The 288358-nt window shown below is 32.1% G+C and overlaps 6 protein-coding genes and 1 long non-coding RNA gene across 18 annotated transcripts; 3 read left to right on the forward strand and 4 right to left on the reverse strand.

The window, feature by feature from the left end:
• Positions 1-4681: 4681 nt before the first annotated feature.
• LOC114333801 (uncharacterized) lies at positions 4682-71777 on the reverse strand. 3 transcript variants are annotated; one of them, XM_028283805.2, is made up of 16 exons: positions 71608-71777; positions 71000-71290; positions 58437-58611; positions 58232-58305; positions 34089-34291; positions 32991-33153; positions 32469-32928; positions 32199-32407; positions 30857-31334; positions 30481-30796; positions 29732-30399; positions 26142-26339; positions 25824-26057; positions 25288-25710; positions 17377-17412; positions 4682-10645 (listed from the first exon to the last, which is right to left on the reverse strand). In XM_028283805.2, exons 1-16 carry the CDS (start codon positions 71635-71637, stop codon positions 10260-10262), a joined length of 4344 nt encoding a protein of 1447 aa, XP_028139606.2. In that variant the 5' UTR covers positions 71638-71777; the 3' UTR covers positions 4682-10259. The 3 variants fall into 3 exon arrangements, with proteins under 3 accessions (XP_028139606.2, XP_028139604.2, XP_028139607.2); XM_028283803.2 differs by having other exon boundaries at positions 25797-26057; XM_028283806.2 differs by lacking the exon at positions 17377-17412 and having other exon boundaries at positions 25797-26057; positions 71608-71776.
• Positions 71778-83484: 11707 nt separating this feature from the next.
• LOC114333800 (zinc finger CCHC domain-containing protein 10) lies at positions 83485-85357 on the reverse strand. The gene is made up of 2 exons (XM_028283802.2): positions 85176-85357; positions 83485-83899 (listed from the first exon to the last, which is right to left on the reverse strand). Exons 1-2 carry the CDS (start codon positions 85214-85216, stop codon positions 83554-83556), a joined length of 387 nt encoding a protein of 128 aa, XP_028139603.1. The 5' UTR covers positions 85217-85357; the 3' UTR covers positions 83485-83553.
• An 813-nt stretch (positions 85358-86170) lies between these two features.
• Positions 86171-170259, forward strand: LOC114333799 (uncharacterized). Its single transcript, XM_050652344.1, has 2 exons — positions 86171-89705; positions 163397-170259. Exon 1 carries the CDS (start codon positions 86699-86701, stop codon positions 87593-87595), a length of 897 nt encoding a protein of 298 aa, XP_050508301.1. The 5' UTR covers positions 86171-86698; the 3' UTR covers positions 87596-89705; positions 163397-170259.
• LOC126885658 (gastrula zinc finger protein XlCGF57.1-like) lies at positions 101844-220076 on the reverse strand. Of its 10 annotated transcripts, none has more exons than XM_050652336.1 (8): positions 219794-220076; positions 219586-219717; positions 215403-215519; positions 207723-207839; positions 159027-159158; positions 155004-155120; positions 146105-146221; positions 101845-103437 (listed from the first exon to the last, which is right to left on the reverse strand). In XM_050652336.1, the coding sequence occupies exons 1-8, from the start codon at positions 219909-219911 to the stop codon at positions 102185-102187; spliced, it is 2103 nt and encodes a 700-aa protein (XP_050508293.1). In that variant the 5' UTR covers positions 219912-220076; the 3' UTR covers positions 101845-102184. The 10 variants fall into 10 exon arrangements, with proteins under 10 accessions (XP_050508297.1, XP_050508293.1, XP_050508289.1 ...); XM_050652330.1 differs by lacking the exon at positions 101845-103437 and adding an exon at positions 132829-135033 and having other exon boundaries at positions 219794-220071; XM_050652332.1 differs by lacking the exons at positions 101845-103437; positions 215403-215519 and adding an exon at positions 132827-135033 and having other exon boundaries at positions 219794-220072.
• Positions 201075-211693, forward strand: LOC126885660 (uncharacterized). Its single transcript, XR_007698422.1, has 3 exons — positions 201075-201180; positions 201763-201846; positions 211563-211693. It is a non-coding gene; the product is annotated as an uncharacterized LOC126885660 (long non-coding RNA).
• Positions 220077-224533: 4457 nt separating the features above from the next.
• LOC114333797 (superoxide dismutase [Cu-Zn]) lies at positions 224534-236243 on the forward strand. Its single transcript, XM_028283800.2, has 2 exons — positions 224534-224786; positions 235745-236243. The coding sequence occupies exons 1-2, from the start codon at positions 224721-224723 to the stop codon at positions 236138-236140; spliced, it is 462 nt and encodes a 153-aa protein (XP_028139601.1). The 5' UTR covers positions 224534-224720; the 3' UTR covers positions 236141-236243.
• Positions 236244-253249: 17006 nt separating this feature from the next.
• On the reverse strand, positions 253250-282434 carry LOC114333796 (nuclear receptor-binding factor 2). Its single transcript, XM_028283799.2, has 4 exons — positions 282207-282434; positions 260533-260878; positions 259542-259802; positions 253250-253477 (listed from the first exon to the last, which is right to left on the reverse strand). The coding sequence occupies exons 1-4, from the start codon at positions 282234-282236 to the stop codon at positions 253275-253277; spliced, it is 840 nt and encodes a 279-aa protein (XP_028139600.1). The 5' UTR covers positions 282237-282434; the 3' UTR covers positions 253250-253274.
• Positions 282435-288358: the final 5924 nt, after the last annotated feature.

Genomic DNA, 288358 nt, shown 5'->3' on the forward strand with positions numbered 1-288358 from the left:
CCTATTAGTTACATAATAGATTACTTAGATTAGGGAAACATTGTTGATAATTAAATACTAATTAATAATATATGTATTTTCTTATATGGAAGAATAGGGAAGCGGTGCTTCCCTCGCTTCCATGGACCGCACGCCTCTGACGTATACGGAATGTTATTCGGTGCGAAATTCATATACGAAATGTTAAGTATTCGTAGACGGAAAAAAACAACTTTTTGTTAGAGTCGATTAAAAGGAGATTGATTTTAAAATACTTGAATGTATTATTAAATAAAACAATAATTATAGTATTTGGAATGTTATTTAGTGCGAAATTCATATGCGGAATGTTTTCGTAGACTAAAAAAGAGGACTTTTTATTAAGTCAGTTAAAGAAGACTGATTTTAAAATAGTTTGTTAATGTATTATTAAAGAAAATAAGACAATTATTACCTATATGGAATGTTATTTGGCGCGAAATAATGCGAATAGTATATGTAGATTTGAGACATTATTTCTTTATTTGACTAACTTTCGCTTTCGCAGAATTTTTAATGACTTGCACGTGTTGTTTAGTATGTTTAGATATGTTTCAGCTATTCAATTCTGTTGAAGTTTAGGGCTGTGTACTACCGGACTAAAATAGTCGTCTTATTTATCTACGAAGTAGGAACATTTAACATTCCGTATATGAATTTCGCACCAAATAACATTCCATATGCTATAATTGTTTTATTTTTATTTAATAATACATTAACAAGTATTTTAAAATCAATCTCCTTTTAATCGACTAATAAAAAGTTGTCTTTTTCCGTCTATTAACATTTTACATTCCGTATATGAATTTCGCACCGAATAACATTCCGTGTACGCGAATGGCACCTCGCCGCCTATTGGTTGAAATATGGCCGCGTGCCGCAAGAAACCAATAGAAAACTCCTAGGTGCCAAATACATGTACGGAATGTTTAGATGCCTCCGGGAGCTGTACCCAGTTTCAAAAATGGGAAAAATTAAAATAAATTTCTTTTTAATTGTATACAAAATTAATAAATTTATTCCGAAATTAAAATGAGTTGTCACGAATGAATAAATTAATGATTTGAAATAATTTTTATTTCTGTTTGTTTCATTCTTTTATGATCTGCATTTCACACATGGTACATCCAACAAGTACAACAAACTTGCTCTTATGAGTGGGTTTACTGCCGAGACTGTGTGGTTATACCGTATTGAGGTATAACGTGGAGTCTGTGCGTAATTATTAATACATTGATTCCGTACTGAGGAATAGCGTAATTGCTTCTTGTAATTAACTATTCTAAATGGGAAATAAGCAACAATTTAACTAAAAAATTATTTTAACGTTTCGATGTCCAGATGGGACGTCGTTAGTCGTTGTCAAAATACAAAATATTAATAAGTAATATTAATACAAAATATTTTGTATTTTGACAACGACGTCCAATCTAGACATCGAAACGTTAATAAAATCAAGTTTTTAGTTAAATTGTGGCTTATTTCCCATTTAGAATAGTTAATTTAAACTAACATTGTTAATGTATTTTTGATATAGTCGGTTCGCTAAACTCTACTCAACTGGCTAGTGATTTTAGTAAGTAATTTTTTTGTTTTCTACCAATTTTGCCAAAATTACTATTTAGTAATTATTAACTATTCAGTAATTTTTTTTTTGCAAATTTTATCAAACTTGCAAAATTACTAAAATCACTAGCCAGTTGTGTCCCAGTTTAGCGAACCGACTATAGTAGTAAATACAATTTTGTTTTTCCTTTACAGACGTCAAGGGGGCTGTCTGGGATCTGGGACGGAACAAAGAACATGAATATATTTATTTTGAACCTGTCTTTTACGGAGTCTGTTGTCCAAAAATAACTACAGGTTATAATTTTAATAGAATCGTCAAATAAATTAGTTTCCATCTTAAATTGTGGCTTATTTCTCAAGGAAAATAGTAAATTGCAAACGATGCCACAAAGAAATCGCATCCGGAAGAATAGTGTCTTAACTCAAAAAATGATGTTTTCAGGAGAGACAAAAATAGATTTTCTAGATCTTAATTTAACTGTAAGTTTTAAAAGGTAATTGCTAACATTAATAAATTAAAAACGAAGAATATGGTTAAGTGAATGTTTCTCATTGTGTAACGGGCAAAACCAAAAAACCTATATCTGTTTTAACAATGAGAAAAGATCAAAATTTTGATTTATGTCACTTTATGACCATTATGGTCACTTTTTTTTAATTAACGAAAAATACATAGGACACTTCTCGAAATACAACTGCTTTTGTGATAAATAACAAGAAGTTCAGGTCGAATCTCAGTGCATAACTGAAAAGTGTCATTGTTCCGGAATAAAAGTATTCATTCTACTACCAAAGGAACTGTGACACTACCGCCATCTTTCGAAGTTCGAAGCAAACATCTATGTGACATTTTTCTTGATAAAAGTATAGGATATTTGGAGTTAATACTTATCGTATAATAATAACTATCGTATTAATAGTTATCTTAACAAGATAACTGAAATTAGGCATTTTTGGAGTTGTGTCACTTTTCTTTCGGATGAGCGAATATACTAGTATAACAGTTAAGAAAATGCACATTACACGAAAAATAATTTTTAAGATGCGCAAATTATCTTTTAGAAACGCACGTCTCTTTTCCACCGTTATTTATATAATTTACTAACACAATTTTGAAAGAAACAACACTACATGAGTCAACATCGAGATACTTAATAATGAAATGAACTTAACTCACGTCATCGGGATAAGCGTTATTATGTTGTAACGAATTATATGTCGCATTCAGGAGACGAAAATGTGACGGAGCGGTTCCGCAACGATTGGGAATTCGTTCTTTGAATGTGGCGCTACTTGCGGAACGTGTTACGGAACGGTCGCCACGCCAGTGAGCTCATTTTAATTCTGCTACCTCCGTCCAACGTATGCTACTTTTGTGAATTTGTCAATACTTTTGTTGAAAGATGGCGTCAAGTACTAATTATCAATTAGTAAAATTAGCGCAGACGGTAAACAATCCATGGTCTGTGACCATAATTATGAAGTAAAAGATTTATTGCGCAGAGGTAAGTATATAACCTCACATATAACAGAAAGTGATAGGCTGTCACGAATTTAGGGAGCGGAGCGTTTACAAGACGAAACACAACTGTTACCGCTCCATCGGGAACTGCTCATTCACCTTTTTCGTCTCCTAAATGCGACCATTCTGTGTGGCGTATGTGTCGGCGAGCGACGTGTGACACATATATTTCTGCGATTTTAGAGAAGTAGACAATACCATTCACGTCATTCATGTTAAAATAAGTAATATTTTGCAATTAACCAGACAAACTCGTAGAAAAGGCAGGACAGATCGTCCAAAAACACCTTTTGTACAGGGTGTTTCATTAATAATTGTCCATATAGTAACTGGAGAAACCTTAGTACAAAATACGAAGATTTAACCAAAAACACTTAAATAAAATGTGGTTGCTTAGTGAGTTACCGGGTGTTTTATCTAATCATTTAAAAACTATTTTTGCTCAGCATTTTCAAACTATACGACTTATCCTTTTCATACTTAGCAGAAAGTGCGACTACTATACACCCTACTAAATTATGATAAACAAACGTTTCTAACTACTACCAGAGGCGTACGACAGGGGATAGTTAATGGTTGACCCTTCTCAAATTCTACACCACTGGAGGAATTATTATTTTAGTACCATTTTTAGATTTTCCAATACATAATACGTAAATAATATACTCTTCATTGGAAAGGATAAAGTCATTAGTTTTCGAGATATTTGAAGTTAAATATGAAACGGCACAGTTATTTTGATTAGTTTATGATATTATGATTCATATGATTAAAATTTAAAAATTATTTGTACCCAGTACTTTAAAACTATTTGGCGTATCCTTATCATACTTGACAGAAAGTGTAGGTACTATACACCCTACTAAACTAAGATAAATCAACGTTTCTAGCTACTACCAGAGGCGTACGACAGGGATAGTGGCTGGTTGACCCTTCCCAAATTCTACGCCACTGACGAAATTGCTATTTTAGTGTAATTTTTTTATTTTCCAATACTTTTTATGTAAATAATATACTCTTCATTCGTAAGGATAAAATGATTAGTTTTCGAGATATTTGAAATTAAAAATGAAGCGACACAATATATTAATCCAAATATCCGTGTCGTTTCATTTTTAACTTCAAGGATCTCGAAATATAATGACTTTATCGTTATGAATGAAGAGTATATTATTTCCATAGAAAGTATTGGAGAATCCAAAAATTGAACTAAAATAGCAGTTCCGCCAGTGGCGTAGAATTTGAAAAGGGTTAACCATTCACTTTCCCCCGTCGTACGCCTCTGGTAATAGCCAGAAACGTTTGTTTAACATAATTTAGTAGATTGTACAGTACCTATACTTCCTGCCAAGTATGAAAAGGATACATCGAATAGTTTTAAAATGCTGAGCAAAAATAATTTTTTAATTTTTAGATAAAACACCCTGTAACTCAGTAAGGAACCACATTTTATTTAAGTGTTTTAGCTTAAATCTTCGTATTTTGTGCTAAGGTTTCTCCAGTTACTATATGGACAATTATTAATGAAACACCCTGTATATGCCTACCTAAAGAATAAAAAAAATCTTACTGTAATATTAAAAGTTTACTAACATTTATTAAACAAATCCTGTATAAACTTTCATTCCCAACCCATAGGTACAACATAAATATTAAAGGTACTCTTCTCATATACGTGAAAATATTCTACTAACTAGAAAAATGAAAATTTGACTAACCTTGCACCGATCCTTCCATTTGAAGGATGGCGCGGGCGTAGGGAGATCCTCCTCTCAGCTGTCGTGAACACAGATGGACCTACCTTTAGTTGAACACACCTCCCTCATCGTACGGTGTAGATTAAACGAAATTTCTCTATCGATTCTTTACTATTAGTAAGTCTATTTTAGTTTCAATATTGTTAAACTACAAACAAGATAGTAATACCTAATGAAGATTGGTAATTATCTGATATAATGTATCTCTTACTGTACTTACACCACGTGATAAAAGTTTGTAGGATTATAATAATTATTATGTATTATATTATAGTATCATCTGTTTTGGCTGTGTCGAGCTTTCGACTCTCTCTGTGGAGATATATTCATAACTTGATCTTGGTCCAGAACTCCAGTCTATATTGGACTGTAGTTCTGAAAACACTCCATGGAGAGTAAAAATACTAGTTCAACCTCAAACTGGTAAGACTTTCAATGCATATGTCCAAATATAAATTTTAAAAACACGATGTGGTACTTATGATGGTTTCTACATTGTTAAAGGTTGACATTGTCAAAAAAAAAGAAATATGAGTTCAAAATAGAAAAAAAAATGTCCAGTATTGGACAACAAAACTTAAAGAACAGATGCGGTGACAAGAGGAGAGTAAAACGAGAGTGATAGAAAGGTAAGAAAAGATATATTTTCTTCAGTTATAATAGGAATTGATATTCCGAAAAGTCTTGGTAGAGGTCCCGTTATTTGGGATGACACTAAATCTAAATGGATCTAAAAATGGTCTAAGAACCGTATTTAAGTTAGTGATTGGTTACTGACATTGAAATTTTATTACTGAGGATTGAAATTATTTAATGCTAAGGCGTGGCTTAGGAAGAAACTTCAAATTAGGCTTCTTTTATTACATTATTACATTAACCTATTATGTTATAAATACTTTATCATTATCATTGTTAGCGTTGCTGTACTGACGCCGTGTTCGGATTTCGCCGGGCAGTATGTTAAATATCAAACATTCATAATTCATATCCGATATTAAACAGTATATTTTTATCACCCCGTACATCACATGAAATAATTTGTTATTATATTTAAACATGTGCGGGCTATTTAATTTGTTTAATTGTTGCAATTCATAAACAATATTTTCGGCAATGGACATTAATTTAGCTAAGTAAAAACCTTTGTTCTTTTTGTCGAGTGGGCTATGACCAAATTCATGTTGCCAACAAGAGAGAACACACATTTAGAATCAACTCAACCAGGCCATATGTGCCTTTAAATTAATTCCTTCGAGACAATTAAGGGCTCCCGGGGTTAGAGTGTGGTAGTGGATTAGACCATCCGGCTCGAAGGACCATGTCTAATCCACTACCACACTCTAACCCCGGGAGCCCTTAATTGACGAAGGAGTGAATTTAAAGGCACCTCTGGCCTGGTTGAGTTGATTCTAATGAATGATTCTAAATGTATGTTCTCTCTTGTTGGCAACATGAATTGGCTCATAGCCCACACGACAAAAAGAACAAAAGTTTTTACTTAGTCGGCTAAATTAATGTCCATTGCCGAAAATATTGTTTATGAATTGCAACAATTATACAAATTAAATAGCCAGGACATGTTTAAATATAACAACAAATTATTTCATGTGATATACGGGGTGATAAAAATATACTGTTTAATATCGGATATGAATTATGAATGTATGATATTTAACATACTGCCCAGCGAAATCCGAACACGGCGTTAGTACAGCAACGCTAACAATAATGATAAAGTATTTATAACATAATAGGTTAATGTAATAAAAGAAGCCTAATTTGAAGTTTCTTCCTAAGCCACGCGTTAGCATTAAATAATTTCAATACTCAGTAATAAAATTTCAATGTCAGTAACCAATCACTATTTGAAAAATCAGAGTAGATCTATTCTAAGCATTTTCGAACTTTCGTCTTCCTAAATTTTCCAACTATAAACAGTCCTAAAGAAAGAGTTACCAAAAATTGGATAAAGAATAATGTCAAAATCAAATATTGGACAGCTGAGCTGGCGAATCGGTAGATATGACAAGGTAAATAACCAATAAGTAGTATCTATGCAATATATCACCTGGCAAATAAAAAGTGTTCTTAATTGGTTATCAAAAACTCATATTTTGATCTTCTGTATATCCATCTACAGTTTTATAAGGAACTTGTTCCATATCCAATAAGAAATACATTATATATACCATAAATAGCATTGAAAATTATGTCTATACATTAAATACTATATTTTTTACGAACAGAAAAAAAATCTTGTATATATCTGAGCATGTAGTGTTGATTACACTCTAAATTGGGTTTCTATTGAGTTTATATTTTGCAAAATTACCGATTCGTTTATACAATCATTTACTACAAAAGTTTGATGCAATGAATACGCAGAAATCTGAAATTTCGTCTACTCATAAACCCAACGTAACTATTTGCAACATTTCTACAAGCTAGCTCGTCACCAATACACTTTGCAAGTTTTTTGGTTAACTTCAAAGACAGTTTAATAAATAAATAAAACATTTATTTACTGTACAAACTAATAGGTCGACAAAATTTGAAAAAAAGTTCCGATCGTTCACCTGTGTTCACTTCACCAAAAAATCACAGCTAAAAGCGTCCCTCTCTATACAGATATAATGGTCAATGACAGTTCATTCTCTACACTTTTTGTTAAACTTATGTACAATTGTTTAAAGCACTTACATATTACCAAAATCAAACAATATCTTTAGATTATTGCGCCTACAGTGATGACAATCTTTAAAGAAGATATACCTCAAAATGAGAACCAATCACAATGCACATGTAATGTTTTTATTCAGTGCGCATATTTTAGCAACTACTTAACGCTTATAACTGGTTATTATAAATAAGCTGTGACGTGTGACACACAAAGTTGTGACTTAATTGTCGAACAACTAAGTTCATCAACATAACTTGGCATTTTAGCTGTGCTGCTCCTATATGCTGATGCGAGTTGTAGATTGAATAATAATAAAATAAGCTATCAATCGAAGTAGCACAGAAAACGATAATATCGTTCCCATACCATCAGATAGACAACAGGTGGAATACTTTCTTTGGTTACAACCTCCCGAGATTTTCAAAAATTATACATCATACAAGATGCCGAGAAAATTAAGATGAGGGAATTTTAAATAATTCATGTCCCATTTGCTCAGCGTGGTAAAAGTATAGACTCTTCCTGCACTCTCCGATTTAACCAGAGTATTATGCAGCTGCTGCATTTTCGTGTTGAAAAGAAATTGAAAATGTTTATACATTTTTAATTCATTTACTTTTTTGTTGAATACTAAGGAATCCTTCTTGTTGGAACTTTTACCACGCTGAGCAGATGGGACGTGAATTATTTAAAATTTCCTCATCTTAATTTCCTCGGCATCTTGTATGATTTATAATTTTTGAAAATCTCGGGAGGTTGTAACCAAAGAAAGTATTCCACCTGTTGTCAATCTGATGGTATGGGAACGGTATTTATTGTCATGTTCTGTGCTACTTCGATTGATAACTTATTTTGTTTTTCGGTAGATGGTTCTAGTTCATCCGCGGCATTTCGTTCTTTGCAATTCGGAAAGGCCCAAAGCATGGTACCTGGGGAAATCGGAGAGAAGAGTATATGGGACTACTAATGAGGAAAAAAACCTCCGAAACCGGTATAGACTCTTCCTGCACTCTCCGATTTAACCAGAGTATTATGCAGCTGCTGCATTTTCGTGTTGCAAAGAAATTGAAAATGTTTATACATTTTTGAAAAATAATACCCCTTAATGAAATTATACATAAAGAAAGACGGTGCAAACAATTATAATGTTAAAACATTAAACCTTAATGCACGATTGAAAGGTGATAAAAGAAAATGAACGCCATGAATGACATTTTTTCGACTTTACAGTACAGCCAACTGCACAGTAATTAGCTAACGATAATTTTAGCATTATTTTTAATAGTATGTATTATATGCCAAAGTTTAGTACTCAAGAAACAATAATTTACATTATATATCATTGAAAAAATAGAAAGACTTCCTATTTAAGGAGTGCAGATGACAATGAAAAACTTTCACTCCTTTTGATATAGTCTTTATATGTATCATTAATACCATAGTTTTGTGTAGTATAAACAAACTTATAATACTGTCAATAAGCAATTATTCATTGTATTTCTATCAAGAAAATGTCAAATAACTGAATAATAGTGGTAAGAAAGTTGTATCTTGATTAATTAAATATTTAAAAAAAGAGCATTATAAGTAAGAATACACTATCTTTAGAAATATGAAATTGGCTTAGAAAATACAATGTGTTTTATATTTCTCTTTTTTATTATTTATTAACTTCTATTAGTTCTGTAAACCCTTTAAGCAATCCAAAACAAAATAACCTTATGTTTTATTATTTCTTAATTCTCTATATTCTTTAATATCTGAGAAATCTGGCAACGCTGTGCAAAAAGGTCATATGTCAAATTCAATGACATGCAATGGATTTTAAACATAGAGGTATATATTAACATAGAGTCAGCCTACCTTTCGCGCTTCCTGACGACAAGATCTCATGGACTGGTTTGCGGCATCTCTTTCTAACACATTGTATCGAGAAACTAAGATGACATTTAGTGTGAGTATAGGCACGGAAGGGGAGGACTATTGTCGCAGCTTTACTATGCGTAAGAGTGAAACAGCACTAAGCCAAATAAAAAAGATGGTGTCGTCACTTCGCTCTGAATGACACTCTCTCTATGATAATATATAACTATGATTTTAAAGGAAATGGTCAATATAAAACTGAGAGGAGGTTTTTGGACAAAATCCCTAATGATAAGATCTTGTAAACAGGCGAAATAATCGAAAAACAAAACAAACAGCGGATATAAAGCAGAAATTATCACCCAAAAACGGACACACATGATTCACATATTTGCTAATGAGTACAATATGGTGGATAATATAAAAATCGAATGACCTAGAAAAAAATTATTAACCTTTGAATCACAGTTTGACCAAAATCAATTTGATTTGATCAATTTGACAGTTGATTGATGAGATTATGCTTTTTTCAGTAGGGCCGGGCAGTGCTGTTTATTTTGTAGTTATGACGTCACCGCCTATTTATAATAATAAAGTATTGTAGCTGCGTAAAATATAATTACAGGCAGCTGTGGTAATGTTTATAAAGAATTATTGTTGTATAAAGTTATCTTTTCCTGATAGTCGAACTAATGCATTTTCCAAAAAATCTTATTTGCTATAATTATTACTTTCATGAAAACAAAAGAATAAATAATATTATAAAGTGTAGTTAAAATTCATTCTCAGTTTGGGCACTCTACTTTTACCAACGACACAAAAGTCTTTTGGAAGTGTCTATATAAACATATCATTCGGCTGCATCAGCCTCTTCTGCACCCCCCTCTTCCGCTTCAGGTGCATCGCCTTGCTCTGCTTCCTCAAACTGCTCTTCAGAATCACCCGGATGTGCCATCTCGTCTTCCACTGGTGTATTTGCACGATCTTCTGTGTAGTCCTCTTGATGGTGCTGCTGTCCTGCTTCTTGCTCGTATTCGTCTTCTCCTCCTCCTCCGTCTTCTTCGCAATCGCCACCTTCTTCGTACTCTCTTTGTGCTTGTTCGTAAGCTTCATCGCCTACTTCACGTTCATCCTCCTCTCCTTCGTGGTCTTCTCTACCTTGGTGACCTCCTTGTTCGTTGTCGTCCATATCGTTATTGTTTTCCATCATTTCTGGTCCTTGCATCTCTTGTTCACCTATAAAAAATATATTAAAATGTCATTCGAACAATGTTAATGAGATCAAATATATCAAATCAGGGCGCGAGGATATATATCCACTGATATATATCACGATATATATCGTGATATATATCATGATATTTATATTATATATATCGTGATATATATCAGTACTTTATTTCGTACTAATTTTTACATGAGAAGGTTAAAACGACAATTATTGCTGTCGCCGTAGAAATTTGGATTCAACTGTAAAAATATCTGAGTGATCAACCAGTTCAAATTAAGAACTTTTATTACAAAAGGAGGAATATGGCTCTAGGTTTGCCTCATTTTTTGGCAAACTAACTGAGACTATCGCTTTTTGGGAGAAAGACTTACTGCCGAACAAAAAGAACAGACTTATGAATATTTTAATTCAACCAACACAGACTTTGTTTCGTTTGTAATGGCTCTAACTTCTAAGTCTAAAGCTTTTCCGTCTTTCATGTATGGTCCAAATTTCAAAAAAACATCTCCATTATTACGGCGGAAGTCTCTTCCAATCGCTGAATCTGCTTGGCCTGATAAAAACATATTTATCGAACGAATTAATCAATTACTTACAGCAGTAGTCTCAACGGCAGGCATTGAAAGGTGCTTTTCAAGCTTTGGACTTACGGTGCATTCCATATTTACGAAATAATTTAGGAACCGAAAAGGCTGGTAAACTTGTATTCATGTTTAAATATTTAAACAGTTCTTCATACCAAAAACATGACAATTTGGAATGGATTTGGCCTGAACAAGAAACTGAAAGAAGGGAAAATGAAGAATTGGGTGCTTTACTGGTTTTGATTCAGACACTTCCGATGTTAAACCATCATTTTAATTAATTTTCTAAATTTTGATTTTATTTTTTAAATGTTCAGAATTTTAAGTTATTTTAGAAAAATCGAAATACCTATGTACAGTATTATACCACTGTATAAAAATTTCCTAAACAAAAAACAAATATCGAGGAAAACCAAAATGACAGTATATAAAACTGTATATATGCCAATTACAATATATGGGGCAGAAAACTGGGTACTTAATGACAGACAAAGAAAAAGATTACAAGCTACAGAAATGAGATACTTAAGAAAAGTGGTGGGAGCAAGAAGATTAGACAAAAGAAGAAACGAAGATATAAGACATGAATTACTGGTAAAATCGCTCAACGAAAAAGTTGAAGAAATGAAGTTAAAATGGGCTGGACACATGATAAGAATGAGTGGTGAGAGACAAGTGAAAATGACATGGGAGGCCAAAGCAGTGGGTAAAAGCAGGAGGGGCAGACCAAGAAAAGCTGGAACACTAGTGTAAACGAAATACTCAAGAAAAGAGGAACATCGTGGCAAGAAGCAAAAGTTTTAGCAGCAGATAGGAAGAAGTGGCGTAAATTTGCAGAGAGTATTATATAAAGGAGGAATCCTCGACACCTAATGGTAAAAGAGGCAACCGATTATGTATGTATGTAGAAATACCTATATGTTTAAATTAATGTTTTCAATATTTTTACTTAATTTAGTTGTTACTTGGATACTCGTATCATTTTGTTTTCCGTTTATGTAACATACTACCATACGTACGTTTATATTTTTGTATTTTTTTTAAGTATACATATATCTTTTATACTGTTATTATACTGTTATTATACTTATTTTGGTTAATTTAGTTTCTCTATTGAAATGTTTTCCAAAATATCATAAATATCATACAAATATCACATTTTGGATATATATCGGATATATATCATATATATCCGATATTTTGATATTTATATAAATATCATGGATATTTTGTCCCATGTATCAAATATAACCAAAATACAATTTCTACAAGTCTACAATCCTGAAAGAAAGCTAAGAAACCTTAGAAATACATATTTCAACAGTTTAAGAAAGAAAGAAATATGTAGGAGGCGCCAAAAAACCATCATTCCTCGAAATATTGGTAGATTTTAAAAATCTTTGTAGAAAATAAATGTTCTTTTCCCGTTTCCTAATGAAAGCTATTAGCTATCTTTATAATTTTTGGTTGATAATGTCAACACAATATTTTGGGGACGTGTGTACCAACATAACAAAAAAATTCGAAAATAAAATGTCCATAGTTTGTAAATTTTGAAGTCATCTTTTTTTATCAGACCTCGAACATATGTTACTAGCCTAATAAAATAAAAAAAGTCAAAATGTAAATTCGTACAGGTTGAAACAAATTTTATAGCAAAGTTTAGGTGGGTACAAAAGATATTTTCAAGAAAATATCCAAATCATGCAAGGGGATCATTGTTTAAATAATTGAAAAGGGGTCATTTTTGCAAAAAAATTACTTTTTTAACTGCTGAGGTCATTCAATTAATAATAAAGGTCTATAGGAATATTTTCTGCAAAGATGAAGGGTAATTCTTTCACATAAGACTTACTAAATTAAATTTTACCCCCTATTTATTTAAATAATTGTATATAAAACTTTAAAAACACATTTGCAAAAAATTATTTTTAGCGTTTTAAATAAACACTATAAAATATCTTTTTTTTACAGACGAAGTTGCGCTATGTTACTAGTATTAAGCAAAAAAAATGGATCAAAAAATATATAATATTTTTTGAGATATTAAATTTGTTTATTAAATGTTACTATATTTTCAATTGCAAAAACGCGGTTGTTGCCAAAAAAATATTCACCTGAATAAGATCTCATTATTTTTATTTTTATCTATATTTTCGATAAATGTATTGATAAATTCAAATTTTAATTAAACTGCCCCCTAAAATGGCATTTGAAAATTATTCAAATTTGTTTATAAATTGTTTTTTTAATAACGTCGCGGGGATTAAGTATTTTGAAATGCCGTTTCGATAATTGGGTTTCTAGTAATTTTTTACTAATTAACAAATTTTTTTCTCTTTTTTTCCTCTTCTTTTTTTTCTTGGAGTTATATTACTACGGGCCCTTTTAGGGTTAAATTTCATTAAGTAGATTCTAGACCTAAAAATATTAAGATTTAACTAAAATGTCTTAAATAAAATGTGGCTACTCACTGAGTTTCAGGGTGTTTTATTTAAAAATTATTGTTACCAAGTACTTTAAAACTATTTGACGTATCCTTATCATACTTGGCAGAAAGTGTGGCTATTATACATCCTACTAAATTGTGATTAATAAACGTTTCTAGCTAGTGCCAGAGGCGTATGACAGGGGATAGTGAATGATTGACCCTTCCTAAATTCTACGCCACTGAGTGAATTACTATTTTAGCGAAATTTTTTGATTCTCCAATACTTTGTATGTAAATAACTTTATTGGTATCGATAAAGTTATTAGTTTGTGAGATATTGGAAGTTTAAAATGAATGAATGAATGAATCAAAATAACTATGCCGTTTCATTTTTAACGTCCAATATCTCGAAAACTAATGACTTAATCGTTACCAGTAAAGAGTATATTATTTACATAGAAAGTATTGGAGAATCGAAAAATTTTACTAAAATAGTAATTCCCACAGTGGCGTAGAATTTGGGAAGGGTTAAATATTAACTATCCCCTATCGTACGCCTCTGGTAGTAGCTAGAAGCATTTATTTATCACAATTTAGTAGACTGTTTAGTACCCACACTTTCTGCCAAGTATGATAAGGATACGACAAATAGTTGATAGTAATTGGTAAAAATAATTTTTAAATAAAACACCCTGTAACTCAGTAAGTAGCCACATTTTATTTAAGTGATTTTAGACCAATCTTAATATTTTTAGGTCTAGAATCTACAACTTAGAAATTCGACATTCTTAATGAAACTTAACCCTAAAAGGGCCCGTAGTAATATAACTCCAAGAAAAAAAAAGAAGAGGAAAAAAAACCAAAAAAATTTGTTAATTAGTGAAAAATTCCCAGGAACCCAATTATCGAAACGGCATTTCAAAATATTTAATCCCCGTGACGTTATTAAAAAAGAATTATAAACAAATTTGAATAATTTTGAAATGGCATTTTAGGGGGAAGTTTAATTGAAATTTGCATATATCAATACATTTATCGAAAATATACGTAAAAATAAAAATAAAATAAGATAAAAAATAATAATTAATACAGGTGAATATTTATTTGGCAACAACCGCGTTTTTGCAACTGAAAATAGAGTAACATTTAATAAACAAATTCAATATCTCAAAAAATATTAAATATTTTTCAATCATTTTTTTTTGCTTAATACTGGTAATATAGCGCAACTTCGTCTGTAAAAAAGATATTTTATATTGTTTATTTAAAAAGCTAAAAATAATTTTTTGCAAATTTGTTTTTCAAGTTTTATATACAATTATTTAATTAAATAGGGGGTCCAATTTAATTCAGTAAGTCTTATGTGAAAGATTTACCCTTCAGCTTTGCAGAAAATAATACTATAAACCTTCATTAGTAATTAAATGACCTCAGCAGTTAAAAAAGTAATTTGTAATTTTTTTGTAAAAATTACCCCTTTTTAATTATTTAAATAATGATCCCCTTGAATGATTTGGATACTTTCTTGAAAATATCTTTTGTACCTTTGTAACTTTGATATAAAATTTGTTTCAACCTGTACGAATTTACGTTATGATTTACATGTAGTGTAATTTTATTTTACTAGACTATACCGACCAAACCCGATTTCAGGACAAAGCGCGTTAGGATAAACTAGTATGGCCTAGGCCAAACTAGTTTGTCCTATCGTGCGTAGGCCAAACTAGTTTATCCTGATATAAATACACACACTTCAGGCCAAACTAGTTTATCCTGATATAAAGACGCATACTTCAGGCCAGACTAGTTTATCCTGAAGTGTATGTTTTTATATCAGGATAAACTAGTTTAGCCTAGTCTAAACCAATTTAATCTAGTCGAAAGTAATTAATTACAGATTTGTTGCTAATTTAAACGTAAGTTTAGAAGACACTATTAAGAGTTGTAAGACTTTTAAGTATTTAGGCTAAATGATAAACAGAGACGGCACTTGTATGAAAGATATATAAATTAAAATAGTACGGGGAAAACAAGTCACGAAAGCACTCCATGGAAGAACACTCTAACTAAAGAAGACAAAAAAGGATGTTTTAGCGCATAGTGCTGAACATTACCCTACAAGAGCGCAAGAATGGCCAGTGACAACAATAATACGAAATAAAATACGAACAGTTGAATTGGAGTTTATGAGAAGGTGTCTACAAATTACCAGGTAGGATAGAATAAGAACAAAGGAAATATGAAACAGAATAGAAGTACATAGAATGCTCAATTACAAAAAAGTTGTGGTAGTAAAAGTAGAGCCCTGAAATGGTACGGGCATGTACAAAGAATGCCGGAGCACAGATGGCCGAAAAGATTACTGGACTGGGACCCGCGGGGACGAAGATGGAGAGGAACACCTGCTGTGATATGGAAAACTCACATAGGAAATGCAAGACTCGACTATGGAAGACGAAAACGGCAAACTCATAATGGGAAAAAGCCAAGAAGAAGAAAGTAATTCCGCGAACTAGTACGGCTTAATATAAATAATAATTATAATTATTCGTAACAAACAAAGAATAATATTGACATATTCGCGGTCGAACGGACAGACAGCATAGGTCAAATTTCTCACCTTTAGTACCATCCTTGGATTATAAGCTTTCATTTGACATCTCATTTGTCATTCTACCTGGTATAATGACGGAGTAGTTCAGTTCACGGTTTTGGTTCTTGTCACATATGTCTGTCGCTAGATATTTCCACACCCAAGTATTTACAATCCATTACCTGTTCGATTATATGTCGTCCACTACTAATTTACATCCAACTAGGTTCTTGGATATTTCCATCGATTGGGTTTTCTCTGTGGATAGTGTCAGGTTATACTTTTCGGCGGTTATTTTAAATTTTTGTAGTAGGCGTTGTAAGTCATCTTCGTTTTTGGCTATTAAGATTCCATCATCTGCGTAGCAAAGTATCTCATGGTTCGGTTATCCATGTTGTATCCCTGATTCATTTTGTTAACACTGCCTATAACTTCATCCATTATTAAATTAAATAGGCATGGACTGAGGCTGTCCCCTTGTCTAATGCCGACACTGATTTTGATTTCTTCCGTGAGCCCTGGTGGTTTTTATTCGTGTTTTGTTGGATCTATTGACCTCTTTGATTATGTTTCTATACCTCTGACCTATGTTTTTCTTTCCAAGGATAGTGAGCACGTCCTATCGCAACTTATATACAGGATTCCCGGACTCCTATCATTCAGCATCAAAGGTGGAAGGAAACACACACCACTGAGCTACTTAGACCGACCAAGTGGCTCCTAGGCAACTAAATGTTTGCCTCTGCCATGCTACATCTATATAGAGAAAGGTTAGACTGTGCGAAGATGATGGAAATGATTTAAAACATAGAAAATATAAAGCACATTAGGATAGTGGTGCAGAAGAAATACTTCCTAGATGAAAAATAATACAGTCAAGACAAATATGATAATAAACAAAATAATACAGTCAAGACAAATGATAATAAACAAATATGTACATATTATGAATTAGCAAATAATTGATATGATATTATCATTGTAGTGATATAATGATATTATCATTGTAGTGGTAATTGTGTTATTTCTCATATGAATGGTGTCAGGACAAAGCTTGGTGCTATTAATTCGATCATTTAACTGACAGTAACACGAATATAAATTATAATACTTTAGTGGCATTATTACCTTTAACTCTAATATTCCATTTCCTTGACTCCAAGCCTTGAAAATAGAAAATAAAGTTAATATATGGACTATAGTCTGTCCCAAGGGGATCGAAGAGGTTTAACAGAAATTATTCAATAACGTTTACATATAGTATCTGTATAATATACTGAGTATTGAGTTACTAAAATGTAGCACTTTCATTTTAAACTCTTTTTTCTCTTTAGACGAATGGAATACTTCCGTAGAAACTTGGGGAGCATTTTTAAGATCGGAATATAGAAGCGCAGATAAAATTTTGGACTATAAAAAAACGGAAAAGAATAAATCACAGACGCACTGAACTATACTAAATTTACAATCATGATGCAGTAGAAATAAATAAACCAAGACACGTTAAATGCTACTAGGAGCATTCCCGAATCATAATTTACAATGTATATACATTGTAAATCCCAAATCATGATTTCCAAAGTTTATACATTGTAAATTATGTTTCGGGAGAGCTCCTATTCTGCGTTCCGCAGTCACTTTGCAGTGTGGGCAGCATATCCCAATATAAAACTTATGGAACCTTGCAGCTCAGTGTTGCCGGGTTTAAGCAGACGAACTTAAAGTCCGTCTAAATAGAATATTCCAGAAGTCCAAAACATCTTGATTTGAAAATATGTGGGTTTTATTATTTTTAAATAATTTATAGATAGGTCAGTGGCGGCTCGTGACCTCAGTATACGGGTAGGCGACAAATACAGTGTATAATATAATATGTACATACTATACAGGGTGTTTCATTAATAATTGTCCATATAGTAACTGGAGAAACCTTAGCACAAAATACGAAGACTTAACCTAAAACACTTAAATAAAATGTGGTTCCTTACTGAGTTAGAGGGTGTTTTATCTAAAAATTTAAAAATTATTTTTGCTCAGCATTTTAAAACTATTTGACGTATTCTTTTCGTACTTGGCAGAAAGTATAGATACTGTACAAACTACTAAATTATGTTAAACAAACGTTTCTGGCTAATACCAGAGGCGTACGACGGGGGAAAGTGAATGGTTGACTCTTTCCAAATTCTACGCCACTGGCGGAATTGCTATTTTAGTTCAATTTTTGGATTCTCTGATACTTTTTATAAAAATAATATACTCTTCATTCGTAACGATAAAGTCATTAGTTTTCGAGATCTTTGAAGTTAAAAATGAAACGACACGGTTATTTTGATTAATGTATTGTGTCGCTTCATTTTTTATTTTAAATATGTCGAAAACTAATCATTTTATCGTTACGAATGAAGAGTATATTATTTACATAAAATGTATTGTAAAATTAAAAAATTACACTAAAGTAGCAATTTGATCAGTGGCGTAGAATTTGGGAGGGGTCAACCAGCCACTATCCCCTGTCGTACGCCTCTGGAAGTAGCTGGAAACGTTTGTTTATCTTAATTTAGTAGGGTGTACAGTACCTACACTTTCTGCCAAGTATGATAAGGATATGCCAAATAGTTTTAAAGTACTGGGTAGGTACAAATAATTTTTAAATTTTAATTCATATGAATCATATCATAAATTAATTAAAATAACTGTGCTGTTTCATATTTAACTTCAAATATCTCGAAAACTAATGACTTTATCGTTACCCATGAAGAGTATATTATTTATGTAAAAAGTATTGGAGAATCTAAAAATGGCACTAAAATAGTAATTCCTCCAGTGGCGTAGAATTTGAGAAGGGTCGACCATTCACTATCCCTTGTCATACGCCTCTGGTAGTAGCTAGAAACGTTTGCTTATCATACTTTAGTAGGGTGTATAGTAGTCGCACTTTGCTGAGCAAAAATAGTTTTTAAATTTTTAGATAAAACATCCTGTAACTCAGTAAGGAACCACATTTTATTTAAGTGTTTTAGGTTAAATCTTCGTAATCTGTGCTAAGGTTTCTCCAGTTACTATATGGACAATTATTAATGAAACACCCTGTATAGGTACAGGGTGTTTTGTAAAGAATTGGCCATAGATTAACCCTACATTCCTGAGCTTAAAATTGGTCGATTTAAGCTAACTTACCTTAGTACCAAAGTTGATAATAACCGAAATACAGGGTGTCAAACTTAAACTTTTATTTTATTTATTCTTGAATATTTTCTGACAGACATCGGATAACAACACGAAATTTGGTAAGAGGGGATATTTTGGGATAAGAAATCTAAATTTGCCACCAAAAATGATGTATGTATTACCCAGAGGGCGCTACATACGTCTTTCAGCGCTCATTTAATACGTTCAATTATTTTTATCTCCCACTCCACGTACTTTTTGAATAAACATTTTTATTCTCTTAATATTTTTACTTAAAAAAGGTATACTACATTCATCTCGCTAAGCTAACTGTTTTCGAGATAAACGCATTTTAAGTCTGCGATACAACATAATTTTTGCATATCATTGTAGTTAGACCCGAAAAATAAACTTGAAACCATAATAATTGTGCCAGTTCTTATATTTATGTCATTGCATCGCAAATTCCATTTGAAGAAATTTGAGATACATTTTTGTAAATTTTTATGATTTTAAGTTATTTTTCGGGTGTAACTACAATGATATTATGCAAAAAATTATGGTGCCTCGCAGATTTAAAATGCGTTTATCTCGAAAACGGTTGAGTTTAGCGAGATGAATGTAGTATACCGTTTTTAAGTAAAAATATTAACAGAATAACATTTTTGATTTAAAAAGTATGTAGAGTGGCTAATAAAAAAATTTAACCTATTAAATGAGCACTGAGTGGCGTATGTGGCGCCCTCTGGATAATACATCATTTTTGGTAACGAATTTAGATTTCTCGTCCCAAAAAATCCCCGCTTACCAAATTTTGTGTTATTATCCCATGTCTGTTAGGAAATATTCAAGAATAAATAAAATAAAAGTTTTAACTTTGACACCCTGTATTTCGGTTATTATCAACTTTCGTACTAAGGTAAGTTAGCTTAAATCGACATATTTTAACCTCGGGAATCTAGGGTTAAGCTATGGCCCATTCTTTCCAAACACCCTGTATACAGTGTGTCGCATATAAATTGAAGACACCCTTATACTTACACCTTATACCGGCTATCAAAATAAATACAGATTTGAAATTTTGCAGTCATTCATTTTGATGTTTTAAATTTTTTAAGATAGTCAACTGAAATTTAAATTTTAAACGCGGCCTACTGCGAATTATTTTGTTTCGCGTTAGAGATATCGCAAAAAGTTATTTGGAAAAATTGTTAGAAATATTATTCTAACCCCACATACCAAATTTCATGACAAAATTCGAACTTTTCTTTTTTTCAGAATTGGTAGTCAGGATCCTAAAACATGCAATTGGCAGTCCCGAGATGCAGCTCGGCACAACCAATGTCAAAGGCGCAAAACAATCTAGCCTACCTATTCGCGGTGTGCAAGTACTTGGAAGGGATACGCGAAACGATCGTGCGCGAATAGCGGAGAAAAATTGCAACTTTCTTAAATAATTCATATTGTCAATTGAAATTGTCAAATTGACGTACATTTCATACCTATTGTCATTTAAGAAGAAAAATTATATATTGCTCCTCAATATTGATATGATATGCAATTATTATATAAAGGTAAATTTAATTAATTGTGTTTTGCTTGCAGTACTGCATTTTAATAACTAATTTTATTTACTACATACAATTATTTACGTTTTAATAACATAACCTAAATCTTATTTTTTGTTATTATTTTTTTTTGGACTATGGCCTTTACAATTATCCAGTAACCAGGACCATATTATTGGCCAATATAATTAAAAGTGCGAATAAAAGTGCAGAGCGTAGAAACCAGGTGTCCCAATAGCCCGAAAATATTGGATATGCTCGCCACACGGCTAGGCAAGCGACAATAATTACAGCTTACAGCGCTCTAACTAAGAGTGAGACAAAATGCGAATTCTGTTCGGCTACTTTTAAACGCGCCTGCCCTAGTGGTACATAGGGTAGAGCCATCGTTAGTAGTGCTACGCTACGGGGAGCGTACAATAATTATTACAACTTCGGAAATCAATTATTAAAAAGTTAGCTTTGTTTTATTTTAGATTTTAGATACTTAGGTATTGTATCAAAATTTATAAATTAGTTTTGAAATAAGTAATTTATATTAATAAATAATATAATTTATTATTGTACATTTGAAGAGGTTAGGCGGCGCCTACCTTGCCTACCCTGACGGGCCGCCCCTGAGATAGGTACTATGAAAGATATAATATTAAATATTTTTTTATACGATATTAAAGATATATCATATATACCTAAAAGGGCCAATGTCAAATTTTTGTTTTTTTGTACAGCTTTCTTTTGAATTTAATATTGACCAAACAAAATGCAAAAAATTGAAATTGGCCATTTTAACACCAAGTCACATAATGTGGCTAAAGGGCCAGTGTCAATTTTTTAAAATACTTTAAAATTTATTTACAATAAATATTAATATCTCTTGGCAACACTGTTCTTCATAAGAGTCTGTACTGAAAGGTGACCGTGGAACGCAGTATAGTAGCATTTAACGTGTCTTGGTTTGTTTATTTCCACTGCATCTTGATTGTAAATTTAAAACTATTTACATATATCATTTCTATTAACTACTATGTATATTTAACGAGTTATACTAAATAAAATCGAGTGGGTTTAAATCTGAAGACCGAGGAGGTCCAGGAATTTCCTATCCTAGATGAAAAACTTATTTTTGAAATATTTCCAATTTATTGATACTTATTGAACTATGAAAGTATCTGCTGATGTTCAATTATAGTCTAAGATAGGATATAAGGTCGATTTGCACCGATCTGTTTAATGGATAAAAATTATTGGATATGTAATTTAGCATGTTAACAATTTACAAAAAACAAGGGTTGCCCGATCTAATCTTGTTCTAACTATAATTAATTATTACATTAAAAAATGACATTTTTTTATGAATTAAAAAAAATATTTTGACCCCGGCAGATAATATTTCAGATTTTTTGGATCATTCTAAACAAAAAAGGTCTTTTGTAATTTTTCTCTAAAGTTGATCGTTTTCTAGTTATAAACAATTTAAAACTGAAAAAAGAACGAACAATGACGATTTTTAAGGCTCAAAACATAAGTACCTATAAAATATCATTTTTTAAATTACGAAGTACCTAAATTGAAGTTCAAACCTTGTTCTATCAGTTCTTGATAAGTCTTATGAACTTATTTCATTCTGACACATTGTTTTTTAGTTGTTAATGCCCGTGTCCCCATAAGAAACCTTCCTCATTAACAATTAAAAAATATGTTTTAGAATAAAACATTGCTAAAATTGTTATCGAGACCTGATAGAAAAAGGTTTGCACTTGAATTTATGTACTTGATCATTACAAAAATGATATTTTTTACTTGTGGTTTTGAGCCTTGAAAATTGTTATCTTTCATTATTTTTTAGTTTTAAATTGTTTATAACTCGAAAACGATTAACTTTAGAGAAAAATTACAAAAGACCTTTTTTGTTTAGAATGGTCCAAAAAATCTAAAATAATATCTGCCGGGGTCAAAATATTTTTTTTAAATTCATAAAAAAATGTCATTTTTTAATTAATAATTAATTATAGTTAGAACAAGATAAGATCGGTCAACCCTTGTTTTTTGTAATTGTTAACATGCTAAATTACATATCCAATAATTTTTATCCATTAAACAGATCGGTGCAAATCGACCTTATATCGGATCCTCTACTATTAGATGAAGGTTGTCAAGAAAATCACTTATTTCATTGTTTAACCTTCGGAGTACGAAGACTGGGTCAAGCGTGACCCGAAATTCACTTATTTCTTAATATTTTATGAAATAATTTTTTTACAAATCCGATTAATCGTAAGTTCTCCTTATTTGTTTCAATCAATTTTTTCGTATATAATTCGTGAACATGCAAATTACAGTTTTTCCTCTACGTAACATCTATGATGCCGGGTCAGTCCTGACCCGGTCTTCGGATTTCGAAGAATATTTTCAATATGTTTGTAGGTACACGTAAATCGCAGCCGTCTCTGTTTACGGGTATACGTATTCAAATATATGACCGGAGCGAATTTACCCATGCCCGTTTTCTGTAAGGTATTAAAATCTGGCTGCCGGAGCGAACTAGTATATGCTCATGGGAAACTATCTTAAAAAATTTAAATACAATAATTTAGGATTATAATTGTCATGTTTGTTTATTTTTTGTTGAATTAAAGATACTGATTATTAATACTGACTATTTAAAACATCCTTATAAATAAAATGGGTCACGTTTGACCCATCATCGTAATCTAAGTAAGTCAAATAATCTCCGTACTCCGAAGGTTAAAATGAGCAAATAACGATCCACGTTCAAGGTGTCTCGAAAAAAGAAAGATCCAATTTTATTTCATTTTATTTAATTTATTTTATAAAAATATTTTAAAACCAAAATTGGCCAAATCGATCCAGTAGTTCTCAAGTTATCATAAAAAATATATTATATAAACTTATAATAGGTATGTGTTTATAAATATTATGTATGTTACTGTATACCGCACCCGTCTCGATGTTTCAAATGACGCTAAATAAGATTTCGGGCCCGTACAAAGACATCATACCGAGCGATAGGAACTATTCACTTCAAAAATTACTTCAAATCATCTATTTATTTTTCCTTGTGACGATGTATTCACCGACACTTACGTTTGACTTTAATTTAGTTACATGTCAGTTGGAAGTTTTCTTTCCTAGATGGCTCTAGGAGTTATCGTCCCAAACAAACTATGTTTCGTGACGTCCTGCCCTTTATTAGATTAGACCAGTGATACTCAACCTGCGGCCCGCGGGCCCCATGCCGCCCTCTTGCGTTTTTTATTTGGCCCGAAGGCTAACTTAAGGGCTCTGTAAACGATCAAATTATTTTGAACTTGAGTAAGATAGTTGGTGGTGGTTTTTAGTATTTATTTGCGACATACCAGGAAAACTTAACCGTGGTTTACAAATTAAAAGGTCAACATACAATTTTTTCGCAGTTAAAGAATAAAGTATTTGCTTTCGAGGACAAGCTAAAGATGTAGGAACATCGAGGAAATCAATATAAAAAATCTGTATAACTTTTCGACATTGGTAAAAGGTCAACAAGATGGAATTGATGTATCTCCAGAAAACTTTGCTACTATTTCTAATTACTTAGTTTTCTTGAGCGATGAATTTCAGGAAAGATTTAATGATTTGCGAAAAATTAGGAAAATCTTCTATTAGTGTAAAATCCCTGGCACTTAGAAGTAGCCGCCACTACACAATTTGCTGCAATGAGATTAAATAACGCAAAGTTGTCAGATGAACTAATTGATTTTAAATGTGATACAAATCTGGAGGCAATTTTTAAAGAAAAAAGAGACGCAAATCAATATTGAGAATTTTGGAAATTAACACCGAATAACTATAAAACTCTCAAAAGCTGCGCTTACTTGCTCTTCACGTTGTTTGCTTGATCATGTATGTGCGAATCTTCATATTCAAAAATGAAATATGCAAAAAATGTTTAAATTGCTTAATGGAGCATTGAATAACCTTTCAAATGAGCTAGCACACGAACTTTATTCTTATTTAAAAAATCATCGATTACGTCATCACACTCAGATGGATAACGTCACTAGTATAACATATATGTCAAAAAATCATAATTTAAAAATAAAAAATCGACCTGTTTCAGGATTTTTCCTTATAGTCGCCAATTTACGAAATAACGAATTTATTCCTTTCATTTGTATCATACTGTATATTACTTCACCTAGATTGCGGCCCGCAAGGTATGGCAATAGCTACTATGTGGCCCAGGAAAAAAAAGGTTGAGTATCGCTGGATTAGACTATCAATAAGCATGAATTTTTATACATACCTGGATCTACACCTGGAGGAACATCATTATACTCTCCATGTCTTCCATCTCCGCCCTCAAATCGTGGAGAGTCATTTCCCCATCGACTTCTTCTACCTTCTCTGCCTTCTCTCTCAGGCCTCTCTGGTCTTCCCCATGGTCGAGGTGGCTCGCCTCTATTAAACCTTCCAGCCGGACCATCAAACCGGGGCCTACCTTCAAATGGCATATCTTCAAACGGCGGGCCGTCAAACTGCGGGCCATCAAACGGCGGACCATCAAACTGCGGACCATCAAACTGCGGGCCATCAAACGGCGGGCCATCAAACGGTGGACCATCAAACTGCGGGCCATCAAACGGTGGACCATCAAACGGGCCGTCAAACGGCGGACCATCATACGGGCCGTCAAACGGCGGGCCATCAAATCGAGAATTAAAACCACCTAGAAAATTATTTATGTCAAAAAGAGGTTCATGTATTACCGGTATGTTTTGCGATTAAGAGGCACGAGTGTAAGCATTTACTTACCCCTGCCTCTACCTCTGAAGAACTGACCCCTTCCACGTCCTCTGCCTCGCCTGAAATCATCGCCGGGGAAGAAATCACCTGGAGGTGGACCTCTTAATCCTCCTCTTCTACCACCTCTCATAAATCTGTCGTTGTAAGGCCCTTCCATCATTGGCGGACCCTCCATATTCATACCCATCGGCATCATAGGCCCACCTCTACCTCTACCTCGACCCCTACCTCTCATATCATTAAACATTGGCGGACCACTCTCGAAATATCCTGAAAGTACAGAAAATTTTAAGATGTAGATTCTAAACTAAGAGATATGAAAAATACTTCTTTAAAAAATGAGTACAGGCTTACCTCTTGGTGGGCCTCTTCTGTCATCGAACATACCCATAGGGCCATCAAAGGCTCCTGGTGGACCATCAAATGGTGGTGGACCCGTAAATGGAGGCGGGTGGTCAAACATCGGTGGGGCAGCATTGAAGGAAGGTGGAGCTTCAAATCGTAGGGTTTCTTGTGAATGTTCTTCAGCTTCTGGCCTATCTTTGGTGTCTTCTAGAAAAGTATTCATTTATCAAATAACAGAAAAATCAACTAGGTAAAATGTATATTTTTTCTATACTCGTGATTCCACTTTTAAACCATGTCCCTACATATACAACAATACGCCCTTCAGAGACAGCTTTCTTCGAGACCCTATACTGAAGACTATACTTTGTCACTGTAAATTGAGGACGCTTCGAAGTTACTTTCGTCCAGAAATGTCCCTGGCGCGCTGCTGGAAGACGGGATGAGTTTAGTTGGTAGGCGTTCGAACTAACCTCACATATATACATTTAAACATTACATTACATTATATACATTTAAACGTTATAGCTCGGATGAATTTAACACTATCTAGGTCATCTTCCCAGATCTCTTTAGAAGATTCTCACCTCAGAAAAAAAGGTAAAATGTATATAATTTTATCTCATCAACAAAGTGTATTGCTGAAACAAGAAAACATGTATGCTATGAATATCTTTTACAAAAAGAAACCTAGCAGAAAGTAGTCATGTATCGCACCTAAAGGAACTACTAACAATGAAACAGATTATTTTCTCTCAAACGACAAAAGAATATTTGAAGATGTCACCACAATAAACAACGTGACAACTGGCGACCAATGACCAATGTATATTTAGAGCTAACGTAAATATTAACACGAAAGAAGAGAGACAAAGGATTAAAAAAAACAATGTGGATAGATGCCTTCAAAGAACAAATGGAGAAGAATTCTGAGTGATCTTAGCGAGTAAGTTCAAATCAGATCCTCCACATAATCAGAAAACAAACCTCATACTCATGAATATGAGGTTTGTTTAACATAAATAAAACCATTAGAAAAGAATGATGATGTCACATCAAAAAATTGAACGAGAACTTAAGATAGTCATAGAAAACAACAGGCTTAAAATGTATAAGAACAACAAAAATTGTTCAGAAAATTATCAAATTTATAGACAAATCTATAATAAGGAACAGAAGAACAATATAAAATAACAGATATGGTTAAGACTTCTCCATACCTTGTACAGCTCGTAAAGCCAGCCTAATGAACCAACAAACAAGAATGTCAAAAGAAAAATAAAAAAAGTGGGTCAGAGGTACTACCAAATATAGAATGATTCGAAATAGAAAGATAATAATAAATTCATGGATTTTTATAAAGCAAGATACACATAGTCAGCGGAAATACCAGACATCCAGTTAAGACATAGTGGGACAGAAGATCTTGTTGAAAGATATAATAGAGAATCTGATATATTTCAATGAAATCTTCTGCCCCGCAATGTCCTTACTGGATTTCCAGTGTTTTCGTTGACCATGTGGTCACTGTGGTCAGCAACAAATATAGCATGCAATAATAAAATCCAACAGCAGAAGTATACAGAGGGGGGCAAAATTATGGAATAAATTTATTTTCTCTAAAATGGACGATTTTGGAAGAAAATCCCGAAACAGGTCGATTTTTATTTTTAAATTACCCTTTTTTGATTTATATTTCATACTAGTGACGTCATAAATCTGCACGTGATGACGTAATCGATGATATTTTAAATGGGAATAGGGGTCGTGTGGCAGCTCATTTGAAAGGGTGATCAATTCTCTATTCAGTAATATAAACATTAACATCATTATTTAGGGAGCGTTCAAGTATTACGTAACGCGATTTTTGAAGATTTTTAACCCCCCCCCCTACGTAACGCACTCTTATGGGAGTTTAACTATTGCGTAACGCAATTTTTGAAGATTTTTGACCTGCGTTACCTGCGTTTTAACCTGCGTTAGGTAATACATACTTGAACGGTCCCTTACAACAGGGTGGCCAAAAAATAATTTTTGAATTAAATTAATTGAAGGAAAAAGAAGAATGTATGTAATTTATTTAACTCAAAATACATTTTATTGTTGTCAGAAAATAGATAAAAATGTTTATTTGGCAAATAAACGTTGGTTTTCACTTAAATTAAATGTTCAAACTGCCAAGAGGCAGGTGGGAGGCTGTTTGAGATTTAATTTAAGCGAAAAGAAATGTTTATTTGTGAAATAAACATTTTTTCTATTTTCTGACATCAGTACAATTTATTTTGAGTTAAATCAATTACATACATTCTTCTTTTTGCGTCAATTAATTTAATTCAAAAATTATTTTTCTGGTCACCTTGTATAAATAATTATGTTAATGTTTATATCACTGAATAGGGAATTGAACAACCTTTCAGATGAGCTACACTACAACACGTCCCCTATTTCCATTTAAAAAAATCATCGATTACGTAATCTCGCTCAGATGGATAACGTCAATAGCATGAAATATATGCCAAAAAATTGTAATTTAAAAATAAAAATCGACCTGTTTCGGGATTTTTGAAGTTATACTTCTTTAGGCGCGATTGAGATTGAGGGTGAATTTATATTGATCTGCGCGCATGCGCACACCGACAGTTTGGTATTAGTCTTTATACGGGCTCTGATTGGGTGTTGAAATGATCTGTCAATAATTGTTCAATATGGAGGTTATCGGTAAACAAAAATGTTGTATAATATATTAGTTTTTATTGTTGTGAGGACAGAAATAAAATCAAATTTATAATTATAGTGACTTTTTAAATAGTTTTGAAAAGCCAGAGGTACGTAATTCTAAATGTTGCAGTTGTATTCCAATAAAAAATTATCTTCATACCTACTTGGAAAATGTAAAAAAATAATGTACTTACCTAGTACTTGCTATGCTATACCCCTCGTAGGCAATGCTTTAATTTACATAATCTGATTACGAACAAACTTTCTACAAATTTTCATCTAATGTATCGTTTTCTTACTCTATATATTGTTGTATTTTAATTCGACAAAAAATCAAACTAATAAAAATTCATATAAACAAAATGTCAAAAAGTTGTTCAGTTTGTGTATATTCCCACATGACGTATACGCGAAGGTGGTGCAGTTTGAAATCGCTTCGACTCTCGTACGGCGGGATACACGGGAAGTAGGTTCAAGCCCAATGCAAGTTATATCATTTTTTATTTTTTTTTATAGATTTTATGATTGCAGGTATATTATTATATAATTTTTTTCAGAAAATACGTATTTAATTAAAATTTTTGGCAACAATTATTGTTCAGAAATCATTTGTGGCATTTTTCAATGTGTTTGTGTGTGTTTTATTCTTTTATTTTTTAATTTTTGGTATTGTTTTAATAAAAATTTTTGGAAAGTAGTAGAGAAACTGTTTAAAGTATATTGATTTCGTTGAAATCATATAATAGAAGTATAACTTCTTACGTGCGTACAAAGTACACACATTCTTTTTTTTTTCCAAAATTGTCCATTATAGAGAAAATGAATTTATTCCATAATTTTGCTCCTCTCTGTATAATTAATTAACAGTAAAACAGTCTTACCCATTCTTTCAGATGCTCTTTCGGATCCTTCGGCGCCATCTTCTGTACCTGGTGGTACTTCATCATCCGAAGGGGAATTACCTTCGATATTTTGACCGCTACCTGTTTCTTTTTCTTTTGTAGCTTGCTCCTCGAGAATTTGCTTTTCATCAACTTTAGTGACTTCCCGTTCTTCATGTACGGGCTTATCATTGTTACGTTTACGATCATTTCTATCGTTAGAATCGTTTCTCTGTCTAGAATTCTCATTTCTATCAAACCGATCTCTTTGTCTACCTTCTCTATCTCTCCCATAGTCTTCGTCCGATCTACTGTTAGCCCTTGGAGGCATAAATTTGAATCCTTGGTCTCTATCTCGATTAAATCGGTCTCCTCTTCTATCTCTATCATCATAGCCTCCTCCTCCCATACCAGCCATCTCTCTTAATCGATCATTTAAGGTTTTCTCCCTGTCACGTCTATCATCTCTCTCGGAATCTTTATCCCGACGATCCCTGTCGCCCCATCTGTTACTACGATCTCTATCTCTATCTCGGCGATCGTCTCGTCTATCTCTATCCCTACCTCTGCTAGAGTCTCTGTCATTTCTGTAACGTCTGTCGCGGTCTCTATCCCTGTCTCTGTCCCGACTGTGACGATCGCGGCTTCTATCCCTGTCTCGGTCCCGACTGTAAATAAGTAGACATAAATAAGAAACAAATTAAAATTAAGTCTACAATAAAAGGAATTAAAATTTATTGCATATTTACTTGTCTCTATCCCTATCTCTACTTCTATTCCGCCTATCTCTGTCATCTCTTCTGCTATCTCTTCTATCATCGTCTCTATTGTTCGATTTATTGGAGTGTTCATCTCTACCTGGTTTATCTAATGGTTTGGAATCGGCATCCTCCATTTCGACGTCCATGGTGTCTTCATGCGGTGCAGGCGGTTGAGGAACTACGCCAAAGGACTGCGTCAAACTCATTAAACTCTCCCCTAAGGAATGGAGATTGGCATCGGAAGGTAAGGTTGGTGGTTTGTTCTCCACAGGGGGCATCTGCGGTGGAATCATGCTTGGAGGTCCTATAAAAATATAATAATACAGAAGCTTAAGCATATTCTATATATACATTTTCAAATTACCTTGGAAAGCAGATCCAAGTCCCAACAATTGATTACCCATCATTGGTGCTCCGGCCATATTTGGAGGTGGTACTCCAATAGGAATGTTTGGCATGTTGGCCATGTTAGGCATCATACCTGGCGGTACGTTCATGCCCAAGAATCTATTATTAAGTTGAAATGGATTGAACGTTGGCAACATCGGAGGCGGCTGCAAGAGCCCCGCTCCTGGTAGCGGTGGCGGTTGGCTGGTGTCGATATTTGGAGTGCTGCCCCCTACAAATCCAGTAAGGTCCAGTTCGGGCTTCTTTCCTTTGTCTACTTTTTCTTTCATCCATTGCGGCATTGTTTCCTCATCGATCATACCGCCATCTTCCAATAAATCAATATCGATGTCTTGTTTGAGTTTCGAATATGGTACGTAGGAAACTCCCAGGTCACCTTCCCAGTAGTCTTTTAGGTCTTTACCTTTGACACCTTTGCCCGGAGCCCAAGCCAGCTATAGATAAATAAAATTTAAATCAAAATTTTGATATTTCACATAGTAGACATATTATTATCATTATAAGGGCAATAAATGTAGAAAAAATTGCAAATTTATTGGTTAGTTATTAGTTCTAAACACACAAAGGGAAAACAATTTTGTGAAATTATTTAGCGATTTAAGGTGAATGAAAATACATACAAAATAGGTACAAAATAAATACAAAATAATATAGCTTCAGGAAATTAGTGGATGAGTTTGGAAAAGGGATAAGAACAAAAATTCAAACGAGTAGAGAAAGAAGTGTAAATCGATAAATGAATAATTAAACAAAAAATAATACAAATAAACATATTTACAAGTAAGGAGAAGAAATGAGTAATATGTAAAGATAGGATCACAAGTAACAGAGTGAGTCTCTCTATAAATGTAAAGTATAGAATTACACCTACTAAAAGATCTTTTCCCCAATCTTTCATATTGCCAAAGTCGATAAAAAATAGTTGTCAGACAGGTTAAAATATTTGGCAGTGATCTCAGCATGATGGAAAGCAATGATAGTTGAAAAACTTTATTTAAAAAATGGCGTCGACTAAAATAATTAAAAAAAAAACAGATTTGCAAGCCTGGAAGAGTTATATGTCCTGAATATTGTAGAAGTAATTTATTCGGACCTAATGCTCCATCTTTACAAATTTAGAAACGCTAAATTTCTGCTTGAAAAGTTCAAAAAACTAGGTTTATTACACTATAATTGAATTATGAAAACAGCTGATCAAAAGCTTTGAACAAAATTGACAAACACCTTCTTGAGGAATTAATTATCTTATGAAGGAAGTTTTACAGCAAATCAATTATTTAATAAAGTAACATTCTTACCGTAATAGATTTTCCATGCAAATTATGCCCTTTCAATTTAGTTAAGCATCGAGCCGCATCTTGTCTTCTTAACATGACAATGAAAGCACATCCTCTTGGCGGGATTAGATCAATACTCACTACATCGCCGAATTCTCCAAATGTGTTGGATAAATCGTCTTGGTGCACCAGTTTTGATAGATGTCCTACCCAAAGGGTTGTGCTGCAAACTATTCAAAAAGAAAAGTTATATATGTATGAGAATTGTACAAGATATAAATTCCTACTTACCGCTTAGATGATCTTTCTTGATAGAAGGCAGCCCTCTCTTCTTTCTTTCCCTTTCTTTCTCGGTCTCCTTTTCTTTCTCCTCCTTAGTCTTTTCCTTCTCCTTCTTCCTGTCCTTGTCCCTCGATCTTGATCTATGCCTTCTCGACCCGGACCTAGAACGCGATCGTCTCCTATCTCGTCTACCTCTATCCCTCGATCTAGAACGACTTCTTCGCCTCTTCCTGTATCTGTCTTCAGCTGGTGAAGGCGAACGGGAATCATCGTGATCCAGAGTGATGACCTCTACCTCGGCATTAGATGGTTGGTGTGATTTGTCTGTCATCCCTTGACTTGAGGCTTGTTCAAAGTCTGGGTGATACTGCGGAGCTGGAGGGTTCATACCTTCGAGGAAGTAATTGTTTTGTACCATCAAATGGTTTTGGTTGCTACGGAAGTCGCATTCGGCAGCAAACGGTAGATTCTGAAAATCAGGTTTAAAATTAAATACAAACAATATTTCATTTTTACAAAATATCAACTTACCGGTACAGTTTGGGCAAGATGTTTATCAAACTCCTCCTCCTGCTGTTTCATTTCTTGCATTTTCCTCGCCCTATCCATATCGAGTTCTTGCGGTTGTACAGCATTAGCCATTGTTTGCTGTAGTGTCTGAAGTTGTCTCAGTACCTCAGGATTCGTCAAAAGACTAGAATTACAATAAAGAAATTAATAACATTAAAACCATTTTTGGAAGGATACAGTTAAATTGATCTAAATAAAAAAAAATGGCATAATATCTCGACATATTTGAAATTCGAATAGTAACTGTGACAAATAGATCAGTCAATGGAGACCATGAAGAATTCTTGGTTATTAAGAAAACGGGGACAAAAGAAGATATAAATAAAATAAAGACTAAAAAGATGATAACAAGAGTTTAGAAATGGCGAATCAGTGTTTAGCCTGAACATACAATTGGTCATAACTAAAATGATTTGAGTTATTTTACTCTACATATCTATAAAAAAAAATATTAAAATGGGTGTAAGTTATTATTTATAAAGCTTCAATCATTGAAGGCCTAGGGCTGAAAAGTTTACATTTTCTTAACAACTTCCTTTTATTGACTTTTGTCCAATGCTTTTTCTTTCCAATTCTCAATACATATTACTTTTTTGTAAGTCTTCATATTATATGCTGTCCTTCTATTTCTTTCTTGGACTACCTTTTGGGCATTCTTTTCTTTTCCAATATCTTTTCCGTACATTGATTTAGCTTTTCCTTATACTTTGTGCCAAGATTTTGTAAACTACTTTTAGCAAAGCTGTCTCTATGTTTTCACATCTCTTTAGTCAGCTTTTTGGGCGTATTCTTGCTATGACCCACTCTCCTGCCTGGGTGGATGAGTTACTACACATTTTAATTTTTGCTTCTGTCGGTTCAAGAAGAATTTTGTAATCGATTTTATACAACTTACTTTCTGATAAGCTAGACATTTGAAATTTTAAACACAACTCAGGATGGTCTTATTGTACAAAATTTTTAAATGCCAATACATTATCAAATAGCGAGCAGGGAATTGACATATTTATCAAAATTGTTATGATTTCGAAATGGCGAAATAAAGAACTACTTATTTACCTTGTAACTGGTAAAAACGGGTCAGCGCTAGGTTGTGGCGGTCTAGGAGATGGATGTACATCATCGTCGTCATCGCCATAATCAAAATCCAGCAATTTCTTATCGAAATGAACTGGTTCAGTTCGCACTGAATTTTCCACATTTTTCGAAATAAGCCTTTGCAGTTGTTGCAATTGTTGTAAGACACTCGGATCTGCCAAATTCTGCAAAAAAGAAACAATTATTGTACATTTATTGTTGAACAAAGTTATTATAATTATCCTAGTGATCAAGAACTTTCAAAATGGATAATTAGGTGATATTAAAGAAAAACTATAGCTGAACATAAAACGAAGGTCATCATCAATACTTCCAATTCCTGGTGGAATGATTGTCACACTATTTATATAGTTCTTTTGGTTCATTTATTGGAGTTTATCACTTTGGAGTATCGATCAAATAATCGAAGTAAGACTCACGGAGTAGTTGGCGTTACCGAAGTAGGCCGGCACACTCCGTCGGCAGTCAACCTGTTAAAAGGAATTGAGAAGTGTCTAGAATTCCTTAATCTGGCTCGAGGGACCAAAGAACTAATGACATTCAAATACGGTAATTAAAATTACTTAACAATCTTATATCAGCACTTTAAATCCATTTTGAAGTCTTTTCATCACCAATATTATTATACTACAACTAAAATGTTCAATTTTTAAAGTTGTGAAAACGTTTATATTATAAGTATGGTGTGTACAAGTATAAAAATAAAATAAAAATGACTTTAAATAAAAGGAAAATGAAGCACTGAATATATAAATTAATATTTACCATGCTATCAATATTTTTATAAAAAAAACAAGCACGGAAATAAACTTTTCTGTGCTATTCGTTTTGCAAACTAACATTAATTTTTTTTAAGTAAATATCTACCTTTACTACAATTGTTAGTAACAGATAACATAACATATTTTTTAAGAGAAAAATTATAATACAAACATTTATAAAACCATACAGACACTTATCTAAATACTATTTTGTAATGGCTGGCCTTTGAATATGAAGCTTAAATTTAAATAAATACTATATGGCACAGAGCATTTACAAAAATTATTCAGATATAGTACAACAGTTTCGAGTAGCAACATTAAAATACATTATTTTTGTGAAAACTTTGTTTCGTTACTTTACATTTGGGATAAACAAAGTGATGTATAATAAAAATACATTCACATCAAGAAAAAAAAAACACGAAATGTATGGTTAGGGCAGTCAATGAGGGTATTTGGCTCCGAATTCCATCCTACTACATCGATTTACTTGATATTTTCACAGTAAGTAGGGAATAGCTCAAGAAACAAAGTCTACCTACCCTATGCCGATGTGCGCTTTTATCTTGGGGGTGGATCCCACCCCTTCTCGGGGGTGAAAAATGTTTTGGTTAAAATAGCCACGGAAAAGGCTAAGAACCTAATTTTAAGCAAACACTGTTCTATGATTATTTTTTGAAAACTCAATACTTTTTGAGTTATTCGTGGTTGAAAATTGGCGATTTTCATTGAAAAATGACACCTTTTCGGACGGATTTTTGCGAATACCTTAAAAACTATGCACCTAACAAAAAAACTATATAAAATATTTCTATAGGTTATAAAAAAACAAAGAGATTCGTTCCTTCATAACTAGTTAAAATACAAAGAGGGATATGGTAGGTAAGAAGAGTTTGTTTTTATGCTGCATGCTCAAATCGGTGTATTCAACTTGAAATAACAGAGAGAAACTGTCGATTTTAGAAGTATAATGATCCTAATAACTTTTGTAGTGCTTGAAAAGACCTTTAGAATGAGCAATACTAATTGTCGATTACATGCAAACTAAGCGAGATATTCTGCAAAAATTTTAATGACTAATGTATTTTAAGAAGAAATTTCTAGGCCACATAATGAGAGGAGAAAAGTACTCTCTGCTAAGACTCATCATCCAAGGAAAAATCTCGGGAAAGAGAAATGTGGGACGTAGGAGGATTTCCTGGTTGCGAAATTTAAGAGAGTGGTATGGGTGCAGTTCAATACAGTTGTTCAGAGCTGCAGCCAACAAAGTTAAGATTGCTGTGATGGTAGCCAACCTCCGATAGGAGACGGTACTGCAAGAAGAAAGAAGAAGAAGAAATGAGTATATTTACCCCTCATCCATCAGAATTTAAATACATCGTTTTTCTTCTACAATACTTTTCACTATAGTGTTATTTCTATGTTCAAAAAGTTGGGCTGGATTAAAATGAATGGTTTTTCAAAAAAATAAGATCAAATTATAGTGCGCATTTTTAAATTTTCTTAAAAATCTTCCTTTTGCTCTATGTAACTTGAAAAAGATAACGAGATACGAAAAAAGGATACCACACAAAAATGTAGGGCTTTTCCAGATAAAAATTTCCTTTTTATTTGTCATTACTGTATTTTTTATCATTTTCAAGTTACATAGAGAAAACAGAAGATTTTTAAGAAAATTTGAAAATGCGCTCTATAATTTGATCTTTTTTTTCAAAAACCATTCATTTTAAACCCGTCCAACTTTTTGAACATAGAAATAACATTATAATAAAAGGTATTGTAGAAGAAAAACCATGCATTTACATTTTGGTGGATGGGGGTTAAAATTACTTCTCATTATTTCTTAAAATACATTAGTTATCAATTTTGTTTGCAGCATATCTCGCTTAGTTTTAATGTAATGGACCTTTAGTATAGCTCGCTATAAAGGTCTTTTCAAGCACTACAAAAGGTATTAGTACCATTATACACCTAAAATCGAGCATTTCTCTGTTATTTCAAGTTGAATACACCAATTTGAGAATGTACCAAAAAACAAACTATTTTCACCTACCATACCTCGTTTTGTACTATAACAAGAAGATTTATGAAGGCAAGTGTCTCTTTGTTTTTTTTATAGCCTACAAAAATGTTTAATATAGTTTTTTAGTTAGATGCTTAGATTTTAAGGTATTTACAAAAAACCGTTCGAAAAGGTATAATGTTTCAATGAAAATGGCCAATTTTCAACCACGAATATCTCAAAAAGTATTGAGTTTTCAAAAAAAAAAAAATTATAGAACAGTTTTTGCTTAGAATTAGGTTCTCTAGCGAATTCCGTGGTAATTTTAACCAAAAATTTTCCACCCCTAGGAAGGGGTGGGAACCACCCCGAAGATAAAAGCACACATCGGCATAGGGTCTTTGTATTAGGAGATAAGTAGAGGCTAGGCCCAAAATTTCATTAAAATCCATGCAGTAGGATAGAATTCGGAGCTAATATCCCTATTCTTGCTCCCATTGACTGGCGTAGGCAATGTTTCCAACTTTATAATCTTTGAGGTAAAGAAGCATATTGATAAAGCTCTCGGAAAATGTTATGAACCTCAATAAACAAGAGATTAAAACAGTCACTGAAACGATGACTAAACAATGTTGTTTAAAAAAACTCCTACAGATCTCAAAACATTTAAAGGCCTTTTATACATGAACCTTCAAAGAAGAGATCCAAATATCTACTAGATATGAATATGAATGTTGTTCTGAAGCTATTTCCTTGTGGCATTTTTATAATCAACTATTTTCAATGGAAAATAAGCCACAATTTTACTAAAAAAATAATTTTATTAACGTTTCGACGCCCAAGTCGGGTGTCGTTGTCAAAATACAAAATAATACTAAATTAAACAAAAATATTGTTGCTTAGTAAAAAATTCTTCTAATTTATTTAATCGTGACTCATTTATATCGGCAATTTAGACATGTATTATACATTTTAAAGTAGAAGACTTTAAAATGATATTGCCAATATTGATGAGTTGCGTTCCTGGGACGACTTTACTAAAATATAATTCATTTTATTACATGAAATCAACCCAACTCATCAATATTGGCAATATCATTTTAAAGTCTTCTACTTTAAAATGTATAATACATGTCGATGGCTTAGTGTGAAAACCTCGTATCTCATTTTTTTTTTCGAAAATGACATTTTGGTGGTTTTAGTTTGAAAACCTTGTATCTCACGATTTACAACTGTTAAAAAAAATCCAAATACACTAGACTATTTTCTACAGCCGAAAAAAGAAACCACGTATATCAACTGCTCTCTTGATTTAGTGTGAATACCACGTATATTTATAACCAAGACTTTGGTACTTAATTTGGAGTATTTGTTTGAGAGATTTGGAGAAATGTTTTTTGTGAACAGTAAAAGGTAGTCCTGCGTACAGAAACATTTTATGAACCTTAAATCAAAAGATTTGTACTGTATCAACCTAGTATTTGGAGGTGTGCAATATGTTCTGAAAAATGAAAACCTCGTAAATAATATTGAACACAATTTAATTTAAGATGAAAAACACGTATATCAAGATATACGAGGTTATCATAGTTACTTGGGCAAGGGCTCTATATACTGCAAGGATATTTACGTGTTTTTCATAGTTAATATTTGTATTTCCAATTTAATAGCAACATTTAACACTTTTAGCTCTAGGCCAATATCAGATATTTGTCTTAATGTGCTCGAATTAAAAATATGTAGCGGTAATTTTTGTTTTTAGGTTATATTATGCAGAAAATCAGTTTTTTGCCTCTCCTGTAAAATTGTAGTTTAATGAGATACGAGGTTTTCACACTAAGCCATCGATGTCTGAATTGCCGATATAAATGAGTCAGATTAAATAAATTATTAGAAGAATTTTTTACTAAGCAACAACATTTTTTTAATTTAGTATTATTTTGTATTTTGACAACGACACCCGACTTAAGCGTCGAAACGTTAATAAAATAAATTTTTTAGTAAAATTGTGGCTTATTTCGCATTGAAAATAGTTGATGAATAGGAATGGATATATGAATAGGAATACTACGAAATATCGTAGATCTCACAACATTCACTGTCTTAAGGTGCAAATGAACAAAATGGGATTAACAGAAAGGGCGAATTGCAGATTCTGTCAGGCTGAAAACGAGACGGCAACACTTTCTGTGCAACTATATAGGGTTATATATGATAAGGCTCAATACATTTGAGCATTATAAACACGAGCCCTACAACTTGGTAGTCACCAAATGTCATAACAGCCTCACCAAAAGGCTGGGCTGAAAGAAGAACTTTGGCCGAGGGATGAGCCACAATAGATCTCTTAGGTCGAGTGGAAAAGTGTGTACCTGTACAGAATAGATAAGGTGTATGAACCATGGTGCAGAAAATGTGGAATACAAGAAGGGACTCCCATACACATCATATGCCATACCAATGTGCTATGAGGCAGGAATTGACTGGTAGGAACTGAGGATTGAACTAGATTTAAATCAAATCGAAACCGTAGATATCCTTATTTTACTAATGCCATACTCTGTATTAGAGTACACAGACTCGTTTCATAGAGGTTCTCTGAACCACTAAATTGGAATATTTTCCTAACGGTGCCTTTTGGTATTGTCATACCTGGGTTAAACAGAGAACTTGAATCGAGTCGAAATTCATTTCACTTATTCCCCGTTAGAGGGCGTTCTAACAATACTGCGATATAAATAATTTTAATTTATATCGAGAAACTACAGTCGTGTTGGTGTAAATTTGCCTTCCTCAGAGCCTCCTTGACAACAGGTAGACCTAGAAATAGTACTATCGGAGGATGAAGGGCGAGGGAGACAGATTTAAATCAAAACGAAACTGTAGATATCCTTATTGAACTAGATTAGATCCTTAAACTGCCGATGGGGAAACTGTTGGCCTTCTTTGGAACCGTAGGACTTATTGGAGTCTAATAGAAAAACATGATATGGTACAATGATTAAGTGTCACGAGATTAATATGTCTCGCCTGAACTAAGAAGAAGAAAACAGCAGTCGAGAACAGGTGGAGAGCCATACATCGTGTTTGTATGCAAGCTTTAAGATCTGTTCATATCTAATTGTTTAAGAGCTATTTTTCTTGGTTGTGACTAGAGTACAGGCAAAAAATGAAGTGGTTTTCAGCTTTGCATTGGATTAGGGCTACGAAATGAAAATTCTTCACAGAAACAAATAGGTTAATTTTTAGACACAGGCGAAAGATTGATCTAGAAACAAATGACATGTTTTTTTATATAAATAGATGTAGCCAAAATTTACGATAGTTCAAAAAAGGAAAAAAATTAAGATGAAGTGAAAAATAACAAATAATATAAATGAGAAAGAAATTGTCAATTTCTCAAAAAGTTCAACAATATTGAAAAAAAAAGTATCTTTCCACAAAAATTTGAGGATAACACAAAAATTTGAAGATGTTTTATGTAGGAAAAATAGAGTAATGGTACATTTATTAAAAAAATAAAAGAAGTTAAGAGCAAAAACAATCAGAAATGTATGATAAGCGATTATTTCGCCCCAATTATCAATGAAATCAAGTTTTGTAACATTTAGATTGAAACAACCACTGTAGAACCACAAGTAGTATACATAAATAGGGAACATAAAACAGACGAAAAAGTAGACTTCGACGATTATTGCCTGATCAAACTTTAGCCCATTCAAAGATAACCGGAGTAAGCCACCGGACTTCTCAAATACACTGGTTGAACACGTGTATATAGGTACAATCAGAACTATTTCACAATAGAACATATACAAAAGATTCTTTAATTGTAAAAAAGAGAGAAACAGTAAGTTCATTAGCGGAGGAGAATTATAAATTATTCTGCATAATCCCCAGAGTCTAGTATATTCATAAATATCAGATATTTCAAGGGTGATAAACGGAATACAAATTAAATGGTAAAACTACTTCATATAAGAAGTGAAAATTAAAAAAGTAAAAGCATGCAATTGATAAAGGGGACAAAAAAAAGCAATTCAAATAAAAAGGAACATTCAACCGCTAAAGAAGCATTAAAAAACTAAAGAGAAAATAAGAACAATTGATTGTAAGAAAGCCCAAGTGATCAAGCCCAAGTGAGAATATCATTATCACTAATCAGAATGGAATATGATAACAAAGCCAAGATAAGCATATAAAGAATATAATCATGTTTTCGAAGACAACGCAAAAAATGATTATTAAAAAACATAGGCCAAGCCAACAAATTAGAAAATTTTCCATCAGGCTCAAGAGAGAAAGACTTATGTTAAAAAATGGCAAGAACCATACAAATTGGGATTTTATTAAGACAAAAAAAGGACCAAAATGTTTCAGGATCTTTCGTAAAACATACATATTAACAAGGAAGAAAAAATAGGCTTTATTACTGATAGAAGTTCCAAGTTGAAATACCATTATGACGAAAATTTGTCTGGCCAGGCAAACCATATCTGTCAAGAAGAATAGAATTCAAGAAAACAATTATCCCTGTTTAGAAAAACACGAAGAAGTTTTTATTTTTCTTATCTGAGTGGTATTTTATCAGTGTGTTCTACCAGTACTTACATATGGAGCACAGACATGGACCTTCACAAAGAAAAATATGGAAGAGATGGCCAAGACTCAAAGGGCAACGGAAAGGCAGATGCTGGGTATCAAGCTAAGTGATAGAAAGAAAAATACATGGATCAGAAATAAAACCAAAGTGAAAGACATAAACAAACATGCAGCTACTCTCAAATGGAAATTTACAGGACACAACAGCAGACAAAGAGACGGAAGATGGAATGAAGCGATAACTCACTGGAGACCTTGGGACTACATAAGAGGAAGGGGCAGATCACAGATGAGATGGTCGGATGACCTAAAAATATACGCAGGGACCAAATGGACAGCATTAGCACTGAACCGAGAAGAGTGGAAAAATAAGGGGGAGGCCTACATTCAAATTTGGACAAAAGAAGGGCAATAGATAGATAGATTTGAGTGGTATTATTCGGACAATTGACTATAAAATAGAGATATTAGGATCATATTTGAAATGAATAATGAAATATGTGATGGATTCGACCATCACATATTTCATCATCATGGAAGTTCATTTTATCTCCACGAGGAAGAAAATTTCCTGTAGCTGGCTGTATATATACCATTAATTACAAGTAAAATTTAATAAAAAATGTTTGTCTTGGTAAAAGGTATATTAGTTTAAAAAGCCCCTATAGGGCTACAAACATAGAAACAAAACGTTTTCGCTCTGTAACAAGAGCATCATCAGTGTTACCTAAAATAAGTATAACCATATTAATTAAAGCAAAATGTTAAAGTTAAAATGATGACCAAGGTAAAAGCAAAGTTTGGTTATACTTACAAGAACATGGTGAGCCAACCAAAAAATACAAAGGTCAAAGCCTTTCAAAAACAGACTAAAAGTCTCATATACAGTCCCTGCTCAATTTATTAGACTCACCCTAGAAATATGAGTTTTTTTAATTTGAAATACCTTAAATAGTCCATTGAAATGTTACATTTAGTGTGCATTTCTTAGAGGAGTCAATTTTATTGTTTTAATGTGTAGGGGGGTTCAGTAGAAGCTTATGTTCAAGTTTTTGGGGTTGAGGCCCTTGTCCATCGGCCGCCATCTTGGAAAAAGAGGTGCAAAGGGCTTTCGTGCTGTATCTCGTAAACTAGCTACCCTACAGAAAATTTAATTTCACATAAAATGAAGCAAATTAAATTTTCCACAATTTTATATCTATTACTTTTTATCGTAAAGTGACCAACAAAAAAGTTATAAACAAAAATAAGAGAAAATTTTGTAAGAAATTTCCTTTTGGAGGTTATAACTTTTTTTACGTTCATTTCACAATAAAATAACATTAAAGCGATTTTGTAGAGAATTTTTCAATAAACAATTTTCACTATAAAGTTGTTTAATTTTATTTATTATCTAGGTTTTACAATGCTCCAAACTTGACCAGATTCTCGAATTCTCGTAGAAAAATAATGCTTTTCTATCTATATATTAGAGGAGCGGCATTAGCCGTTATGCCAACCACGAAAATCAAATTTAAGGTGAATGATCAATTTTAGTCTATTTTTATGTTTTAGAGGTCGCTGAATCCGAATATGAAGTTTATTTTTATCTAGAGTTGGTGGAACATGTTAAAAAAATAAATTTTATACAAAAATGCCAAAAATCAATTTTGGATGATTTTTCAAATTTACCTCGCTGTATCTTTGGTCGCTGTAAATATTTCCTTTTAAAAATTTTACTGTGTCATCTTTGAAGTACATATATAACAATGAAATTTGTCCAAAATGTTTAAACACATTAAAAAAGGAGTTGTTAATTTATTAACATTTTGTCATCATATTTCGTTAGTTTCATGTTTACTTAAAAAAGTTGAGTGACAAACTTTTTAGTTTATAATTTTAACCAACACAACAATAAAATATAGTTCATGAAGAAGTTTTTTGGAAAATTTTAAGTCAAAATATATAATAGAAAAAAAGTTATGTTACTTCATATACAAGCGGCACACCCCAAAAAACGCTTATATCTCGAGATCCTGACCACGGTGTGGTGAATGGCTAATTTTTACCATACTTTATGATTATGACATCAAAAATTGTTTTTTTGCTCTGCTTAAGAATTTTGCATTTTGCGGTTGCGTCATTCTTCTTCTGAAGCGGCGAATTTGTCCTCAAACAACTTCTTGGGCCTTTTCTATATATGCTTAGAGTTATAGGTTTTATAGTGGGAAGAAAGGTCAAAAACAGATTAATAATAGCATAGGAATGTTAAAATCATAATAAATTGTATGAATAAAAAATATATATAGATAGAAAAGTAAGTCTAACTCTTGTTTTTATTGTATCCCTATGAGCATTCGAGAATGTGATCAAGTTTGGAGCACTGTAAGACCTATATAAATAAATAGAATTAAACAACTTTATAGTGGAAATTGTTCGCTAAAAAACCCTCTACAAAATTGCTATAATGTTATTTTACTTTAAAATGAACTGAAAAAAAGTTATAACATCCAAAAGGAAACTTGTTAAAAAAAATTACATATTTTTGGTTATATCTTTTTTGTTGTGTCACTTGACGATAAAAAGTAGTAGAAACAAAATTGTGGAAAATTTAATTTGCTACATTTTATGTTTAATTAGATTTTCCGTAGGGTTGGTAGTTTACGAGATATAGCGTGAAACCCCTTTGCACCCCATTTCAAAGATGACGACCGGGGGACAAGGATGGCGACACCAAAAACTTGAACGTAAGCTTCTACTGATCCCCCTACACATTAAAGAAATAAAATTGACTCCTCTAAGAAATGCAAGGTACGGCCTAAAAAATGTAACATTTTAATGGACTAAAAAAAAGTATGTTCAAAGCCGTACGGAACTGCTGAATGTGTTAAATAGCAATTACTTAATAATCGTGCTTCATAATTAAGATAAAAATGGTGAACCTTTTTGATTGAATTGGGAAAACTTGACGGGTGGCAATAAAATGGGCTAAAAGTGTGCAGTGATTCAACTTTTTTCAACTTTAGTTTTTTTGTTAAATTGGTGATTGGTGTTCAATTTTCGTAAAATTTGTAGTAGTGAGTGTTAATATTGTTCTATATTAATGGCAGTTTTTAATTTGTTCATTTTATTTTAACATATTAAGAGAAATATGATAATTTCTAAAAGACGAATATCTTCGATTAGAATTTTTTCATATGGGTGATTGTAAAGATCTTTCTGTTGAGCAAATCTCTTCTGTTACTGCTCTATTAGGAAATATCACATGTTGTCAAAGAGAAATAGCAAATAAGTGTGGTGTACCCTAATCGTCAGTTCGCAGGTTGAGTCAAAAACCTAAAGAGAAACATCCTGTTACATCGATTTGGAGGGGTCGGTATGGCCGAAAGATTTCAGTCACCCCCAGAGGACAACTAATTTTAAAGAATTTGGCTGTAAAACACAGAAGAGCCACCCATAGAGATATAAGGAATAAATTGGAAGAAGCAGAGTGTTCAGTATCGGACTCCACTGTACGCCGAAATTTGTACAGTATGGAATTTAAATGTCATAGGCCAGTTATGGAACCAAAACCATCACCACAAATGCTCAAGAAACGCTTAGTTTCGGCCAATTTGCATAAATATTATATGATTGTAGAGTTTTTATGCAAATTGGTTGAAACTAAGCGTTTTTTGAGCATTTGTGGTGATAGTTTATTGTTTGGTTGGTTCCTTAACTGTCCTATGACATTTGAATCCCATACTCTACAAATTTCGGCATAGAGTGGACTCCGATACTGAACACTGATTCTTCCAATTTATTCCTTATCTTGCTCTGAGTGACTTTTCTGTGTTTAATTCTTTAAAATTCGTTGCCTTCTGGGGGTGACTGAAATCTTTCTGTCATACCGACCCCTCCAAATTGATGAAACAGGATATTTCTCTTTAGGTTTTTGACTCAACCTTCGAACTGACGATTAAGATACACCACATTTTTTTACTATTTCTCTTTGACATCATGTGATATTTTCTAATAGAGCAGTAACAGAAGAGATTTGCTCAACAGAAAGAGTTTTACAATCACCCATATGAAAAAATTCTAATCGAAAATATTTGTCTTTTAGAAATTATCCTATTTCTATCAATATGTTAAAATAAAATGAACAAATTAAAAACCAATCACTAATTTAACTAAAAAAATAAAATTGAAATAAGTTGAGTCATTGCACCATTTTAGCCCATTTTATTGCCATCTGTCTAGTTTTCACAATTCAATCAAAAAGTTTTATAATTTTTAACTGAATAATGTAGCACGATTATTAAGTAATTGCTATTTAACCCATTCAGCAGTTCCGTATGACTTTGAACATACTTTTAAGGTGCTTCAAATTAAAAAAACTTATATTTCTAGAGTGAGTCTAATAAATTGAGCAGGGACTGTAGATGCAAACATTTTAAAATCCAAAGGATGGATATAATTCCTATGGCTACGGCTCTACTCTAGGGCAACATATGACTCCCACACGTGGTAAGTGGGTCAATAGGTAACAATTAGGTCATTATGTTACAAGAGGTGACAGGCAACTAAGAGATGAGATTTCAAAAGCGAATCTGTCTGATGTCAGGACAACAATTGTCAATGAAACTTGAAGTTTATAATTTTTATAAAAATAATTACTTTTATAATTCCAACACACTGATGTTAGCTGTTATCATAAAATAATTATTTTTATAATTCCAACACACTGATGTTAGCTGTTATCATTGCTTGTACCATAAACAACTTTAAATTTATTGGCTGCGTAACCAACATTTCATAAAATTTCAAGTTTCATTGACAATTGTTGTCCTGACATCAGACAGATTCGCTTTTGAAATCTCATCTCTTAGTTGCCTGTCACCTCTTGTAACATAATGACCTAATTGTTACCTATTGACCCACTTACCACGTGTGGGAGTCATATGTTGCCCTAGGGCCGTATCCATAGGAATTATATCCATCCTTTGGATTTTGAAATGTTTGCATCTATATGAGACTTTTAGTCTGTTTTTGAAAGGCTTTGACCTTTGTATTTTTTGGTTGGCTCACCATGTTCTTGTAAGTATAACCAAACTTTGCTTTTCCCTTCGTCATCATTTTAACTTCAACATTTTGCTTTAATTAATGGGTATACTTATTTTATGTAACACTGATGATGCTCTTGTTACAGAGCGAAAACGTTTTGTTTCTATGTTTGTAGCCCTGTAGGGGCTTTTTAAACTAATATACCTTTTACCAAGACAAAAATTTTTTATTAAATTTTACTTTCATTTTATCTAACAATAAAACACTGAAAACTTTTGTTTTCAATACTACAACTGTAGTGACATTAATGTGTAATACATTTTGTGGAAGTATTGAAAATAAAAGTTTTTAGTGTTTTATTGTTAGAATAATGAAATAGATGATTAGAAAAGGACGCCAATAATAAATTCAAATTGATAATAACTAAAGAAAAACAGACACACCTTGTTTTTGAAACTTGTTGTAATGGTATGTCTATTTAAAATTGAAATCAAATAGTGTTTGCTTGTGATAAGATTCCTTCATGAATTCTTGGAATGATTCAGAACATCATTAGTGCCTTCAAATTATCTCCCCTTGTAGTCACTTGGGACTAGATAGAGACAAATTGTAGTCAAGTGCAAACTATAGAAATTTTCTATTAAACTTATCTCAATCATAATGTATGTATATGTATGTATTGTTTTTATGTATGTATAATGTATGTATCACGCTTCTCTTAGTTCTTATCAAAGCATTGAGTATTTGATTTCAATTTTAAACGAGGGTCATTTGATGGGTCTTTGCACATGTATGACATTATTTAAGAATTATTTATATCAGGTCCGTTTTCTGCTCATCAGCAAATTCATAAAATCTTAAAATCTTTACTGATAAGTAAAAAGGTCTTAAGTCAAAAGTATCGATTTTGATAAGTTTTTCAGTACATATGTTAAAAAAATTGATAGAAATAAAAAGTACTTAACACAAATCGACTTACTCAGTCATCACTAAAGTCCGGATTATAAGCATTTTGCTTTTTTTGCTTATAATTAGGATTTTTAGTAAAAATGCTTATTTTAAAAATACGTTGCTTATCTTTGTTTATTTTACTTCTTAAGATAAACTATAGTTAAATTGCATGTATATTTCCTGCCTTGCAAAATTCTATGAAGTATACAGAGCTACAAAACTCTAATAATTCAATAAACCATAAGAATTTCAATCCCTTAGGCTTAGGAGATAAACCGAACACCCATCGTTATACCTGTCCATGTAATAAACTAATATTTATCTGCAGACAGCCCAAATTTATTATATTGTTGTAAAATAGATACTTTTCTCAGAGAATATTCTATCATTCAGTATCGGTATACAGTAGAACCTCGATTATCCGTCAGGGCACCGGACCAAGGGTAAGACGGCTAACAGAATATTAAAAAAAAAATTATAGTACAACTCTCAAATTTCATTTGTATGGTTTCTTTAACAATATAGAGATTTGTGTTCGTACAATCGAATCAATTTAAAATATTCTAAAATCTTTGTTTTTTTTACTGTTGCTACACATGTTGCGATGGCTGAATTTCTTAATGGGCATAAGATCATGCAATCTACTTTATTGGCTTCTTCTTGTTGAGAATACCACTGGATGAATTATTGCATATGCGATGCAGCTTCTCTATATTATTTCGCAAATATTTGTCAGTTACAATAGGTTCATCAACATAGCTACAGTCAAATTCCAAGTCTGTGTCAGCTTCTGAATCTGTTTGGTCCGCCTTTGTTGCCATTTCAACGATTTATTTATCTGTCGGCAATGGATAGCCGTTTGTGTCCTCATCACAAATCAAATTAACTTTTTTTTTTATTTTTTTTCCATTAAAATTTTTGCTTATGTAGTCAATCCAACTTCTGTATCTACCCTGACGGTTAACAGAGGTGACGGTTAATGGAGAGACGGATAATCGAGGTTCCACTGTATTTGTCTAAATTTAAATACGCACCAATCACATCTGCAGATGTTGAAAGAACTTTTTCTACGTATAAATATAGAAGACCTAGCTTTTTACGAGAAAATTTTGAAAAATATAGTCTTGTTAATTGTTTTTTTGCTAATGGCCATGAATAAAAAATATATTTAATTTTTTGATTATATACAGTTTAACACTTTTGTAATTTTTTATTTATTGTTAATAATACAATAATTAAAAATAAATGTAATTTAATGTTAATGTCCTTTATTCATATTTATATCATTATATCCATGTTCACCACACGTTTTTTTCTTGACCCTTGCTTATTTCATAAAAACTTTGCTTATTTTTGCGACATTTTTTGCTTATATACGTACTTATTTTCATCTTTCTGTCATGCTTATAATCCGGACTTTAGTCTCACTATTTTGAAATTATGTATCTATTAAATTCAACTAGGCGTTGAAATTCAATGACGTTTCATCGCTTTTTGTCGATTTTTTTAACATGTTAAAAACTCAGTAAAAATCGACATTTTTGACTTAATACCTTTTTACTTATCAGTACAGAAATTAGGGTTGGGTGATTGATCTGAAGAACAGTAATGAAACTGGGAATTTTCAGTTTTCACAATGTAAACATGACGGTGATTTTCTTTATAACTATTTTTTTATTATTTAAATTTATTTTGGTGCTTTGAAGTTATTTATATTCAGGCATAAGCTCCAACTAATATTCTAACATCTAAATAATTTGATAAATCCTAATTCTCACATCAACGACATAAATTTGAGGTACATCTTTTAATTTACAACATAACTGAATGGAGATACATGTGCAAAGACTCATTGGAGCCAAATCTAGATGATACAAATATTTTTGAATTTTTGAACAAATTGAACTCTATAATCTAACAATTTTTTTGTCTCCAAATACTACCATATACAATTTAACTAGAATCTGTATCACAATATTTTAATTACAAAATGTCTTACATATCTGTGGCTTGGTGCTAAAAGGACCATAGTCGATGTAAAATTCAACCAAAAAGCTGTATATTAGTGTAATGGTGCTTCTGCTTGCTCTTGTACACTCGATTATAATAATACACGGCTTTTTGGTTGAATTTTATATTGACAAAACAGCAAATAATTGACATTGGGCCCCTTTTAGCCCCAAGCCAAACAGCAATAATGTGAAGGTTTCAAAAAAAGATACTTTTCTATGATTATGGCATAGGAGACATGGAATCATATGCCCCCAAAAATATTTTTCATAGTGACATTTGTTCAAAGGGAGGTATAGAAAATATAGTTCTCAAAACTAGAATTACATTGTGAGAAAATGACAAGAAAATAATAGTTGAAAAATTGTATTGTTGTAAATTAATATAAATAGGTATGTAATACTTTGCCAAAAGTATTAATGAAGAAAAGGAAGAAGTTTTATCAATAAAAAACAGATAGTCTTTGTATTGAAAAAAAACATTGTTAAGAATGATTTGGGGAATATTTTATCAAAAAAATTTTTAGAAAAATGGCAACCAAGAGCATAAAATCAGAATAGTGCCGAGGGATTACTCAAATGATTATAAGCAGTGATAAAAAGAATAAGAGCCTTAAGCTACTACATGTTCTCCACTTTGTATGAAATGGAAAGCTGGACACTAAAATTAGAGAACATAAAGAAGTTGGAAGCATTTGAGATGTGGTGCTGTAGAAGGATTTTGAAAATACCATGGATCCAACGAGTTACGAATGAAGAAGTTTTAAGAAGGGTACAAAAGGATTGCGAGGTGATAAAAAACATCAAAACAAGAAAGATGGAATATTTGCAGGGCAAAATTAAGGGGAAAAGATCCCTAGGTAGAAGAAGAATTTCCTGGCTGAGAAACTTAAGAGAGTGGGTGTCGTTGCAGCTCAGTAGACTTTTCAGAGCAGCCGCCAATAAGGTACGGATAGCTGTGATGATAGCCAACCTCCGATAGGAGAAGGAACTAAATACCAAAAATATGTAGTAAATACTTGAAACTTAAACACAAATGTTCTAGGATCGAGCATCAATACATGGGATCTATAAGAGTGTGGTCAAAACAAAAACTATAAACCAGTCAATGAATATTACATATACCCAAAGGAACTGGAGAGAAAGTGTAGATAAGTTGAGCAATTGATTTTGGTAACCATTTATGAAAAGAAGAAGTTCGGTGTCATCATGGGACAGGAAGATGTGAATCTTTTTACCCGGTGTAATATGGGAAGTTAACCAAAACCAAAGTTAAGAACAAGAAGTTGCAAAATTGAAATGGAGATTTGCTGGACACAATATAAGACAAAAAGAAGACTGATGGAACAAAATTCTTATAAATTGGAGACTGTGGGAATATAAACAAAGCAGAGGAAGGCCCCAAATGACATGGACAGATGATATCAAGAAGCATTTTTAACTATTTAGAATGGGAAATAAGCCACAATATTATTAAAAAATGATTTTTATTAACGTTTCGACGCCCAAATCGGGTGCCGTTGTCAAAATACAAAATACTATTAACATAAACAAAAATGTTGTTGCTTAGTAAAAAAATTCTTCTAATAATTTATTTAATTTGACTCATTTATATCGGCAATTCAGATACATATGATACATTTTAAAGTAGAAGACTTTAAAATGATATTGCCAATATTTATGAGTTGCGTTCCTGGGACGACTTTACTGAAAGATAGTTCATTCGATTACATGAAATCAACCCCAACTCAAGAATATCCGTCACAAAAAAATCATCATAGCATGTGATCTGTCTTTAAAAAGACAACCACATGCAACGATGACATTAAAATTAAAATTAGTAAGACAATAGTCGAGTTAGTACATATTTTATATTTTGGTATTACTTATATATCCATGTATTATTGATATTATTTATAATTTAAACAAAATTATAGTAAAGTCAGAATTTGGTATTAATTTTGAGAGTAAATTAAATGTAAGACCAAATACTTACGATGTCGGGATAGTATCACGAGGTTTTTCCTGGTTTTCCCACGTGATTTACTATGAGATCTCTAACGCGAGAATTTTAATGTCACTGTTGCATGTGGTTGTCTTTTTAAAGACAGATCACATGCTATGATGATTTTTTTGTGACGGATATTCTTGAGTTGGGGTTGATTTCATGTAATCGAATGAACTATCTTTCAGTAAAGTCGTCCCAGGAACGCAACTCATAAATATTGGCAATATCATTTTAAAGTCTTCTACTTTAAAATGTATCATATGTATCTGAATTGCCGATATAAATGAGTCAAATTAAATAAATTATTAGAAGAATTTTTTTACTAAGCAACAACATTTTTGTTTATGTTAATAGTATTTTGTATTTTGACAACGGCACCCGATTTGGGCGTCGAAACGTTAATAAAAATCATTTTTTAATAATATTGTGGCTTATTTCCCATTCTAAATAGTTAAAATTGTAAAAATGCCACAAGAAAATAGCTTCAGAACAACATCAAGAAGCATGTGGGCTTTAGGTGGGTAACTGTAGCGACAGGGAGAGAAGAATGGAAAAGGAGTGGGGAGGCCTATGTCCAAGGATGGACCGAAAAAGGCTAATTAGATAGAATATGGGAAGTAGTAAAGTAAGCATTTCGTTTAGAGAAGTGCCGAATGTGAAGGTGAAGAGAAGCTATGCTGCATGTCACCAAGCTACAGTGCCGGCAAAAAAAATCTACATTGTCAAATAAATCACCAAATTTGAAGACAATTTGCATGCGTTCTGTCTGCGCTTGGAGGGGAGGGTAGGGGAGGGGGATAGCGTACTTGCGACGGCAATTATCTGTAGTTTACGGACTGCTTGGCTTATTTAGAGTCTTCTGCGCATTTGCACTGTAAACAGTTGGCTTTTTGGGGGTAGTCAGTGTTAAACTTCTTCTCATTTACCGCGTAAAGTTTGAGATCGTCAAATTCTAAATTGAACTGAGAAATATGGGTCGAAAGAAACTCACAAAAGAGGAGAAGGTTCGTGCTTTAACATTGCTGGAGAAAGGAGACTCTGTAATTAGCGTAGCACGTGATATTGGTGGTTAAAGAGGGGCTATTTATCAACAGCTGCAACGTTTCAGTTGATAAATAGCCCCTCTTGAAGCACCAATATCACGTGCTACAGTAATTACAGAGTCTCCTTTCTCCAGCAATGTTAAAGCACGAACCTTCTCCTCTTTTGTGAGTTTCTTTCGACCCATATTTGTCAGTTCAATTTAGAATTTGACGATCTCAAACTTTACGCGGTAAATGAGAAGAAGTTTAACACTGACTACCCCCAAAAAGCCAACTGTTTACAGTGCAAATGCGCAGAATACCCTAAATAAGCCAAGCAGTCCGTAAACTACAGATAATTGCCGTCGCAAGTACGCTATCCCCCTCCCCTACCCTCCCCTCCAAGCGCAGACAGAACGCATGCAAATTGTCTTCAAATTTGGTGATTTATGTGGCAATGTAAAGATTTTTTTTTGCCGGCACTGTATTAAGTGAATGTCACCAACTCTTTTCAAAATCTATGTCAATGAAACGATTGACAATGAAATTCAATCCTATGGGAGTTTGAATTGGTTCCGGAAAAATCTTCACTCTTTTATTTGCAGAAAAACAGGTTGTCATTGATAAAGATGAGGACAATGAAAACTACTTTATAAAAAATTATTTGAAGAATACTCAAATCGGAGTTTGGAAATTAATGCTAAGAAAACTGAGTATCTTACAATAGGAAAACATGATGCAAAGGATAAAAACTGATGCAGGGGACATTAGGAGAATACAATATTGCTGATATTAAGGATTTCTGTTAAATGAATATGGAAGGATATTGCAGATATACAATATAAAATAGGACGAAATAAAGCTATAACAAGAAAGTTACATTTCCTACTATAGAATAAAAGTTTGTCAAATGAAGAGAAAGTTGTTCAAATCATTGGTAGAAATAATTGTAATATACAAAGCAGAAGTGTGGAAATTATCAGAAGGGAATAAAAGAAAAATTAATGTATGATTAAAACAGGGTTTTATAAAAGATGGGATAGAAATAAAACAGCCCGGGAATGGAAATATGAGAGGAATGCCACACGAAAGATTACTGAACCAAATTTATAATTGGGTCCTACAAAGTAGAAGAGGCCCTCTAACAAAAAGATCGAAAGAAGATATCGAAAGAAGCGATAAGCAAGGGAAATTAGGATGGACTCCTGTAATGATAAGAAGAATGGTAGGAGGCGTGCGAGAAGCATCCAACATAAATTTATATATAAGTACATTACAAAGTTAGCAATTGTTTTTGCTAATGTTATGTTTTAGATGATTGGCTCAATGTATAGAAGAAACTTAAGCTTGGATTCGAAATATATGATATTCAATGGGTTTACAATATGAAGAACTAATAAGAGCAACCAAGAAAGAGAAAAGTTTGCCTAGGTAATTCCCAACATTCATTAATTGAAAAGGGCCCCATAAGAAAATGTGTAATGTACTTTGTAATTTTTTAGGTTAGCATAGCTCTGATGCTTGAAAAACACCAAATTCCCTCAGTTAAAAAACTGAACACTACACAAACATAAATATTTTCGTTTTTCTTTAAATTTTATGTATATAAAATTATAACAATCTTTTGAATAAACTGATTCAAATTGTAACAACATAGACTACTAACATTAACAGCATGTTTATTCAAATGATATATTTTTTCCTAATGGTGGTTTCCAAAACTATATGGTGGCGAAAAAGGAAGCGAAAGTAGCAGTAGCAAAAGCCAAAGCAGAAGCGTATTCAAACCTATATGATCAACTTGATACCAGGGAAGGCGAAACGAAGATATATAAAATAGCCAAACAGAGAGCAAGGAAAGCAAAAGATTTTAATCAGATTAGATGTATCCGAGATGAAAATAATAAAATACTAGTTCACGAAAGGGAAGTCAAAAAGAGATGGAGAAAGTACTTTGACAGCTTATTAAATGAAGAATTTGACAGACAGCCTGTAGAGTCAACGGAGACAGTAGCAGCAATGGTCACCAAAATAACCAACGAGGAAGTGGCTCAAGCGCTTCAAAAAATAAAGAAAGGAAAAGCGGTAGGACCAGATGATATTCCTGGGGAAGTATGGAGAGCATTGGGAGAGACAGGAACAAGGTGGCTAGCAGGTCTATTTAATAGAATTATGGAAGTCGGACAAATGCCAGACGAATGGAGAAGCAGTATACTGGTACCTGTTTACAAAAACAAGGGAGATATACAACAATGTACAAACTACAGGGCTATAAAACTGCTTAGCCACACCATGAAAATATGGGAAAGAGTAATTGACAGACGGATACGTGAAGAGACCGAAATATCCGAGAATCAATTTGGCTTTATGCAGGGTAGATCAACAACAGATGCAATTTTCATTATAAGGCAGTTGATGGAAAAATACAGGAGTAAAGAAACAAACGCTCATATGGTATTCATTGATCTTGAGAAAGCATATGATAGAGTTCCTCGAGAGATTCTGTGGTGGGCACTCAATAAGAAAGGAGTCCCTGGTGAATATGTAAAGATTGTGAGGGATATGTATGAGGGAGTAACGACTAGTGTTAGGACAGGTGTGGGAGAGACTGATAAATTTCATGTGAAAGTAGGATTGCACCAAGGCTCTGTGCTTAGTCCGTATTTATTCTCATTAGTTTTGGACCAGATAACAGCGAAACTACAGGGTAACATTCCATGGTGCTTAATGTATGCTGATGATGTCGTGTTAGTAGGAAATAGTGAAAGAGACTTAGAACAAAAACTGGAACAGTGGAGACAAGCTCTGGAGGAAAAACGTTTAAAACTTAGTAGGACAAAAACAGAGTATTTGGAATGTTCATTTAAAGATGGAGCTACTACAAATAAAATGGTATCTTTGGATGGTGAAATGATTGTGAAAAGCAATAGTTTTAAGTACCTAGGATCGGTATTACAGAGTAATGGAGAAATAGATGGAGATGCATGCAGTAGAATTAGGGCTGGATGGATGAAGTGGAAAGAAGCGAGTGGTGTGTTGTGTGACAGAAAAATTCCAATGAAGCTGAAGGGAAAATTCTATAAAACAGCCATAAGACCGGCTATGATGTACGGGACTGAATGTTGGGCAGTGAAAAAGAAAGAGGAACAACGAATGCATGTGGCAGAAATGAGAATGCTTAGATGGATGAGTGGAGTGACAAAGAAGGATAAAATTAGAAATGAGTATATTAGGGGAAGTCTAGGTGTGGCACCAATTGATGCCAAAATGAGAGAGCATAGGTTAAGATGGTTCGGTCATGTTCAACGTCGAGACGTTAATCACCCAATACGAAGAATAGCTGAAGTGCACATTCCTGGAAGGAGTAGGAGAGGAAGACCAAAGAAGACCTGGGGGGAGGCGATAAGGCAGGACATGTTGGTAAAGGGGATTAACATTGATATGACCCAAGACAGAATTGTGTGGAGGAATGCAATTAGGGAAGCCGACCCCGCATAGGGATAAGGCAAAGAGAATGATGATATATTTTTTCCTAAGAGCAGAAACAGACGAACCACTCTGTAACGCTACGCTGTGGCGCCACAAAGTGGCTTAGACAGGCGATTTTGTAGCGCCAATGATTTTGTAATGGACGCTACTAGCAGTGAGGATCGACGACAGTGGGCTAGTGGCGTCCATTACAAAATCTTTGGCGCTACAAAATCGCCTGTCTAAGCCACTTTGTGGCGCCACAGAGTAGCGCTGCAGAGTGGTTCATCTGTTTCTACGCTAACAGTGACATCAATTACAATTCTTTTGCTATATTGTACTGAAGTTGAAAAATTTACAGGTTTACAATGGAGTTTAGCGTTCTCTTTTTTGTCTCCTTTTTCAAGCTACAAATTTTGTTCGAATATTTGTTTCAGATATCAGGAAAATGTTCACATTTGATGATAACATAGCAGTAATCGTAGATTTTACAAATGCATGAGCTTAAGATATAGTACAAACTGCAATACAGCCAAAAAAATGAAATGTACAAATGCAAGGCAATAATAATAAACTCACTCAAACACTGTAGATTTTTAAATAGGATTGGATCTTTAAGAAAAATGAGAGTATTTAACAGACATTATAAATGGGACAGATTTTTCTTTAAGTTTTGTAACCATATTTAGACAGAATTGCTAAAGTCATAAACAATTTATAATAGATTGCCAAAAATATGTCACAGCATTTTTTAATAGAGGACAAAGTGGAAAGAAGACAATAAAATAGTTACTTTTTGGAATGTCTATTTGGGACATCTTTACAGCATAATCAAATTCACTTTGTATTTGAGATTTGGATGCGCACTGTTGTTGACATTCGATTTTTCCACATTTTTCTGAATTTTATTTTGGTACCGTACAGGTATTTTACTTGGCGAGACATTACCAAGATTTCAAAAAATTTGGAAAAACCGATCTTTGGTCAACACCAGTGCGCATTCAAATCTCAAATACAAAGTGAATTCAGTTGCGCTATAAAACTTACACTTTCATAAAAACTGTTAAAATGAACAGGAACGAAACAATAGTTAAGTAAGAAGATTTCAGTTCTTGTTCAATACTATTAAAACTTTTATGAAAGTACAATGGTCTTAGAAATTTGCCCTAAAGACACTCATTTTCGCATTGGCTCATAAATACTTGTTTAATGTAAACTTATAAAAAAAACTTATTTAATGTATATTTTTGATATTTGAAGCTTAACTCAAACTCTTTTTTATGTAAAATCTCTGTAGAATTTCTTTAATAAGTTGAATTTAAAATCATCAGCTGAAAAAGCATCTGTAACACTGTTATCCTTTGTATTGCCAATATTATTTGAGAAACACTTATATCTAGAGTACTTCGGGCTTAGGGTTAAACTCTGTAGTGATATAGCAATATAAAAAAAATTGACAAAAAAATGTGTTTTTGCTAAATACTTTATTATAACATTTCAAGTTGCCAAATCTCTGGGTGTGTTTGCAAGTATAGCTAAAACAGGACAATCTAACAAAGAAATAAAAGATTCGAAAAATTGCAGTCAACTCTACATTTTGGCTGAAAATTCTTTTGAGAGTACTTAAGTACTATACTTTTACATGTTCCAATTATAAATAATAATAATTTTTAGTTTTCGAGATATAATTTTTTTAAAAAGTCACTTTTTTTACTCACAAGACCTATGTAACCCCTTAATAATCAGATTAACTATTGTTATATCACTACAGAAATATACCACCAATTTTAAATCTATTTATAAATATTTTTATTTAATTTATATTGGAAATGTGTTTCAATAAAAATAGGTTACTGAAAATAATCAGTTACATTAAATATGATTAGGAAACTTTTAAAATTGCCAATATAAATCATTACAGCTATAGTATATACATACTACACAAATTTAAATTAATCCAAAACTAGAAATAAAATAAAAACTTACAAATACAAAGCTTTGTTGGTATGGTAAAAACCTTACATTATTTAAAGCAATTGAGAATAGAATTAATCCTGAACAGTTTTACAGCTAGAAATGAATAAATGTAAACAATTTAAGTTAAAAATTGAAATTAAACAAATTTGTAACGGTTTTTGAAAGCTACACAAAGTATCTATTTAAAAATTAGTCTGATAAAAGGCCAGCCATATTCTCTTAGTTATTCAGATTTGCACAAGCTAAAAATTGTGTATGTTTGAAAAAAGCTAATACCAAGCTAGTTGTTCCGTGAAGGTCGTTTCCTTGTTGAGATCCTTTGGTGGGTGTCTTCTGAAGTGCAGGCGAACCTAATATGAACAACTTATTTAGACAAGTGTCAGCTTATCGCAGCAAGCCAAATGGTTCATTGTTTTTTTTTGTTATTTTTTTGGCAAGCTGCATCAATGAAAATCAATTTTTAAATCAATTATATACCAACCTTTGATGATTGACGATGTAGTACTGTTTAGACCATTGGTAGATTGCTGCATGGCATTTTCTATTTCTTTGTGTATGGGATTATTTGGATCCGCTAAATCAAAGAGAGGCTGGATCACCTCTGGTGGAAATACACTATTTTTTTGCCACAGGTTTAAGACCCTGATGATTTTACTCTGGAAAAACAAAAAATACAATATTAAACACTGTAAATGAATATCGTTAAACTGTTTCTTATGATGTTGGGAAAACAAATGTTAACACGTTTGCTACCAAGGGCTACTTAAGTTTCGTCCTCATAACCATAGCTAATTAAATTGCCAGTATGTACCGGGTGTCCCAATAAGAATGGCTCTCGGCCATATCTCAGGAACCGTTTATAGTACAGCTTTGAGAAAAAAATATTTATAACAAAAGTTGCCTCGAGAAAAGTCTGGAAATTATTTTCATAATTGTAGGTCCACCGCTAGAGGGCGTAATTGAATATCAAAAAGTAAAAAATCAAAATTTACAAAATTTACCTAATGAAAGGGCACTGGAAATCCAATCATCGTATTCTTCATAAAATTCTTCGCATATTTGATTTTACAAGTTTAAGTCTACCTTTGCAAATAAAAGGTGGGGGTGAGTGGGAACCTTCTTACGAAAAAATGGCTGTAAGTCCGGTTCTGCTAAATCGAATTTGCATACTTGGTCTTGTTGAAAACGGCTCTTTTTCGTCAATGTAAGTGTCTTATTTTCGAAATAGCTTAATAAGTAATATGCAAGCTAGGAGGCGTTATTTAATTATTTTCCAAAATATAGTTTTCTTTGGAAAATATTAAATACAAGTATGCATTTTTAATTCTACATTGCAAAATTAGACCAAATTAGCAACATAACATCGAAAACCGCATGTCGATAACCTTTTTCTATCTCAAGATATCTTAAGAAATGTGTAAATTTTAAACATAACTGTTATTGTCACCGGTAAACGAGGTTAAGGAAAAGTAGTGTGCTATGGAAAAAAACAAATAAACATTTTCCAAATGTAAACGCATATAATTAATTAAAACAACAATAAGACAAACAACACTATAAAATATAACAAAGAAATAAAAGCAACTACTTACTTAGTCTTAGTGACTGCCTAAATGTTCAAATTGTTATCCAACAAATATAATAGCAACAGATTTAACTGATTTAGACTTTTATTTATGGGGACGGATTAAAGACCTTGTTTTTGCCGCTAGGCCACAGAATAACTAACCATACAGAAGCGAAACTGACTGTCGTTTCCATTGATTGTGTGGGAACCGAAATATTTAACCTTGAGCCCTAGTTACAGAATGGAACTTGATGTTCTAAGGAATAGACCAATTCAAATGATGTGATATTTTGACAAGTAGTTATTAATTAATTTTGAAATATAAAATTTAACTATAAAATATAAATAAACTATAAAATAAAACATATATAAATATAAAATTTAACTAAAAACAACTCTCACTGTCAGTCTAAAAGTGAGGTTATACCAGTTACATTGACACATGAGCATGAAAATTATGTTACCATTTTGGGCCTGAGTTTCGCTTCTGTATGGTTAGTTATTCTGTGGCTAGGCCCACTACTCAAGAAAACATGATCTAATCTAGAATCTAGAGAAAATAAACGCCATTCAAAGCATTGCGAAAGCAGAAATTAAGACTGCTGTTCAATCTACTCTTGAAAGAGTAAATGCTTGCATCGAAAATGATGGGCAACAATTTGAACATTTAGGTCGTCACTAAGTAGTTGCTTTTATTTCTTTGCTATATTTTATAGTGTGTTTGTCTTATTGTTGTTTTAATTAATTATATACGTTTAGGTACATCTGGAAAATGTTTATTTGTTTTTTCCATAACACACTACTTTTCCTTAACTTCGTTTACCAGTGACATTAACAGTTGTTTAAAATTTACACATTTCTTAAGATACCTCTAGATAGAAAAAAGGTATCGACATGCGGTTTTCGGTATTATGTTGCTAAGGGCCGGTTGTTCAAACGTTAATCAAAAATGATCATTATCAAATATTTAATTACTGTCACAACTGTCAATATCAACTTTGATTGGGTTGCTGAAAACATAATTATTGATTACAATTATGAAATTAGTTAATCAATTATGTTAATAATTGTTATGTTAATTGATTAACTAATCTCATAATTATAATCAATTATGTTTTCAGCATCCCAACCAAAGTTGACATTGACAGTTGTGACAGTAATTAAATATTTGATAGTAATCATTGTTGATTAGCGTTCGAACAACCGGCCCTAATTTGATCTAATTTTGTAATACAGGATTAGAAATGCATATTTGTATTTAATATTCTCCAAAGAAAACTAGATTTCCGAAAATAATTAAATAACGCCTACTAGCTGGCATATTACTCATTAGGATATTTCGAAAATAAAACTCTTACATTGACGAAAAAGAGCTGTTTTCAACAAGACCAAGTATGCAAAATTCGATTTCGCAGAACCGGATTTACATCCATTTTCTCATAAGAAGGTTCCCACTCATCCCCACCTCTTATTTGCAAAGGTAGACTTAAACTTGTGAAATCAAATATGCACATAATTTTATGAAGAATATGATGATTGAATATCCAGTGCCCTTTCATAAGGTAAATTTTGTAAAAATTTGATTTTTTTAATTTTTGATATTCAATTATGCCCTCTAGCGGTGGACCTACAATTATGAAACTAATTTCCAGGCTTTTCCTGAGGCAACTTTTGTTATAAATATTTTTTTCTCAAAGCTCTACTATAAACGGTTCCTGAGATATGGCCGAGAGCCATTATTATTGGGACACCCGGTACAGTGCTGTCCTGGCTCATGGGTGAGACACTAGTCTATGAAAAAATTTATTTGGCTCATATATAAGTCGCTTGGTAGCGAATGTGTTAAACAAATCATATTTTTATAGAGGTGAAATAGACTGGGGAAGGTTGACACTTAACTAGGGCAATAGCACCACTGATGATGCTGATATTATTATGGCCCGGTTGTTCAAATGCTAATCAAGAAGTCGATTATAATTAAGTCCTCTTAACAACCATCAAATAACAACACCCCTCGTTCGTACGTCAATCAGTTGATTGTATTCAATTATTTTAATTATCATTATGATAATTAACATAATTGATTGATTAATTAATTATTAATTTACATAACAATTATTAACATAATTATTGATTAATAAATCTCATAATTGTAATCAATTATGTTTTCAGCAACCCAAACAAAGTTGACATGACAGTTGGTGATAGTAATTAAATATTTGATAATGATCCGTTCATTCTATTTTTCATTAGCGTTCGAACAACCGGCCCTAAATATCACAATCACATTAGTTCAGATTATTGGTTATTGTAAAAATATATCAACAGTTTTTTGTAGTTGACACTTTTTCTGAACCTTTCAGGTTCTCTTTAACACATTCCCTACCAAGAGGGTATTTAAGTTTCGTCCTCATAGACCATCTATTTAAATTGCTGATATGTTTCACATAGACTATAGAGCAATGTCTCAAGAGTGAGACACTGGTCTGGTGTTTGCGAAAAATCAATGTGGCTCATATATGAGTCGCTTGGTAGCCAATATATTAAATAACCCTTAATAATAATTTTTAAATAATCAAGTTTCCCTTATTTTCTTAGTAAGAACCAAAATCTTCTAGTTCTCTTGGCCCATTTTTCACCCTCCACTGTTAGTGATGAAGGAGACTAAGGGCCGGTTGTTGGAAAACTAATCAACATTGATCACTATCAAATATTTAATTACTGTCACCACTGTCAATGTCAACTTTGGTTGGGTTGCTGAAAACATAGTTAATTATAATTATGAGGTTAGTTAGTCAATTAACATAACAATTATTAACATAATTGATTAACTAATTTCATAATTCTCATCAATAAATATGTTTTCGGCAACCCAACCAAAGTTGACATTGACAGTTGTGACAGTAATTAAGTATTTGATAGTGATCAATGTTGATTAGCGTTCGAACAACCGGCCTTATGTAATTAAATTGTCTAACCACTTCATAACCTGCCATGTTTCTTATCTTTGTTTGGTATGGCAAAATGGGATATGGGTATGGAACATTAAAATCATAAGTACAGTGGAACCCCGATAAGTCGGCCCCCGATAACTCGGAAGTCCGGCTAACCCGGACCGATTTTCATCAGACAAACATTTTGATTTTCAGTACATTTGTATTTTGATGACACCGGATTTGGGCGTCTAAACGTTAACAAATATTTTTCAATTTAATTGTGGCTTATTTCCCATCAAAATATAGTTAATTATTATCAGATAAACATTTCAACAATAAAAATGTATGTAATATAATATTTGAGAGATAATTTGTATTTGTGTAATTTGAACTATACGATAGTAAAAATGACTCATGGCACACGCCGGCAGAAACAACAGGCACCTGTCTGTAGTATTCCTTTACATATTTATTTCAAACTGTCGTGGCATTGTGTAAAAAAGACTAAAAGACTATTAAAAAAAATTCTTTTTTAAACAATGGTCTTTAGTTTTCACTGTTATTAAATAACATAAAATCGTTCTGATTGTGGCGACTGTATTGTGTGTAGTACAGTCTTGTATTGTTCGCTTCCATTTGTGTTTGCGTGTTTTTAGTAATTTAGATGTGTAGGTACTGTGCATATTTATATATATTTCATGTTATTTCAATTCTAATGGAGTTTATCTGTAAGTATACCATATTTTATTAATTTTTACCATATTCTCCGGCTAACCCGGATCAGCCGCAGTCCCGATTAATCCGAGTTATCGAGGTTCCACTGTATGTCTATAATAGTATACATAATATATGACAAATTAGAGATTGCATACTATAGGCATATAGGAAAAGAAATTAAATATACTTAAATAGCCTATTGCAAATCCCTTATTTAGACAAAATGAAAATAAGTAGGTAAATAAATAAGATATGGACAAGAATTGTGCAATTACTAAACCTTTTTTAACAGGACAATATTCTGGTGGATTTTTTTTAAATGTACTAACAGGTGAAAAACCAGATAAGTTACCTCTAAAACAAATAATGAATTCAGAGAAAAAATGGGAAAATTTTTCGTCCCTGCTCAGACAAAAAAAGACAAATTTGATATTCTCAATATAAGAGTATCATCCACAGCCACATAATGCATCAACATTAAGGATGAAGATTACAATATTAACACAAACTAAAGTTAAACATGGACATGAACAGAAAAATATAAATCTTCCCTGGGCTTTTTAGTATATAACATCATTATACAGTGATGAGCGCGCTGATAACCGGCAAAATAGCTCAAAAGATGGAAAATGTATTAAGTTGTAAGATAAAAAGAAATGAAACTACTGGAGGTGGGATTTTATCGGTATTAACTTATAATTTACATTACCATTATGGATAGTTTCCACCTTTATAACTTTAAACGTCAGCTAGTTTACCTCGGTCATAATTCTAATTCTACGTATGACGTTTCTTCAAACTCAGATTTATCAGGTTATGTACCTCTTCTTCTTTTTGGTTTATTGGCCTCTACCTGCATGGGTATTTTGGCCAGCTCATTCTCTCAGAATAAAGAAAAAATCCCTTAATAATCTACATCTACATTTATAGTTAATATCGGACAAATACAACAAAGTTAAAAACTTTTCTCGCTCAGGAATAACTACCGACTATTACATAATCTGCTTCTACTTCTTCTTCACCTTCTTTGATTAATTGGCAATTTTAGGTTGTTATGGCACAAATAAAACAGAGGTAAAAACTTTCATCTGACACAAATAGACGTCAAACCGAAATTTAATTTCAAACTAAAACTGTCGATTATTCCAAACTAAAATAATAAAACACACAAGAAGCATCAGGTCCTAAAACTAAACATTTCCAAATTCACAAATACCTATAACGAAACCATTTGACTGAGTGCCAATTAACTAAGTATAAAATAAATAATATTAAATTCCATAAACTGCCACATGAAAATGCTGCACTGATTCTTAGAAGCATTTCCCGAACTTCTAATCTGATTCTCCTCCATACAACTACTGAAGTGGGCTCTAGTGAACGTTAAATTAAACTATAACACTTCGAGTTCGAGAAGTGGTTTTCTACGGTAAACAGAAACTTTTTGCTGAAAAAACAATTCGTGGAAATCATGGTTTTAACGGTAGAAGAAAAAGTGCAAATTGTTGTCTGGCATGCTAATGGATTACCAGAGAACATGATCAGACAACAATTTAGAGATATGTACCCAAATAGGCCAACACCAACACGATCGACAATTCAGTCTATTGTACGTAATTTTTTAAATTATGGATCCGTGTTTACTCCAAGAGGAATTCGTAGACGACGAGAGGTAAACCCAGATTTAGAACTAAGGGACACTTTGATTTGTGCAAGTATTGAACAAAATCCTACTCAATCAACATCTTTTCTCGGAGAACAGTTTGGACTTTCAAGATTTACAGTAGGTAAAATTTTGAAAAAGCATGGATACCGTCCCTACAAGTTACATAAATCCAACGAACAATTCCCTGGAGATCAATATCGACGTTTAGAATTCTGTCAAAATGCAATGGAAATGTCACATCAAGATGAACATTTTTTACAGAATGTTTTGTTTACCGATGAATGTACGTTTTCACTGCATGGACGTCACAATTCAATGAACACTCGGTATTGGTCTCGAAGAAATCCTCGTCAGATTTATGTCGCTCGTACTCAGCGTCCTCGAAAAGTAAATGTTTGGGGAGGCATAATAGGGAATCATGTCATAGGTCCATTTTTTATAGACGGTATGTTGACTGGGCGGAAATACTTGGAACTTCTGCAAAATCAAATTGTCCCGGCCCTTCGTAATTTACCAATACCTTTCGATTCCATATGGTTTCAACAAGATGGTTGCCCTGCACATAATTCTCGCATCGTCAGGGAATATCTCAGTGCTACTTTTCCTAATAGATTGATTAGTGGCCACGGAGATATTTTCTGGCCTGCAAGATCACCTGATCTTTCACCTTGTGATTTTTTTATGTGGGGGTATATCAAGTCCAAACTATATGGAATTGAGGACGATAGGCCTAATACTCTCCAAGAATTACGGGAAAAGATCTCTGATACAATGAGAGGTATTAGTCCAGAAACATTATCTAATGTTAGACGGAATTTTTACAATAGGCTGGGTTATTGTTCCGCTGCTTATGGTGGCTTATTTGAACATTTTTTGTAAACAGATTCATTTAGGACTTTTTTTTATTTTTGTAGAATTTTTTATTTTCGAAAGTATGACATTGTTTTTTCAGTAAGCGTTTCATGTTTTACTTTAAACTACTTCAGTGCTGCAGATATACAACGGAGATGTAAGGTGGACAACATTAATAACTGGGTGAAAAACAGAAGAATATAATGGAACGACCACATAAGCCGAATGACAACAAATAGAGTAGTCAGGACAGCGAGAGACGGTTCCCCAATAGGAAGACGATCAGTGGGAAGACCACGAAAAAGATGGAACGACAGCTTCGGTAGGCACATTGAAAAACAGACAGAGTCATGTCTACATAAAATGAAGAAGAAGACTTTAAACATTTCTAATAAAGACTAACACAAATGTTAAGTAATTCAAAGCAAACAATATCTGCATAATTTCAAATTTTAATATTTAATTATTGCAATAAAGTCATAAATGTGGGATTTGAAACAACCTTCGACAATTCTGAAGTGACAGGAGTGAATGCGAGACGTCTAAAATCATGGTAAATAGAAATTAAGTTAATTTTAGAATAAAAAAATTACTATGAATTAAACTGTTTTTATTTACATTTGCTTTATAGGGCTTTTCATCGATTGTCATTTGTTTCGAGCTTTTGTATAATCTGTGTATAATATTAATATACAGAGATTATACGACATATGACAGCTAGAAACAAATGACTGTGAATGAAAAGCCCTATTGTCTTCAATTGATTTTTGCTTTATGCGAAAAAAAAATGTCGTATTAACGTCAAACGTAGTTATGAGGAAAGCAAAATATTGGAAATGAAATTGATAAAATAATAAATAATTTGAACAATATGTCAAAAATTACGTACGACTAGATAATTCAGTGTTGCTGTATGGGTGGAGGCCTGGACCTTAAAGAAAGACATAAGCGATCGACTTAAAGCATTCGAGATGTGGACCTGGCGAAGAATATTAAAAATAAGTTGGGTAGATAGAATAACAAATGTTGAGGTCATCAGAAAGATGAAAAAGGATAAGGAAACCGAGGCCACATTACGGAATCTTGTAATGATCGGCAGTTGCCCCTGAGCTAGAAAGATTTTTGCCTTTGTTGTATTTGTCCCATTATAATTCAAAATTGCCAATTAACTAAAGAACGAGAAGAAGAAGTAGAGGCAGATTGTGTAATGGTCGACAGTTATCCCTGAACGAGAAAAGTTTTTACCTTTGTTGTATTTGTCCGATACCAACTCTAAATTGTAGGTGAATAAGGGATTTTTTCTTTATGCCAAAACGATGGACTAGCCAAATACTCATGCAGGTAGAGGCCAATAAACCAAAGAAGAAGAAGACGTACATAACCTATTGAAACTAGGTTTGAAAGAACGTCATACTATGTAGAATTATGACCGAAGTTAACTAGCTGACGTTTAAAGGTATAAAGGTGGAAACTATCCATAATGGTAATGTAAATTATAAGTTAATACCGGTAAAATCCCACCTCCAGTAGTTTCATTCCTTTTTATCTTACAACTTAATACATTTTCCATCTTTTGAGCTATTTTGCCGGTTATTAGCGCGCTCATCACTGTATATTCAAAAGGATACAGTAATAACAAACCATCAAAACAAATTCACTGTGTTATGTAATAAGTAATTGGTGTGATCTTAATACATAACAGCAAAGATTTTCTATAACCAAGTGGTATAAAGAAATTCATTCTACATTCTTGCTGTATATACACTTTACGAAAAGACACCTATACAGCAACAAAAAGTACAAGCTACACTAGAAAAATACAACCTGAGCATGGGACAACTAGAAACTGTAAATAAATAATAATTATTGATTGGTGTAAGATTTATGTCAAAATGTAACTAACTTCGCAAAAAATAATTACTAAAATTACTATTCTAAATTTTTACAATCAAGATGCAGTAGAAATAAACAAACCAAGACACGTTAAATGCTACTAGGAGCACTCCCGAATCATAATTTACAATGTATAAACTTTGGAAATCATGATTTGGGATTTACAATGTATATAAATTGTAAATTATGATTCGGGAGTGCTCCTAGTAGCATTTGACGTGTCTTGGTTGTGTCGTTGTGTCTCAGATTAGCGAACCAACTATATACAAAAAAGATAATATAATATCGACAGTTGAAAGGTAAAAAGTTGTAACCCACAAATAAACTTTTTTCAGGAAGTAGAAAAAACGCTCCGTTTAAGTAATTGTGTAACTTTTATTTTTTTCTTATTTATTTTATTGTAATCACTGTTTTATTTTAATCATGTGTACTTTTACTATATATTATACTGTATTGTACTAAAATTTTGACTAGTTTGATAAGATTTATACATTTTTTTTTGTAAGAATTGTGTAAACTTTGTGGATGAATAAATTATATCTATGTATCTTATGAAGAATTAACCTAATAATTTTTTTCATTAATTTATAGATGAATGATTGATCTACAAACTAATAAAAAAAGAATGTGTGTGTACTTTGTACGCACGTAAGAAGTTATACTTCTATTATATGATTATATGATTATAAACGAAATTAATATACTTTTTATTTATATTTTATTTAAATATTAAATTAATTTATACTTACTACTTCTCAAACATTTTTATTAAAACAGTGCCAAAAAACACATTAAAATGCCACAAATGATTTCTGAACATTAATTGTCGGAAAAATTTTTAACTAAATACGTATTTTCTGAAAATAAAATTATATAATAAATATACTTACAATCATAAAATGTATAAAAAAAAAATAAAAAAATAAAAGTTTCTATTGGGATTCGAACCAACTTACCACGCGGCTGGTATTTGCGTTGTATTGGGATTCACCCGCATTAAAACTTCGCCACAGAGACAGCTTGTCATTATGTGCGAAGATCGTCTAACTAAACAGATTAACCTTTTGACATTTTTAACTTATGTAAATCAAATTATTTTGATTATGAATTGAAATGATTTAGAATTGAAAAAATACAACAAAACATAGAGTAAGAAGACAATATATTAGGTGAATATTGATAGAAATTTTGATGGTAATCAAATTATGTAAATAAAATATTACATACTACTTATGTATTTTGGTAGGTTCAAGGTAGGTATCGGAGCCCATATAACGACTAATAAATTTCGCAATCACTTGCGTCATGCAAAGTGGCTATGTTCAAATATCATAACAAAATTTGATCAACTATTTATAAAACACTTACCAGTGAAAGATTCTTTAGCTTTGAATAAGCGAGATCTGCGGCACTCATACTAGGCACAGTTTGATGAGCTTTCACATTGGCATGCAACAATCATCTTTTCTATGTAAATAAGTCCAAAAATATAATATGAAAACTATTTAAAAAGACAGTATAACCATTAACTAACTTTTTGTTTGTTGTTTCTCTTCCTACAAATTTTAAAATGCAACAAGCATACATTATAACCAAACCATGCACAGTCCCACAGCTGTGCCACAGTTGCCATATTGGATAATTTTTGTCATGTCATTTGAACATCCAATCAGAACAAAGTTATAATGCGCATGCGCCCGGTCGCTAGGTTTTCCCATATAAAATTTCACCGTCATTACGCCCGTAAAGAAGTATAACTTCAAAAAAATTGTTAGGTTAATTCCTCATAAAATTACTTACTTAAATGGAACGTTTTTTCTACTTCCTGAAAAAAGTTGATTTGAGATACAACCTTTTACCTTTCAACCTGTTGATATAGATATAATAAAATATACAATTTAATCCCACGTTTGTGTTAGTGTTATTGAATCAACACCTTATAACATATACCACCGAATATTTAGTCTTTTCAAGTACACCAACTTAATATTCAAACATTTCTTGATTTATCTGCCAACTATCAAATAGCAATATAGTCGAACCTGCTTAATAGAATACCAGTTATAGGAATATCCCGGTTTATGGAATAGAAATTTGCGGCCCCGAAACGGTTTTACCAGCCGCTAATGATCGGTTATTAGAATATCCCTGTTATAGGAATACTTTTGCTTGGCGCAAAGGCTATTCCAATAAGCAGGTTCGACTATATAATCAAAATAATCAAAGCAATCTTATAACCTTTCAATGATTTTATTATTCGATTGAGCCATTCTTCCACAAAGAAAGTAAATGAATCGGTTATTTTAAAAACAACATAATATATCCACATTTTCTCAAAACTGACTTTATAACATCTTCATGGAGTTTGTATCAGCCTCTACTATGTTTGAAACAAAAATCACACTAATTCAACCTCCGAAGGCTCTGCTTATGTTACATAACTAAGTTTTAAGCCACAAACATTGCTCCTTTAACCAATATATTGCATCTACTATACAATGGTTTTTCTCAAAAGTACTTCAGTGGATATATATGTCGTTTTTAAAATAACTGATTCAAATATTAAATTACACCAGATATTTGAAATTGAAAACAACTTAATTTTATTTCAAGTTAAATCATTAACATTTTTCTCTTTAATTTCCAGAAATTCTTTTTTATAAAACTGACAGAAAGCTGTATTTTTTACAGCATTATGACATGTATATACTACAATCACAATAAAGGTGCACTAGAAATAAACAAACCAAGACATGTTGAATGTTACGAGGAGCACTCCTAAATCCTCGTAATATTCAACATGTCTTGGTTTGTTTATTTCTAGTGCATCTTTATTGTGATTTTAGTATAAGAGTTTTCAGTTGTTGTAGGTTACAATAACCGCAACTATAATATTGAAACCCCAAATTTCTTATGTACAGCTGAGGTCACTGAATAGTTTACACCTTCATTTTTAAATTATTTATTTACCGTGTATTTTGACTTTTTAATTTAAAACAAACTTCTGGGTCCTCAACTGGTAATTGTATCACATAAGTAAAAACCGGGCTAAGTGTAAAAAATCGAAAAAATATTTTTAGTGCTTAAAAGTGGTATATGTGCCAAGCCCGATGCTGTACAAAGTGGGCTAACTTCACAACCACTCAGAAAGTAGTTTTAAAGAACGCCACAAGATCGTGTATGTGTCAAATGACAGGCATCTCAAAGTAAAACCCGGGCATTTCCACAAAACTAAAATTTTGGTACTTAGCCCGGTTTTTACTACTGTTCCACAATCAACGTCACTTTGATGTAAAAAGTTTAAAACGAGGTAAAAATTAAAAAAAAACAGCTACTAGATATGTAAGGGTGTAAACTATTCAATGCCTGTACCTGTGCATTAAAAGCATTGCAATATTTAAACAAATTCTCACTTTATCCTCTGCTGGACACTTGAACAAGTTGACAAAAGTCTGCTGCATATTCTTGGAAAATCTTGGAGCAAACACATCCTTGTCAGATCCAAATTGATGTCTAGATTGTCTCACTATAGAGTCTATTACATACAGTCCAGGCACTTTATATTCTGGTTTACACTTTAATATAAACTTTTCTACACTTTGCACTACATGTTTATAAAACTTAATAGCTTTAATTGCCCCTCTGGTTAAGGCAGTCATCTTTGCCTTGGAAATAGGAGGCTTAACCTCGTACAAAGACGAGAGCTGAAACAAAAAAATAAATATTAGTATGATGGAATTCATAAACAATAGTTCGGTGAATCTATCACGGAATTCCCCTGAACTGGATGTGGAAGAAGATGGAGTGGATAAGAGTATACAAAAAGTATGATTCAAGATAGTTCTAAACCTAGAAATAACTGGGAAACAGGGTTAAAGGAAGGAAGGTACTATTAGCTACGTCGTACTGGTACGTTTTATAAACAATAGTATGAATTATGCTGTCGGCTTATAACTTTTTCACCCAAGAAAGGACGCGTCTATAGTAACAAATTGATACAAATAAATCTAATAATATTTACCTCCTGGTTGAACGACTTCACAGCGTCCATGGTTTATTGTAACATATATGTTGTTATATGAACTAGAAAATCTGTTTATACGTGATAATCATGGTTTTCTACAATTATAACTAGCATCCACAATTACGACGCCATTTTCCTCTAATTTGACTTAACCATTAGACAAATGACAGCGCCGCTACTGGCTCTTCCGTTTCCGTTGACGTTCTTTGAGAGTGTGATCCGTATGTTAAACTAGAATGTACATTTTTCACCAACAATTTTATTAATATTTTTTTAAATATCTGGCAAGTCTTCAATTTCAGGTCAAGTTCTTGAATCATCAAATCTCAGTATTACCAAAAGAACCCTGAATTTGTATTGAGACATCATAATTTTTATACGTCTATATCCTCCATCGTCTATCATTCGTAGCATTCGTAGTCATGATTCGTAGACCCAAGATCATCCAGATTTTTCCTTGATGAACGCTAGAATCCGGCCAAATATAGCAGACATCAATCACAAATTCCCTCAATAATTGCACCTTTTTATTTTACTTTATTTATTTTCTTCTGAATACAATGCCGCATTTCCCGAATTTTTTCGGAAGCCTTTAGTTGTTAATCGATCGTATTTCAGAAAATTGGCTTATTATCTTTCATTCGTGTAACCTTCTGGCTTAGATTTTAGTGTTATGACTATTTATGATGTGTAGCCGGCACCAGCTTTACTTGCCCTCCGAAGCACACTTTGCGGCTCAGTTAACTTAGGAATTGAAAAAATTATGGTATCTGTGCCGAAATCAAATCAGGGCCGTTCTGCTTGGTATACCACTACCTAGAGATTGAGCTATGTAGGAGTGCTTGCTCCTACATAGCTCACGCAGTAAGCACTCCTACATAGTAGACGACGTCTGTAACAAAAAATGTCTAAGTCAAGGCATTTTTCGCCTCTCTGAACTCTGAAATATCTTCAATCACTTGGTAAATGAATTCCTAAATCACTACATTTTTGTGAGTTTTTTGTTCCAATTTTTAGGCATTTGTTCCCTCTCCCATAAAATTTTTATGAGCTCATGTAATTATTTTTCTATTCTAAAATTTTTCTCCTCCAATATTGAATAAGTTCTGGATTAATTCCATTTTCTCCCGGACAAGATGGCCTATTATTTCGTTGTTTATATCTTCTTAGGTGTGATACTTATTTGTAGATGTATAGCTACATTTTAGTACTTATTCAAAATACTCGAAATAAATATTCGAAATCTAATTACAATTCTTTCTTCATCTGCTATTAATTCTCCATTTTTGCTATTTATAAGAGGGAGTGTTTTTCCTATAAGGGCAGACTGACCTAATAGGAAAAACACTCCCTTTTATAAATAGCAAAAATGGGCAGTCAATGAGGGTATTTGGCTCCGAATTCCATCCTACTACATCGATTTACTTGATATTTTTACAATAATTAGGGTTTTTGCCCAAGAAACAAAGTCTACCCTATGCCGAAGTGCGCTTTTATATTGGGGGTGGTTCCCACCCCTTCTTGGGGGTGGAAAATTTTTTGGTTAAAATAACCACGGAAGTGATTAGAGAATAACCTACATATAAGCAAAAACTGTTCTATAATTTTTTTGAAAACTCAATACTTTTTGAGTTATTCGTGGTTGAAAATTTGCCATTTTCATTGAAAAATGACACCTTTTCGGACGGTATTTTGCGAATACCTTAAAAACTATGCATCTACCGGAAAGAACTATATAAAATATTTTTGTAGCTTATAAAACAACCAAGAAATTCGTTCCTTCATAACTCTTCTGGTTATAATACAAAAAGAGATATGGTAGGTAAGAAAAGAGTTTGTTTTGTTGGTGCATGCTCAAATCGGTGTATTCAATTTGAAATACCAGAGAAACGGTCGATTTTAGGTGTATAATTCTATCAATACCTTTTATAGTGCTTGAAAAGACCTTAAAATGAGCAATATTAAATGTCGATTACATTCAAACTAAGCGAGATATGCTACAAAGAAAAATTGGTGAGTAATTTATTTTAAGAAAAAATGAGAAGTAAATTTAACTCCTCATCCATCAGAATTTAATTGCATCGTTTTACTTCTACAATACTTTTTATTATATAGTGTTATTTCTATGTTCAAAAAGTTTAGATAGATATTTATTTATTTATCATAATAGATAATACACAAAACAGAAACATTGCACTCCACACCTGTACAAATTACATAAGAATTGTCAAGGCAAGGAGCGCTGTATAATTATCATAAAGTATTACAAAAAATTTTTACAAAAATTAAAAACATGAGACTAAACAAATAAAGAAATAAGCATTGTCAAATTAAATTAATCAGAAACATTCAATATATAAATAAAAAAAGAAAAAATAAAATAAAAATAAAAACACTGGAAGTACAACAAACATTGCCAATTGGTTTCTAGGTCTTAGTTTTAATATAATGGACTAATAATCTCTTAAAGATAGTTGCATTAGGGCTATTTTTAATGTGATAAGGTATATTATTGAACTGTACAATTCCTTTATGAAACAAGCTTTTCATTGAACTGGACTTGTTGGTTGTTCTAACATAAAAATTTATTGAATTTGCAGCTCTAGTGCTATGCTCATGAACATTTGCTATCGGGACCAACTGACTGTTCAAATACTCAGGCAATAAATGGTTTACCATCTTAAATAAAAATGTCATAGATTGGACATACATAAAATGTTCAACTTTTAACCAATTTAAAGTTTTCAGCATATCTTGAATTCGAGTATATCGATTGCATGTCAATATTACTCGCATAGCCTTATTTTGAAGAATTTGAAGCCTGTCATAATTAGAACATCCTGTGTAAATCAATGAACAACAATATAAAAAGTGAGGTAATATTAACGAATTATAAATTGTTAATTTAGTTTGAAATGTCAAAAATGGTGATACTCTTCGAAAAAAACCTATTTTTTTCCCTATCTTTCTGCAAATGTAATCAACATGTTTACTAAAAGTTAGTTCCCTATCCAATATGAATCCCAAATACTTTATTTCCTGAACCATTTCAATTTTTTCATTATTTAATTTAATGTGAACATCCAAACTTAAGAATTTCCCGAAAAGAGTATTATTACCAATAAACATGTATTTGGATTTTAACTCATTGACTTTCAATTTGTTTAACTTAAATCTTTCAGTTAATAAATGCAATTCACGATTCATCGTGTCCACTACATCAACAAAATCTTCCCCATAAAAATATATTAATGTGTCATCAGCAAAAAGATGAATTTTACATTTGCTTAATACGTTTCCCAAATCATTAATGTATAATATGAAAAGTAGAGGTCCAAGTACACTGCCTTGCGGCACACCAATATCATTTAACTGTGGATTTGACATTTCACTATTTAATTTAGTCCTTTGGTACCTATTTGACAGATAATTTTCCAGCCAATTAAAAACTGTCCCGTTAAAACCATATTTCTTTAATTTCAAAAGAAGTATATGACGATCTATTGTTTCAAATGCTCTTTTGATATCTATAAAAACTGCGCATATACCGACCCCTGTCGTATCTAAAATACTTTTCATATCTGAGACAACTAACTGTAATGCGGTCTCACATGAATGAGAATTTCTAAATCCAGACTGGTAATTATACAGGATATTATTTGAAGTAATAAATTCAATCAGCTGATTGTACACCACAATTTCTAAAACTTTTTCACAAAATGGGAGCATATTTATTGGACGTAATTGATCAAGTTTATTAGTATTAGGAACTTTTGGAACAGGAACTATAGTTGATATTTTAAATTGCTTGGGCACCAGACCCTTCTCTAAACTCATATTAATTAAATTTAATAAAGGATAACCTAACACATGAAATAGATTTTTGATAATATCAAGACCTACTTCATCCGTACTATTTTTTTTATATTGTAATTTGATTATATCATATAGTTGGTTTAGTGATATGCTCTCAAAAGTTTCAAAATTTACATCAGATGAAACAACTGTCTGCAAATTTAAATTAATATCACTATTTTGGTCAAAACTTACAATAATATCTTTAATACTATCAACATAATATTGATTTAATATGTTTGCCAAATTTACACTATATGTTACACCTTCATGTTCAAGACTTTGAAATTGTGATATAGTTTTATTAGTTCCTACTAACTGTTTGAGATGTTTCCACATTTGTTTAGAATTACCCCTATTCCTATCAATATTTGACTCATAAAATCTAATTTTAACTTGTTTTAAAATTCTAACACAGTTATTTCTTTCAATTTTATAGTTATTCCAATCTACGCAATCGTTTGTAAACAAAAATCTTTTATAAGCAATATTTTTATTCTTAACTGCCAATTTACAAGTGTTGTCAAACCATTTATTACCAAAGTTCTTAACTTCCACAGTTTTAACTGGTGACACTCTATCCAAAACATCTACGATATTACTGACGAAAGTATCAGTAACCTCATCGATGTTTACGGAAGAGTATGCCCAATCTTTTTCAATCAACATGTTTACCATATTATCATATATTATTTTAGAACGAATTTGTTTTGTTTCAATGACGTCACTTTTACCCACATAACAATTTCATGTTCTTAGTAGATTCATAGAACATACTTTTCAGAAAAAGTATATACTGAGAATGTGCGTAATTACCATTGCGAATGTGCAGAGCAGATACTGAGTATATACTACATTACAGTACTTAAACGTTCTATGTATATACTTAGAATGTACTACCGCACTTCTTTTCAGTATATACCAAGAATGTTCTTTTTAGAACATTCCAAGGACTTGCTATAAACCTTCTATGTGTATACTTAGAACATACTACCGCACATCTTTTTAGTTTATACCAAGAAGGTACTTTTTAGAATATTCCAAGGAAGTGCTATAAACCTTCTATTTATATACTAAGAACGTACTACCGCACATCTTTGTATGGGAAGAATATTATATTTTTAAGAATATTCTAAGAAAGTGCTATCAAGTGCTATATTGCTTAGAAGTATGTTTTCAGCATCACCTAATCTCATCTTAGGTCCTACTGGTTCTACCAAATATCTATTTACATATTTTAATTGCAAATGAGAATGTAGTTAGTACCTACATTCTACAATATTACTTAAAAAGTAAGTACATATTTATAAATTTTAGTTATTTATATAAATCATAATATAATATTTAGCTAAACTAAACTATGCATAATAAGTAACTAAAATTTATATAATACTTATATGTACTTACCTATTTAAGTAATATTGAGTTATCAAAATAGATTATATATGTATTTTGAAGCACCGCAAACAAAATAAACAGATTATGTATGTTCTTTAGTCCTAGTACTACATCATTCGCCTTCATCCTTAACACTGCATAGTATAGATCCATAGATGATACAAATAATGAAATAATGCCTGTTTTCTTTTTCATATTTTACGGTTTTTTCCTATCCCTGATCCATTCAGGTAAGAATAGAAATGGTCAGAATATGGGGGGGGGGGGGGGGTTATGAATGTATTGTGGAATAACAAAATCGGTGGTCAGTGTTGCCCAACGGAGAGAAATTTCCCTTTTTGCGGGAATTTTCAACATAAACGGTGATAAAGGGAAAAAGTTAACTCAAAAGGGAATTATTGTTCCAGTCCAAATTGTAAAATATTAAGAAAAAATCAAAATATTTGAAAATAATTCAACATATCTTCTCAGATTTTGTAAACAGGAGGGAAGTTTTTTTTATAAAAGTGGGAATTTTTAAGGTAAGTTGACGGAAAAAGCTTACTCGACGGTTGGCAACGCCAAATCCTTTGGTTGCTTTGGTTGTGCAGTTTGGCACGTTTTGGTTCTGCGAAATGGTCTATTGAATTGAATGTACCTAAATTCAAATTCCAAGGATGTAAAAATACTAATGATTCATGATAAACTCGAAATGGTAAAGTCATTTTAATTATGAAAACGAATTTTTAATAGTATCTATGTAAACGTTAATACAATTAATGTTTAAACTTTTTTACCCTACAAAAATTTTGAAATGAAATTCGTCCAATACTACCTACATACATAAATTTTATTAATTATGTATTCTAAAAAATAACGAAGTTGATAATATGTAAGGCTAATATTATACTTCCTATACATACAAATTATTTTTAAGATATTTTAAAAGTATCTACTTATAAGTATGTGTTAAGAATGTACTTATAAGTATGTGTTAAGAATATTCGATAAAGGTATATTCTAAGAATAAACTTTTACGAATATTCCGAGATCCTACGTACACGAATATACTTAGTATATTCGGTACGAGAATATACTTTGAAGTATATACAAAGAACATGAAATTTAGAATGTTTTTTAAGGTAGATGCTATGCTTGTACTACACATATACTAAAAAGAATATACTCCGACGAATGTTGGTAGGATATGCTTAGAACATGATGCGAACATCATTGTTATGTGGGTAGTTACTTTATTATTGAGCACATGGACAATACAGTGATCAGATATTATGTAATTTTTTTCTACATGAGCAGTTAACGTATAGTCATTACTTATGACAAGATCAATCATAGATTTTGAATCTTTAAAAATTCTTGTATATTCATTTACAAGTTGCTGCATTCCATTATTTTCTATATATTCTTTCAATTTACTTTTACCCTGACAATTTTTATCATAATGTATGTTGAAATCTACAGCAATGACTATACTACAACTACTATGTGATTCATAATAATCATCCATCCACTTGAAAAATACATCAATGAATTCACTTATACTACCACTTGGCGATCTATAAATACCCACTATTCCATAATATGATCCATTAATTACAACATCCAAAGACAAAACCCACAAACTCTTGTCAATAATAAATGTTTTGATATTATTGACTTTTATGTATTCTTTCGTATAAATTAGAACTCCTCCTGTATGACGACTACTAGAATCACAACGTGCCATTACATATTCAGGGATCTGTAGCTCAGAATCTGAAAAATCGCTAGTGATACAAGTTTCCGTTAAACATAAAATGTGTGGGTCATATATCTGAACATAAAGTTTGATTTCATCGCAATGTTTATAGTAACTTTCAGCATTAATACAAGAAAGAAGAAGATTATCTATACACTTTTTATTTGTGCTTGTAATATTTGAAGGCGTCTTTGATGGCTAGATATTATACCCTATTCTTTCTTTGGCTTTTAATAACTGTCTTTGATAACTACTACAATTTCTATCAAATACATTATGGTTATAATTAACATGTTTAAGTTTAAGAATTTCATTTGCATATTTACAGTTAACACAAGTAAAATTATCGTTAGTAATTCTGCACTCATCTTTTTTGTGTTGACCTCCACATAATGGACAAACATCCTGTGAAGTACATTTATCTGCAAAATGTCCAAACTTCCAGCACCGAAAACAACGAATAATATTTACGTGTTCAAAAAATCTGTAGCTATTCCATCCTATATGTATTTTTTCCTTTTCATTAACTAGATAATTAAATATATCTGCTGAAATTTCCACTATTACATTAAGTGCATTACGGTTATTAGTTTTCGATTTATATTTACGTAATATCTTAATGTAAGTTTCTATACCGTCAATCAAATTTTGTTTTTTAAAACTATCAACAAAGCTGTCAATATCTTCAATGTCTTTTTCGTGGACATTTATGATCTTGATCTTAGGTTTAGATATACTTGCAATTTTTATCTCATAATCTGCTCCAAGAACTTTTTCAGCATTAATTTTCAAATTATCCAAAGACTCCTTATTATTACAATGAATTGCAATCGACCCTTTAGCACAAGATTTAACATTTTCAACCGACACATTTATATCGACTGGACTAAATTTTTGTGCTAATACAGTTTTTGTTGTTAGACAATTTTGATTTTGATTTTTTGGTTTTATAATAAGTGGTTCTGTTTTTTTCGTTTTTACAACATCGCTCCATTAACGCTGACTGTTTGTTAGTGTACCATTATTTTCAATAAGATCAATTAACTTACAAGTTTTTTCCAATACTTCTTTTGTTTTCTTTTCATTAAGTTGATATTCAGACTCGTTTTTGTTAAGTCTATTTTCAGCTATGGTAAAACAATTGCCACAAAACCACTTTAAATTAACACAATCTTGTTTAATTTTTAACACTTGATCTTTCACTTTAGCACAATGCAAATGATATGGTTTAATACACAAATCGCAAACGATATACTTATTATTTACAATAAAATTATCAGCACATTGGACACACGTCTGTATGTCTGTTGGACAACTTTAAAATGAATGGTTTTTGAAAAAAAATAAGATCAAATTATAGAGCGCATTTTTAAATTTTCTTAAAAATCTTCCTTTTTCTCCATGTAACTCGAAAATGATAAGAGATACGAAAAAAAAATACAGTACAAAAATATAGGGATTTGCTAGATAAAATTTATTTTTTCAATTTAAAATTGCGCTCTATAATTTGATTTTTCAAAAACCATTCATTTAAAACCCGTCAAACTTTTTGAACATAGAAACAACACTATAGCTATAGTGCTTTTACTAGTAAAAGGTAGTGTAGAAAAAAAAACGATGCATTAAAATTCTGGTGGATGAGGGGTTAAATATACTTCTCATTTTTTCTCAAAATATTCAAAAAAATTTTCTCAAAAAGTCATCAATTTTTTGGCAGCATAGTTTGAATATAATCGACCTTCAATATTACTCATTTTAAAGATCTTTTCAAGCACTACAAAAGGTATTGGTAGCGTTATATACTTAAAATCGACTGTTTCTCGGTTATTTCAAGTTGAATACACTGATTTGAGCATACACAAAAAAAAACAAACTCTTTCACCTACCATATCTCTTTTTGTATTATAAATAGAAGCTTCGTGAAGGAACGAATCTCTTTGTTTTTTTATAAGCTACAAAAATGTTTTATATAGTTTTTCTAGTTAGATGCATAGTTTTTAAGGTATTCCCAAAAAACCGTTCGAAAAGGTGTTATGTTTCAATGAAAATAATTAATTTTCAACCACCAATAACTCAAAAAGTAGGTATTGAGTTTTCAAAAAAAAAAAATTGCAGAACAGTTTTTGCTTAGAATTAATTTCTCTAGCGTATTCCGTGGCTATTTTAACCAAAAAATTTTCCACCCCCGAGAAGGGGTAGGAACCATTGCAGCCCCAAGACAAAAGCGCACATCGGCATAGGGTAGACTTTGAATTAGGAGATAATTATCTCCTAAAGGAGATCTCCTAGAGGCTATTCCCAAAATGGCATTAAAATCCATTCAGTAGGATAGAATTCGGAGGTCTTCTTTGCTCCCATTGGCTGGCGTATATTGCATTGCTCTTATTTCGGACTTATGAAAAAAAATTTACTTTCTTTCTGTATAAATCGCGTTTCCATTTTCTCTGTTTTTTTCAGGGAACTTTCGTTTTCTTGATCTACAGATGTTTTTTGCCATTCTTCTTTCCATTCATATTTTGTCTTATCCTTTTCTTTCCCAGTCTGTAGATTTTTTTTTGAATTCCTTCTCTTATTGATTGCTTCCGAAGTAATAAAACGTAAAATTAATTGTACACAAGAAATAGGGAGGTACTTATTAATATAAACCTCTGGGTCTGGCAGACCCCACCAGCGTAACAGACGGTTAAACTCAGTAATTGAGAACTTTTTTATGAAAAAATTCAAACAAAAGCTACCTACATATAATGAATAGATAAAAGACCACTGTGTGCTTTTCGTGTGCAATATGAAGTAAACTTCATGGACAAATTTGGGTATCATGTGTGACCATCAATATCTAACTACACTCGGAAAATAATACACATTATATTTTCTTCTACCTACCTATAGTATAAGAGGCGAATCTAGTGGACCATGTGGGTAAAGCACCTGTCTCTAATTGGACCAAAACTCTAAAAATTAATTAGCTTTTCTAGCTGTGCTCTACTGCATACATTTAAAAACACAGACAAGAGCTTGGAATTTAAATTATCCATTAACAAGAAGATGCTGCTCTACAATCAAACCCTCAACCTCGTTTGACTAAGTTTCTATGTTAAATATGTTTCTACTAAGAAATATCGCTGATGCTCCTTGGTGCATTAGAAACTGCATAGAATTTTAGTCTAGAATTTTAGTCTGAAAGTAGTTAGGTACTTACCATAAAAAACTTGGGTTTAAGGGGGGGGGGGGGTATGGTTTGAAATATTTAATTTTTTTTATTATTTCAAATAAAATTGCATACTTTCAAGAATACACTCTGAAAATTTCAAAATAATCAGAGTAAAATTACCAGAGATACAGGGTGTTGAATATCCCTACCTTCGACTCGCTTTGCCGCGACTTCGCGCCAGCACGCTTGAGCGTAGTGAGAAACGTTAAACAACTGTTCGCCTTCTCTTTTGTAGATTATTCCTCGATTCAAAAACATATTCCAATGTGCATCACTTTACGATTTGACAGACAAATAAGAAGATGAAGATGCAGTTGTCAAAACTTTAAACGCATTTTTCTCAAAACTGCTTTTTCAAATGCGGTGGACATTGTAACTGAAAAACTACTAGGCCGATCTACCTGATATTTTGCACAGATTTTCTTTAGACATTTCATGAGGTAACAACGTTGAGATATTTTTCTTTTTTTGCTTATTGTTTGTTGAACAATAATAAATCTGTTGATTTTCACAAAATTTTTACCAAAAATTTAATTTTTTTGATTTCTGAGTGATACCAAAAATTCAAAAATCATTAAAAATAAAAAACTCGTGACCTCGTGAAACTCACAAGCTAATAAAATCTTTTTGAATTTTTTGTTTCGTATGATCGAGTGTCGAGTTCTGATGTCCACTGCAAAATCCATTTTTTTGTGAGCTGCCTGTCAAAATTTGTCACCAATGGATTATTTTTCAATATTTTAGATTGAATTTTTTTCTAACATATTCTTTGAATTATACTTAATATGCTTATTTAATTTAAAAATAAAATAATTCTACCATAGCTTCGAAAAAAATTCACAAAAATGTGCTTGATATGTTGATTTCAAACCATACCCCCTCCTTAAAAGGGATGTGGTTTGAAGTAATGTTTTATAATATGGAATTTGAGGTGTATTACAATAGCAAGGCTATTCTGTAAATGGGAGATTAATAAATAATATACGGTAACTGAGGTCAAAATTTGAAGTTTCTTCCATAGCCATTCAAATGTCAGTAACCTACCACCAACTTTAAAGGCAATTCCTAGACAATTTATAGATGCGCCATAATATGCAACACTTATAAAGGAACATGCTTGTGTGAAGATGAAGTGTCTATTAATGTGTTAATACAATAAAATTGCTTACATAAAATTATCAACAGTATTTTCATTATTCCAGAATTGCTTAATAGCTTTAATTTTAAGACAATATAAACTATTTGCAAGACTTTTAGAGGACGTTTTTTCACTGACCATTCATGACCAAATTGTAACAATAAGGATAGGTACTATACCCTGTTTTTAAACCAGGAGTAAATTCAAAAGACAGATTCACACCCAATGTCACTAGAAAAATCACCCAATACATCTTCTTTTTTGGTTGATCATGTCAACCTTCGACAGTTTTTTTTATATAAAAGCAGACTAAAAATCTAATAATTAAATGAATAATGCCAAAAACATAAAAAATCGCGTATATAACTCAATTAACCTATGAAATGACAATAGTGTAAAAATTTCATAAACGTCAATATTTCATAACAGTTGAGTAAACTTGCCTGAGGTTAGACCAATTACAAACTCCTACTACTTTAAAAATGGTATAGTAATAATAAACATAATTGATTAAAAGTACAATTAGCACACATATTGAATGAATAAATTATATTTAAATCACATTAAAATACACATAATGAATATCAAAATTACAATATATGATTAATCCGTATCGCTTTCTGATCCCGAACTACTTCCAGACGAACTGCTACTGCTAGAATTACTGTCACTGCTGCTAGAATCTGAACTCTCTGAATCAGAACTGCTATCTTCCGAACTACTGTTATTTCTACTCGATTTGTTTTCTTTTGAGGATTGTTCTCTATTAGTATTAGCTTCATTACTATTGACAGTCGTTTCTTCCTTAGTTTTTAGTTTCTTTTTCAATACTTGTGTTCTTGAAGATCTGTGTACATATTTTCTTTTTCCTTTGCATTCATAGCTCCAGTGGCCATATTCCAAGCATTTCTGACAACGGACTCCTTGTGGTGGATACGTTGGAGTTTTTCTAAAATAAATGTTAACAATTATGTTATCTACTTTAATATTACTGTCAGAAATATTAGTGTATTTTACCATAATTTCAATTCGTAGGCTTAAGGACACAAAATTGTATCTCAGAAATGACTACTTTTCAGCAGAGCTTATTTAAGGATTTTAAAAAAGTGATTTGCATTTTTTAATGATCTGTAGTTTATTCTCAAATTTTTTGTTCCGAATTATTAATCTTAGAAATTTTGACTTTAAGGTAATACAATCATACCCAACAATGGATAAACTGTGTTCTCAAAATAACAACATTTAGATAAAAAGTGGTGGAGATACATTTTTGTGTCCCTAAATGAAACGCCTATTATTATAGAGACTTACTGTTGGGATCAGTAATTTATTTGTAATTCTTTGTCGCTATAGTATTGTAATCTAATTTTACAACTGAGGGTTACCCAATTTTCTAATAATAATAAAAGTAATAATCATAATTCACGGAATTTTCAATAACACGGAAAGAGTCCACCAGAGCTCAATCCTTTTGATACCGTAGGTATCTGGAATGAGTCAATTTTCCCCTTAGAGAGAGTGTGAGCCGTATAGCTAAATCTGAAATCATAATTCATTTTATAACTTTATTTAAAATCACAAAATAAAAGTAATCGACTTTAGATATTGATAGAACCGATAAACAGTTTTTATTTATTTTTTTAAATAAACATAAAGTTTGAAAACATTTTCAAACATTAATCTTAATTGTGTCAATCACTTTGCACACCTGATTGATTGTGATAAGTTTTGCTGAAGAGTAGTAATTCCTGAGATACAATTTTGTGTCCCTAAGCCGATGAAATTATCAACTTATTCACTTTTTTACGCCTTCACAGTTGTAACAGAGCTGGAAATGCAACAGACCACGCTGCCAAATATACGAAACCAATTATTAAATCCATTGTTGCTACCTGCAACCACCATTCAGTGCAATAAAATTTATGCCACAAAAATGTAACTCAATATCATCAGTAAAAACATAGTATCACAGAAATGTAAGACCACTTACATTTCCCTGACACTCAAAGATTGCTAAGAAATGTAGTTATGAAAACTCCTTACTGGGGTTTAAGGTGTTCCAGAAATAAAATTTTGTGTCACTCAAAAGAACTCAATAAGGTAAGTTCAATGGTGTAGATATCTCAAAATGGAAAAAATGTAATAACATTTTTGTGTCCTTAAGCCCAAGAATTATGTATTATAACTGGCCTCAATGTAATATAATCACAATCATTTAAACCTACTTTTGACCGAAATATGCTTTTGAATGGTTTCCCAAAGTCATCTTTAAAGGACTCCAAAACTCCTATTATTATTAAATTGAATTGGACTTCTGTTTTTTATTTTTATGGTTTATTTTTATTTATCATGTAAATGAATGAACATTTCAGGATCTGTCAAAAAAACATCTGTCCTGTCAAAAAAGAAGGCCATCTGTAGGCAAACATGCAAATTTTATTTTGCGTTTTATAGCTCCCGTAACCGTAAACAAGCATAGAACATTGAAATTTGGCAATAGTGAATAGAGGTCCTATAACAATATGGTTTATTGTATGTACATTGCATTCTCTTGACGGTGTTTAAACATGTTTCCAAGAAAAAGATCTCTAAGGGCCGGTACTTTGTGTCCCGATTAAACCCCAGTTAGAGGAATTTTGTTATGCAAAATTCCGCTTGCTTAGAGAAAGTACTGTTCCAAAAATATTTCCATGACTTCCAAAATATTTGACGAAGCAAGAAGATGGTGCTAAAAGAAACAGCCCCACGAAAAGGCGAGAATTAATTATAAATAGGCAGCAACAACAAAAGACTAACAGCTTCAAGTTACCTATGCGATATTGGATTTTTGTAGTTGTAAAAGTTGTAATCAACGATGGGTTGTTAATGTCTGATTAAATGGAAGTTAAAGTTAACACCTCTGAATCAGAACGAAACCATTCGTCGTCTCTTTGCCTCATAAATTGTAAAAGGCAGATATTAAGAATGTTTCCAGAAAGTGGTTCCACGAGAAGTTCAGATGGGATGGTAGATCATCTCTAAACCGAAATGAATCATAAGCTGTTTTTAATGATTAATATGAGTTTAATTTTGATATCGACGTTTGTCTAAGTAAAATAAATATCATTTTATATTAATATAATGTGGTATTCTTCCCGTTATAAATAAGCCCTCTATTCGACAGCTCTACAGTGTTGCCACATCTAATACGACGGGCTGTTCAAATAAAGACGGCCATGGTCACGCACATTTACAGCTTATGTGGTGTTTTATGAATGCGACACGTCAGTAATGTCAGTGTGACGTCACGGTATTTATTTTGTCTTATTCAGATTTATGTTTACTCCAACATCAAATTTATTCAAAATCTTTAAAAAGCATTTTACATCATAGTTAATACTATGAATAAGTATAAATTTCGGTATTCTTGTACGATTTTATTTATAAAACTTCAAGTTCACTTGTCAATTTAAATGTGTGGAAGTGTCCAGAAAAACAAAACAATAATTTATTATTATTTAACCTTGTCTTGTCTTCAATGCAATATCATATTTATATAATGTGCAAGTGAGATGATTTTAATGCATAAAGATTAGTGCAACTTTGGGTAAATCCCACCAGTTGACTTTTATTGTTTTATTTAAGTTTGTAATTGCATAACTGTTAACTACCAGTGAAATCCACAAATATTCCAAGTTACAGAGTGTTATACATCATCTTTAAGTATATTTATTGTTAGTGCAAAGCAAAATAAAGTTATCTGAAGAAAATGACCATACCCCATACCATCAGCTCTCCTGGGACATCCGGCCTAGAGTATACCAAAAAATTTTGCAAACAGATGTTGAAAAACTCAGTGTTTGTGGGAACTTTTCAAGAAAAACTGCGTGTTGAAAAACTCAATGGATATAGAGACGTGGTAAAAGTTAACCCAGGTGAAGATAAATTTATTACAAATTTAAAAAGTGCTAAAAATAAATTAGATAGAGAAATACTTACAGACCCATGGATTGGAATTACTGAAGCTGAAGAAACGCCGTTTACTTATAAATTATGGGTTGTATTACCCACAACCGTTTTAGGAGAATTCTGGTTTAGAGTTAAAACCGTAGAGTTTCTAGGCAAAGAAATAAGACTAAAGTTGGAGATAGTTAGAAGTTACCAAAGGGAATCTACACCAATAAGAAGTGATAATATCAATGAGAGCATGTCTATGATTTTGCAAGAGAAGAAAATTCAGCTTCAAGAGAATTTCCTCTACTTTTTCAAGCACATATTAATATGGGATAACATAAAAGAAACTGTGATTTTTGCTACAATGCTTATAGGTGCAATATTAGCATCACTATGTAGTGCAACAAAGTATCTGTTAGAATATTTATTAAGATTAATTAGAGAAATATCAGGTTTTGTTCGAGCAACAACACCAATCTTGGTGAACTTCATGGGTTTAATCTATAGGTGCGTTTTTAGTTTATATCACTTAATATATAGCCTGTTCAGGCCAAATCCCACGCCTACTCCTGTATATAACAATTATATTACATTTGATCCTCAAACAGGATTTGCTGATCCACGTTCAAGGTATAACCAGTATTTTAATAATAAAGCATTGCCTTATTACCCAACGGCACGTAGAGGGCCTACCATTACACCTTTAGATTAAGTAATAATGATAGTTCAGTTAAGTTCGCGTATTTAATAACAATTATATATCTCATTGCAATTGTTTTCTTTATTTTAAAATCAATTTATATTTGGATGATTCAGAAGTCAAACTGTGTAAGTCAGCTCTGGTACACCTTTCAGGTCTAACTGTTCAAGTGTACCTGGTAGTGAGTAGCCCTAGCCGGCCTTACAGGAGTGACATCTAAAGGTGAGAAACTATCAATGTAATGTAAATTTTATAGGTTTCTATTGATAATCTCGCACCCCACTAGTTTCATCTCTTTTTATTTCACAACATCTGTATCTGTAGAGTAGGGAGTGTGAGTCAAGTCCCACAGCAGTTAGGCCACAATTGACCCATTGTACATCCTCCCAGGGGGTTGTCATCCTTAGTTCATTATCCATCCTGCCATTTCCAGGAAGGTGGACAAATCACCTGGTGACATCTCCCCTATATCGGCAGGTGTAGGCCAAGGCTCGCCAAACGCATACTCTCGTATTGATGATAACTCTGGACATTCACATAGGACATGCTCGATAGTTTCGTCATCTCGTTCACACATCCTGCATAGAGATGTGTCTACTAGCCCCAGTGTGTGGAGGTGTTTTCTTAGTTGACAATGGCCAGTTAAAAAACCAACGGTCAAGCGTAGGTTTTTCCTGGTCATTCTCAAGTACTTTTCTGATGCTGACTTCCCAAGGTTCCTTAGTGTTACCTAGAAGTCTACATCCTGGCCCTTCTTCCCATTTTCTTACGGTTTGCGTGTGGGAGTGACATTTGACAGTTTCCGCGATTGTTGTAGTCGACAAGCCAAAAAGATCACAAGTTCCTAAGAGTCTTAGGCCTGCTGCCCTTCTAGCCAGCTGGTCAGCAATACGGTTGCCTTTATTTCTGTTGTGTCCTTTAACCCACCTCAGGATGATGTTGTTACCATCCGAAGCTTGGGCTAGTGATTCATGACACTCCATTACTAGCCCTGATATGACGCGTGGTCTGTTCAGGGTTAGTAGCGCTTGTCTGCTGTCTGTGCAGATTATTACAGTTTTGCCGGCTATACCTTTCCCGATTATCTCTTTTGCGGCTATGGAGATACCAGCCAGTTCAGTCTGAACTACGCTGGCATTTTTGCCCATGCCCCATTTTATACTAAGGTTCAATGATCTGGAGTATATTCCACATCCTGAGCCTTCTTTCGTTTTGGAGCCATCAGTGTAGATGCAATATGCATTTGCCACGTTTGACTTCCTATGTTGTCTTGTTTCGATTTTGTAGGGTTTGTCGAAGACAAACGTAGGTTTAATTGAGTCGCATCCATGGCCCGCATGCAGATGGGGCAGTGCCTCCAGCTCACCCTGCCGGAAACGACATCTCAATTGTCCCATTCCTACATCAAGGTTTGCACCCGCTGAGCGTAACCTCATCATCGTCATCAGCGCCACCTCTCTGACATATATGTCTAAAGGGGTAATGCCAATGAGCAACTCCATTGCAGCAGTTGGTGTTGTTTTCATGGCACCTGTTATATTTAGGCAAGCCATCCGTTGAATATGGTTTACCAGTCCGAAAATCAATTTATATTTGGATGCTTCAGAAGTCAAACTGTGTAAATCAGCTCTGGTACACCTTTCAGGTCTAACTGTTCAAGTGTACCTGGTAGTGAGTAGCCCTAGCCGGCCTTACAGGAGTGACATCTAAAGGTGAGAAACTATCAATGTAATGTAAATTTTATAGGTTTCTATTGATAATCTCGCACCCCACTAGTTTCATCTCTTTTTATTTCAAATATTATGTTTTCTGTCTTTTGAATTATTTTGCCTGTTCTTAGTGCACTTATCATTGTATTGTATTTGATTCGACATGTTTGGTGAGTTTAACTACAAGATGTATTTAAATATATTGCATGTATTTAAATTTACATAATATGAAGGGTGCAGGGGAAGAACGCAGAATATGAATCCTACATTCATATGTGTTTTCTGTGCTAATGTATGGGGTGGAGGCCTGGACCTTAAAGAAAGAAATAAGCAATCGACTAGAAGCATTCGAGATGTGGACCTACCGAAGAATATTAAAAATAAGTTGGGTAGATAGAATAACAAATGTTGAGGTCTTCAGAAAGATGAAAAAGGATAAGGAAATTACGAATACGATTAAGATAAGAAAGTTACATTATCTCAGCCACGTTATGAGAGCTGATAAATATGTGTTGCTACAAACTATAATGCAGGGAAAACGAAGTATTGGAAGAAGACGCATCTCCTGGCTCAACAATTTGAGAAAGTGGTATAATTGCAGTTCCGTCAACTTCTTCAGAGCTGCAATCTCAAAAGTGAAAATAGCTGTGATGATTATTATTATTACCTCCTTAAAGGAGACGGTACCTAAAGAAGAACAGGAATAGTCCATTGGATTTATCTCGAGAACACTGAAAATTAAGATTTATCAACTTATTATAAAGTCAATATAATATAATATACAGTTGAAGTATGTAATTATTATTTTATGATTATTCTTTAAATTTGACTGATTATTTTTCTTTAAATTTGACTTTATAATACGTTATTAAATCTTAACTTTTAACTTGACTGAAAAAAATCCAAAAGGAATATTGTCATTCTTTCCCTGTACCCTTCATATGTATATAAATATTCACATGAAAAATATTGAAAAAAATGTAAGGATAAATTTGTAATAATGCAATTTGATATTTATTTTTGGCAATTAGGTATAATTAGGGCTTACAATACCGAACTAAAATCTGAATACCGGTATTTGATATTTGAAATATCGGGATACCGGTATTCTAATGTCTAGTCTAATTTCTAAAAAATACTTAGGTTTGTTAACTGCTCAGACTTTGAAAATACTCTTTCGGAAGGTACTGATGTGATAGGTATTGACACATAATATTTTACATATAGCCAAATAATAAAGCTCAGGGAAAGTGGATTTGTATTTTTTCCAAAATTCCATCGGGTTAATTTTTCTTGCAAAATGTGCGCCATTGGGTAGTAGACGTAAAACATAAACAATCGCTTTATATTGCTGACACCGCCGCTTCTCGATGGTGCCATACTTAGCTCGGATATGTAATAAATGAGGCCATGAGAGCCAAAGTGGCCTAACTGATTTTAACATTACTTTACATAATCAAAGAAAATGATCAGAGGCTAACAATGTCCGATTGTTTTAGTAGTTTTATGTTGACAGTAACTAAAACAATCGGACATTGATAGCTTCTGATAATTTTCTTTGATTATCAGTGGCGGCTGGTCTGTAAGTGAAGGGGGAGGTCATATCCGGTGGTTCAAGATTTTTTTGGAAAAACAAGACCTACAAATCCCATTTTAAATACTTTCTTATTCCATCATCTGTATTGGTTTCTTATAACTTATTTTGCAATATGTTGTTTAAATTTAAGCGGATTTTTATTTAACAAGTAAATATGAAATAAGTAAAAGGAACAAGTCTTCATTACTAATTGTCAAATAAATCAGATAAATAGTATGATATAGTATGTAATTATAACAGCCAGAATATCAACAAACTACTTAAACTCAAAACCTAAAATAAATAAAAACTTACATTTTTATGCGGATTTAAAAAGTAAATCGATTCTTCTGGCCTTAGATTTTGCGAAATGATCGATCACTTGCTCGTTGAAATTTGTGATCGCTCGAATTAAAGATTTCTCCATAGTTAACATAGCTAAAGCACACAACCTGTCCTCTCCCATAGTATTTCTTAAAAACGTCTTGATGCGTTTTAACGTAGAAAAGCAACGTTCACTTTCCACTTACTCCCTGCGTAGATAGTCACAGTCACGAAAACGATACCTACGGTCTAGGTCAATGACCACGATTTAGTACCAACTTGCATAAATGCGTATTTTCGTGAACGTTCGGAATCCCAATGCTGTATTCTCACAGTGAGGTCAAATAAATTTCTTGACCATCGTGAATGTTCGTATTTAGCTGTTTAAGAGTAATATTGCGGTGTAGTTTCAGTCAAAGATAAATTTGGCTTTTCGGTATCGTCAAACAGCTCGTATTTCATGTTTATTTATCGGTAATCTTCTGGCGGCATCTTAATACAATACAATAAAAGTAAAATTTAACTTTGAACGATACTATCGTATTCGGAACATTTTTAATACAGAAAATTTTCTTTTTTTAAGGAAATAATTACATTATAATCGTTTGATTGTACAATTATTACAGGGAGGTCATTGACCAATTGACCTAAAGGGATAACCGCCACTGTTGATTATGTAAAGTAATGTTAAAATCAGTTAGACACTCTGGCTCTCATGGCCTCAAATATGCCTGATAAAGATTTAATACAACGAAATTGTTTATCTTCAAAAAAAAATTATTGTAATTGATTAATATTATTTTAAATTAGATTTATATTGTGCTTAAATTCAATTTTTATCAACTAATGTAATACCAAAATACCGGTATTTTTAGATAAATACCGGTTTTTAATACCGGACAAAAATTGTCCGGTATTCTGGTATTCGGGATCCCGGTATTGTAAGCCCTACGTATAATATAATACCCAAGCATTGGATGTATCACATTAAAATAAGATACAAAATTAGATAAACAGCATCCTAATTTATTAAATTCATTATCTATTTTTTTGAGAAAAATATAATAGCTATTTTTATAGAGGTGTTTCAGTGTTTTAGGTAATAATTTTACAAAATAAACGAATTTACATTAAACATATCAAATAACTTCATCAAGAGACATTACTTTTAAACATGAAATTTTATAATGTGAACATAGACATGGGCATTTCTATTAATGACTAATCCAATCAATGAATGAAATAAATTTCCAAATAGATTGATTATATTGAAGTTGCACAGGTACTTAACCCATTAACGCCCATTTTTTTGTTTCACATTACAAAGTTATATTATTTCAAGTTACAAAGTTCCCTGAAACTGTTTTACATATATAGGTATGTAAATTTTTTAATTTTAACCCGTTCTATAAATAGATCACTGGGCGTTAATGTTATAATTGCAAGTATGTATGAATGTGTTAAAAAATGGTTATGGAAATAATATTTTGTCGCTGTCAGTCAACATACTTTTCTCAACTGTAATTTAACAATATTATTTGTCAATGTCTGATGAAGAAATTTTCTAGTGAAATACCCCATTTTTAGTGATTTTTTTCTCCTTGTATGACAGCTTTATCCTTATAGCTCAAGTGTAAAATAAGATGGAGGATAAGCAGTACACTTTACTTACTCTCTTTTAAAAGTGAAGTACCAGATCTAGTATTTTAACTTGGTCTCTGCTCTCATCAATTTTTGTAAATGACTGATTTCTGTATGAAACATTGTAGTATAATTGTGTTTTATTTGAGATTCTGAACGTTAACACTGCAGTAATTATAAGATGCAGAGGCTGTTAGAATATCGTAGTAGATATTAAGTTTTTGTTTGGTGTTGTTGCATTTATAATAAAAATATAGAAACTTGTGGTATATGGTAAATATTTAGTTTTTTTTATTGTTTTATTTGTGGGAATTGATGACATTATTAAACACTTTCAACAAAGACCAAGACTTAAAGTAGCTTAAAGAAACATTAGGAATTGATTGTCAGATTTGGGTTTAATTTAAACCAATTCAAGATTGGACCACATTCCCAGAAGTGCGAAATATGAGATATAACCCAAGAGCAGTCACGCCGTTAGAAAAAATCTAACATTTTATCCTTTTCCGTGATAACCTTGATGCTTTAAAACTGGTAGAAACAGATATTTTTAACATAACAAGTAAATAAAATTATTATAAAATAAAAATTTGTTTTAAATTTGTATTATTAAATAAAATCTAACGTGTGTCTGCTTATGTGACAGAAGAGAATGCGACTGTTCCCGGGTTAAGGCTCATAATGCAGGGTAAAATTAAGGGTAAAAGATCCATACGTAGAAGAAGAATTTCCTGGCTGAGAAACTTAAGAGAGTGGTATAGTTGCAGTAGATCTCAGAGATCTTTTCAGAGCAGCCGCCAATAAGGTACGGATAGCTGTGATGATAGCCAACCTCCGATAGGAGAAGGAACTGCAAGAAGAATTCAAGATTATTTTTTCCTTAACTATGATCGAGACATTTTCTGTTGCAGATTTCAAAGGGGTTCTTTGCTTTTTTTATTATCAATAATTTGGTTTCTATATCAGTAAGAAAATTGTTTCTACATATTTTTAAATGGTCTATGCCTATACCATTGACTATTGACTGTGTGGTAAATTCTAAAAATCTACTCATCAAAGTCATAGTTTGGAAGAGGTGTCTTAGTCTCAGTTGAAATGTTTTTCAGAATAGGTAGTTATTAAAGTCGATTCGCTAATCTGAGACACAACTGTCTAGTGACGTTTTTTCTTAGGAAGTTAGGTTGCTAGACGAGACTGGAAATTACTACACAACCAAGCATACCTGCTCATAGCAAAATTATTAATAGTAAACAGACATAAATAACATAAACCTTACGCCAATCAATAATTAGATATTTATTTACACCACTATAATGTATTGATAACAAATGAGAAAATTATTTATTGTACAAAATAAAAATATTTTGTAGAAATAATTTCCACAAAATTTTTTGAGTTTAGTATACACTCACACTATTTCCAAAAATTCTTTCTTTTTTTAATGAAAGATTCAGTTAATTTGAGCAGTTAATAGTGTGAGGTAGGAATTTTTGTGTTGTATGTTTCGTATTACTAATGTGTCAAAATGAATCTCGGCTAAGCGAATTCAGTATACCTACTAAAGTTATACAGGGTGAGTGGAGAGGAACGCACCAAACTTTAAGTCTGTATAATATACGTAATAATAATTAAAAATAACTCATATGTTATTCGATTTTCATTTTGTTTCCGAGATACGGGGTAAGTTTTTTTTACAAACTAAGGATTTTTTTATTAAACTAAAAGGGAAGTTCCCTAGGTTGGCTGTATACCATATAGTTAAAAAACTCTAACAAGAAGTAAAACCACTTCTATGTAAATTGGTATATTTATTAAAACTTAAAAAATCCCAATGGATTGAATAAAATATGTCCAATTCAGAACGTTTTCAGACCTATCGGTCCATCATCAGTGAATGTGCATACTTGCTAAATAGCCCCAGAACCAAACAATGGTTGAATTTAAAATTCAATTTACATTATTTAAAAATAATATTAAACAGGCTAAACGCCGATGTTAAAGGATATAGCCTATGGGAACATGGTGAAACCCTACCAAAACCTCAATCAACCATCTTAGGCCAACTTTGACTATAAAGTAACTCACTCACTTTATAGTCAAAGTTGGCCTAAGATGGTTGATTGAGGTTTTGGTAGGGTTTCACCATGTTCCCATAGGCTATATCCTTTAACATCGGCGTTTAGCCTGTTTAATGTTATTTTTAAATAATGTAATGTTGAATTTTAAATTCAACCATTGTTTGGTTCTGGGGCTATTTAGCAAGTATGCACATTCACTGATGATGGACCGATAGGTCTGAAAACGTTCTGAATTGGACATTATTTTATTCAATCCATTGGGATTTTTTAAGTTTTAATAAATATACCAATTTACATAGAAGTGGTTTTACTTCTTGTTAGAGATTTTTTTATTGTTCTAAAACCGCTTGAGGTGTGCAAATTAAATTTGGCGGGTTTTAAGACGTAATTATTGCACATTTTTTGACATACAATTAAAAATTTTATATTCACCATTGGCGCAAGTACGGGTATAATAGTCTGAAATTTTTTAAAGATAAAAATGGTACGCCACTGAAATATTTCAAATTAAAATTATTTCTTGAATGGCTCGTTCAATTTGTGACAAAAAATCTATCTTCCCTTTTTTCATGCAAAAAATAAAACATCTTAATGCTTACAAAGTTTTCGACGAAGTTTCTATATGAATGTTCAGAAATTTATTTCGAATACTTTGTAAGCGCTAAGATATTATATTTTATTTTTTGCATGAAAACGAAGCGTCGTATGAACAAACGGGAAGATATATTATTTGTCAGAAATTGAACAGGGAATTCAAAAATAATTTTTAATTTGAAATATCTCAGTGGCGTACTATTTTTTTTCTTTAAAACATTGCAGACAATTACTTGTACGCGCGCCAATGGTGAATATGAAATTCTTAATTATTGTGTGTCAAAAAATGCGCAATAACTATGTCTTAAAACTCACCAAATTTAATTTGCACACCTCAACCGGTTTTACAGCAATAAATAAATCGTCTGTAAGAAAAATTTTAACACCCCGTATCTCGGAAACAAATGAAAATCGAATAACAACATATGAGTTATAACATCGATTTTTAATTATTATTACGCATAATATACAGTCTTAAAGTTTGGCGCGTTCCTCCCCACTCACCCTGTATTTTGGGTTTTAGTTTTTAGTGTTAATAAAACCAAATATGGGTCTTCCAAAGTGATTATGTTTGTGATTTTATTTAGCTTGATTCTATAATTGTCTGTGTATTTTACCATATTATATAATTATTTTATCGATTTGTATTCTTAAATAAACATTTAATAACAGATTTATTTTTATCGTTTTCTTACAATTGTGCACCCAAAGAAATGCGTTTTAGTATTTTTCCCTTCTCTGACTGAAAGGAAGAGAGTCAGGTATCACTGCTTCCAATAAAATGATGTACAAAATTGATACGAAGTCTATGTATTGTGTATAATTAGGCTCTAATGCAGCGATACTCAACCTTTTTCTTTCCTGGGCCACATAGTAGCTATTGCCACAGCTGGCGGGCCGCAATCAAGATGAAGCAGTATACAGGGTGTTTCATTGGGAAACGGAAATACTTGAATGGTGAATAGAGGTAAATAAGGCGGTTCTAGACATACATTTGGTACACATATGTCACATTTAGAACCCAAACCACCCAACTACTAATCACAAGAAAAATCCAGATCCGGATTAAACAAAATTATAAATCCATTGTGACCTTGAAACAACATCCTGTATATTGAAATTTTCAAAACCCGTTTGCACATTTGCAAATATTTTTAATGGAGCTTCCATGTTTTGCGTAGACAATTCAATGACTTTAATTTTGAAATTATGTCGAAATTTTTAAGAACTCGAACTTTCAAAACAAAAATTTCGATACAATTTCAAAATTGATGTCATTAAATTGTCTGCGCAAAAATTGAAGCGAGCAATTAAACTTAGTTTTTGTGCTCTGTTCAAATGTGCAGACGAATTTTAAAAATTTCTATATACAGTGTGTTTCAAGGTTTCTTGTGATTACTAAATGGGTCGTTGCAATGTGTAAATAAGTATTGATTATTTTTAAAATGAGTATTTGTTCATTAACTTTAATAATTTATTATTAGTTAATAATACCTTAATTTTTAATTGGAGTTTTTAAAAATTTCAATATAATTTAAAATTAAAGTCATTAAAGTGTCTGTCTCACTCCCAAACACACCTCAAACACATCGGCACACTATCAAATAATTTGGAAAAACACGTGAAAGACAAATAATTTGATCACAGGGCCCTTTAGTTAGCCTTCGGGCCGCATAAAAAACGCTAGAGGGCCGCATGCGGCCCGCGGGCCGCAGGTTGAGTATCACTGCTCTAATGTGTTAAAAACTTTAAAGTAGGTTTCAAAAAGTTCTGCCCGAAATTTTTTTTAATTTTTTGGCGAGAAATTCAAATTTTAGGACGATTTTAAAATTTTAAACAAATATAAAAAAATAACTAAGACATTCGTTCTTACGAAAAAAATTTATAACATGTATTTTTGCATAATGTTTCAACCCTGAATTTTTTCAGATTTTTAAAATTGGTGAAACGTACTTTTAAAAATAAAAAACCGCATTTGTTTGCTTTTTTTTCGCTTTTTGATACAATTTTATACAGTGTGTTTAAAAAAGGTAACACCGTCACTAGGATAGGTAAAAAACTGAAAAATAATTGGGGTTTGCCTAATAAAAAATTTTTGTAATGTCATCCATTTTCAAGATACAGGGCGTTAAAGAACACAAAATTTTACACATTTTTTACGATTTTGCCGAAACTACTGGCAACATTGTAATAAAATTTGGCAGGTTTTAAGAGGTAGTTGTTGTTCATTTTTTGACATACAATTAAAAATTTTATATTCATCATTGGCGCGCATACGGGTAATGATCTGAACTTTTTAAAGAAAAAAAGATAGTAAGCCACTGACATATTTCAAATTAATAATAATTTTTGAATTCCTCGTCCAATTTTGGACAAAAAATCTTTCCACCTTTTTTTTCATACGACGCGCCGTTTTCATGCAAACAATAAAATAGCTTACCGCTTCCAAAGTATTGGAATTACATAAGTTTTTCTATGGATGTAGTAACTTACATAGAAATTCGAATACTTTGTAAGAATTAAAATATTTTATTTCTTGCATAAAAATGGCGCGTCGTATGAAAAAATGGGAAGATAGATTTTTTGTCACAAATTGAACTTAGTCCTGTCGCCAGGGGGGGTACAACGGCCTCGTTAATTCAGATGGACTTACCCAAGTTTTTTTTATGTATTTTGACCCGTAGAACCCGAATTTTTTGGGTAACAGTTGATCCGGATGTCGATAAGATTGTTATAGACCAAGAACTTGAGGAATCAAATAACAGCGATTTTTGGCAAAACAAAACAATATTTTGTATTTTTTGGGTCATTTTAAGCAAAAAATATTTCTACAAGTTTTTTAGTAGGATGCACAGTTTTCGAGATAAACGCGGTTGAACTTTCAAAAAATCGAAAAACTGCAATTTTTAAACCCGAATAACTTTTGATTAAAAAATAAAATAGCAATTCTGCTTAGCGCCTTTGAAAGTTCAAGTCAAATTATGTCGGTTTTGATTATTTGCATTGCTAAAAATTTATTGTGTTATTGTTAAACAAAGCTACAAACAACTAGTGCGTGAGTGATGTTTCTATGATTTCTCATTTAAAATCGAACGAGTAGGTAGAATAGGTACTAGTGCAATCAAGACTATTTCTACGTTACATGCGTTAAAACGCATGTAAAAGCACGGGAAACCCTACGTGTTTATAGCTTTGTTAAACAATAAAAAAATAAATTTTTACCAACGCAAATAATCAAAACCGATATAATTTGACTTAAACTTTCAAATGCGGTAAGCAGACTTGCTATTTTATTTTTTAATCAAAAGTTATTCGGGTTCAAAAATTGCAATTTTTCGATTTTTTTAAAGTTCAACCGCGTTTATCTCGAAAACTGTGCATCCTACGAAAAAACTTGTAGAAATATTTTTTACTTAAAATGGCCCAAAAAATACAAAATATTGTTTTGTTTTGCCAAAAATCGCTGTTATTTGATTCCTCAAGTTCTTGGTCTATAACAATCTTATCGACATCCGGATCAACTGTTACCCAAAAAATTCGTGTTCTACGGGTCAAAATACATAAAAAAAACTTGAGTAAGTCCATCTGAATTAACGAGGCCGTTGTACCCCCCCTGGCGACAGGACTAACTAGGAATTCAAAAATGATTGTTAATTTGAAATATGTCAGTGGCGTACTATCTTTTTTTCTTTAAAAATTCAGACCATTACACGTATGCGCGCCAATGATGAATATAAAATTCTTAATTGTGTGTGAAAAAATTAACAATAACTATGTAAAAATGTGTAAAATTTTGTTTTCTTCAACGCCCTGTATCTTGAAAATGACATTACAAAAAATGACATTACAAAAAGATTTTATTAAGCAAACCCCAATTATTTTTTAGTTTTTTACCTGTACTAGTGACTGTGTGACCTTTTTTAAACACCCTGTATAAAATTGTATTAAAAAGTGAAAAAATGCGGTTTTTTATTTTTAAAAGTACGTTTCACCAATTTAAAAAATCTGAAAAAATTTAGGGTGAAACATTATGCAAAAATAAACGTTATAATTTTTTTTCGTGAGAACGAATGTCTTAGTTATTTTTTAATATTCATTTAAAATTTTAGAATCGTCCTAAAATTTGAATTTCCCGCCAAAAAATAAAAAAAAAAATTTCAAACAGAACTATTTGAAACAACTTTTTTATTTAAAGTTTTTCGCTAGCCTCGATGCGGCTGAGATAAAAAATAAAAACATAAAAAGCCTAATTAGGCTCTAGGTGGGTCACGTGACCACCTATGGGGCTAAAAATTTCAGAAAGTGAGTTTCACTATATGTGCTAAACGTTGACCTATATGCAATTCGAATCGAGTTGGGGGCATTTTTCATCATCTTACCCGGCTAGGCCCTTTTAACACCTCCACTATGTTCATCTCTTTTTATCTCACAACTTAATATATTTTCCATCTTTTGCGTTATATTGCCGGTTATTAGTGCGCTCATCACTGTATACAAACCTAAGGAAACTTACAGTTTTCAAGAATATTTGTTTGGGTACTTCATTCATTTTTTGTTATTTTATAACGATTGGATGGAAAAGAAGTCACAAAGGCTATAAACAGGAAGGATAAGGACGATATTATTCTTAGATGGAACAAGGAATGACTTAAGATGGAAAGGTTCAATCGCATACAATAATTGTGATACGATGGCCGTGTTGCTAAGAGTCGGGAGAGATGTGGGCGTGATTCGTTGGGTTAGGCTCATGTTGCAATAAAATATGGAAAATAAATAGGGCTACTGGACCAATAATAGACAAAAGATGGATAGATAATAATTAACTAACGGTTTGACACTTGGACTCAAAGAAAACGAGAATACTGAATAATGTATAACTAAAAGGTGGGCGCCATTAAATTTTGACCAATTAAATTTACAAAGGAACAATTAACGAAAGAAACATAACAGGACACCGAAAAAATTAGCAACCCTGTTACGACAAACATAATAGTCTTGAGCTGTAAGGAGTAGAATTATATAATCAAACAAGTCATTACCAAATTTTAAATAAAATAGTTTTTATTTAAATTGCTCAACAATCAAACAAATATATACAGAAAAAAATGAACTTATATCATGCTTATATCGATAAAAGGTTGACTTACAATTACAACAGTAAAAAACATTTATTTTATAGATAATCAACAAACTATATGACACAAAAATAAACTATAATATCGTTAAAGAAATCATCAAAAATAAGTATCTTAATTATTTAATATTTACTAAAAAGGGTAGTTCCCTAGGTTGGCTGTATACCATATAGTTAAAAAACTCTAACATGAAGTAAAACCACTTCTATGTAATTGGTATATTTATTAAAATTTTAAAAATCTCAATGGATTGAATAAAATGTGTCCAATTCAGAACGTTTTTGGACCTATCAGTCCATCATCAGTGAATTCGAATGCTTGCTAAATAGCCCCAGAACCAAACAATGGTTGAAATTCAATCTACATTATATTGTAGTAATATTGAACAGGCTAAACGCGATGTTAAGAGATATAACCTGCGGGAACATGGTGAGAGTAGAGTCCTTCCTGGTAGAGTTTCACCATGTTCCCGGAGGTTATATCTTTTAACATCGGCGTTTAGCCTGTTCAATATTACTACAACATAATGTAGATTGAATTATAATTTCAACCATTGTTTGGTTCTGGGGCTATTTAGCAAGTATTCGAATTCACTGATGATGGACGGATAGGTCCGAAAACGTTCTGAATTGGACACATTTTATTCAATCCATTGGGATTTTTAAAATTTTAATAAATATACCAATTACACAGATGTGGTTTTTACTTCATGTTAGAATTTTTTATTTAATATTTGGTAAACACAACAAAGGAACGTCAATAAACAACAGAATAGATGACTACAATTTCTAACAACTAAATAGAAAAACTGAATAATTGCATAAATCTTCTGCATTTTTGGAAAGCAGAACATCTGGAACAGTTTTTTACTGTAAACATTTCTAACAACTAAATAGAAAAACTGAATAATTGCATAAATCTTCTGCATTTTTGGAAAGCAGAACATCTGGAACAGTTTTTTACTGTAAACTCTAAACAATTCTTCAACATGCTTTCACTTCCTGATGACTTTTTGAAAAGAGATCAGGTTCAATGGAAAGATGATGATAGTTTCAAGGCAGCCAAAAATATAGTGAAGAATTTGTGACGACGAATGATAGGGCAGAAAGGGAGTTGCACTAATTGAAGACCTCTAACAGGAACAGCTAGAATACCTCGTGCAAGTAGTTACGGAGCATCGAAAAATGTTTCCGGCCTCTATAAAAAGAGAAATCTTGAAAACAAAACAACATAAGAAGTAATAACTTTGGTGAACTTCTCCAATAACTGTTAAAGATCATATAAATTATTTATTTTTAATAATACATAAATTATTAAAATTATTTTATATATCCCATTATTTTATAATGACAATATATTAACTTGAATAATAAATATACGAAATTTCCGATATTCTCGATATTTCCGAATATTCACCGCTTTTCATAAAATTTCGCACGTTTGATGTATAATGGAACACTTTTGGTTGGGAGGTGAGAGGTTGCAAAATTTAAATTTTCTCACATATTTTAAGGGCCGTCCTAATGAGCAGTGAACGAGTTAATTTAGTGTGTGCGGTTCAAATGTGTTTTCAATGCACCTTTCTGAGAAAACCGCTTAAAACAAATTCCACACTTGTAAGGTTTTTCTCCTGTATGTGTTCTCACATGTCTTTTCAAACCCGATGTGCCGGTAAATCTCTTCAAACAAATTTCACACTTGTGAGGTTTTTCTCCAGTGTGCACTTTCGTATGGGATGTCAAATAACTGTTCTGACTAAATTGCTTAAAACAAATTCCACACTTGTAAGGTTTTTCTCCTGTATGTGTTATCAAATGTCTTTTTAAAGCACTTGGATCACTAAACTGCTTAAAACAAATTTCACACTTGTGAGGTTTTCCCCCAGTGTGCTCTTGCAAATGTGTTTTCAAAGAATATTTATAACTAAATTGCTTAAAACAAATCTCACACTTGTAAGGTTTTTCACCAGTGTGTACTCTCAAATGTTTATTCAAAGGACCTGCTTTACTAAACTGCTTAAAACAAATTTCACACTTGTGAGGTTTTTCTCCAGTGTGCTCTTGCAAATGTGTTTTCAAGGAATATTTATAACTAAATTGCCTAAAACAAATCTCACACTTGTAAGGTTTTTCTCCTGTATGTGTTCTCACATGTCTTTTCAAATCACATGTCTCGGCAAATCTCTTCAAACAAATTTCACACTTGTGAGGTTTTTCCCCAGTGTGCACTCTCGTATGGGATGTCAACTGACTGTTTTGACTAAACTGCTTAAAACAAATTTCACACTTGTACGGTTTTTCTCTAATGTGAACTTTTGCATGTGCATTCAAATAAGTTTTATATACAAACTGCTTAAAACAAATCTCGCACTTGTAAGGTGTTTCTCTAGTGTGCACTCTCACATGTCTTTTCCAATTACCTGCTGACTTAAACTGCTTAAAACAAGTTTCACACTTGTACGGGTTTTCTCTAATGTGAACTTTTGCATGTGCATTCAAATTAGTTTTATATACAAACTGCTTAAAACAAATCTCGCACTTGTAAGGTGTTTCTCTAGTGTGCACTCTCAAATGTCTTTTCCAACTACCTGCTGAACTAAATTGCTTAAAACAAATTTCACACTTGTGAGCTTTTTGTCTTGTGTGAACTATCATGTGTTTTATTAATGAACTTCTGTGGGAAAGTTGCTTTAAACAAAGTTTACAATTTGTTTTTCCTTCTATAGGTTGTTCTTTATCACATGAATGTCCAAGTACTGTTTTCTTAGTTTCCGATGTGTCTTCCTCTCCAAGAAAGCCTAAAAAAAACTAGAATATATTTTTTTCTACTCTCATACGTTAATATATCAATTATGATTTCACTACATGTATCATATTGAGCTTGATTATGATTCAGATTTTTAACTAATAAAATCGCGAGATGATAGGTTCTGTATCGACAGTAGCACACGCGCAATGAGCAATGCTAAGTCAAATCGTGTCAGATTCATTCCCTTGGACAATTTATAATTTAAACAAACAATATTTATTGTTTAAACAAACTGCAAAATTTCAAAATTAAATACCTAGTCTGAAAATATTGAACATTTAATACCACCAGAAATAAATGTACCTAAGTACGAGCAAAAATAACGTTACAAAAGTTAGCTCGCCTCAAATTCTGAGGTACACTAAATTTGGCACAATCTGAATTTTAGTTTTTCTAAAATATTGTTACACTGGGGTGCAAAATTAACCGGACACCTTCAAAATGGGTCATTTTTGATGTCTCGAATTTCCTAAACCTGTTGTCCGATTTAAGTAATTTTTTAATATGTTATAGCCTTATTCTTTAACAATACCACTGTAATAATATTTTTGCTAAACAGGCAAATTTTCATTGTATTCCGGGTGTACCAATGACACTGTTTTTTTCTCAAACCTCGCATCACCCTGTGGAATATTTTAGCATGTATAAAGTAATCAAACTAAAACCCAACTATAGCCCCATATTTTTTCAACATGTTGTTTAATTCATTCGCTTATGTTGAACCATAAAAAAGTTAGGTACTTTAACAATTAGCCATGCTGTTCATCCATACAGGGTGTTTTTAAATAAGTATGGCAAACTTCAAGGGGTAATTCTATATGAAAAAATAATGACAGTTTGCCTCTTTATAAACCTATGTTCGCAAATGCTTCGTTTCTGAGATAGAGGGTGTTGAAATTTTTCTTAAAAATTGACGATTTATTTATTGCTTTAAAACTGGTTAAGATATGCAAATGAAATTTGGTGGGTTTTAAGACGTGGTTATTGTACATTTTTCGACATACAAATAAGAATTTAATATTCACCATTGGCGCGCATGCGGGTAATATGAGCTGTCATATTACCCGTATGCGCGCCAAAGGTGAATATTAAATTCTTAATTGCATATCAAGAAATGTGCAATAACTACGTCTTAAAACCCACCAAATTTCATTTGCATATCTCAACCGGTTTTAAAGCAATAAATAAATCGTCAGTTTGTAAGAAAAATTTCAACACCCCTATCTCGGAAACAAAGCGTTTGCGGACATACAGTTTACAAAGCAAACTGTCATTATTTTTTCATGCAGAATTACCCCTTAAAGTTTGCCATACTTATTTAAAAACACCATGTATTGATGAAAAACATGGATAGTTGTTAAAGTACCTAACTTTTTTATGGTCCAACATAAGCGAATGAATCAAAATCCAAAATATTGAGAGAAAACATGAGGCTATGGTTGAATTTTAATTTCAGTATTTTATAAATGCTAGAATATTCCACAGGGTGATTCGAACTTTGAGAAAAAAACACAGTTTGATTTTTACACCCGGTATACAATGAAAATTTAACTATTTAGCAACAATACTATTACATCGATATTGTAAAAGAATAAGGCTATACCATATTAAAAGATCACTTAAATCGGACAACAGGTTTAGGAAATTCGAGACATCAAAAATGATCCATTTTTAAGGTGTCCTGTTAATTTTGCACCCCAGTGTATGTTATTCTGTGAGTTCAGAGATTAAATGAAGCACAACGTTGTAACTAACTTTATTTTATTAGTATGTTAGATAAAATCTAACACGGTACCGATAGCTGATAAAATCCAAAGCAGTACCGAAATTCATTAATAAAGGATGATTCAGTGAAGCGGTACGATTTGACAACGCTGCTGACGATAAAATAGAGGAGCTGCGGGCTTGCGACGTAAAAGTTGTGAATCTAGAAAGTGGCAAGTTTAGTTATCATGGATAAGTGGTCGGGTGAACAACGTAAATTTGCTGTGAAAGCATATTACAAAAATGGTGAAACTTTGGTACCTACGTGTACAACGAGCGTTTTGTTTACACTTCCATTTTCCGCCCCTTGGTGCAGTTCCGTCTAACATGGCTATTGAGACTTGGATTAGGAACTTTGAAAGTAGTGGTTCAACATCACAAAAAAGAGGTGCAGTGTCAGAACTGCTCGCACACCACAGAATATTGAAGCGGTGCGAAATTCACTACACATGAGTTGTCGCAGGGATCTTTGTACAAAACTTTCACCACTTTTGTAATAAGCTGTCACAGCAAATGAGCGTTATTCACCCGACCACTTATCCATGATAACTAAACTTCCCACTTTCTATGGAATACGTAAGTATTCCATACCTACTAAGGCAAGGCAATAAGAAAAGACATAAGAAACTACAATGTAGAAAAAACAAAACAAGCAATAGAGCAAAATAAGAACATGAAAGTTTTGAAGAAAAGCGTACAAAAACGAAAAATAGAAATCAACAAACTAAGAAACAGAACTGGAAAAGAAACTACAGAGATGAAATATTAACAATAGTCGAAGAGTTCTACACAGAGTTATACAAATCAAGAAAAAAAGATGACAATACGCAACCTCCAATTACAGTAAAAACTGGGGTATTAAATCAAGGATCAGATTTAATGCCCGATATAACAAAATCAGAAATCAAAGAGGCTCTGAAGAAAATGAAAAATAATCGAACCCCAGGCGAAGATGGAATAGTATCAGAAGCACTAAAAATTGGAGGAAATATACTGCTTAAAAAAATTAAACTACTTTTCAATACCTGCCTTCACAACGCCAATATTCCAACAGAGTGGAACAACGCTACTATGATTCTATCACACAAAGCAGGAGACAAAGCCAATTTACAGAATTACAGACCGATTAGCCTCCTCAGCCATTTATATAAGTTATTTACGCGAATAATAGTTAAGAGAATGGAAAAAAAGTAGACTTATCAACCAAGAGAACAGGCAGGATTTCGAAAAAGTTACGGAAGAAATGACCATCTACAAAGTATAAAAACCCTAATAGAGAAAATAGTGGAAAACAATAAACCTCTAGTTCTTATCGATTTTCATAAAGCCTTTGACACAGTTGAGCTTAGCAAAATATTACAGGCGCTTAAAGAATGCAGGCTAGATTATAGGTATACAAAATTATTACACAAAATATACTTACAGGCAACAACCACTGTCAAATTACATACTAACAGTAATCGCATAAAAATAGAACGGGGGGTTAGACAAGGAGACCCAATGTCACCTAAACTTTTTAATACGGTCTTCGAACACGCTTTCAAGAGTTTGGATTGGATGACAAAGGGAATAAAAATAGATGGAGAATACCTAAACAACTTACGCTTCGCCGATGATATAGTCATAGTAGCTGATGATCTAGGTATGGCTAGGTAAGAGAGATGGTTCAAGAACTAGTTGTGGCTACAGAAAATGTAGGTTTAAATATAAACATCTCGAAAACAAAAATAATGACAATTTTGGTACCCAACCAGAACATCAGTTGGGAAGGAAATAGAACTCGTAGATAGATATAAATACCTTGGACATGAAATTGCGATTGGCAGGGATAATCAGACTCATGAACTGAAGAGATGAATAGGTCTTGGGTGGGCGGCATTTGGAAAACTGAGAGAAACTTTTAAAAGTGAGTAGGCCACATGCCTAAAGAGAAAGGTATTTGATCAGTGCGTCCTCCCAGTCTTGACGTACGGATCAGAAACACTTACCTTAACTAAAGCCTCGGCTACCAAACTAAGAGTCACGCAGAGAAGAATGGAGCGGTCAATGTTAGGAATGACTCAGCGAGACAAAATCAGAAACGAAGAAATCAGGAGAAGAACAAAGGTGACTGGCGTCATCGAGAGGATAGCCAGGTTGAAGTGGAGATGGGCAGGACACATAGCCAGAATGACAGATGGGCGACGGACGAAGAGGTTATTGGAATGGAGGCCAAGAGAAGCGTCGGTCGACCGCCTACAAGATGGACTGACGACTTGAGAAAGGTAAATAAAAACTGGATGAGAGCGGCGCAGGATAGATGGGGTTGGAAATAAGGGGAGGAGGCCTATGTCCAGCAGTGGACTTTTGAGGCTGGATGATGACGTAAGTATGGAATATTCCATACGTAGGTATGGAATACGTAAGTATAATTTTTTTCTGGGGCTTTTCGTTGTTTTCCTCGTAATACGAGAGATGTCGCTAGATTGCGTCTCAAAAGGTGGGTTCATTGCATCGCGATGGTTTGCCTTAAAAGAGGCAGAATGTTTATATTCCCTTCAGAGTTGTGACTGCATAAACTTCACTGATGATGCATAAGGATGCTGAAATAGTTGCTATATGGAGATGGTAGTCCAACTCTGAATCGAATATAAACAAAACCTGCCTTGAACCCTTTTTTATCTTTTCCATTTTACTCAGTTTTTGAGTATTTAGAAACTGTCTTTCGGTCCTTTTCCTAGACGAAGAGAAGGTAAATGCGTGGCCTAAGTGTCCTCTATTTGCTTTCTCCTATTTTCGTCGTCTCTACGTGATTATATATTGTAAAATCCGGAGATATGGGATGCAGCCAGAAAGCAGTTTATTAACGAAAAGTCTTAGATTTATAATATTGTTTATTATATTTTTATTTCAATTATTCTAATTGTTTAAAAAGTAGTAAACTTTGTATCTGGGGCTTTTCGTTGTTTTCCTCGTAATACGAGAGATGTCGCTAGATTGCGTCTCAAAAGGTGGGTTCATTGCATCGCGATGGTTTGCCTTAAAAGAGGCAGAATGTTTATATTCCCTTCAGAGTTGTGACTGCATAAACTTCACTGATGATGCATAAGGATGCTGAAATAGTTGCTATATGGAGATGGTAGTCCAACTCTGAATCGAATATAAACAAACCCTGCCTTGAACCCTTTTTTATCTTTTCCATTTTACTCAGTTTTTGAGTATTTAGAAACTGTCTTTCGGTCCTTTTCCTAGACGAAGAGAAGGTAAATGCGTGGCCTAAGTGTCCTCTATTTGCTTTCTCCTATTTTCGTCGTCTCTACGTGATTATATATTGTAAAATCCGGAGATATGGGATGCAGCCAGAAAGCAGTTTATTAACGAAAAGTCTTAGATTTATAATATTGTTTATTATATTTTTATTTCAATTATTCTAATTGTTTAAAAAGTAGTAAACTTTGTATCTGGGGCTTTTCGTTGTTTTCCTCGTAATACGAGAGATGTCGCTAGATTGCGTCTCAAAAGGTGGGTTCATTGCATCGCGATGGTTTGCCTTAAAAGAGGCAGAATGTTTATATTCCCTTCAGAGTTGTGACTGCATAAACTTCACTGATGATGCATAAGGATGCTGAAATAGTTGCTATATGGAGATGGTAGTCCAACTCTGAATCGAATATAAACAAAACCTGCCTTGAACCCTTTTTTATAATTTTTTTGTTCATTTTAAGCAGATATTCCTGTGAAACGTCTTTGATTAGATAACACAAACTTTTTGATTTTCTTAGGTATTTTAATATCTCTGACATGTGATCAGAGGCGAAAGATATAACATCTTGAGACTCATAATTCAAGGAAAAATAGAGGGTAGGAGAAACGTAGGAAGGAGATGCGTTTCCTGGTTGAGGAACCTGAGAGAATGGTTTGGTTGCAGCTCAAGGCAACTATTCAGAGCAGCTGCCTCGAAGGTCAAAATAGCCATGATGATTGCCAACCTTCGTCGCGGAGATGGCACTTAACGAAGGAGAAGGTATTTTAAAAATTCATAAATTTGGGTATGCCAGTTTCGAGGAATATAATAAAATATTTTTTATGAGTTTTAACAGATTTATTGTTTTTAAAATTGAGCCTAAAACGGAATCATAAATTGTTTCATTAAGGGGTAGGCGCAAAGTCTTGGTCAAATGCTATTTAAATGCATTCATTTTCTTCGAATCCTAAGACAACTAATAAATATTTTTGAAAAATTTAAACGCAGAATGGGAGATTACATTATTACCGAGGGCCGAAGTCCCTTAGAATAAACAAAAAGTTTCTTTTGAATGAAATATTTGAAATTTAAAATCCTCTTTTCCTCTTTTCTCTTCTCTAACTTATTAAAATAAACATTATAGGAGTTTTCAGGGACTTTCAGCCCTCGGTAATAATGTAACCTTTCATTCTGCGTTTAAATTTTTCAAAAATACTTATTAGTTTTCTCAGGATTAAAAAAAATGAATGCATTTAGATAGCATTGGACCAAGATTTTGCGCCTACCCTCATAAGAACAAATATAATTTTTAAGAATAAAATCAATCCCTGGTACTTATTCAGCATGATCATTTTTGACAAAGTAATTTTAAAGAAATTTCACAATTGCATGATTTTTATTCAATATGAGTTCTAAAATGCCTTTCCAAATTAACTTTTTGAGAAAACTGCTTAAGGTGATACAGTAGCGATCAACAGGTAGCCAAAACGCGTTCCAAGATTGCGGCTGTAATTTTGAATATTTTTTCGAGATATTTGGCACACGTATTCGTAATATAATAAAGAATGGCGGTACAGAGCCCAATTAGAAAAATATGTTAATATGTGGAAATTACTCTGTAATTAAATACAATATTAAAAAAACGAGCCTGTACCGCCATTAAGAAGAACAAAAAAATACACTTTCTTCAAATAAACTTTTTTATCCGATGCCTAGATTTTGTGTCATTTTGGAACTACTAATGAAATAAAAAATTTTAGTAGTTCCAAAATGACACAAAATCTAGGCATCGGATAAAAAAGTTTATTTGAAGAAAGTGTATTCTTTTGTTTTCGGATTAACAAATAATCCATCATTAGTGTTAAAAGCCCTAAAATAATAAGTATAACTTACTAATAAGGTTAAGAATTGCCAGAGGTCATACTTAAAATAGGATGCATACCTGAGCCACCAAAATGTTATGGGTAAAAACCCTTTAATTAAGGCCTTAATAATAATTCTAAGTCTATTGTTTCCACTTTGTTTTCCTAATAAATACAACTTATTGTTGACCTGGTACCTAAATACAGTTGAGTCCGCGAGTCTTCACCCGTGCGTCATCACTTAAAGCATACGAAATAAGTCGGAAATCTATAGGGCTTTTCATCGACTGTCATTTGTTTCGAGCTTCTGTCATATGTTGTATAATCTGTGTATAATATTAATATACACGGATTATATGACATATGACAGAAGCTCGAAACAAATGACTGTGAATGAAAAACCCTATTTCACGCAACAACAACTGACAGAAAGTGGTTACTGTTCCGATTACGGGTTTTATTATAAAATTTGACGTTATCAAATATATAGAATGTCAAATGTAAGTTTTGCTTCAAAATTTTTGCGCAGAATTACAGCTACATTTGAAGTAGCTTAATAAATTCTTTTATTATTATTGATTACTAAATAAATAAACAATTTATAAAAAAATCCAATAACATATTTTATTTTTGTTATTTTATTCACTTTGACGGAAATCTAAACACAGTCATTTCTTTACTGTGTGAATGACGTTAGCTTTGTATGTTTTAAATATTAATTGCCTAAATATAATTATTTACCTTAAAATTTCAAAGCCCAATATAAAATTAGTTGTGAAAACAACAGTTTGTGTAATATAAAGAAACTTCAAAACGCAAAAATTCGACAAAAACCGCAAAAAGTTCAACTGACTGACAGCCACAAAATTAAACAAATCAGAAACGTCAAACAAATTGTGCCTAAAATATGAAAACATACCGAATCGTCTTTTTTTGTACCTATCTCTTTTAAATGCACTGAGTCTAGATGGTTCATAAAAATAACATGTGTTGTTACTTAATAACAAGCGGCAGCTGGTTTGTCATGAGTTTCATGCATGGAAGAGAATGATGCTAGATAAAAAGTATGTGTTTTATCTCGCCAGGTATTAATGACGCACGGGTAAAGACTCGCGGACTCAACTGTATCATGTTTTCATATTCATGTTTTTAATCATTGCATCAGTTTTTTACATTTGGGTTCGAATATTTTTAACCCCAATATATGGATATTTGATAATGTTTTATTTTCAACATCAACATAAACTTATTTGACTAAAGTAACAATACAACAATAAGTTTTCAATTAAAAGTCACTTAGTAATATTTTTAATATTTTTCAATATCATTAATGTTTCTATTAGGTTGAAAACTTTACCTTTCAGTTGCCAGATGACGCTAGTCACCTACTCCATAAACGTCAATTCCAATGCGGGGATAAGCTTTCGTAGTTTTGCCACTTCTTCGGGCAGAGAGCAGCAAACCTACGCCTCTCTGATGATGACTCCAAATAGAGCCGAAAATCGTCGATTTAAAGTGCTGGTTTGCGCTCCCTGTTCTAAGTGAAAAATAAGACAGTTTTGCCTTCGCATTGCAACTGAATAAAAATGGAATACATTTTTATTTTATTTTTAACAATACAACAGTTCATAACGTTGTATTGACAGTTTGTGTTTGACATATGTACTTCTAAAGTTCCTTTACCTTTAGTTGACATTCAACTCTCAATATGTGAGGTTAATCCCTTTCACATTACACCCACGTGGGTTAGAGTCCTGTGTTGCTCTGGGTAATATCCAGGAATATTTGCAACATCCAATATTATTATTAACAATATGTAGTATCATTTAAGATCGTGTAACATTTAAAGGGTTTTTACCCATGACATTTTGGTGGCTCACGCATGCATGCTATTGTAAGTATGACCTCTGGCAATTCTTAACCTTAGTCAATTTTTACAACATTTTCCTTTACTAATTAGGTTATACATACTTATATTTTTTGTGACTTATGGTATACAGCCAGCTACAGGAATTTTATTTTCCTCGTGGATTTTTGTCTTATGTACATCCAGAGAAAGTTTATGAGCAAACTGCTTTAAACAAATTTCACACTTGTAAGGTTTTTCCCCAGTGTGCACTCTCAAATGTACTTTCAAATGACTTGCTTTACTAAATTGCTTAAAACAAATCTCACACTTATAAGGTTTTTCCCGAGTGTGCACTCTCAAATGTGTTTTCAAATGACTTGCTTTACTAAATTGCTTAAAACAAATCTGACACTTGTAAGGTCTTTCCCCAGTGTGCACTCTCAAATGTACTTTCAAAAGACTTGCTTTACTAAATTGCTCAAAACAAATTTCACACTTGTAACGTTCTTCGCCTGTGTGAACTTTCTTATGAATATCCAGAGAAACATTATAAGCAAACTGCTTAAAACAAATTTCACACTTATAAGGTTTTTCCCCGGTGTGCAATCTCATATGTACTTTCAAATGACTTGCTACAATAAACTGCTTTAAACAAATTTCACACTTGTAAGGTTTTTCTCCATTGTGCACTCTCAAATGTACTTTCAAACTAGTTGTTCTAGTAAACTTCTTCAAACAAATTTCACACTTGTAAGGTTTTTCTCCCGTATGTGTTGTCATATGTCTTTTCAAAACCCCTGAGTCGGTAAACCTCTTTAAACAAATTTCACACTTGTAAGGTTTTTCCCCAGTGTGCAATCTCATATGCAATTTTAAATATATTGATTTAGTAAACGCCTTAAAGCAAATTTCGCACTTGTTTTCGCCAGTGTGAACTTTCGTATGGTCATCCAAATTTCTTTTTTCAGTAAAATGCTTAAAACAAAGTTCACACTTGTAAGGTTTTTCTCCTGTATGTGTTCTCACGTGTCTTTTCAAATCACTCGCTCTTTTAAACAGCTTAAAACAAATTTCACACTTGTGAGGTTTTTGTCCTGTGTGAACTATCATGTGTTTTTTTAATGAACATATGTGGGAAAGTTGATTAGAACAGATTTTACAATTTGTTTTTTCTTCTATAGGTTGTTTATCACATGAATGTACAAGTACCGTTTTCGTAGTTTCCGATGTGTTTTCATCTTCAAGAAAGCCTAAAAAAAAACGAAAATATATTTTTTTATTTCAGAAAAACTTGATAAAAATGAAATTTTTTGATAACTTGGTATCGTATGGCTGAAATACACTATGGCACGATCTAAATTTTAGTTTTTGGAAATGGTTCGAGTTCAGAGATTAAGTGAAGCACATCGTGATTTAATAACATGCTCATTATTCACTATTTTTGAATAGATAATAACACCTATTACTTTACCTGTGAGTAATACTTCATTACTCACGAACTGAAGTTAGGTTCAAGTGGTGCATACCACTTTTAATATACATATTATTCCTATATAAACTGCAAATAAAATTACTTAAACTTGTTTATTTAATACATAATTATTGTAATTGTAATGGATCAGTATATTTTTTACGTTTATACATTGTTTACTATAAATTTTGACGTTTATCATTTTAAGTGACAGTGAAATTAGCGAATTTCAATGTGTCGGTTGAAATTTACAAATTTATAACTTAAGAGCACACAGTAGCGATCAACAGATAGCAACAAACGCGGTCCAAGATTGCGAAAGTTCTGCGAACTTTTAAAAATGAGGCAACAGTGCGTCGGTAATTCGACACTGACAATGACGTTTGTACTTTATACTATCAAAAACAATAATTTTTATACACATAGGCGCGAAATGTTGCCAAGTCAGTGACGTTCGATTTCTTGTTATAAAAAAATCGATTTTTAGTAGTTCCAATGTGACACAAAATCTAGACACGGGATAAAAAAGTTTATTGGAAGTAAGTGTATTTTTTTCTTTCTTAATGGCGGTACAGGCTCCTTTTTTCAATATTTTATTTAGTTATAGAGTAATTTCCACATAGATACTAACATATTTCTAAAATTGGGCTTTGTACCGCCATTCTTTATTATATTACGACTATTTGTGCCAAATATCTCGACAAAATATTCAAAATTAGATCCACAATCTTGGAACGTGTTTGTTGCTACCTGTTGATCGCTACTGTTTGCTCTTAAGTGTATTGTGTTTATTGTAAAAAACAGACTTATATATTATCATAGACAGAGTGTCATTCAGAGCGAAGTGACGACACCATCTTTTTTATTTGGCTTAGTGCTGTTTCACTCTTACATGCTCTTACGTATAGTAAAGCTGCGACAGTTGTTCTCCCCTTGACTACCGCAAACCAGTCCATGAGATCTTGTCGTCAGAAAGCGCGAAAGGTAGGCTCACTCTATGTTAATATATACCTCTATGGTAAAAAGTGATATTGTGTTAAATACAGTGATGAGCGCACTTATAACCGGCAAAATAACGCAAAAGATGGAAAACATAATACGTTGTGAAATAAAAACAGATGAAACTAGTAGAGATGGAAATTATAGACATAAACTTATAAATTAACAATACATTACATAGTTTCACATCCTTAGACGTCTGTGACAGAAGTATTTTATAAAATTCTCGTGTCACAGTGACAGTTTTCATACTCCTCCGATGCGTCTAAAGGTGGGAAACTATGTAAAGTAATGTTAATTTATACTTTTATATCGATAATTTCCACCTCCACTAGTTTCATCTCTGTTTACTTCACAATGTATTATGTTTTCCATATTTTGCGTTATTTTGCCAGGTTACTAGCGCCCTCATCACTGTATATTATACCATATTATATATAATTATATTATATATACTTACAGTGGGTGATCATATTATTAGAGCCACCTAGTAAAATTCAATGTTTTAGAGGAAGTTGTATCCATATGGAAAACTTTTTTATTATTAATTTTACGAAAAAAAGTTATTCTTCATAAAAAGCTCTGCATGGTCCAAAACCTTAGATTCAATCATCAGATATTAAATTTTATGAATATTATACGAGATATGTCAAAAAGATTGAATTTCACTCAAGAGTAAAGTACATAGCATTATTTTTCACAATATTGAAAATTGCTATTATGAAAAATTGTTTGAAATTAAAAACTATATTCTAATATGCAATTACATCTTTGTAATTGAAAAAATTTTTTTTGAAAAATTATGGATAACATGACATTAGTTTCTGCTATTACAATACTTATTTATTATTAATTTTACGAAAAAAAGTGATTCTTAATAAAAAGTTTTGCATGGCCTAAGTCTAAAACCTAAAATACAACCATCTTATATCAAATTTTATCATTTTTTTACGAGGTGTGTCAAAAAAGATAAATTTAGATCAAAAGTAAAGTACCTTTATAGTTCAGAATATTTCAATTAGAAGAATGTAATTACATACTGAAACATAGTTTTTAATTCTAAATAACTTTTCATAATAACAATTTTCGATATTGTAAAAAATAAATGTATTTTACTCTTGAGCGAAATTCATATTTTTTGACACACCTCGTATAAAATTGATAAAATTTGACATAAGATGGTTGTATTTTAGGTTTTAAACCATGCAGAACTTTTTATTGAGAATCACTTTTTATCGTCAAATTAATAATAAAAGAGTTATCAGAATTGAAATAACTGAAAATAATGTTAATATCCATAATTTTCAAAAAAAAATTTCAATTAGAAGGATGTAATTGCATATTAGAATAAAGATTTTAATTCCAAACAACTTTTTATAATACCAATTTTCAATATTGTGAAAAATAAAGCTACTTTACTCTTGAGTGAAATTCAAACTTTTTGACATACCTCGTATAATATTCATAAAATTTGTTATTTGATGGTTGAATCTTAGGTTTTGGACCATGCAGAGCTTTTTATAAAGAATAACTTTTTTTCGTAAAATTAATAATAAAAAAGTTTTCCATATGGATACAACTTACAGGGACATACTGTATATGGAAGAATATATTTAGAAATTAAATTAATGATGTCATACTATTATGTATATAATGACATCTTTAATCCAATTTCTAAATAATATTCTTCCATATATATTCATTTTTCTTAATGTGTATGCGAGTTAGTGTGTTAAGAATAGGATCGTATCCAACTTGGTGTCTATGCATTTTGACGTTGCGACCCTGACACAAATTGTGGGGACATCTGGTGACTGTCTCAATTTAAATCAAACAAATTTTCCTATTAGGCTGACCTACTATCTCCCTATATAAACAATGGTCCTATACTATATTTTGTGAATTTAGTAAAAATTGCGCGTTCGTTACACTAATGATACCAGAACATCATGGGAAATCCAAAGACATCTCACCAAGGAAAATCGCAGAAATAAAAACTTTAATATTCAATACTAATCACTCCAACAGAAACATAGCATAATTAAAATATAAAAAGGTCGTAGAAAAAGTATAGTATTCTACTCGCATGTAACGGCTATTACTCACGGTGATGAATTACGACACTCACCTTCGGCTCATGTCGCAAACTTCATCACCGTGAGTAATAGCCATCATTACATGCTCGTTGAATAATATACTAGTATTTAACTCAAAAACTCAATTACAAACACATACCACATTACTAATTGCATTAATAAATCGCTTTGAAAACAATTCGTACCGAACCCATAAGAAAAAGAAATAATTTTTCCTATAGCTGGCTGTATACCATCAATCACAAAAATTTAAGGGGATAGGCGCAAACTTTCGGCTCCAATGCTATTTAAATAGATTCATTTGTTTCGACTCCAGAGAAAGCTAGTAAGTATTTTTTAAAAATTTAAACGAGAATGAAAGATTACGTAATAAACGAGGACCGAAAGTCTCTGAAAACTTCTATGTTAATTTTAATAATTTAGAGGGGTGAAAAAAAAAGAGAAAATTTAGTGTGATTTTTAATTTCAAATATCTCATTCAAAAGAAAGTTTTTATTTATTCTAGGGGACTTTCCGCCCTGGGTAATAATTTAGTCTTTCATTCTGCGTTTAAATTTTTCAAAAAAAAATTATTTATTGTTTATTATTTATGGAAGATCCAAGCAGTGAATACACCAGGATATATTCTGTGATCCAAGTGTTTTGTTGTTCAATATGCTCCAGATTTATCTAGAGTTCCATAGTAACAATATATTATTAAAAAGTCACTTTATCACTTTTCCTATTTTCTCGATTACGTATCAATTGAAGTATTAGTTTTTATTGTATAGTATATAAATTATTAGACAAGGCGAAAACGGCGGGTTCGAAGGGAAAAATATTCCAATGAGATTTTTTTGCATAATCACATTCGTGAGACATCCCAGAATAAGGTTCAAGAAGTCGCCCATGTGAAAAGTGGGCCAATTTTTTTTAACAATTTTTTTTAATCAAATTTCAAGAATGAATATTTTTGGCCTGAACAATTTTTTATTAAATTTTTTGGACCATTCTGGACAAAAAAGGTCTCTTATAATTTTTCTCTAAAGTTGATCGTTTTCGACTTATAAGCAATTTAAAATTGAAAAAAAACGAAAAATGGCGATTTTCAAGGCTTAATAACTCGGTTAAAAGTTATTATTATGAAAGTCAATATATGACTAAATCAAAGTTTAAAGCCCCCCCTACAAGATCCTGAAGAAATTTTTGTCATTATTTTATTACTAAGCTGTTATTTTTAAGTAATAATATTAAGCGCCATGCACGTGTGCGGGGCTGTAAATGTTGAGTGCGAGAGAGAAGCCATTCCAGCAGTCCAATTGTCCATCTTACTCGCACTCACATTTACAGCAACGTCAATACGATCTAACCACTCATTGTTATTAATTAAAAATAACAGCTTAGTAGTAAATTAATGACACAAATTTCTTCAGGATCATGTAGCGGCGACTTTAAACTTTGATTTAGTCACTTTCTGACTTTCAAAATAATAATTTTTGACCGAGTTATTAAGTTTTAAAAATGGCCATTTTCGCGATTTTCAAATTTTAACTTGCTTATAACTCGAAAAAGATCAACTTTAGAGAAAAATTATAAGAGACCTTTTTTGTCCAGAATGGTCCATAAAAACCTAAAAAAAATTAGTCCGGGCCAAAATATTGATTTTTGCAATTTGATTAAAAAAAATTGGCCCACTTTTCTCGTGGGCGACTTCTTGAACCTTATTCTGGGATGTCTCACGAATGTGATTATGCAAAAATATCTCATGGGAATATTTTTCCCAACGAACCCGCCGTTTCCGCCTTGTCTATATTGTAACAAGAGAGGGAAATATACAAAGGAAAATTGAAGAAGAATTAAGACAGAAAATATAATCAGATACATAAAATCGCTTCGCTTAGAATGGATAGGACATATATGGAGACGTCCACAATCAGATATATGTTGAGAAGGATAACTAACTGGACACCACTATGGCCCAGGTGTAGAGGAAGACCCAAAAGAAGATGGCTGGATGATGTAGAAGAAGACATAAGAGCAATGAATGTGAAAGACTGGAAAGTTCAGTACAAGGACAGAAAGAAATGGAAAAAAGTCACGAGAACTGCAAAGACACACAGCAAGCTATAAAATTACAAAGGACTAATCCACCTCACTCAAGAATAGGATTTTAAACGCCATGGCGTTAGCTATAATCCAGTGGCGGCTCTTGGCTTTAGGGACAGGGTCGGCAAGGTTTTGTCTCCAAAGGATTCAATTTCATAGGAGATCTTTGGTTTTTGTTTTTTTTATTCTTTTTGTTTTTTTCCTATAAATTTAGAAACTATACCTGTTTATAAACTAACTCTAGTCTATGTTGTTTCGAAGTAGCAAAATGGGTTATAATGTATGTAATTGTAAAATTTATTATTGTTTTGGAGGGATTTTAAAAGTTTTTTTCTATCGACATTTGAGACAAGTTTGACATTCTCTCCTGTTTTATGGTGTTTCGACAATACGTTTTGACTCTTTTGAGACAAGAGAAATCCCGTTCATTTGAGACAGAATTTGCCCACATTTGAGCACAATAATTTATTAATTTCGGGAACAGTTTGTTGTACCTAATGAATTGCAGTATATAAAATTATACATAGTCTGTAACTTATCCCACCTTCCGAAAATATTTGGATCAGAATATAAAACTGTTAATTCATTTTCTTATTTTATTTGATTAAAAAATGATGGATAATTTTTAATGAACTTGTCTAATAGATATTTTGAAAATTCTTTGGCGTAACTTTTAAATTTTGAATAGTCAAAGAGGTCAATGACTTATAACAGTGAGTAAATAATAGTTTTGCCTGGTGCAATTGTTTTAACTTTTGTCCGGAGACCATACAATTCACTGGACATCAAGACAGCCCCGTCATAAATTTGCCTTACCAATTTATTTTTGATATCAAAAAATTTAATCTATCCTTTAAATTAAAACACCAAAAATATATTCTGTCTTATGGCTTCTACTCACGTCTGAAAACCTAACAACCTCTCATAAATTTAGACGTAACGCGTATCGAAGAACAATTATTGATACTTGTGAATGACATGTTACCTCTATCAGTAGTTTCGTCTACTTCTACCGAAAAGGATCAAAATGTAACTACTAATTATTGATTCTTTCATTCTGTGCTGTTTTAGGTACGCCGGACGCCGGTATATTCTTCGAGTCAGAAAATAAATTAGAAAATTCCAGATCGTATTTGTTAAACAATTTTATTTGTTCTCTATAATTAACTTGATTTAACGAATGCTTCGATACATCCTGTCCCCTAAATGGTAATTCCTAACAACTTAAAATATTACAATATCAATAATAATATTAATAATTAAACGACGTAAAACTACTTAGGTACCTATTTCATAATTATCCCTGGCGCGCTAGCAAGGGAATACGTGGCTACGTACGTGCCTTTCTGCCGTTTGCATATCACAGCTCGGCCTCGGCAGAGGTACCCGCTGCCGTACTTGCCATTCAAATAAGTACGGAGAGTGTATAATTGGTTGCCTATCGGCTAATATTCCATAGCTTCTTATTATATAGCAAATCCTCGATCTGGGGACGGCATGCCGTGCCGGGCTTTATAATAAGAATTCACACAATCGCAATCGAGTGCGGGTGCATGGCTATAGGATCATTAATTTGAAAAGTCTCTTACGCATAGCGCACAGGGATCACTTAACTAACGTATCGGGATCGAAGTCTTTTAAAAACAATGAATAAAATTTAGTCTGTATTATCTCACAGATATATTTTTTATTTTACAGAAACGAATATCATCAACTCCGATTAAATTAAATATTTAAAAAATCTATAATGTGTCCATAAATGTGTGGGTCGGCACTGCCGACCCTGCCGACCCGCCACTACTATAATCCCTAGGAATTGTAATGCTTAATGAATGAATATAAATTATTATAATCACTGAATACATAGTGAAACAAACTTTGTTTATTTACGTATTTTAATTCGTAATATGGAAAATTGCTATTATGAAAAGTAGTTTAGAATTAATAATTATGTTTTAATGTGCAATTATATCATTCTAATTTAAATGTTATGAACTATAAAGGTAGTTTTCTCTTGATCTAAATTTATATTTTTATATACCTCGTATAAAATTAATAAAACTTTATATAATATGTTGGTTGCATCATAAATCTTAGAACATGAATAGCTTTTTATGAAGAATAACTTTTCTTCGTCAAATTAAAAATAAAAGAGTTATAAATGAAAATGTTGGTATCCATAATTTGAGAAAAATCTTCAAATATTTTTTTCCATTAGAATTGCACATATCAGACCATAATTTTTTATACCAAACAATATTATTTCATATACTGTCGGTTCGCTAAACTCAGGCACAACTGGCAAGTGATTTTAGTCAATAATTTTGCCAATTTGGCAAAAAAATAATTACTAATTAGTAATGTAATTAGTAATTTTGCCAATCTTGGCAAAATTCGCAAAAAACAAAAAATTACCTACTAAAATCACTAGCCAGTTGTGTCGAGTTTAGTGAACCGACTATACAGGGTGTCCAGAAACTCTACCGACAAACGAAGACAGGAGATTCCTCAGATAATTTTAAGAGAATTTAACCACATTCGCCTAGTCCGAAAATGCTTCCTAAGCGAGCTAGAGCTCTTTAAACATGGCGTCTTGTAATTAGTTATCCGGAACGCTTTTAGTTAGAAAAAACGAAAATTGGTACACATATTTATCTTCCAGAGATAAATCGATTCCATCTATGGTGGTTTTGGGTGGGACAACGGTTATTTTATCGCATAACTTTTTTGTCTTTAACTTTTAAGCACTTTGATACTGGATTATTAAATTGTGAGGTATTCTAGTACTAAAAGGTACTCTTGCTTTAAGTCGGTAGGACACACCGTTTTCTAGAAAAATCGATTTGAAAATTTTTCGTTTCCTGAACTTGAAAAAAATTTTGAAAATTAAAAAAACGGTGTATTTTACCAACTTCAAGCAAGAGTAACTTTTAATACTAGAATACCTCATAATTTAATAATTTGTGTCAAAACTCCTTAAAAATTAAAGAAAAAAAGGTATGCGATAAAATAACCGTCGATCTACCCAAAACGGACGCATGACCGGTACTAGAAATTCACAATTAATAAAATCGATTTATCTCTGGAATATAAATAAATGTACTAATTTTGGTTTTTCTAAATAGTTTTTTTTTATTGAATTTTTTTTTTGATATTCAAACAACGAACAATTTTCAAATCGATTTTTCTAGAAAACGGTGTATCCTATCGACTTAAAGTAAGAGTACCTTTTAGTACTATAATACCATACATTTTAATAATCCAGACTCAAAAGTGCTTAAAAATTAAAAACAAAAAGTTATGCGATAATATAACTGATGCCCTACCCAAACGGACGCCTATGACCGGTACTAGAAATTTGCAATTAATGAAATCGATTTATCCCTAGAAGATAAATATGTGTACCAATTTTCGTTCTTCTAAATAGAAGCGTTCTGGAGATATTTAGGATAAACTAATTACCAGACGCCATCTTCAAATAGCTCTAGCTCCTTTAGGAAGCATTTTCGGACTAGATGAATTGGGTTAAATTGTCTTAAAATTATCTGAAGAACCTCCTGTCTTCGTTTGTCGGTAGAGTTTTTGAACACCCTGTATTTTAATTTCATAACAAATGGAACAGTCCATTTATCATAAAGGGTATGCCGTATACTCGTAAATACATATATACCTACTTATACCCTATTCCACGAACATACGCCTGTTTTGGATTACTTCGACAACGAATATTTTACTGTGCAAAATAAGAAGAACGAAAGTAAATTGCAAATTACATTGTTGTTTATTGGAATAATTATTAGCGCCATTTACTTTCGTACTTCTTATGTTGCAAAGTAAAATATTCGTTGTCGAAGTAATCCAAAACAGGCGTATGTTCGTGGAATGGCCCATAATAAATTATTGCTTTTAAAATATACTCAAATTGTATTTTTGAACATCTTATTTATTTTATATAATAATTAAATTCACTATCAAATGTCATTGATGTTTTATTAATACTTAATTTAAAATTTAGTTTGACATTCACGAAGTGTCAAACTCAAATGTAAATAAACTATGCTTTGCTGAACAAATTGAGATTAAATAAATTGATTTTTTTATAGTCACACAAAAATACGACAGCGCTTGTTCAATTCTGGAAGAGAAATGTCAAACATCTGTAAAACTACTAGATAATTATTACTAGTCTACTCGTAACTAATTGAGTTTGATGTTTTTTGAAAAGTAGCCTACTTCCTAATCAACCATTTGAGCTGACGTTTAGTGCGTCGGTAGGAAATAACCGGATTGTGACGTCACATTTTAGACTTTGAGGTCGATTATCTTGAAGATGGTTAGAGATATCGAAATGCCGTTTTCAGATTTGGATTCAGAAGGCAAAACTACATACGAATCCATCGATACACCTACTCTAAGTATTGCAGGAGCGGCAACGCAATAACACACAGACTTTTGCAAATTTATAAACGAAAAGTTTTCGTTGAAAATGATCTTAATAATAACTGAATTAATAATTTAAGCGATTATACAAGTAACAGTTATCCAAAAACATTCAAAAGCCAAGTTAATGATGGCAATGGCATTGTCAAGTAATGTTTACATATCCATACCAGTGAGAATTTTACTACACGTAATTTGCCATGTAAAGAAAGAAAAAGTAGGGACAGCCGTAAAATATTTGCGCCTTTGGTAAAGGTATACAAATTTATTAAATCCCTCTAAGGGCTACATCTCAGAACCTTTTCGATAGTTAAAATATCATCATCAGTGTTTAGAACTGGTTATCACAAGCTGAGCTACCAAACGAATACTACGGTATGAACCCTTTAGCTTATTTATTTATTTATTTATTTAATGAAATATACATCCACCAGGTATAAACCCATAAAGGTGTATATAAGAAAACTACATACATTGACTGAACACTTGATGATAAAATATAAAATAAAATAAAGAATAACCAAAAATGTTTCTGTTTTTAATACACATACACAATAATAAACAAAGACCTTAATAAAGAAAAATAACATGGCATCAAATCGATAAGCTATTGCGTATTTCGCGTTTTAAGATGTTAAAACTAAGAAAAAAAATGTCCACAGATCTTAAGTTATTTACACTTCTGCACATACTTTTTATCGGACAATAGAAATTATGTTGCGAATAAGGCACCGAAATATGAAAAGTTACACCTGAACGTGACACAGCTCGTGGTACATTAAAGTCTACAAGACTAAGCAAAACATCGCTATTAATTAGGCAATTGACAGTTTTGAAGATGAATATTAGGCCGTTTATTTCACGCTGCTTACGCAGTGAATGGAATCCAAACTCAGAAAGGAGTAAATTATAGCTATAGCCTCTAACCGGATATCTGTTATATTTTTTGAGGTAACAATATCTTAAGAATCTTTTTTGAACAGATTCAAGATTAGAGACAAGTTCTGCATGATTAGGATTCCATACCACGCTGCAGTAATTAAGTTTCCTACTAACTAGTCCAAAATATAAACTACGCAAAGCTTCCACAGACGTTACATCTCTGCAGCTTCTAATAATATATCCTAAAGATTTGGTTGCTTTAGAGACCACGGTATTAATATGAGTTGAGAATGTTAATTTACTGTCAAATATAACACCAGGATCTTTAAACTCTGAGGTAGAAGACAGTAAAATGTTGTTGACCTTATAATCGAAATGTATATTATTGATCTTTCGGGTATAGGACATTACTTTACATTTCTTTATATTAAGGGATAGTTGATTATTGAAATACCATTGATCAAAAGATCGAAAGCCTTGATATTCTACGAACAAACTCCTATCAGTTAAATATGATTTCAGTAATAGGTATTTGAAAGTTATTGGAAATTCCAAACTGATCTAATTCTGTTAGCAATTTATTGTGTGAGACTCGGTCAAATGCTTTACTGAAATCAGTGTATATGACGTCCACCTGTTGTCTTGAATCTAAAGCTGACGAAACATATTCTGTAAATATACAAAGATTTGTTGCCGTATTCCGAGCTTTCACAAAACCATGTTGACTGCTGGTAATCAAACAACGCACATGAGCATACAAGTAATCTGTCAAGATAATTTCGAACAATTTAGAGAATGCTGATATAAGAGCGATATGTCGATAGTTAGATATATCAGAGTTTTAACCTGATTTAAAAATAGGACAAACTCTTGTATTTTTCCACGCAGTTGGAAATGTTGTTGTCTTAAGAATGAGGTTAAAAATTACAACAAGTGGTTCTATGAATGACTCGACGTGACATTTAAGTATCGAAACAAGAAAATTATCAGGACCGCGGGAAATTTATTTTTTTTTTAATTTTTTTAATTTAACCATAGAATGGATAACATTTATAAAAAATTAGGCCCTTAGGCACACCATGACACTCCCATTGCGTGGGTTGCTAAACAGGTACTAAACCTGTCACAATCATAATCATAAAAGGAACAAATAAAATCATACTAAGAGACAAACAGAAAAAATCAAGCTTTGTAATATGAAATAACTACCTTAGGGACGATTTCACCAACGACAAATAGTAGTGTATTCTATGATTAAAGTTATTCGAGCATTAAACTGATATTTCTCCATTTTACTAACGTCAAATAAGATTTATTTTATTTATTTATCAAAAAAATACTTACTCTTCGAGTAAATTGGCAAGTTAATCTGGCTGTAAATATTTAGAAGAAAGTAAATAAAAGGCTGTAAAAAAATAACTGTGGAATAAACAAAAGCTAAAAAAATAAGTTCAACGTAAATATTTTTATTATTTATATTACCTGAGGTATTTTCATCCTTCAAGTCTCCCAAATCAAGGGAGGTAGACAGCTGACTAGCTGTATATCTTTGATCATCTTCGACAAAATCTTTCTTAATTTCAGCTTTTACTGCTCGATCTTAAAAAAAATCAATTCATTCCATTTACTCATGGTTTATGCTCCGGATTTTAAAGAAACGGCATTGACATGAAATTTGGCACATAGACAAGGCGAAAACGGCGCCTTTTTTGTTGGAAAAAATATTCTCATGAGTTTTTTTTGCATAATCACATTTGTGAGACATTCCAGAATAAGATTCAAGAAGTCGCCCACACGAAAAGTGGTCCAAATTTTGTTAAACAACTTTTTTTAATCAAATTGAAAAAATCAATATTTTTGGCCCGGACATTTTTTAGGTTTTTTGGACCATTCTGGACAAAAAAGGTGACTTATCTCTAAAGTTAATCGTTTTCGAGTTATAAGCAATTTAAAATTGAAAAAAAAAAAAAAAAACGAAAAATGGCCATTTTCAAGGCTTATATACTAACTCGGTTAAATGTTATTATTATGAAAGTCAGAAAGTAACTAACTACTTAAATCAAAGTTTAAAGCCCCCCTACAAGATCCTGAAGAAATTTTTATCATTATTTTATTACTAAGCTGTTATTTTTAAGTAATACTAATGAGCACCATTAATAGGCTATTGATTATGTACTATAGAAAGGAACTACAACGTTAACGGGGTTTTATTCTTTCATATGGTCAATGAATCTCTATATATGAAAAAATCGCTGAGTGCTACCATTTAAAGGGGTGAGTTTTTGAGAAATGGGTGAATTAGTCCCTGGCCACAGGTTACATTAGGGAGAGTTCTATGTACTTTTGGTACAAACACGTCTACATAAAAATTGTTCCTAGTTAAATTTCCTATCTAAATATAACTTTTTAAAGTCAAAGATACTTTTTTTACAAAAATATATTCAAAAGAAAAAGCACAAAGAGACCCAAAAGAAAAAAATTTTTTTTTGTCCCATAACTTTTGTCCACGGGGATATAGGTATAGACATTGCTTCACAGAAAAAAATCTTACAATTCTTAAATTTTCTCTTTAAAATTATGTTTGGTAGAGGTCATTAGGATTTACAGTTTTCGAAATATGATTTTTCAAAGTTCGCCAAACACAGCAATTTTGGGCAATTTTCCTTGTTATTTCGCAAATATTGTTCTGTAACTTTTTTCTACGTAACTTTAGGCATATGCAATGGTACATGTAAGAGGAATAGAAATCAATTACCTTTAAAATGTTCTACTGTATAATGTTGTACGACTTCTTTTAAAGAGGTTATCTTTTTCAAGATTTTATACTTTTAACGAGTTTTTATATTTTTTACGATTATTTTTTAAATTTACCATTATAACTTTTTTTTCTACATTTAAGTATATATTATATAATAAAAAAGAAAGCTTATTCTATTTGCTTTAAAATGGTGTATTATAAAAAATTCTAGGATTATATTTGAATAAGATATGCTTTTTCAAAATGTAATAAGTGCTTGCAACGAATTTTGATTTTAGGATTATTTTTTAAATTTCTCATTATAACTTTTTTATGTGATTGTGTGTTATGATTGAATCTTATTTTTCATAGGTAATACTTTGGATCCACTTGACTCGGCCGGGCAAACTTCAAAATATGGATTAATTCCAATATTTACTGTCAAAGCTCCTGCACCACAAGCTTTGCTTGAAAAAATAGCATGTAAATGTACCAAAGGATCTACAAAAAACTGCGGTTGTAGGAAGATAGGAATTAGTTCTTCAATATTCTGCAAAGGGTGCATGTGCATGGGTGCTAATTGTGGGAACTCTAAGATAACTGAGGTGTCAGAGGAAGATATTGAAGCTAATGCTAACGAAGAGATGGACTTTGATTTTAAAATTTTTTAAATGTCAACGTTTAAATAATTTTAACTAAAGTGATGTTTTCTAAGACTAATGTTTATGTAATTTTTGTAAAAGAAATAATTTTAAATAATACAGGTAAAAAAATATCAAAGAATCACTCGGTTTCCATTATTTAAATATAGATGATACACCATTTTAAAGGACAGAAAGTAAGCCCTCTTTATTGAGCAATATTGTACAAGAAAAAAAAGTTATAATGAGAAATTTAAAAAATAATCCTAAAAAATGTAAAAAATAATATTTTTTATTAATATTATATAATATATAATATACATATTTACATAATAACATTATTTTATTTTTATATTATATTATAAAAAATCGTTAAAAGTATAAAAGCTTGAAAAACCATAATATCTTTAAAAAAAGTCGTACAACATTATACAGTAGACCATTTTAAAGGTAATTGATTTCTATGGGCCATTCCATTAACATACGCCTGTTTTGAATTACTTCGACAACGAATATTTTACTGTGCAACATAAGAAGTACGAAAGTAAATGGCGCTAATAATTATTTCAATAAACAACAATGTAATTTGCAATTTACTTTCGTTCTTCTTATTTTGCACAGTAAAATATTCGTTGTCGAAGTAATCCAAAACAGGCGTATGTTCGTGGAATAGGGTATATTCCTATTACGTGTACCATTGCATATACCTAAAGTTACGTAGAAAAAAGTTACAGAACAATATTTGCGAAATAACAAGGAAAATTGCCCAAAATTGCTGTGAGTGGCGAAATTTGAAAAATCATATTTCGAAAACTATAAATCCTAATTACCTCTACTAAACAACATTTTAAAGAAGAAATATGTAGGTTTTTTTTTCTGTAAAGCAATGTCTATACCTATATCCTCGTGGGCAAAAGTTATGGGACAAATAACAAAATTTCTTTCTTTTGGGATTCTTTGTGCGTTTTCTTATGAATATATTTTTGTAAAAAGAAGTATTATTGACTTTAAAAAGTGATATTTAGATAGGAAATTTAACCAGGAACAATTTTTATGTAGACGTGTTTGTACCAAAACTGCATAGAACTCACCCTAATGTAACCTGTGCCCAGGGACTAATTCAGCCATTTCTCAAAAACGCACCCCTTTAAATGGTAGCACTCAGCGGTTTTTTCATATATAGATGTCCATTGACCATATGAAATAATAAAACCCCGTTAACGTTGTAGTTCCTTTTAGCGATCTTATTTTCAATATAATCAATAGCCTATAAAGAGATGCCATTCCGACAGTCCAATGGTGCATCTTACTCGCACTCACATTTACATCCGCGTCAATACGATCTTACCGCTCATTGTTAATAATTAAAAATAACAGCTTAGTAATAAATTAATGACACAAATTTCTTCAAGATCATGTAGGGGTGGCTTTAAACTTTGATCTAGTCGCTTTCTGACTTTCATAATAACTTTTAACCTAGTTATTAAGTCTTAAAAATGGTCATTCCCGCGTTTTTCAAATTTTAAATTGCTTATAAATCGAAAACGATCAACTTTAGAGAAAAATTATAAGAGACCTTTTTTGTCCAGAATGGCCCAAAAAACCTAAAGAAAGGAAATTTATCCGGACCGAAAACATTGATTTTTGCAATTTGTTTAAAAAAATTTGGTATACTTTTCGCATGGGCGACTTCCAACGAACCCGCCGTTAGCATAGCTAACATATCAAAGAAAAAAAGTGACATTGTACCAATGTGTGCTTTTGCAGTGAGGGTGAATACCACTACTTCTCGGGGGTGAAAAAACATACGTTCAAAGTAAGTCCGAAAATGGATAAACTGACTAATTCTAAGCAACTTGTATTCTAGAGAATTTTTCACAAGTCAATACTTTTCGAGTTACTTGCGAGTAAATATGTTCACTTTTCAACAAAAAAAAACACGTTTTTACATGATATTTCGCAAATGAATCAAAAAGTTCATATTTTATCGAAAAAATATTCTTAGCAAAAATATAGAGCATAAAAAAGTGAAAAAAAAAATGGTGTATGAGGTCCGTAGACCCAGTAGAATCAAAGTTATAGCTAATGAACAACAGGTTCATATTCGTCAAATTCCAAATCGAATATTTCAACTTTCTTAGGTCGGATGGCCAGCTTCTTCTGAGTCTTCTATTGTGGTCAGGTTGCAGTAGTGGATGCAGTAATGGATTGGGGTGGTCTTCTAGTTTGTTCTAACTATTGCTAATCACGGTATTGGATTTGATAGCACATCCACACAGTTCAATGTAACAGATTGGCTGTATCACTGCTTTATATATTAGCAATTTGTTTTCTATTGAAATGTGGGATTTTCTTCTGATGAGCCAGTAAAGTTCTTTGGTTTTTATGTCAATTTGTGTTCTTTTCTTTGTTGCTTATATGGGGTTTCCAGTTAAGTTTACTGTCAAAGTGAAGCCCTAGATATATGACTTGATTTTGATTTTTTGTGGTATTCTTATTTGATTGATAGTTACTGGTAGACAGCAGATTCCTGTCCAGAGAGTGACTGTTATATGGAATGATTTTGTTTCATTTACCTTAAACTTCCACTTCTTTAGCCATATTTCAAGCGAGTTTAGATGCTCTTGGAGATTTTGGGTTGCTCCAATGCAATCGTTATGCTTGGTAAAAATAGCAGTGTCATCTGGCGAATGTCCCAATGGTTATTTTATCATTTGTAGTTAAGTCATATGCATTTAGTATGTACAATAATGGCCCTAGTATGCTCCCCTGTGGTACGCCAGAGTGAATAGGCTTGAATTCCGATATCTACTTCTTCTTTAACTTTTACTTTAAACTTTCGCTTGTGTAGGTAGGCTTTCAGTAGGTTGTAGTAACTTCTACTTGCAGGGAGACTTATTTTTATTTTGCATAACAAGCCTGGATGCCAAACTTTGTTAAAAGCCTGACTGATGTCTATAAAGGCCACTGTGCAGTACTTTTGGACTAATTTTGAACATATATGTTTTTTCACCCACGAGAAGAGGTGGTAGGTACTCACTCCCAGGGCAATATTTAACTGTGAGTGAAAGGACTAATTACAAGCAAGTGTTTAGTACTAAAAATTAATACTTATATTACCTGAGATATTCTTATCTGATTCCTTCTTCAAGTTTGTCAGATCAGAGGAGGTGGATAACTGAGTCTCTATATATCTTGGATTATCTTCAAAAAACTCTTCCTTAATTACAGCTTTTACTGCCTTAGCTAATAAAAATTAAGAATTACATTTCATTGTTTAGGACTAATTATTATTATTTGTGGTACTTGAATTACCCGCCGATATCGGATTCTCCATGTGTCTTTGGCCACATTCAATGGACTCTTTCTTAATTTCAATGTTAGATTCCATAGTTATTAAATAAACTGAACCCAAAATTCATTGGCGATACAAAAATCATAGTATTTTATATTTCATTTTTTATTTCTACCGTATTTGTTTTTAGCATAGACTTATGTAATGTGCAACATCTTCACGTCTGGTCCTCCCCTAAAAATTTGTATATGGGCGCCCATGAATCCAAGAAGTTGCACATATATATTTTTTGAGGTAGAATTCTATTGATGGACAAAAGAAATCATAAACCACCTGTTTAAACCCTTCTATAGTTTATTTTTTAACCAGGAGGAGTAAACTAAAAAGACAGATTCACACCCAAGAAAGTCACTAGAATAATAACCAAATACACTCCTCTTGGTTAAAAAAAAACAAGAGTGGAGGCGACAGATCAACGCAGAACCACACAAGTGGTGAAAACCTGCATCTATTAAGTGAAGTGAATATCTTATGAATATCTTGCATGGTGAAGCCGTCTATCAGCCTCTTTATATTCACGCTGCACAATTACTTTACAACTGGTTTAGAACTTCTGACCCTTCGACGTGCTGTCAACTATTAAGAAATTCCATAACATTTTGGTGGCTCACGCATGCATGCTATTGTAAGTATGACCTCTGGCAATTCTTAACCTTAGTCAATTTTTACATTTTCCTTTATTAATTGGGTTATACATACTTATTATTTTAGGGCTTTTAACACTGATGATGGATTATTTGTTAATCCGAAAACGTTTTGTTAATTTGATGTAACCCTTATTGGGGTCTTTTAAATATACCTACCTTTTACAAAGGATTCAATATTTTTGTGACATATGACTTATGGTATACAGCCAGCTACAGGAATTTTATTTTCCTCGTGGATTTTTCTCTTATGTACATCCAGAGAAAGTTTATGAGCAAACTGCTTTAAACAAATTTTACACTTGTAAGGTTTTTCCCCAGTGTGCACTCTCAAATGTACTTTCAAATGACTTGCTTTACTACATTGCTTAAAACAAATTTCGCACTTTTTTCGCCTGTGTGAACTTTCTTATGAACATCCAGAGAAGGATTATGAGCAAACTGCTTAAAACAAATTTCACACTTATAAGGTTTTTCCCCGGTGTGCAATCTCATATGTACCTACTTTCAAATGACTTGCTGCAATAAACTGCTTTAAACAAATTTCACACATGTAAGATTTTTCTCCATTGTGCACTCTCAAATGTGCTTTCAAATTAGTTGTTCTAGTAAACTTCTTAAAACAAATTTCACACTTATAAGGTTTTTCTCCTGCATGTGTTGTCACATGTCTTTTTAAAACCCCTGAGTCGGTAAACCTTTTCAAACAAATTTCACACTTGTAAGGTTTTTCCCCAGTGTGCAATCTCATATGTAATTTTAAATATCTTTTTTTACTAAACGACTTAAAACAAATTTCGTAATTGTTTTCGCCAGTGTGAACTTTCGTGTGGTCATCCAAATTTCTTTTTTCTGTAAAATGCTTAAAACAAATTTCACACTGGTACGGTTTTTCTCCAGTATGCACTCTCAAATATCTTTTCAAATTATTTGCTTTATTGAACTGCTTAGAACAAATTTCACACTTGTAAGATTTTTGTTCGGTGTGAACTATCATGTGGTTCTTTAATGAATTTCTTTGGATAAGTTGCTTAGAACAAATTTCCCAATTTATTTTTTCTTGATATCCGGATTTTTTCATATCCGGATCGGTCTGTCGCCACATTGATCCGGATATGGCAGGTTTCACTTTATTGCAAAAACGAAATTACTATCAAAAATGAAGCAAGATCGTTTAGAAAATCTTATCCTTCCATTCACTGAGCAAGAACTAGCTGTAGATCTACAATTATATTTAATAACCTTTTTCATATTGTGTAATTACTAAAAAAAAATAAATTCAAGAAAAATATTTTTTTATTTTACATTATCCAGAATTTTATATATGAGGCAAAACAATTGTTAACTAGAAGAGATACAAAGAATTGAAAAACTTTTTTATTTTTCACTTTGCTCCTGTAACATTTTTTAATATTGTAGAAAATGAAATTTATTATAAAGTTAGGGGGGTAGGGGCGCGAAAATTAGTGTCGGCACCCATATTAGAAATATGCTGCGCACGCCTGTGAGTATGAGTTTCCAAAGGTGATTTTAAATTACTTTTAGTAGTGATTTTATTAAGTATGAGTTCTTTAAATTAACTTTCTGAGAAAACTGCTTGAAACACATGTCGCACTTAAAAGGTTTTTCTCCAGTGTGCACTCTCAAATGTTTTTTCAAATCACTTGCTGTAGCAGACTGCTTTAAACAAATTTCACATTTGTGAGGTTTTTCCTCAGTGTGCCATCTCATATGCAATTTTAAATTTCCTGATTTACTGAACCCCTTAAAACAAATTTCACACTTGTAAGGTTTTTCCCCAGTGCGCAATCTCATATGCAATTCTAAATATCTTGATTTAGTAAACGCCTTAAAGCAAATTTCGCACTTGTTTTAGCCAGTGTGAACTTTCGTGTGGTCATCCAAATTTCTTCTTGCAGTAAAATGCTTAAAACAAATTTCACACTTGTAAGGATTTTCCCCAGTGTGCACTCTCAAATGTACTTTCAAATCACGTGCAGTACCAAACTGGTTTAAACAAATTTCACACTTGTAATGTTTTTCCCCAGTGTGCACACTCAAATGTACTTTCAAATCACGTGCAGTACCAAACTGGTTTAAACAAATTTCACACTTGTAAGGTTTTTTCCCCAGTGTGCCCTCTCAAATGTACTTTCAAATAATGTGCAGTACCAAACTGGTTTAAACAAATTTCACACTTGAAAGGTTTTTCCCCAGTGTGCACTCTCAAATGTACTTTCAAATTACTTGCTGAATTAAAATGCTTAAAACAAATCTCACACTTGTGAGGTTTTTCTCCATTGTGCACTCTCAAATGTACTTTCAAATTATGTGCTTGAACAAATTGCTTGAAACAAATTTCACACTTGTAAGGTTTTTCTCCTGTATGTGTTTTCACATGTCTTTTCAAAACCCCTGAGTCGGTAAACCTCTTGAAACAAATTTCACACTTGTAAGGTTTTTCCTCAGTGTGCAATCTCATATGCAATTCTAAATATCTTGATTTAGAAAACGCCTTAAAGCAAATTTCGCACTTGTTTTCGCCAGTGTGAACTTTCGTGTGGTCATCCAAATTTCTTCTTACAGTAAAATGCTTAAAACAAATTTCACACTTGTAAGGTTTTTCCCCAGTGTGCACTCTCAAATGTACTTTCAAATCACGTGCAGTACCAAACTGGTTTAAACAAATTTCACACTTGTAATGTTTTTCCCCAGTGTGCACACTCAAATGTACTTTCAAATCACGTGCAGTACCAAACTGGTTTAAACAAATTTCACACTTGTAAGGTTTTTCCCCAGTGTGCCCTCTCAAATGTACTTTCAAATAATGTGCAGTACCAAACTGGTTTAAACAAATTTCACACTTGAAAGGTTTTTCCCCAGTGTGCACTCTCAAATGTACTTTCAAATTACTTGCTGAATTAAAATGCTTAAAACAAATCTCACACTTGTGAGGTTTTTCTCCATTGTGCACTCTCAAATGTACTTTCAAATTATGTGCTTGAACAAATTGCTTGAAACAAATTTCACACTTGTAAGGTTTTTCTCCCGTATGTGTTCTCGCATGTCTTTTCAAAACCCCTGAGTCGGTAAACCTCTTGAAACAAATTTCACACTTGTAAGGTTTTTCTTCAGTGTGCAATCTCATATGCAATTCTAAATATCTTGATTTAGTAAACGCCTTAAAGCAAATTTCGCACTTGTTTTCGCCAGTGTGAACTTTCGTGTGGTCATCCAAATTTCTTCTTGCAGTAAAATGCTTAAAACAAATTTCACACTTGTAAGGTTTTTCTCCTATATGTGTTCTTACATGTCTTTTCAAATTACTTGCGCTATTGAACTGCTTAAAACAAATTTCGCAAGTGTAAGGCTTTTGTCCTGTGTGAACTATCATGTTTTCCTTTAATGAACTCCTGTGGGAAAGTTGCTTAGAACAAATTTTACAATTTGTTTTTTCTTCTATAGGTTGTTCCTTATCACATGAATGTACAAGTACTGTTTTCGTAGTTTCCGATGTGTTTTCATCTCCAAGAAAGCCTAAAAAGACGAAAATATATTTTTTATTTCAGACAAATCTAATGCAATAGAAAAAAAAATTGATAACGCAGTATCTTAGGGCTGAACTGAAATACACTAAATTTTGGACAATCTAAATTTTACTTTTTCTAAATATTGTTATGTTGTTCTGTGAGTTCAGAGATTAATGTCCAGTTGCACCAACAAATAAAGGATTGATTTGAATTGCCCGTTTACTTATTTTAAAATATAATTGTCAAAAAACTGTCAAATTAAAAACAGAAATTTTAAGGATTCTCCCAAAAAATATTAAATTTTAACCTTTTTCGAAAGAAAAGTGTTTTTTCGGAAAATTTAATATTTTTCGGGAGAATCGTTAAAATCTCTGTTTTTAATTGACAATTTTTGACTATTATTATATTTTAAAATAAACGGGAAATCCAAATAAAAAAATCAATCGTTTATTTGTTGGTGCAAATGGACATAATATGTGAAGCACATCGTGATTTAACTAATTTTATTTAACTCAAAAACTCAATTACAAATATCACATTATCAATTGCATTAATAGATCGCTTAGAAAACAATTCGTACTGAATCCACAACGAAACAAAAGAATTTTTCCTGTAGTTGGCTGTATACCATCAATCACAAAAATTTAAGGGGATAGCCGCAAATTTTCGGCTCCAGTGCTATTTAGATGGATTATTTTTTTTCGAATCCTAAGAAAACTAATAAGTATTTTTAAAAATTTTAAAATATTACCGTATCTTATGTTATTAGCTAGGGCCAGAAGTCCCTGAAAACTTCTATAATTATTTTAATAAATTAGAGGGGTGAAAAAAAGAGAAAATTTAGTGTGATTTTTAATTTTAAATATCTCGTTCAAAAGAAACTTTTTATTTATTCTAGGGGACTTTCCGCCCTCGGTAATAATTTAGTCTTTCATTCTGCATTTAAATTTTTCAAATATGATTATTAGTTATTTATTCAAAGTTATTTATTGTTTATTATTTATGGAAGATCTAAGTAGAGAATACACCAGGATATATTCTGTGATCCAAGTGTTTTGTTGTTAAAGATGTTCAAAATTTATCTAAGAGTTCCATATACCCTATTCCACGAACATACGCCTGTTTTGGATTACTTCGACAACGAATATTTTACTGTGCAAAATAAGAAGAACGAAAGTAAATTGCAAATTACATTGTTGTTTATTGGAATAATTATTAGCGCCATTTACTTTCGTACTTCTTATGTTGCACAGTAAAATATTTGTTGTCGAAGTAATCCAAAACAGGCGTATGTTCGTGGAATGGCCCATAGTAACAATATATTATTAAAAAAATCACTTTGTCACTTTTCCTATTTTCTCGATTAAGTATTAGTTTTCATTGTATAGTATATAAATTATCATAATCACTGAACACATAGTGAAAAAATTATCTTATTAATTAACTGAATTAATAATTTAAGCGATTATACAAGTAACAGTTATCCAAAAACATTCAAAAGCCATCTCTAAGTTAATGATGGCAATGACATTGTCAAGTAATGTTTACATATCGATGGCTTAGTGTGAAAACCTCGTATCTCATTTTTTTCGAAAATGACATTTTGGTGGTTTTAGTTTGAAAACCTTGTATCTCACGATTTACAACTGTTAGAAAAATTCCAAATACACTAGCACTAGACTATTTTCTACAGCCGAAAAAAGAAACCGCATAAATCAGTTGCTCTCTTGATTTAGTGTGAATACCACGTATATTTATAACCAAGACTTTGATACTTAATTTGGAGTGTTTGTTTGAGAGATTCGACTTGCAGAAATGTTTTTTGTGAACAACAAAAGGTAGTCCGGCATATAGGAACACTTTATGAACCTTAAATCAAAAGATTTGTATTTGGAGGTGTGCAGTAAGCTATGAAAAATGAAAACCTCGTAAATAATAATAAACACAACCTCATTTGAGATGAAAAACATGTATATCAAGATATACGAGGTTATCATAGTTACTTGGGCAAAGGCTCTATATACTGCAAGGATATTTACGTGTTTTTCATAGTTAATATTTGTATTTCCAATTTAATAGCAACATTTAACACTTTTAGCTCTGTGCCAATATCCGATATTTGTCTCAATGTGCTCGAATTAAAAATACGTAACGTAATTTTTGTTTTTAGGTTATATTATGCAGAAAATCAGTTTTTTGCCTCTCCTGTAAAATTGTAATTTATTGAGATACGAGGTTTTCACACTAAGCCATCGATATCCATACCAGTGAGAATGTTACTACATGTAATTTGCCATGCAAAGAAAGAAAAGTAGGGACAGCCGTAAAATATTTGTGCGTTTGGAAAAGGTATATAAATTTATTAAAATCCCTTTAAGGGCTACATCTCGGAATATTTTCGATATTTAAAAATATCATCGGTGTTTATGGTTTATTTTTAAACCAATAGGAGTAAACTAAAAAGACAGATTCACACCCAAGAAAGTCACTAGAAATATCACCAAATACATCTTCTTTTTTGGTTGATCATGTCGGCCCTCAACGGTATTCCATAAATATTAATACGTCGCTAAAGAGTTCTAAAAACTACTGATTTTTATACAAGGTGTCCCAAAAGTAGTGGAACTGTCGAATATTTCGCGAACTAAACATCGGATCGAAAAACTGAAAAATACGTGTTCAATCATTTTCAAAAATCTATTCAATGACACCAAACACCAACCCCCACTACACCCCCTGGAGGTGTGGTGGGGGTAACTTTAAAATCTTAAATGGACACCCCCAGTTTTTCTTGCAGATTTTAATTCGTTACGTAAAAGTAAGCAACTTTTATTCAAGACATTTTTTCGAACTGTGGATAGATGGCGCTATAATTGCGAAAAACGATTCATCCTGATACCATAGGTAAATTATAGAAAAGGTCTAATATCTCACGAAATACACTTCCAAATGAGAAACTAAAAAACAGATTTTTAATCTTTTTCGAAAAACTTTCGAATAACCCTAAACGTGACTCTCCAACCCACCCCCTGGGGGTGGGGTGGGGGGTAACTTTAAAATCTTAAATAGCAACCCCCACTTTTGATTACAGATTCGGATCCGTCACGAAAAATTAAGCAACATTTATTCGAAACATTTTTTAGAATTGTTAATAGATGGCGCTTTAATTGGAAAAATACGATTTTTTAGCGCCATCTATCAGAAATTTTAAAAAATGTTTCGAATAAATGTTGCTTAATTTTTTATGGTGAATCCGAATCTGCAATAAAAAGTGGGGGTTGCTATTTAAGATTTTAAAGTTACCCTCCGCCCCACCTTCAGGGGGTGGGTTGGAGGGTCATGTTTGGTGTTATTCGATAGGTTTTCGAAAAAGATTAAAAATCTGTTTTTTGGTTTCTCATTTGGAAGTGTAGTTCGTAAGATATTAGACCGTTTCTATAATTTACCTATGGTATCAGGATAAATCGTTTTTCCCAATTATAGCGCCATCTATCCACAGTTCAAAAAAATGTCTTGAATAAAAGTTGCCTACTTTTACATAAAAAATCAAAATTTGCAAGAAAAACTGGGGGTTTCCATTTGAGATTTTAAAGTTACCCCCACCCCACCTCCAGGGGGTGCAATGGGGATTGGTGTTTGGTGTCATTGGATAGATTTTTGAAAATGATTGAAAACGTATTTTTCAGTTTTTTGATCCGATGTTTAGTTCGCGAAATATTCGACTGTTCCACTACTTTTGGGACACCCTATATAAAAGCAGACTAGAAATCTAAAAATTAAAGGAATAACACAGAAAACACAAAAAATCGCCGATATAACTTAATTAACCTATGAAATGAACATACTGTCAAAATTTTATAAATGTCATTAGTGTCAAAATTTTATAACAGTGGAGTAAACTTGCCTGAGATTGGACCAATTACAAACAAGCATTACAGTGCGGTAAATTTGAATCACTCCTCTTGGTTTAAAAACAAACCATAGAACTAGTTGATCACAAGCTGAGCCACCAAAGAAATACCAGGGTATGAACTCTTTAAATTACTTAAAATTCCATAGAATGTGTAACGGTCCACCCGTTATAATATCATTTTTAGCGCTGTAATTATTTTTAAAAAATTTATTTTCTCTTGACCGCTTAATCAATTTCTTAATTTTCTCGTAAAGGACTTCTCATGTGACGTCACACTGTATGGAACATAGTTGTTGAACCGTTCCTTGTCATTTAATTCGTGTTCCGTGAGAGTTTGACGTTTTCCTTGCTGACTGTGGGAGGAATGAGAGACACTTGGCCGGTGGCTGCGAGGTTGACAGGTTGGTGTTGGTAGTTAGTACCATAGAATGGCGGTTAATTTCATCAAAATTAATTTTTATTTCAACTAAGTTTGAAAGTATAGTAAAAAGTTACCACCACTTGTTTCCTGGAGTAAGGATGGGAGTACCATCAGTGGAAGAGGAATAAAAAAATTAACCGTTTTTTCTAATAATGTTTTTAGTTTTTAGTCTAATAATATATGAAATAGTTGGTTCATTGTTAAATTTTCTTAGCCAGCCCTTAGGTGAAGGATGTAGATTATTTCGATCTTTATATTATCTTTATCTTGATCTTTTATATTAATGTGGTTTTTTGGTTTTACATAACCAAACATTTTTGAAGTCCTCAAATTAATATTGGAAATAATTACCATTTCTCTGTACGTTTTATAAATTTTTATAAATTCTATATATTTTTACAGATATTCCCTCAGATAAATCATATTCAAACTTCACATTCATCATTATTTGTTCATGTTTTCAAACTCAAAATAGTTCAAGGTTACCTGAGATTAGTTTTTGTTCCATTTTGAAAGGTTGTTTTTTTCTATGTTATTGCTTCTAAAAAGTTTTCCTCGATCATTTCTTCTTCTCTTTACTTTTGTTTACCGGTTTATATGAGAAATCAAACGAAGTATATGTTTTTAGCCATTTGGAAGAAAGCTAACCCTCATGTGAAGTCGTACCCACCTTGACCACCTAGGGAAGCCACCTTGACCTTATTGCAGCCACCGCCAAGTCAACCTGGGAGTATGTCATTGGGAGCAAGCTTTGGGGAGCATTCCAGCTCAATTTTCGTCTTCGCACCTGGGTCTACAGGAGGCATGATTTTGCATCATCCTGATGCTCATTTCTGAGGATGCATCAGCAACCTCTTTAGGAGTCGTTTGGGAACAATTAGTGTGGTGATAAGAGTAACTGGGGTTTTTATATTTCAGACATTTATGTGATACATTATGTTTATTAATTACTTTTTCAGATTTAGCGTACCTTTTTTTATATGACATACTTGTATACATATGACATATTTGAATATTAATATTTGGTTCCCAAACTATTGTAGCTTTGGTAAGTTACTTGTGTACACAAAGTAATAAGCCTAGAAAATTAGGTTTTTATATTTTATTATTGGTTTGATATTTATTTTTTGTAATATTACTTGCTTGTTTCCCAAATATTTTCTTATTTATTCGCTTTATTTCATTTGTTCGGTTAATTCGTCGTTACTTTATTTTATTGCATTTGCTCGGGTAATTTTGGTCATCGTTTCGGTATTTATCTTAACTTCATTTCTATAACTTTCATTCATTGTATATTTAACTTTGCTTAATTCATTTAGTATTTTCCCTTAGTTAGGCTCATGCCTATTTATATATATTTATTTGCATTATTTTCATCTTTGTCGGTTTCAATTCAGTTGTACGTAGCAGGCGTACTATAACCATTTGGTAGAAGACTCATGTTAGTTGTACCCTATATGTAAGAGGTATTTATATAATTTTGTAATAGATAACATTATTGTAGTTATCTCAAATATAACTTTTTGTATAACTTATGTCATTTTAGAGTCACATGATATGCACTTTGTGTAACTCAGAGATTGTCAAAGATCTAGTAGTTATTTTTAATAAATATTTACTTATTTTGTATATCAATTATTTTATTACTCCTTTATGTTCATTATTACAGGTTTGATATATCTAATATTTGACAGCAGTATAAGATACCTGGGAAAATGATCGAAGATCATTTTCATGGTGCCCATGATTTGTTAGATTTATTTATCTTGTTCGTCTTTAGAAATTATTCATCTTCATTCCCTTTCAGTACCTTATTCTTATTTTATTATTTCACCTTTTAGTCATCATTACTATCTACATAGAGCTACTGTTCTTCGACAGGCATGCAAACGAGCCGTATCCATCCTTGAGTGTCAAGTTGTTCTCTTGTATCTCTTGCTAGCCAACTCTATTCAGTTTGCCTCTGTCTCTCCATACTTCTACTGCTATCCCTATTATCCCTTTTAATCCCCCTTTCTTCATTACTACTACAAAGTAGTATTTTTTCCTACTACGGCTTCACCGCTGAAGCCCCTTCATTTTTATTTCCATAAGAGCCCCAACTATTTAGTTATTTAGTTCTCTTCTCTTTTTTTTCCTTACTTCTGTTGGGGTATATCTTTCTTTTTACTTTCACTCCAACAGAAGTTTTCTTATTTTTGTTACAAATGGATAACATTTATAAAGAATTAGGCCCTTAGGCACAGCATGACACCCCCATTGTATGGGTTGCTAAACAGGTACTAAACCTGTCACAATCATAATCATAATCATAAAAGGAACAAATAAAAACATACTGAGACAAAGAGAAAAAAAAAAAGAATGTGTGTGTACTTTGTATGCACGTAAGAAGTTATACTTCTATTATAATATAATCTAACTTCATATTATGATTTCAATGAAATCAATATACCTATCTACTTTAAACAGTTTTTGTGTATTGTATTTAAATATTAAACTAATTTTAGAAAGAACAAAAAGGATACCAAAAATTAAAATAAAAAAAAGGATAAAACTTTGTCAGGATTTGAACAGGGAACCTCTCGATCCCTAGGCGAATGCTCTACCGATCAGCTACCACGGCTTTACTATTACAATCTCGGTGAGAGATACTTTAAATGAAAATAAACATTTTCAATAATACTTATTAGGAGGAAGACAAATCCACAGACATAAAAATTATAATAAATACAGGGTGTTAGTAAATAAGTATGAAAAATTTTAAGGGCTAATTCTACATGAAAAATTAATGCCAGTTTGCTCTATAAACATATGTCCGCAAATGCTTAGTTTCGGAGATACGGGGTGTTGAAATTTTTATTTCAAACTGCCAATTTATTTATTGCTCTAAGACCAGTTGAGCTATGAAAATGAAATTTGGTGAGTTTTAGGAGGTAGTTATTATGAATTTTTTGACATACAATTTAGAATTTTGTATTCATCATTGGCGCGCCTACGGGCAATGGTCTGAATTTTTTTAAAGAAAAAAATAGTACGCCACTGAGATATTTCGAATTAAAAATTATTTTTAAATTCCACGTCTAATTTATGATAAAGAACCTTTCCTCCCTTTTTTTCATATGATGCACCGTTTTTATGCAGAAAAATAAAACATATTGGCGCGTATTTTCCATTTCTTAATACATCATCAAGAACTATCGAATATAATAATACTAAACTAGAACAATAACAGAAAATATACTAATAAGATTTAAACTAGGTGCAAAGCTGCAAGAAATGTTTAAAATGATCTCCTTTACAGATAACAGAAGAATTTTATATTCATCATTGGCGCGCGTACGGGTACTGGTCTGAATTTTTTGAAGAAAAAAATAGTACGCCACTGAGATATGTCAAACTAAAAATCATTTTTAAATTCTTCGTTCAATTTACAACAAAAAATCTTTCTTTCCTTTTTTTCATACGAGGCGCCGTTTTTATACAAAAAAATAAAACATCTTAACGCTTACCAAGTATTTGAGGTAGTTTCCATATTCATAGAAACTTAGTTCAAATACTTTGTAAACGTTAAGATGTTTAATTTTTTTGCATAAAAACGGCGCCGCATATGAAAAAACTGTAAGAAAGATTTTTTGTCGTCAATTGAACGAGGAATTCAAAAATGATTTTTAGTTTGACATATGTCAGTGGCTTACTATTTTTTTCTTCAAAAAATTCAGACCATTACCCGTACGCGCGCCAATGATGAATATAAAATTCTTCTGTTACCTGTAAAGGAGATCATTTCTTGCAGCTTTGCACTTAGTTGAAATGGTATTAGTAATATTTTCTGTTATTGTTCTAGTTTAGTATTATTATATTGGATAGTTCTTGATGATGTATTAAGAAATGAAAAATATGAAAAAGATGAAAATGAAAAATGGAAAAGATGTTTTATTTTTCTGCATAAAAACGGTGCATAATATGAAGAAAAGGCAAGAAAGTTTTTTTTTATCATAAATTAGATGTGGAATTTAAAAATAATTTCTAATTCAAAATATCTCAGTGGCATACTATTTTTTTCTTTAAAATAATTCAGACCATTGCCCGTAGGCGCGCCAATGATGAATACAAAATTCTTAATTGTATGTCATAAAATTCGTAATAACTACCTCCTAAAACTCACCAAATTTCATTTTCATAGCTCAACTGGTCTTAGAGCAATAAATAAATTGGCAGTTTGAAATAAAAATTTCAACACCCCGTATCTCCGAAACTAAGCATTTGCGGACATATGTTTATAGAGCAAACTGGCATTAATTTTTCATGTACAATTAGCTCTTAAAAGTTTTCATACTTATTTACTAACACCCTGTATATTTACTAAAAACACTAATAATAATATATTCTTTTCACGCACACCTTATTTGCGCTACATAACTTAAAAGAATGGAATGGACAGAGTCATGTCTATACAAAAAGAAGAAGAGAAGAAGAACTTAAAAGATTTTAAGACTATTTTTAATACCATATTGTCCGTGTGCGCATGCGCCAGGGAATGTAAAAATTCACCCTCGTGCCTAAAGAAGTATAACTTCAAAAATCAGGCATTAATATATCGAGGGTATGCCAGCAGAACGCACTAAGTCAATTTTTTTAGTTATTTAACTATTAATGCAGTTGTATATAAAAAGATATGCTCTATATACTGCAAAAACACACAAAGTCATATTTATTATAATAACAGAAAAAAAATTAATACTAAGTCAGTTTGACTGTTTTATTTACTAGCAGAGTGCATTAAGTACTCTTAATGCAGTCTGCTTGTACTATTTTTGAGGAAACCGAACATACAACACTGAATTAACGATGACTTACAACATTCTGATTGTACAATCTGTATACCTATCGTCAGGTTTAAATCAAAAGGTTAATGTACGAAAAAGAGAAACGGTTTACCTAATTAAAGGGCCATAAATGTGACAACTCATAGGTCAAGCCGTGCTAATCAACTATTTTTGAATATTGAAAATTTTCCTAAATTGTACTCTACGCCGATTAAAATTAATTGTGCCAAAAAGAATGAGTTAATGCAGTTATGCGAGAAGAAAGTACCAGAAGCCAAAAGTATTTCACAGGTGGTACGAAGATTTGTCGTTTGATGAAAAAATTATCAATGTTCTGCCGGAACCTATATGTATGATTCAGATTAGATCATTTAGCACTAAAATCACCGGAGTAAATAGATTTTAAATACAGCACCTAGACTTGCAACATTTTGCATTGTGTTAAGTATGACGTCTGGAACAATGTCTACAATAGAAAAATGAGTGGAAGTGCATAATTGTATTTTAAAGGGCACAAAGTGCATCCAAAAGTGCATAAACATGTCAAGATAATTAAGGGCCATATTTTGTTACTCGTGGGCTTTTGGGGTCGCTGAATACGAATTCGCCACCATCACTGACCCTAGGACTACCTAGGGCACAGTTTCACTGCTAAGGCACATCTTTTTTTGGAGTTTAGAGGGTTTTCGGCATTAAATTGATGCAAACAGATTACTCAGGGAATTTTTGGGTGTGCTGAAGACGAATACACCTTCAGAACAGACACCTGGTGTCTAGGGTCACGCCATCTTCGAAGTTTCGAGGGATTTCGGCACTTAATGCATGCAAATAGATTACTAGTCGGTTTTTGTGGTTACTTAGTACGAATACGCCATCAGAAATGAACCCGGGACACCTGGTGCCCAACGTCACTGCTAAGGCATGTTACCTCTTAGGAGTTTGGAGAGTGTTTGTGCATCGGGGGTCGGTTCTGATGTCGTATTCTTATTCAGCGGCCCCAAAAACCCTCGAGTAATCTGTTTGCATCAATTTGCCGAAAACCCACGAAACTCCAGATCATGTGCATTAGCAGTGAACCTGGGCACCTGGTGCTCCGGTGGCCGGTTCTGATGGCGTCAGAGACCAAAATACCATCAAGTGACAAAATCTGGCCCTCAATACACTTATTTGGATATGTTTATGCACCTTTGGATGCATCCTTTGGACTTTTAAAATGCAAGTACGCATTTCCATTTATTTTTCTATTGTAGATTTTATATCTGACATCATCTTGAACACAATTCAAAAAGTTACAAGTTTCTATGTGCAGTATTTAAAAATCCTAAATGCCCTGGTCTAGATAAAGAAGACTAATCATCTATTTGCTTTTTGTATTTTTTTTGTATCTAATAACTAAATTTCTGAAAATTTCTATTGTCCTTTTTTATTTTTATTTTTCAACAGGATTGTTTTAATGCCGAAATTCTAGTTGTCTAAGATTATAGGATAAAACATTAATGGTAAAATTGATACAACTAAAATTAATATTAAAATGAGATTAGTTTTGTGTCTACTTGTATAAAATAGTAACATTATGAACAAGCAGAATGAACTAAGTCAGTTCATTATTTATTAAAAAAATAATTACTAATTAACCAAAAACAATAACTGTAGTTGTAATATACCACATTCTTTAAAATACCATTACTATTTCTATACAAGTAATAGAATTAAACTAAAAGTAATACTTTTTGTGTAACTTTGATTTATATTTAAAAATTTTACTAAAACTTGATTTTCTCAAAAGTGATTTTTGACTTAGTGCAATCTTCTCGTATACCCTCGATATAAAATACCTTAATCTATTGAAAATTAACTGTGGAATAAACAAAAGCTAAAAAAATAAGTTCAATGTAAATATTTTTATTATTTATATTACCTGCGGTATATTCATCCTTCAAGTCTCCGAAATCAAGGGAGGTAGATAGCTGACTCTCTATATATCTTGGATCATCTTTGACAAAATCTTCCTTAATTTTAGCTTTTACTGCTTGATCTTAAAAAAATTCAATTTAGTCCATTTACTCATGGTTGTGGCTCTGGATTTTAAAGAAGCACTTGCATTGACATGAAATTTGGCATACACAAATCAAAGAAAAAAAGTGACATTGTACTGATATGTGCTTTTGCCGTGAGGGTGAGCACCATACCTTCCCGGGGGTGAAAAAAACATATGTCCAAAATAAATCCGAAAATGGATAAACTGACTAATTCTAAGCAACTTGTGTTCTATAGAGTTCTTTCACAAGTCAATACTTTTCGAGTTAATTGCGAGTAAATATGTTCACCTTTCAACAAAAAAAACCTCGTTTTTACATGATATTTCGCAAATAACTCAAAAAGTACATACTTTATCAAAAAAAATATTCTTAGCAAGAATATAGCACATAAAAAAGTGAAAAAAATGGTATATACAGTGCGGTGGAATAAGTGTTGCCCCCCGTTAACTTGTTTATTTTAAGAACATAAGCAAAACGCTCCGACAGGTCGATTTTTAAACTAACCATAGTATATTATAGCATCAACGTTTCGAACTTTACGCGATCCCTCTTCAGGTGACAGGTATAACTTTGATTTTTTAAAATGGTAAGGTACATCATATGACACCTCATTTAACAGCTTTTGAAATACTGATTTCAAAAATGTATAATACTTTAATCCTTTTTGAGATCGTACGCGCAAAATTTCGGTCGAACTTTTTTTAAACGCATTTATTTTTTTTCGAATTCTGAGGAAACTAATAATTATTTTTGAAAAATTTAAACGCAGAATGAAAGATTAGATTATTACCGAGGGCTAACAGTCCCTTAGAATAAACAAAAAGTTTCTTTTGAATGATATATTTGAAATTAAAAATCACACTAAATTTTCCATTTTTTTCACCACTTTGACTTATTAAAATAAACATTATAGGAGTTCTCAGGGACTTTGGACCATCGATAATACTGTAATATTTCATTCTGCGTTTAAATTTTTCAAAAATATTCATTAGTTTTTTAAGAATTCGAAAAAAATGATTGCATTTAGAAAGAATTCGACCTAAATTTTGCGCCTACGCTCTCAAACAGGATTAAAGTATTATACATTTTTGAAATCAGTATTTTAAGAGCTTTTAAATGAGGTGTCACATGATGTACTTTCCCATTTAAAAAGATCAAAGTTATGGCTGTCACCTGAAGAGGGATCGCGTAAAGTTCGAAATGTTGATGCTATAATATACTATGGTTAGTTTAAAAATCGACCCGTCCGAGCGTTTTGCTTACATTCTTAAAATAAACAAGTTAACAGGGGCGCAACACTTATTCCACCGCACTGTATATGAAGTCTGTAGACTCATAGAAGCAGAGTTGTGAGGTGGCCTTCTAGTTTGTTCTAACTATTGCTTGAAAGATCTTGGATTGTGCTCTCTGGATAATCACGGTATTGGATTTGATAGCACAGCCACACAGTTCAATGCAACAGATTTAGTCCAGAAAGCCACTGCGCATCCGCTAGGAAAAATATTCTAATTCGGATTTTTTTGCACAATCTTACTCAAAAAGGACTCCTTTTAATAAATTTTCATGTTGCCAGGACCAACAGGTGGTCAAAAAATTTTTAAACGTTTTTTTTTTTGTTTTTATCCTAAAATTATTTTTTTTACATGGAAAAAAGTTTTTTTAGGTTTTTTGGATCATTCCAAACAGAAAATGTCTTTAGTGACTTTTCTCTAAAAATGATAGTTTTTGACATATAAGCGATTAAAAATTGAAAAATTGCAAAATCGGCCATTTTTAACCCTCAAAAACTATGTGAAAAACTGAAAATTTGAATGTTGCCAAGGTAGGTAGATATTCTTTAAACATCGATTGATGAAATCCCGAAGAGTTTTTTGCAATACAATATTCAAAACTCCTTTGTTTTTTAATTGCTAATCAAGTGTGCGCGACACTATTTTCCACCGACAGTATGGTGCAAATGAAAGGAATAAATTCGTTATTTCGTAAACCGGCGACTTTAAGAAAAAATCCCGAAACAGGTCGATTTTTATTTTTAAGTTATGATATTGTGGCATATATGGTATACTAGTGACGTCATCCATCTGGACGTGATGACGTAATCGATGATTTTTTTAAATGAGAATAGGGGTCATGTGCAGTTCATTTGAAAGGTTCTTCAATTCTCTATTCAGTAATATAAACATTTACATAATTATTTATACAGGGTCTCCAAAAAAATTATTTGACAAAAAAAGAAGTAGAAGGACACCCTGTATAAATAATTATGTAAATGTTTACATTACTGAATAGAGAATTGAAGAACCTTTCAAATGAACTACCACACGACCCCTATTCTCATTTAAAAAAATCATCGATTACGTCATCACGCCCAGACGGATGACGTCACTAGTATACCATATATGCCACAATATCATAACTTAAAAATAAAAATCGACCTGTTTCGGGATTTTTCGTTGAAGTCGCCAGTTTACGAAATAACGAATTTATTCCGTTCATTTGCACCATACTGTCGGTGGAAAATAGTGTTGCGCACGCTTGATTAGCAATTAAAAAACAAAGGAGTTTTGAATATCGTATTGCAAAAAACTCTTCGAGATTTCATCAATCGATGTTTAAAGAATCTCTACCGACCTTGGCAACATTCAAATTTTCAGTTTTTCACATAGTTTTTGAGGGTTAAAAATGGCCGATTTCGCAATTTTTAATCGCTTATATGTCAAAAACTATCATTTTTAGAGAAAAGTTACTAAAGACCTTTTCTGTTTGGAATGATCCAAAAAACCTAAAAAAACTTTTTTCCATGCAAAAATAATAATTTTAGGAAAAAAACAAAAAAAACGTTTAAAACATTTTTGACCATCTTTTGGTCCTGGAAACATGCCAATTTGTTAAAAGGAGTCCTTTTTGAGTAAGATTGTGCAAAAAATCCGAATTAGAATATTTTTCCTAGCGGATGCGCAGTAGCTTTCTGGACTAATTGGCTTTATCACCGCTTTATATATTAGCAATTTGTTTTCTATTGAAAGGTGTGATTTTCTTCCGATGAGCCAGTAAAGTTCTTTGGTTTTTAGGTCAAGTTGTGTTCTTTTCTTTGTTGCTTTTATATGACGTTTCCAGTTGAGTTTACTGCCAAAGTGAAGCCCCAGATATATGACTTGATTCTGATTATTTTGTGGTATTCTTATTTGATTGATAGTTACAGGTGGGCAGATTCCTGTCCAGAGAGTGAATGTTATATGGGATGATTTTGTTTTGTTAACCTTAAACTTCCACTTCTTCAGCCATATTTCAAGCGAGTTTAAATGCTCTTGGAGATTTTGGGTTGCTGCAATAGGATAGTCATGCTTGGCAAAAATAGCAGTGTCGTCTGTGAATGTCACAATGGTTATTTTATCATTTGTAGGTAAGTCATATGCATAGAGTATGTACAATAATGGCACTAGTAAGCTCCCCTATGGTACACCAGAGTGAATACCTTTGCATGCCGATTCTTCTTTACCTTTTACTTTAAACTGTCACTTGTGTAGGTAGGCTTTAAGTAGATTTTAGTAACTTGCAGGGAGAATATTTTTATTTTGCATAACAAGCCCAGATCCCAGACTTTGTTAAACGCCTGACTGATGTCTATAAAGGCAGCTGTGCAGTACTGTTGGAATATGTTTTTTTACCCCCGAGAAGAGATGGTAGATACTCGCTCCCAGGGCAAAAAAACATCAGTGCAATATCATTTTTTTTCTTTGGACATGTTAGCTATGTGTATGCCAAAGTTCATGCCAATCCAATGGTTATCTAAAATTCGGGGTGTTTTGCAATACATATTTAACACGTTGACGGACAGTGCATCAAATGTATACGCAAGTGTTGTGACACTATATCGTCATCCTAATTAGCAAAACTTGTATCTCCAAAACGACAAATTGTTCTGGAGATGCAAAAATGTGAATTTGGAATAAATTTTGCGATTCTGCCAATTCTGCACGCGTGCGTCGCACGCCAGGTTACGGGGACCCTGCCTCTGGCAATTCTTAACCTTAGTCAATTTTTACAACATTTTCCTTTATTAATTATGTTATACATACATACTTATTATTTTAGGGCTTTTAACACTGATGATGGATTATTTGTTAATCCGAAAACGTTTTGTTAATGTGATGTAACCCTCATTGGGGTCTTTTAAATATACCTACCTTTTACAAAGGATTCAATATTTTTGTGACTTATGGTATACAGCCAGCTACAGGAATTTTATTTTCCTCGTGGATTTTTCTCTTATGTACATCCAGAGAAAGTTTATGAGCAAACTGCTTTAAACAAATTTCACACTTATAAGGTTTTTCCCCGGTGTGCAATCTCATATGTACTTTCAAATGACTTGCTGCAATAAACTGCTTTAAACAAATTTCACACATGTAAGGTTTTTCTCCATTGTGCACTCTCAAATGTACTTTCAAATTAGTTGTTCTAGTAAACTTCTTAAAACAAATTTCACACTTGTAAGGTTTTTCTCCTGCATGTGTTGTCACATGTCTTTTTAAAACCTTTTCAAACAAATTTCACACTTGTAAGGTTTTTCCCCAGTGTGCAATCTCATATGTAATTTTAAATATCTTTTTTTACTAAACGACTTAAAACAAATTTCGTAATTGTTTTCGCCAGTGTGAACTTTCTTGTGGTCATCCAAATTTCTTTTTTCTGTAAAATGCTTAAAACAAATTTCACACTGGTACGGTTTTTCTCCAGTATGCACTCTCAAATATCTTTTCAAATTATTTGCTTTATTGAACTGCTTAGAACAAATTTCACACTTGTAAGATTTTTGTTCGGTGTGAACTATCATGTGGTTCTTTAATGAATTTCTCTGGATAAGTTGCTTAGAACAAATTTCCCAATTTATTTTTTCTTGATATCCGGATTTTTTCATATCCGGATCGGTCTGTCGCCACATTGATCCGGATATGGCAGGTTTCACTTTATTGCAAAAACGAAATTACGATCAAAAATGAAGCAAGATCGTTTAGAAAATCTTATCCTTCCATTAATTGAGCAAGAACTAGCTGTAGACCTACAATTATATTTAATTAACTTTTTCATATTGTGTAATTACTAAAAGAAAAATAAATTCAAGAAAAATATTTTTTTATTTTACATTATCCAGAATTTTATATGAGGCAAAACAATTGTTAACTAGAAGAGATACAAAGAATTGAAAAACTTTTTTATTTTTCACTTTGCTCCTTTAACATTTTTTAATATTGTAGAAAATGAAATTTATTATAAAGTTAGGTGGTAGGGGCGGGAAAATTAGTGTCGGCACCCATATTAGAAATATGCTGCGCACGCCTGTGAGTATGAGTTTCCAAAGGTGATTTTAAATTACTTTTAGTAGTGATTTTATTAAGTATGAGTTCTTAAATGTGTTTTCAAATTAACTTTCTGAGAAAACTGCTTGAAACACATGTCGCACTTAAAAGGTTTTTCTCTAGTGTACACTCTCAAATGTTTTTTCAAATCACTTGCTGTAGCAGACTGCTTTAAACAAATTTCACATTTGTGAGGTTTTTCCTCAGTGTGCCATCTCATATGCAATTTTAAATTTCCTGATTTACTGAACCCCTTAAAACAAATTTCACACTTGTAAGGTTTTTCCCCAGTGTGCAATCTCATATGCAATTCTAAATATCTTGATTTAGTAAACGCCTTAAAGCAAATTTCGCACTTGATTTCGCCAGTGTGAACTTTCGTGTGGTCATCCAAATTTCTTCTTGCAGTAAAATTCTTAAAACAAATTTCACACTTGTAAGGTTTTTCCCCAGTGTGCACTCTCAAATGTACTTTCAAATCACGTGCAGTACCAAACTGGTTTAAACAAATTTCACACTTGAAAGGTTTTTCCCCAGTGTGCACTCTCAAATGTACTTTCAAATTACGTGCAGTACCAAACTGGTTTAAACAAATTTCACACTTGAAAGGTTTTTCCCCAGTGTGCACTCTCAAATGTACTTTCAAATTGCTTGCTGAATTAAAATGCTTAAAACAAATCTCACATTTGTGAGGTTTTTCTCCAGTGTGCACTCTCAAATGTACTTTCAAATTACTTGCTGAATTAAAATGCTTAAAACAAATCTCACACTTGTGAGGTTTTTCTCCATTGTGCACTCTCAAATGTACTTTCAAATTATGTGCTTGAACAAATTGCTTGAAACAAATTTCACACTTGTAAGGTTTTTCTCCTGTATGTGTTTTCACATGTCTTTTCAAAACCCCCGAGTCGGTAAACCTCTTGAAACAAATTTCACACTTGTAAGGTTTTTCCTCAGTGTGCAATCTCATATGCAATTCTAAATGTCTTGATTTAGTAAACGCCTTAAAGCAAATTTCGCACTTGTTTTCGCCAGTGTGAACTTTCGTGTGGTTATCCAAATGTCTTCTTGCAGTAAAATGCTTAAAACAAATTTCACACTTGTAAGGTTTTTCCCCAGTGTGCACTCTCAAATGTATTTTCAAATCACGTGCAGTACCAAACTGGTTTAAACAAATTTCACACTTGTAAGGTTTTTCCCCAGTGTGCACACTCAAATGTACTTTCAAATCACGTACAGTACCATACTGGTTTAAACAAATTTCACACTTGAAAGGTTTTTCCCCAGTGTGCACTCTCAAATGTACTTTCAAATCACGTGCAGTACCAAACTGGTTTAAACAAATTTCACACTTGTAAGGTTTTTCTCCTATATGTGTTCTTACATGTCTTTTCAAATTACTTGCGCTATTGAACTGCTTAAAACAAATTTCGCAAGTGTAAAGCTTTTGTCCTGTGTGAACTATCATGTTTTCCTTTAATGAACTCCTGTGGGAAAGTTGCTTAGAACAAATTTTACAATTTGTTTTTTCTTCTATAGGTTGTTATCACATGAATGTACAAGTACTGTTTTCGTAGTTTCCGATGTGTTTTCATCTCCAAGAAAGCCTAAAAAGACGAAAATATATTTTTTATTTTAGACAAATCTAATGCAATAGAAAAAAAATTTGATAACGCAGTATCTTGGGCTGAACTGAAATACACTAAATTTGGGACAATCTAAATTTTAGTTTTTCTAAATATTGTTATGTTGTTCTGTGAGTTCAGAGTTCAATGTCCAGTTGCACCAACAAATAAAGGATTGATTTGAATTGCCCGTTTACTTATTTTAAAATATAATTGTCAAAAAACTGTCAAATTAAAAACCGAAATTTTAAGGATTCTCCCAAAAAATATTAAAGTTTAACCTTTTTCGAAAGAAAAGTGTTCTGTTATTATATTTGACGGCAAAAAATTTAATATTTTTCGGGAGAATCGTTAAAATCTCTGTTTTTAATTGACAATTTTTGACTATTATTATATTTTAAAATAAACGGGAAATCCAAATAAAAAAATCAATCGTTTATTTGTTGGTGCAAATAGACATAATATGTGAAGCACATCGCGATTTAACTAATTTTATTTAACTCAAAAACTCAATTACAAATATCACATTATTAATTGCATTAATAGATCGCTTAGAAAACAATTCGTACTGAATCCACAAGGAAACAAAAGAATTTTTCCTGTAGTTGGCTGTATACCATCAATCACAAAAATTTAAGGGGATAGGCGCAAACTCTCGGCTCCAGTGCTATTTAGATGGATTCATTTTTTCGAAGTATTTTTGAAAATTTTAAAATATTACCGTATATTACGTTATTAGCGAGGGCCGGAAGTCCCTGAAAATTTCTGATTATTTTAATAAATTAGAGAGGTGAAAAAAACGAGAAAATTTAGTGTGATTTTTAATTTTAAATATCTCGTTCAATAGAAACTTTTTATTTATTCTAGGGACTTTCCGCCCTCGGTAATAAGTTAGGCTTTCATTCTGCGTTTAAATTTTTCAAAAATGTTTATTAGTTATTTATTCAAAGTTATTTATTGTTTATTATTTATGGAAGATCCAAGTAGAGAATACACCAGGATATATTCTGTGATCCAAGTGTTTTGTTGTTAAAGATGTTCAAAATTTATCTAAGAGTTCCATAGTAACAATACATTATTAAAAAAATCACTTTTCCTATTTTCTCGATTAAGTATTAGTTTTCATTGTATAGTATATAAATTATCATAATCACTGAAAACATAGTGAAAAAATTATCTTATTAATTAACTGAATTAATAATTTAAGCGATTATACAAGTAACAGTTATCCAAAAGCCATCTCTAAGTTAATGATGGCATTGACATTGTCAAGTAATGTTTACATATCCATACCAGTGAGAATTTTACTACATGTAATTTGCCATGCAAAGAAAGAAAAAGTAGGGACAGCCGTAAAATATTTGTGCGTTTGGAAAAGGTATATAAATTTATTAAAATCCCTTTAAGGGCTACATCTCAAAACGTTTTCGATATTTAAAAATATCATCATCAGTGTTTAGAACTGGTTGATCACAAGCTGATCCACCAAAGGAATACCAGGGTATGAACCCTTTAAATTGATTAAAATTCCATAAAATGGATAACCTTTATAAAAAATTAGGCCCTAAGGCACAGCATGACAATCCCATTGCGTGGGTTGCTAAACAGGTACTAAACCTGTCACAATCATAATCATAAAAGGAACAAATAAAAACATACTAAGAGACAAACAGAAAAAATCAAGCTTTGTAATATGAAACAACTATGTACCTTAATCTATTGAAAATCAACTGTGGAATAAACAAAAACTAAAAAAATAAGTTCAACGTAAATACTTTTATTATTTATATTACCTGAGGTATATTCATCCTTCAAGTCTCCGAAATCAAGGGAGGTAGATAGCTGACTCTCTATATATCTTGGATCATCTTTGACAAAATCTTCCTTAATTTCAGCTTTTACTGCTTGATCTTAAAAAAAATTCAATTTAGTCCATTTACTAATGGTTGTTGCTTAGGATTTTAAGAAGCGCCTGCGTTGAAATGAAATTTGGCATACACAAATCAAAGAAAAAAAGTGACATTGTACCGATGTGTGCTTTTGCCGTTAGGGTGAGCACCATACCTTCTTGAGGGTGAAAAAAAATATGTTCAAAAAAAGTCCGAAAATAGATAAACTGACTAATTCTAAGCTACTCATGTTCTATAGAGCTTTTCACAAGTCAATACTTTTTGAGTTATTTGCGAGTAAATATGTTCACCTTTCAACAAAAAAAACCTCGTTTTTATACGATATTTCGCAAATAACTCAAAAAGTTCATATTTTATCAAAAAAAATATTCTAAGTAAGAATATAGCACATAAAAAAGTGAAAGAAATGGTGTATATTATAGTGTGACCGACTCCAATTCAGTGGAATTCGGGACAAGGCTTAAAAAAATACCTAAAATCCGGGACTTTTCAATGAAAATCGTGCCATTTTTTTAATATAGAACTTTAATATAATCATTTTATTGATTATTTAACATTTTTACGTTGACAATGATATTTCTGATGGGATTAGCCACAATTGGTTGTAATAATAATTAAATTTTTGTTAGTTTTTGACGTTTATACTTCCAATCCGGAAATCGTTCTCAAAAAAGGAAAAATTAGAAAATCAACTGATGTTGAAATTCCATGTAAATACACTGCGGTGCAAAAAAATCGATCCACTAAAAATTTGGTAATTTTTGATGTTTCGAATTTCCTAAACCTGTTGTCCGATTTAAGTGATTTTTTACCACGTTATAGCCTTATTCGTTGACAATTTCTCTGTAATAATATTGTTGCTAGGCAGTGAAACTATCATTGTATACCGGGTGTACGAATCAAACTGTTTTTTTTCTCAAAGTTCGCATCACTCTGTGGACTATTCTGGCATTTATAAAATACTGAAATTAAAACCCAACTATAGCCTCGGGTTTTCTTAACATTTTGTATTTCGATTCATTCGTTTATGTTAGATAATAAAAAAGTTAGGTACTTTAACAACTGGCCATGTTCGTCATCAGTACAGGGTGTTTCTAAAATATTTGCATAAAACTTTAAGGTGTTATTGTACATGAGAAAATAATGACAATTTGCTTTATTGGGACCGTGCATGTACGGCAAAGCGACCTCTATTTCTACCCTCTGTACTTTTATTCGCACTTTTAATTATATTGGTAAATTATATTAGTCCTGGTTGCTGGATAATTGTCAAAGCCATAGTTCAAAAAAAATAATAAGAAGAAAAAATAAGATGCAGGTTATGTTATGCAAACGTAAACAATTGTATGTAGTAAATACAATTAGTTATTAAAATGCAGTACTGCAAGCAAAATACAATTAATTAAATTTACCTTTATATAATAATTGCATATCATATCAATATTGTGGAGCAATATATAATTTTTCTGTTTCAATGACAGAAGGTATGAAATATACGTCAATTTGACAATTTCAATTGACAATATGAATTATTTAAGATAGTTGCAATATTTCTCCGTAACTCGCGCTCGGTCGTTTCTCGTTTCCCTTCCAAGTACTTGCACACAGCGAATAATCATATGTCCGCAAACGCTTCGTCTCCAAGAAACTAGATGTTCAATTTTTTTTTACAAACTGATGATTTACTTATTGCTTTAAAACCAGTTGAGATATACAAATCAAATTTAGTGGGTTTTAAGACGTAGTTATTGCACATTTTTTGACATACAATTAATAATTTAATATTCACCAGTGGCACGCAAGCGGGTATTATGACCGATAATATTACCTGTACGCACCCCAATGGTGAATATAAAATTCTTAATTGTATGTCAAAAAATGTGCAATAACTACGTTTTAAAACCCAGAATTTGATCTGCATATCTCAACTGATTTTAAAGCAATAAATAAATTGTCAGTTTGTAAAAAAAAACTGAACATCTCGTATCTCGGAAACGAATCGTTTGCAGACATATGATTATAAAACAAATTGTCATTATTTTCTCATGTAAAATTACCCCTTAAAGTTTGTCGCGCTTATTTAGAAACACCCTATACTGATGACGAACATGGCCAGTTGTTAAAGTACCTAACTTTTTTATTATTCAACATACGCGAATGAATCGCAAGACAAAATGTTAAGAAAGCCTGAAGCTACAGTTGGGTTTTAATTTCAGTATTTTATAAATGCTAAAATAGTCCACAGGGTGATGCGAACTTTGAGAAAAAACATAGTTTGATTCGTACACCCGGTACACAATGACAGTTTAACTTTCTAGCAACAATATTATTACATCGATATTGTCAATGGATAAGGCTATAACGTGGTAAAAAATCACTTAAATTGGACAACAGGTTTAGGAAATTCAAAACATTAAAAATGACCAAATTTTTAGTGGATCGATTTTTTTGCACCGCAGTGTATAACCTTAGGGTGATATAAAAATGTAATTATCATTACAACCAATTGTAGCTTAGTCCCGTCATAAATATAATTATCTTTTCAGAAGACGATAATTAAAATACAGAAACGAAAAAGAGTCCACAAATACTGGTATTAGTATTACACTCTAGAAAGTGTCGACTTTCTTTCGTCCCAAAAATTCAATTTGATGTGAATTCTTAGAAGATTACCTTTTATAAAAATTTCAAAATAGAATTTTACCAAGACGTTGAAAACTCGGATGGCCCAGAAGCCTTGACCGGGACACAACTTCGTAATTCGGGACATGTCCCGAATTTTTCGGACTAGTTGGTCACACTATGTATAAATTAAGTCTGTAGACTCGTAGAAGCAGAGTTGTAGCTAATGAAAAGTAGGTTTCATTAGCTACAACTTTCAGTAGAGTTGTAGCTAATAAAGGTGGCGTTCTAGTTTGTTCTAACTAATGCTCGAAATATCTTGGATTGTGCTCTCTGGATAATCACGGTATTGGATTTGATAGCATAGCCACACAGTTCAATGCAACAGATTGGCTTTATCACTGCTTTATATATTAGCAATTTGTTTTCTATTGAAAGGTGAAAAAGACGCAAAAATTTGAATTTGGAATAAATTTTGCGATTCTGTCAAAATTAATCAAACATTTTAAAATAAAATAATATATGAAGACCACACAGAAGAAAGACGAAATGTCAATTTTTTATTATTTTTGGTTAAGAGCAGCAATATGTAGGTTTTTAGTAGTAGTTTTATGTGAGTCATTCAAACATGGGAAAAAGATGAATCCTCATAGCTTAAAACATGTTATAAAATTCTTCGTACAGGGAAGAAAGGCAAATGGTTTCAATTTTAAATTCAATTTTCTCGAATTAACCTCTTTGGGACATTTCGCCTTTCTTCCGTGTGGTCTTCATATCTTATTGTGAAGAATCATTTTTAAAATTTACTAAAATTTTTTTGGAGTTACGAGGTTTGTCCCAATTAAACCAATAATAATTTGGAGTTACGAGGTTAAAAGCACACAAGCATTATAAAACATATGTTGGAGTTACATGGTTTTCTGAAGTCAAAGGCTGATACAGAGTTACAAGGTTTACTTTTTCGCTTATATTTAATTTCTACATTTAGATGGAGTTACAGCATTTGGTCAAAAGACAGATAAATTAATTTACAAACAGATGGCGCATATATTCACAAATAGATTAAAAATGGAGTTACGAGTTTTGCTAATTAGGGTGATGATATGTATTTTGCAAAGTTGAATAGGGAAAAATGCAACATCTATAGATGTTGTAGACGTTGTGTCACATTGTATCAATGGAAATTAGACGTCTGTAGACGTTCTGTCCATCAACATGTTAACTGTGGGTGAAAGGACTAATTACAAGCAAGTGTTTAGTACTGAAAATTAATACTTATATTACCTGAGACATCCTCATCTGCTTCATTCTCCAACTTCAAGTCTGTCAGATCAAAGGAGGTGGATAACTGAGTCTCTATATATCTTGGATTATCTTCAAAAAACTCTTCCTTAATTTCAGCTTTTACTGCCCTAGCTAATAAAAAGTAAGAATTATATTTCATTGTTTAATACTAATTGGTACTAATTATTATTTGTCCTACTTGAATTACCTGCTGATATCTGATTCTCCATGTGTCTTTGGCCACATTCAATGGACTCTTTCTTAATTTCATTGTTAGATTCCATAGTTAATAAACTGAACACAAAATCACTGGGCGATACAAAAATCATAGTATTTTATATTTCATTTTTTATTTCCACTATTCCACCCTATTCTCTATTTGTTTTTTGTTTGCATTTGCTTTATTAACTATTTTATTATTAATATTAATGGGTGCATTCAGCAGACGCAATCGCTAACTAATCGATTAGTAATCGATTTGTGATTTACATGTATAATAAATGCAAACATGCAAATTTTATTTTGCGTTTTATAGCTCCCGTAACCGTAAACAAGCATAGAACATTGAAATTTGGCAATAGTGAATAGAGGTCCTATAACAATATCTGTGTTTGTTTATTGCTATGGTTTATTGTATGTACAGCTGGTTCCAAAAAAAACTGATACGACTCTTGAAGCGTATTTTGTAGAAAATTGAGCAGTGTATTTTGAAGGATAAATACTTAATATTTACATACTGTCAATGTCACTGCCAAATCTTAAAATTTGTCAGATAGCTTATTCCGTTCCACGGTTATTAGACTTTATTATTAATCTTTATTATTAATACTTTCTCCGCAACTGAGAGTATCTTATCAACTGTATTGTTTTTAAACAATAGATGATAAAATAAAAATATTGACAGTTCAAAAATGTGAACTTTATTGCATTGTGTGTGGCCTAAGTTTGGGCTGAAAACTGAAATGTATTACATTTTTACAAAATTTTGGAATATGTTTAATTACGTAGACCAATTTTAATAGTTGTTTTCAATACAGATTTCAATCCTCTACAAATAGTTTCTAATGTCTTTTGATGTCAAATAATTAGGGAAGCTGGAATTTAACAGTTTAGAATTTTACATTGAGTTAATGCAAAATTGTGACGCATGTCAAAATTCTCAACGTATTTTAATTGTATTCATTTTCTTCGAATCCTGAGAAAACTAATAAATATTTTTGAAAAATTTAAACTCAGAATGAAAGACTACATTATTACCGAGGGCTGAAAGTCCCAGAAAACTTCTATAAAATTTATTTTAATAAGTTACAGGGCTGAATTGAATATTAATTTGTTTTGTTGTATAATCCACGTTTACAATAATTATGTGATCTATTTGATGTAAAACCTATCATTTAGATAGTTATTATAAAAGTTTAGATAGATTTAAAATAATATAAACATTTAGACCTTAATAATTAGTACAATTTATGAATTAACATAATATGTAATCAGTTGTTTGTTGTTTGTTTATTTTATTATTTGTATGTCAGAATAAATATAATGTCAGATCAATCAAATACACTGCTCAACATGATCAAATCTTACTAAGAGTCGTATCAGTTTTTTTAGGAACCAGCTGTACATTGCATTCTCTTGACGGTGTTTAAACATGTTTCCAAGAAAAAGATCTCTAAGGGCCGGTACTTTGTGTCCCGATTAAACCCCAGTTAGAGGAATTTTGTTATGCAAAATTCCGCTTGCTTAGAGAAATAGTACTGTTCCAAAAATATTTCCATGACTTCCAAAATATTTGACGAAGCAAGAAGATGGTGCTAAAAGAAACAGCACCACGAAAAGGCGAGAATTAATTATAAATAGGCAGCAACAACAAAAGACTAACAGCTTCAAGCTACCTATGCGATATTGGATTTTTGTAGTTGTAAAAGTTGTAGGTAATCAACGATGGGTTGTTAATGTCTGATTAAATGGAAGTTAAAGTTAACACCTCTGAATCAGAACGAAACCATTCGTCGTCTCTTTGCCTCATAAATTGTAAAAGGCAGAGATTAAGGATGTTTCCAGAAAGTGGTTCCACGAGAAGTTCAGATGGGATGGTAGATCATCTCTAAACCGAAATGAATCATAAGCTGTTTTTAATGATTAATATGAGTTTAATTTTGATATCGACGTTTATCTAAGTAAAATAAATATCATTTTATATTAATATATGTAGTATTCTTCCCGTTATAAATAAGCCCTCTATTCGACAGCTCTACAGTGTTGCCACATCTAATACGACGGGCTGTTCAAATAAAGACGGCCATGGTCACGCACATTTACAGCTTATGTGGTGTTTTATGAATGCGACACGTCAGTAATGTCAGTGTGACGTCACGGTATTTATTTTTGTCTTATTCAGATTTATGTTTACTCTTTAATCCAACATCAAATTTATTCAAAATCTTTAAAAAGCATTTTACATCATAGTTAATACTATGAATAAGTATAAATTTCGGTATTCTTGTACGATTTTATTTATAAAACTTCAAGTTCACTTGTCAATTTAAATGTGTGGAAGTGTCCAGAACAACAAAACAATAATTTATTATTATTTAACCTTGTCCTGTCTTCAGTGAAATATCATATTTATATAATGTGCAAGTGAGATGATTTTAATGCATAAAGATTAGTGCAACTTTGGGTAAATCCCACCAGTTGACTTTTATTGTTTTATTTAAGTTTGTAATTGCATTGCATAACTGTTAACTACCAGTGAAATCCACAAATATTCCAAGTTACAGAGTGTTATACATCATCTTTAAGTATATTTATTGTTAGTGCAAAGTAAAATAAAGTTATCTGAAGAAAATGACCATACCCCATACCATCAGCTCTCCTGGGACATCCGGCCTAGAGTATACCAAAAAATTTTGCAAACAAATGTTGAAAAACTCAGTGTTTGTGGGAACTTTTCAAGAAAAACTGCGTGTTGAAAAACTCAATGGATATAGAGACGTGGTAAAAGTTAATCCAGGTGAAGATAAATTTATTACAAATTTAAAAAGTGCTAAAAATAAATTAGATAGAGAAATACTTACAGACCCATGGATTGGAATTACTGAAGCTGAAGAAACGCCGTTTACTTATAAATTATGGGTTGTATTACCCACAACCGTTTTAGGAGAATTCTGGTTTAGAGTTAAAACCGTAGAGTTTCTAGGCAAAGAAATAAGACTAAAGTTGGAGATAGTTAGAAGTTACCAAAGGGAATCTACACCAATAAGAAGTGATAATATCAATGAGAGCATGTCTATGATTTTGCAAGAGAAGAAAATTCAGCTTCAAGAGAATTTCCTCTACTTTTTCAAGCACATATTAATATGGGATAACATAAAAGAAACTGTGATTTTTGCTACAATGCTTATAGGTGCAATTTTAGCATCACTATGTAGTGCAACAAAGTATCTGTTAGAATATTTATTAAGATTAATTAGAGAAATATCAGGTTTTGTTCGAGCAACAACACCAATCTTGGTGAACTTCATGGGTTTAATCTATAGGTGCGTTTTTAGTTTATATCACTTAATATATAGCCTGTTCAGGCCAAATCCCACGCCTACTCCTGTATATAACAATTATATTACATTTGATCCTCAAACAGGATTTGCTGATCCACGTTCAAGGTATAACCAGTATTTTAATAATAAAGCATTGCCTTATTACCCAACGGCACGTAGAGGGCCTACCATTACACCTTTAGATTAAGTAATAATGATAGTTCAGTTAAGTTCGCTTATTTAATAACAATTATATATCTCATTGCAATTGTTTTCTTTATTTTAAAATCAATTTATATTTGGATGATTCAGAAGTCAAACTGTGTAAATCAGCTCTGGTACACCTTTCAGGTCTAACTGTTCATGTGTACCTGGTAGTGAGTAGCCCTAGCTGGCCTTACAGGAGTGACATCTAAAGGTGAGAAACTATCAATGTAATGTAAATTTTATAGGTTTCTATTGATAATCTCGCACCCCACTAGTTTCATCTCTTTTTATTTCACAACATATTATGTTTTCTGTCTTTTGAATTATTTTGCCTGTTCTTAGTGCACTTATCATTGTATTGTATTTGATTCGACATGTTTGGTGAGTTTAACTACAAGATGTATTTAAATATATTGCATGTATTTAAATTTACATAATATGAAGGGTGCAGGGGAAGAACGCAGAATATGAATCCTACATTCATATGTGTTTTCTGTGCTGATGTATGGGGTGGAGGCCTGGACCTTAAAGAAAGAAATAAGCAATCGACTAGAAGCATTCGAGATGTGGACCTACTGAAGAATATTAAAAATAAGTTGGGTAGATAGAATAACAAATGTTGAGGTCCTCAGAAAGATGAAAAAGGATAAGGAAATTACGAATACGATTAAGATAAGAAAGTTACATTATCTCAGCCACGTTATGAGAGCTGATAAATATGTGTTGCTACAAACTATAATGCAGGGAAAACGAAGTATCGGAAGAAGACGCATCTCCTGGCTCAACAATTTGAGAAAGTGGTATAATTGCAGTTCCGTCAACTTCTTCAGAGCTGCAATCTCAAAAGTGAAAATAGCTGTGATGATTATTATTATTACCTCCTTAAAGGAGACGGTACCTAAAGAAGAAGAATGGGGAAGAACAGGAATAGTCCATTGGATTTATCTCGACAACACTGAAAATTAAGATTTATCAACTTATTATAAAGTCAATATAATATAATATACAGTTGAAGTATGTAATTATTATTTTATGATTATTCTTTAAATTTGACTTTATAATATGTTATTAAATCTTAACTTTTAACTTGACTGAAAAAAATCCAAAAGGAATATTGTCGTTCTTTCCCTGTACCCTTCATATGTATATAAATATTCACATGAAAAATATTGAAAAAAATGTAAGGATAAATTTGTAATAATGCAATTTGATATTTATTTTTGGCAATTAGGTATAATTAGGGCTTACAATACCGAACTAAAATCTGAATACCGGTATTTGATATTTGAAATATCGGGATACCGGTATTCTAATGTCTAGTCTAATTTCTAAAAAATACTTAGGTTTGTTAACTGCTCAGACTTTGAAAATACTCTTTCGGAAGGTACTGATGTGATGGGTATTGACAAATAATATTTTACATATAGCCAAATTAAAGCTCAGGGAAAGTGGATTTGTATTTTTTCCAAAATTCCATCGGGTTAATTTTTCTTGCAAAATGTGCGCCATTGGGTAGTAGACGTAAAACATAAACAATCGCTTTATATTGCTGACACCGCCGCTTCTCGATGGTGCCATACTTGGCTCGGTATATGTAATAAATGAGGCCGTGAGAGCCAAAGTGGCCTAACTGATTTTAACATTACTTTACATAATCAAAGAAAATGTTCAGAGGCTAACAATGTCCGATTGTTTTAGTAGTTTTATGTTGACAGTAACTAAAACAATCGGACATTGATAGCTTCTGATAATTTTCTTTGATTATGTAAAGCAGGGGTGGGCAAATACTTTTAAGCGCGGGCCAAAATGAAATTTTCAAATTGTCTCCCGGGCCGGAGACCTATACCCAGTATGTAAGCTGCGCACACAATAATGTTTTTGGTGGAGGTTTTTCTCCGTGGTGGAAGTTTTTTGACATAAATACTATAAGCTTCATTTCAAAGCATTTTAACAAATACATTTGACTGTTAATAATAAATAATAGTAATAATCAATTGTCTGACTTGTGTGTACATGCGAACAATTTGTTCCCAGTAAAATTACGAAATTTTTAATATGGTCCATTATATTAAGCCATAACAGGGATCCAGATAAAAATGAAATTTAGAAATTCAAGAGCAGCGTTTTTGAAGATGAGGAAATTTCTGAGCAACCAAAGATTCAATCTGCAAATCTGATATCGCATGGTAAAATGGTAGGTCAAGTCAACCATCATAGTCAAAATTCAAAGGTGTCAACTGATCTAGTATGGTCATGTAGAAAAAATGGATGACGACAGGCTACCTAAACAAATTTTAAAATGAAGAGAGGAAAGCCTAAACAATCCTGGCTGGGTGTCATTCAGAAGACAATGTCAGAAAGGAACGTTCACCCTGGCGAATGCAACGACGGACGTAGCTGGAAACTGGGAACCGGAAGGCGGAGAATCCTATAAAAAACCTGGATGATAATAAAAAATGTTATGTCCACTCTATTCTTCATTATTGGATTGTTAATGCTGACTTAGTGAGAAAGCTGGAAGCTTTTGAGATGTGGCTTTTTAGGAGAATTTTGAAAATACCATGGACCGATCGTATTATACACGAACGAAATGGTGTTGCACAGAATGGAAAAGGAACAGAGAACTTTGACCATCATTAAAGGGAGAAGGACACCAAGGAGAAAGAGCACATACTAATAAATGATAAGTATGTTGTTGTAAGTTATTGCAGCAGCTGATTATGAAGGGCAAAATCGAAGGAAAAGGGCCCTGGTAGACGACAAATACCCTGGCCGAAAAATACTTGCGACTGGACCCGGGTAAACACACAGACGCTTTTAAGAAAAGCAGAAGATAGAGATTCATTATTTATATGAACACTACAGACACTAATACTGTTGATTTCAACAAAATCGCATAAAAGGGATTAAGAACGTAGGCGCAAAATTTCAGACCAATGCTTTTTAAATGCGTTCCTTTTTTTTAATCGTGAGAAAGCTAATAAATATTTTTGAAAAATTTAAACGCAGAATGAAAGATTACATTATTACCGAAGGCCAAAAGTCCCTTAGAATAAACAAAAAGTTTCTTTGGAATGAGATATTTGAAATTAAAAATCACACTATTTTTTTTTTCTTTTTTGTTCACCCCTGCGACTTACTAAAATAAGCATTGTAGAAGTTTTCAGGGACTTTCGGCCCTCGGCAGTATAATTTTCTCAGGATTTGAAAAAAATTAATGCATTTAAAAAGCCTTGCGCCTATGCTCTTAAAAAAAAGCTTGCGGGATTTTTCAACGGGCCGGATAAAGTAAGCAAAAGGGCCGGATCCGGCCCGCGGGCCGCCTTTTGCCCACCCCTGATGTAAAGTAATGTTAAAATCAGTTAGACACTCTGGCTCTCATGGCCTCAAATATGCCTGATAAAGATTTAATACAACGAAATTGTTTATCTTCAAAAAAAAATTATTGTAATTGATTAATATTATTTTAAATTAGATTTATATTGTGCTTAAATTCAATTTTTATCAACTAATGTAATACCAAAATACCGGTATTTTTAGATAAATACCGGTTTTTAATACCGGACAAAAATTGTCCGGTATTCTGGTATTCGGGATCCCGGTATTGTAAGCCCTACGTATAATATAATACCCAAGCATTGGATGTATCACATTAAAATAAGATACAAAATTAGATAAACAGCATCCTAATTTATTAAATTCATTATCTATTTTTTTGAGAAAAATATAATAGCTATTTTTATAGAGGTGTTTCAGTGTTTTAGGTAATAATTTTACAAAATAAACGAATTTACATTAAACATATCAAATAACTTCATCAAGAGACATTACTTTTAAACATGAAATTTTATAATGTGAACATAGACATGGGCATTTCTATTAATGACTAATCCAATCAATGAATGAAATAAATTTCCAAATAGATTGATTATATTGAAGTTGCACAGGTACTTAACCCATTAACGCCCATTTTTTTGTTTCACATTACAAAGTTATATTATTTCAAGTTACAAAGTTCCCTGAAACTGTTTTACATAAATATAGGTATGTAAATTTTTTAATTTTAACCCGTTCTATAAATAGATCACTGGGCGTTAATGTTATAATTGCAAGTATGTATGAATGTGTTAAAAAATGGTTATGGAAATAATATTTTGTCGCTGTCAGTCAACATACTTTTCTCAACTGTAATTTAACAATATTATTTGTCAATGGCTGATGAAGAAATTTTCTAGTGAAATACCCCATTTTTAGTGATTTTTTTCTCCTTGTATGACAGCTTTATCCTTATAGCTCAAGTGTAAAATAAGATGGAGGATAAGCAGTACACTTTACTTACTCTCTTTTAAAAGTGAGGTACCAGATCTAGTATTTTAACTTGGTCTCTGCTCTCATCAATTTTTGTAAATGACTGATTTCTGTATGAAACATTGTAGTATAATTGTGTTTTATTTGAGATTCTGAACGTTAACACTGCAGTAATTATAAGATGCAGAGGCTGTTAGAATATCGTAGTAGATATTAAGTTTTTGTTTGGTGTTGTTGCATTTATAATAAAAATATAGAAACTTGTGGTATATGGTAAATATTTAGTTTTTTTTATTGTTTTATTTGTGGGAATTGATGACATTATTAAACACTTTCAACAAGGACCAAGACTTAAAGTAGCTTAAAGAAACATTAGGAATTGATTGTCAGATTTGGGTTTAATTTAAACCAATTCAAGATTGGACCACATTACCAGAAGTGCGAAATATGAGATATAACCCAAGAGCAGTCACGCCGTTAGAAAAAATCTAACATTTTATCCTTTTCCGTGATAACCTTGATGCTTTAAAACTGGTCGAAACATATTTTTAACAAGTAAATAAAATTATTATAAAATAAAAATTTGTTTTAAATTTGTATTATTAAATAAAATCTAACGTGTGTCTGCTTATGTGACAGAAGAGAATGCGACTGTTCCCGGGTTAAGGCTCATAATGCAGGGTAAAATTAAGGGTAAAAGATCCATACGTAGAAGAAGAATTTCCTGGCTGAGAAACTTAAGAGAGTGGTATAGTTGCAGTAGATCTCAGAGATCTTTTCAGAGCAGCCGCCAATAAGGTACGGATAGCTGTGATGATAGCCAACCTCCGATAGGAGAAGGAACTGCAAGAAGAATTCAAGATTATTTTTTCCTTAACTATGATCGAGACATTTTCTGTTGCAGATTTCAAAGGGGTTCTTTGCTTTTTTATTATCAATAATTTGGTTTCTATATCAGTAAGAAAATTGTTTCTACATATTTTTAAATGGTCTATGCCTATACCATTGACTATTGACTGTGTGGTAAATTCTAAAAATCTACTCATCAAAGTCATAGTTTGGAAGAGGTGTCTTAGTCTTAGTTGAAATGTTTTTCAGAATAGGTAGTTATTAAAGTCGATTCGCTAATCTGAGACACAACTGTCTAGTGACGTTTTTTCTTAGGAAGTTAGGTTGCTAGACGAGACTGGAAATTACTACACAACCAAGCATACCTGCTCATAGCAAAATTATTAATAGTAAACAGACATAAATAACATAAACCGTACGCCAATCAATAATATTTAGTTACACCATTATAATGTATTGAAAACAAATGAGAAAATTATTTATTGTACAAAATAAAAATATTTTGTAGAAATAAATTCCACAAAATTTTATGAGTTTAGTATACACTCACACTATTTCCAAAAAATTATTTCTTTTTTTAATGAAAGATTCAGTTAATTTGAGCAGTTAATAGTGTGAGGTAGGAATTTTTGTGTTGTATGTTTCCTATTACTAATGTGTCAAAATGAATCTCGGCTAAGCGAATTCAGTATACCTACTAAAGTTATACAGGGTGAGTGGGGAGGAACGCACCAAACTTTAAGTCTGTATAATATACGTAATAATAATTAAAAATAACTCATATGTTATTCGATTTTCATTTTGTTTCCGAGATACGGGGTAAGTTTTTTTACAAACTAAGGATTTTTTTTATTGTTCTAAAACCGCTTGAGGTGTGCAAATTAAATTTGGCGGGTTTTAAGACGTAATTGCACATTTTTTGACATACAATTAAAAATTTTATATTCACCATTGGCGCGAGTACGGGTATAATAGTCTGAAATTTTTTAAAGATAAAAATGGTACGCCACTGAAATATTTCAAATTAAAATTATTTCTTGAATGGCTCGTTCAATTTGTGACAAAAAATCTATCTTCCCTTTTTTTCATGCGACGCTTCGTTTTCATGCAACAAATAATACATCTCAACGCTTACAAAGTTTTCGACGAAGTTTCTATATGAATGTTCAGAAAGGACATCGCAGACATCTTATGGAAAATATAATGTCACTCAAATTCAATAAAATTTATATGAATATATTCGTTTCAATTTAACGATCAATTCTTATCATTGCGCCAACTCTTAATTTTCAATAATAAGAGCAGAAATTGATATAAATCAATCTGAAATCAAATGGGTAGGTACATAAGTTAGAGAGAGAAAAAAAATATTTTAAAATACCCAAATTATAGTTAGTTCATAAATCTTCTCCAGCTCTTAAGCATCTTATTATAATAGTTTCACTAATCCGCTTAGGCCCAGCGGGGTTTAAGCTGTTTTGAATAGCACCCAGAGCAATAGTGATTATAACTGACAGGTTTATAGACTCCAAAAATGTGATTTCGATAAACTTTAATTGCAATTTGCGCCGTAATTAATCATAATTAAGAGTTGGCGCAATGATAAGAATTGATCGTTAAATTGAAACGAATCTATTCGTATAAATTTTATTGAATTTGAGTGACATTATATTTTCCATAAGATGTGTGCGATGTCCTTTATTTCGAATACTTTGTAAGCGCTAAGATATTTTATTTTTTGCATGAAAACGAAGCGTCGTATGAACAAACGGGAAGATATATTATTTGTCAGAAATTGAACAGGGAATTCAAAAATAATTTTTAATTTGAAATATCTCAGTGGCGTACTATTTTTTTTCTTTAAAACATTGCAGACAATTACTTGTACGCGCGCCAATGGTGAATATGAAATTCTTAATTATTGTGTGTCAAAAAATGCGCAATAACTATGTCTTAAAACTCACCAAATTTCATTTGCACACCTCAACCGGTTTTAGAGCAATAAATAAATCGTCTGTAAGAAAAATTTTAACACCCCGTATCTCGGAAACAAATGAAAATCGAATAACAACATATGAGTTATAACATCGATTTTTAATTATTATTACGCATATTTATTATACAGTCTTAAAGTTTGGCGCGTTCCTCCCCACTCACCCTGTATTTTGGGTTTTAGTTTTTAGTGTTAATAAAACCAAATATGGGTCTTCCAAAGTGATTATGTTTGTGATTTTATTTAGCTTGATTCTATAATTGTCTGTGTATTTTACCATATTATATAATTATTTTATCGATTTGTATTCTTAAATAAACATTTAATAACAGATTTATTTTTATCGTTTTCTTACAATTGTGCACCCAAAGAAATGCGTTTTAGTATTTTTCCCTTCTCTGACTGAAAGGAAGAGAGTCAGGTATCACTGCTTCCAATAAAATGATGTACAAAATTGATACGAAGTCTATGTATTGGGTATAATTAGGCTCTAATGCAGCGATACTCAACCTTTTTCTTTCCTGGGCCACATAGTAGCTATTGCCACAGCTGGCGGGCCGCAATCAAGATGAAGCAGTATACAGGGTGTTTCATTGGGAAACGGAAATACTTGAATGGTGAATAGAGGTAAATAAGGCGGTTCTAGACATACATTTGGTACACATATGTCACATTTAGAACCCAAACCACCCAACTACTAATCACAAGAAAAATCCAGATCCGGATTAAACAAAATTATAAATCCATTGTGACCTTGAAACAACATCCTGTATATTGAAATTTTCAAAACCCGTTTGCACATTTGCAAATATTTTTAATGGAGCTTCCATGTTTTGCGCAGACAATTCAATGACTTTAATTTTGAAATTATGTCGAAATTATAATGGGATTTATCTCATTATTTAGATATTTTAGAAATCCTAAAATTACCTTAAAGTATTCGTTAGATATTTATTTATAAAACAATAAATATTACGCATATTTGTTATAATAATTGCAAAGTAGAACACCTTAGTAAAAGTCCACGTTTTGCTTACTCAACAAGGTTGTGATTATTCATTTTGACACACTAACGAGAATATATACAAACATATTTACAAAACTAAGTATTTGATAAATATGGGAACACGATCAGATTTGAGGATTAGTGGGTCAGTCGAATTAGTTAGTTAGGTTTGAGAGGTTGCTGCCGTTAGAGCAGAATAATGTCACCTATCAACTGAATACATTTATACGGTATTAGTTTAACCAAATAAAGAAGTTATGAGTACATAGTGCCTTCCTGTTAAACAAACCCCATTCCAGTATAGAAAATATCCAGTTACCACCATATGGCGACCTGAGAGACGGACTGGACTTCTGAGGCAGTAGACAACAGGAACAAAGATGGCAAAAAACTGGAGGAAACGAAGAAAATTTGGGGTAAAGTACCAATCCCTATACTAATTGGTATCGTTAGATGGAACGGGATGGACTATATGGAGCTGGAGAGGCCAACGACAAGGGAGTCCAAATGGTAGACGTCGACATGGACGAAGGTTTGGAGACTTGGGACCACGCCCAAACGTCAAGAGGACAAATGGAAAGAAATGGACAATGCCTAGTGGACAAATATGTACCTAATCGTGAGTAACTTTTTAGCTATTTTTTTTAAATTGCATATACAGTCTCACAGATATGAATTTTTTTATTAATATAGTATAAATATAATCATTTTAGAAGAACTAGAATTATTAATTTTCACTTAATATAATTAAATTAGGTCAAATTTTTCGTATATTATTAAGTTTTAGAAGTATTTCACTAATTTAGAAGATTTTTTTTGAGAATTACATATTTAATATATAGATAATCTTAATCGATAATTTCATTTTAATAGAAATATAACAATTCGTATCTATATATTATATCGAAGAAATAATATAAATTATTTTTAACCATACGAGTACGTAAATAAGTTTATTTTGATTGATGTATTTCTGCTTTTTCTGCACTTTTTGCATAAGGAAGTTATTTTGTTTATAACAGTATTTACTATTTTTAAACGAGTATAATATTATGATGATATGACGTGTTTGACATTGAAAATTGAAACGAATGAACTACATATTAATTCGCTAACGCGACAAATTTTTACGAAGAAAGTTATTATGGTAAATAAAATTAACCTGAAAATATAAGATATTAGTATTCGAACAATATGTTTATAAATAAGGAAAGATAAAAGAAAGTATTTTAACATGTTGGACAGAAATTGTAAAATCCAGCATAAAGGACTTCGAGACGGAAATGTCCCAATCAATGGAAATTTTTGTTGAGAAATGCACGTAAATGCAAAGATTTTTACTTATGATAAATATGACAAGACAAAGGAACATACCCTGAAAAGGAAAAATTAAAAAAGGCTACGGAAAAAAATAATTTTTTATACAAAGTGATTATAACACGTACATATGACTAATAAAATTCGTCCTCGTGAGAGAGCCCACAACTACTACCATAATGGCATATGGAATGTTTATTGAGTAAACGAATTTCCTCCTGAGAGAGTGAATTATTTTTATACAATGATTTGTGACGAAAAGAAAGTCGGTTAAGAAATGATGATGAACTGATATAAGAAGAAAAATAGAAACAAAACAAGTTATATAAATACACTGAAGTAACGGAGTTATATTAAAGGAAAAGAAAATCCTATTTGAGGAAAAAGACAAAAAAAATTGAAAATTAAGACTTAAAAAGTTATCTTAGAAGAAAGACAAGTATTAAGGATAATTTGAAGAAGATTAATGTCAAAAGATCGGGAAAAATAGATTAATTGAAGAGAATTTTGTACCTGCAGTACAAAAAGATACAGTACCTTAGTACCCACAGTAAAAAGTATTATTTAAGAAGAATACTTTGCATGGCTTCAAGTAACATAATTATTAGTATAATATATAAAATAACTTTAAATTTCTATAATATAGATATACTTATTTTATTCGAATGAGGTCATGTAAGACTGTATTTCAATTAAAGAAATAGAGATTATTTTTGTGACGTAAAAGTGACAATTCGCGTGAAGAAACTGAACTTCTATTTAGCTAGTAACAAAAATTTAGATTAAATATTTAGCTATTGTAGGTTTTTCTCATTAGTAGTTTTTATGTAAATATTTTAATGGACGTCCAGACTTAATATTAATTACTCAGCAATTGCAAGCTGAAATTTTCTTTATGTTTATAGGAGATTTTCATGATATTTCAGGAGATTTTCATTATTAGGAGATTTTCATTATTAGGAAATTTTCATGATATTTTTTTTTAACAGAATATGGTCTATTTTTATTTACACTTTCTTTCGTTTTTTTTCATAATTGAATGCTAAAATTTTTTTTGATACCGACTTTTTTATTTCAATTTTTTAAGTATCGGTCGAATTTTAGTATAAATATTTTATAATAAAGTACAATTAAAGACAATTTAGACAATAAAAACCAACTCTTGTCAAGGAAAAGGTACAAAATGAAAATTAAAAGATATTAGCATACCCATTTCGTGTTTTGAAACTAACTGGATCTCACCTAGACTGAGTATATCAGATCAGACAGGAATTTAGGAATGCAAGATGTAGAAGTTTTATTTGTAAGCGCACAACTATCCATTTTGTCTTTTTGGAACAAACCTTCTCACGACTAAGGACGTGCAAAAGGACCGGAAGCAAATGCAAGGATATAAAGTTGCGAAAAACTACCCATCGGGTTAGAAAATGAAGAATTTATGAAGTAAATTATATATATAAATGAAGAATTATAAAATAATACGAATATATGAAGAAGAAGATTTTTGTTTAATAGTACACTATGAAGAAAGTACTAAGTATAAACAAAATGAAGAAATATGTAATTATTGTGAAGTACCAGACAAGAAGAAGAAGAAGAAAAAAGAGATAATTTCAAATAGAAGAATATTAAAAATTGAAGAACATCAAAATATTTGTCTTAAAGGTCTAGTAAAGAAGTAGAATTAACAAGTTAGTTCAAATGTAGGAGTTGTAATTTTTTTTTAAACCTCTGAAATTAAAGTAAAGTATAAAATACAATTTCTAAGTATAGATTTTCGTGAGTCACAAGAAAAGAATTAACTAAGAATAGACGATGTTTGATAATTATTAGTGAAATAAATTGTATATATTTGTAAATTTTTTTTATATATTTTTTTTGTAAAAATTTGTATAAATCTATACATATAACGTAATCAGTTGATGATGATAGTAAGAAAATTTTCTTCTCTTCGGGGAGGAAAAAGGAAGCACGGTACATGGCTCAGAAAATTTTCTTTTCTAAGGGGGATGATATAATGGGATTTATCTCATTATTTAGATATTTTAGAAATCCTAAAATTACCTTAAAGTATTCGTTAGATATTTATTTATAAAACAATAAATATTACGCATATTTGTTATAATAATTGCAAAGTAGAACACCTTAGTAAAAGTCCACGTTTTGCTTACTCAACAAGGTTGTGATTATTCATTTTGACACACTAACGAGAATATATACAAACATATTTACAAAACTAAGTATTTGATAAATATGGGAACACGATCAGATTTGAGGATTAGTGGGTCAGTCGAATTAGTTAGTTAGGTTTGAGAGGTTGCTGCCGTTAGAGCAGAATAATGTCACCTATCAACTGAATACATTTATACGGTATTAGTTTAACCAAATAAAGAAGTTATGAGTACATAGTGCCTTCCTGTTAAACAAACCCCATTCCAGTATAGAAAATATCCAGTTACCACCATAAAATTTTTAAGAACTCGAACTTTCAAAACAAAAATTTCGATACAATTTCAAAATTGATGTCATTAAATTGTCTGCGCAAAAATTGAAGCGAGCAATTAAACTTAGTTTTTGTGCTCTGTTCAAATGTGCAGACGAATTTTAAAAATTTCTATATACAGTGTGTTTCAAGGTTTCTTGTGATTACTAAATGGGTCGTTGCAATGTGTAAATAAGTATTGATTATTTTTAAAATGAGTATTTGTTCATTAACTTTAATAATTTATTATTAGTTAATAATACCTTAATTTTTAATTGGAGTTTTTAAAAATTTCAATATAATTTAAAATTAAAGTCATTAAAGTGTCTGTCTCACTCCCAAACACACCTCAAACACATCGGCACACTATCAAATAATTTGGAAAAACACGTGAAATTTGACAAATAATTTGATCACAGGGCCCTTTAGTTAGCCTTCGGGCCGCATAAAAAACGCTAGAGGGCCGCATGCGGCCCGCGGGCCGCAGGTTGAGTATCACTGCTCTAATGTGTTAAAAACTTTAAAGTAGGTTTCAAAAAGTTCTGCCCGAAATTTTTTTTTATTTTTTGGCGAGAAATTCAAATTTTAGGACGATTTTAAAATTTTAAACAAATATAAAAAAATAACTAAGACATTCGTTCTTACGAAAAAAATTTATAACATGTATTTTTGCATAATGTTTCAACCCTGAATTTTTTCAGATTTTTAAAATTGGTGAAACGTACTTTTAAAAATAAAAAACCGCATTTGTTTGCTTTTTTTTCGCTTTTTGATACAATTTTATACAGTGTGTTTAAAAAAGGTAACACCGTCACTAGGATAGGTAAAAAACTGAAAAATAATTGGGGTTTGCCTAATAAAAAAATTTTGTAATGTCATCCATTTTCAAGATACAGGGCGTTAAAGAACACAAAATTTTACACATTTTTTACGATTTTGCCGAAACTACTGGCAACATTGTAATAAAATTTGGCAGGTTTTAAGAGGTAGTTGTTGTTCATTTTTTGACATACAATTAAAAATTTTATATTCATCATTGGCGCGCATACGGGTAATGATCTGAACTTTTTAAAGAAAAAAAGATAGTAAGCCACTGACATATTTCAAATTAATAATAATTTTTGAATTCCTCGTCCAATTTTGGACAAAAAATCTTTCCACCTTTTTTTTCATACGACGCGCCGTTTTCATGCAAACAATAAAATAGCTTACCGCTTCCAAAGTATTGGAATTACATAAGTTTTTCTATGGATGTAGTAACTTACATAGAAATTCGAATACTTTGTAAGAATTAAAATATTTTATTTCTTGCATAAAAATGGCGCGTCGTATGAAAAAATGGGAAGATAGATTTTTTGTCACAAATTGAACTAGGAATTCAAAAATGATTGTTAATTTGAAATATGTCAGTGGCGTACTATCTTTTTTTCTTTAAAAATTCAGACCATTACACGTATGCGCGCCAATGATGAATACAAAATTCTTAATTGTGTGTGAAAAAATTAACAATAACTATGTAAAAATGTGTAAAATTTTGTTTTCTTCAACGCCCTGTATCTTGAAAATGACATTACAAAAAATGACATTACAAAAAGATTTTATTAAGCAAACCCCAATTATTTTTTAGTTTTTTACCTGTACTAGTGACTGTGTGACCTTTTTTAAACACCCTGTATAAAATTGTATTAAAAAGTGAAAAAATGCGGTTTTTTATTTTTAAAAGTACGTTTCGCCAATTTAAAAAATCTGAAAAAATTTAGGGTGAAACATTATGCAAAAATAAACGTTATAATTTTTTTTCGTGAGAACGAATGTCTTAGTTATTTTTTTATATTCATTTAAAATTTTAGAATCGTCCTAAAATTTGAATTTCCCGCCAACAAATAAAAAAAAATTTTCAAACAGAACTATTTGAAACAACTTTTTTATTTAAAGTTTTTCGCTAGCTCTCGATGCGGCTGAGATAAAAAATAAAAACATAAAAAGCCTAATTAGGCTCTAGGTGGGTCACGTGACCACCTATGGGGCTAAAAATTTCAGAAAGTGAGTTTCACTATATGTGCTAAACGTTGACCTATATGCAATTCGAATCGAGTTGGGGGCATTTTTCATCATCTTACCCGGCTAGGCCCTTTTAACACCTCCACTATGTTCATCTCTTTTTATCTCACAACTTAATATATTTTCCATCTTTTGCGTTATATTGCCGGTTATTATTATTGCGCTCATCACTGTATACAAACCTAAGGAAACTTACAGTTTTCAAGAATATTTGTTTGGGTACTTCATTCACTTTTTGTTATTTTATAACGATTGGATGGAAAAGAAGTCACAAAGGCTATAAACAGGAAGGATAAGGACGATATTATTATTCTTAGATGGAACAAGGAATGACTTAAGATGGAAAGGTTCAATCGCATACAATAATTGTGATACGATGACCGCGTTGCTAAGAGTCGGGAGAGATGTGGGCGTGATTCGTTGGGTTGGGCTCATGTTGCAATAAAATATGAAAAATAAATAGGGCTACTGGACCAATAATAGACAAAAGATGGATAGATAATAATTAACTAACGGTTTGACACTTGGACTCAAAGAAAACGAGAATACTGAATAATGTATAACTAAAAGGTGGGCGCCATTAAATTTTGACCAATTAAATTTACAAAGGAACAATTAACGAAAGAAACATAACAGGACACCGAAAAAATTAGCAACCCTGTTACGACAAACATAATAGTCTTGAGCTGTAAGGAGTAGAATTATATAATCAAACAAGTCATTACCAAATTTTAAATAAAATAGTTTTTATTTAAATTGCTCAACAATCAAACATAAATATATACAGAAAGAAATGAACTTATATCATGCTTATATCGATAAAAGGTTGACTTACAATTACAACAGTAAAAAACATTTATTTTATAGATAATCAACAAACTATATGACACAAAAATAAACTATAATATCGTTAAAGAAATCATCAAAAATAAGTATCTTAATTATTTAATATTTACTAAAAAGGGTAGTTCCCTAGGTTGGCTGTATACCATATAGTTAAAAAACTCTAACATGAAGTAAAACCACTTCTATGTAATTGGTATATTTATTAAAATTTTAAAAATCCCAATGGATTGAATAAAATGTGTCCAATTCAGAACGTTTTTGGACCTATCAGTCCATCATCAGTGAATTCGAATGCTTGCTAAATAGCCCCAGAACCAAACAATGGTTGAAATTCAATCTACATTATATTGTAGTAATATTGAACGGGCTAAACGCGATGTTAAGAGATATAACCTGCGGGAACATGGTGAGAGTAGAGTCCTTCCTGGTAGAGTTTCACCATGTTCCCGGAGGTTATATCTTTTAACATCGGCGTTTAGCCTGTTCAATATTACTACAACATAATGTAGATTGAATTATAATTTCAACCATTGTTTGGTTCTGGGGCTATTTAGCAAGTATTCGAATTCACTGATGATGGACGGATAGGTCCGAAAACGTTCTGAATTGGACACATTTTATTCAATCCATTGGGATTTTTAAAATTTTAATAAATATACCAATTACACAGATGTGGTTTTTACTTCATGTTAGAGTTTTTTATTTAATATTTGGTAAACACAACAAAGGAACGTCAATAAACAACAGAATAGATGACTACAATTTCTAACAACTAAATAGAAAAACTGAATAATTGCATAAATCTTCTGCATTTTTGGAAAGCAGAACATCTGGAACAGTTTTTTACTGTAAACTCTAAACAATTCTTCAACATGCTTTCACTTCCTGATGACTTTTTGAAAAGAGATCAGGTTCAATGGAAAGATGATGATAGTTTCAAGGCAGCCAAAAAGATAGTGAATAATTTGTGACGACGAATGATAGGGCAGAAAGGGAGTTGCACTAATTGAAGACCTCTAACAGGAACAGCTAGAATACCTCGTGCAAGTAGTTACGGAGCATCGAAAAATGTTTCCGGCCTCTATAAAAAGAGAAATCTTGAAAACAAAACAACATAAGAAGTAATAACTTTGGTGAACTTCTCCAATAACTGTTAAAGATCATATAAATTATTTATTTTTAATAATACATAAATTATTAAAATTATTTTATATATCCCATTATTTTATAATGACAATATATTAACTTGAATAATAAATATACGAAATTTCCGATATTCTCGATATTTCCGAATATTCACCGCTTTTCGGTATGTATTCGCACGTTTGATGTATAATGGAACACTTTTGGTTGGGAGGTGAGAGGTTGCAAAATTTAAATTTTCTCACATATTTTAAGGGCCGTCCTAATGAGCAGTGAACGAGTTAATTTAGTGTGTGCGGTTCAAATGTGTTTTCAATGCACCTTTCTGAGAAAACCGCTTAAAACAAATTCCACACTTGTAAGGTTTTTCTCCTGTATGTGTTCTCACATGTCTTTTCAAACCCGATGTGCCGGTAAATCTCTTCAAACAAATTTCACACTTGTGAGGTTTTTCTCCAGTGTGCACTTTCGTATGGGATGTCAAATAACTGTTTTGACTAAACTGCTTAAAACAAATTCCACACTTGTAAGGTTTTTCTCCTGTATGTGTTATCAAATGTCTTTTTAAAGCACTTGGATCACTAAACTGCTTAAAACAAATTTCACACTTGTGAGGTTTTCCCCCAGTGTGCTCTTGCAAATGTGTTTTCAAAGAATATTTATAACTAAATTGCTTAAAACAAATCTCACACTTGTAAGGTTTTTCACCAGTGTGTACTCTCAAATGTTTATTCAAAGGACCCGCTTTACTAAACTGCTTAAAACAAATTTCACACTTGTGAGGTTTTTCTCCAGTGTGCTCTTGCAAATGTGTTTTCAAGGAATATTTATAACTAAATTGCCTAAAACAAATCTCACACTTGTAAGGTTTTTCTCCTGTATGTGTTCTCACATGTCTTTTCAAATCACATGTCTCGGCAAATCTCTTCAAACAAATTTCACACTTGTGAGGTTTTTCCCCAGTGTGCACTCTCGTATGGGATGTCAACTGACTGTTTTGACTAAACTGCTTAAAACAAATTTCACACTTGTACGGTTTTTCTCTAATGTGAACTTTTGCATGTGCATTCAAATAAGTTTTATATACAAACTGCTTAAAACAAATCTCGCACTTGTAAGGTGTTTCTCTAGTGTGCACTCTCACATGTCTTTTCCAATTACCTGCTGACTTAAACTGCTTAAAACAAGTTTCACACTTGTACGGGTTTTCTCTAATGTGAACTTTTGCATGTGCATTCAAATTAGTTTTATATACAAACTGCTTAAAACAAATCTCGCACTTGTAAGGTGTTTCTCTAGTGTGCACTCTCAAATGTCTTTTCCAACTACCTGCTGAACTAAATTGCTTAAAACAAATTTCACACTTGTGAGCTTTTTGTCTTGTGTGAACTATCATGTGTTTTATTAATGAACTTCTGTGGGAAAGTTGCTTTAAACAAAGTTTACAATTTGTTTTTTCTTCTATAGTTTGTTCTTTATCACATAAATGTACAAGTACTGTTTTCGTAGTTTCCGATGTGTCTTCCTCTCCAAGAAAGCCTAAAAAAAACAGAATATATTTTTTTCTACTCTTATACGTTAATATATTTACCAATTTTGATTTCATTTCATCATATTGAGCTTGATTATGATTCAGATTTTTAACTAATAAAATCGCGAGATGATAGGTTCTGTATCGACAGTAGCACACGCATAATGAGCAATGCTAAGTCAAATCGTGTCAGATTCATTCGCTTGGACAATTTATAATTTAAACAAACAATATTTAATGTTTAAACAAACTGCAAAATTTCAAAATTAAATACCTAGTCTGAAAATATTGAACATTTGATACCACCAGAAATAAATGTACGTAAGTACGAGCAAAAATAACGTCACAAAAGTTAGCTCGCCTCAAATTCTGAGGTACACTAAATTTGGCACAATCTAAATTTTAGTTTTTCTAAAATATTTTTACACTGGGGTGCAAAATTAACCGGACACCTTCAAAATGGGTCATTTTTGATGTATCGAATTTCCTAAACCTGTTGTCCGATTTAAGTAATTTTTTAATATGTTATAGCCTTATTCTTTAACAATACCACTGTAATAATATTTTTGCTAAACAGGCAAATTTTCATTGTATTCCGGGTGTACCAATGACACTGTTTTTTTCTCAAAATGGCATCACCCTGTGGAATATTCTAGCATGTATAAAGTAATCAAACTAAAACCCAATTATAGCCCCATATTTTTTCAACATGTTGTTTAATTCATTCGCTTATGTTGAACCATAAAAGAGTTAGGTACTTTAACAATTAGCCATGCTGTTCATCCATACAGGGTGTTTTTAAATAAGTATGGCAAACTTCAAGGGGTAATTCTACATGAAAAAATAATGACAGTTTGCCTCTTTATAAAACTATGTTCGCAAATGCTTCGTTTCTGAGATAGAGGGTGCTGAAATTTTTCTTAAAAATTGACGATTTATTTATTGCTTTAAAACTGGTTAAGATATGCAAATGAAATTTAGTGGGTTTTAAGACGTAGTTATTGTACATTTTTCGACATACAAATAAGAATTTAATATTCACCATTGGCGCGCATGCGGGTAATATGAGCTGTCATATTACCCGTATGCGCGCCAAAGGTGAATACTAAATTCTTAATTGTATATCAAGAAATGTGCAATAACTACGTCTTAAAACCCACCAAATTTCATTTGCATATCTCAACCGGTTTTAAAGCAATAAATAAATCGTCAGTTTTTAAGAAAAATTTCAACACCCCTATCTCGGAAACGAAGCTTGCGCACATACAGTTTATAAAGCAAACTGTCATTATTTTTTCATGCAGAATTACCCCTTAAAGTTTGCCATACTTATTTAAAAACACCATGTATTGATGAAAAACATGGATAGTTGTTAAAGTATTATTTTTTATGGTCCAACATAAGCGAATGAATCAAAATCCAAAATGTTGAGAGAAAACATGAGGCTATGGTTGAATTTTAATTTCAGTATTTTATAAATGCTAGAATATTCCACAGGGTGATTCGAACTAAACACATGTTTGATTTTTACACCCGGTATACAATGAAAATTTAACTATTTAGCAACAATACTATTACATCGATATTGTAAAAGAATAAGGCTATACCATATTAAAAGATCACTTAAATCGGACAACAGGTTTAGGAAATTCGAGACATCAAAAATGACCCATTTTTAAGGTGTCCTGTTAATTTTGCACCCCAGTGTATGTTATTCTGTGAGTTCAGAGATTAAATGAAGCACAACGTTGTAACTAACTTTATTTTATTAGTATGTTAGATAAAATCTAACACGGTACCGATAGCTGATAAAATCCAAAGCAGTACCGAAATTCATTAATAAAGGATGATTCAGTGAAGCGGTACGATTTGACAACGCTGCTGACGATAAAATAGAGGAGCTGTGGGCTTGCGGCGCAAAAGTTGTGAATCTAGAAAGTGGCAAGTTTAGTTATCATGGATAAATGGTCGGGTGAGCAACGTAAATTTGCTGTGAAAGCATATTACAAAAATGGTGAAACTTTGGTACCTACGCGTACAACGAGCGTTTCGTTTACACTTCCATTTTCCGCCCCTTGGTGCAGTTCCGTCTAACATGGCTATTGAGACTTGGATTAGGAACTTTGAAAGTAGTGGTTCAACATCACAAAAAAGAGGTGCAGTGTCAGAACTGCTCGCACACCACAGAATATTGAAGCGGTGCGAAATTCACTACACATGAGTTGTCGCAGAGATCTTTGTACAAAACTTTCACCACTTTTGTAATAAGCTGTCACAGCAAATGAGCGTTATTCACCCGACCACTTATCCATGATAACTAAACTTCCCACTTTCTATGGAATACGTAAGTATTCCATACCTACTAAGGCAAGGCAATAAGAAAAGACATAAGAAACTACAATGTAGAAAAAACAAAACAAGCAATAGAGCAAAATAAGAACATGAAAGTTTTGAAGAAAAGCGTACAAAAAGGAAAAATAGAAATCAACAAACTAAGAAACAGAACTGGAAAAGAAACTACAGAGATGAAATATTAACAATAGTCGAAGAGTTCTACACAGAGTTATACAAATCAAGAAAAAAAGATGACAATACGCAACCTCCAATTACAGTAAAAACTGGGGTATTAACCGCTAGTAGTCGCGCAGTGAGATAGAATCTCAATTTTTATCCTTTTTCGCGATAACTTGATGGAAAATTTTGCAATTTTGAAAAAATTTTGTAAGTGCCTCGAGGAACGGTGTAGTAATGCGTAGGAATTTTTTTCTTCTTCTTCTTTTTGTGGAATTTATGGCTTTGGGGAGAGCCAATTAGCTTTAACCCGCGAGTAGTCGCGCCGTTAGATAGAATCTCACATTTCATCCTTTTTCGTAATACAGTAAAACCTGTCAGTAACGGCCACTAAAAATGAAAGACCTATTGGCCGATATAGAAAGGTGGCCGCTATTGCCAGTTTTTGTAGTCTACATATAATTGGTTGGGAAATTTTTAAACTGGCCGTTAGGACAGGTGGCCGTTAACACAGGTTTTACTGTACAGTAAAATTTTTCAGTAACGGCCACTAAAAATGAAAGAACTATTGGCCGATATAGAAAGGTGGACGGTATTGCCAGTTTTTGTAGTCTACATATAATTGGTTTGGCAAATTTTTAAACTGGCCGATGTTGGAAGGTGGCCGTTAACACAGGTTTTTTTAATAAAATTGTTACAAATATATATTTTCAATATAAAAACTTGATAAAAACAGTACAAAATAAAAATTTGTTTTAAATTCGTGTTTTGAGAATCTCACACGCGACTATCGACGTTACAGAAGTGAGCGCGACTACTCCCGGGTTAAATCAAGGATCAGATTTATAGCATTGATTTAATACCCGATATAACAAAATCAGAAATCAAAGAGGCTTTGAAGAAAATGAAAAATAATCGAACCCCAGGCGAAGATGGAATAGTATCAGAAGCACTAAAAATTTGAGGAAATATACTACTTGAAAAAATTATACTTTTCAATACCTGCCTTCACAACGCCAATATTCCAACAGACTGGAACAACGCTACTATGATTCTATTACACAAAGCAGGAGACAAAGCCAATTTACAGAATTACAGACCGGTTAGCCTCCTCAGCCATTTATATTAGTTATTTACGCGAATAATAGTTACGAGAATGGAAAAAAAGTTAGAGACTTATCAACCAAGAGAACAGGTAGGATTTCGAAAAAGTTACGGAACAAATGACCATCTACAAAGTATAAAAACCCTAATCGAGAAAATAGTGGAATACAATAAACCTCTAGTTCTAGTTTTGATCGATTTTCATAAAGCCTTTGACACAGTTGAGCTTAGCAAAATATTACAGGCGCTTAAAGAATGCAGGCTAGATTATAGGTACCTATACAAAATTATTACACAAAATATACTTACAGGCAACAACCACTGTCAAATTACATACTAACAGTAATCACATAAAAATAGAACGTGGGGTTAGACAAGGAGACCCAATGTCACCTAAACTTTTTAATACGGTCTTCGAACATGCTTTCAAGAGTTTGGATTGGATGACAAAGGGAATAAAAATAGATGGAGAATACCTAAACAACTTACGCTTCGCCGATGATATAGTCATAGTAGCTGATGATCTAGGTATGGCTAGGTAAGAGAGATGGTTCAAGAACTCGTTGTGGCTACAGAAAATGTAGGTTTAAATATAAACATCTCGAAAACAAAAATAATGACAAATTTGGTACCCAACCAGAACATCAGTTGGGAAGGAAATAGAACTCGTAGATAGATATAAATACCTTGGACATGAAATTGCGATTGGCAGGGACAATCAGACTCATGAACTGAAGAGATGAATAGGTCTTGGGTGGGCGGCATTTGGAAAACTGAGAGAAACTTTTAAAAGTGAGTAGGCCACATGCCTAAAGAGAAAGGTATTTGATCAGTGCGTCCTCCCAGTCTTGACGTACGGATCAGAAAGCCTCGGCTACCAAACTAAGAGTCACGCAGAGAAGAATGAAGCGGTCAATGTTAGGAATAACTCAGCGAGACAAAATCAGAAACGAAGAAATCAGGAGAAGAACAAAGGTGACTGGCGTCATCGAGAGGATAGCCAGGTTGAAGTGGAGATGGGCAGGACACATAGCCAGAATGACAGATGGGCGATGGACGAAGAGGTTATTGGAATGGAGGCCAAGAGAAGCGTCGGTCGACCGCCTACAAGATGGACTGACGACTTGAGAAAGGTAAATAAAAACTGGATGAGAGCGGCGCAGGATAGATGGGGTTGGAAACAAGGGGAGGAGGCCTATGTTCAGCAGTGGACTTTTGAGGCTGGATGATGACGTAAGTATGGAATATTCCATACGTAGGTATGGAATACGTAAGTATAATTTTTTTCTGGGGATTTTCGTTGTTTTCCTCGTAATACGAGAGATGTCGCTAGATTGCGTCTCAAAAGGTGGGTTCATTGCATCGCGATGGTTTGCCTTAAAAGAGGCAGAATGTTCATATTCCCTTCAGAGTTGTGACTGCATAAACTTCACTGATGATGCATAAGGATGCTGAAATAGTTGCTATATGGAGATGGTAGTCCAACTCTGAATCGAATATAAACAAAACCTGCCTTGAACCCTTTTTTATCTTTTTCATTTTACTCAGTTTTTGAGTATTTAGAAACTGTCTTTCGGTCCTTTTCCTAGACGAAGAGAAGGTAAATGCGTGGCCTAAGTGTCCTCTATTTGCTTTCTCCTATTTTCGTCGTCTCTACGTGATTATATATTGTAAAATCCGGAGATATGGGATGCAGCCAGAAAGCAGTTTATTAACGAAAAGTCTTAGATTTAAAATATTGTTTATTATATTTTTATTTCAATTATTCTAATTGTTTAAAAAGTAGTAAACTTTGTATCTGGGGCTTTTCGTTGTTTTCCTCGTAATACGAGAGATGTCGCTAGATTGCGTCTCAAAAGGTGGGTTCATTGCATCGCGATGGTTTGCCTTAAAAGAGGCAGAATGTTTATATTCCCTTCAGAGTTGTGACTGCATAAACTTAACTGATGATGCATAAGGATGCTGAAATAGTTGCTATATGGAGATGGTAGTCCAACTCTGAATCGAATATAAACAAAACCTGCCTTGAACCCTTTTTTATAATTTTTTTGTTCATTTTAAGCAGATATTCCTGTGAAACGTCTTTGATTAGATAACACAAACTTTTTGATTTTCTTAGGTATTTTAATATCTCTGACATGTGATCAGAGGCGAAAGATATAACATCTTGAGACTCATAATTCAAGGAAAAATAGAGGGTAGGAGAAACGTAGGAAGGAGATGCGTTTCCTGGTTGAGGAACCTGAGAGAATGGTTTGGTTGCAGCTCAAGGCAACTATTCAGAGCAGCTGCCTCGAAGGTCAAAATAGCCATGATGATTGCCAACCTTCGTCGCGGAGATGGCACTTAACGAAGAAGAAGGTATTTTAAAAATTCATAAATTTGGGTATGTCAGTTTCGAGGCATATAATAAAATATTTTTTATGAGTTTTAACAGATTTATTGTTTTTATTTATTGTTTTTAAAATTGAGCCTAAAACGGAATCATAAATTGTTTCATTAAGGGGTAGGCGCAAAGTCTTGGTCAAATGCTATTTAAATGCATTCATTTTCTTCGAATCCTAAGACAACTAATAAATATTTTTGAAAAATTTAAACGCAGAATGGGAGATTACATACATTATTACCGAGGGCCGAAGTCCCTTAGAATAAACAAAAAGTTTCTTTTGAATGAAATATTTGAAATTTAAAATCCTCTTTTCCTCTTTTCTCTTCTCCTCTAACTTATTAAAATAAACATTATAGGAGTTTTCAGGGACTTTCAGCCCTCGGTAATAATGTAACCTTTCATTCTGCGTTTAAATTTTTCAAAAATACTTATTAGTTTTCTCAGGATTAAAAAAAATTGGACCAAGATTTTGCGCCTACCCTCATAAGAACAAATATAATTTTTAAGAATAAAATCAATCCCTGGTACTTATTCAGCATGATCATTTTTGACAAAGTAATTTTAAAGAAATTTCACAATTGCATGATTTTTATTCAATATGAGTTCTAAAATGCCTTTCCAAATTAACTTTTTGAGAAAACTGCTTAAGGTGATACAGTAGCGATCAACAGGTAGCCAAAACGCGTTCCAAGATTGCGGCTGTAATTTTGAATATTTTTTCGAGATATTTGGCACACGTATTCGTAATATAATAAAGAATGGCGGTACAGAGCCCAATTAGAAAAATATGTTAATATGTGGAAATTACTCTGTAATTAAATACAATATTAAAAAAACGAGCCTGTACCGCCATTAAGAAGAACAAAAAAATACACTTTCTTCAAATAAACTTTTTTATCCGATGCCTAGATTTTGTGTCATTTTGGAACTACTAAAATTTTTTATTTCATTAGTAATGTAGTTCCAAATTTTAGTAGTTCCAAAATGACACAAAATCTAGGCATCGGATAAAAAAGTTTATTTGAAGAAAGTGTATTCTTTTGTTCTTCTTAATGGCGGTACAGGCTCGTTTTTTTAATATTGTATTTAATTACAGAGTAATTTCCACATATTAATATATTTTTTCAAATTGGGCTCTGTACCGTCATTCTTTATTATATTACGAATACGTGTGCCAAATATCTCAAAAAAATATTCAAAATTACAGCCGCAATCTTGGAACGCGTTTTCGCTACCTGTTGATCGCTACTGTTTCCTCTTAAAACAGATGTTGCACTTGTAAGGATTTTCTCCACTGTGCAGTCTCAAATGCATTTTTAAAAAACTTCTATCACTAAACTGCTTTAAACAAAGTTTACACTTCTGAGGTTTTTCCCCAGTGTAAATTCTCTTGTGTACAAAAAAATACTTGATCCTTTGTAAAAGTTATATTTAAAAGGCCCCAATAAGGGTTACATCACATTAACAAAACGTTTTCGGATTAACAAATAATCCATCATTAGTGTTAAAAGCCCTAAAATAATAAGTATAACTTACTAATAAGGTTAAGAATTGCCAGAGGTCATACTTACAATAGGATGCATACCTGAGCCACCAAAATGTTATGGGTAAAAACCCTTTAATTAAGGCCTTAATAATAATTCTAAGTCTATTGTTTCCACTTTGTTTTCCTAATAAATACAACTTATTGTTGACCTGGTACCTAAATACAGTCGAGTCCGCGAGTCTTCACCCGTGCGTCATCACTTAAAGCATACGAAATAAGTCGGAAATCTATAGGGCTTTTCATCGACTGTCATTTGTTTCGAGCTTCTGTCATATGTTGTATAATATTAATATACACGGATTATATGACATATGACAGAAGCTCGAAACAAATGACTGTGAATGAAAAACCCTATTTCACGCAACAACAACTGACAGAAAGTGGCTACTGTTCCGATTACGGGTTTTATTATAAAATTTGACGTTATCAAATATATAGAATGTCAAATGTAAGTTTTGCTTCAAAATTTTTGCGCAGAATTACAGCTACATTTCAAGTAGCTTAATAAATTCTTTTATTATTATTGATTAATAAATAAATAAACAATTTATAAAAAAATCCAATAACATATTTTATTTTTGTTATTTTATTCACTTTGACGGAAATCTAAATACAGTCATTTCTTTACTGTGTGAATGACGTTAGCTTTGTATGTTTTAAATATTAATTGCCTAAATATAATTATTTACCTTAAAATTTCAAAGCCCAATATAAAATTAGTTGTGAAAACAACAGTTTGTGTAATATAAAGAAACTTCAAAACGCAAAAATTCGACAAAAACCGCAAAAAGTTCAACTGACTGACAGCCACAAAATTAAACAAATCAGAAACGTCAAACAAATTGTGCCTAAAATATGAAAACATACCGAATCGTCTTTTTTTGTACCTATCTCTTTTCAATGCACTGAGTCTAGATGGTTCATAAAAATAACATGTGTTGTTACTTAATAACAAACGGCAGCTGGTTTGTCATGAGTTTCATGCATGGAAGAGAATGATGCTAGATAAAAAGTATGTGTTTTATCTCGCCAGGTATTAATGACGCACGGGTAAAGACTCGCGGACTCAACTGTATCATGTTTTCATATTCATGTTTTTAATCATTGCATCAGTTTTTTACATTTGGGTTCGAATATTTTTAACCCCAATATATGGATATTTGATAATGTTTTATTTTCAACATCAACATAAACTTATTTGACTAAGTAACAATACAACAATAAGTTTTCAATTAAAAGTCACTTAGTAATATTTTTAATATTTTTCAATATCATTAATGTTTCTATTAGGTTGACAACTTTGCCTTTCAGTTGCCAGATGATGCCAGTCACCTACTCCATAAACGTCAGTTGCAATGCGGGGATAAGCTTTCGTAGTTTTGCCACTTCTTCGGGCAGAGAGCAGCAAACCTACGCCTCTCTGATAATGACTCCAAATAGAGTCGAAAATCGTCGATTTAAAGTGCTGGTTTGCGCTCCCTGTTCTAAGTGAAAAATAAGACAGTTTTGCCTTCGCATTGCAACTGAATAAAAATGGAATACATTTTTATTTTATTTTTAACAATACAACAGTTCATAACGTTGCATTGACAGTTTGTGTTTGACATATGTACTTCTAAAGTTCCTTTACCTTTAGTTGACATTCAACTCTCAATATGTGAGGTTAATCCCTTTCACATTACACCCACGTGGGTTAGAGTCCTGTGTTGCTCTGGGTAATATCCAGGAATATTTGCAACATCCAATATTATTATTAACAATATGTAGTATCATTTAAGATCGTGTAACATTTAAAGGGTTTTTACCCATGACATTTTGGTGGCTCACGCATGCATGCTATTGTAAGTATGACCTCTGGCAATTCTTAACCTTAGTCAATTTTTACAACATTTTCCTTTACTAATTAGGTTATACATACTTATATTTTTTGTGACTTATGGTATACAGCCAGCTACAGGAATTTTATTTTCCTCGTGGATTTTTGTCTTATGTACATCCAGAGAAAGTTTATGAGCAAACTGCTTTAAACAAATTTCACACTTGTAAGGTTTTTCCCCAGTGTGCACTCTCAAATGTACTTTCAAATGACTTGCTTTACTAAATTGCTTAAAACAAATCTCACACTTATAAGGTTTTTCCCGAGTGTGCACTCTCAAATGTGTTTTCAAATGACTTGCTTTACTAAATTGCTTAAAACAAATCTGACACTTGTAAGGTCTTTCCCCAGTGTGCACTCTCAAATGTACTTTCAAAAGACTTGCTTTACTAAATTGCTCAAAACAAATTTCACACTTGTAACGTTCTTCGCCTGTGTGAACTTTCTTATGAATATCCAGAGAAACATTATAAGCAAACTGCTTAAAACAAATTTCACACTTATAAGGTTTTTCCCCGGTGTGCAATCTCATATGTACTTTCAAATGACTTGCTACAATAAACTGCTTTAAACAAATTTCACACTTGTAAGGTTTTTCTCCATTGTGCACTCTCAAATGTACTTTCAAACTAGTTGTTCTAGTAAACTTCTTCAAACAAATTTCACACTTGTAAGGTTTTTCTCCCGTATGTGTTGTCATATGTCTTTTCAAAACCCCTGAGTCGGTAAACCTCTTCAAACAAATTTCACACTTGTAAGGTTTTTCCCCAGTGTGCAATCTCATATGTAATTTTAAATATATTGATTTAGTAAACGCCTTAAAGCAAATTTCGCACTTGTTTTCGCCAGTGTGAACTTTCGTATGGTCATCCAAATTTCTTTTTTCAGTAAAATGCTTAAAACAAAGTTCACACTTGTAAGGTTTTTCTCCTGTATGTGTTCTCACGTGTCTTTTCAAATCACTCGCTCTTTTAAACAGCTTAAAACAAATTTCACACTTGTGAGGTTTTTGTCCTGTGTGAACTATCATGTGTTTTTTTAATGAACATATGTGGGAAAGTTGATTAGAACAAATTTTACAATTTGTTTTTTCTTCTATAGGTTTATCACATGAATGTACAAGTACCGTTTTCGTAGTTTCCGATGTGTTTTCATCTTCAAGAAAGCCTAAAAAAAAACGAAAATATATTTTTTTATTTCAGAAAAATCAAATACAATAAAAATTTTTTGATAACTTGGTATCGTATGGCTGAAATACACTATTTATGGCATGATCTAAATTTTAGTTTTTGGAAATGGTTTGAGTTCAGAGATTAAGTGAAGCACATCGTGATTTAATAACATGCTCATTATTCACAATTTTTGAATAGATAATAACACCTATTACTTTACCTGTGAGTAATACTTCATTACTCACGAACTGAAGTTAGGTTCAAGTGGTGCATACCACTTTTAATATACATATTATTCCTATATAAACTGCAAATAAAATTACTTAAACTTGTTTATTTAATACATAATTATTGTAATTGTAATGGATCAGTATATTTTTTACGTTTATACATTGTTTACTATAAATTTTGACGTTTATCATTTTAAGTGACAGTGAAATTAGCGAATTTCAATGTGTCGGTTGAAATTTACAAATTTATAACTTAAGAGCACACAGTAGCGATCAACAGATAGCAACAAACGCGGTCCAAGATTGCGAAAGTTCTGCGAACTTTTAAAAATGAGGCAACAGTGCGTCGGTAATTCGACACTGACAATGACGTTTATACTTTATACTATCAAAAACAATAATTTTTATACACATAGGCGCGAAATGTTGCCAAGTCAGTGACGTTCGATTTCTTGTTATAAAAAAATCGATTTTTAGTAGTTCCAATGTGACACAAAATCTAGACACGGGATAAAAAAGTTTATTGGAAGTAAGTGGATTTTTTTCTTTTTTAATGGCGGTACAGGCTCCTTTTTTCAATATTTTATTTAGTTATAGAGTAATTTCCACATAGATACTAACATATATCTAAAATTGGGCTTTGTACCGCCATTCTTTATTATATTACGACTATTTGTGCCAAATATCTCGACAAAATATTCAAAATTAGATCCACAATCTTGGAACGTGTTTGTTGCTACCTGTTGATCGCTACTGTTTGCTCTTAAGTGTATTGTGTTTATTGTAAAAAACAGACTTATATATTATCATAGACAGAGTGTCATTCAGAGCGAAGTGACGACACCATCTTTTTTATTTGGCTTAGTGCTGTTTCACTCTTACATGCTCTTACGTATAGTAAAGCTGCGACAGTTGTTCTCCCCTTGACTACCGCAAACCAGTCCATGAGATCTTGTCGTCAGAAAGCGCGAAAGGTAGGCTCACTCTATGTTAATATATACCTCTATGGTAAAAAGTGATATTGTGTTAAATACAGTGATGAGCGCACTTATAACCGGCAAAATAACGCAAAAGATGGAAAACATAATACGTTGTGAAATAAAAACAGATGAAACTAGTAGATATGGAAATTATAGACATAAACGTATAAATTAACAATACATTACATAGTTTCACATCCTTAGACGTCTGTGACAGAAGTATTTTATAAAATTCTCGTGTCACAGTGACAGTTTTCATACTCCTCCGATGCGTCTAAAGGTGAGAAACTATGTAAAGTAATGTTAATTTATACTTTTATATCGATAATTTCCACCTCCACTAGTTTCATCTCTGTTTACTTCACAATGTATTATGTTTTCCATATTTTGCGTTATTTTGCCAGGTTACTAGCGCCCTCATCACTGTATATTATACCATATTATATATAATTATATTATATATACTTACAGTGGGTGATCATATTATTAGAGCCACCTAGTAAAATTCAATGTTTTAGAGGAAGGGTATATAATTGAGCTGTATCATATATTAATGCATTTGTTTCAATTTGGCTGTCTTGTTACACTTTATGAAAGTGCAATAAATAATCTGACAATAGTGGCAACACTCATGTGTGGCAATGCGTGACTCAGATGCATTGTTTGTCAGTGCTGCCCAGCCTAGCTTGCAACTCGTGTGCCTATTATTTTGTATTCTTGGTGTTTAGAGTTATAATAAACTTTGTGAGTTTCCATTGCTCTCTAGTGATATTCTGACAGTCCTATCATTGTTTATATAGGGATAGTTGGTCAGCCCAATAGAAAAATTTGTTTGATTCAAATTGAGACAGTCACCAGATGTCCCCACAATTTCTGTCAGGGTCGCAACGTCAAAATGCATAGACACCAAGTTGGATACGATCCTATTCATAACACCCCAACTCGCATACATATTAAGAAAAATAAATATACAGTATGTCCCTGTAAGTTGTATCCATATGGAAAACTTTTTTATTATTAATTTTACGAAAAAAAGTTATTCTTCATAAAAAGCTCTGCATGGTCCAAACCAAAACCTTAGATTCAATCATCAGATATTAAATTTTATGAATATTATACGAGATATGTCAAAAAGATTGAATTTCACTCAAGAGTAAAGTACATAGCTTTATTTTTCACAATATTGAAAATTGCTATTATGAAAAATTGTTTACATCTTTGTAATTGAAAAAAAAATTTTTGAAAAATTATGGATAACATGACATTAGTTTCTGTTATTACAATTCTGGTAACTCTTTTATTATTAATTTTACGAAAAAAAGTGATTCTTAATAAAAAGTTTTGCATGGCCTAAGTCTAAAACCTAAAATACAACCATCTTATATCAAATTTTATCATTTTTTTACGAGGTGTGTCAAAAAAGATAAATTTAGATCAAAAGTAAAGTACCTTTATAGTTCAGAATATTTCAATTAGAAGAATGTAATTACATACTGAAACATAGTTTTTAATTCTAAATAACTTTTCATAATAACAATTTTCGATATTGTAAAAAATAAATGTATTTTACTCTTGAGCGAAATTCATATTTTTTGACACACCTCGTATAAAATTGATAAAATTTGACATAAGATGGTTGTATTTTAGGTTTTAGACCATGCAGAACTTTTTATTGAGAATCACTTTTTATCGTCAAATTAATAATAAAAGAGTTATCAGAATTGAAATAACTGAAAATAATGTTAGTTATCCATAATTTTCAAAAAAAAATTTCAATTAGAAGGATGTAATTGCATATTAGAATAAAGATTTTAATTCCAAACAACTTTTTATAATCCCAATTTTCAATATTGTGAAAAATAAAGCTACTTTACTCTTGAGTGAAATTCAAACTTTTTGACATACCTCGTATAATATTCATAAAATTTGTTATTTGATGGTTGAATCTTAGGTTTTGGACCATGTAGAGCTTTTTATAAAGAATAACTTTTTTTCGTAAAATTAATAATAAAAAAGTTTTCCATATTGATACAACTTACAGGGACATACTGTATATGGAAGAATATATTTAGAAATTAAATTAATGATGTCATACTATTATGTATATAATGACATCTTTAATCCAATTTCTAAGTAATATTCTTCCATATATATTCATTTTTCTTAATGTGTATGCGAGTTAGTGTGTTAAGAATAGGATCGTATCCAACTTGGTGTCTATGCATTTTGACGTTGCGACCCTGACACAAATTGTGGGGACATCTGGTGACTGTCTCAATTTAAATCAAACAAATTTTCCTATTAGGCTGACCTACTATCTCCCTATATAAACAATGGTCCTATACTATATTTTGTGAATTTAGTAAAAATTGCGCGTTCGTTACAGTAGTGGTACCAGAACATCATGGGAAATCCAAAGACATCTCACCAAGGAAAATCGCAGAAATAAAAACTTTAATATTCAATACTAATCACTCCAACAGAAACATAGCATCCATTTCTAAAGTTTCAAAGGCAACGTGGACCGTATAAAGAAAAAACTTACATACCATTATTAAACAAAAGTAAAATTTTCTGAGGTGGCTCTAATAATATGATCACCCACTATAGTTAAATATAAATAATGTACATTAACAACTTTATAACATACATCCACCGACAATAGCAATTTCCTATTTATTAGGTACATTAACAAATGTGCTTATAATTTATCGGAAACGAATAGAACTTGAACTGACTATTTTTTGTTGTATTTTTACAATACATAAGACAGCATTTGCTAATAGGAGGCAACTAATTATTGAGCCCTTTATTATTGGCAAACATTTATTTTGTAAATTATAAATTTAATCTCGAGCAGTTGATAATTATTTTTCACTAATTAAAATATAAAAATGTCGTAGAAAAAGTATAGTATTCTACTCGCATGTAACGGCTATTACTCACGGTGATGAATTACGACACTCACCTTCGGCTCATGTCGCAAACTTCATCACCGTGAGTAATAGCCATCATTACATGCTCGTTGAATAATATACTAGTATTTAACTCAAAAACTCAATTACAAACACATACCACATTACTAATTGCATTAATAAATCGCTTTGAAAACAATTCGTACCGAATCCACAAGAAAAAGAAATAATTTTTCCTATAGCTGGCTGTATACCATCAATCACAAAAATTTAAGGGGATAGGCGCAAACTTTCGGCTCCAATGCTATTTAAATAAATTCATTTGTTTCGACTCCAGAGAAAGCTAGTAAGTATTTTTTAAAAATTTAAACGAGAATGAAAGATTACGTAATAAACGAGGACCGAAAGTCTCTGAAAACTTTGATGTTAATTTTAATAATTTAGAGGGGTGAAAAAAAAAGAGAAAATTTAGTGTGATTTTTAATTTCAAATATCTCATTCAAAAGAAACTTTTTATTTATTCTAGGGGACTTTCCGCCCTGGGTAATAATTTAGTCTTTCATTCTGCGTTTAAATTAAAAAAAAAAATTATTTATTGTTTATTATTTATGGAAGATCCAAGCAGTGAATACACCAGGATATATTCTGTGATCCAAGTGTTTTGTTGTTCAATATGCTCCAGATTTATCTAAGAGTTCCATAGTAACAATATATTATTAAAAAGTCACTTTATCACTTTTCCTATTTTCTCGATTACGTATCAATTTAAGTATTAGTTTTTATTGTATAGTATATAAATTATTAGACAAGGCGAAAACGGCGGGTTCGAAGGGAAAAATATTCCCATGAGATTTTTTTGCATAATCACATTCGTGAGACATCCCAGAATAAGGTTCAAGAAGTCGCCCATGTGAAAAGTGGGCCAATTTTTTTTAATCAAATTTCAAGAATCAATATTTTTGGCCTGAACAATTTTTTATAAAATTTTTTGGACCATTCTGGACAAAAAAGGTCTCTTATAATTTTTCTCTAAAGTTGATCGTTTTCGACTTATAAGCAATTTAAAATTTGAAAAAAACGAAAAATGGCGATTTCGCTTGTGTAGGTAGGCTTTCAGTAGGTTGTAGTAACTTCTACTTGCAGGGACTTATTTTTATTTTGCATAACAAGCCTGGATGCCAGACTTTGTTAAAAGCCTAACTGATGTCTATAAAGGCCACTGTGCAGTAATTTTGGACTAATTTTGAACATATATGTTTTTTCACCCACGAGAAGAGGTGGTAGGTACTCACTCCCAGGGCAATATTTAACTGTGAGTGAAAGGACTAATTACAAGCAAGTGTTTAGTACTAAAAATTAATACTTATATTACCTGAGATATTCTTATCTGATTCCTTCTTCAAGTTTGTCAGATCAAAGGAGGTGGATAACTGAGTCTCTATATATCTTGGATTATCTTCAATAAACTCTTCCTTAATTACAGCTTTTACTGCCCTAGCTAATAAAAATTAAGATTTACATTAATTTCATTGTTTAGGACTAATTATTATTATTTGTGGTACTTGAATTACCCGCCGATATCGGATTCTACATGTGTCTTTGGCCACATTCAATGGACTCTTTCTTAATTTCAATGTTAGATTCCATAATCAACTATTTTTAATGGGAAATAAGCTACAATTTTACCAAAAAAATGATTTTATTAACGCTTCGAAACCCAAATCGGGTTTCGTTGTCAAAATACAAAATATGTAATTCCCAACTCAAGAATATCCGTCACAAAAAAAAATCATAGCATGTGATCTGTCTTTAAAAAGACAACCAAATGCAACGATGACAGTAAAATTTTCGCGTTAGAGATTCCATAGTAAATCACGAGGAAAAACCAGGAAAAAACCTCGTGATACTATCCCTACATCGTAAGGATTTGGTCTTACATTTAATTTAATTTAAAAAAACCAATACCAAATTCTGACTTTAATATGTTTAAATTATATAATATTAATAATACATAGATATACAATAAGTAATACTAAAATATAAAATTTGTACTAACTCAATATGTTATTGCCTAACTAATCGTGGTATTTTCTTTCTATTGACTTACTCCTTCAGTATGGGTAACCACATCCTACCGAGGAATTTGCGACACAATTGGTTTCATTTAGCATAATTAGAGCCGCTTCTTTGATTTTTCTCTTTTTACTATCTGATTCTTTCAGGACTATGCTTGAATCTCTCCACTGAACTCTATGTTCATTATCCCATGCGTGTTGACATATTTGAGATCTATCAAATTCTCTATTTCTCATGAATCAAGTATAGTCCTGAAAGAATCAGATAAAAAGAGAAAAATCAAAGAAGCGGCTCTAATTATGCTAAATGAAACCAATTGTGTCGCAAATTCCTCGGTAGAATTCAGTAGGATGTGGTTATCCATACTGAAGGAGGTCAATAGAAAGAAAATACCACGATTAGTTAGTCAATAACATATCGAGTTAGTACAAATTTTATATTTTAGTATTACTTATTGTATATCTATGTATTATTAATATTATATAATTTAAACATATTGAAGTCAGAATTTGGTATTAGTTTTTTGAAATTAAATTAAATGTAAGACCAAATACTTACGATGTAGGGATAGTATCACGAGGTTTTTCCTCGTGATTTACTATGGAATCTCTAACGCGAAAATTTTACTGTCATCGTTGTATTTGGTTGTCTTTTTAAAGACAGATCACATGCTATGATTTTTTTTTGTGACGGATATTCTTGAGTTGGGATTGATTTCATGTAATCGAATGAACTATCTTTTAGTAAAGTCGTCCCAGGAACGCAACTCATAAATATTGGCGATATCATTTTAAAGTCTTTTACTTTAAAATGTATAATATACCTCTGAATTGCCAATATAAATGAGTCAGATTAATAAATTATTAGAAAAATTTTGTTTACTTAGCAACAACATTTTTGTTTATTTTAGTAGTATTTTGACAACGAAACCCGATTTGGGCTTCGAAACGTTAATAAAATCATTTTTTTGGTAAAATTGTGGCTTATTTCCCATTAAAAATAGTTGATTATAAAAATACCACAAGGAAATAGCTTCAGAACAACTTTAGATTCCATAGTTAATAAATAAACTGAACCCAAAATCCCGTGGCGACACAAAAATCATAGTATTTTATATTTCATTTTTTATTTCCACCGTATTTGTTTTAGCATAGACTTATGTAATGTGCAACATCTTCACGTCTGGTCCCCCCCCTAAAAATTTGTATATGGGCGCCCATGAATCCAAGAAGTTGTACATATTCTGTTCTTGAGCTAGAATTCTATTGATGGACAAAAGAAATCATAAACCACCTGTTTAAACTCTTCTATAGTTTATTTTTTAACCAGGAGGAGTAAACTAAAAAGACAGATTCACACCCAAGAAAGTCACTAGAGTAATAACCAAATACACTCCTCTTGGTTAAAAAACAAACAAGAGTGGAGGCGACAGATCAACGCAGAACCACACAAGAAGTGGTGAAAACCTGCATCTATTAAGTGAAGTGAATATCTTGTGAATAGGTATCTCGTGAATATATTGTGAATATCTTGCATGGTGAAGCCGTCTATCAGCCTCTTTATATTCACGCTGCACAATTACTTTACAACTGGTTTAGAACTTCTGACCCTTCGACGTGCTGTCAACTATTAAGAAATTCCATAACATTTTGGTGGCTCACGCATGCATGCTATTGTAAGTATGACCTCTGGCAATTCTTAACCTTAGTCAATTTTTACATTTTCCTTTATTAATTGGGTTATACATACTTATTATTTTAGGGCTTTTAACACTGATGATGGATTATTTGTTAATCCGAAAACGTTTTGTTAATTTGATGTAACCCTTATTGGGGTCTTTTAAATATACCTACCTTTTACAAAGGATTCAATATTTTTGTGACATATGACTTATGGTATACAGCCAGCTACAGGAATTTTATTTTCCTCGTGGATTTTTCTCTTATGTACATCCAGAGAAAGTTTATGAGCAAACTGCTTTAAACAAATTTCACACTTGTAAGGTTTTTCCCCAGTGTGCACTCTCAAATGTACTTTCAAATGACTTGCTTTACTACATTGCTTAAAACAAATTTCGCACTTTTTTCGCCTGTGTGAACTTTCTTATGAACATCCAGAGAAGGATTATGAGCAAACTGCTTAAAACAAATTTCACACTTATAAGGTTTTTCCCCGGTGTGCAATCTCATATGTACCTACTTTCAAATGACTTGCTGCAATAAACTGCTTTAAACAAATTTCACACATGTAAGGTTTTTCTCCATTGTGCACTCTCAAATGTACTTTCAAATTAGTTGTTCTAGTAAACTTCTTAAAACAAATTTCACACTTATAAGGTTTTTCTCCTGCATGTGTTGTCACATGTCTTTTTAAAACCCCTGAGTCGGTAAACCTTTTCAAACAAATTTCACACTTGTAAGGTTTTTCCCCAGTGTGCAATCTCATGTAATTTTAAATATCTTTTTTTACTAAACGACTTAAAACAAATTTCGTAATTGTTTTCGCCAGTGTGAACTTTCGTGTGGTCATCCAAATTTCTTTTTTCTGTAAAATGCTTAAAACAAATTTCACACTGGTACGGTTTTTCTCCAGTATGCACTCTCAAATATCTTTTCAAATTATTTGCTTTATTGAACTGCTTAGAACAAATTTCACACTTGTAAGATTTTTGTTCGGTGTGAACTATCATGTGGTTCTTTAATGAATTTCTCTGGATAAGTTGCTTAGAACAAATTTCCCAATTTATTTTTTCTTGATATCCGGATTTTTTCATATCCGGATCGGTCTGCACATTGATCCGGATATGGCAGGTTTCACTTTATTGCAAAAACGAAATTACTATCAAAAATGAAGCAAGATCGTTTAGAAAATCTTATCCTTCCATTCACTGAGCAAGAACTAGCTGTAGATCTACAATTATATTTAATAACCTTTTTCATATTGTGTAATTACTAAAAAAAAATAAATTCAAGAAAAATATTTTTTTATTTTACATTATCCAGAATTTTATATATGAGGCAAAACAATTGTTAACTAGAAGAGATACAAAGAATTGAAAAACTTTTTTATTTTTCACTTTGCTCCTGTAACAATTTTTTAATATTGTAGAAAATGAAATTTATTATAAAGTTAGGGGGGTAGGGGCGGGAAAATTAGTGTCGGCACCCATATTAGAAATATGCTGCGCAAGCCTGTGAGTATGAGTTTCCAAAGGTGATTTTAAACTACTTTTAGTAGTGATTTTATTAAGTATGAGTTCTTAAATGTGTTTTTAAATGAACTTTCTGAGAAAACTGCTTGAAACACATGTCGCACTTAAAAGGTTTTTCTCCAGTGTGCACTCTCAAATGTTTTTTCAAATCACTTGCTGTAGCAGACTGCTTTAAACAAATTTCACATTTGTGAGGTTTTTCCTCAGTGTGCCATCTCATATGCAATTTTAAATTTCCTGATTTACTGAGCCCCTTAAAACAAATTTCACACTTGTAAGGTTTTTCCCCAGTGTGCAATCTCATATGCAATTCTAAATATCTTGATTTAGTAAACGCCTTAAAGCAAATTTCGCACTTGTTTTCGCCAGTGTGAACTTTCGTGTGGTCATCCAAATTTCTTCTTGCAGTAAAACGCTTAAAACAAATTTCACACTTGTAAGGATTTTCCCCAGTGTGCACTCTCAAATGTACTTTCAAATCACGTGCAGTACCAAACTGGTTTAAACAAATTTCACACTTGTAATGTTTTTCCCCAGTGTGCACACTCAAATGTACTTTCAAATCACGTGCAGTACCAAACTGGTTTAAACAAATTTCACACTTGTAAGGTTTTTTCCCCAGTGTGCCCTCTCAAATGTACTTTCAAATAATGTGCAGTACCAAACTGGTTTAAACAAATTTCACACTTGAAAGGTTTTTCCCCAGTGTGCACTCTCAAATGTACTTTCAAATTACTTGCTGAATTAAAATGCTTAAAACAAATCTCACACTTGTGAGGTTTTTCTCCATTGTGCACTCTCAAATGTACTTTCAAATTATGTGCTTGAACAAATTGCTTGAAACAAATTTCACACTTGTAAGGTTTTTCTCCTGTATGTGTTTTCACATGTCTTTTCAAAACCCCTGAGTCGGTAAACCTCTTGAAACAAATTTCACACTTGTAAGGTTTTTCCTCAGTGTGCAATCTCATATGCAATTCTAAATATCTTGATTTAGAAAACGCCTTAAAGCAAATTTCGCACTTGTTTTCGCCAGTGTGAACTTTCGTGTGGTCATCCAAATTTCTTCTTGCTGTAAAATGCTTAAAACAAATTTCACACTTGTAAGGTTTTTCCCCAGTGTGCACTCTCAAATGTACTTTCAAATCACGTGCAGTACCAAACTGGTTTAAACAAATTTCACACTTGTAATGTTTTTCCCCAGTGTGCACACTCAAATGTACTTTCAAATCACGTGCAGTACCAAACTGGTTTAAACAAATTTCACACTTGTAAGGTTTTTCCCCAGTGTGCCCTCTCAAATGTACTTTCAAATAATGTGCAGTACCAAACTGGTTTAAACAAATTTCACACTTGAAAGGTTTTTCCCCAGTGTGCACTCTCAAATGTACTTTCAAATTACTTGCTGAATTAAAATGCTTAAAACAAATCTCACACTTGTGAGGTTTTTCTCCATTGTGCACTCTCAAATGTACTTTCAAATTATGTGCTTGAACAAATTGCTTGAAACAAATTTCACACTTGTAAGGTTTTTCTCCCGTATGTGTTCTCGCATGTCTTTTCAAAACCCCTGAGTCGGTAAACCTCTTGAAACAAATTTCACACTTGTAAGGTTTTTCTTCAGTGTGCAATCTCATATGCAATTCTAAATATCTTGATTTAGTAAACGCCTTAAAGCAAATTTCGCACTTGTTTTCGCCAGTGTGAACTTTCATGTGGTCATCCAAATTTCTTCTTGCAGTAAAATGCTTAAAACAAATTTCACACTTGTAAGGTTTTTCTCCTATATGTGTTCTTACATGTCTTTTCAAATTACTTGCGCTATTGAACTGCTTAAAACAAATTTCGCAAGTGTAAGGCTTTTGTTCTGTGTGAACTATCATGTTTTCCTTTAATGAACTCCTGTGGGAAAGTTGCTTAGAACAAATTTTACAATTTGTTGTTTCTTCTATAGGTTGTTCCTTATCACATGAATGTACAAGTACTGTTTTCGTAGTTTCCGATGTGTTTTCATCTCCAAGAAAGCCTAAAAAGACGAAAATATATTTTTTATTTCAGACAAATCTAATGCAATAGAAAAAAAAATTGATAACGCAGTATCTTAGGGCTGAACTGAAATACACTAAATTTTGGACAATCTAAATTTTACTTTTTCTAAATATTGTTATGTTGTTCTGTGAGTTCAGAGATTAATGTCCAGTTGCACCAACAAATAAAGGATTGATTTGAATTGCCCGTTTACTTATTTTAAAATATAATTGTCAAAAAACTGTCAAATTAAAAACAGAAATTTTAAGGATTCTCCCAAAAAATATTAAATTTTAACCTTTTTCGAAAGAAAAGTGTTTTTTCGGAAAATTTAATATTTTTCGGGAGAATCGTTAAAATCTCTGTTTTTAATTGACAATTTTTGACTATTATTATATTTTAAAATAAACGGGAAATCCAAATAAAAAAATCAATCGTTTATTTGTTGGTGCAAATGGACATAATATGTGAAGCACATCGTGATTTAACTAATTTTATTTAACTCAAAAACTCAATTACAAATATCACATTATCAATTGCATTAATAGATCGCTTAGAAAACAATTCGTACTGAATCCACAAGGAAACAAAAGAATTTTTCCTGTAGTTGGCTGTATACCATCAATCACAAAAATTTAAGGGGATAGGCGCAAATTTTCGGCTCCAGTGCTATTTAGATGGATTCATTTTTTTCGAATCCTGAGAAAACTAATAAGTATTTTTGAAAATTTTAAAATATTACCGTATCTTATGTTATTAGCGAGGGCCAGAAGTCCCTGAAAACTTCTATAATTATTTTAATAAATTAGAGGGGTGAAAAAAAGAGAAAATTTAGTGTGATTTTTAATTTTAAATATCTCGTTCAAAAGAAACTTTTTATTTATTCTAGGGGACTTTCCGCCCTCGGTAATAATTTAGTCTTTCATTCTGCATTTAAATTTTTCAAATATGATTATTAGTTATGTATTCAAAGTTATTTATTGTTTATTATTTATGGAAGATCCAAGTAGAGAATACACCAGGATATATTCTGTGATCCAAGTGTCTTGTTGTTAAAGATGTTCAAAATTTATCTAAGAGTTCCATATACCCTATTCCACGAACATACGCCTGTTTTGGATTACTTCGACAACGAATATTTTACTGTGCAAAATAAGAAGAACGAAAGTAAATTGCAAATTACATTGTTGTTTATTGGAATAATTATTAGCGCCATTTACTTTCGTACTTCTTATGTTGCACAGTAAAATATTTGTTGTCGAAGTAATCCAAAACAGGCGTATGTTCGTGGAATGGCCCATAGTAACAATATATTATTAAAAAAATCACTTTATCACTTTTCCTATTTTCTCGATTAAGTATTAGTTTTCATTGTATAGTATATAAATTATCATAATCACTGAACACATAGTGAAAAAATTATCTTATTAATTAACTGAATTAATAATTTAAGCGATTATACAAGTAACAGTTATCCAAAAACATTCAAAAGCCATCTCTAAGTTAATGATGGCAATGACATTGTCAAGTAATGTTTACATATCGATGGCTTAGTGTGAAAACCTCGTATCTCATTTTTTTCGAAAATGACATTTTGGTGGTTTTAGTTTGAAAACCTTGTATCTCACGATTTACAACTGTTAGAAAAATTCCAAATACACTAGCACTAGACTATTTTCTACAGCCGAAAAAAGAAACCGCATATATCAATTGCTCTCTTGATTTAGTGTGAATACCACGTATATTTATAACCAAGACTTTGATACTTAATTTGGAGTGTTTGTTTGAGAGATTCGACTTGCAGAAATGTTTTTTGTGAACAACAAAAGGTAGTCCGGCATATAGGAACACTTTATGAACCTTAAATCAAAAGATTTGTATTTGGAGGTGTGCAATAAGCTATGAAAAATGAAAACCTCGTAAATAATAATAAACACAACCTCATTTGAGTCGAAAAACATGTATATCAAGATATACGAGGTTATCATAGTTACTTGGGCAAAGGCTCTATATACTGCAAGGATATTTACGTGTTTTTCATAGTTAATATTTGTATTTCCAATTTAATAGCAACATTTAACACTTTTAGCTCTGTGCCAATATCCGATATTTGTCTCAATGTGCTCGAATTAAAAATACGTAACGTAATTTTTGTTTTTAGGTTATATTATGCAGAAAATCAGTTTTTTGCCTCTCCTGTAAAATTGTAATTTATTGAGATACGAGGTTTTCACACTAAGCCATCGATATCCATACCAGTGAGAATGTTACTACATGTAATTTGCCATGCAAAGAAAGAAAAAGTAGGGACAGCCGTAAAATATTTGTGCGTTTGGAAAAGGTATATAAATTTATTAAAATCCCTTTAAGGGCTACATCTCGGAATATTTTCGATATTTAAAAATATCATCGGTGTTTATGGTTTATTTTTTAACCAATAGGAGTAAACTAAAAAGACAGATTCACACCCAAGAAAGTCACTAGAAATATCACCAAATACATCTTCTTTTTTGGTTGATCATGTCGGCCCTCAACGGTATTCCATAAATATTAATACGTCGCTAAAGAGTTCTAAAAACTACTGATTTTTATATAAAAGCAGACTAGAAATCTAAAAATTAAAGGAATAACACAGAAAACACAAAAAATCGCCGATATAACTTAATTAACCTATGAAATGAACATACTGTCAAAATTTTATAAATGTCATTAGTGTCAAAATTTTATAACAGTGGAGTAAACTTGCCTGAGATTGGACCAATTACAAACAAGCATTACAGTGCGGTAAATTTGAATCACTCCTCTTGGTTTAAAAACAAACCATAGAACTAGTTGACCACAAGCTGAGCCACCAAAGAAATACCAGGATATGAACTCTTTAAATTACTTAAAATTCCATAGAATGGATAACATTTATAAAGAATTAGGCGCTTAGGCACAGCATGACACCCCCATTGTATGGGTTGCTAAACAGGTACTAAACCTGTCACAATCATAATCATAATCATAAAAGGAACAAATAAAAACATACTGAGACAAAGAGAGAGAAAAAAAAAAAGAATGTGTGTGTACTTTGTATGCACGTAAGAAGTTATACTTCTATTATAATATAATCTAACTTCATATTATGATTTCAATGAAATCAATATACCTATCTACTTTAAACAGTTTTTGTGTCTTGTATTTAAATATTAAACTAATTTTAGAAAGAACAAAAAGGATACCAAAAATTAAAATAAAAAAAAGGATAAAACTTTGTCAGGATTTGAACAGGGAACCTCTCGATCCCTAGGCGAATGCTCTACCGATCAGCTACCACGGCTTTACTATTACAATCTCGGTGAGAGATACTTTAAATGAAAAAAACATTTTCAATAATACTTATTAGGAGGAAGACAAATCCACAGACATAAAAATTATAATAAATACAGGGTGTTAGTAAATAAGTATGAAAAATTTTAAGGGCTAATTCTACATGAAAAATTAATGCCAGTTTGCTTTATAAACATATGTCCGCAAATGCTTAGTTTCGGAGATAAGGGGTGTTGAAATTTTTATTTCAAACTGCCAATTTATTTATTGCTCAACACCAGTTGAGCTATGAAAATGAAATTTGGTGAGTTTTAGGAGGTAGTTATTATGAATTTTTTGGCATACAATTTAGAATTTTGTATTCATCATTGGCGCGCCTACGGGCAATGGTCTGAATTTTTTTAAAGAAAAAAATAGTACGCCACTGAGATATTTCGAATTAAAAATTATTTTTAAATTCCACGTCTAATTTATGATAAAGAACCTTTCCTCCCTTTTTTTCATATGATGCACCGTTTTTATGCAGAAAAATAAAACATCTTGGCGCGTATTTTTCATTTCTTAATACATCATCAAGAACTATCCAGTATAATAATACTAAACTAGAACAATAACAGAAAATATTACTAATAAGATTTAAACTAGGTGCAAAGCTGCAAGAAATGTTTAAAATGCTCTCCTTTACAGATAACAGAAGAATTTTATATTCATCATTGGCGCGCGTACGGGTAATGGTCTGAATTTTTTGAAGAAAAAAATAGTACGCCACTGAGATATGTCAAACTAAAAATCATTTTTGAATTCCTCGTTCAATTTACGACAAAAAATCTTTCTTTCCTTTTTTTCATACGAGGCGCCGTTTTTATACAAAAAAATAAAACATCTTAACGCTTACCAAGTATTTGAGGTAGTTTCCATATTCATAGAAACTTAGTTCAAATACTTTGTAAACGTTAAGATGTTTAATTTTTTTGCATAAAAACGGCGCCGCATATGAAAAAACTGTAAGAAAGATTTTTTGTCGTCAATTGAACGAGGAATTCAAAAATGATTTTTAGTTTGACATATCTCAGTGGCGTACTATTTTTTTCTTCAAAAAATTCAGACCATTACCCGTACGCGCGCCAATGATGAATATAAAATTCTTCTGTTACCTGTAAAGGAGATCATTTCTTGCAGCTTTGCACCTAGTTGAAATGGTATTAGTAATATTTTCTGTTATTGTTCTAGTTTAGTATTATTATATTGGATAGTTCTTGATGATGTATTAAGAAATGAAAAATATGAAAAAGATGAAAATGAAAAAGATGTTTTATTTTTCTGCATAAAAACGGTGCATAATATGAAAAAAAGGCAAGAAAGGTTTTTATCATAAATTAGACGTGGAATTTAAAAATAATTTCTAATTCAAAATATCTCAGTGGCGTACTATTTTTTTCTTTAAAATAATTCAGACCATTGCCCGTAGGCGCGACAATGATGAATACAAAATTCTTAATTGTATGTCATAAAATTCGTAATAACTACCTCCTAAAACTCACCAAATTTCATTTTCATAGCTCAACTGGTCTTAGAGCAATAAATAAATTGGCAGTTTGAAATAAAAATTTCAACACCCCGTATCTCTGAAACTAAGCATTTGCGGACATATGTTTATAGAACAAACTGGCATTAATTTTTCATGTAGAATTAGCTCTTAAAAGTTTTCATACTTATTTACTAACACCCTGTATATTTACTAAAAACACTAATAATATATTCTTTTCACGCACACCTTACTTGCGCTACATAACTTAAAAGAATGGAATGGACAGAGTAATGTCTATACAAAAAGAAGAAGAAGAGAAGAAGAACTTAAAAGATTTTAAGACTATTTTTAATACCATATTGTCCGTGTGCGCATGCGCTAGGGAATGTAAAAATTCACCCTCGTGCCTAAAGAAGTATAACTTCAAAAATCAGGCATTAATATATGAAATACCTTAATCTATTGAAAATTAACTGTGGAATAAACAAAAGCTAAAAAAATAAGTTCAATGTAAATATTTTTATTATTTATATTACCTGCGGTATATTCATCCTTCAAGTCTCCGAAATCAAGGGAGGTAGATAGCTGACTCTCTATATATCTTGGATCATCTTTGACAAAATCTTCCTTAATTTCAGCTTTTACTGCTTGATCTTAAAAAAATTCAATTTAGTCCATTTACTCATGGTTGTGGCTCTGGATTTTAAAGAAGCACTTGCATTGACATGAAATTTGGCATACACAAATCAAAGAAAAAAAGTGACATTGCACTGATATGTGCTTTTGCCGTGAGGGTGAGCACCATACCTTCCCGGGGGTGAAAAAAACATATGTCCAAAATAAATCCGAAAATGGATAAACTGACTAATTCTAAGCAACTTGTGTTCTATAGAGTTCTTTCACAAGTCAATACTTTTCGAGTTATTTGCGAGTAAATATGTTCACCTTTCAACAAAAAAAAACCTCGTTTTTACACGATATTTCGCAAATAACTCAAAAAGTACATACTTTATCAAAAAAAAATATTCTTAGCAAGAATATAGCACATAAAAAAGTGAAAAAAATGGTATATATATGAAGTCTGTAGACTCATAGAAGCAGAGTTGTGAGGTGGCCTTCTAGTTTGTTCTAACTATTGCTTGAAAGATCTTGGATTGTGCTCTCTGGATAATCACGGTATTGGATTTGATAGCACAGCCACACAGTTCAATGCAACATATTGGCTTTATCACTGCTTTATATATTAGCAATTCGTTTTCTATTGAAAGGTGGGATTTTCTTCCGATGAGCCAGTAAAGTTCTTTGGTTTTTAGGTCAAGTTGTGTTCTTTTCTTTGTTGCTTTTATATGTTTCCAGTTGAGTTTACTGCCAAAGTGAAGCCCCAGATATATGACTTGATTTTGATTATTTTGTGGTATTCTTATTTGATTGATAGTTCCAGGTGGGCAGATTCCTGTCCAGAGAGTGAATGTTATATGGGATGATTTTGTTTTGTTAACCTTAAACTTCCACTTCTTCAGCCATATTTCAAGCGAGTTTAAATGCTCTTGGAGATTTTGGGTTGCTGCAATAGGATAGTCATGCTTGGCAAAAATAGCAGTGTCGTCTGTGAATGTCACAATGGCTATTTTATCATTTGTAGGTAAGTCATATGCATAGAGTATGTACAATAATGGCACTAGTGAGCTCCCCTATGGTACACCAGAGTGAATACCTTTGCATTCCGATACTTCTTCTTTACCTTTTACTTTAAACTCACTTGTGTAGGTAGGCTTTAAGTAGATTGTAGTAACTTGCAGGGAGAATATTTTTATTTTGCATAACAAGCCCAGATCCCAGACTTTGTTAAAAGCCTGACCGATGTCTATAAAGGCCGCTGTGCAGTACTGTTGGAATATGTTTTTTTACCCCCGAGAAGAGATGGTAGATACTCACTCCCAGGGCAAAAAAACATCGGTGCAATATCATTTTTTTTCTTTGGACATGTTAGCTATGTGTATGCCAAAGTTCATGCCAATCCAATGGTTATCTAAAATTCGGGGCGTTTTGCAATACATATTTAACACGTTGACGGACAGTGCATCAAATGTATACGCAAGTGTTGTGACACTATATCGTCACCCTAATTAGCAAAACTTGTATCTCCAAAACGACAAATTGTTCTGGAGATGCAAAAATGTGAATTTGGAATAAATTTTGCGATTCTGCCAATTCTGCACGCGTGCGTCGCACGCCAGGTTACGGGGACCCTGCCTCTGGCAATTCTTAACCTTAGTCAATTTTTACAACATTTTCCTTTATTAATTATGTTATACATACATACTTATTATTTTAGGGCTTTTAACACTGATGATGGATTATTTGTTAATCCGAAAACGTTTTGTTAATGTGATGTAACCCTTATTGGGGTCTTTTAAATATACCTACCTTTTATAAAGGATTCAATATTTTTGTGACTTATGGTATACAGCCAGCTACAGGAATTTTATTTTCCTCGTGGATTTTTCTCTTATGTACATCCAGAGAAAGTTTATGAGCAAACTGCTTTAAACAAATTTCACACTTATAAGGTTTTTCCCCGGTGTGCAATCTCATATGTACTTTCAAATGACTTGCTGCAATAAACTGCTTTAAACAAATTTCACACATGTAAGGTTTTTCTCCATTGTGCACTCTCAAATGTACTTTCAAATTAGTTGTTCTAGTAAACTTCTTAAAACAAATTTCACACTTGTAAGGTTTTTCTCCTGCATGTGTTGTCACATGTCTTTTTAAAACCTTTTCAAACAAATTTCACACTTGTAAGGTTTTTCCCCAGTGTGCAATCTCATATGTAATTTTAAATATCTTTTTTTACTAAACGACTTAAAACAAATTTCGTAATTGTTTTCGCCAGTGTGAACTTTCTTGTGGTCATCCAAATTTCTTTTTTCTGTAAAATGCTTAAAACAAATTTCACACTGGTACGGTTTTTCTCCAGTATGCACTCTCAAATATCTTTTCAAATTATTTGCTTTATTGAACTGCTTAGAACAAATTTCACACTTGTAAGATTTTTGTTCGGTGTGAACTATCATGTGGTTCTTAAATGAATTTCTCTGGATAAGTTGCTTAGAACAAATTTCCCAATTTATTTTTTCTTGATATCCGGATTTTTTCATATCCGGATCGGTCTGTCGCCACATTGATCCGGATATGGCAGGTTTCACTTTATTGCAAAAACGAAATTACGATCAGAAATGAAGCAAGATCGTTTAGAAAATCTTATCCTTCCATTAATTGAGCAAGAACTAGCTGTAGACCTACAATTATATTTAATTAACTTTTTCATATTGTGTAATTACTAAAAGAAAAATAAATTCAAGAAAAATATTTTTTTATTTTACATTATCCAGAATTTTATATGAGGCAAAACAATTGTTAACTAGAAGAGATACAAAGAATTGAAAAACTTTTTTATTTTTCACTTTGCTCCTTTAACATTTTTTAATATTGTAGAAAATGAAATTTATTATAAAGTTAGGTGGTAGGGGCGGGAAAATTAGTGTCGGCACCATATTAGAAATATGCTGCGCACGCCTGTGAGTATGAGTTTCCAAAGGTGATTTTAAATTACTTTTAGTAGTGATTTTATTAAGTATGAGTTCTTAAATGTGTTTTCAAATTAACTTTCTGAGAAAACTGCTTGAAACACATGTCGCACTTAAAAGGTTTTTCTCTAGTGTGCACTCTCAAATGTTTTTTCAAATCACTTGCTGTAGCAGACTGCTTTAAACAAATTTCACATTTGTGAGGTTTTTCCTCAGTGTGCCATCTCATATGCAATTTTAAATTTCCTGATTTACTGAACCCCTTAAAACAAATTTCACACTTGTAAGGTTTTTCCCCAGTGTGCAATCTCATATGCAATTCTAAATATCTTGATTTAGTAAACGCCTTAAAGCAAATTTCGCACTTGTTTTCGCCAGTGTGAACTTTCGTGTGGTCATCCAAATTTCTTCTTGCAGTAAAATTCTTAAAACAAATTTCACACTTGTAAGGTTTTTCCCCAGTGTGCACTCTCAAATGTACTTTCAAATCACGTGCAGTACCAAACTGGTTTAAACAAATTTCACACTTGAAAGGTTTTTCCCCAGTGTGCACTCTCAAATGTACTTTCAAATTACGTGCAGTACCAAACTGGTTTAAACAAATTTCACACTTGAAAGGTTTTTCCCCAGTGTGCACTCTCAAATGTACTTTCAAATTGCTTGCTGAATTAAAATGCTTAAAACAAATCTCACATTTGTGAGGTTTTTCTCCAGTGTGCACTCTCAAATGTACTTTCAAATTACTTGCTGAATTAAAATGCTTAAAACAAATCTCACACTTGTGAGGTTTTTCTCCATTGTGCACTCTCAAATGTACTTTCAAATTATGTGCTTGAACAAATTGCTTGAAACAAATTTCACACTTGTAAGGTTTTTCTCCTGTATGTGTTTTCACATGTCTTTTCAAAACCCCCGAGTCGGTAAACCTCTTGAAACAAATTTCACACTTGTAAGGTTTTTCCTCAGTGTGCAATCTCATATGCAATTCTAAATGTCTTGATTTAGTAAACGCCTTAAAGCAAATTTCGCACTTGTTTTCGCCAGTGTGAACTTTCGTGTGGTTATCCAAATGTCTTCTTGCAGTAAAATGCTTAAAACAAATTTCACACTTGTAAGGTTTTTCCCCAGTGTGCACTCTCAAATGTATTTTCAAATCACGTGCAGTACCAAACTGGTTTAAACAAATTTCACACTTGTAAGGTTTTTCCCCAGTGTGCACACTCAAATGTACTTTCAAATCACGTACAGTACCATACTGGTTTAAACAAATTTCACACTTGAAAGGTTTTTCCCCAGTGTGCACTCTCAAATGTACTTTCAAATCACGTGCAGTACCAAACTGGTTTAAACAAATTTCACACTTGTAAGGTTTTTCTCCTATATGTGTTCTTACATGTCTTTTCAAATTACTTGCGCTATTGAACTGCTTAAAACAAATTTCGCAAGTGTAAAGCTTTTGTCCTGTGTGAACTATCATGTTTTCCTTTAATGAACTCCTGTGGGAAAGTTGCTTAGAACAAATTTTACAATTTGTTTTTTCTTCTATAGGTTGTTCCTTATCACATGAATGTACAAGTACTGTTTTCGTAGTTTCCGATGTGTTTTCATCTCCAAGAAAGCCTAAAAAGACGAAAATATATTTTTTATTTCAGACAAATCTAATGCAATAGAAAAACAAATTTGATAACGCAGTATCTTGGGCTGAACTGAAATACACTAAATTTGGGACAATCTAAATTTTAGTTTTTCTAAATATTGTTATGTTGTCCTGTGAGTTCAGAGTTCAATGTCCAGTTGCACCAACAAATAAAGGATTGATTTGAATTGCCCGTTTACTTATTTTAAAATATAATTGTCAAAAAACTGTCAAATTAAAAACCGAAATTTTAAGGATTCTCCCAAAAAATATTAAAGTTTAACCTTTTTCGAAAGAAAAGTGTTCTGTTATTATATTTGACGGCAAAAAATTTAATATTTTTCGGGAGAATCGTTAAAATCTCTGTTTTTAATTGACAATTTTTGACTATTATTATATTTTAAAATAAACGGGAAATCCAAATAAAAAAATCAATCGTTTATTTGTTGGTGCAAATAGACATAATATGTGAAGCACATCGCGATTTAACTAATTTTATTTAACTCAAAAACTCAATTACAAATATCACATTATTAATTGCATTAATAGATCGCTTAGAAAACAATTCGTACTGAATCCACAAGGAAACAAAAGAATTTTTCCTGTAGTTGGCTGTATACCATCAATCACAAAAATTTAAGGGGATAGGCGCAAACTCTCGGCTCCAGTGCTATTTAGATGGATTCATTTTTTTCGAAGTATTTTTGAAAATTTTAAAATATTACCGTATATTACGTTATTAGCGAGGGCCGGAAGTCCCTGAAAATTTCTGATTATTTTAATAAATTAGAGAGGTGAAAAAAACGAGAAAATTTAGTGTGATTTTTAATTTTAAATATCTCGTTCAATAGAAACTTTTTATTTATTCTAGGGACTTTCCGCCCTCGGTAATAAGTTAGTCTTTCATTCTGCGTTTAAATTTTTCAAAAATGTTTATTACTTATTTATTCAAAGTTATTTATTGTTTATTATTTATGGAAGATCCAAGTAGAGAATACACCAGGATATATTCTGTGATCCAAGTGTTTTGTTGTTAAAGATGTTCAAAATTTATCTAAGAGTTCCATAGTAACAATACATTATTAAAAAAATCACTTTTCCTATTTTCTCGATTAAGTATTAGTTTTCATTGTATAGTATATAAATTATCATAATCACTGAAAACATAGTGAAAAAATTATCTTATTAATTAACTGAATTAATAATTTAAGCGATTATACAAGTAACAGTTATCCAAAAGCCATCTCTAAGTTAATGATGGCATTGACATTGTCAAGTAATGTTTACATATCCATACCAGTGAGAATTTTACTACATGTAATTTGCCATGCAAAGAAAGAAAAAGTAGGGACAGCCGTAAAATATTTGTGCGTTTGGAAAAGGTATATAAATTTATTAAAATCCCTTTAAGGGCTACATCTCAAAACGTTTTCGATATTTAAAAATATCATCATCAGTGTTTAGAACTGGTTGATCACAAGCTGATCCACCAAAGGAATACCAGGGTATATATATATATATATATATATATATATATATATATATATATATATATATATACAAGCTGTACGCTCCCGAGGAAGCTGAAGCTGTTTTCACTTGAAGATCCTTTTTGTGGGGGATCATCCCATTCTGACTTTGGTTTTACAATTGCTGGTGTGACTTCGCTGTTTCCACTACCTTTCTCCATTCTTCTCTCTCTCTGATTTTGCTTCCTATATTTCTAATTTCCATACTTCTTAAGTCTTCTTCCACTTGTTGTCTCCATCTGAGTTTAGGCCTGCCTCTGGTTCTTGTACCTGGTGGTATCCATTCGGTTATAACTCTTAACGGATTGTTCTTCTCTCTTCTCATTATGTGTCCATACCATCTAATTCTCTGTGCTTTTGTTGCTCTTACTATGTTCTCTTGACCCATCCATTCTTGTATTTCGTGGTTCATCCATTGCCTTGCATCCTCTTCGTTTTCCCTCTTTGGTCCCAGAATTTTTCTCATAATTTTTCTCTCAAAAACTTTCAGCTGCTCTTCTTCTCTTGCTGTTAATGTGAATGTCTCCAAAGCATATAGCACTATTGGTCTTATGGTCGTTTTGTAGATTTTCATTTTTGTATTTCGGCTTATCTTCTTATCTTTGAAAATTTTTTTATTTCTGTAGAATGCTTTGTTTCCTGCTTGAATTCTTCTTTTCATATCTACACTTTCATTTCTTCTGTTGACTAATACTCCCAAATATTTGAATGTTTCAACCTCTTCGAAGCTGTGTGCGTCTATTGTCATTTCTGTCAGTTGCGTCTTCTTTTTTTTACTTACATTCATGTATTTTGTTTTATTTTCATTTATTTCCAGTCCTCTTAGTTTGGATTCGTTTTCTATTTCTTGAAAGGTTTTCTTTAATGCCTTTTTATCTGTTGCTACTATGGTTATATCGTCCGCATATCCAATTATTTGTACTGTATCTTTATTTATAGTTCCTGCGTTTGACAACTTTTTTATTATCTTATCTAATGATAGAATAAATAGTACAGTTGAGAGCGCATCTCCTTGTCTTACTCCATTTTTAATTTTTATTATTTCTGTTCTCTCTCTTCCGGTGTCTATTGTTGCTTGGGAATCTCGCATTGTCATTTCTATCATTCTTATAATTTTATTTGGTATTTTGCTCTCTTGTAAGTCTTGGATCATTTTTCCATGAACCAGGGTATGAACCCTTTAAATTGATTAAAATTCCATAAAATGGATAACCTTTATAAAAAATTAGGCCCTAAGGCACAGCATGACAATCCCATTGCGTGGGTTGCTAAACAGGTACTAAACCTGTCACAATCATAATCATAAAAGGAACAAATAAAAACATACTAAGAGACAAACAGAAAAAATCAAGCTTTGTAATATGAAACAACTATGTACCTTAATCTATTGAAAATCAACTGTGGAATAAACAAAAACTAAAAAAATAAGTTCAACGTAAATACTTTTATTATTTATATTACCTGAGGTATATTCATCCTTCAAGTCTCCGAAATCAAGGGAGGTAGATAGCTGACTCTCTATATATCTTGGATCATCTTTGACAAAATCTTCCTTAATTTCAGCTTTTACTGCTTGATCTTAAAAAAAATTCAATTTAGTCCATTTACTAATGGTTGTTGCTTAGGATTTTAAGAAGCGCCTGCGTTGAAATGAAATTTGGCATACACAAATCAAAGAAAAAAAGTGACATTGTACCGATGTATGCTTTTGCCGTTAGGGTGAGCACCATACCTTCTTGAGGGTGAAAAAAAAATATGTTCAAAAAAAGTCCGAAAATAGATAAACTGACTAATTCTAAGCTACTCATGTTCTATAGAGCTTTTCACAAGTCAATACTTTTCGAGTTATTTGCGAGTTGTTCACCTTTCAACAAAAAAAACCTCGTTTTTATACGATATTTCGCAAATAACTCAAAAAGTTCATATTTTATCGAAAAAAATATTCTAAGTAAGAATATAGCACATAAAAAAGTGAAAGAAATGGTGTATATTATAGTGTGACCGACTCCAATTCAGTGGAATTCGGGACAAGGCTTAAAAAAATACCTAAAATCCGGGACTTTTCAATGAAAATCGTGCCATTTTTTTAATATAGAACTTTAATAAAATCATTTTATTGATTATTTAACATTTTTACGTTGACAATGATATTTCTGATGGGATTAGCCACAATTGGTTGTAATAATAATTAAATTTTTGTTAGTTTTTGACGTTTATACTTCCAATCCGGAAATCGTTCTCAAAAAAGGAAAAATTAGAAAATCAACTGATGTTGGAATTCCATGTAAATACACTGCGGTGCAAAAAAATCGATCCACTAAAAATTTGGTAATTTTTGATGTTTCGAATTTCCTAAACCTGTTGTCCGATTTAAGTGATTTTTTACCACATTATAGCCTTATTCGTTGACAATTTCTCTGTAATAATATTGTTGCTAGGCAGTGAAACTATCATTGTATACCGGGTGTACGAATCAAACTGTTTTTTTCTCAAAGTTCGCATCACTCTGTGGACTATTCTGGCATTTATAAAATACTGAAATTAAAACCCAACTATAGCCTCGGGTTTTCTTAACATTTTGTATTTCGATTCATTCGTTTATGTTAGATAATAAAAAAGTTAGGTACTTTAACAACTGGCCATGTTCGTCATCAGTACAGGGTGTTTCTAAAATATTTGCATAAAACTTTAAGGTGTTATTGTACATGAGAAAATAATGACAATTTGCTTTATTGGGACCGTGCAAGTACGGCAAAGCGACCTCTATTTCTACCCTCTGTACTTTTAATTATATTGGTAAATTATATTAGTCCTGGTTGCTGGATAATTGTCAAAGTCATAGTTCAAAAAAAATAATAAGAAGAAAAAATAAGATGCAGGTTATGTTATGCAAATGTAAACAATTGTATGTAGTAAATACAATTAGTTATTAAAATGCAGTACTGCAAGCAAAATACAATTAATTAAATTTACCTTTATATATAATAATTGCATATCATATCAATATTGTGGAGCAATATATAATTTTTCTGTTTCAATGACAGAAGGTATGAAATATACGTCAATTTGACAATTTCAATTGACAATATGAATTATTTAAGATAGTTGCAATATTTCTCCGCGACTCGCGCACGGTCGTTTCTCGTTTTCCTTCCAAGTACTTGCACACAGCGAATAATCATATGTCCGCAAACGCTTCGTCTCCAAGAAACTAGATGTTCAATTTTTTTTTACAAACTGATGATTTACTTATTGCTTTAAAACCAGTTGAGATGTGCAAATCAAATTTAGTGGGTTTTAAGACGTAGTTATTGCACATTTTTTGACATACAATTAATAATTTAATATTCACCAGTGGCACGCAAACGGGTATTATGACCGATAATATTACCCGTACGCACCCCAAACCCCAATGGTGAATATAAAATTCTTAATTGTATGTCAAAAAATGTGCAATAACTACGTTTTAAAACCCACCGAATTTGATCTGCATGTCTCAACTGATTTTAAAGCAATAAATAAATCGTCAGTTTGTAAAAAAAAAATTGAACATCTCGTATCTCGGAAACGAATCGTTTGCAGACATATGATTATAAAACAAATTGTCATTATTTTCTCATGTAAAATTACCCCTTAAAGTTTGTCGCGCTTATTTAGAAACACCCTATACTGATGACAAACATGGCCAGTTGTTAAAGTACCTAACTTTTTTATTATTCAACATAAGCGAATGAATCGCAAGACAAAATGTTAAGAAAGCCTGAAGCTACAGTTGGGTTTTAATTTCAGTATTTTATAAATGCTAAAATAGTCCACAGGGTGATGCGAACTTTGAGAAAAAACATAGTTTGATTCGTACACCCGGTACACAATGACAGTTTAACTTTCTAGCAACAATATTATTACATCGATATTGTCAATGAATAAGGCTATAACGTGGTAAAAAATCACTTAAATCGGACAACAGGTTTAGGAAATTCAAAACATTAAAAATGACCAAATTTTTAGTGGATCGATTTTTTTGCACCGCAGTGTATAACCTTAGGTTGATATAAAAATGTAATTATCATTACAACCAATTGTGGCTTAGTCCCGTCATAAATATAATTATCTTTTCAGAAGACGATAATTAAAATACAGAAACGAAAAAGAGTCCACAAATACTGGTATTAGTATTACACTCTAGAAATTGTCGACTTTCTTTCGTCCCAAAAATTCAATTTGATGTGAATTCTTAGAAGAATAAATAAATAAATAAATAAAATAAAAAATAATTTTATTTCAAGAAAAAATCAGTTTACATGCAAAAACTTAGATGCTAAGTACACGATGAACATATTGTTTGTGTGTGTACTTATTCTATTTATTATAATCAATAAAATTAATCTAATGGAGGAAAATTAATCTAATTAATCTCTAATGGAGAATAACTTATTAAAAATTTCAAAATAGAATTTTACCAAGACGTTGAAAACTCGGATGGCCCAGAAGCCTTGACCAGGACACAACTTCGTAATTCGGGACATGTCCCGAATTTTTCGGACTCGTTGGTCACACTATGTATAAATTAAGTCTGTAGACTCGTAGAAGCAGAGTTGTAGCTAATAAAAAGTAGGTTTCATAAAAAGTAGGTTTCATTAGCTACAACTTTCAGTAGAGTTGTAGCTAATAAAGGTGGCGTTCTAGTTTGTTCTAACTAATGCTCGAAATATCTTGGAATGTGCTCTCTGGATAATCACGGTATTGGATTTGATAGCATAGCCACACAGTTCAATGCAACAGATTGGCTTTATCACTGCTTTATATATTAGCAATTTGTTTTCTATTGAAAGGTGAAAAAGACGCAAAAATTTGAATTTGGAATAAATTTTGCGATTCTGTCAAAATTAATCAAACATTTTAAAATAAAATAATATATGAAGACCACACAGAAGAAAGGCGAAATGTCAATTTTTTATTATTTTTGGTTAAGAGCAGCAATATGTAGGTTTTTAGTAGTAGTTTTATGTGAGTCATTCAAACATGGGAAAAAGATGAATCCTCATAGCTTAAAACATGTTATAAAATTCTTCGTACAGGGAAGAAAGGCGAATGGTTTCAATTTCAAATTCAATTTTCTCGAATTAACCTCTTTGGGACATTTCGCCTTTCTTCCGTGTGGTCTTCATATCTTATTGTGAAGAATCATTTTTAAAATTTACTAAATTTTTTTTTGGAGTTACGAGGTTTGTCCCAATTAAACCAATAATAATTTGGAGTTACGAGGTTAAAAGCACACAAGCATTATAAAACATATGTTGGAGTTACATGGTTTTCTGAAGTCAAAGGCTGATACAGAGTTACAAGGTTTACTTTTTCGCATATATTTAATTTCTACATTTAGATGGAGTTACAGCATTTGGTCAAAAGACAGATAAATTAATTTACAAACAGATGGCGCATATATTCACAAATAGATTAAAAATGGAGTTACGAGTTTTGCTAATTAGGGTGATGATATGTATTTTGCAAAGTTGAATAGGGAAAAATGCAACATCTATAGATGTTGTAGACGTTGTGTCACATTGTATCAATGTTGTTAACTGTGGGTGAAAGGACTAATTACAAGCAAGTGTTTAGTACTGAAAATTAATACTTATATTACCTGAGACATCCTCATCTGCTTCATTCTCCAACTTCAAGTCTGTCAGATCAAAGGAGGTGGATAACTGAGTCTCTATATATCTTGGATTATCTTCAAAAAACTCTTCCTTAATTTCAGCTTTTACTGCCCTAGCTAATAAAAAGTAAGAATTATATTTCATTGTTTAATACTAATTGGTACTAATTATTATTTGTCCTACTTGAATTACCTGCTGATAGATTCTCCATGTGTCTTTGGCCACATTCAATGGACTCTTTCTTAATTTCATTGTTAGATTCCATAGTTAATAAACTGAACACAAAATCACTGGGCGATACAAAAATCATAGTATTTTATATTTCATTTTTTATTTCCACTATTCCACCCTATTCTCTATTTGTTTTTTGTTTGCATTTGCTTTATTAATTATTTTATTATTAATATTAATGCATCTGGCCTGGCATCATGCATCTATTTAAGAGACAACGATCTACAGACCGAGCGAGTCTCGTAAATTGCACGGCTTCGAGCCACGCTTCACGCAACCGTATTTGCGTGCTTGTGTTTTGAGTTGTGTGGTCGTGCTCTGGTCGAGTTGAGTTTTTACCAAATTTAAATATAATCGTTTCTACTGATTCATAATATGTATACTATAATATAATATATTAAAGTTTTTAAATATTGCTAATATTATTAAAGTTTTTAACATTGTATTTTAATATACTTTGTTTTATTAATAATAATATTACCTAAGTATTGCACCTTGTTCAAAAAAAGTTCCAAGATAAATACCGCGGTTTTTTCATATGAAAATGCAAAGCAAAATATACAATTTGCAGAGTATGTAAATGCTTGTTTTTTAATAAAATAATACTAATTGTATGTAGGTAGGTAGAGTAGCAAAGCGTTGAGTAGTTATAGCAAAAGTAGCTACGCCATCTGAGACACGATAAGGATGAAATTAGTTTTATATTTTCTTTTCTCATGGAGCAGCATTCATGATGGAGAGTTTTTTAAAATACGTAACAAAGCATGTTGTTTTGTTATCTATGTTGCAAATATGTTGTTTTTTTTCAAATTACAAAATATGTTGTTTTCAATACAAGTACCTAATTGTTGTTATTATTTACTGAGCATTTAGAATTTTGACTAACGCTCGATTTCATATTAATAAAGTTAAAGTGTGTGTTACCTTAAAAAATGCAATTGTTACAGTTAAAGAAAACTTTAAATTTAAAGTCCACTTTAACTTTATTAATATAAAATCGAGCGTAAAATTTTTTATAAACTTCGGAAAATAGCATTTCAAAAAAAGTACTGTAAATATGCTGTATTTTTTATTTTTTTTTTCAAAAAATATAAACAAAACTTATTTTAAAACATATATTATATACTGACACATAAAAAAATAAATTATTTTTGAATTAAAACTTTTACAGCTAGCATATATTGGCTTCTTCTGAGGACGGTTTTTGCAATTTTGAACTTTTCTTTCCCTTTTTAATTTTTTTTTGTTGGAAAAAATTTCCTTTGGGGTATAATTTTTTTATTGAAGGGTATTCTGGATGTGGATGGAAAACCCAAATTGATATCTTCTTGATTTCTTATAGCATCTATGGTGGGTTTTATCGGGACTACAATTTTTTGTACAGCCTTTAATTCTTCGAAAGAAACTAAATCATTTATTTGCCCTGTTAGCTGTAAAATTAATTTCCAAATTCACCAAATTTCAATATTCAAGATAATAAATAAAATAAAAGTTTAATTTTGACAAACTGTATTTCGGTTATTATATCAACTTTAGTACTAAGGTAAGTTAGCTTAAATCGACCTATTTTAAGCTCAGAAATCTACGGTTAAGCTATGGCCCATTCTTTACCAAACACCCTGTATAAAATATGATATTACCTGGATGTTTTCTTTTTACATGTGCATGTAGTTCAGAGAAATAAGGAAAAAAAATATCGTGTTGGTGACACATCCCCCTCCAGGCTGAAACCAAATTTTTCGAGTAATATGGTCATCTATAATAATAACCTATATGTTTCCTGCAGCCGATTTTGATGATATACATAGTTATAAACAAATGAAGATCAAAAAACGGTAAATTTTCGCTTTTTTCGTCTCTTACTAAAAAATTGGGCATTTTAAACAAATTTGAGAGTAATAAACTCATAAACCGTATAAAAAACTTCAATATGGCGTTCGCTGAATATGTCTATCCTTATTGGTTACTTAGAAAATTGCCAAATAAATCATAAATTTTGAGTTTATATAAATATTCATAACTTATGTAAAAATTAACTTAGAACCTTCTTATTACACGGAATGCTGAGACTTATGGTGCTTAAATTACACCCTAAATTCCAAAGCAATTGGTCAAATAGTTTAAAAGTTATTTAATTTGTTTATCCAAAATTAATTTTTTTTGCAACACTGTAAGTCAGAAAATGATATAGTTACAGTAATATTTTGGATATTTTATGAAAGAAGAAAATTTACAGTATTATTTTAATTAAAAAAAAATGACAAAAAATAATTATAGATATTGCAAAATAATTTTGCAAAAACATGCGAATTAAAAAAATGGGGGGGCTAACTTTGTCCCTAAATGTCCTAGAACAGTTGTTTTTCTTTCTAAATGTGTATAAAAATTCAGTATTTCCAAATATGAAAAAATAATTTTTCTACGGGTAACGGTTAAAAAGTTATTCTAATTGTTTATAAGTAAGCAAAAAATGGACATGTTCTTGCAAAATAATTTTACACTGTTTAAAATTATTTTTTGTCATTTATTTTTAATTAAGGTAATAGTATAAATGTTCTTCTTTCATAAACTGTCCGAAGTATTATTGTAACCTCATAATTTTCTGACTTATAGTGTTGCAAAAAAAAATGAATTTGGGAAAAATAAATTAAATAACTTTTAAACTATTTGACCAATTGCTTTGAAATTTAAAATATAATTTAAGTACAAGAAGTCTCGGCATTCCGCGTAATAAGAAGATTCTAAGTTAATTTTTACCTAAGTTACGAATATTTATAAAAACTCAATATTTATGATTTATTTTGCAATTTTCTAAGCAACCAATAAGGTTGGACATATTCAGCGAATGCCATATTGAAGTTTTTTATACGATTTATGAGTTTCTTACTCTCAAATTTGTTTAAAGTGCTTAACTTTTTGGTAATATAGACGAAAAAAGCGATAATTTACCGTTTTTCGATCTTCATTTGTTTATAACTATGTATATCATCAAAATCGGCTGCAGGAAACATATAGGTTAATAATATAGATATCCATACTACTCAAAAAATTTGGTTTCGGCCTGGAGGGGAATGTGTCACGAGAAAAACCTTATTTCTCTGGACTAATGTGCCGTCAAGCTAGAAGATTTTGAAAAGTTTATGTTACACTTAGTACAACGATTCATTTTCTACTTACAACAAAAAGAACACTTTGAAAATAAAACAAAAGTTTAAATTATAAACACAACACTAAATAAATAATTTATCACAACGGTCAAAAACCACACTTAAAAGTTTTAGAAATTCACACCACAGAATCAAGTTACTCAAATTTTCAAACACCTCACCTGACACAGTGGGTGCATTCAGCAGACACAATCGCTAACTAATCGATTAGTGATTTTCTGCTGAATGCCACATAAATTGTGGCATTCAGCATGTAAGTCACAAATCGATTACTAATCGATTAGTTAGCGATTGCGTCTGCTGAATGCACCCAATGTCTCAAGTACGATTGCGCGAAGCCGTGCAATTTACGAGACGCGCTCGGTCTGTAGAACCAAGTATTTAACAGATGGCGCTATTCGCGCTAACGAATGATTCGGAACACACCCCTAACTCGGTGCAGCGCAACTCATCAACGACTCTACCTTATCGGTAAAGAGTCTACGAGAAATGCACAGTAAATGAAAGTAAAATGACAAAAAAAATTATGTATGTCTTTTTACTCACTTTATAATGCTCAAAAAATTACGGGATCTGGATTTCAATGCATATTTTTTTATTAATTCTCATATCAAAGTTGTGCGTGAAGTTAGACGTGTTGATGACAGTTGAGGACTTGGGCTTGGACTCGCAATTAGGCATTCCAAATCACGTGATATAATATGGCTGCTGGATGGCGAAACTGTCATCCATAGGCGTATCCAATGTTTAAACCACTTCATATTTAATTTGCTATCACAATTTCACAAAGTTCGCTACACAATTAACAAAAAAACAAAACCAAACAGGATATTCTTTACAAATTTGTCAATATTCAATGTAAACATTAGATACGAAATGACCACCCCCCTTAACTATGTCTATGGCCATGTCAGTTTAGCCATCCACCGGCCACCACTGACAGTTCATTGGAATCCCTAATTAGGCATTCCAAATCACGTGATATAATATGGCTGCTGGATGGCGAAACTGTCATCCATAGGCGTATCCAATGTTTAAACCACTTCATATTTAATTTGCTATCACAATTTCACAAAGTTCGCTACACAATTAACAAAAAAACAAAACCAAACAGGATATTCTTTACAAATTTGTCAATATTCAATGTAAACATTAGATACGAAATGACCACCCCCCTTAACTATGTCTATGGCCATGTCAGTTTAGCCATCCACCGGCCACCACTGACAGTTCATTGGAATCCCTAATTAGGCATTCCAAATCACGTGATATAATATGGCTGCTGGATGGCGAAACTGTCATCCATAGGCGTATCCAATGTTTAAACCACTTCATATTTAATTTGCTATCACAATTTCACAAATTTCGCTACACAATTAACAAAAAACAAAACCAAACAGGATATTCTTTACAAATTTGTCAATATTCAATGTAAACATTAGATACGAAATGACCACCCCCCTTAACTATGTCTATGGCCATGTCAGTTTAGCCATCCACCGGCCACCACTGACAGTTCATTGGAATCCCCACCAGATAACCTTCAAAAGTAGTTTGACATTGACATTTACGATGACTTTTACTTTTATAAATCTGTCACTTTTTCATTTGCCGTGCCGAAAGTTGAGCCGTAAAAAGTAAAATTGGTTTTACTCGAATTAATTTAATTTGGTTTGGTTTGATACAAATTTCCAATTTGTTTGCTTATTTACTAAACCATAATGCCAGCCAAAGCAGTTTGTGTACTAAAGGGAGAAGTCACCGGAACTGTCTTTTTTGACCAAGCAGTAAGTTCATATTAATATTTAAATTTATTTAGGTACAGAAAAAAATGGTTGAAGATGTATTATTAGATAATTAGGTTGTTGATAATGGATAGTGTAAAGATCAAGGATGTTACTATAGAAGGTTTGAAGTAGTAGAGTTTTGGTATATACCTAAAAAACTAGATTTAGTGGTACATGGTACATTTGAATGCTGCGCCAGAGATTATATTATTTATGTAAAAATTCAATGTTCTACAGATATTAATGAGACTTTGATGTGCGTGATAGGAATATGTCCTTGAATAATTTATCAAGGTACATTAATATCCACAATTTAAAAAATAAGATGTTATTGATTGCTTAATCTTCATAAACCTATTTCAGAAATACATATTCAACTCCATGATGTTTTTTAATGTGTATTATTTAAATATTTCCAAAAATAGTTTCTTTTACTAGTAAAAATCAATAAACGCCCTAGACAAGTTGTAGAAAATTCATAAACAACCAAAGAAAAATTTATGAAGTACAGTAGAACCTCCGTTATCCGGGATAATGACGGGTTTGGGGGTTCACTGATAATCGAAAACACTGGATAATACATTATCTTATTGACTTAATGTGATAGATAAGAAGGATAATTAAAAAATATATCCGAAAAATCACTTTTATTAAAAAACATACGGTTTTTCACATATGTATGTACTTACATGTGTATATTAAATTATGGTATGTATGTATATTGTATAAAACACTTTCACCCCGGTTAATAGATTACGACTATTTTCATAAAAACTTCCAAACCAACTATCCACCTCCTCTAAGGTATATCTATCAAAATTGTCATCCTCATCAAATTTGTAGGTTTCTTCAAAGTATCTAGCAAAAGCACTACATTTTTCTTCATCTGTACTATATGTCTGGCCATCATGTATCAATCGACATGTTCTGGTGCAAAATTTAAACGTGCCATACAGTGTGCCCTCGTTGGCAGTGGCTCAGTAGCAGGCATTCTGGCTTTGATTCCAAATTCCCTTAATCTGTTTCTAACCGAATTGGCACTTATTCGAACATTGTGGGCTGCGGAAAGATCATTTCGCAGCTTTCTAACTGTAACATGATGTGTACGCAAAGTCTGCAGATGAATATATTGTTTGTCTGCGGGGTTCGTGCATCTGGGATGTTCTGGAACTATTCTTGTTTATCTCCCACTTTCTCTATACCTTCTTAAACCTCTTGAAACGCTGGATTGGTGGATTCCCATAACATCAGCAAGATATTGCTGCGATCGTCCATCTCCAATTAAATCTACAATTTGAAAACTTATTGAAAACTTAAGCAGACAGTGCACAGATCAAATTCTCAACGTTTTGTTTACTGTTTTTTTTTTCGGCAAGAACACGCTTCAGCTTGAAATGTTATGGGTTTGTAGATACCTAAAGGAGACGATATAGTGCAGTCACTGAAGGTGGATATGAGCTATTACCTCCGATTTCGTTGAACCTCCATCGATTTGCATGAAAATTGCTGAGTGGTTAGAGGATATCTCAAGGAACAAAGGTGACATGGTGCCAACTTGCGCTTTTAACCTGGGGGTGGATACCATCTTTCCTCGGGGGTGAAAATTATTTTATTAAAAATAACCCCACAATTCGATAGAGGGACAAATTATAAGCAAAATTTGCTATATAAATTTATTAAAATAAATCAAAACTTTTTGAGTTATTAAAGATCAAAGATTTTAATTTTTCGCGAGAAAAATGTATGTTGTAAACCGATTTTTCATAAATAACTCAAAAACTATTTGCAAAAAAGTTATGATTATCAAATTTGAGGCTAATAAAAAATCAAATAAACTCCTTACTAGAAAAACCTTTCAATGTTAACTAAAAGTGAGTTCTAGGTAATTGAATGTATATCTCTTTCGTCGAGTACCCAAATCTAAGTATTCAAGCTTAAATACCGGGAAAATGGTGCATTTTATAACATAAACTTATAGTATGGTATAGTTAGACCCAAACCCAGACATCCAAAGTGAAAGTTATCCTCCAACACCAAATTGTTCTATATGGTCCACATAATGTTCAGAAAAAAGTCACACCATTTTGAGCGTCGGGTTTGGGGGGGGGAGAGGGGGGAAAAATCTGGAAATTCGTAGTTTTTTACGTTTTTCGTCAATAATTCTAAAACTAAGCGGTTTAGCATGAACAACCCTCTACACAAAATTGTTCTACATTAAATTTGAAATAAACAAGGCCTATCTATGCATAACCCTTCTAAAATGAACGGTTCCAAAGTTACGGAGGTAGTATAGTATAATTGGTCCAAAAAAAGGCCTAACCCAGACATCCAAAGTAAAAGTTTTCCTTCAACACCAAATTGTTCTATATGGTCCACGTATTGTTCAGTAAAAAGTTGCACAATTTTGAGCGTCCGATTTGGGGTGGGGGGGGGGGGGGGAGATGGGGGAGAAGTCGGTAAATTAGTAGTTTTTTACGTTTTTCGTCAATATTTCTAAACCTATGCTTTAGCGTAAGGAATGTTCTATAGAAAAATGTTCTACATAAAATTTAAAACAAAAAAGGTTCTGACATAATTGTCATAAAATCAACGGTTCCAGAGTTACGGAGGGTGAAAAGTGGAGGTTTTCGATACTTTTTATATTTACCGATTTTTCCCCCCTCTCCCCCCCAAACCAGACACTCAAAATGGTGTGACTTTTTTCTGAACATTATGTGGACCATATAGAACAATTTGGTGTTGGAGGATAACTTTCACTTTGGATGTCTGGGTTTTTGATATAGTTATATCATAAATAGTGCCCGAAAAATATAAAAATTATCGAAAATCTCGACTTTTCACCCTCCGTAACTCTGGAACCGTTGATTTTATAACAATTATGTATAGAACATTATTTGTTTTAAATTTCATATAGAACATTTTTGTATATAACATTGTTTACGTTAAAGCATAGTTTTAGAAATATTGACGAAAAACTTTAAAAAACTATTAATTTACCGGCTTCTCTCCCATCTCCCTCCCAAATAGGACGCTCAAAATGGTGTAACTTTTTACTGAACAATATGTGGACCATATAGAACATTTTGGTGTTGGAAAAAAACTTTTACTTTGGATGTTTGGGTTAGCCCTTTTTTTGGACCAGTTATACTATACTACCTCCGTAACTTTGTAACCATTCATTTTAGAAAGATTATGCATAGGGCCTTTTTTTATTTCAAATTTAATGTAGAACAATTTTGTATAGAGGGTTGTTCATGCTAAACCGCATAGTTTTAGAAATATTGGCGAAAAACTTAAAAAACTATGAATTTACCGATTTCTCCCCCTCTCCCCCCAAACCCGACGCTCAAAATGGTGTGACTTTTTTCTGGACATTGTGTGGACCATATAGAATATAGAACAATTTGGTGTTGAAGGATAACTTTCACTTTGGATGTCTGGATTATGCCATCTTTTGGATCAACTATACTATACTATTATTGAACATTTGTCAAAGTTCATAGAAATATCTATCAAATAAGCCCTCGAACAAGTTGATAGCATTAAAATTTATGCACCAAAAATGTTTCAAAATGTATTTTTTAAAAATTTTTCCAAAAAATGTTATTGTTTTTTTGTAAATAACTTCGCTAGTTTTTAAGATATAAGGTTCACCTAAAAACTAATTAAAAGTTGATTTCAAGTTCTATTTAAAAATGTTAAAATTAGTCTTTTAAACCTCTTACTTTTTTAAAAATAAAAGGTTAAATGGCCCCGGTTACATGGTTCTTGCATCAAAATTGAAATATTAAACGTTTCTATCTCGGTTATTTTTTACTCGAAGGAAATAGTAAAATGGGTAAAGTATTTGGAACAGAAAAAACTAAAATTTAGTTATATATATATAATATATATATATTATATATATATATATATATATATATATATATATATATATATATATATATATATATATATATATATATATATGATTTTTTACGTTTATTGAGTATTTTTGGAGTTATTATAAAAAGAAAATGAAAAGTACGATAATTTTAAAAATTCTTTTTGAAGTTATACTTCTTTAGGCTCGATTGAGGGTAAAATTTTGATAATTCTGCGAGCATGCGCACACAGACAGTATGTACTTAGTTGCAATGAATTGTTCAGAATTAAAAAACGGCTCCGAACTCTGGAGAGGAAACAGATAAGAGGTAGACCATTGGACTAGAGACCGAGAGGTCGCGGGTTCAAATCCCGGATGATTTACGTTTTTTTTTAATTTTTGGTAGTTTTAATAAAAAAATTTAAACAGTTCAGTATATTTATTTCGTTGAAATTATATAATAGAAGTATAACTTCTTACGTGCGTACAAAGTACACACATTCTTTTTTTTTAATTATATCTTTTTTTTTCAAAAATGTGCATTCTAAACCGGTCAAAATTGTTGAAATCATTAACTATGTTAACCTAAAAAAATTCTTGTGAGGATTACTACAAATTTTAATTTTTGTGGAAATGGCGTATGTTGTATTTTTCACTTTTTCCTAAAAAAAAACGAAAGGTTTCTCTTATTTTCATCATAACTTGCTTAAATTTGATGCTATTAACTTCTACTGGAGCTCATCTGATAGGTATTTTGCAGTACTTTGACAAGTGATTCACAAGTATATTATGTAAGCTTGAATACTTAGATTTGAGTACTCATCGAAAAAAATATACATTCAATTACCCATAACTCATTTTGAAATAACATTAGTTTAGTTCTTTAAGTGGGGAGTGTATTAAATTTTTTATTGTCTTTAATTTTGGTAATAATAGCTTTTTTACAAAAAGTTATAGTTTTTGCGTAATACGTGAAAAACAGCTTTAAAACATGCATTTTTTTTAAGAAAAAATAAAATCTTTGATATTTAATAACTCAAAAATTACTGATTTATGTTAATAACTTAATATAACAAATTTTGCTTAGAGGTTGCCCCTATATCAATTTCTGGTATTATTTTTAATAAAAAAATTTCACCCCCGAGAAGGGGTGGCATCCACCCTCAGAGTAAAAGCGCAAGTTGGCATCATGTCACCTTTGTTCATGAAAATCGATGAAGGTTCAACGAAACCAGAGGTGAAAACCTTCAGTGACTCCACTAATAGACAAGTATTATAATATTCTGCTAAAATTTAAAAATTATTTGTAAACTTTTTTTCTGTTTCAAAAATTATGCGATACTTTTTGTGATTAGTGTATTTCTCATTTCTATATTTAACTAGGACCAACAAAATAAACGGTTCATTATTATTAATTGCTGATAAAATAGGTAGATAATAGTGTGATATAGTTATCAAACAAATGCTGCCCAAACAACCAAGCTATAAATGAAATATTGTAATCAAATAATGAAATAATGTTTCAAGTACCATCCCATATTTCACTGAAAGTTAAACTTTCGCAACAAAAGTGAAAAGGAAAATATCTTCTTTTTATACATTCCCGCAAATTGCGCCTATTAAACTCAACTATCTGATGTTGCTATCTTCAAATCAGTCAATCAAAATCAATTATCTTGTATGATTCAATCTGTACCTATCAATAATTTATGCACAATTTTTTTTATATTGCGTTAATTTTGGCATCACTCTACTCCATCCCATAAAGGTAGTTTGGCAAAAACTTTTTTCTTGATTATAAAACACTAGAAGATAGACTACTCCCTAGTCTATCTTCTAGGTTCTAAAAGGTATATGAAGTATCTTCTTCTTCTTAAGGTGCCGAGACCGCTTGTCGATCGTTGGCTCTCATGTTGCCCAGCATATTAACAATCATTGTCTTATTTACAGCCGCACGAAATAGTTCAGTGCTAGTTTTCCCAAACCATTGGCGTAGGTTTTTAAGCCAAGAAGTTGTACGGCGGCCCACACTTCTTTTTCCCATTATTTTACCTTGCATGACAAGGTGAAGTATGTCATATTTTTCTGGGTGACGCATTATATGACCAAAGTATTCCAATTTGCGCCTTTTAACCGTGTTCACTACTTCGCAACTTTTATTCAAACGTTGCAAAACCCTTTCGTTTGTGACTCTTTCTACCCAACTGATCTTCAGAATACGGCGGTAGACCCACATCTCAAATGTTTCTAGGTTTTTTAAAAGCGATTCTGTCAGGGTCCATGCTTGGACCCCCTAATGTAGTACTGAGAATATATAACATCGAACCATTCTTATGCGAAGTTCCAAACTTAGATCATGACTGCACAGGATTTTCTTAAATTTCATAAAACTTGTTCTTGCTTTGGCAATTCTACTTTTTATTTCTGTACTAGGGTTCCAGCTTTCATTAATATGAGTATTCAGATATACAAGATTACTTACTCGTTCAATTGAGTCATTACCGATTGTTACGTTATAGTTATTATTATTTACGGCTGCCTGTTTACTAATAACCATAAACTTTGTTTTTCTTGCGTTGAGTTTGAGTCCATATATCGCGCAGAATGCCACCATTCGGTTCAATAACGTTTGAAGATGTTCAATTGATCCTCTCAGTAACAAGGTGTCATCTGCGTATCTGATATTTTTCATAAGCATACCATTAATGAGTATTCCCTGTTTTGCGTTTTCCAACACTTCATTTAAGATTGTTTCAGCGTAAAGATTAAACAACATTGGTGACAATATACAGCCTTGTCGAACTCCACGCTTGATTTTTACTTCTTCAGAGCACTGATTCCCAACCCTAACACATGCAGCCTGGCCCCAATACAAATTTGCGATTATTCTAATGTCCCTACCGTCCAGACCGGTAGTTTTGAGAATATGTAGCATTTTTTCATGGCGAACTTTATCAAAGGCCTTTTCAAAATCAATCGCGCACATGAAAACGTCATGATTTACATCTCTGCATCTTTGAATTAAAACGTGGGTTGCGAATAGTGCATCACGCGTTCCAAGGCCACAGCGAAAACCGAATTGAGTACTTGAGATTCTTTCCTCAACTTTTCTATATGTTCTTTGATGAATTATTCTGAGAAAAGTTTTCAATACATGACTCATTAGGCTGATGGTGCGATAGTCGCTGCATTTTGTGGCTCTGTGTTTTTTTTGGTAGTACAACAAATGAGGATTTAAGCCAATCTTTAGGAATTTTTCCGCTTTCGTAGATTAAGTTGAATAATTTCGTAAGTATCTTAATGCCCTCGGTACCTAAAAGTTTTAGTGTTTCTACGTAAATTCCATCTGGTCCGATCGCCTTGCCATTTTTTGCGTTCTTTATAGCGTATTGCACTTCTTCCTTAGTTATTGGAGGACCGCTTGTGTCATTTAGCGTTTCTAGTTCGCTTCTTTCATCATCGAATAATTCCTTTATATATTCATCCATCGTATTAGTTGACCTTCGATATCGATTATAATTTTTCCGTTTTATCTTCGATTAGTGGAGGATTGCATTTTTTATTCAGTCCTGCAACTTCTTTCAGTTTTTTGTGCATATTGAATAATTGAATGCGTCATAGATACGCTCGTAGTTCTCAATTTCTTTACATTGTTGTTTATGCCACTCTGATTTAGCTGATCTTATTTTTCTTCGAACCATACTGTTTAGCTTTTTGTATTCTGTCAGATTAGCATTCTTATATTTTCTTCTTGCATCCATTAAATTCAATATGAAGGATAGCTGATAACAAATCCTTGAAGACATACAGTTGATTTTGTTTTTTTTTAATAATCATAAAAAGTAAAAAACGATATTTTGCGTATAAAAGATTTGTTATACATTTTAGAAAAAAAAAATGGTTCAAATAAAAGTTGTTGATTAAGACATTTTCAGCTGTTTTTTTCTTTACCAGCCTATTTCGCTGCTACGGCCAACCCATGATTGGCGCCGGTTTTTTATGATTTTTTATGAACTTTGACTTTGCCAACACAGGATTCTCACAAAAAATAATCATATTATTAATTAATTCTAGCTACCATTTAAAGTTGTTAAATAAACAGAGACAGTGCGTTTTAATGCACCTCGAATTTTATTCAAAAATGAATCTTTGAACTATCAGAATAAATGAATGTTTAAATAAAATCAGTGACAGAACATATTTGATTAAAGGTTACTTGATATCAAGGTCGATTTAAATTTAGAAACTGTTTAGTCATTTTACAAAGGATTCCATTAAACATAATTTTACCCTATTTGGTTAGAACATGTCATTTTAGTGATAGTTTAATTTTTGTAGAATTTATTCCTGCATTCCTTTAAATTAAAGACATCACTGTTGTTTCAAAGGCATCCTGAAGAATTTGGTTTGTAGCTGAAAATTCTTTGTACTTATAACTTTCCGGATTCTTTTCACCTGTTTGTTAACACGTTACCTGCCGGAACAGTTTTAAATAACACTATTTGAATTAAATCATTTAAATTTGATTTAAATCACTATTTAACGGAACGAGGTCTTAAAGACCTCGTTATAAAACTTCTTATTTAGTGGATAAATTCTTTTTATAACTTATCCACCTGCTAATGCTGTAAAATGTTTCTTCTTAAACCTATGTTCATCCACTGACGTACATAGGCCTCTTCCATTTGCTTCCACCGATTTCTACTCTTGGCAATTCTCGTCCACTGCTTGTCCGCGACTTGTTTGATATCATCTGTCCACCTTTTCTGCAGTCTGCCTACTTCTCGCCTGTTCTCTCTTGGTCTCCAGTTTGTTAATCTCTGTGTCCACTTTTTGGGATTATCTCGGGCATCATGCCCACCCATTGCCACTTGAGCCTTGTTATAATATGTTCTGCGACATCAGTAATTTTGTTCTTTCACGAATGTCGATATTTCGAATCCTGTCTCTCAAACTAATCCCTTGCGTGGCCCTCTCCTTTCCCATCGCTCTTTGGGTTGTACTGAGCTGCTCTAAGGTTTTCTTTGTAAAGGCCATGGTCTCCAGTCCATATGTAGTTACAGGCAAGACACAGTGGTATATAATAGGTTTGTTCTAGCATCAGTTTCAAACGGTTTGAAACTATCAGAAGCATGCGCATTTGCTTAATTGCGTTCAAGCACACAAATTACTAGTTTGAAACTACTAGTCGGGCGTTCTAACAAGAGTAAATTTTGATTTGGAAAATGGCTTAAAACGGTCAAAAGAGTTTGCGGATTTTGTTCGGATTTTCAGTTTGCACTTGCGCAGTGGAATTATTTGTTTGACGTTTACAAATTTTAAATGAAAGTGATATGTTTTGACTATGTTACCATTATTTACGTTTATAACATTAGTTTTCAATATTTACCATAAATCTTGGAAATTTTAATACTTATAAAAAAATGTATTTTTAATCTAACCTCAAAATTATAAATAAAAACAAATAATTTGACGTTGGTATTTACTCCGATAAAAAAGCGTTCTAACAAAAAACAGTTTGTTGCCAGTTTGTGGATTGAACATGCGCAGTAAAGCAGTACAATAATCTGGTGCCAAACCATACAAAACTGCATGCTAGAACAAACCTAATGTTATTGGTACCGTTTAAATCCTTATAGTCGAATTATTGTGAAAAAATGTACGATGTTGATTTGACCCCTTACCGCCATAAAGTACGATTTTTATCCTTTTGACAACTACGAGGTCGAATAAGCCTCGTATTTTCACGGCGTCGCCATCTGATTGTCTTACGGCATCCATTTACAAAAGTTTTAAGAAAACTTCTCCTTAACAACAATAAATGTTTAAACTATTAAATACTTAAAAATCCCAGAATATTAAACTATAAGGAAGTTATTTTAAGGTATCCTTCAGTTGTTTTTTATAAAGTAATTTTGGAGTCAAAACATTGAGGGGTTAATAATAATTCTTTCACACTAAACAACTTCTTCTTCTTCCTTATTAGCTTCCTAAATTGTTTAAAATATCGCACCATCTTTTTCTTGGTCTACCAATACTTCTTTCTTTCATTTGGTGACTTATCTCGTGATATTCGTACTATCCTATCCTCTGCCATTCTACTAATGTGTTCGTTCCACTCCTGTTTCCGTTTTGTCACCCATCCATTTATGTCTTCTACATTGCATGATCTTATGTTTTCGCTTCTCTCCCTATCCAACAGACTTTTCCCTGATATTCATCGGAGTATTTTCATCTCTGCTGTTTCTAGTAGTCGTCTCGTTTTAGATGTGTCAGGTCTTGTCTCCGCCGTGTATGTCAATATAGGCCTAATTGCTGCTTTATAGATTCATGCTTTTACTTTTGTGTATTGTCTTAGGTGTTTGTTCTTCCAGATTGTGTCATTAAGAGATCCCGCGGCTTTACTTGCTTTGAAGTCGTACTTCCTCTTCAACATCTCCGTAACTGGTTATATCTATTCCCAGATATCTAAACCTTGCTTCCTGCTTTATTATTTTCCCATCAATTTCGATTTTGCATCGTAGTGGGTATTTAGATGTTGTCATACATTTAGTTTTTTCTGCTGATATTATCATATTGTATTTCTTGGCTGTTGTATTGAAGATGTGTGTTAATCTTTGGAGATCGTCTTCTGTCTCGGCGATTAATGCGGCGTCGTCTTCATAATATTTGGATTTCTTTGTTCCCCATTCTGTAACCATGACCTCTATTATTTCGTCCATTATCATATTAAAGAGCAGTGGGCTTAACGAGTCCCCTTGTCTGACTCTTGTACTGGTATAAACTGCGTTAGTTTTCCATTTATCTTTGCCTGTATTCGATTATACACTAAACAACCTACTAATCAACTTAAATCTCACAAAAATCTCGCCAACAACTAAAAAATTGATAAAAACCAGCTTAGGAGAATAGATACAGTAGGGAGCTAGCAGTTCCCTACTGTACCTATTCTCCTCAGGACATTTTCGTTGGTGGTATGGGTCGTCACAAGATATTTTCTTCTATAAAGCCAGAGTTCAAAGGCTTCTAACTTGTAACTTTTGACAAATAAAGTAAAATCATTTAATATGCTAATGTTTTGTATTTATTTTAGAGTGGTTCCAGTCCTGTCCAAGTAAGTGGCGAAATCTCCGGTTTAACCCAAGGCCAACACGGCTTCCACATTCACGAATTCGGCGACAACACCAACGGTTGCATCTCAGCCGGAGCTCACTTCAATCCTCACGGTAAAGACCATGGTGGTCCCGACGCTTCCGTTCGTCATGTCGGAGATCTTGGCAACGTTGTAGCTGATGCTAGCGGTGTTGCCAAAATTAACATCTCAGACAAATATATTTCCTTGGAGGGAGAACACAACATCGTCGGTCGTACCGTAGTAGTCCATGCAGATCCTGATGATTTGGGAGTTGGTGGTCACGAATTGAGCAAAACAACAGGAAATGCTGGTGGAAGATTGGCCTGCGGAGTCATTGGCTTGGCCAAGATTTAAAATATTTTTGTAGGGGACCAGTAAAAGAGTAATTATATAAGTTTATTTTTAATTTAAAAAGTGTCATTCAGTTTTTATCAATAAAAAGTTGGTTTAGAGTGTTTTTCTTATCTTTTTGTAAATAGTGTTGACTGCAAAATACAAACACATTAGTTCTCTAGATAATATTTATATCAAGTCTGGTAAAAGCTTATTGCATAACCATTCTGATATTAATAAGTGAATTCGTTTATTTATAAATCTAAAAATGATTTGTATGTATTTAAGTTTTTTTCTTGGTCGTAATATCTGCAAAACTTAAGGTATACAGTGATAAGAGCGCTAATAACCGGCAAAATAACGGAACAGATGGAAAACATAATACATTATGAAGTAAAAAGAGATGAAACCAGTTGAGATGGAAATTATCGATATAAACGTATAAATTATCATTACGTTACACAGTTTCCCACCTTTAGACGTATCAGAGGAGTATGACAACTGTCACTGTGATAGGAGAATTTTATAAAATACTCCTGTCACAGTCGTCTAAAGGTGGGAGACTATGTAATATAATGTTAATTTATACGTTTATATCGATAATTTCCAACTCGAGTAGTTTCATCTCTTTTTATTTCGCAAGTATTAGGTTTTCCATCTTTTGCGTTATTTTGCCGGTTATTAGCGCGCCCATCACTGTATATACTACAAGAAATGAGTGACGCATACAATATTCCAGCTACAAAAGAACTGATATGAATATTACGTGACGCAAAAATGTATTTTCATTTTGATGGAAAATAAAATTCTATTTATCTATTTTAAAAGATGTTTCCATAATATTTGCTAAATTTACTATGGAAACATATTTTAAAATAAAACTAGAATTTTATTTTCCATCAAAATGAAAATACATTTTCGCGCCACGTAATATTCATATCAGTTCTTTTGTAGCTGGAATATTGTATGCGCCACTCATTTTTACGGCGTTTAGCGGTATTTTATGTTTGTATCAGGAGTTTTTTTATAAAAAGTTATAAAAGTTATTTATAAATTAAATGTCTGAAGTTGAATGTAATGTTTCTCGATTCCACGTTAAGCGTTAAGTCGCCTTTCTCGTATTATCTCCCAAATGATCTAGTGTCCATCGAATGTACACTAGATTTTTTTTTCTATTCGAAATAGATCGAAAAAAAATATTGGGATGGCCGGTAAATGAACTCCGATTTCACTATCAAATTTAGCGTCGTAATAACTACAACTGCATAAACCATTTCGGCATAACGGTTAAATGGATTATACTTTAGAGCTTGATCACTTTGAAACGGCTTAACCGATTTTGATCACTAAACATGAGTTTGAAACGTATTGACAAGTAGTATCTGATGCATCCAAGGTCAAGTATGATAACTGAAATTCTTTTTCCTTGTGTATTTTACGCGTTTTTTACATTTTTTTTCTAATTATTAAGTGAGAGAGGAGAAAATATGATCTACTCGCTTGAAAAGCTGCTTGTTCTTCAGGTTCTTATTCAATTAAATTTTTACAATTTTCCTGCACACTGTTACTCATGGCACTACTATTCCTACTCTTTTTCTTGAAGCTTTCTGTTCTAGATTGATCTTCTTCTTACAGTGCCATCAGTTCCGGATGTTCGCGATCAGCATGGCTATCCTAACTTTGCTTAATGCTATTATTGGAATAGTCCGGTTATAGATGTTTTGAAGCCAAGAATGTGATAAATTGTAACTTCTGAAAAGAGACTTCGTCCATTACGAACGCTGATCTTGCTTTTCCTATGGGTTGTTTTATTTTAGTAGACTGGTCCAATTGTCTGTTTATGTTGGTACCAAGGTATGTGTAGCTGTTCACCATATCAATTGTTTGTTGGTTAACCAAAAGCCCTATATTTAATATTTCGTGCTTACTGACTTCCATGTACTTTGTTCTTTTCGTATTGAGATCAAGTCCATGTTCTCTAGTTATATCTGATATAAGCGACATTATCCTTTGTAAACCATCTCTAAGCTATCTGCAAAAATGCCTGCGCCATCGGCGTATCTAATGTTTGGATGCACTCCGTTCACTAATAGCCTTAATGTATTTCTCTCCCATATTAAATAACACTGGAGACATACATAATTGTCTTACTCCTGTATCTAATAGCCTTAATGTAGTTCTCTCCCATATTAAATAACACTGGAGACATAATGCATCATTGTCTTACTCCTGTATCTACAGATCCAAAAAACAGTCCGAAAAAAAAACGTGCGGTGAAAAAATCGCCCGCAAAAGAACCGTGCGGCCAAAATACCCTGCGGCAAAAAACCGTGATTCTCCTAACCGAACCCCACGCAAAAAACACTTCATGGCACTAGCCACAATTTTTCAGCGGCGCCATCTGTCGCCCAATCTATACTAGCTATAATTTCTATAAATTTTCTCCATATGAGACACCACTTAATTTTTAAAACTTGAAGTATCGGAAACCTCGGGAATTCATTAAAAAATTGCATAAAAGTAAAGGTTTATTATAATGTTCAACAATTACAGATTTGCTGTACACAACAATATATTAAAAATAATAACCTGCCACTTAACTAATGAATTTAGAAAAACCAAAATTACAAAATAACACTTTTACGTCTCATCTTTGAAACTTCATTGTAGAATTTTTCAAATTAAACAAACTTTCTTTTTATTTGGTTCGGGAATATAAACTAGTTATTCCCATAGTTTATTAATATTATTATCTTATTAAATCTACCAATATCAATCATTACACAATAAACTAAGAAGAATACCTTAAAAACTCGTAGTATACTACAAATTTTTTATCCAAGCAACATAATATTAAGTTACATTATTGATTTAAAAAGGTTTCTGTCCACAATTTGCAAACAGAAACGTTAAATAGAGAGTTATTTTATAATTAAGGTTGATTCCTTAGAAGATTTTTTAACAATTGAGACACAGTTTCAAAATATATCGCACTTTTGGGGAAACACTGGCGCCATTGTAAATTTTGCACAAATTGAGTTATCAGGTTTGTTCCAACTCGATACAAAACCGTTCTTGAACGGTTACGAGTATGCGCAGTAACGAAAAATGTGTTACTGCGCATGATTATTCGTGATTCCGCATGCGCGTAACGATTCAAGAACGGTTTTGTATCGAGCTGAAACAAACCTATAAACACTGCGATACTCCTAATAGTCGTATTTGTCTGGGGAACAAAGTAAGAGCTGTAACTCTTCCCTATTTCGCTAGATGACGTGAATGTTGTTGAATTTTCGTTTTTACCTGCTCTCTTGGTGCATAAAGTCAGTTGTGCGTGATGCAACATTAATATGCAATGATAAAATTATGAAATTTTTGGAAAAACAATGATATATTTTCTAATTTTTGGGGAAATAATGACATATTTGCTAATTTTTCTCCCCTTTCAGGCAGCTTTAAGAGAATATGTTTAAGAAAAATCCTAATATATTATAGTATACGGTAATAACTAAAACCGTAGACAATAAATGTCTACTTTCTCTTGTAATTTGCATCTTATTTTTGGCCTTAACTAACTTTCAAAACTTTAATGCGTTTTCTCAACAATTAAGAAATTTTCACTCAGTGTTTCCCCAAAGGTGCGATATGGTAAAAATGTTATTAAAGATACAAAAAATACATCATTATCATTAATTCATAGCAAATTAAGATTTATTCTGAATATTATATACTCACGGACAAAAATATTGCATATGCATGTGGAATGAAATTGAATGAATGCGATGTTATAAAGTATTATACAGATGCTATTCGCGGTGTGCAAGTACTTGGAAGGGATACAAGAAACGATCGTGCGCGAATAGGGGAGAAATCTTGCAACTTTCTTAAATAATGCATATTGTCAATTGAAATTGTCAAATTGACGTATATTTTATATCTATTGTCAAAGAAGAAGAAAAAATATATATTGCTCCACAATATTGATATGATATGCAATTATTATATAAAGGTAAATTTAATTTATTTTATTTTGCTTGCAGTACTGCATTTTAATAACTAATTTTATTTACAAAATCCACAAGGAAAGAAAAGTTTTCCTGTAGTTGGCTGTATACCATCAATCACAAAAATTGGAATAAATCCTTTGTAAAAGGTATAAAATTTATTAAAATCCCTAAAGGGCTACATCAGAATAAAACGTTTTCGATTTTATTACAAAATCATCATCAGTGTAAGACAGTCTGGATGCTAGCTGAGCCACCAAAGAAATATAGGGGTGAGTTGCCATAAAGTCATCGAAATGTAAACTCAATTTTTTTTTGCATCCCACATGTTGGGAATTTAAATACCTTACCTTAGGGCATTATTCCTGTTGCCTTTCGCCCATCACAAGGCATTTTAAGTAAATATGCATCTGTAAGGCATACATTTTATATTTGAAGGGTTATTACCCCTATATTTCTTTGGTGGCTCAGCTAGCATCCAGACTGTCTTACACTGATGATGATTTTGTAATAAAATCGAAAACGTTTTAATAACATAACCTGAATCTTATTTTTCTTCTTATTATTTTTTTGGACTGTGGCCTTGACAATTATCCAGTAACCAGGACTAATATAATTGGCCAATATAATTAAAAGTGCGAATAAAGTTGCAGAGCGTAGAAACCAGGTGTCGCTTTGACGAACTTGCACGGTCCCAATAATCGGATTTAAATCTGATCTGGGCTTTATGCTGGCCAGTATGATTTTTAAATTGAATCTCATCAACGTAAGTCTTCACTATGCTAGCGATATGAAGACGTACATTAACACCAATATGTCATCTCTAATATGGCTTTCAAATGACAAAACATGATCTTCTTAAATGTTTTTAATGTACATGTCAGTTTGCCATTCGCCTAACCACCTCCAAGTGTTCGGTATGTCCTTTTTTAAAGCAATACCGCTCCATAGCACTATGCCGCCACCACCAAAACTAACGCTCTGTATGAGGTTACAACTGACATACTGTTCGCCAACTCTTCTATTGGGATAGTGCAAGTTCGGAAAAGCGACACCTGGTTTCATAGCTCTTCAACATTTTTCGCACTTTTAATTATATTGGCCAATCGTATTGGTCCTGGTTACTGGACAATTATTGTCAAGGCCATAGCCCAAAAAAATTATAAGAAAGAAAAAGTAATATTAAGGTTATGTTACTAAAAGGTAAACAATTGTATGTAGTAAATAAAATTAATTATTAAAATGCACTACTACAAGCAAAATACAATTAATTAAATTTACTTTTATATATAATAATTGCATATCATATCAATATTGTGGAGCAACATATAATTATTATTCTTCATTGACAGTAGATACGAAATATAGTCAATTGACAATGAATTATTTAAGAAAGTTTTTGTAAAAATAAGTTAAGAGTAATAAGTGAAGTAATAAGTTAAGATATTAAGAAAAAATCTAGAACGTTAAAAATAAAAAGATGATGTAAAACCATTGTAAAACATGGTTAAAATTACTAAATTGATAAAAAATCAATTTAAAAAGTGATTTCTAAAGACTAAATATCTATAAAATAAATAATTTGAGAATTAAAAATTAGTGAAATTAATAACATGGTATGACAAAATAAGACAAAAACGAAAATTTGTTGCAAATATTATTAACCTCCACGTTGGAAAGCATGAAAGAAAATAAAGTAATTTATTTGTAAAGTGCAACTAATTTTTTTATTTGGCTTAATGCCTCCACAACTAATTAGACGAAGCAACGAAGCACTAAAAAGCCCAAAACCTAGGAATTTTGTGAAGTAAGATCAATCGTCATGCAACTTTTTGCATTCAATTCGAGAGAGTGTCAGGCAATTTTGTGAACTAAATTGATCTCCGGCAAAAAATTTTGTGCAATAGAAAATGCATTTTCAAATTGCATCTCGAAAATATAGAAAATGAAAAATTTAGAACTCAGGAAATATTGACGGAAATGAGTTCAATTTCTATATTTGGGGGTTTTGAAGGTCAGTGAACACAAATTTCATGACGGCGATGGTCTCCGAGGTACTTGGTGCCCAGGGTGCAGCTCGTCGCCTGTGACGATCGAATAATTCGCGGGACGATCGAAGAATTCGTGAAATGAACATTGGATCGAAAAACTGAAAAATACGCGTTTAATATTTTTCAACAATCTATTGAATACACTACAGACGACCCCCCACTCCACCCCTGGAGGTGGGGTGGGGGTAACTTTAAAATCTTAAACGGAAACGCCCATTTGTTATTTCAGATTTGGATTGCTTACGTAAAAAAAGCAACTTTTATTCGAGAATTTTTTTCGAATTGTCGATAGATGGCGCTATAATCGGAAAAAACGATTTATCGTGATACCATAGGTAAATTATAGAAATGGTCTAATATCTCGAGAAATACACCAATATCTAAAAGACCAAAGTAATAAGACCAAAAAATACGTATTTAATATTTTCAAGAACCTATCGAATAACATCAAACACCACTCTCCACTCCATCCCCTGGAGGTGGGGTGGGGGTTAACTTTAAAATCTTAAATGGGAATCCCCATCTTTTATTGCAGATTTGGATTCCTCATGAAAAAATAAGTAATATTAAATATTACCATTATTCGAAACACTTTTTAGAATTGTTAACAGATGGCGCTTATAAATAGTGTTTTTCCGATTATAGCGCCATCTATCCATAATTCGAAAAAATGTCTCGAACAAAAGTTACTTACTTTTACGTAAGGAATTAAAATCTGCAATAAAAAATAGGAGCTCCTATTTAAGATTTTAAAGTTACACCCCACCCCCACCCCATCACCATGGGGGGAGTGGAGAGTCGTGTTTTTTGTTATTCGATAGGTTCTTAAAAAATATAAAAGATGTATTTTTTGGAAGTGTATTTCTCAAGATATTAGACCGTTTCTATAATTTACCTATGGTATCACGAAAAAATAGTTTTTTCCGATTATAGCGCCATCTATCCACAATTCTAAAAAATGTCTCGAATAAGAGTTGCTTACTTTTACGTAAGCAATCCAAATCTGCAATAACAAATGGGGTTTCTATTTAAGATTTTAAAGTTACCCCCACCCCACCTCCAGGGGGTGGAGTGGGGTGGTCGTGTTTACTGCCATTCGATAGATTTTTGAAAAATATGAACACTTATTTTTCAATTTTTCGATCCAATCTTCATTTCGCGAATTATTCGGTCATCCCAGGCCACGAGTTCCACCCTGGGCACCAGGTACGTCGGAGACCATCGCCGTCATGAAATTCGTATTCAGTGACCTCCAAAACCCTTAAGTATAAGAATTGAATCCATTTTCGTCAATATTTTTGAAGTTATACTTCTTTACGGGCGTAATGACGGTGAAATTTTATATGGGAAAACCTAGCGACCGGGCGCATGCGCATTATAACTTTGTTCTGATTGGATGTTCAAATGACATGACAAAAATTATCCAATATGGCAGCTGTGGGACTGTGCATGGTTTGGTTATAATGTATGCTTGTTGCGTTTTAAAATTTGTAGGAAGAGAAACAACACACAAAAAGTTAGTTAATGGTTATACTGCCTTTTTAAATAGTTTTCATATTATATTTTTGGACTTATTTACATAGAAGAGATGATTGTTGCATGCCAATGTGAAAGCTCATCAAACTGTGCCTAGTATGAGTGCCGCAGATCTCGCTTATTCAAAGCTAAATAATCTTTCACTGGTAAGTGTTTTATAAATAGTTGATCAAATTTTGTTATGATATTTGAACATAGCCACTTCGCACGACGCAATTGATTGCGAAATTTATTAGTCGTTATACGGGCTCCGATACCTACCTTGAACCTACCAAAATACATAAGTAGTATGTAATACTTTTATTTTACACCTTAATATTCACCTAATATATTGTCTTCTTACCGTATGTTTTGTTGTATTTTTTCAATTCTAAATCATTTCAATTCAAAATCAAAATAATTTGATTTACAAAGTTAAAAATGTCAAAAGGTTAATCTGTTTAGTTAGACGATCTTCGCACATAATGACAAGCTGTGTCTGTAGCGCAGTTTTAATGCGGGTGAATCCCAACACAACGCAAATACCAGCCGCGTGGTAAGTTGGTTCGAATCCCAATAGAAACTTTTATTTTTTTATTTTTTTTATACATTTTATGATTGTAAGTATATTTATTATATAATTTTATTTTCAGAAAATACGTATTTAGTTAAAAATTTTTCCGACAATTAATGTTCAGAAATCATTTGTTGCATTTTTAATGTGTTTGTGTGTGTTTTATTTTTTTATTATTTTAATTTTTGGCACTGTTTTAATAAAAATGTTTGAGAAGTATTAAGTATAAATTAATTTAATATTTAAATAAAATATAAATAAAAAGTATATTAATTTCGTTTATAATCATATAATCATGTAATAGAAGTATAACTTCTTACGTGCGTACAAAGTACACACACATTCTTTTTTTTTGCCAGAGATCAATTTAGTTCACAAAATTTCTTGACTCTTACGAATCGAATGCAAAAAGCTGCATGACGATTCATCTTACTGCACAAAATTCCTAGGTTTAATGCTTTGTTGCCTCGTCTAAATGGCCATTGGCATGATACAGTTGATTTTGCAATCAGATACATAGTGTAATGTGTAGTTTGTGTGCTGAGTAAATGTCTTGTTACTTCGCAACGTCGACTTCATTGTCTTCAATTTGTTTCTGATAAAATTAAGATTTTTGTTTGTATATAAGACTATTTCTTATACTGTTACATTAATAATAGATAAAATAAAGTTAATTTTCATTAGCATTTTTCTATTTTTCCAATTCCAAAGTGTTGTGGATAATAAAAAAATATTGGCCGACTTTCATTGAATTGATTGAATTTGACCGAATTGCGCCAAATGTATGCAACTTACAGTTCACTGATTTGATTAGATAAAATGATAAAAATTAGGGCCGACAACAACAAATAACAGGAATATATTGTTATTAATTATATTATTTTGTAACCTATGTCCGAAAAAAAATTATATAAAAAAAGATTAAAAAAAAATATTAAAAAAGAAAATAAAATAAATATACATTATATAAAAAAAATGAAAAAAAAATTATTAAAAAAATCACTAAGAGGTTCTAAATCTCCGAGAGGTTGAATCGGGTTTAGTTCCTATCGTAGTGAAAAAAATAATAATAATTAGCATAGTTGTATTTATTAACATAGTAAGTAGACATTGTTATTTGTAAGCTTTATTTTTTATTATTCTTTATTTTTAAGTGTATACTGGACAATTTTGTATGAACGAATAATAATTTTATATGTAATTACGTGGCTAAAGGTTTTAAACCAAGGCCAGAATAAAAAAAAAACAACAAATAAATCAGTGAATAGTTGTTTGTTGAATAAAATTTATTAGTCGATTATATTTTTAATGTGTTTCAATACAATTTTGATAATTTAAAGTTAAAGTGACGAATTTTCTTTGTTATCGATATTAAAAGCGGAATTAACTTATCAATTTATTCAAACAGTAAATATTTATTTGATAAATAAATAATTAAAATGTTATTTGACGTTAGTGAAACGTAGATGTGTCCGTTTATTGGTCGAATAACTTTATTCATCGAATAAACTACTATTTGTCATTGGTGAAATCAGCCATCAACCTAACCAATTTTTGTTGACGCAAATTTGGAAATATTCTCGTCTAAAAGAGTATATTTTTCTCCAGTTTGCCTACAGAAGTTTTCATATATTATTAACAGATACGAAGGATCAAAATTATTGAGAATGCGCAAAGGAATAGAGCAGCGGTTCTCAATCTTTTTGAGTCATGTACCGCCAAATACTTTTTATTATGTCTGGTACCACCTAACTGAAATGCCTATCTAGCTAGGTGATCCAATTAAGTATAATAGTGGTACTGATTTTAGCTGTTTTTGCGTTTTGTGTACCACCTCAAATAATGATATGTACCACCAGTGGTACATGTACCACAGATTGAGAACCGCTGGAATAGAGCAATCAACAAAAACAGCAGCAGAAATATTAAGAAGGAAGGTATGGATGCCTAACTGCAAAATGAATGCTCTACATAACTCATATTGCAGTAAGAACAAAATGTCTAGTTTCTTCATCTTATACACTTTGATAAATAGCTTAGTGGTGATACCATGTACCCGACTAGCTTGTTCTAATGTTTTCAGGAAAGAAGAAAACCGTTACGCAAACTCATTTCCTGAATGCCATGCATTAACATAATAAGGATAGACTAGGTAAGGTATGGGCCGCTCTGTCCATCGAGGTGTAACGCCAATATCAAGGACATCATTGGTCAATATTCACTTTGAGTGGTCTAGCCATCTTTGTCTGTTACATGAGCGGAATCACTTAGTAAAAAGAGATAGATAGACCACCGATCGATTGCCCGCGTGTTACGCTATTTTGCTCAGTATGTCTTGTCTGTCCTATTAGGTCTATGATGTCATTGAGATTCAGGAAACGATATACAGCGAAAATGACAGATAAGTCCAGCATTATGTGATTTATTGCACTGTTATGAACTAATACATGAAAAATATTATTAGGTTTGTTCTAGCATCAGTTTCAAACGGTTTGAAACCAACAGCGAATAGCGGACCAGCGCGAGTAGAGGGGATAGCACTGGTGACTGTATTATGTTCTCTCACTGACCAACTGTTTGCTGACGGTTTCTGACTAGTTTGACTGTTTGCTAGAACAAATCTATTGTTAATACATGTTTGATTGCTACATTTTGTGATACGCGTATTATACCACTAAGCCACCAGTTTACTAACCTACTCAGTTTTCTTATTGTACTTATTCAAAACATAACATTATTATATATCTAAAATTGTTTTAAACACTGAATATCAGTCAAACAAACCTAAAATTATTTCACAAGTTTTAAAAATAAATAAAAAACCCTTTAAAACATTTACAAAACATATTTGTGAACAAATATGACATTTAATTGAATCCGCCATTTCGAAAAGGACATAAGTTCATTAATTAAGACTTCCGTTACGTGCCATTAGAAAATGACATAAGTCCAGAACTCATCCCATTTTCAAACAAACCTTAAATTTTTGTTTGCCTTTTATGTTGACTTGTTATATATGACAATGGGCCCTTTTCATAAAAACATGTAAAACGCGTGAAAGAAATAAAATTGCATCAAAAATTGATATTTAAATAAGTGTCACATTTTTTGAAATACGAGTACAGGTTCAATTACACTGCGGTGCAAAAAAATAGATCCATTAAAAATTTGGTCATTTTTGATGTTTCGAATTTCCTAAACCTGTTGTCCGATTTAAGTGATTTTTTACCACGTTATAGCATTATTCATTGACAATATCGCTGTAATAATATTGTTGCTAGACAGTCAAACTGTCATTGTGTACCGGGTGTACGAATCAAACTGTGCTTTTTTCTCAAAGTTCGCATCACCCTGTGGACTATTCTGGCATTTATAAAAAACTGAAATTAAAACCCAACTATAGTCTCAGGTTTTCTTAACATTTTGTCTTTCGATTCATTCGCTTATGTTGGATAATAAAAAAGTTAGCTACTTTAACAACTGGCCATGTTCGTCATCAGTACAGGGCGTTTTCTGAATAAGTGCGGCAAACTTTAAGGGGTAATTTTACATGAGAAAATAATGACAATTTGCTTTATAATCATATGTCCGCAAACGCTTCGTTTCCGAGATGTTTAATTTTTTTTACAAACTGACGATTTATTTATTGCTTTAAAACCAGTTAAGATATGCAAATGAAATTTGGTGGGTTTTAAGACGTAGTTATTGCACATTTTATAAGATACAATTAAAAATTGTATATTCACCATTGGCGTGCGTACGGATAATATTATCGGTCATAATACCCGTTTGCGCGCCAATGGTGAATATTAAATTCTTAATTGTATGTCAAAAATGTGCAATAACTACGTCTTAAAACCTACCAAATTTAATTTGCATATCTCAATTGGTTTTAAAGCAATAAATAAATCGTGAAATGGAAAATGCAATAAATAAGCAAGAAATAAATGGAAAAAGAAAAAGAGGCCGACCCAGAAAGAGCTGGAGAGAAGGAATAGACAGAGAGATCCGAGAGAGAGGTTTAGACGAAGACCTTTGGGAAGATAGAGATGCATGGAGATTGGGCATCGGAAGACGTCGGAGGACGTTTTAAACCGATTATATATATATATATATATATATATATATATATATATATATATATATATATATATATATATATATATATATATATATATATATATATATATAAATAAATCGTCAGTTTGTAAAAAAAAATTGAACATCCAATTGTATCTCGGAAACGAAGCGTTTGCGGACATATGATTATAAAGCAAATTGACATTATTTTCTCATGTAAAATTACCCCTTAAAGTTTGTAGCACTTATTTAGAAACACCCTGTACTGATGACGAACATGGCCAGTTGTTAAAGTACCTAACTTTTTCATTATCCAATATAAGCGAATGAATCGAAAGACAATATGTTAAGAAAACCTGGGCTATAGTTTTTTTTTAATTTCCGTATTTTATAAATGCTAGAATAGTCCACAGGGTGATGCGAACTTTGAGAAAAAGGCACAGTTTGATTCGTACACCCGGTATACAATGACTGTTTGACTGTCTAGCAACAATATTATTACAGCGATTTTATTTATTTTTATTTATTTAGCGTATGGCTACATCACAGATTCATATATATAAATTACAAACAACAGTAAATACAAAAATATTCTACAAACAAACATCTAGATTATAAATATATTCGATTGACTCTTTTGTAGCAACCAGGAAATCCGAAGGGTTGCCGTTATAGGATCTAATCGGGCATTCCTCTACCATGTGTTTTACTGTTTGCCTTTCGGCGCCGCAGTCGCAATTTGGTGATTGTATTTTTCCCCATCTGAAAAGTGAGTCGGAACATCTGCCACAGTTCGTCCTTATTCTATTGAGTGTGGTCCAAATTCGTCTCGGTTGGTTGAAGCCCTCAGGTTTGCTTGTAATACATGGCATGTTCCAGTTAGCTGGTGCAGCGTTATTCTCCCATTGTTCTCTCCACCGTTCAGTTACATTAAAGTTTTGATCTACTAGCCTTTTTGCTGTTTTTAGAGGCGGGTGTCTTGAACGGAGCCTATTTATGTCTCTGGCGGAAGTTCCGACATGGGAGCGCAGCTCAGGATCAGTATTGATTTTTGTAAATTCTCTGACAAGGGCATGTTCCCGGCGGATGGGTGGTGGAGCTATATGACTCAAAGCTGGTAACCAGTAAGTGGGCGTGGCCTTGATTGTGCCCGATATAGTTCGCATGGCTTGGTTGAGTTGGACATCAACACGGTGAGTATGTGGACTGTTTATCCATACTGGTGCACAGTATTCCGCTACGGGGTATACCAGTCCTAATGCTGTCGACCTAAGTGTGGGTGCTGAGGAGCCCCATGTAGTGCCGCAGAGCTTTTGCAGGATGTTGTTACGAGTTCGGAGTTTTGCAGCAGTCTTAGTAAGATGCTCTTTAAAGTTTAGCGTTCTGTCAAGTGTAACACCTAAGTATTTTGGGTGTTTATTATAGTTAAGGAGTCTGTCCTCAAAATGGATTTGAGGTTGATAGTTGGCCATCTTGTTGTTCAAATGGAAGCAGGACACTTCTGTCTTAGTTGGATTGGGTTGCAATCTCCATTTGCGCAAATAATTCCCTAGGGCATTTAAATCGTTTGTTAGAATGCGTTCAGTGACCTCGAATTGATTCTATTATACAACAGTCTTTCGAACAATTTGTACACCATACTTAAGAGTGCGATGGGGCGGTAGTTTTTCGGTGAATTATTACTTTTCCCTGGTTTTAAAATGGCGACGATTTTTGCATTTTTGAGTTGGTGGGGGACGTTTCCCGTTTGAAGGATGTCAGAAAAGAATTTTGCGAGCCATTGCCTAGTGAATCTGCCGCTATGTTTGAGGAACTCAGCGTGAATGGCGTCGAAACCCGGCGCTTTTCCTGTTTTCATTTCATTTAGGGCTTGCGATATTTCTTCATGCGTAAATGGGTTGGAATATTCTGTTGAGTGTGCAAGACTAGATTTTATGGTTTTGAGGTCTTTTTTTACTTTAATTGTATGTAAACGATTTTGAGGTGCCCTAGAGGTTGACACTATGTGCGTAGCTATTTGGTCTGGAGTTACTAGGTTGGTTTGGCGAGCGGGTGGGTTGCTACTTCCGAGTTTCCGTAGTAAGGACCAAGCTTGTCGACTTGACTTCTGAAAGTCTAGGTTTTCTACTGTCTGGGTCCATTTTTCACGCCTGACAGCATCAATGCTGTGGAGTAGTTCGTCTGCAATCTCCTGCTTTCCATCTTCGCAATATTCTTCATACAGTTTTTCGCTCTGTTCTGTCCAACCAGGGATATATTCTTTGCGGTATCCTCTGGGGATTGTCCCTTTGGCTGAGGTGATTATTGCTCCTGTTAGTCTCCCGTAGTTCTGGCTCTTTGGTGGAATCCATCCTAGGCATTTGTCAAGGTTACTGGTGAAAGCAGACCAGTTAGCTTTACAGCGATAGTGTCAATGAATAAGGCTATAACGTGGTAAAAAATCACTTAAATCAGACAACAGGTTTAGGAAATTCGAAACATCAAAAATGACCAAATTTTTGCGGATGGATTTTTTTGCACCGCAGTGTATATTCAAGAATAATAATACAATAGTGTAAGTGTATGAACAGAACAAGTAGGTCGCAGTGGTGGTGGAGGTCACGGTCATGTCGACATCCATGTAAAATAAACACATTGTACTGAATGGAAAAGAATAGAGCAGGTAAGTCGCGGTGGAGGTTTAGCGCGATGCCATCTAGGAGGTTTACATTGATGCTTTTGACAATCAAATCAGTTTGTTTTACATGGATTTCTACTGCACTGTCTACAAGGATGCTTCCCTGTAATTGGTGGTGGCATCTGTACGATAAAGCTAGTACATAATATGTGAGATTATTAAATATAATCTCATAGGGTATAATGTGGACTGTAGTTAATAAGGATTGCTAGGTTCAAGTGGGAATATATAAGATTTTATACAGACACAGACAATATTCATATGTAGATAAAAACTTTTACCAAACTGTGAAACCTTGTCCCGAGCACTGAAGCCAGTCACTCACGCATTGACTGTTTCCGTTTCACGTGCCTCGCGTTTTGACTGCTGCGAAATCGTGTATGCCGTCACTCGCGGATTAACTGTTCGTGCACGACTTTTGATTGTTCGTTTCAGCTCAAAAGAAAGGCTGTACCGTCAAGAGATGAGCGGTACCCGAGTTGACCCTTCGAAAGGTCGTAGAGAAAAGAGAAAGATTTCTCTGTCGCGATGTCCAAGTATTGTCTATTGAAAGGGATGGAATTAGGAAGGGATGAACTAGGTGGTACTGGTCAGGACAGGGTTGGCCTGGTACTTATTAAGGGCACCCAAAGTCCCATTTAACGACAATGTTAACATTATGTCACATAGCTCTGTAACCAAAGAACTTAGAGACCTAATTTTTGTTTTATTTTGAAACTACATATATTGTTTAGTCCCGCGTAGATTTTTGTAAAGTTAGAGTGAAAGAAACATTTATTTTAAAATTTTTTAAAATACTCTTACAAAAAAAATCCAAAAAAGTTTAAATTTTATTTTACTTGTTTTTGTACATTTTTCAATGAAACTTTACGCGGGACTTGATATTATCTATCTACAACTACTGTAAAAATTTGAACCTTCATCTAAAATCTAAGGATCCAGAAGGAGAAGAAGAAAGAAATATGAAGATATTGGGAATACACAGAAAGAAACTATTGTTCATGCTTCATGTTCTTTTGCAAATGGAGCTTCAGGAAACATCACAAATGTAACACAACCCCCAAAATGTAAACACCGTCACCACAAAAGCTGGAAACATCAACCTGAAAACTGTTAATGGCCAACAGCTGTTGAAACTAAAAAAAGAGAAACTGAAAATTAAACAGAATAATATTTTTGTCATTCAAATTTCGTCAAACTACTTCTTGACCGAGCAATGCAGGTAACCTCCTTGCTATGTGCTGTCGATATCGACCGCGACTTAACTAGTGGCATCCACCGCAACCCACTTGTTCTGTTTGTACCTTAAGAGTAGCCAGCTACCAGCTATTACACATAATTGCATAATCAGATACAACTGATCTAACATAATTCTAAGAAAACATTAAACAAACAACTACAAAGTTGAGGAAACCACGCTACGGGGTATTCCCATCTCGACTCACTATAATCCTTTAGTCCTTTATGATACCCCAGGTACATTTAAAAAACCCCCCAGGTCGGCTCGAAGATTAACAGGTAGGTATTAGTACCCCATTAGTAGGTATAATCATAATTTTATCTTGGAATTATAGATTAGGGAAAATTTCTTATTAACATAGAAAAACATCCTACCCTCAATACCCCTTCCTTCAATATTATACAAAAATTTTGGGTTATTTGCGAATTTAAGAAACAGTTTCTCTTGGTTGGAAATGTTGGCCGTGGAATCTATTTTGCTACTGATACATATGATAAAGCTTGGTTAGATATTTGAGACATATTGACTGTTTGGGTATCTAGTACGCCACTGCTCATGTAATCAAAAGCAATTACGTTTTTATCTTGAAATTATCCCTAATTTAGCTTCTATGTATTATGGTAAAGGTTCAGCTCTTTATCCATTTAAATAAAAATATATTGCCGATTGTAGAAGTTATTCTATAAATATGTATTTTTTTCGTTGAGATGTAAAATTATTTGATATTAGGCTATGTATACTTATATATCTATTTAATAAAGTTATTCTATAATAATGTATTTTTTCCATTGAGATGTAAAATTATTTGATAGTAACAATTAATATCCCATGAGCCGAGCTGGTATATTTTATATCGGGCAGTTTTAATCTTTGCGCCGACTTGGGACCTTTTTTAAAAGATCTACCTGTTTCTTGGGCCGAGATAGACACTGCCCCACTTCTACTAGCTAAATAAAAAATTGAGTTCAGAAAACTGACACAAATAAATATATAAAATAAATATTTTTATCATATTTAATTGTTATTAACATTGCTACTCTTAATGAGGCTTAGAAAGTCGAAGTTAGGCATCTCTAGAGGAGCTAGCTGTGGTAAATTCCTGCTTTCATTAACGATGTCTGGGCTCAATTCGCTGCAAGGTGAGTAAATATATGGAGATGTGCCTCCTGAAGAATCAGTCACAACTTTTAAACTTGAATTATTCTTAGTTTGTTGAGCTAAAACATTAAAAATAGTGCTTATATTAGTAAAAGATAATAATATATGTCAAAATAAAACTATGTTTATTTTTAATAAAACAGCATTTCGTTATTTTAAGTTATTTATAGTTTTAGGTGGCATGACTCTATAATAATTGTAGTTTGATTGACATTTTGTAAATTATTTGATAGTTGTCAAAAACTCATAGGTAAGAAATAGCATTATTCTCGATTCTCTTTTTAGGTTTGTATTTTTTAGTTAGAGTTGTCGATCGGACAGCTCAGTGGGACTAGCGGCTGACCGCCACTTCACTTCGCCGTGAAGTATGCGAGTTCAAGCCCAGCTAGGTCATCGGAAAAACAAAAAAGGCTAACGCGTCAGTATATAATTCTAAATATGAATCTGGCGCTTAGACTGGAATATGCGGGCGTCTGATCGGTCTATGAGGGAGCAGTACGGCAAGGGATAAGGGCTTGCGGCTCGGTGATACTCCCCCATAGATCCCTACCGAGCGTTGATCCCATAGATCCCTACCGAGATCCCTACCATAGATCCCTACCGAGAAAGGGCGTTGATGCCTAAAATACCGGTGTATATTATTGTGTTTTCAATTTTATCAATCGAAGGCAAAATAAAAATTAAATTAATTTTTTTTTAAATAACGCGGGCACATAAATTTGATACATCATGTATATTGAGCTGTAAATATTTATTAGAATTTAGTTTGGATGTAAGTGGATTTCTCTTTTAATGAGTTTTCCGATGAACCATTAAAGACTTTTGTGAATAATTAAAGTGAAAAGGACGATATATTTAGGTTTAAAATGAAAGTTTGTTTACTACGGAAACTATAGAATCCACAACTGGATGTAATTATCATTTTCGAGAAAAGTGGTTTTAAAAGAAAGTTTGGAATTTTAATATTTGTTTCAACCCGAGTAAATGTTGTAGAGTTTCCCCGAAAGTAATTAAGGATGGTCGGAATAATTTTGAAAATGACTGTTAGTCGAATGGAAAAGTCGATGTTTCTGATTCTTGGCAATGTGGAAGAGGAAAAGTGGATTGGATGATTGAGAGAGTTTGAAAAAGAAGTCATTATGTTTTTGGCATCGCTGAAGAACAGTTCGACGTTTTCGTGGATAGATAGTTAGCAAGTACCAGTGGCTGTTTGATAGTGGAGAACAGTGTTGAAAAGTGGAACGAGAGACAGATCAAATTGAGACGAAATACCTCTTTGATTCTGTATTATTGTGAGAAGGAGAGCAGAGAATTTTTGGAGTTTTGTTTGAATCGAGTACGTGTCAAAAGAGGCCCGGCTTGTTGGAGAATTGGTGCTGGTATGCTGATAGTTTTGAAGCTGGAGAACGGAGAGGGCTTTGATGAGTAGCCTTTAACATAGTCAACGAGGGAGAGCTGTTTTGGGTCACGAGAAGACACCAGAGTGAGTGAAGCAAAAGGTCAGTCAATTTATGTAAAAGAGATTTTTATGTTCGGAAACTAAATTTTTGAGTAAAAAGCATATGAATTAAAATTCCAATATTTCTAAAAGTAAATAGGAAGTATAGCTAATCTTGCGAATACATAAATTTGTTTTGTTTAGTTTGTTTTACCAAAGTCATCGGGAACAAACCGATAAATTGTTTTTTTTAACTATAATAAATTTAAGTGGTAAAAATGTCATTTGGAAATCTGTGTCCACAGGTTTTTAGATTCGATAGATTTTAGAGTATTGATTTTGATAAATAAAAGACAATTCTGTATTTTTATTTTAATATTTTGCTTTATTTCTTTTCCCTATTTTATCCCGATTAGGATCAACTAAGAGATACTGAACCCACGAGAGAAGATAAGTATAACGTGAGATAATTTGGATTTTTTTTTAATAGTATAAAAAGGCACCCTGAGATTTTTTATTCAATTTTTATGTATGATTTGCGACAATTAAATAATTAATCAAATAAATAATAATTAATATAAAATTAATAAGAAGCAGATCATAACAATATATATTTTTTTGAAAAGGTAAAGTTTTCAATCCTAATAGCAACATTAATAATGAAAAATATTAAAAATATTACTAAAAGATTTTTAAATTGAAAACTTATTGGTCCATTTCCCTGGTAACACCTCCATGGCTTCTAAAATTTGCAAGCCAGATGGATGCTGCAGTGAAGACAAGAGGGAATTCTAAAAAGTTGCAATTCACAACCCCCGTCTGAAGCTTGGTAAAGTTCCAACGGAAAATGGACCTAGTTACTCTATAGGAGTAATACTAATATAAAATAAAAATGTATACCAAGTTTTCAATTTAAAAATCTTTTAGTAATATTTTTAATATTTTTCAATATTATTAATGTTGCTATTAGGATTGAAAATTTTACCTTTCAGTTGCCAGATGACGCTAGTCCCCTACTCCATACACGTCAGTTGCAATGTGGGGATAAACTTTCATGGTTTGGTCACTTCGAGCAGAGAGCAGCAGGCCTACGCCTCTCCGATGATGACTCCAATAAGAGACGAAAATCGTCGATTCAGAGTGATGGACTGCGCTCCCTGTTCTAAGTGAAAAATAAGATTGTTTTGCCTTCGCATTGCAACTGAATAAAAATGGTATACATTTTTGTTTTTATATTATATATTTTTTAGTTATTAAGGTATCAAGGGCATTATCTATAATACCCGTGGTGCCTTCAACATTTACTGTCCGACTAAATATTCTTTATATGCAAAAAGTTTGAATGAATTTTGAATTAATTGGTTTTCAAATAAGTACATTTACCAGCAATAGTCGTAACGTAATTGTGGTAACCATAGTTTTACTTATGGTTGTTATTTGTCAACTTGACAGTATTTAACTAGTTATTTAAATTTAATGCCCTAGGGCGTTATTTTCAAAAGGGTATTAAGTACGTTAGGGTATTAAATCGTACTTAACTGCCTTCGAAATCATGTCATTATTTGTCAAATAATATATCAGTCGGACATTAAAGTTATTTTAGTTATGTTAAGGTTTTTAATCTATCTTGTACATATTGTAAATAATAAACTCTTTTTAGATGAATTCGTATTGCTATCTCTTGCAAGAACAAGAGTATGAAACTAATACAGAGTGAGTTTTATGTATGGAAACCCTCAATTATCTCGGAAAGGACTTTCACGATTTTTATAGATTTTGGTGGGTAAGGACTTTCTAATGCAGCCGATATTATAGTGCTAATTACATTGTTGTCAGATTTTCCGTTTTTCTGGAAATCTAATGAACTTTCTTATTTCAAACGGAACACCCTGTATATTTTTTGCGTTTTGAAATTCTTAAGAAATGCTGATTATCTTTTACTTGATATTCCCTATACCTAAATGCCATAATTTAGGAGTTATTGCTAAATTTATTTAACAAAAATTAAACAAATAATTATAAAAATCAATTTTTTCGGCCCGGGTAAACATTATTTTAGGTTGTTTGGATCATTGGGAACAAAAAAGATCTTTTGTAATTTTTCTCTAAAATTAATTGTTTCCGAGTTATAAACAATTTAAAACTGAAAAAAAAAAGAATGTGTGTGTACTTTGTACGCACGTAAGAAGTTATACTTCTATTATATGATTTCAACGAAATTAATATACTTTAAACAGTTTATTTATATTTTATTTAAATGTTGAACTAATTTTAATACTTACTACTTTTCAAAACAGTACCAAAATTTAAAAAAATAAAAGAATAAAACACACAAACACATTGAAAAATGCCGCAAATGATTTCTGAACAATAATTGTCGGAATTTTTTTTAACTAAATACGTATTTTCTGAAAAAAAAAAATATAATAAATATATGTACTAACAATCATAAAATGTACAAAAAAATAAAAGTTTCTATTGGGGTTCGAATCCGCTTATGTTTGCGCAGTTAGTATTGGAATTCATTCATCTTACACTTTTACCCACGGAGGCACATGTATTATGTGGGAAGATCGACGAACTAAACGGTTTAAACTTTTGACAGTTCTGAATTTAACCAAATTATTTTGATTTTTGTAGAATATTGAAATATACAACAAAACATAGAGTAATAAAACAATGTTTTAGGTGAATATTGATAGAAATTTTGATGGTAATCAAATTATGTAAATCAAAGCATTACATACTATTTTGGTATGTTCATTTTAAATTTTCCAAATAGGTAGGTAAGATACCTATGTAATTTTTTATTAGGATACTGAAACATTTACAATTATTACGAACCTGTCACTTTTAGAAACTATTTAAAAAGTCACTACAATTATAAACTTGCTTTTTTCTCTGCCATCACAACAATAAAAACTAGTATACACAACATTTATTTATCCATAATATCCAACAATTATTGACAGATGATTTTAACACCCAATCAGATCCCGTATAACGTTTGAGCGACTAATAAGATAGCGTCGGTGTGCGCATGCGCCAGGGAATGTAAAAATTCACCCTCGTATCTAAAGAAGTATAATTTCAAAAATTAAATAATGACGATTTTCAAGGTTCAAAAGCAAAAATAAAAAATATTATTTTTGAAACTTCGAAGTACCCAAATTCAAGCTCAAGCCTTATTTTATCAGCTACCGATAAGTAATTTGAGCTTGTTTCATTTTAAAACATTGTTTTTTAGTTGTTAATGCACTTCTTCTCATATGCACTTCATTAACAATTAAAAAGATATGTTTTAGAATAAAATGAGCCAAAAAATCTTATGGCAACTATTAGAAGAAGAGTTGAGCTTGAATTTAAGTAGTTCGTAATTTGAAAGATTAAATTTTTTGACTTTTTAAACCTTCAAAATCGTCATTATTCGATTTTTTTCAGTTTTAAATTGTTTATTACTCGAAAACGATCAACTTTAGAGAAAAATTACAAAAGACCTTTTTTGTTCCCAATGATTCAAAGAACGTAAAATAATGTCTACCCAGGCAAAAAAATTGATTTTTATAATTTGTTTAAATTTTATTTTAATAAATGTAGCAATAACTCCGAAATTATGGCATTTAGGTATAGGAAATATAACATGAAAAATAATCAGTATTTCTTAAGGACTTCAAAACGCAAAAAATATACAGGGCATTCCATTTGAAATAAGAAAGTTCATTAGATTTCCAGAAAAACGGAAGACCTGACAACAATGTAATTAGCACTATAATATCGGCCGCATTAGAAAACCCCTACCTGCCAAATTCTATAAAACTCGTGTAAGCCGTTTTCGAGATAATTGAGTGTTTCCATGCATAAAACTCACTCTGTATATACTAAGTATATCTAATAGTAAAAGTTGATCTATTATGTCTTCTTATTTAAATAATTGTTGCTCATCTCTTTACTTTTAAGAAGTATGTAAAATGGAATAAGAGATATCATGAAAGGAGAAGATATAATTAGATTTAATAAAGCGCAGACACATATGACTGAGACACAGACAGAAGTAAAAACGACTGCCAGATGGAAGCCAGAAAGGCCTAGAGAGATGGGAGGACCAAGTCATGAGATATATCAAAATCATGGAAGTGAGAAACTGGAGGGACCTATTCACAGATGGAAATAAGTGGAAAAAATTGTAACAAAACCCACATTTTGTGAATCAAAGATGTGAAGTAAGAGCAGCAAACATTCCCATTACGAATGAGAGGCCTTGATGATGATAAGTTTTATATTGCATACCTACTGTCAAATAGGTTAAAATTGATACAAAACCTTATATTCGCTCCGTGTGTGACCATGGTGGGGATATATGAAACGATGCTACTGTCTGTCCCACCTTGACTTTACAGTACACGAACATACAGCAATACAATCCTTATGGAAGTTTTTAGCGCGTTTTAACCACCCCCAAGTTAAAAGCGCACATCAGCATAGGGTAGACTTTGTTTCTCGATCTATTCCCTACTTACTGTGAAAATATCAAGTAAATCGATGTAGTAGGATGGAATTCGGAGCCAAATACCCTCATTGACTGCCCTATTTCTCTAATACATATATCTTCTTAAGTTCTAATAAAATCATATTTTTCTATACTTGAAAACCTTCTAATATAAAACAAATACATAAATAATTCATACCTTTTTGTTTTTCTCCTTCAAGTACCCTGATTGTAGCTCTAAGTTTCTCAATCTCTCTGTTTCTATCATCTAATTGTATAAGAAGACATTTAACAGAATCTCTAAGTTGTCCACTGAGTACTTTCAGTTCTTCAATGATCTGAGAGTCATCTTTTGGATGTTTGTTACCAATTACTTGAGTTGTTTCTTTTTCTAATTTCTCTTCGTTGTCACTGGTTGAGTATGATTTTATACTATCGTTATCACTGCCGCCTCTTTTGCCTACAAATAATGAGAAATTATAATTATGTGATTTACAGAAATAAAAGGCAGATATCGAGCACTGAGTTTTATTAAACCTTGCTCAAATATACTTTCACTCCTAGAGCATCTTCAGGGGCATCTGAAATAAGCCAAGAAAAAATATTATTTTAAAACGAGACAAAGTTGTAAAACTTCGACAAAAAAACTCGAAGATGATGTGTATAAAAAATGAAGTGTTGAATTTTTGCATTTTGAAGTTTTTTATAGTATACACATAGTTGTTCTCACAACTAATTTTATATTGGAGTTAGAAATTTTATGATAAGTTTATGTTATTTTACGATAAATTTTGACAACGTACAAAGCTAATTTCATTGACACAGTTAAGGAATGCTTGTGTTTAATGTTCCGCCAACGTGAATAAAATAACAAAAAGAAAATATGTTATTGATTTTTTTTATAAATTGTTTATTTATTTATTAATCAATGATAATAAAAGAATTTATTAAGCTACTTCACATGTAGCTGTAATAATGCTCCAAAATTTTAAAGCAAAACTTAAATTTGACATTCTATTTATTTGATAACGTCAAATTTTATACTATAACCTGTGATCGGAAAAATACCCACTTTCTGTCACTTGCTGTTGTGTTTAGTAAATTTCCGACTTATTTTGTATGCTTTAAATGATGACGCACGGGTAAAGACTCGTGGACTCAACTGTAGAAAAGTTTCAAATTACGCTTACCTAGATAATCAATTAAAGAGTCATGCACTTCAATTGTCCTGTATATAGCAGCTTCTAGACCTTCTCCATTCTCTGGATCATTACTGGGAACAGATATCCTTCTTTTCTGTAATTGAGCTAACTTCTTATGATTCTCGATCTGTGATTGAGCTTTCTTCATCTGTACAAATTCGATTTGTTTTTTGTGATATTCTTTTTGAAGCTTTAATGATTCCAAAGACCTCGCATTTTCTGTCAAGTTTAAACTATCTTCTAAAAGTTGAATGGCTTGTCTATGACATTCTATGCAGTCTTCATACTTTTTTTGTCTGAGTAAAGCCTCGGCCCTCCTTTGTTGTTGGTGTGCCTAAAAATAATATAAGATTTGGTAGTGAATGATAGTAAAAATGAGATCAACAAATATGTAATAACTACAGGGGACTGACGTTTTAACACGCAGAGTGTAGGCGCAAATATTTTACGGCTATCCCTACTTTTTCTGTCATTACACGGCAAATTATGTGTAGTAAAATTCTCACTGATATGGATATGTAAACATTACTTGACAATGTCATCATTAACTGTAAAGAGATGGCTTTTGAATGTTCTTGGATAACTGTTACTTGTATAATTGCAAATAATTAATTCACTTAATTTATATGATAATTTTTTCACTAACTATGTATTCAGTGATTGTAATAATTTATATACTGTACAACAAAAACTAATACTCAATCCAGAAAAGATTAAAAGTGATAAAGTGATTTTTTAATAATATATTGTTACTATGGAATGCTTACAACTTTGAACATCTTTTTAGCAACAAAATACTTGGATCACAGAATATATTATCCTGGTGTATTCTCTGCTTGTATCTTTTATAAATAATAAACAATAAATAACTTTTTATTAAGTTCACGTCTTAAATCAATTATTTATCAAATACACTATCAATATTGAGTCCGCTTCTTTTCATAATATTTATGGATGAAATAATAAGAGAAAAGAAACAAAGAACTAAACCAATATACATAGGATATAGGAAATTAGAACAAATAGGGATGACAGAATGTGCATTTGCGGATGATGTGGTTATTACAGCAGGAAACGAGAAAGGCCTAAGAGAAAGCTTGATAGTATGGAATGAGGTATTAACAAAATACGGTATGAAATTGAATAAGAGTAAGACAAAGACAATGGTAATAGATAAAAATAGGAAAAGGATAAATGCGCAAATAGATGGAGTAGAAATAGAGCAAGTCAGTAAATATCAATACCTAGGTGTAATATTTGAAGAAAACGGAAAACAAGAAATAGATATAAATTATAGGATACAAAAAACAAATAGACTATATTATGCAATAAACAGTGGATTTGTAAATAGACGAGAAATATCAAGAAAAACGAAAATGAGTGTATACAAAACTGTGTATAGACCTGTACTTACATATGGATGTGAATCGTGGGTATTGACAAAAAGGGATAAAAGTAAATTGCAGGCAATAGAAATGAAATATCTAAGAAGAGTAATGGGAGTGACAAGAAAAGATAGAGTTAAGAATATAAAAATAAGAGAAGAATTAGAAATAGAACCAGTAGAAACTTATATAGAAGAAAGACAGCTGGGTTGGTGGGGACACCTTCAAAGAATGAGTGATAATATACCTGTTAAAAGAATCTGGGAAAGCAGAAATATAGAAAGGAAAAAACGTGGTAGACCAAGAAAACAATGGAATGCAGTAATAATGGATATTTTGGAAAAGAGGGGAACAACATGGGACGATGCCAAAAAACTAACAGAAAACAGAAAGATATGGAAGAAATTTACGAAGAACAAAAAAGAATAAAAGAAACAGAAACAGATCCCTACACCTCAGGGTAGAAGGGATAAAGATTATATATATATACTATCAATATTATTTAATCAACAACTCAAAATAATCCCGATCCCATATCAAACATTTAAAATTGTCACTATATTCTATTCGACTCAATGCGTTGTATGACAAAGAAAGCGAATGTTCGATTTGGAAAATATCACCACGGACATGGTGTCCATTTTTTTCAAATCCTGAAAAAACTAACAAATATTTTTAAAAAATTGAAATGCGGAATAAAGATTAAATTATTATCGAGGGCCGAAAGTCCCTTAGAATAAACAAAAAGTTTCTTTTGAATGAGATATTTGATCACACTACATTTTCTCTTAGTTTTTCACCCTTGTAACTTATTAAAATAAACATTATATAGTATTTTTACTACAAAAGCAAGATTACGTAGGTCAAAATTTCTGACGTAAGAGCACTGCCAAATCATTAGAATGTGACTTTTCATTATGGCCACGTTAATGGCATTACTTGTCAGATACTTTCTTTGTTTTTGTTTACTGTACAAATAATATCTCTAATTCTTTATTCTAATTAATGATGTCAATCAGTTTTCATTTCTTGACGAAATTTATTAATAATGCGCCGAAATATTTGTAATGTTAATTAAAGTAAATAAACATCAATTCTAAAATTGACATTTCTCTAGCTTTTCTTACCAGTGTCAACATGGTATTATAATAAGAAAAACGTAATCGCGATTATATTGAGAATTTTAGAATTATATTAATTAAATAATCATAAACATTTTTTATTATGAATAATATAAATTTTATGAAACAACCCTTTAAGTTAAATACTCCAGAAAATAATAATTTTATTTAAATATATTAGACAATCGTACTCTACTGATGTGACAGTTCGGTGTTGCTACATTTTTACTTCATTTCATACACAATTTGATTCAAAATATAGCTTTAAAACACTGTACTGTTTTTATAAATACCTACATATTAAATATAGCTTAATTTAAAATCTATTGTAATTATTGTTGTGTACCTCTTAATTGTGTTTGTGTACCTATTAATTATAATGCTTCTTTAATAGATTATTTTGAATCAGAACGAAATAATGGGATTCCCTTTTACCATTAACAGCAGAGAAGTAAGTTAAATAATTTAGATTTCTTAGATTAGGTTTATTAGAAATAACATTATTATTAGATTTACAGATCAGAAAGTTTTCTTATGAATTTTAGCGTTTGCAGTACTTTTAGTTTGCAGTAGTTTTAAAAATATTAAATAATCTGTTTTAATGATTATACCTACACTATGATAATATTGTTGTTAATTAATATATTTCGGCAAGTAATGACAACCAATTGACATCATTAATTAGAATAAATAATTATAGATATTATTTTTATAGTAAACAAAAAAAAAAAAGAAAAATATCTCTGACAAGTAATGACATAAACGTAGCCATGATGAAAAGTCACATTCTAATGTTTTGACAGTGCTCTTACGTCAGAAATTTTGACCTACGTAATCTTGCTTTTGTAGTAAAAATACTATGGAAGTTTTCAGGGACTTTCGGCCCTTGGTAAGAATGTAATCTTTCTTTCTGCGTATAAATTTTTCAAAAATACTTATTAGTTTTCTCAGGTTTCGAAAAAAATGAATCCCATTTAAATAGCATTGGAGCCGAAACTTTGCACCGATCCCCTTAAGTGCCAAACTATATTTTGCGATTCTGTCCGTAGCATAGTAAAAAATTACGGTCTATAATATGTATTATAGACTTTGAATAAAATTTATTCACACGGTGCCCTGGACCTGACTACTGTGTATATATTTTATACACAAAGCGCTTAACGTGTTAAAAAAAATTATAAATATTGTTATAAAATTATATCGACCTTGATAGAACGAAGACTGACTGAAGCTATGACGAATATTATAGGAGAGTATCAATACAGATTTATCAAGGAAAAGTCTACAACTAGGGCTTACAATACCGAGCCAAAATCTCAATACCGGTATTTGGTATTTAAAATTTCAAATACCGGGATCCCGGTATTAAAACCGGTATTATGAATAAAAAATATACACATATAAAAACCTATTAAGTTTTGTTTTGAAATGAGTAGATGTTGTTTATAACATTATATAGAGAGTAGGAATAGATAGATACAAAAAATGTGCAAATAGAAAAACTATATATTTGATTCCAGGATAAATGTTCCTTATAATAGGATAGTACTTTTACTTATGAAATTTGCTATTTGGAAATTAATTTAACTATAAAATATATTAATACAAATATTAACTTACTGAGACAAACATTTTATATAGATTACTATGTATTTAGACCGCTATATATTTTCAATTATTATTAATAATTCATAAAATAAGTGAGCTTAATTTATACACCACAATACACAAAAAAATGAAAAATAGATCTGAAAATGTAAAAACAATTCTGATTAATAAATCTTACGGCTTATTTATAAAATAAAGTAGTCTAATTTTAAATAGTTAAGAATTTTTATATAACTCATTTTATGTATTTGTATAGACGAGATTTAATAATTTGGTTGTAGAAGCTGATATAACCCTTCGCCTTAAATTAACGACATTCACGCTTTTAGAAAGCGCTATACTTGACTTGTATGTGTAATAAACGTGTTTAATAAATATTTTTTACAATGATATTGGTTGTTTGTCTTCAAAAATAATTTCTGGTAATAGCAAAAAATATCTTAGAAGAAAGTTTATTGTGCATCAATTCACTTTTTATAAATTAAGGTAATACCGAAATACCGGTACTTTTATTATAAATACCGGTATCGAATACCGGACAAAAATCGTCCGGGATCCCGGTATTCGGGATCACGGAATTCCGGTATTGTAAGCCCTATCTACAACAGATGCCATACATACAGTTACACAAATTATGGATAAAGCTCATGGATACAAAATAGAAATTGAACTGTTTTTTATAAATTTTCAGGAAGCATTTGATAATATAACGTTACCCTAATTAGCAAACCTCGCAACTAGGGATGGACTCGAGCCGAGCTTTTGAAAAGCTTGTGCTCGGCTCGAAATTTCGAGCCGAGCTCGAGATAGAAGCTCGGCTTGAACTTCGAGCTTGCAGGTTGAGCTCGTGGCTCGTGCCGGCTCGGCTCGAATAGTTCGAGCCGAGCCGAGCCGAGCTCAAAAACATAATAATGAATGTAAAATATAACATTCGTAGTAATTTTTAGTAATTCGTAGTAAGAAATAATAAGAAATTCACTAAATGCTTTTCACATAATAGCTACATACTCTGTCATAGTAACGTTAGGAGACAAGAAGAGTGAGATATTTTTTTTCTTAGATTAATGAACAAATAGGAGAAATTAAAAATGTTTATTTCACAGTTTGTCTTAATTTCTGTTTAAAAAACTATGATAATGTATGATTTTAGTGTTCGTCCTGAAATAATGTCAGTCTTTTTAAAATAACCCGATTTAAAGGAAGTCAAGAAAATAGGTTTATCGCTGAGAAACTATCTAGGTAGATATATTACGATAGTTTAATATAAATTTCAAATAAGATGGCATATTTGTATTAAGTATTATGACAAGATAGTGGATGAATTGTTTGATAACACCCGGATTTCGTATAGTGTAGTGATAATAAATAATACAAATAACAATAAAAAGTAAAGTCTAATACGACCAGACTAATCCATAAATAATCGGAGTAGGAAAAAGCAGCATATTTTATGAAAACATTTTTTTAAATATCAATATTCATATGTACATACAGTGTGGCCAAGCCAACTGGAATAAATTTATTATTTCGTGAATAAGCGCTTTTGGAAAAAAATTCCGAAACAGGTCGGTTTTTATTTTTAAATTACAATTTTTTGGCATATACTCGTATATGATAGTAGCTCATTTGAACGTTTATGAAATTCTCTATTCAGTAATATAAATATTAACATAATATACAGGGTGTCCAAATTTTTTTAATTAAATTAATTGACACAAAAATGAGAATGTATATGTAATTTATTTAATTCAAAATACATTTTGCTACTGTCAGTAAACAGAAAGAATGTTCATTTGACAAATAAACATAGCTTTTCACTTAAATTCAATGTTCAAGATGCCACTCACCTGCCTCTTGGTAGTTTGAACATTTAATTTAAGCGAAAAGCTGTGTTTATTTGTCAAATAAACATTTTTTATGTTTTCTGACAGCAGTAAAATGTATTGTGAATTAAATAAATTACATACATTATTCTTTTTGTGTTAATTAATTTAATTCGAATTTTTTTTTGGACACACTGTATACATAATTATGTTAATATTGATATTACTGAATAGAGAATTTAATAACCTTTCAAATGAGCTAGCACATGACCCCTATTCCCATTTAAAAAAATAATCGATTACGTCATCACGCCCAGATGGATGACGTCATTAGTATGATATATGTAGGTATTATATATGCCAAAAAATCGTAATTTAAAAATAAAAATCGACCTGTTTTGAGATCTTTTTCCAAAATCGCTCATTCACGAAATAATGAATTTATTCCATTTGGCTTTGCCACACTGTATAATACTGTTGGTAATATTGTAATGTAGTACCTACCACCTAAAAGGCCTGCATAAATAAATAAAAAATATAAATAAAAAGTATCAAGTATTTTATTGTCTTATATTACTAGATTCGCATAAAATAAATCTTTCACTAAACTTAATACAGATGAGTTGTAACTCTTTTTTTTTTAATTTAAGTAACTAAAAAACCTGTGTCACCTGAAAAATATTTTTGTACACTTACAGTCAATTGTAAATAGGTACATAGTATCTCCATTAACATTTTATATCGGAGATACTATTTAAAAAAAATTACATTGTTAATAAAAATCATTTACAAGAGGAAAGGAGGAAAGTGTAGGTATATATTTAAAAATAACATTATAACTCTATTCTTACCAAATTATACATATACGACTCTACTTCAACAATAAATAAAATTAAACCTAGAACTAATTTAAACGATTAAAATTTAAAAAAAAAATTGTTTTACACATTTTTCAAAATTGGGTTTTCTACCCAAGAGTTTAGACATAAGAGGCACTTAGCCGATTCATTAGTCAATCTATTGCGTTGTTTTCGAATAATTAAGCCAGCTTTCGAAAACAATCGCTCAGATGGTACGGACGTAGCAGGAATACTTAGTAAGTCTCTGGCCATTTCAGCAAGAACAGGAAATCTTCCTTTATTTACCTGCCACCACTTTAAAATATCTTCGTTGCCAGTACTTTTCGGGAGTGCTATGTAGTCATAGAATTCAGTACTTAAGTCTTTTGGTTTTGTTATGACCTTTGATTGATAATAGCTTTCGAAATTGATTTCAAGCTCATCTTGTACTTCCATGACCACCGACGATTCAGATGTACTTTGCGTTATATTTTCTACAGCTTGCTGATTTCCTTCATACTTTTTTAACAGTTTTTTAAACACTGAATACGATTCGTTCTTTAAGTCCCTTCCCCAAAGTGAGTTATCAAATGCTTCAAGTTTATGTCTTGGGTCTAAAATAAGTACTGCACAGTAAATCCAATTTGTTTGTCTGTAATGTTTTAAAATTTTATCTCTGGCCTTTTGAAATGCAGTTAAAAGTTGTTCATCTACACAGGAACGATTCTGTTTATCGTCAAGCAACTTTGATTGTAATTCGATTTTGTCTAACAGTATATTTAAACTGACTATCACTGATGGAAGCGTTGCGTATTTGTCTCCTCCAAGGTTTTCGCTTACTATTTTAAACATCTTTAAAAATTTACAGACGGAAGCTAACATCTGCCATTCGTTTTGGTGTAGTCGAAAATTGTTTAATTTATTGACACTGTCGCTTGCACATAGACAGTCGATCCCCTTTTTTAACTTTAATGCGACATCCAACATATCATGAGTGGAGTTCCATCTTGTTGGAACATCCAGAATAGGTGAAATCTGTGTAGATGCCCCAGCAGTTTGGCACGCACTTTTAAAACGGATCCGTAATTTTTCAGATTTTTTTATTTTCTTAAATATATAACGAATTTTATCCAAACAGTTAGTTGGTGTTTGAATATCTTCATCTAGAACATCGTTGTGTTCGAACTCAACCTCTTCATCTACGTTACTGCTTTCTTCATCTTCAGCCTCCCCTCCTACGTCTTCTTCTATTTTCAGAGACTTTAAGCAATCTTGAACAGCCAAGTTCAGAATATGTGCTACATATTTAAAATGTTGATTAACGCCATCAAAAGAAGGAATAAGCTTTTTTAACTCCTGCATGAACGTTGTATTTGCTGCAGTGTTGTCAACAGATATGCCTTGAATTTTCGATGTGATGCCATAGCTCTGCAAAGATTCATAAAACAACTTGGCAATATCTCTCCCAGTATGAAGCCCATGTGAAGGTGAGAAATCGATAACTACAGACTGGAGTTGCCAATGGTCATCAATAAAGTGGGCGGTGATCCCATAATAAGATTTTCCATTAATTGCTGTCCAGCCATCAATGGTAAAAGATATTCTTGATGTGTTTTGTTGTAGTATATGCATAACTTTTTTTTGATCCTGTTCAAAACGGGACACAACCATTCTCTTTAAAGCTTTTCGTCCAGGCAGGTTTATTCCAGGTTTGATTTGATCGAATAAGTTCCTTGTTGCTTCGTCGTCAAAAAACGAAAAAGGTAGGTATTTAGTGGCCACCCAATCAACGATAAAGTTTTCATCTTTAGGTTCATTCACGGATTTCTGCAATAAACATAAACGAGTGTAAATTACTTGATATTTGAATGTAAATTTGAATTATTTTTAAAATAAAGCTATTATTTTATTGTATTTATTTTGCTATTTATTATTTCCCAGCCAACATGAATTCACACTAAATTACCAGAGCCCGCTAATAGTTAAAATAGGATTGGAGGTCGTTGGGTAGGTACAATGAACTGCACACTAAAGGGATTACCGAATTGGGCGCTGAATTTTTTGAACTTTTTTTTTGGTTTTTCCATAAATAAACAAATTAAATTGACCTAGTCTTTTAGAAAATTATGAAATATAAAATATTTTAATTATAACTTTTATTTGTTCTTTAAGTCAATATCATTTACATTGTTAAAAAACTAAATCATTGAGAAAAGTAATAATAGATAATGAGAAATTATCTAATTGTTTATAATTATTATAGCAGCCCAGCGGGTAAACAAAATTATTTTTACCAACTTTACGGCAATTGAACCAACAAGAATATTAGCAAGAATAAGGAGACAATGGTTGTTAAGTGTTAAATGTTCTTTACGTGTTTTATATTTTAATTTTTGGTTCCTTTCAGACTTTTGTAAGCTTTGGTTTCAAACAACACAAAAATAGAAGTAATTAAAAACTAAATTATGGACGAAAACGGCAAGAATTACTTGTCGCAGACGGAAAAGTTTTATAAAAGTAAAATGAAAGTGATAAAACATGGTAAAAAACATAAAAGGGAGTTTGGGTGTGGTACCAATTATTAAAGATAAAATGAGATAAGTTTAAGGTGGTTATGGCGCGTACAATGCGCAAAGGTACCATTTCATCCAAAAAGCGAAAATGTGTGTCGCACCTGGAGCTAGTAAGAGAGGAAGAAGAAGCCGTTATGGTAAAGTTAGGAATGACATGGCGGTAAAGAATATTTATTCTGATGTGGCTCAAGACAAAAAAGGCAAATATGTATAATGATGATGATGTAATAGAAGAGAATATATTAGGCTATTGATTATGTTCAAAATAAGATGGCTAAAAGGAACTACAACGTTCACGGGGTTTTATTGTTTCTTGTTTCATATGGTCAATGGACCTCTAAATATGAAAAAACCGCGGAGTGCTTCCATTTACAGGGGTGCCTTTTTGAGAAAAAGGTGAATTAACCCCTATGAACTAAGGTGCATAGTATGAGTTCTATGCCCTTTTAGTACATACATTTCTACAGCAAAATTGTTCGAAATTAAATTTACTATTGAATTATCACCTTTTAAAGTTTAAAAGTGTTTTTTACAAAAATATATTAAAAAAATGCAAATTCATCCTTCTTCTTTAAAATGACGTTTGGCAGAGGTCATCGCTTATAACTCGACAACAACTAATTTTAGACAAATATCACAAGAGACCTTTTTTGCTCAGAATTATCCAAAGAATCTAAAAAGACCTTAATACTATCAATTTCTTTACAGGGCTTCTCATAAAGCCCTTATTTTACCATAATTTGTTAATAACAATTAAACGGACCATATTTGGGCTTCCAGACCACTTCCATTGGATTAAGCGACCCAAAAAACTTATAATACCACCATTAAATCACGGGAAGCTCGAACTTTCCCACGGGACCCCCTCTGTTGCGACTAGACAATGGATCTCGGATTTGCATTTTAGGTTAAGTAGGTATATCAATTTTCATTATAATTAATGCAATTGTTAGTGCTGAAAACTAACAGCTTAAAATTTTATAATTTTACTCAGTTTGACAACATTGTTTAACGTTAAGCAATTATTTAATGCCAAATATTTATCAGATTATTACATCGACCAAAATTTTATTAAGAAAATTCCCAAAAAAAACTGGTTATGAACAAAAAATTTTATTACACTTTTTTTTCCAACAATAATAAATAAAAACTGAAACATCATGCAAAAAAATAATAAAATATTATTTTTGAATATTTGCATTGTTTTGGCACATCGAAAACTTTGGCGTTAATACTTTGAATATTGACATTACAATAGTAAAATGTGTTCTTACCTTAATTGTTAAGAAATTATGAAGTGGTCCAGCTTTGCTAGTTCCAGTAATCCGGTCAACTTAGACATCAAAATGCTTGGCAAATAACAAAAATTGCCGGAGAGCCAAATTTTGGTGGAGAGCTAGGGTATACCATAACAAATAAAGTTTAAAAAGTCCCCATCGATCCCATGCGTGCGTCAAAAGTTATTCGGGGTCAAAGGTCAAAATTTGAGATTTTTTGGATTTTTTTCGAAAACGGTAAGTTTTATCAAAAAAAAACCTTAAACCAAAGTTGTAGATCTTAAAATTCTCTACAAAAATAGTCCTTACTATTTTTTTCCTAAGAGTGGCCATTCCTGAGATATCGCGATTCAAAGAGTCACATAATACATGATATGCACACGTTTCCACACCACCTGTGAGGTAGTGTACTCGGCGCGTTTTTTTAACCGTGGTTTCCCCTGTGTAGGCCTACTCCACTAACAATTTACCATTGTTTTGACAATTTTAGGATAATTTAAGGAAACAATACCGGTCAAGTTCTAGATATTACCTTATTATTGATATTGATTTTTGATATTGCTATTGATTATTAGGTTAACTATTGTTTTGATTTCTTTAGATATTTTAATCAGATTCATATTCTTGAAAGTCTACTTCAACAGTCAAGTCTTCTTCGATTTCATCTTCTTCCTCTTCCTCTTGCTGAACGTTCAAAAATTGTTCAAATGTGACTGAGTCATTGGTCTCTTCATTAAAATCACAGGAGTCTTCCTCTGTTGTACTAAACTGGACATTTGAGCAAGACTGACCTTGGCAGTTGGTACACACTAGAGAACACAGCAACCCGACTTTTTTACATCCACATTTGGCACTACAACCTTTTTTGCAATTGCAAAAAATAGTGTTAAGGAGTTTTTCTGGAGCAGGTGGGAGTGAGGTTTTAATCGGTTCCAGAGTATTATCTATTAATTTCCAACCCCGTCTTCTGGATTCAGTTCATTGCCTAGCCATGTTTGAACTTGATAATATACTCGATACAAATGTTGAAAAGCAGATGCTGATGTTGGATGAAGACATCATAGTTGTACTTGTTTCTTGTTTCGCGTATTTTTTACAAAAGTTAAGTATCGGTATTTATCAAGACAAATAATTGTTTTTGGAGCTCCATAAACCGCAAGAAGAAAGCGAATTCCTTCCGTAATTATTGTTTGCAGTGTAGAATCAAGTTCTGTAAAAACTTTACAGCAGTCAGTCAAATCCTTTTTTTCGAATAATTTAAGTACTGACGTTTTGCCCCTTCTGTACATTGCGGACGTAGTGTCGCAGCCGGTTATCGCATGTAAAAATAAAATGTACTTTTGGCATTTGGGATAAGCCGATAAACTATTCGAAGAATATATCTCTGTTCGCTGTTGAGCCCTTCCAGGTTTCAGAAAATAAAGAACTTTATCTACTGGAGTCCTTGCAGTAATCAGTACCAACAAATCAACACCTTCACCAACTACAATTGTTGTGTTTGTTGCCTTAAATTTTTCAATTGGTGTCTCAATTATAAGGACATCTGCGTCATTTTTAGCTTGTTTCACTTCAATATTCGCAGCTGTTAATTTGTCAGTTAACATTTCAGCTTTCTTTCAGCTTTTTTCTTGCGGTTTATGGAGCTCCAAAAAAAATTATTTGTCTTGATAAATACCGATACTTAACTTTTGTAAAAAATACGCGAAACAAGAAACAAGTACAACTACTATCATGTCTTCCTCCAACATCAGCATCCGCTTTTTAACATTTGTATCGAGTATATTATTAAGTTCAAACATGGCTAGGCAATGAACTGAATCCAGAAGACTGGGGTTGGAAATTAATAGATAATACTCTGGAACCGATTAATACCTTACTCCCACCTGCCCCAGAAAAACTCCTTAACACTATTTTTTGCAATTGCAAAAAAGGTTGTAGTGCCAAATGTGGATGTAAAAAAATCGGGTTGCTGTGTTCTCTAGTGTGTACCAACTGCCAAGGTCAGTCTTGCTCAAATGGACAGTTTAGTACAACAGAGGAAGACTCCTGTGATGTTAATGAAGAGACCAATGACTCAGTCACATTTGAACAATTTTTGAACCTCCAGCAAGAGGAAAAGGAAGAAGATAAAATCGAAGAAGACTTGACTGTTGAAGTAGACTTTCAAGAAGATGAATTTGATTAAAATATCTAAAGAAATCAAAACAATAGTTAACCTAATAATCAATAGCAATATCAATAATCAATATCAATAACAAGGTAATATCTAGGACTTGACCGGTATTGTTTCCTTAAATTATCCTAAAATTGTCAAAACAGTTAGTGGAGTAGGCCTACAGGGGAAACCACGGTAAAAAAAACGCGCCGAGTACACTACCTCGCAGGTGGTGTGGAAACGTGTGCATATCATGTATAATGTGACTCTTTGAATCGCGATATCTCAGAAATGGCAACTCTTCGGAAAAAAATAGTAAGGACTATTTTTGTAGAGAATTTTAAGATCTACAACTTTGGTTTAAGGTTTTTTTTTGATAAAACTTACCGTTTTCGAAAAAAATCCAAAAAATCTCAAATTTTGACCTTTGACCCCGAATAACTTTTGACGCACACATGGGATCGATGGGGACTTTTTAAACTTTATTTGTTATGGTATACCCTAGCTCTCCACCAAAATTTGGCTCTCCGGCAATTTTTGTTATTTGAAATGTCTATATAGACCGGGTTACAGGTTGAGACAGCTTTGGAAAAATAGTACCATATTCCTTTGGATGTTTACTTAATAAGTGCCTTTTTAAAGTAGTTGTAACGGAAAGTTTTACTTTAAACTCACTTTTAATTTTTCGTTTGTTACATAATTTGCATGTCGCTAATTTGTTTATTTTGTCAATAATTTTAAACTCAAAAAAGCATGTAAACTTGCTCCGAAATGTCGAAGTTTCGTCAAGAGTATAATCGCCGCTAACGCTTTCAGTCGACTTAGTTGACACTTCACTATTTTCACTTGGACTTGGAGAAGGAAGATTTGGGTCCATAAAACTATCATCACTATCGTAATTAAACATTTTAAAAACGCGAAAAATTTGGAATTAGGTTCCTAAACAGAAATGGACGAACAGCAACTTCAACTTCTTTCTCAAGACTGAAAAGATTGTAATAACTATTAGATTTCTTTCCTACTACCCGTAAAATACAAACGTGCTAGTTTTCTTAAAATCGGAATTATTTTCTTAATACCTACAGATTTAGCAAAGTTTATACTGAGAAATAAGTTACAATAAAACATTCAACTGTACAGATTAACAGTAAATTTCTATTGTTAAATTCATATCATTATGTCCAAAACCATTCAAGTATGGAGGTACGAGGTAGTAGTACCTTTCCTTTAATAAAATTATTATAGAGATTCAAATTTTTGGGTAGATTATATTACCCCATGAACATATTTTTTTGTTATGGTAAAATGTAAATATTCGCATTCCTAGAAGTTAGTCTTTTTGATAAACAAATTCTTAAGAAGGTTACAAGAGGCAGTTTAAGTTTATGGAGGATTATAAAATTGGGATTCTACCTACATTAAAATTTTTACCTCTTCCGAGTAACTATAGTAAAAATGAGAAGTACATAACTGCATTTTATAAATCCTATTCAAATATTTAGTGACGATATTAGGGATAATCGAAATGCAAGAATATTATTTAAAAAGGAATTTATACAGAGTGTCCGTAAAATATGTAATAAATTAGATACTTCCTTAATCCTTTTTAAAAATATCTGGAATTCGTGGAGTTTTAATTTTAATGTTCTACCTTCTACCATAAAATTTGATTATACAGGGTGATATACATTAAGCTGATATGTATGAGGTAAATGTACACTCTGTACCTACGTTGTGACATTTTTAGATCGATAAAAATGAGCTGATGTTAAAAAGGTATGATACTTGGGGTCTAACGGACAGAATTTCAAAGATATGCGCTATGAAAATAAATTTTATTGATTTCAAATTATTAATCTAAGAATTTGAAAGTAATCCAGTAATTGATACATGACTTTATCTTAAATTTTCACACTCCCACGTCTTCCAATCCACCTGTTCGGAAAAATTTCGTCTACGTACCTTGGAACATCTACAGCATAATGCGGAGGCGCAATATCCTGTTGAAACCATAAACTTTCATCAAAACCTCCAGGATTAATTCTACTGGGAAATAAATAAATTAAAGTAGGTGCGAGATACCCCGTTAAAGACTGATGTTATGCGACTCGTTTCAATTACCTTTGAAAAGTAGGGTCCGATAATTGTTAGCCCACATATTTACCTTTTGCAGGTATTGTGTATGAAGCTGTTATATTTACAAAAAATCCGATGGCGTCATCACCTTTATGTGTATCACTCTGTGTAATTAAATTTGGTTGTAAAATGTAGATCATTAAAATTAAAAATCGACGTGTTTTAGATTTTTTTCAAAAGACTTTTAGTTTAGGAAATATCCCATTTATTTAATACATTACGGACACACTGTATATTGCAAATACATATTTGTCGTCTAAATTACTTATTCTCAAACAAAAGTATCAGTGGTATCAAAAATAAATAGAAAAAATATTAGAGTATTAGCTAAAATATTGACAAGCTCGTTAAAGAAAGCTCGGCTCGTTTCCAATTCAGCTCGGCTCGGCTCGAAAAAAATTTGGCTCGGCTCGAAGCTCGGCTCGCAAGAAACAAACAGGCTTGAGCTCGAAGCTCGGCTCGTCAAACGAGCCGAGCCTCGAGCCGAGCCGAGCTAAGCTCGAGCTTGTGTCCATCCCTACTCGTAACTCCATTTTTACTCAATTTGTGAATATATGCGCCATCTGTTTGTAAATTAGTTCATTTTTAACCAAATTAAGTAATTAAGTCTTTTAATCAAATCCTCTAACTCCACCTAAATGTAGAAACTAAATATAAGCGAAAAAGAAAACCTTGTAACTCCGTATCAGCTTTTTTTGCATCTCCTGAACAATTTGTCGTTTTGGAGTTATGAGTTTTGATAATTAGGGTGAGGATAATAAAAAAATCAAAATTTTGATAGCTCTGAAAGAAATGGGAATACAAAACAAATTAAGATGATTAATAAAAATGACAATGATAGATAGATATTTATTTATTTATCATAATAGATTATAATATGATTAGAACTGTAGTGAATGGAAAAACTCAAGTAGGAGACACAGGAGAATTTGTCATAAATAAAGGGGTTAGACAAGGAGATTCGTTATCAACTCTGTTTAATCTTGCCCTGGAATACATCCTAAGGAAAATCAACAAAGATACCCTCAAAATGAAAGGACAAATCAGGAGCCTGAAGGAGTAAGGGCGAACTGCAAAAACGATGTTTCGGGAAAACTGAGTTAAAGTTTATACAAACATGTTAGAATAGTAAGGGCGAACAAGTGATGCTACTAGATTATGCGGTTTGTCGTCGCATTTCTACTACAGCGTGCGGTCTACCGAGGGATACGGTGTATAATCTGTATTATTACAATGCTGACAAAAAATCTGTACAAAGTGAATAAACATGTAAATCTTAGGAATTATTTTAATTGTACGGCTTGTTCCCAACTAAAATAGTAAATTGATATAATAAAGTATTAACTTATAAAATTACTATAATAATCCTTCTTATTTATGTCTTATATTCACTTTGCCAGCAAGCAGCATGGGAAAACACTCCTACACTGAAACCTAGGCTAAAAGGAAACAATTATCCAAAGGAAATAAGGAACATGATAACTGAAAAAAGAAAACTGAGAAGAATTTAGCAACAAACAAGGTCTCCTCAAGATAAGACTAAACTAAATCATGCAAGTCAACAACTCAAAAGAACTATTCTACAATTAAAGAATGACTCGATTAATTCTTACTTACAGGAGCTAACAGATGACGGTAGTACAGATTATTCCTTATAGAAAGCTACTAAAAGACTGAAAAGACCTATTATGCACTCTCCTCCTATTAAACTAGAAAAAGGTAACTGGGCCAGAAGTAGCGCACAAAAAGCAGAGCTATTTGCCATACATCTTGAAAATACATTCAAACCAAATGAACCTCAAGGGGATGAAGAAAGATGGGAGGAACCCGTTCAATTAGAGGAAGAAATTCGGCTAACTACACCAAAAGAAGTGCTTGAAGAAATAAGGGAAAATATTAATCCGAAGAAAGCTCCGGGCTATGATCTGATTACGGGTGAGCTGTTGAAAAATCTTCCCCGAAAAGCTATCGTAAAATTAACAAACCTCTTTAACGGTGCATTCAGATTAAAATATGTACCAATGATATGGAAGATGGCGGAAGTCATTATGATTCCTAAACCAGGAAAACCAGCACATAAGGTTTCGTCATACAGACCGATATCTCTGCTTCCTGTAATATCGAAGCTGTTTGAGAAACTGCTCCTCAAGCGAATAAAACCAATTATTGAAGCAAGAAATTTGATACCGACACATCAATTCGGATTTAGAAATAAGCATTCAACAATTGACCAGGTGCACAGAATCACAAATATTATCGAAAGATCCCTAGAAGAAAAGAAAGTCTGTTCAACTGTATTCCTTGATGCTGCACAGGCTTTTGATAAAGTCTGGCATGAAGGTTTAACACACAAACTAAAATGTTTTTTACCTATACAGTACTCAAAACTTTTACAATCATACATAAAAGAATGACATTTTAGAATTAAGCAAGAAGACTGTTTTCAGACTTAAAAGAAATTAGAGCAGGTGTTCCACAAGGCAGTGTGTTGGGTCCAGTCCTATACCTACTAAACACGTGTGATATACCTGTACTGGAAGACAACACAGTTGCCACCTTAGCTGATGATACAGCTATTCAAGCAGTAGGGACGACAAGTGAAGAGGCGACCAACAAGGTCCAAATAGCAGTTAACCAAATACATAAATGGACACAAAAATGGAGAATCAGGCTGAATGAAACTAAATCTGTCCATGTTAATTTCACCAACAAAAAAATAGAATATATACCAGTTATAATCAACAATATCCAAGTACCACATGCAGATACTGCTAAGTATTTGGGTATAACATTAGATGCAAAACTACGCTGGAAGGTGCACGTTAAGAAAAAAAGGGAAGAACTAAATATAAGATATAAAAAAATGTATTGGCTAATTGGAAGAAACTCCACATTGTCGATGCATAATAAGTTACTAATTTACAAACAAATATTGAGACCTGTATGGCAGTGGCGGCTCGTGGCCTTGGAGACAGGGTCGGCAAGGTTTTTTTGTCTCCTCATATAGGTATACCATCAAACTAAAAGGCTTAATTCATCATAGGAGATTTTGTTGTTTTTTGCTTTTTTTTTTATTTGATGTACTTGACATTCTCTCTTGTTTCATGGTGTTTCGACAATACGTGTTGATTCTTTCGAGACAAGGTAAATCCAGTTTTTTTTTAGGCAGAAATTGGTGGTAATAAGAAAATTGATAAACAGTTTGTTGTAATGAATTGCAGTACTTACTACATAGAATTATACATACATATTGTGCAACTTATCCCACTTTCTGAAAATATTTGGACCAGCATAATTTTTAAGTACCTAACTTGTAATAATAAATATCTTGTAAATTCTTTGGCGAATGTAACTTTTAAATTTTAAATCGTCAAAGAGGTCAAAAATTTGCAAATCTTCAATATTCGAAAAACGAGTATCTATTTGCATATAATAGTAGGTATCCAAAATTTCAAGATATACTTACTCGTTTTTCGAGATATGTATCATGTCGTTGTCTTTTTTGGGGTGGTTCGGAAATATCAAGCGAATCCAAAACGTCACTGCATATATATTGGAAACTACTATCATTACGAAAATCTCTGAGATTTTGCACCAGCTTTCGTATTCTATTTTTAGAATAAATAATGTCAGTTGACTGATTTTGAACAACAAGGAATAACTTGGGCAAACTCTGTCTTAAAAATATTTAAAAAAATATTGAAAGAGTCATTAGTATTTAATAAAGTTCTCAAACCGATTGCTTCACGGATCGAGGTATCGCCACTTTCAAAATCATCGCCTTCGATAATAAAATCAAAAACTTCCAAAAGCTGTTCACGAAAATCTGCTACAGATACTAAAACTATAAGAGATAATCTGCTTAGATAAAACTAACCGAGATTTAAAATTTCATCACGTCTGACAAACTGTTCGCTTTTTTTTTTCGAAACAAATTTGTTCTAAAGCAGTAATCCGTTTAGGTGAGCTAAACTGGCAAGAAAAGACGATATTCTTTATTTTTTTACACGTATCATGTAAAACTAAATTCATTATATGCGCATAATAGTGAGTAAATAAAGCTTGTGATGCAATAGTTTTAACTTTTACCTGGAGACTATTCAATTCACCACTCATCACAGCAACGCCGTCATAAGATTGCCCCAGTTTGCCCTACCAATTTATTTTTGGTATCAAAAAATTTGAATCTGTTCTTTAAAACACCAAAAATATATTGTGCCTTATTGCTTTTACTCACATCTCTAAAACCTAAAAACCTCTCATAAATATTACCACGTAATGCGTATCAAACAAAATAATTGATAATTGTGAATGACATGATAATCAGAAGTTTCATCTACTTTCAGTGAAAAGCAAATGGTTTTCTAACGTTATTCAAAATTTAACTATTTGATTATATGTATTAGTTCATTCTGTATTACGAATACACTTCGAATCAGAAAGTAAATAGGTATTTCTAAAACAATTTTATTAATTCTCTATAATTACTTTGATTTTTATCAATGTATAATGCATATTTATCAATGTACATTATGTTAAATCTAAAATTTAAGTGTATGTATAGGTATTTGATTATGTGTCTGTGACTATATTGTGTTGTATATCTGACGTGTATATCCATCTTTATGATGGCAGCTGTAAAGCTATACCAATAAAGTATTCTATTCTATTCTATTCTAACAAATGCTTCGATCCATCATGTCCACTACACTAAATGATAATTCCTGACAACTTAAAAAAATTACAATATCAATTAAACGACGTAAAACGGCGTGATTATTTTTGACAATTTCTACCGATGCATGCTTCCAAATGAAACACCGACCGGCAGACCGAAATGTGCCGTACTTGCCGCTTAACCTGCCATGCCGTATCTGCTATTGCCCACGGAGAGAAGTAATGTTCGCTTGCTCATCAACTTGTTATGTCGTTGAGTTTTACGTGTAAATTGTCAAGCTACGGATGTTAGGGACGGCTAGCCGAAAAGTCAGATAAATGGCTCAGATCATTCATTTTTTGAGAAGTCTGTTATGCGCAGGGATCACTTAACGCTCGGATTGATCAAATTCTTTTAAAAACCATGAATAAAATTTAGTCTGTATTACCTGATAGATTTTTTTTTATTTCACAGATACAAATATTTAAAAAATCTATATCTATAAATGTGTGGGTCGGCACTGCCGACCCTGACCGGCCGCCACTGCTGTATGGACTTATGGATGCCCACTATGGGGGTGTACTAGACCAAGTAATATAACAGTAATACAAAGATTCCAGAACAAAATACTAAGAAATATTGTAGATGCTCCTTGGTATGTTACAAACAGTGATCTCCATAAGGACCTAGGAATGGAAACTGTGGATTTAATCATCAAGAAGATGGCAGGAAGTCACGAGCAACGACTTCATATGCACGAGAATATTGAGGCAATCCAGCTCCTCGATACCACTGGGCAAGTTAGAAGACTGAAGAGGACAAAGCCTTATGAACTAGTTTAAGTGATAGGTGATAGTGAAAAGCAGAGCATAGTGCTTGTGTACATTAGTGTGTATGCTAGAATAGTGCACTATCTTGTTAGGTTAGATAAGAGATGCTATGGGGCAAGCTCTTAATTTTAAGAAACATTAATAATTTAGGTTAGATTAAAATTGCTCATTGGTCAAGTATGACCAGATTGTAATTGTAATAATCATCACTGTAGTGATGATTATGGAAAAAAATATTCACTTTGTAAAGATGCTTTTATGGTAAGATGGTAAGCGGAAAGTTTATCGCCCAGTACTAATAAAAATTACAATATACAATAAACTTTATGCAAATTTAGTTTCTCTACTATTATGCAAATTACACCCTAATATTTTCCTACGGTATGGAAATCCTTCAGGTAGATCTTAAAAACTTAAGAGGATTTTGCAAGATTTTTATGAAATAAAAAAGAGGTTTAATACTTTTTATTCTATAAAAATAAACATCCCTAATGTTTTTAATAAAATTCACAAATAAAGCTCCAATTGAATTCAATTTGATTTTCATCATCTACGGTTTCTTCGTCTTCTGTATCTCACCAATTAAAGCTACTAAGCTACAGAATTACAGAAACACTGGCGCGTTAACAGAGGAGAAGGGGCGAACCTTGAACGGAAACGCAACGAAAGTCTGTGGGTTCACCCTTACTCTTCTAGACGATTATGCAGTTCAGTTTCTGACATGAATGAATTGGTATATTATTTCTTACGAAATTTTAGGAGTAAAAAGGGCGAAACATGCTGTTATAATATACAGATGCATTCTTCAAAAGTATGTGAGGAAGATGAGACTGTTTTTGAAATGACCGTTTTTCAGGTTCGCCCTTACTCCTCCAAGCTCCTGAAATAATAGCATATGCTGAGAATATTGTGCTAATGACCAAAAATAGAAAAACAATGGAAATAATGTTACCAGCTGGCAAAATAAGTCATGGAAGACTGAGATCTACATGTATACAAGTAATAAACGACCTCAACAGGGCTGGTATGACAATGGAAAGAAAAAACCAGAGATAAGAAATAGTGGAGAAAAATAACAGAAAATTAAATAAAGAAAATGAGGACTGACCTCATAGCTTAGATCTAGAGAGCTTAAGCGACGTAACCCCTAAAGGAGTGTTTAGCCACTCTATATATAGTGGATAATAGAATATGTTTATAAACATATTGATTCCAAGTTCTGACCTATTTACCTTATTTTAATGTAATACATACTCACTTTGTTTAGAGAAGAATTTTCCATTTTCATTTAGAAATTTTTAAAACCGTTTTTTAATGCTTTAGTAAACAATGACTTTGTACAATAGATTATAAACAAAATCTACAACATTGTTATGAACATTATAATTTTGTTGTGAAGGTTATGAATTATGAATGAATAAAATTTTTAATTTACGCTTTTACGCACACTCGTCGTTGACGTTGACGAAAATACTGCCAACTGCCATTCATTTGACAACTGTTTGACAACAGAGTCGACAGTGACCACAAACCATACATACTTAAGTATGTATGGTTTGTGACAGTGACAGTGACAAATTTTAAGAGATAGCAATATTTCGAATCTTCTAGTTTCAATAAGATAGAGAAAGATAAAAAACTGCCAATACCGACTAGATGTGGTACATATATCGGTTGTGCCATCTAGCGGAGAAGGATTAAATGTGACTATTAAAGGTTCCTGTTTACCTAACAGTTTTCTATTTTCTAGTGTAAATAATTGTCCATAGGTGACCCTACTTGGATAAATATAAAAATTAAAAAATATAAATAAAATATCCCCTTGCAATCTAAGAAATAGTTACCAAATTTTGCAAAACTAGTTAGGTATATTTAGTAAAAAAAGTACATATAAAAAACATGATATATACGATACGTCATCATGCAAGGAAAAATATTTGGAAAGCGTGGTCCAGGAAGAAGAACATCCTAGTTCTAGTTAAAGTGGAGAGAGTATTGGAACTCGGAGGAATGGTCCAGGTACCTACACAGGAAGTTCAAAAAAACACTTAAAAAGCTGCAGGTAGAGACGCAATACATAGGTACCTACCAAATGAATTATAGGCCAGGAACTGAAGCTTTTCACCTCGCAATTTTTACAGAATGGATCGATTTGTTTGAAAAATGGAGAATAAGTAGTGGATAGTCCAAGGATCAAAATCTATATGATTCCGAAAGGCGCTTTTACCATGGGGGTGGTTGCCACCCCATCTCTGGGGTGGAAATTTTTTATTATATTTTGACCGCAAAAGTTGATAAAAAAAAAAGAATGTGTGTGTACTTTGTACGCACGTAAGAAGATACTTCTATTATATAATTTCTTAAAAGTAAATATACTTTAAACAGTTCGTTTTAAATTTTTTAAACACCAAACTAATTTTGTGCTTACTGCTTTCAAAAAAAAAGTATAGGATTGCTCCGGACTCGAACTCAAGACCTCTCGATCTCTGGCCGAATGCTATACCAAATACGCTATAAGGACTGTGTCTGTATCGGTTCGGACGTACCTAATGACAATTCACGGTAACAAACAGACAAGGTGATGTATAATAAATATACAATAAAATGTTTTAATAATACTCATCTTACTCCTGAGGAAGACAAATCCAAAGGCACAAAAATTATAATAAATATATTTACTAAAAACACTAATAGGTATATTCTTTTCACACCTTTTCTTGCACTGATATATTTATACATAACTTGAACGATTCAGCAACTAAACGCCATACTGTCTGTGTGCGAATGCGCGCAGTGTTATGAAATTTTACTCTCAATCGCACCTAAAGAAGTATAACTTCAAAAATCCCTTTTTGGGATTCACTTTCATCTAAACTACCAACACGAAACGCTAAATTGAACCCAAAAAGAGTTACCTCAATTAGGTACTCGCTTCATTACTTCCTTCAAAATTCTCTATTTTGATGTTTATTAGGAAAACATGTTTTGGTCCCTAATGTAAAGAAAGTAGAAGTATTAAGCTTGAAGGCTTTAAGGGGCCCCTCCTAACGTCGGGGCCTCCTGCCTTGCGGGGCACTGGGCACACGTGGGGCACACTATACACTATCATAAACTTTTTTAAGGTCCACGTAGAGGCGATGTATTGATTGATGTCGTGCTGCTTTTTTTTCGATTAGCTATGTAAGAGTAAACAGATGGTCAATAGTAGATCTGCCTGCTCTAAAACCGGCCTGGTCTTTGGCCTCCATATCACAGAATTCATTTTCCATTCTCTTTTTGATTAGTATCCGGGAAACTCTCGAGATGGTGATAAGGACTGCAATTCCTCGATAATAGTCACATACATCTTTACTTCCCTTTTTATGTATTGTCGTGATAAACGACAAAGGCATTTTCAATTAAAATTGTGATTAATTCCCGTTAATGATAGTAAATCTATTTGCTTACTTCAAAATATCTTATAGGTACCTTATATTAACATCGTTTTTGGACATCTACAAAACTTGCATGCAGTTAAGAGGTACTAAAACCTCTTTCAAGTCGTGTTTACTCTTCCAATTATTATCCTAAGAAAAAAGTCAAAACGCGTAACAAAAGAGATTAATCTCGCTACTCACTTTTGACATTCGTCTTTTGTTGAGCCTTAATGTATTAACACAAAAACGCTTTTCTTCTGCCATCGTCCGCGTCCGTTATAATCGTGTACATAACAAATGAATATCGCGGACCAGCGGATGACTGATGCTCTTTTACCTGTTAACGGGTTAATGGGATACCGAAACGTCTTCATATTATCGGTAAGTAATGATGATTATGTATATTTATCAACTGATTACTAAATTAGTTCAGAAGAAAATTTAAATTCTAACGATTTGAATTTTTAAATTATTTATTATTCTTCTTGTTCTCCTTTTGTATAGACATGACTCGGTCTGTTCCTTCAATGTGCATCTAGTAAGTTGTCGTTCCATCGTTTTCGTATGGTCTTCCCACTGATCGTCTTCTTATTGGGGAACCGTCTCTCGCCGTCCTTACTACTCTATTTGTTGTCATTCGGCTTATGTCGTTGTTCCATTCAAATTTAGCCGCTATTTAAGATTTATTGGACATTCCGAGATGAAGATGACGACATTATTAAGAACAAAAATTGATATATTGTGTGAGTTTTATAAAGAAGACATCAGTGAAGAATTTAAAGACGAAATTTTTTATTTGAGAGTGATATACAAGGATAATATTGGTGAATCTCAAATTTCCCCAATAGCTTTACTTAATAAAATTGAACATCTCAAACTGGATTCATTATTTCCTAAGTGTGGACGTCGTTTTTGAGTTAAAAGAATATTTTGCAGCTTATAGTCTAAGAGCTAGAGCCGAAAAATCATTGTCATAAGTAATATGGAGTTTGGCATGTGAAATGTGTCTATTGTAGGTATATTGAAAATTATGACCCCTTTCAGGCTGACACCTCAGTGGATACAGGAAGTAGCAATAAGGTATGAAAGGGGAAAGTTAGTGTATTCTTTAAAGGTTTTCACCTCCTATTTTGTTAAACCTCCATCGATTTGCATGAAAATTGGTGACCAGTTAGAACATACCTCAAGAAATAAAAATGATTTGGTGCCAACTTGCACTTTTATCCTGGGCGTGGATACCACCCCTTCTGGGGGGTGAAAACGATTTTATTAAAAATAACCCCACAAATCGATAGAGGGGCAAATTATAAGTAAAATTTGTTATATCATGTTATTAAAATAAATCAATACTTTTTGAGTTATTAAAGATCAAACATTTCTCTGTTTAAGAGCACATGCGTGAAGTTACGGATGATAAAAAGAACATATTAATTACTTGTATGTTACTAAAATATTATTTTTTATATTATTTCAATATTATAAATTTAGCAAAAGTGTATTCGAATACGTCAAATGTACCCATTATTGGACACCCCCAGTTTCTGGACATATTCAGTTTATAATGAAAAAAAAAAATCAATTAAATATCGAAGTAATATAAAAAAATATTTTACTAACATACAATTAATTAACATGTTCTTTTTATCATCCGTAACTTCACGCATATGCTCTTAAATAGACAAATCTTTGATCTTTAATAACTCAAAAAGTATTGATTTATTTTAATAACATGATAATAATATAAGAAATTTTACTTAAAATTTGTCCCTCTATCGATTTGTGGGGTTATTTTTAATAAAATAGTTTTCACCCGCGGGAAGGGGTGGTATTCACCACCAGGGTAAAAGTGCAAGTTGCACCAAATCAGTTGTGTTTCTTGAGGTATGCTCTAACTAGTCACCAATTTTCATGCAAATCGATGAAGGTTTAACAAAATAGGAGGTGAAAACCTTTAATGACTGCACTAACTTTCCCCTTTCATCCCTTATTGCTACTTCCTGTGTCCACTGAGGTGTCAGCCTGAAAGGGGTCATAATTGTCAATACACAATGGACACATTTCACAGGAAAAACTCCATATTACTTATGACGATGATTTTTTGGCTCTAGTTCTCCGTCTATTACCCGTGACAGTCGCAGAAGCAAAAAGTTGATTTTGTTCTTTCTCGCATGAAAAATGCTAAGTATGAGATCTACAATGAAACAGGATCGGTTAACTGGCCCAACAACTTGTGCATTGAGAATGATTTGGTAAAATCATTCCATTTTTCGAAAATTATAGACATCTCCGCCAATTAGATAACTCGGAAAGCACCTGTATTATAAATATTTTCACTATTGCTATTATAAAAAATATCAGTGCCGGCGCTAGAGTATAAGGTGCCCGCCTGCAAAAAATAGCACAGGCGCCCCCCCTCTCTCCACACACACACACACACACATACATACAGATACTCGTACAACCCCCGCCTCGGGGACAGTATGTGTGTTCTAATGGAACAGTGAGAGTGAAACCCACATGTCCGAAGATCAAACCGGTCACACTGCGTAACCTGGAGTGGTACCTATCTGACCGCCCATAACCTGGAGTGGTATCTATCTGACCCCCAAGATATAACACCATCCCTCCCCATCGAAGCATGTAACGAATGAGGATGCTTTGTTCTGAACGTTACCTTAGGTGCCCTGGGTGTTACTTTATGTTGTCTTGGATGCCCTACCTGATTTTAGGGGTAGCTGGAAGAGCTTTTCTCCCTATTAATGACTTGATTATGGACTTGTGTCCTAAAAATGTGTGTTCCACGCAGCGAGAGCGAGGCACGACTTAAGTCAGTGTCCCGCTATCCGCAAATATCCCCGGTAAATATAGTTCGGTTACAGTTTTATTGGGCCCATCATCTGACAAAAGAACTTCACTTTAACTTTTTTAAGAAATTGGCTAAGAGAACTAAGATTGTTTTTTTTGTCATTTCTTCTTTTTCGGTTTTTCTTGTTCGACTTGTGCCCCAGACCCCAGATAATTGTTTTCTGAATCCATTTTTACTGAACTAAATAAAAATAATAACTTTAAAACCTCAAGATTATACTTCTGCAGTAATGTAAAACAGTAATTTAATAATAGTACTGAGTACTTAACAAATTTAATTTTATATTAAGTGAATGCAACACTAGATAAGTACTTTAACTGCAGAGTACAAATAATACTATAAAGAGCTCTAAACTAAATTTTATGTAAAATGTTTATGTTAAGTATTATGTTTTTATGGGATTTATGGGATATAAGAAAACAGTATCAAAATCTTGTTTATTTTACTAGAAATGTAGAAATAATTCATCCTCTCATAGCTGCTGATATAAAAGTAACAACTTGCAAGAAATTGGAAGAAAATAAACAAAGCATTCTCATTAAGAGCAAAGTTGTTTGGTTGAGATATGATATCTTTGACCAATAAATTATATTACTACATTACATGGCATACATGGAAATAAGAATTCTATGCGGCATTGCATATTTTTGTATATTTTACATGTGTGATATGCAAAACTAACATTATGACCAATTTAAATCACATTTAAAAAATTAATTTTTCTATCTTAGTATTTTGTATAACACCAGCAGAAAAAAGCTCATTCTGGCGCCCCCCAAACAGGGGCGCCCTCCTGCAGTGCATCCCTTGCAGGCCCGTTATCGCCGGCCCTGAAAAATATAATCAAAATTTATATTAATCAACTTAATATTTGAATATTATTATTGATTATTTCATTCATAGGAGATTCTGACCAATAGAAAGCTACAGACATGCAAATTAAGGTGAAAATTCCACACCTGTAATTTTGAACCAATCAAAATACGTTATTTTGACAGATCACCATGGCAACGGAGGTATTTTATCGGAAATTTTTTGCTCGTGGGGTACCCAACAGCGAATTATAGTGGAAATTTTTTGAAGTTTACAATAACAGAACATTTTTGACAGACTGGTTTTTATTTGTTT

This window comes from Diabrotica virgifera, chromosome 5 (genome assembly GCF_917563875.1).
Source record: "Diabrotica virgifera virgifera chromosome 5, PGI_DIABVI_V3a".
In the NCBI taxonomy this organism is placed as follows: Eukaryota; Metazoa; Arthropoda; class Insecta; order Coleoptera; family Chrysomelidae; genus Diabrotica; species Diabrotica virgifera.

What these genes read in the sequence shown, in the direction of transcription:
- LOC114333801 (XM_028283803.2), bottom strand. Translation starts at nt 71,637, where the DNA reads ATGGACGCTGTGAAGTCGTTCAACCAGGAG. An exon ending in ATCTTGCCCAAACTGTACCG is followed by an intron (nt 32,929 to 32,990) that starts GTAAGTTGATAT and finishes CCTGATTTTCAG; the next exon opens with AATCTACCGTTTGCTGCCGA. An exon ending in TCCTCCAGGTGTAGATCCAG is followed by an intron (nt 17,413 to 25,287) that starts GTATGTATAAAA and finishes TCTATTTTCAAG; the next exon opens with GCTTGGAGTCAAGGAAATGG.
- LOC114333800 (XM_028283802.2), bottom strand. Translation starts at nt 85,216, where the DNA reads ATGACTTTGGGAAACCATTCAAAAGCATATTTCGGTCAAAA. An exon ending in AAAGCATATTTCGGTCAAAA is followed by an intron (nt 83,900 to 85,175) that starts GTAGGTTTAAAT and finishes CATTTATTTTAG; the next exon opens with AAAAACTCCAACGTATCCAC.
- LOC114333799 (XM_050652344.1), top strand. Translation starts at nt 86,699, where the DNA reads ATGACCATACCCCATACCATCAGCTCTCCTGGGACATCCGGCCTAGAG.
- LOC126885658 (XM_050652330.1), bottom strand. Translation starts at nt 219,911, where the DNA reads ATGATTTTTGTATCGCCCAGTGATTTTGTGTTCAGTTTATTAACTATG. An exon ending in CATGGAGAATCTATCAGCAG is followed by an intron (nt 219,718 to 219,793) that starts GTAATTCAAGTA and finishes ACTTTTTATTAG; the next exon opens with CTAGGGCAGTAAAAGCTGAA. An exon ending in GAAGGATGAATATACCGCAG is followed by an intron (nt 135,034 to 146,104) that starts GTAATATAAATA and finishes TCGTCTTTTTAG; the next exon opens with GCTTTCTTGGAGATGAAAAC.
- LOC114333797 (XM_028283800.2), top strand. Translation starts at nt 224,721, where the DNA reads ATGCCAGCCAAAGCAGTTTGTGTACTAAAGGGAGAAGTCACCGGAACT. An exon ending in CTGTCTTTTTTGACCAAGCA is followed by an intron (nt 224,787 to 235,744) that starts GTAAGTTCATAT and finishes TATTTATTTTAG; the next exon opens with AGTGGTTCCAGTCCTGTCCA.
- LOC114333796 (XM_028283799.2), bottom strand. Translation starts at nt 282,236, where the DNA reads ATGAAAATGGAAAATTCTTCTCTAAACAAA. An exon ending in AAAATTCTTCTCTAAACAAA is followed by an intron (nt 260,879 to 282,206) that starts GTGAGTATGTAT and finishes TATTATTTTTAG; the next exon opens with GCACACCAACAACAAAGGAG. An exon ending in CTCTTTAATTGATTATCTAG is followed by an intron (nt 259,803 to 260,532) that starts GTAAGCGTAATT and finishes CATTATTTGTAG; the next exon opens with GCAAAAGAGGCGGCAGTGAT.